The sequence below is a fragment of the Leptodactylus fuscus genome, chromosome 3 (genome assembly GCF_031893055.1).
Source record: "Leptodactylus fuscus isolate aLepFus1 chromosome 3, aLepFus1.hap2, whole genome shotgun sequence".
NCBI lineage: Eukaryota > Metazoa > Chordata > Amphibia > Anura > Leptodactylidae > Leptodactylus > Leptodactylus fuscus.
In genome coordinates, this window is record NC_134267.1 from 67,148,697 (window position 1) to 67,414,962 (window position 266,266).

The 266,266-nt window shown below is 42.3% G+C and overlaps 6 protein-coding genes across 11 annotated transcripts; 1 reads left to right on the plus strand and 5 right to left on the minus strand.

Moving 5' to 3' along the window:
- Positions 1 to 3,518: 3,518 nt before the first annotated feature.
- On the minus strand, positions 3,519 to 42,756 carry PHF10 (PHD finger protein 10). 3 transcript variants are annotated; one of them, XM_075267706.1, is made up of 13 exons: positions 42,562 to 42,754; positions 41,372 to 41,499; positions 40,494 to 40,624; positions 39,056 to 39,139; positions 34,105 to 34,238; positions 30,451 to 30,504; positions 30,214 to 30,363; positions 26,918 to 27,027; positions 24,376 to 24,529; positions 20,906 to 21,055; positions 10,504 to 10,612; positions 6,912 to 7,100; positions 3,519 to 4,772 (listed from the first exon to the last, which is right to left on the minus strand). In XM_075267706.1, the coding sequence occupies exons 1-13, from the start codon at positions 42,634 to 42,636 to the stop codon at positions 4,687 to 4,689; spliced, it is 1,554 nt and encodes a 517-aa protein (XP_075123807.1). In that variant the 5' UTR covers positions 42,637 to 42,754; the 3' UTR covers positions 3,519 to 4,686. The 3 variants fall into 3 exon arrangements, with proteins under 3 accessions (XP_075123807.1, XP_075123808.1, XP_075123809.1); XM_075267707.1 differs by lacking the exon at positions 30,451 to 30,504 and having other exon boundaries at positions 42,562 to 42,753; XM_075267708.1 differs by lacking the exons at positions 3,519 to 4,772; positions 6,912 to 7,100; positions 10,504 to 10,612 and adding an exon at positions 12,616 to 12,839 and having other exon boundaries at positions 42,562 to 42,756.
- Positions 42,757 to 51,732: 8,976 nt separating this feature from the next.
- Positions 51,733 to 58,038, minus strand: PDCD2 (programmed cell death 2). The gene is made up of 6 exons (XM_075266601.1): positions 57,748 to 58,038; positions 56,631 to 56,876; positions 55,115 to 55,276; positions 53,865 to 53,986; positions 53,318 to 53,431; positions 51,733 to 53,010 (listed from the first exon to the last, which is right to left on the minus strand). Exons 1-6 carry the CDS (start codon positions 58,031 to 58,033, stop codon positions 52,849 to 52,851), a joined length of 1,092 nt encoding a protein of 363 aa, XP_075122702.1. The 5' UTR covers positions 58,034 to 58,038; the 3' UTR covers positions 51,733 to 52,848.
- A 7,071-nt stretch (positions 58,039 to 65,109) lies between these two features.
- Positions 65,110 to 102,797, minus strand: ERMARD (ER membrane associated RNA degradation). 2 transcript variants are annotated; one of them, XM_075267698.1, is made up of 19 exons: positions 102,747 to 102,797; positions 97,320 to 97,487; positions 96,127 to 96,295; positions 89,585 to 89,724; positions 87,821 to 87,922; positions 87,055 to 87,144; positions 84,827 to 84,924; positions 81,733 to 81,869; positions 78,825 to 78,939; positions 77,778 to 77,880; positions 77,531 to 77,560; positions 76,530 to 76,598; positions 74,704 to 74,871; positions 74,314 to 74,400; positions 73,079 to 73,158; positions 72,027 to 72,155; positions 69,719 to 69,937; positions 66,815 to 66,928; positions 65,110 to 65,254 (listed from the first exon to the last, which is right to left on the minus strand). In XM_075267698.1, the coding sequence occupies exons 3-19, from the start codon at positions 96,293 to 96,295 to the stop codon at positions 65,110 to 65,112; spliced, it is 1,995 nt and encodes a 664-aa protein (XP_075123799.1). In that variant the 5' UTR covers positions 97,320 to 97,487; positions 102,747 to 102,797. The 2 variants fall into 2 exon arrangements, with proteins under 2 accessions (XP_075123799.1, XP_075123798.1); XM_075267697.1 differs by having other exon boundaries at positions 97,309 to 97,487.
- A 13,399-nt stretch (positions 102,798 to 116,196) lies between these two features.
- GNPAT (glyceronephosphate O-acyltransferase) lies at positions 116,197 to 141,264 on the minus strand. The gene is made up of 16 exons (XM_075267696.1): positions 141,110 to 141,264; positions 136,185 to 136,376; positions 134,314 to 134,490; positions 131,258 to 131,387; positions 130,604 to 130,731; positions 129,683 to 129,758; positions 128,006 to 128,157; positions 127,790 to 127,920; positions 126,596 to 126,819; positions 125,198 to 125,443; positions 124,577 to 124,656; positions 121,054 to 121,194; positions 120,620 to 120,719; positions 119,171 to 119,264; positions 117,636 to 117,697; positions 116,197 to 116,947 (listed from the first exon to the last, which is right to left on the minus strand). The coding sequence occupies exons 1-16, from the start codon at positions 141,125 to 141,127 to the stop codon at positions 116,904 to 116,906; spliced, it is 1,995 nt and encodes a 664-aa protein (XP_075123797.1). The 5' UTR covers positions 141,128 to 141,264; the 3' UTR covers positions 116,197 to 116,903.
- Positions 141,265 to 141,375: 111 nt separating this feature from the next.
- On the plus strand, positions 141,376 to 150,343 carry FSAF1 (40S small subunit processome assembly factor 1). Its single transcript, XM_075267722.1, has 7 exons — positions 141,376 to 141,610; positions 142,908 to 143,218; positions 144,413 to 144,466; positions 147,289 to 147,384; positions 147,985 to 148,062; positions 148,372 to 148,424; positions 149,996 to 150,343. The coding sequence occupies exons 1-7, from the start codon at positions 141,556 to 141,558 to the stop codon at positions 150,120 to 150,122; spliced, it is 774 nt and encodes a 257-aa protein (XP_075123823.1). The 5' UTR covers positions 141,376 to 141,555; the 3' UTR covers positions 150,123 to 150,343.
- A 15,410-nt stretch (positions 150,344 to 165,753) lies between these two features.
- Positions 165,754 to 237,955, minus strand: TRIM67 (tripartite motif containing 67). Of its 3 annotated transcripts, none has more exons than XM_075267693.1 (10): positions 236,396 to 237,955; positions 207,491 to 207,586; positions 202,143 to 202,265; positions 200,210 to 200,320; positions 192,708 to 192,867; positions 190,130 to 190,275; positions 187,546 to 187,684; positions 170,407 to 170,710; positions 168,254 to 168,416; positions 165,754 to 166,184 (listed from the first exon to the last, which is right to left on the minus strand). In XM_075267693.1, the coding sequence occupies exons 1-10, from the start codon at positions 237,296 to 237,298 to the stop codon at positions 166,116 to 166,118; spliced, it is 2,214 nt and encodes a 737-aa protein (XP_075123794.1). In that variant the 5' UTR covers positions 237,299 to 237,955; the 3' UTR covers positions 165,754 to 166,115. The 3 variants fall into 3 exon arrangements, with proteins under 3 accessions (XP_075123794.1, XP_075123795.1, XP_075123793.1); XM_075267694.1 differs by having other exon boundaries at positions 192,714 to 192,867; positions 236,396 to 237,954; XM_075267692.1 differs by having other exon boundaries at positions 190,130 to 190,287; positions 192,714 to 192,867; positions 236,396 to 237,954.
- Positions 237,956 to 266,266: the final 28,311 nt, after the last annotated feature.

Below are 266,266 nucleotides of genomic sequence, written 5' to 3' on the forward strand. Positions count from 1 at the left end.
ATAGAGCCAATCATTAGGCCCTAAATGTTTGTAAAGTAGGTTCGTCCAGATAGATTTCTTCTACCTGTAAGCAGGAATATGGACATTTACTTTATCAGCAGCATTTTATACCAATATCAATTTCTTTATCAAATGTCAGTCTATGGGATGTATGTTATTGTAAGCCCGAGGAGAGCCAGAAAGGTATCAGTACCTGGCCATTTTTGTTTTTTTGCATGGACATAGTGTGGAAATAAATGATCTAGCATTAGTTCTGTCTTTCATTACCAGGATTGTGGACAATGCTGACTATTTGTAGGATAGTTATCCAGTCAGGCTTGGACTATATGCCAGACTTTGGCATGGTCGTGTTACAGCAAGTAATGAAACTTTTTTGCCTAGTGCTGATGAGGATAAACTTAGAAATATACTTCATTTAAATTAAAAAAAAAAAAGTGACTTATTTGGTGCATCTTTCCACTAATCAAATCTATACCATAGAAGTCTATGGAGTAGGGAGCTCATCAAAGCAGTTTTCTTTCACATCACAGCTGGATTATCAGGGTGACTTATGTAGCCTTCAACAGAAATGTCTTTCAGGCAGGTTGCACACGATTGTGCTGCAACTGGCCTGCCTTGAATTAAAAGCATGGGCTACATACAGGGATGTCCCCGCATGTCCCCCGTGCTTCTGTGGCTCCTTTCATTAAATTAGTAGGATCCACAGAAGTACAGGCTGCAAAATAGGATAGGAATAGGACCTGTCCTATCTGATGCAGCCTGCATGGGCGTGTGTACGGGCCCATAGAAAAGAATGAGTCAGTGTGCTATCCATGAACTACACAGATAGCACACTGATGTACTCCACAGTAATCTGCAAGGGACCTTAGGCTAAGGCTCCATGTGGTTCCCTGCTGCGGGAAAAAACATGGCGCTTTAGATAGAAACTTTGTAGAGGTTTCCTGTTTGATAAGAATCCCTAACACTTTGCTCTAACTGTAAAACGCCATGTGGGGCCTCAGCCTTAAAGGGAATTTGTCAGGCTGATTTGAGACATTAAACCACCCATAAGCCCTTATGGACCAGAGGTTTAATGTCCCAAATCACCCTGTAATAAAGCCATCAGTGCCCGCAATAAAAAGAAAAAAAGCTTATTATACTCGCCCTTCCACTGTACTCCTTGCGCCAGCACAGTTCTTCACTGAAGCCAGAGAAGGACACCTCTGCTTCAGTGTGCATCCACCTCCGGCACTTGCACAGTCAAGCCATGATATACATCCTCAGCTTCATTGGAGAACTGTGCAGGCGCTGGGAGCATTAGAGAACAGTTTGATGTAAGTACTAAGGGTTTTTTGGCTTTTTTAAAATTGTGGGCACGTTTTTAAAGGGATTAAAGCGGCCATTTTCTTGTGGCCTGTGGGCATGCGCAGTCGGCTCTGCCAGGGCCTAGCAGATTGAAACCCAGGATGGAAAAAGACACAGGGAGAGGGCGTTCCAGAAGAAGATGGAGGCGTTGCTGGACATTTCTCTCACAGCATTGGTGACGCCCGCAGTGCTGTTTGAGCGCTGAGGACCGCCCCCAGTGCTGCGAAATACCTCATTTGCATACCAAATAAAACAGGGATTTCTACCGAACGGCGGCGCAGAGAAGACATCTAAAGGTAGGAGAAGAATATCCTTTCTTAAGGCTATTCCTACGTGTTAGGGACAAAAAAAAATGTCATTTTAATGATAGATGATTTAGGACACTGACAGATTCCCTTTAATGCTGTAGATGGCCTCCTCTGTTTCTCTTCCTGCTCCATAGGTACCTCAAGTACAAGACATAATCACGTAGTGATGCCAGGAGTAAGAGTTGAAACACAGGCACTTTTTATTAGTGAACTATATTGTAAATTCTGTTCACTTCACTTACACTATTTATGAATAATCAAAAGTGGACTTAACTTTTAACCCTTCCCTTACTGTGTAGTCCTACCAGTGTGATAAGAATTGCTCAACACTATTTGTTTTAGCCTATATAGGCCCGACAACTATATACGGGTTCTAATTTCTTTTTCGTATGTATAAAAGTAGACCTGATGCAGTAATAAAAAAAAAAAAAAAAAAAATCAATTGCATGATAGACACCATTGACTTGGGTTCTGTATGTATCTATACTGTTTAGTGAACATGAGCAGTACCTAATGGCCATTCACTATAACAAGATCAGCCGGGTATTCATCCTCTTAACCGTGTACAGTCTGACATGTGAGATAGAAACTGTAATAGGTACTCCAACTCAGATGTGAACACAGCCATGGGCAACTGAAATGTCCAGAGTGGGTAGTGACTACAAACACGAGCCTCCCATTGTGGCTCTATGCAGTTCAGAAAGACAATTCAACAATGAAAAACACAGAAATCTCTTAAGAATGTGACATTTGTATCTTTAGTTAAAATTTTAAATCATTTCCAAGCAGCAGAATCCATTCAGTTGAAAAAGTGGTCCCAAGCACCATTATAAAGCCTCATAAACCACAAAAAAACATTTATTGTCCACCTGCCATTTACGCTCTTGATTCTGGGCTTTAAGCAGCTTTTGAGGTTTTGCCTAATTTTACCCAAAAGAAAAAAAACCCAAAAGGAGTGTTAAGCACCGCACAATACGTGCAACTAATAAAACATTTCAAGATACTAGATAAAGGCTATATGTACACCTTTTAAAGAGATTTTTTTTATTATTATTATTCTTGAAATATTTGTATTTTGAGCTAAAAATCACTTTCTGTAATTGGATTTAAGTTAAAATAAATAATGAAAATTTGGCTTGTACAGCTGTAACCCCAATGACAGGTTGGTGAATGGGTTAATAAGTACATAGCCTTTCTTATTAAAAGAGGGGGTAGCGATGAGATGCAAATAGCGTATGACTATTCTGGATTAGTGAGAAATTTAAAACACTCGGTTACAGCTGCTGTGCAAAAACCACAACAAGGCAAAGTGTCAGATTTTTTTTTAATAACTTTTTTTTTTAAATATCAAGTTTTATGTTAAACATCTTTTTAAAGAATTTTTGGTGAGGTTTTTAACTCCTTTCTGCTGGAGGAATTTTTCGATTTCTGTTTTAGACTCTCCACCTTTCAAACCCCATACCTTTTAATTTTACACTCACAGAGCCATTTGAGGGCTTAATGTTTGCGCGACAAATTGTTCTTCAAATTGTACTGGGAAGCCGGAAAAAAAAAATTCTGAATTAGGTAGAATTGGAGAAAAGGTAAATTTGTGCGACTTTCTTATGGGATTCGTTTTTACAGTGTTCCCTCTTCATCCAAAATGACATGTCACCTGTATTCTATATTTCGGTACAAATTGGGGTACCCGATTTCTATAGTTTTATTTACATTTTAACCCCTTAACAAAAATCCAAATCTTTGCAAAAAAAATAATTTATTCTTAAAGTCGCCAGATTCTTACACCTGTAACTATTTTATATTTCTGTGTGTAGGGATGCTTAGGGCGTCTTTTTTGGCAGGGGCCACTATTGCGTGTATTGTCTATTTCTTTTATCACTTTTTTTTTTTTTTTTTTTTAAACCAGTTAAACAGGGGGGGGGGGGAAAAAGGGTGATGTGTGCAGTGGTCCGACCTCCTGTCTACTATAGCAATGCCTCGGAACCTGTAATATTAACAAGAATGGTGAGGTGGGGGGAAGTGGGATTTGAGGATCTTGCCCCAGGGCATCCAGGGGGTAGTCTGCCAGTGTATTTTCAGTCTCCGATGGGTGATCCCAGCCCTCGGCTATATAACACAGCAGGATGTAAATGCCGCTGGTACACTTATGTGCACGTGGGATTACAGCGCTATACTACTACTGAGCTGAGTGTTAACTATGTGCTCAGCTTAACTTAACAGTATGTCACAGAGGGAATGGGTTAAAAACACATTCCTAAAAATCCTGCCGTTTTGATACTGTCCACTAGGCCATATAACATCCTGGAGACAACTTGTTTCCTATAGATTTCTTTGCAACAGCCCTCTCACTTCTCAGCACATCGATGATTACAGCTATCACGTACATAGAAATAAGATACAGAATACTTCACAATAAATGATTTGACAATGACGGCCGACCAGATCACAAGGCATGCCCAAAAAACTCTCCTAGTACATACAAATGAATAGGTGTCGAATGACCATTGTCCTTCTATAGGAAACAGGAAGTCACAGAATGTTTTAGGCTTAGTGGCAAAAATTGGAATTACAAGATTAAGATTTTGTTTTAATGTCTAACTTTCAAATTAATATCTACAACATCATGAAAAATTCTTAAATATATGTTTAACATAAAAACATGATTTTAACAAAAGATAATGTCTGGTGACACTTTTCCTTTAAGACTCAAACTTAAAACTTGGAATTATCAGTACACACCAATGTCCTTTTAATTCTAAACCTATTAGTTTGAGGTATGTTTTTTGTGTTGATTTTACAAAAAAAGACAAAAAATAAAGCACACAGGCTATACCCATAGCAGTAGCTTAGATCTCAAATCCTAGCATGCCAGGAAAATTGAGTAAAATTCTAAAATATTTTATTTGGTGTAAAAAGGTGTAAATGGTACATAGGTGATCTCTCCAAAGACCACACACTTGTTGTATTTTGTTGTCTAGCACCGTTTTGAAAGGCTTGTGCAATTTTTCCACATGTAGGTATAATAAATAAAGGTTTATCCTTCTTTACTGTTTTTGCCTCTTTTCGCTCCTTTTTTTGGTGTTGCTGGTACATTTTGGCAGCAGTCACATATCCAGCGACCTAGAATTAAAGAATTGAGAAAAATTTACCAAGGAGGTATTTTCCATATGTAAAATTGTCACCATCACTTGAAATGGAGATATATATGACACGCACACATACAGCTCTGAAAAAAATCAAGAGACCACGGCATAATTTTCAGTTTCTCAGATGTTCCCCAACTCTGAGGACTGGTTTTTCCAGCAGGACAATGCGCCATGCCACACAGCTAGGTCAATCAATGTGTGGATGAAGGAGCACCACATCAAGACCCGGTCATGGCCAGCCCAATCTCCAGACCTGAACCCCATTGATAACCTCTGGAATGTAATCAAGAGGAAGATGGGTAGTCACAAGTCATCAAACAAAGAAGAACTGCTTACATTTTTGTGCCAGGAGTGGCATAAGGTCACCCAAAAGCAGTGTGACTGGTGGAAAGCCAAGACACATGAAAGCTGGGATTAAATATCATGGTTATTCCACTAAATATTGATTTCTGCTCTTCCTGAGTTACATTAGTATTGTTGTTTCTAAATGAATATGATCTTGTTTTCTTTGCATTATTTGAGATCTGACAGTGCGGCTTCATTTTTATTATTTTGATGATTTCTCATTTGCTGCAAATAAATACAAAATTTTTCGCTTTGAATTTCAGACACGTTGTCAGTAGATTATATAAGAAAAGAACAATGTACATTTTACTCAAAAATATACCAATGAAGAGAAAAAGAGAAACTGAAAATTATGCAGTGGTCTCTTAATTTTTTCCAGAGCTGTATATAGATTATATATAAACAATAGACGGAGTAATATTTTATATCATTGCTTACCATGCCCTATGTTTATAAGCTTTGATAATTATATTAATATTCTGTTAATAGTGGTAAGCAAGCAATGGTTACCGTGTCCTAAAATATTTGGTTTACACACTGGTGGAAAAGTATGAACTTTTAGTATGACTGAAGAGAGGATCCTGGAATACTAGGCCCGGTTCACATCTGCGTTTGGGAATTCCGTTCCCCTCTCTGCATGAAAAATGCGGAGAGAAACATCCTGCAAGCAGTGCTTTTCTTTCTGTATTTTAGTGCGTAAACTACGTGGACCCCATTGTCTCTGGGGTCCGCAGGTTTCCTAAGATAACTTTTTATGCAGATTAGGTTTCCCTTCGGGGGGTTCCCAAGCCGTCTTCCCGAACATAAACCCATGCACAGATGTCAACCAGGACTTGAACAGTTTGTTTGACTCACACATGGCATACAAAAGGTAGACATTGGTTTCAATATACAAGTCACAGCAGCATGTCCTAAACTTCATACAAGATTTTTTTTTTCCATCACACGATAGGGGTTTGAAGAAGTCATGCTCATACTGTGCTGTACATTGTAGAAATGTTCTGTGCACAAAACCTGCTGTAAATCCATGTCTGAACATAGCCTTACTACTAATGATTACATAAAATAAAGACAGTCATACTGTAGATGTGGACACTGCTTAGGCACCTTTGTGCTTAAAGGGAGTCTATCACCTTCCTTAACCACTTCATAGTGCTGTAGGCGCTGTGACATGCTTACAAATCATACCTTCATTATGTTTCACAGTCTCTTGGATGTCAAGAAAAAGACATTTTCTGCACCTTGAAGGGGTTAAGGAAAGTTATAGTCTCCCTTTTCAGAAGCCTTAGTATAAGTATATTATATATATTATTATATATATAAATATATAGTATATTCTCACAAATGGCATGGTTATGTTTTATCTGCTTTCCTATCTTGTACATTTACTTCATATTATTTGGAGGTGCTGGTTTAAAGAAAAGCATAGAGGGGCCACACGGTGGCTCAGTGGTTAGCACTGCAGCCTTGCAGCGCTGGAATCCTGGTGTTCAAATCCCGCCAAGGGCAAAAAAACCATCTGCAAGGAGTTTGTATGTTCTCCCCGTGTTTGCATGGATTTCCATCCCATATTCCAAAAAGACATACTGATAGGGGAAAAAAATGTACATTGTGAGTTCTATGTGTGTGTGGGGCTTACAATCTACATTTAGAAGAAAAAAAAAATAATAGGGTCTTCTGTGACATTATGCTACAAACCTGACAGATTGTTCTACATCTTATAGGCAGAGTCCATCATGGAACAGTTAGGGACATGAACAAAACATACCCGATGGAAGAGCACCAAGGCCAACACAGAAAGTATGGTAGCCACGATCACAGTGGTCACAGAACATCATTTCCTCTTCATGGTGAGGCTGTCCACAAATAATACAGGTCTTACACTCCATACATTGCCAGGGATATTTCTTTATTACTGCAACAAGCTCAGGTGACATATCTAAACATGACGGATGACCTATAGACAAATGAAAAAACAAATGGTAATCATCTATGTAACATAAAAATGCATTAGGAGACTGGACTCTCACAGGGCATTTTGTAAATCACATACATTTTAATAAAAAAAAAAAAAGAAAAAAAATAAAGTCACAAGTACACACAATGACCAATAGAGAATGCTAATTCTGTCACCTGCTGCTTTGTTTAGTTATGCATTAAAGGGGGTTATCTACCATCTAATATTGTTGGCCTGTCTATCATCAATATTAGATCTTCAAAGGTCCAAACACCCAGTTCAGATGTTTCAGGATAACTCCCAGTGTTTTTATGCCAGGAGTCATGCTGCTCACGTGCCATAAAAGGTGTAGCGTATGTTTCGGCAGCACTGTCCCAGTGAAATCTAATGGAAATTACTGCAGTACCAAAAGTTGTTGCTACACTTTGTATGCCGAGAGAGCAGCGTTCCCAGCATATAAACATTACTTTCCCAGGTATCAGACCCTCGCAGAAGGAATAATGATCTCTAGACTAGGCCATCAATATTAGAAAGTGGATAACACGCACATATATATATAAAATAAATTTTATTTTTTTACTGCATTTACAAAATGGCAAAAAAAAAAACAAAAAAAAAAACTTAAAATGCCTTGTGAAAATGCAGCTTAAGTTTTCTACAAACATTGAATTCTTAAATTTGGGAAAAAAAAAAGAACATGATTGAAGCCTCATATAATATACTGTCCTGAACTTCATGGCTGATAAGACAAGGAGTGCAATAGGGTAACACCCAAAAAACAGTAAGGCTCTGTTCAGTAAGGTGAAAACCAAAAATGTTTAATAAAAACAACTAGATTACAAAAGGTTATAATGCAAAGTTAAAATAAGTCAAAACATGAGGGAAAAGTTACACGGAATGTATGTGTCATATGTTCTGGTGGTAGAATGTTAAAAATCGAGAGAGGGAGCAGGTATGAGGGCGCAGATAGTGCTCTGATCCCATCCATTCAATGCCGGTTTTTAAAGGCTGTTCCGGGGGAGGGGGGGAGTTTAAAGGTGTTCCGGGGGAGGGGGGTCAGGTGTCCCCAGGTCGGTGTCCAGCTTCAGTTCCCCCCCCCTACATCGTCCCCCGTGTAGTAGTTCTCACCTTTGGCTCTCTCCTCTGCTCCTGTGTCTCCTCCGCTCCACACACTTCTCCTGCTGCCTGTCTGTGTCCTGTATGAAGCACAGCGAGGTTCGGCGTCTGGTTGCTATGACGCAGGGCCTGCTCTGCTACATAAACGCCACAGGGACCAGCAGGAGCAGTGTGTGCAGGCAGCCAGCAGAGGGAGCAGAGGAGAGAGACAAAGGTGAGAGATACTACACGGGGGACGATGTAGGGGGTGGGGGCAGGAATGGGGGAACATGAGACTGGGGGGCAGAGATGGGGGGGCAAGACACTGGGGGAACATGAAGTGAACTGGAGGCAGAGAAGGGGGGGACATGAAGCTGGGGGCAGAGATGGGGGGACAAGACCCTGAGGGCAGAGATGTGGGGGACAAGACCCTGAGGGCAGAGATGGGGGGGACAAGATACTGGGGGCAGAGATGTGGGGGACAAGACCCTGAGGGCAGAGATGTGGGGGACAAGACCCTGAGGGCAGAGATGGGGGGGACAAGATACTGGGGGCAGAGATGGGGGGGACAAGACCCTGAGGGCAGAGATGTGGGGGACAAGACCCTGAGGGCAGAGATGTGGGGGACATGAAGCTGGGGGCAGAGATGGGGGGACAAGACCCTGAGGGCAGAGATGTGGGGGACAAGATACTGGGGGCAGAGATGGGGGGGGACAAGACCCTGGGGGCAGAGATTGGGGGGACAAGACCCTGAGGGCAGAGATGTGGGGGACAAGACCCTGAGGGCAGAGATGTGGGGGACAAGACCCTGAGGGCAGAGATGTGGGGGACAAGACCCTGAGGGCAGAGATGGGGGGGACAAGATACTGGGGGCAGAGATTGGGGGGGACAAGATACTGGGGGCAGAGATTGAGTAAAAAAGCGTTTATTCGTGGCCATGTCCATTAAATGATCCCTATACTCAGTCACCACAGACTCCCAAGCCTGCCTAAGTCTCTCTGTGGGTGCATTAAGGTATACCTGCTCAGCTTGCTTTACCTGGGCCAATAACGTTTCTGTCAGCTGTCTGCTACTAGTCTTTTTGGAGCTAATCTCCCGTATATAAAGCCCCCTTATATAAGCTTTAAATGTATCCCAGACTACAGCTGACGAGGACGACCCCGCATTAAATGCAAAAAATTCACTCAGGGACACAGACAATGAGGCGCCCACCAATTGGACCCAAAAAGGGTGAACTTTCCATAGAGCTCTAGAGCCCGACATAGGCTCCCCCAGAGATAAGCAAACTCTGAGTGGAGAATGGTCAGACACACTCTGGGGTTCATAGGAAACACAATCAACCAGCGGCAAAAGCAGCTCGTTGGCCAGTGCCAGATCAATTCTGGACAGTGAACCATAGGAGGAGGAGTAACAGGAGTATTGTCTGGTGTCTGGGTATCGCAAGCGCCATATATCAACCAACCCGATCTCTGCAATTAACTTATATAGAGAAGTAGGAGTCGCAGTTTGGGGGATAGAGCCCGTGTGGAACTTATCTAAATGAGGAGAAAGGTATGAATTGAAATCCCCAATAAGAAGGACAGGTACCCCAGGAGCACCTGAGAGCAGTGGAAGTATGCGTTTAATGGCCAAGCCTGAATAAGGCGGTGGTATATATATAATGCTATAAGATGTAATGGCTGGGAATAGATTGTACAAATAATACTAACATATCCCTCCTCATCCTCCACCACTGGGGGCAGAGATGGGGGGGGACAACATACTGGGGGCAGAGATGGGGGGGGGGGGGACAAGATACTGGGGGCAGGCCCGCTCTGGCCACAAGTAGAGGGGCATTGGGGCCCATGGGCCGCACTGCAGGTGGTTTGCACAGGTATCAGGGGGCCGCCGACAAAGTTGCAGGTTATAGCTAGTGTGGAATAACCAAAACAGCTCTTGAAAAAAATTTTTTTTACAGACCTGTGCAATCCTACAGTGTAAAAAGAGGCTGAAGTTGCCCAAGACCAAGCTATGGATATATGTATATGACTGCTGGCTGAGCTTTCAGTCTGAGACCATAATGGAAACAGGGCAGGCAATACACCTCAGTATCAGGTTTTTGGTTTTTGTTTTTCCTTTATCTTTTACAAGATTACATACGAGAGCCAGAAAAAGGCAGTGGGGAAATGTATTAATAAGTTTACACAAAAGGCATTTAATTTAGTGAATATTGTGAAATGTACAATCTTTCAATTAAAATATTCTATTGTGTCTTTACAAATGATAGCTACAATGAATGTTATAAGATCATATATCATCTGTGACTTACCACTGTTATCACACTGGGAGCAGTGTATAAGCCTTTCGGATTTTCCTTTCTTGGCGACGTCCTTACCCTTCAGACAAATTCCACAAATAGCATTTGGGATGGACTTAGGCTGGAACGGTAGAAAAGGGGTAGTAATGTCACCTTATACAAACCCAGTTGGGGCTCTTCATATTTCCAATATTCAACATTACCAAAAATAATCCTTACATATATATTTTTCTACTTAACATAAAATGCAGAGTTGAAGTTTTGCAAAAACAATTATAATAGTAACCCAACAGAACAGATTTTACCTAATGTAGGAATCAAGAAATGATAATAGAAATGTAGTCTGACCCTTGCAATCAAAACTCCTAGCGTTTCCAAACATTCAAAGATTGTGCACTTGAGTTAAGTTTTAATATGTTATTTATCCATTTTCAATTTGAGACATATACTGAGACTCCAGACACATGCGGAGCATGAGCTATTGAGCAGAAGAACAAAGTCTTTTTTTTTTTTTTTTTCATAAATCAGGGTTTTATAATAAGAAATGCTACATTATAATTTCTTGATGCTTATAGACTATACGATATAACATTATTTACAAGTGAACCAGTCACCAGGCTTAGGGCCACTAAACTACCAGTATACCCTTAAACTAGGGTTTAGTCTCCCAAACCCGACAGTATTCATCACAGTTGTCTCTCAGTTTTTAAGTTTAATAGGGCTCCTCTCCGGTGACTGCAGGCAATGAAGCGAGGTCTACTCTCTGCACTACACACAAAAGCCCAGCTGCTCCACACAAAAATGCACAGATAATGGAGATACTGGCAGGTTTGGGACCATAACTCCCAGCTGCACAAGTACATGCTAATGATCCTAATCGTGGTGACAGATTCCTACAAGTCTCACCAATATCTTAAAGGGGTATTCACATCTCAAGGATCCTATCTATACTGGTAGCTTATGTAAACTGAAGACTTTTCCTAATTGTATTGCATTAGAAATGCTTTGTTTGCCTGCTATGTGAACTTATTCCTCCCATTGTTTACACAGCGTTTCCATAACACTGGAAATCTGCATGATCTGCATTTATATTAGACTTCTAGTAATTACAATAAGTATTGTGATACTTGATAGTGTCCTGATCAGCAAGCTGGGAGGGGAGATACAGGAAGTTAGAAGAGGAGACAGCAGACAAAGCTGCTCAAACAAGGGATGGAAAAACCCTTTAATTATGAAATATGTAAGCTAAAGTAATCGTTATTGAAATATTAAACATTCTTGGGACAAAGACTGCACACAGATGATTATTAGAAACAAAAACATATGCTAAATTAACCATTTGTTTACTGAAGCATATATGGTAAAAAATTACAATGTAGCGTAAATGCAGCAAAACCTCAAAAGTTTTTCAAAGCCCAGATGTGTTACATATCTCATCAATATCTATATAAATTTGACAGGTAACCTATTGTTCGAGGGAAGTATAGTATATTGAAATGTATGCACCTGTAGCAGATGTCTCAGATGTATAATATTAAAACACCACAGGCCAATTAAAATATATACTATAATCCCCTTATCAGCCTAAGGCTAAATGGACTAATGATAGAGATAAAGTACATTTAAGTTACGTAATTTTAATATCCACGCAACTTATAAATTGCCAAGAGCACAAACAAGGGTCAGACACTGCATAAGCCCTCGGCTGTTTTCATAGACCCCCAATGAAGTTGAAAGTCCACATGGGGACGTGAGGCATGTATGACGCTCGGGGGTGCACGGAGGAACTCATTAGCATATCCGTTTTACTGGTAAATCATAAAAATGGGGGGGCTTTTCTAAAACGATTGGCAGCACCTGAATAGCCAAAAATCTAATGATAGAGCCCCTTTAAAGAAGAAAACAATGGATGAAAAATTCCCATAGATGCCAGCAGAGCTTGTTTGTGCTACTAAGACATTAGTAACATAAGACAGACTTGCATACTAAGCATATACTCTCTACTAACCAAAAAAAAAAAGCTGCCATGTCGTGAATTGCAGCCCTGTGGAATCTTAAAAGATGACAGAAACCATCAGAATGACATTAATGCTATTTATTTAAAAATAAAGCATTTCAGCCTCTTTTTACACAATGAAAGCAAAAATACGTGAAACATTCATAAAGGTCTACAGCTAGAAAATAAATACTATATCATGGAAATAGCTCGAAACACTTAAAACATTTCACAGAACAAAATGCCTATATCACACTGTTCTCGCTTGCAATCGATTTTCGTGTACCCATAACTATTTCTTCTGTAACTTGAATAACCTTTGGCATTTTCTGTTAATCTGTACAATGCTGACCTAAGAAATAACAGGAATTCAATTATACAAAACTTCACAAAATGAAGTAAGGCACATAACCACATTGTCAAGGTTCTCATCAGTACAACAGAAACTGATACTGGAGGAGAAAACTAAACTTACTGGAGAAGCGGCGACCCTTGATGTAAACATATAGAAATACCCCATCTGTTGAGTATATGCAGACACCTTCAATCTTACTTTACTAAGATGGCACTACAGAAGCAAGCACTCTGCCTCCATTCCCGCATATAAAAGTCTAATAGAAGTAAGATTATGGATGCAATGCTAACCCATATAAAATGATTCACGTGCATAGGCGTCATTCAATGCCGGATATGACTCCAGATACGGGTTCATATTTTATTTCTAAGATCTAGCATGTGTATATCCTTCAGCACTCATAGTGCACACTACACATACCACCACAGCAAACTAACAACACACATACATACAGCTCTAAAGTGCACAGTTTCATCTAGGAACACCACAATGGCCTGCAAATTGTGGATTTCACCTATCAAATAAAGGCTCGGGGCTGCAAAAAAGAAGGGTCACAAATTTTTGTGCAAACATTTGCTACCATTTTATACCACCTTTGTGGCATAGTAGAATAATGTATTACGGTGTTGGATGTACACACAAAAATCCACAGCGTAACACAATACCAACAAATCTACAGATTTTCACTGTGTATTTCACTACTTTCAGTGTGGGGGGTAAAATCACAATAATACAAATTTACTGAGTTTGCTATAAAAGCCATTGTGGAATATGCACAGAATATTCAGCCCACGTCCAGGTATCCTAAAGTGCAACTAAACTTAAGAACAACGTTTGTTTTTCTGGCAGCATTTGTGATATTTATAAATATTGTGATATATGAACAGATTTCAGTTCTCTTTCAAGAAATCCTGCGCTGTAATTCACCATTTGCCCTGTATGTATTATTTGCCTTGTTTCTCACTGAATGGAATCCAATAAAAACAGGGAACTGGGAAGTGTGTGTGTGTGTGTGTGTAGGGGGGGGGGGGATCCATCTTACATATGATGCCAAACAAACAAATGCACAGTTCTACATTTTACAATAACTGAGATGTAATGGTTTATAGTGACAACCCCGCAGATTCAGTGAAAATCTCTAGATCAGTTTATAACAATTTGCTTAACACCACTTGTTATCAGTAATAAAAATAAAGAAATGTTCTGATTAACTTTCACACAAATATGGTTAAAAGTTTCCAGAAATTCTCAAATTGCTCCACACCTCTCTAAATTCAGACAAACACCAATGGGGGCGCAGTCTGCATCTGTCATTTAATCTCCTGTGACGGAGGAGAGCAACGGACATTAAATAAGAGTAGTGTGAATCCACCCTAACATGTAAAGTTATCGTAATAGAATTCAGTATTTTACAATAGTTTTAAATGAAGCAATAAAAAAGCAAGATATTAGTCTAGTCTCATACAGTCCCTGTAACACTGACAAACTCACCTCAGCAAATAGTGCAAGGTCAAAACGTGTATGCCCAGTAATGGATCCGGTAGTGTACCATATTTCAGAGGTACAAACAATTTCCTTAAAAATGTGCACACCTCTGCTGTTACTCAAGTAACACTACACACTCTTGTCACACTAGTACCATTCACACAAGCCCTGGACATCAACTGCAAACCCGGGGAATGAATCTTTTACCAAAGCCTCAGAGCAGAAGATGCTCACTATACTTAGTATGCTAATGTTGGACAAGCCTTCCCTCTAACTATCAGCAATGCTAATCATATAGATATCAGATCACTCCATCAGAAGAAGGCTGCATCTCTGCATCAGAGTAAAAGCAACCATTGTTAAATTGTGAGATATCAAAATGAACATTAATGTACTTGTCACATCTTTTATTATGTACTCACAGTGAATGCTCCTGACTAAACACCTCCATAGACTTTAACTGCCATCATCTGTTACAAAACACCATTTGTCCCTAAAACTCACATAAGACAAAAGCTGCTCTTGTCACTCCCTGGACTTCACCTGGACTCTCCCCTGGTCTATCCTGATCAGCCTATTTCAGCCCTAGTATCTAGGTCTTCATTTAGGCCATGCTGAGCCTGACGAAGGGCGTACCTGTCCAGAACAATGACCTATAGTGAGTATTGCCATGCATGCACCAACCAACCACTGAACTTGATGTCTATAGTTGAAACTATTACTGCATGTTATGTGCAAACTGGATGTTGACTATATTGCAGCTGTTTATCTTATATGGATCTCAATGTTATTTCAAATAAAAACTAGCCAGCAAAGCGAGTTGTCCTAGTCTTCCAGATAATAAGTTAGCCTGCCAGGACCAATATATTTGAAAAAAATTTATTTATTTATTTTTTTAACTTTAACAAAACTGTTTCTTACACGGCTCAATCTACTGCAGGGGATGTCCAGTTTCATGAAATAGAGATTAAGGGTTGTAAAATCAAAAAGCTCAACAATTTTCTAACATGTTTTCTATTCAAATCTTCACGGTTTTCTAGCTCTCTGCTTGCAGTCATTCATTCTGCTTACATCCAGTGGATTAAAATCATGCCATAGGTCATGTGATGTATAGTCCATGGTCATGTGATGGCACAGGGACACAGCACAGTAATTATACATCTGCCTGGTAACGACTTGTACACCTATGTATCCATCACATTTATTTGCTGAAACTAGACAACCCCTATAAGATTAATTCCTGCACAAGAGCCTTAATAAAAATTGCTCATTTGCAACTAGACTGACAGATTCCCATCTAGTGTGACTAAAAGCGCCCATACACATTAGATGAAGGTTAGCCAAACCATCAGCTTTAGTCAGGCTTTAACTATGCGCATTGGGTGCCCCAACTTACATCAACGGGCTCCTTTCTTGAGATGGGTGTGTATCCCACAAATGAGACCTATGTGCATCAGGCATTTTGACATATCTTTTGGATATAGCCATAAATGCCACGATAGGAATAACCCTTTATGAAGAGATTTCATAGTAGGATCTGAATATGAGTGCACACACACAGAGTTAGTAGATATCAGTAAATCAGGATTTACCAACATTCCCAGCTACCCCACTGTATCATGCATAAGACTAAAGTAGTTACCAACGAGAATCTCCAAATTGGTCCAAATCATCAGTTCTCCACAGTACAGCGGAGAAGTACCTGCTGGCCAACAGCAATTGAAGGTACTGCACGTGGCCATGTTTACGGTTTGTCAACCTCAGCATTCTGCCTTGTCAACTTTACCAGCAATATTATAAAAAATAAAAATCTATAATAATACTCTTCACATTATAGGCTGGCAAAAATACTAAAGTGTTATCACCTTTTTGATCAATATGCCTCCGCACATGTTCATGGCTGCGATGTGGCCTATGGCAGTAGTGTCGCCAGGATATCTGAGCAGACTTATGCAGACAGGTATCTCGTGAACATGGAAGCACGTCGTGAGTTAAGTGACTTTGAACATGGGATGACATAGAATAGCATTTTGGAGATTACTCGGGAATTTGGGTTTCCGAGGTTGACAGTGTCTCGGGTGGACCTGCAATATCGCAGAGACAACATTGGCAGCCGCATAAACCGGCACACCGGTCAACCACGAGTGTTTGATAAACGAATGTCATGTCACCTCCGCAGAGTCGTACAGGGATCTCAACGGTCTAGGCATCAACAGTTGACGCTTGACCCGTGTCCTTTTGCTTACACCGCAACACAGAACTCGAAGACTGGCATGGGCCCACGACCATCATCAGTGGACCATGGAACAGTGGCGGCATGTGGCATGGTCTGATGAATCAAAGTTCCAGGCGTACAGAGTCGATGGGCATGTGAGTGTGTGGCATATGCCCCATGAAGCCATGGATCCTGCATGCCAACAGTCACGTGTCTAGGCGGGAGGTGACTCTGTCATGATCTGGGTCGTGTTCACATGGTCTCAATTGGTCCCCATTGTCCGGGTGCATCGCTTTGAAGAGAAAGTTCACAGAGTTTTCCTCCGCGGACTTTCTCTTCCCATTATATCTATGGGAAAGCTGACGGCATTTCCGTAGATATAATTGACATGCTGCGATTTGCAAAGCCGCAACAGCTTTGCATGAATCCCATCCACTTTGCCTGCACTGTACAACGCCGCAATTTTTCTCGCAGCGTCTCCGCTGCGGGCAAATAGCGGCGTTTACGTCACATGGGGCCCCGGCCTAACTTAGGTTTGTGTTGAAAAGGTTGTCCACAATAAGGAACAGAATGTTCTCTTGTTTGTTCCTTAAAACAGTGTCATGTCTGTCCACAGACTTTGGTATTGCAGTTCAGAACCATTAAATACGCCTATTGAAATCCCCTTTTTGGTGACTGCATACAACAGAATTTGTTTTGTTTGTTTTTTATTTTAGCCAAAGCCAAGAGTAGCTTCAAAAGGAATGGTGAATATAAAGTAAGCACTTGTGCTCTTTCCTTCTGATAAATCTAGCTTTGCCAAACAAAAAAAAAAACAAAACACTGGTACTTTTCTTCAATTTATGGTTTCAGGCTTAAAGAGTTTTCCAGGACTTATATGTGGCTGTTTATGTGAAAAGGGCCCACACTGTCGATATGGAGTTCTTGGTATCATTGTAACGGTTATGGTGTAACATTGTCCGAAACAGCAAAAAAATTTTTATTGAAAGCACAATTGACATATTTTTAAATAAAATTTTTGCATAAAACAAAATTGTGATTTTTTTTACCCAAATATGTTTTGGACTATTTTCTCTATAATTAGTATCGACGATCTGGGCCCTTTTCACGTAAACAGCCACATATATTGATGACCTATTAATGGGGCAAGTGCTATAGCCTTTTTTTTTTTTTTTTACTGAATACTAAGCACAATGTCGTGCACTGCAGCTCAGTCATATATACCAGCATGGGAATAAGCTGCAATCAGAATATGTGATTAACTAATGTGATGTTGGGTGTCAGACCCCTAACAATAAGCCATTGACAACCTATCCTATAGGTTATCAATATCTAATTATTGGAAAACCTCTAAGGCCCCATGTAGCGGGCCACAGTAAAGAAGTGCTGCGGGAAAAACTGCGGCAACAACAGAAACCTGTTTTTTCCCACAGCGCTTTTCAAAGAAAGTTTGCAGAGCTTTCCTCTGTGGATTTTCGTCTTTTTACTAAACCTATAGGGACACCTGCCAGCATTTACGTAGGTGTAATTGACATGCTGCGATCTCTGCACATACTTTCCCGAAAGGTGTGGATGGGATTCGCTACAATCGGATCGACCTTGCAGTGACTGTAAAACACCTTACATCCAGCAACTATTAATCTGAAACTAAAATCTTTCTCACAATGGCATGAACATTACTGTATTATATTTATGGTTACAAATTATTGCACAAATCAATATAAATTTTCAGCACTTCATGAAAGCGCACTGACTGTTCATTGTGGATTTCCCTTTAAATCACTTCACTCCCATGTTATGCTTTACTACACTGTCAATTCTAAAAAAAAAATTGTATCACTTATGGCATACACACATGTATCGATGAGCAAAAGGTGCAAATGTGCCTATCTATGGAGCTGGCTGTGAAATAACCATTTCATTCTACTTTATCTTTACCTACTACAAAATCTTACCAACAGGTAAAATAGAAAAACTTAAGTGCTTTCTTCAAGAAAAGATTCAACAATCTACCACGGTCTGATATTGCAGCTTGCTCCTTTGACATAAATGTGGACAGACGTAAATCTATTCTAAAAGCCATCATTTTCTAGTCCAGTACAATCTCTCTAAAAAAAAATATAGTTCCCCTTTACGACTAGTATAAAAAATAAATTGAAAAAAAAAAAGTTCACAAGAACATTCCCTTATTAACAGATGCCAGAGAGGTAAGATTAGAATTTTACAAAAATTACAGGTATATTAGATTTTTACAAAATAAACAAAAAAAAGTCAGTGTCCCAGTCTTGAAGGAAAGCCACAGTGCCACTCAGTCTACCAAAGTGATATTAAGAAACAGCAATAAACTTAGGCCACATGTTACAGAAAAGCTGCTTTTTTTGTTGCAGATTTTGAGTGTTTTGTTGTGTTTTTTTTTGTTTGTTTTTTTAAATGTAGATTGTGAGCCCCATTTAGGGATCACAATGTACTTTTTTTTTTTTCCTATGAGTATGTCTTTGCAGAATGGGAGGAAATCCACGCAAACACGGGGAGAACATACAGACTCCTTGCAGATGTTGTTCCTGGCGGGATTCCAACCCAGGACTCCAGCACTGCAAGGCTGCAGTGCTAACCACTGAGCCACCGTGTAGCCCCCATGGTTTTTGACTTTGACGGCATGCATTTCTTGTCCAGCAGTGCTCTGGACTCAAGAGATTGACAACTGTCAACCTGTGAAGAAATAGAGATTCTTTTATAAATATGATATGCAGCAATATTAGAAAATTGCACTATATTATGCCACATTGTTATATTGCCCTCCCAGAGGTGAGAATGAAGCTTTCCTTTGGGAAGTTTTATCTTCTTACCATCTCTGAAATATGTTCCATAAGGGAAAGCACACCTATTAATTGTTAATAAGCACTTACAATTAAATAACCAAATTAAAATATGGCAGGATTTTCTGAGGAATGAAAAGTGACTTTGGAGTCAGTGAACGACCGCAATGCTCAGTGCAACTCGACCATGTATCTTACAGATCATTCATTTTTACATATCAACAATCATTTCAATGTCTCCAACAATCATTTCAACCACAATCATTTCAATTTCTCCAAGTCTTCTTTGGAAAAGAAACTGTGCAGAAAAAGTTACAAGTTTCAAGGTGCTTACATAGCTAGTTGTTTTGTTTTTTTTTTGTTTTTGTTTTTTTTGTACCAGCTCTGGAAAAACACAAATTTAAAGCTTTTAAAACTAAATGAAGACCTAAAGAGAGCCATTCAGTTCCCACTAAAATAGTCACAGTGCCTGGTAGTGGAACAAAATTGGTGCCTCTGTAAAGGTGGAAAGATCTCACTGCCAAGAAGCTTAACTTTGATCTCATATACATGGATGGTGACAAATGCCCAGGTAGGTGATCCAGAGCCCTGCAAGAGCACAGTGTTATACTAGACAGTAGTGGACCCATCAAACAAGATACAGAGGGAAGGGGCATACTGTGCTCAGGATCGCCAACTGGGTACTCATAGCCTCATTTGCATGTGTGATAAGATTTTTTTTTTTTTTTTTTCTTATTTTCGAGTGGACCTCTTTCAATCTGTTTCATTCTACTACCTGGTCCTGTAATTAGCTTAATGGGCAGTAATAAAGAGACAATACAAACAGATGGATGCATCATTACTATTGGGCAAAATGAAAGACCTCCTAGTCCTATAGACTAATGCCATGTGCAAACAAATGGCCTACATGAACCGTTCATCACCCCCAGCATTTTCTAAAAAATAGTTCAAATACCTGTGTATACGTATTTTTGGTTCACACTATAAAACAGGGCTTACAGTTGCACTTTATACCTAATGTTAAGAAAAGCAACAAAACTACTGAAAATATGCCTTGCTTAACTAAAAGTCAAGAACAACCAAAACTAAAGCAACATATATGTCCTATTTTACAGGGTTTCTCATTTTTTGGTAATATATGCAAAGGTACCACAGCTGCTTTGCAGGGCAGCTTTACCATCAGTCTGGAAAAAGTAAAGAGGACGTTAACTTTGTACTTGGAACAGTCTTGGAAAGCCCAATGAGTTCAATAGCCACTTCAAAGTAAAGGTTATTGAAAGGCCCCAAGGGAATAAGGTTACAGAAATGAATAAGAAAAAGGTGAAAAAGAAGAAAAAAAGAAAACAAATGAAGAAGGAAAGATATGCTTGGAAGCAAAAATAAATAAAAAAAAATAAAATATCAATACATGTATACTGAAAGCAATAAAAATTAAGTCAGTGCTTAAAAATGGAGAAAAAAAAAAAAAAAAAGTGTAAAAAGCAAGAGCATTTCAGGTAGAAAGGCTTGTCAGTAAAGAAGCCGAGTCAGGGACTTTTTTCTTCTACCTTGTACCCAGTTGATTTGGACATTACAGAACGTTTCGTGCCATCCTTTTTGGGAGTGGATTTTTCTTTTGCCTTCGGTTTTCCCTGGAACGATTCTTCCTGGGTATCCTGAGCATTCTCACCCTCAGACACATTACCAGATGAACTGTCCTGAAATGAAAAAATATTTTTGTAAGATTCTTAATGAAATTAACAGAGAAATAAAACCAACTCATCTAGTACAGGTACAGTTGAACTCTTTCCTTTCAAGAATAAAAAGGAGTTAAGTCAAGGTACAACCAAATACAATACTGACCCAAATCATCCTAACTGAATCAGGGAATCATATATAAAAAGACTTATATCAGTATACCGTAACATTAATATCACCTGCCAAATACTGTGTCTTTGCCAACTTAAAAAGGTGACTTTTTCCCCTTGGTAAAAAGATGTTGACCCACATCATCATCATCATCATCAATATCATGGTGTACAAATGTACATATACATGCCATTACTTAAAGGGAGTGTGCCACCAAAAATGACTTTTTTGATTATGTTATTTGTAATTTTCCATGTCTATAAAATAAAATACCATTTTTTTATGTCCTGTAATTTTCACTCTGGCCACAAATCAGAAAAAAACTGGGAAAACTGTATTGACACTAGAACCTACTCCATAAGTTGCAGCTCTTCAATTTGGCACAGACACACAGCCGCAAAAGTGATGGCATCTATGTGTAGGTGCCCATTGAAATGTAATAGTCCATAATTTTATCCACTATTGCAGATAAAAAAATCTGGTCATGTGTATTACAGTTTAGTAACTCTATGTGCCTCAGGTTAATAGCAGTTAACCCCATGATGTCCCTCATATTAACCCCCTGTGTGCCTCACATAAGGGTTACTGATATGTGAGGGACATGGAGGTAATAATTATTACATTAAACATTATTAAGGCACTTTATTATTACCTCCATATGACTCACATATTAGTAACCCTTATATGGGGCACACAGGGGTTAATGTAAGGGTCATGATGGGGTTAACTGCTATTATCGTGAGGCACATGGAGTTACTAAAACTAAATTAATAACCCCAAATGCCTGACATTAATAGGAACAGTAACCCCAGTATGTACCTGTGTGTTTTCCTTTCACTTTACTGTATGAGCTCTCCTCGATGCAGACACAGGAGCAGGGACCAGCTGCCTCCCAGGCTTTCATCTCTCTTGCTAGTGAAGAGGGGAGTGTCCTATATCATTACTGTAGCAACCACTGAAGGACACTCCCCCTTCACTTAATTTATGCAGGTCCTTGCAGTCCTGTGCTGCTTGCCTCATTTTGCCATGCAAACGCATTGGTTATGGGACCGATCGGGACGTGAGAGAGATGATCGGGGCCTCTGACCAATGCATTTATATTAACAAAATGGGGATTAATAGTTGGGGCCGAGTTTGACCCTTACTCGAGTATAAGCCGAGGGGGGCTTTTTCAGCATAAAAACTGTGCTGAAAAAGTCGGCTTAGACTCGAGCATATACGGTAAAACACAGGCACTTACCATTTTTATAGGGATTTCCATTGTAGCAGTCCTTGACCAGATAGGCCTCCCTGATGGACCGAATTCACCTGGAGATGGAAACCTTGGAAGCAGCTAGGCCAGGGAGAACGAACAAGACATCCGAATAATGGAAGGGGTCAGTGAAATGAACCCAGATTGCCCAGACCCAAACCAGGCAATGACGAAAACACTCACACAAGTTCTTGAAATTCAAGAAGAAAGACGATAAGACCACCTTATAGCAGGAAAGAAGGTGGCATACGAAAGACAACCTTGTCCTTGTGGAGAAACGGGACAAGGCAGACAGTTCGGAGAACCTGCGGATGAAAGTAATGACCACTAGGAAGATAACCTTCCAGGACAGAAACGAAAGGAAGAGCCAGTTGTTGAAAAACCAAGGCAGAAAAAGAAGAAGAGTCAACAGGTAAAGAAGACGGACGTTGAATCAGAGCACATGAACCGAGAGCATCAGCGTAGATGGTCCAAGGGTCCCAGCCACATAGTGGGTGGAAAACCTGTGGTTCAAGCGGAAGACCAAGAGGTTGACGTTCGGTGTGCCCCATGCCACTGTATACAGAACCAAAGACAGTACGAGGAGTTTCTCTGAAGACGGGACACACTGGATCAGAGGGTCAGAATCTTGGACTCGGGAGGAGAATCTTGTCCTAGTGCCTGATGAGGATCATGCCCAGAGATGGCACTAGGCATGACTTTTCCTTGTTAATGAGCCAATCAAATGAGCCAGCCAAACCGACGATCAAGGATCAATATTATTCGTAAGCTGGTCATATTGCCATCTTTGAGGGGGCATTCACCAGGAGATCATCCAAGCATGGAATCACGCAACTCCTCTGGTATGAAGGATAGCCATGAGGGAAGCTATCACCTTGGTAAACACCCAGGGGGCGGAAGTCAGCCCAAAGGGTAGAGCAACAAACTGAAAATGAGGCAAACCTATCATAAAACTAAGAAAACGATGATGGTACAGCATGATGGGAATGTGGAGGTAGGCGTCACGAATGTCGATGGACAAAAAGAATATGCCAGTCCCCAAGGATGGGGTTAAGGGAGCCGTCCATCTAAAAGATGGTGAACAGGTTGCAACAAAAGCCCTCAAAAAGCTCTGAAACGGGGGACGGTGATAATGACTCCCTTTTATTGAAGAGTGGAGATGGCCTGTAGATTAAGGTAAGAGAAAATGATGGAGTAGCTGGTCAACACCACCTCTCGTTGATGCTGGAAAGTCAGCTCACGGAAGGAGAGAAGCCGTCTCCCCACCCAAGGATCCCTGATTAGATTGGTCTTGAAAGAGGCTTTTTTGGAGCAGGAGTCCTGGGAAGACTGTCCTCCGGAGGGAAGTGGAGCCACAAATCGAGTGAACATGCTAAGAACGGCTGGAAGAGGGTAGCTGGTGCTTAGGATGTTTCTAAACAAGGAGAGAGATTTTTTTTTCCTCTATAGCTTCAGAAAGGCCTTTGATAAAAAGTGGCCCTGTTCATCTTAAAAGAAAGGAAAAGCCACAGTACAGTAGCGCTGTACTGTGTGAGTGGGGAGGAACACCGCCCCCCTCCCCTCCTGATAACACTCCTCTATGGACGAGTACTGTGAGCAGAGGGAGGGGGCTTTCCTCCCCGCTCACACAGCACAGCGCTATAGGCTCTGCTGTGGAGAAGGATGTTCCTGACAGATTGTCAGGAACGCCCTTCTGAATGTAAAGAGCTACGGTACCGACACCGCTAGCTCTTCACCGGGGGCACAGATCGGGAAAGCTGACAGTGCGCTGAATTCAGCGCACCATCAGCTTTCCAGCAGTATATAAAACTGCCTGTGTCCCCAACCATGAAAGGTCCTCTTTAAAACTGGTATAAAAGTCATAATAAAATTTGCCACAGTATGCATAGTTGAATAATAAAAAATAAAATTCCTTACTGAAGATTTAGTTTTCTTCTTTTCACGTCCTTCATCAATCTCATCAGAATCTCCATCACTGTCAAGTGCCAACAATTCAGGGTCTAGAGGATCTAGTGGTGGCTCATACAAAGCTGTGTTTAATGGCAAGTAGCGGAGTTCATTAGGGGAATACCTGGAAAGCAATTTAACAAAACTCTGTTGTAAATTATACATGAAAACTACATAACTATCCCAAAAGAAAACAGGGGAATAAATGGACAATAAACATCAAAAACTAAAAAAAATAAAAAGCAAAATCATTCACTTTATCTCTACGTATGTCTGAATTATTAACTGCTAAACACCTTCTCTGAGCCAGATCCTGCCGCCTTGTAACTCCATCTTCATCTACAGAACAGTTAGGCACCAGTATGAAGATCGTAAGGGAGAAGGACTCAGTTGCCAAATTGGCAGATTAGTACTAAACTACCTTAGATGCCCATAGTATCTGATCACAGCCCAGCTTTAATTTCGGATTCTGCCCGATAGATGATGACTGTGATTGGATGCTATGGACAACCAAGATAGTTTTGCTTTTAGACAGTTTTAATAAATATGCCCAATCGTGGAGGATTTATGAAGACTGGCTCCAGTGACGGATAAGCCTCATTTTTGAGGAGACACACATTTTCTGCCAAGTCATAGAACTGAAGCAAACTTTACACAGTCCATCATTGGCGTAGATTTCCTGCATCATTTACACCACTTTAATCATAAATTATAATAAATCTTGTGGATCTCATGGCCCCAGTAGTTCCTGAGATTCAGGTGACTGGTTTCAATGAGTGTACCCTAATACTGGCTCTGTTACTACTACTACTGGTCAGGGGCGTAACTATCGTAGAGGCAGCGGAGGCGGCTGCCACAGGGCCCGGGCCATTAGGGGGCCCGGTGACAGCCGCTACCGCTGCGTTTTTTTTTCAATAGGCTGTTACGGGCCCTATTCACTTGCCGATCCTGGCTGGGCCGGGATCGGCAAGTGACACCCGCATGCTTCCTGGGTCATGTGACGTCTGACGTCAGAAGGACGTGAGCGGCGGTCGACAGCGTAGGAGCCGGGAGACAGGTAAGCAACAGTGTTTTTTTTTTTTTTAAATGTTTTTATTGTTTATGGGTGTCCACAGAGGGACATAATACTGTTTGCAGGGGCCACTATTGGGGTTAATACTGTGTGCAGGGGCCACTATTGGGGTTACTACTGTGTGCAGGGGCCACTATTGGGGTTACTACTGTGTGCAGGGGCCACTATTGGGGTTACTACTGTGTGCAGGGGCCACTATGGGGGATAATACTGTGTGCAGGGGCCACTATGGGGGATAATACTGTGTGCAGGGGACACTATTGGGGATAATACGGTGTGCAGGAGCCAGTAAGGGACATGATACTGTATGCAGGGGCCACTATGGGGGATAATACTGTATGCAGGGGTCACTATGGGGGATAATACTGTGTGCAGGGGTCACTATGGGGGATAATACTGTGTGCTGGGCTTACTAAGGGACATAATAGAGTGCGGAGGAGGGGGTCGTTCGAGGTCTTCGGCGTCAGTTGGGATGGGGGGGGGGCCATGTCAAAAGTTCGCCACGGGGCCCCGCCATTCCTAGTTACGCCACTGCTACAACAGTCGGCCACATTAGTTTTACTACTAGTACAACTTTTGGCACCAGTGCTGCATCTGTATTATGCTGTATGTCACTTGGGGGATTCCTAACAACAAAATAACCACAACTCACTGTAACAAAATGTGGGCAGCCAAAATCCAGCCCTCTCCTCCTAAATTTCCTGGTACATGTACACTAGAGCAGGGAAAGAGAAGGGGGAGAAAAAATGGCTGCTGCCCTAGAAGAAAATATTGCTTTTCTAATTTCTTATTTGTTACAATTACAATATAAGACAAAAGGTGTCATTAGGGCTGGGCAATGACCTAAATCTAAATTGCAATTAATTGGGCATTTTACCTTGACTACGATTAATGGCAAGGCTTGCCCGGCAGTTTCGTTCTGATATAACATGTCTATACCAAAACGACAATTATTATACTTTATGCAGAGGCCCAGGGTAGTTGATAAAACATACAAAACTGTGTTACTAACCTCTCCTGGGCTCCCTACTGTCTTCGGTGTTTCTGACTGTTATTGGGCCTCATTGTCACAATGCATAGATGAAAGCATTGTACCGCCATGTGAGCACAGGCAGGAGTGCCGAAGACAGCAGGGACTTACGCCGAAGCCCAGAAGAGGTGGGTAACACAGATTTTTATGTTTGATCACCTCCCCCTTTATTATATTCTGAGTATAATATATGTTCCATCCAAATGAGACTGCAGGTATTGTAATAACAGAGCCGAAATTATGGACATGTACAAAGTCACGATGATTATCCTGGTTGAGGTTTGGTTTCTGCTATTTTTTCGATTAATCGGCCAGCCCTACGTTTTAGTAAATTTAAGGCCTGTTTTTAGATGCAGCCAAGCACAGTAAATTCTCCCAATTTAGAAGAAAGAAAATAAACACACATTTACCTCTTATAATACTCCTGAAACTGTCCAGGAATAAGGGAAACAGGGTAAGGGCTGACTTTAGTCATTTCTGCAGGTAGAATCTTGTATTTTCCTTGAGGCACCTGGATTACCTAAAGATATTAAAACATTAGAAAATATATATTAATATATAAATGTATAGAATTAAAATACAAAGATCACTAGAAGATTAAAGAAATTTTTTGAGAGAAGTCCTCAGTAGTTGAAGTAAGATATACAAGTACTAAGGAAATGCAACAATCTCTTAAAAAGAAAAAATCTGGAGCATGTTGTACTGTCCCTGATTGTTGCAGAAAACATATGATAGCAGTTAGGAGAGTGTTCCTTCACAAGGCAACATGGTCACAGTCAGCTGTTATCACTATCATTAGAGAAATAAATTAATAACACACATTTTCAATTCAGATGCATGTCTAATGCACATCATTAAAAGGAGTTATGCAGTTTCCAAAAATAATCTACACATACATCCATAGCAATGCTAAATACGCACTGTTCCCTTGTGAACCCTTTGCATTCTGGTCAGGAGGATGTATCACCTAAATGCTAGATCAATGGTGGTCCAATTGCTGAGACTGCTGTTCCCCAGCTATACATCTGAAAGGAGCACAAGTCAAGCAGCACTCAGCAGCAAAAATAGGTCTACAACACCGACAGAAAACAGGCAAGACTCTTTAGATTTAGTATATATTAAACTGCAGACCCCCAAACAGAAACAACCACATTGAGCTTTCCTAAGTATTCAAGAATTTTGAACGGGAAATTCCAATTTAGAAATATTATACTTAATAATATAAGTATATACAGAATGGGTGTATTGTTACAATTTTTGCTAAGCAATGTCAGAATACAAGTAGACAGAAAAAGCACTTCTGAAACTACTCTTCCTCCTCACTCACGCAGAAATCGACAGAGAGAAAAGTCTCTCCACCGGTTTCAATATAAAAATGGCGGACACCTGACAGACTCCATTATGTTCTATGGGGTCTGTCAGAGTCTGCTAGTATCCGCTGTTTTTGCGGTCTGACTCTCTAGAGACGTGCACAGAAGTCAACATTCCAATAAAAAAGTTCTGTAGTCCTTAAGGGGGTTGTCCATGGTTGTCCATTGCCTAATCCAGGGATCAGATGATTCTGGTCCCATACACTGCAGCCACTTATGTGAACAGAAGCAAAGTTCTGCCGCCTTCTTTCCTGATCTCACAGGTAAATTAACCACTTGTGCTATGGGGGAGTTAAGGACACTTCACAACCCCCGGATTACGTGAACAGAAGCAGCGCTCTTCCATCTTCTTTCTTTACTATAGTTAGCCAGCCCCATAATAGGTTATTAATTAGCTGTGAAATCAGAGAAGAAAGTGGAGGACGGAGAGCTGCTTCCAATCCCATGACCCAGAGGTTGTGACATGGAAGGAACTATCATCATCCAATGCCCGGATCAGATAAATCAATTCCAATTCCCAAGACAACCCCTTTAAGTATGAAATTTGCATCCTTAATGGGTGAATATGATTTTAGATCTTCCAAAATTCCATTTCCCCACACAGTCCTGGTATTCTGGCGTTGAGAATAACAGTGACATCAACTATAGGGAAACTGGCTGGAGCCAATGGCTGGAGAAGAGTAGAGCTGGGCGTTGTTATAGGCTAGAGTGGGGCAGCACTAGCTAGTGGCGCCAAATGGGACTAGGAAGCGAAGCTGGGCAGTACATGCGTATATTAAAAAAAAAAAAAAAAAAAACAGGCTGCATGTCTGGGGCTTCCAGAAATTATTCAAAGGCAGAAAAAGGAATGAAAAGGGCATCTGGATTATATTTAGTACAATCGCAGACAAGGCTTGTAGCATAGTTTTTTTAAAATATTTTTTTCTTCAAAAACTCATTTAAATGCAAATCAGACAAAAACTGGATTAGTCAGCAGACCTTTTTCAACCCTCTGATGGTCCAGTTATTCATCTTAGAAGAAAGAATATGCATTACCAGGAAAGATATCACACATCCCTCACATTAACATGATCTGTAAGGGTTAGTTCACACACGAATACCATGTGGCGTAATTTGGTCCGGAAAAATTAGGAAGCGGTTTTTGGACACTGAGGCGTTTTTTGGAGCAGTTTTTGGTAAAAAAACGGCCTCAAAAACCACCAGGCAGTTTTTGGTTGCGGTTTCTTCCTCCCAATCACTTGTATTGACTTCCTGAGGCGGAATCCGCCTCAAGAAAGGTCATGTCGCTTCTTTTTTCCGCTAGCGGCAAAAAACGCTAGCGGAAAAACGAACACTAGCGGTCTACATAGGCCACCATTGTGAGGAGGCGGATTATGACGTGGATTCCATGCCATAATCGTGTGAATGAGCCCCAAGGGCTTCTCAAGGCTAAATGATGACCTATCCTTAGGATTTGTGTGGGTTTCTTCCAACACTCCCAAGTTTGTCCGCCCTACTTGGGACAGTGTTAAGAAAACCTCTATAAAAGCATTGCAGAATATGACGGAGCTATATAAGTAAGCAAACTAAATAAAGAGAGTTAGAACGAGTTAGAATGTTTCTTAATGGCAAACACATTCCCATTCATGCCTTTTTACGTTTCCACAAAGTTAAAGGCCCCCATAGCGGCAATGACATGGTAGGCCCCACAATATGATGTGAACTCTACAGTTTCCCCACAGAATAAAGTTCCTTTCCTGGTGCACCTAAAGTATAAAATATATATTTATATTAAACTAACAGTCACTTAACCCGGTTCCCCTGTTGTTCTCTATTGTGTCTGTTCCCAGAGTCTTCAGGAAGCTGCAGGCACAATGCATTGGACATCACTACATTGCACCTACTGCTCTCCTAAGACTCAGGGAGCAGAGACAGGGGCCAAATAGTGAATCAGAAGAATTGACGTTGGGAAATACCTTCCACTAACTGGGACAGTACACAGAATCCACATCTGTCCAGTTCAGAGACAGTTGAGAGGTATGAGGACTTCAGTACTTCCCAAGTTAAAAGCTGTACATTTTTACAAGGGCTGCACTCAAACTTTCAGCTAAGCCCATTGACTTGTATGGAATTGAGCTATGAAGAGGCCACATGACCAGTGCACTTGACGTCATATGGCCTGTAAAGCTTCAGCTATGGATCCTAAGAATAGGCCATCAGTTAAAAAGTCCTGGAAAACTCATTTCAATAATATTGCAGGCATATAGTGTGAATCCAAAAAGCAGACATTTTTTTAAGACAGGATATCTCTAATCGGTCAAATTTCAGCTATTCCAAACTAAAAGCTCATGTCTTACATGTGTTTGTAAATCAAAATATGCTCTTCTCTCTTCCATCCTTTCCCGATTTAAATTACTGTTAAACTCCGCAGCTTTCTTGGCAGCTTTTTTGATATACTCTGGTACTTTACTTGCTTCCACTTTTTGTGTGTTCTGTTGCTGCTGTTGCTGAAAGACAGGAATATATTTTGCTATAGGTCAATTCATTCACATAATGTAAGGTAAAGAAGAAATTTACAGTAAAACTTTGTTTACTTTCCCTGTTTCATCCTGATCACATACTTCATTCTGAACCTCTTCAGTAGTTATCTGTTATGGAAAAATATTGGTGTAAAAACAGTTTGTGCTGTGGTTGGTAAATAAGCCCAATCCCTCCAAAATCAAGAGTATACATTGTTAAAGGTTATGTATACTGGACTTTAAATGAGCCATGCAATTTGTACAAGATCTCTAAAAGCAGAGGATGTATCTTTGAGACTTAACCTTCTATACTTGTGGACTTATAGTATTCTACAAATCATCATACTAGATGACAGATCAACAGGCAATGTTGTACCAATACAAAAAATCAATGGAAACGCATGAGGAATATTAATATACTGTCAAATTAAAACCGTAAATAGTAAAGAATATCATAGAATATCTTATTAGTTGAAGACGGACCTTTGTTTCCTGAAGGTTTTTCCATTAGAGAATCTCACAAAGAGGATTCTGGTTTCAGTTATGCTTTTTGTTTTTCCTATATAACCTCAATCTGGACATAGAATTTTCTTCATGTTCTATCCTGCAGAGTGTAAAACCAGCACCAAACTATAGAGCGTTAAAAGGACTTTAAATGGAGTCTGTCATCAGGGTGACGCATAGTATACAAGCAGTACATTTGGATAGATCAGGCTCACCTGAATGTAACACCATTATCCACATGAAAATGAATATCTCTGTTGCATTTTTTTTTATTTTTTTTTACATATTATGCAAATAAGCAGTTGGACGCACTGAGGGCAATGCCATTGCTCCACACTCCTATAATACACCCATCATCCCCTCCCATTGTGAGTGACAAGGCCAGATACATATGCAGAAATCTCGTCTGCCCCCCTATTCTTGCACTCATGTCAGTATATTAAACTACAGTAGTTTGGATCAACGGAACTGACCTTGGTTCTCCAGGTTGCTCATTTGCAAAATCGCTAAATCTGAGAATAAATATTCTAACGAGGGGTGTTACACTCAGGTGGGCCTGACCTATCTGCATTGTTAATGTTCTTCTGTTGAATGATACCTTTCTCCTCATGTAAAGTGGTGGAAGCATCACACAAGGAATCCAGCCACAGATTCTGCTGGTGCTGTTAAAGACGATTACTACTTTATGAAGACTACTATAAAGACTATTTTATGCTACACCCAAAATTAGGCAGTATCAACCTGGTAATAGATTCCCTGGTAGAAGTCCCCATAGCAGTACAGTGGGGACCTCAAGTGTAAAAAGTACCTCATGTGAACATAACTACTACTGTACATTGCTGGCACAATTTTCAGACCCCAGAAACAAAACAAACCTGCAAAACAACAAACAATGAACACCTGATAACCTCCTCTCACCATCTCAAGCTAATTTCATCCTAAAATAGGCTCCACAATTTTATTTTTTCCCACTATACCCAACCGATATGCTGACTAAACTCTGTAATGTCAAGTGGGTGGTGGCAGGCAGGAGCAGGCAAACACTTCTGATTGGAGCTTTAGGTCATGCTTCCTTGCCTGCTCCTGTCTGACAATACCCACTTGACATTACAGAGTCTAGTTAGCATATTGGGAACTAAAACTAACTGCAATGATTACTCAGAAACAGTGGGGGCTAGAGAAAAAATGTAAATTGTGCCAGGATCAGTGAAGGGATGCCTATTAAAGGATGAAAAGAACTCAAGTTGGTGGAGGTTAACTCTTAAAAAGGAGGAGGCAATTTAAAAGCATAAAGGATAAGTCATACTGTGTATACACGAAGAGTAGCATTTTAACTGGCCATCAGGTGACTCATATAGCAAGTTTACCAGTCTTTCCTGCTGTGTCTTCCACACAAAGCATATTGCTTCCATAGTACTCTTATAGGAGATAGCTAGACATCAGTAAAACACCTAGACCCCATGCATACGTGGGATTCTGGAGAGGAGGTTGGAACTCCTTCCATCATAGTGGCCCATGATGAGTTCTTGCCTGCCTGTGGCTTCACTATTCCGTACTATATACACTGTCTACCAATAAGTATTTGGTCACCCAGTAAAGTTCGGCGGAGGTGGAGTTATGGTCTGGGGTGTTTCTCCTGGTATGGACTGGGACCCTTGGTCCCAGTGCATGGTAAACGCAACGCCGACACCTATTGCACTATTTTAGATAACAGTGTGCTTCCTACATTATGGGAGTTCTATGGATTAGACCACTGTTACTTCCAGAATGACAACGCCAGCTGTCATGTAGCGAGGTCTACCATGGCTTCGTACAGTGACAATCAGGTTAACCGACTGGCCTGCCCAGAGCCCAGACTTGAACCTTATCGAGCACTTCTGGGACGAGTTGGATCACCAAACTAAAGGGTGCAGCAGCCATCCAAAATTGGTGAAAGAACTTACCTGTCATACCACTAACCGTCATGTAAGGACTTGTGGAAAGCATGCCCCGGAGGGTTGAGGCTGTAATTCCCGCTCGTACCATAGGTGTCCAAATGCTTATTGGTAGACAGTGTAGAGTATGGACACCTAGCTTCATACATTACTATAATGCATGGAGTCCCAGTCTCCTGACTACCTTGGCCCAAACTTCCCTGAGGGATAACAGACCTGGCTTTATCAGAACCTGAGATAAGCTGCTGCCAAGAGCAGTTTAATATAGTATGTGAAGATAAATTCATAACAGTTGTGAAGCCGTGTCATTTACCAGCCTGTGTAGCCTGTGTGTTAATCCAGGTTACAAACTATCTATGTGCCAAATTTCATTCAAATCCGTTAGTGTGTGTAAATTATTATTTCTGCCAGCTGTGAGCTATATTCATAACATGTTTAGAAGATTTCCACTCTGCATGCCCAATCAGTAATTTTCAGTTGTCTCAAAGTTAGTAGTGGCGACTACTTGCTATGATGTCTCCCATACACTGCATGGGAGACTATTTCTCTCCCTCCGGCTCAGGAGCATCAACACCATCCTCACACATTATAGAGACGTACTGACCATTATTGATGTGAATAAAGCACTTGGGAAGAGATAGAAACTTCCAATCCAGCTAGAATAAACTCTGTCTCTGCCAGTGCATCTTCTCTCTCAGTTAGCTTCTGCTTAGTACTCCCCTCCATCTCCAAAGACATATAAAGTTGTGATATGTTTCGAAATGCCAATTTTAGCTTGAAGGATTAAATCATAGTTGCAAAGTTAATGCCAGTTTAAAGGAAGTCTGTCAGCAGAACCCAACATATAAATCCAGCCCACAGATTCAGATGACCATAAACTAAAGCAGTTATCCCATTGTGAATCTATGCCTCCATTGCCAAGATTTTTTTAATACACAAAAAAATTCTTTGGAGCAAATAAGGCTTTTTAAGTGCTCTAAATAAAGTAAGCGGCCGCGTCCTCACTGTTCCAGAGAATATAAATGGGGCAATATTTTGGCAGCTGAGGCACCGATTCTCAAGAGGGAAGGGGGGAAACCCTATTTGATTTAGGTGACCCTAACCCATCTGCGGAGCGGATTTTATCTGCTGTGTTCTAAAGACTGATCCCGTGAGGGACAGCAGATAAATGGACAACAAAATATTTTTCTCTGATGTATTCATGTGACAAATATATCCCAACACTGAACTAAACAAATTATTGAAAACCCTTAAACAGTTCTTATGCTTTTGCTAGTGGAGAATAACTTACCGAGTATTCCTTGTAATGATCTGTAATACGCTGGCGCTCTTTTTCTTGAAGAATAACGGAGTACTCTGCGTGCTTGGTAGGATATTCTTTTATCATGAGGTCAATAACTTCATCACTTCTCAAAGCTGTCAGACCTTCAAATAAGGAGAGAGGAGTCTGATTGCCTGGTTGGACTACTACTGGACTAGGACATAGAAGATGTGCTTAGTTTAAACTTGGTCATAAGTTAGAGATTTCAGATCCTCATTTGCTAAATCGCTTGCCAAGCCTCTCCTCTGCGATTTTCACTGCATCAATGATTTTTTTTTTAATAGATGCATTGATGAAACCTGTTCTGCATCATCACTGGCCGCCTCACCGTGACACCAGATTACAGGATGCCATAATACTCATTCTGTACACACTACAAGTAGCTAAAATGGGATATGGCCTATCTGGAGACATGATGTATTTAAAAATGATACAATTTATAATGGAGGGAAAACATTTTCATGTATGAAATTAGCAGTAAGTACCTCAGAAGAGGCTGGGATGGGGGGAGGAAGGGGGACCGGAACTCTGAGAGGTCTAACATATACAATGTGAAACAGTGGACTCTACAATGCAAGATTAACTTTACACTTATAAGTTGGATTCTTTTACAACAGAAGTACAATGGTGATGAAATTTTGCCGCAGCTTCCATAATTTTGGCAAGTTTCTGGCACACAGTTTAGTCATGCCCCTATTCAACAATACCCTTCCGTATATCATATGAAGCACTGAAACTTAGTGTCTAAAACACAGACAGTGAGGAAAGGCACGTACACCAGGTTTTTTGGAGGCAATTATGTCAGAATACTGGTGCACATTAGTTTATCTACCCAGAAGTAGCAGACCATGTAGCGGAGACGTAGCTGAATGAAAAGATTGTCTAAATGGGAAAAAGGATGAACAAACAAAGGAACAAAAGTGCATTACTAACCACCCAATTCACCATATATCCAGTCGAGGCAGGAAGATCCAAAAAGAAGCCCATCAATGTATGTTGCAGAGGAAGCTCAGTGACTGGCAGATTGTAGAAACCAGACCATTTCACTCATGAAGACTTCTTACGAGCAGATAGCAGAGGCTTACACATAGTTTAACATTCTTAAGAGAATATGCCACCAGAACTGATGAGAAATTGACTGCAAAGTTTTGTGAACTCCAGGAAACCCAGTAAGTTTAGAGCTTTGACCCTTTTCCATCTTGCTTAAGAAACAAAAGGTTTTACCAGCAAAAAGGATTGATAAGTTGTGGACCTTCTACATGCTCAAAAATGACAAAGGCCCAAAAGACAACATCAGCCTTGGTATAAGAAGGAAATAAGAAAATCAAATAGTATTCACGCCTTTTTTTTAACTTAGGACAGTAATAGAGGTGAATAGATCAAAGAATCTGGAATAAACTGTAGAAATTAGAAAAGGTCAATGAACCTCTGTATGGCATGTAGGCAAAGCAGATGAGGCCAATTCAAGATTACCAAGTTTCTCTGGATCCGTTTTAAGACTACGATCAGGCAGCATATGGCACAAGAAGGGTGAAAGGACTTCTCATTTTCCTAGCATGGAGTATAGATTGTTTTCTCAGAGCTGGGATAAGATTTGGCGCATATGCTTCTAATGTGAAGATAAATATGATCACTGTGCACGATTTTCTGGAAGAAGCCCATTGTCTTGTTGGAGAATGTAAACTAGATTATAAGCACCTTGCAAATCCAACGTCTTGAAAATGTTTCCTCTACAATGTCCAGATAACCAATAAACATGATGCCACTTTCAAAGAAGAGAAAATAAAGCTCAGTACCATAGTCCTGGATAACCGCTTTAAGTCTACAATAGTCAATACCAGGGCTGTAGTGTTAGAAAATAGTATCCAGGACTAATTTTGAGTGGAGCTGGGGGAGGGGGGGGGGGGGAGAGTGAATACAAAAAAAAAATACTGACTCCAATCACAGGTATGAACCCTTCATGCTGGTCCCAAAGCAAAAAAACAGATGCCTACCATTGTAATCGTACTGACCCACAGAATACAGTTGACATGTAGTTTTGGCTGCACAATGAATGCCGTAAAAAAAAGACGCCTGTAAGAAAGTTGTGCGAGCACAGTTTTTGTTTAATGCCACCCCATTCTGATTTTTTTTCCAGCTTCCTAGTACATCATACGGAATATTAAATTACAGAGTACAATTTGTTCCATGAAAATGTAGCCCTCATAGGAGCTCTGTGAATGGAAATAAAAAATACAAAAAAAAAAATACAAAAAATTATGGCTTTTGAAAAACAGGGAGTCAAGAATGAAAATCAAAAATGGCCTTGGTGAGAAGGGATTAACACAGTCCAACATTGCCTGGGATTATAGAAAGGTGACACGGTACAATCAAACATAGGAAGTCGCTGGTAAGTGTGTGTAAAATACATATTGTGGCAGAAGGCCGGGCAGTTCATGGGAAAACATAGGCCAAGATGGTGGGCAGATTTCTGTAAGACATCTGGTCCCCTACCACCCTCCAAAACTCTACCAACTGCGGTTTCTCCAGAGAGATGGTGCCAGTTAAAAGTGGGAAATTTACTGAAGATGACAGGCATACAGGCAAAAACAGAGCTGTGGTTGTTAGAGCAGGCCAGGGTTATTGGAATCAAACGCTTGGGACAGCACTGCAGTTCCTTTTCTGTAAGTCTGACACACTCCACCTGCATAGGTTTTTCAGTGGAAGAAGCAGCAAGAGTCAGGAGACGCCTCTGGAAGGAAGGTGCTAGTCTCGGACCCCTTCTCTCAGGGGCTGTTTCTCTAGAACGCTGTATCTGAAGCATAAGTTGAGGGTTAGGGAAATAAAGTCATCCAGAGAAGTAGGTAGTTCTCTACCATCAAACTCATATTTAATACAACCAAAAACTCTTTCCAAAAATATTGCCAGGATAGCTCTGCTGCCAGTGTACGGAACTGGATAATGTGTTGTCCTATGGTTACTACAGACAATGGAGACAAACTGTGCAATAGGTCATCAGAAACAGCTGTAAGTTAGAAGTCTCTAACCTTCCACATTCCCACAGTGGACCAGCCTACAAGAGCACCTAACCAGACTGCAAAGAGAAGATGAAAGCCATTTTAGCCTGGTCAGTAGTGAATTGTTGAGCATGTAAGTCAAAATTACACAACGATTTAGGAAAACAAGGCATACCTAAGAATTTCCATCATAACATGGTGGTAAAAGCAGTTGCAATCTCAGTACAGGAGGAAGTGGAGGCTGTACTTGAAGTGCTGCAGCTTGTGTAGTAACTGGAACAAATATCGAGATTCTCCAGAGGAGTATCCATAGCATTCATGAACTGAAGCATTTACTCTTGATGATCACGGGAATTCTCAGTCACATGACTGCTGAGGTTAATCAGCGGCTTCAATGGAAGAGATCCGTTATGTTACAGAGCGCGCTGGAAGGACACCAGAGTACAACTTTTTTTTTTTCCCCACCTATATAAAAATTCACATTTTGCCTGGAGAAGCTCATTAACTGTGGACATCTGTAGTATAGTACATTCCATTACTACGAAGCAAAATCAATCTGGATTCTTCTGATCAGGCATTGTATTTCTACTGTTCAGTGATTCCATTTATGCGCTCTGTTACCCAAGGGCACCCAAACTGGCTGGTGTTATAGCTCATCAAAAATTAGATGGAGAACCTTTTTGTATACAGAAAATCCACACTATTTTATGTATACTCTCAACACCACTGAATGAAAAAAAACGCACAAGGTTAGCAGTTTTTGAAACGCAGGCAACAATGATTGGATGCCCCCAGGTGTCATGGTTGCATTTGACTAAGACATCTGAGGCGTTACACCCCTGCAATTAAAGATGGCTCTGATCGCAGGCAATACTGTCACATCTCCGCAGTGTAAAAAACAGAAGAGAAACCATCTATGGTGCCTATTCCGCTTCTGAGAAGACATTATCTTTAGATGCAGTGCCCTATTCCACAGTATATTTATGACACGATGTAAGAAATGTAACAAAATAATCTCATGGCTAGATATACGCATGACACTTTTTTCAAAGTGTAAAATTGCCTGCATTGGCAATACGACATGTGCAGCGGTCTTGTGTCCTCTTACTGCAATTAAACACTGCCTGCAATTCTTATGCAACATAAAAGTACTTTGTAATCCTAGACTCTGAAAGTAAATGGGTTAGAAAAATCAAGATAAGTACAGCTACATCTGTACATATGTGTATATATTTATCAGCTAGTTGTGGAGAGACATCTCAATCAAAAATCGAAGGGATAAGGAATAAATTAACAACTACATTTGGTTCAGAAGCATGCAGAGAATACCGCAGGTACAGACTGTGCAATCTTCAATGAAGTGCATTACTATTAAAGCAAACAGATTTTAAGCCCTTAACCCTGACAAAGCTGGCTGTATAACAATATGCATGGGGCTCTCATACCTACATGGAGCTGTAGTTACATGCTATGACTAATGGTATGAAAAGTGTAAGCAGTTTAAGTTCTTGTTCACATTGATTGACTTCATTGGTTTCATTTGGAGCCCTTGGTACACATACCGCATATATAAGGTTATACCGTTATATGGTTACTACTAAGAATTGTCATTAGCAAGATCAACCCTTTAGTTTGTTGTGCATGTGATAGCATATCTTTTGCACATCTCTCATTATGTGCACTGCTTTGTATGCATTGTTAGCTGGATCTACATCTTCCAAGCTGAAGACACACAAATTTACATTACTTTGGTTACATGCACATGACTATTTGATGTACCAGTGTGTGAAAAACAGAATAGACACAACATTGATATCATCCTTATGCCACTTATTCATTGAACAAAAAGAAAAATAAACACACTAATAAAAAATATGGTCATGGGACTTTGGGAAACAAAAGAACAAGACAGTGTGAATAATTACCTAATGTACACTGCGTTTCTGTAATGACGTTTAGCTCTCTCAGGTAAAGTTTCTCTTTGTGTGAAAGATCTCTTCGTTCTAAATCTTTAATGAAAAAGCATTACAACTTTAGTTTTTATAACTGAATAATAATAGAAAAATATTTAATGACAGAATCACATTTTATTTTAGACAGAGAATAGCATGTAAGATTTTTAAGAAAATATAAGAAAAAAAAACTCTCAATGGCAACCAGACACACCACAGCTTCCATTTTTCAAAGCAAAACGCATATTAAAAGTTGTGCTGTGATCGCTTGTTATAGTCAGCAAAGAGTTTCTTTTGGACATGACAAGAAATATGCCCCAAAGTGTATGAGACAAAACAGAAGTTCTCTACTTCATATAAGAAAAAGATAAGGAGGAACTGATACTTTTAGTTATGTCCTGAATGCTGTTTCTTACCATTAATACATACTGAAGCAGTAGATGGAAGGGTTAATCTCTGCCCACAACAGCTCTGGCTCACAGTGACATCACTCACTCTGCTCTACTGGGGTCTATTTAGTCAAGGAATGCTTTGTTGCTCCCTGTTTAACCCCTTTAATAGAAATTATCCAGATAACAGATTTTAAAGCTTCCTTTAACAAAAAATAAATAAATATAAACAGTGATGCCCTACAGTGAAATTAAAGAGGCGCTTCCATGTCCTCATGACAGTGCGGTTTTATATACAGCTAGAGTGAACTGAATTCAGCGCACCTTTGGTGTTCCCGGTATGGGCTCCAGTGTTGGAGATATCAGTGCTGTTAATTTCAGCACTGATATCTTCCCACTGTCAGAAGGGCGTTCCTCTTAGCTCAGCGTCGTCGATTGACTATAAGAAACGTCCCCCTCACAGTACTCTAAGGGCCCCTTCAAACGGGGTATACGCTCGCTGATTCTGAATGTGTAACACGTTCCGTATCAGCGGCGTTAAAACATATCCCATTGCTTTCTATGCGATCTGGCATACGTGCGCTCCCCATAGAAATGAATGGGCTGCTTTTTTCCCTATTGCTTTCAATTTGATACGCGCGTATCACATTGGGAAAAAAGCAATATTCATTTCTATGGGGAGCGTACGTATGCCGGCTCGCATAGAAAGCAATGGGATCTGTTTTAACGCCGCTGATTCGGAACGTGTTACACGTTCAGAATCAGCGAGCGTATACTCCACGTGAAGGGGCCCTAACATAGCCTTGTACTTAATGGCACTGATATCTCCACCACCAGGAAACCCAACAGTGCATTGAAGCACTCTGCCGGCTTTCTAGCGATATTTAAAACAGCCCCTTCATGAGGACATGGAAAGTCCTTTTTTAACTAAAATTAATGTGAGGGGCATAACCTGAAAATGAAGATATAAAAAAAAAAAAAAAAAAAAGAATATAGATGATGTTAAGCTACTAAAACATTACCTGGATATTTTCGCTTGAAGGATGTGACACCCAAATATTCACTGACTTGCTCTTGTAACATATAGTACTCTCCTGTTTCATCTGATGGCCATTTGTATTCAACTAGGTTTTCTGCTGGGAAATAGCTGGAGCTGATAAAAAAAAATAAAAAATAGTTATATAATAAATAACCATAATGATGATATATAGACATGAGTTTCAAAGAAACCTTCTCATTAAAGAGTTTTTGGTAGTTATTTTAATTGAAGACCGCTGATCTTCAACGTAAACGTTTATATGAATTCTGGTAGAGAGAACATTCAAGAAATTAAACGAAACTGCAAAAAATGTTATAAATAAAAAAAGACGACATTACTTACTCTAGGCTGACATTTGCGCTCAGGTTTCCATTCTTCGAGTCTGCTTGGGGACCCGAAAAACGGAAACCCAATCCGTTCACAAAGTGATTACCTGCAGGGTTCACCTGAATTCTGCCTGAAAATTTTTTCAAGCATAGTGGGGAACAGAATCCCCGAGAGGTTCATTCCACAGCTTCCCTTGCTGCCATTCAAACACTCAATTACATGACCAACTCGCCTTCCCTCTATGGGTCTGGGGAAGGGGAAGCTGAGAAATAAAACCTACACCCAATAAAATAAGCACATTTTTTCCATCTTAAAAATGATTCACTATGCAGAGTAGAGTTATACTATTTTTTTTATAACACAGACAGTTTGAGATTTAAAAAAATAAATAAATTGCAACCTTTGATGACATCGCTGAAATATAAAGGGTTTCCATATCTACGAACTAAAGTTACTTCTACGTCTGAGCCCCATAGTGCTGGCTGTACCATGATCCCTGTGCCACAGTACAAAAAGAAAATCCAATAAACTTACCCAAAATCCTGGTTAGAATTTTCACAACTTGGGGAGCTCTCGCCAGATGCTGTACGCCTTCTTTTTGGGGGTTGACTTCCATCGTTGGAATTTTCCTCCAGATCTCTTCCATCATTTGAATTATCTTCCTGAACCATGGAAAAAGATATGCAAAATATGAAAACACCACATACTGGACAATCTTCAATGAAATGAAACAGCCGAGTCTAGAAAACATATAAAACCCTAACGCCTTATTCACGTGACCATCAAAAAATGGAAGTGGTGGTCCGACTATGGTCTTATTCACATGACAGTGAAAACCTGTCATCTGAAATTACAATGAACAAGTATCCATAAATATTTACTGAAATATAAAGATAATATAAATACATAAAGAGACAATCACATCAGCACGTCAACAACTTTGACAATGGAAAAGGATATAAAATATACCAATTCATCCTCATTGCTGTAAACATGTCCATCACACAGCCATCATGTAAATGAGCCCTAAGTGTTCATTCACACACCATATTTTGCTGCAGAAATTTCGGAGACAGAAAAGGTTTCATTCATTTGAATGGGACTTGCAGCAATGTAAATGATGCTATAACAACAAACCCATCCGGGGAATGGAACAGATTTCCAATCAGAGATTTCTGTAATGAAATCTGTTACATGTGAACGCAACCTTGGACAACCTTCTATAAAATGTTGGCGATCAAGTGACCACTGAGAATCCAGCTGAGTCTACGTGAAAAAGGATTAGAGACAGTCTCCATAACTACTGATAGACTTTAGGGTTAGGTAACCTTCGGCAGTCCACCTGAACTACATCTCCTAGCATGCTCCATACACTTCTATGGGTAGCTGAAGGTTACCTACACCTGGACTATGGTAACTACATGCTCCCCTGCCTACCTACCCTCAGCAGTCTAAGCATCATCCTATAATAATAACCTACCATCCCTATAGTAAGTCTCCATCTCCTCAGCACTGCCAATGTTGTACCTCAGCAGGCACCTGTCTCACCTCGGGTCCATACCCCAACATCAAACACTGCTGCCCTGTCCTATAGAATCCCATACAAGCGCATCACCCCAAGCACACAATGCAATATATCCCAACACCAGCATGTCGTACAGGAATAGCCTGAGATCACACAGGGCCGCCATTCACACACTATATGAGGATGCGCAATATCTCACCTTTAGGGAAGGCGCTGCCGGAGTAGCCGGGTCACTGTCGCAGGGAGGCCTCGCCGGTGACATAACGGCGGCCATGATGAGCCATTCGGCACAAGCACCAACACCAGCGCCACTGCTACAAGAAACCAGCACCGCCCCCGGAGCTCTGGTCACTCCCACAAATCAACTGACTCCGCCCCTCCAGATACAGGAACCACCCAAAGAACGACTCTCCGACTCACAACAAAAGCTGCTCACGTGACCTAGGCGTATTCGTCATATTACGTGTGACGTCAATGCGTTTTGCCGCCCCTTGTGGGATGAGTAGGAGGAGCATGCGCGTTGATAACAACAACGGATGTGACTGGCTGTGTGTTTGGTTATAGACTGTAGACATAACTCCCGAGCTTTAGGGTCAGCCTTCACATGTCTGCAGCAGCTGTGGAAGCTTATCTTTAGTGACAGTTCACACTTGGCACTTTGTGTGCAAATGAAATGAGTCCCATATTGTACACAGAGTTGTGCTGCAGGACGGTGCACAGGTTTCTCTTACGTCAATTAACCACTTCAGGCTTATTTTCCCTTGTTCACAACCACACACATTTTCTTTTGTACATGTGGTTTTGAGGGCTATGATATTTTTTTTCCTTTGGGTTATTCAATGTTTTTGTGTCTTTCCTCATGATATTTAGTTTTTATATCTATTTATTCACGTTTTATTTATTTTAACCCCTTCCCGCTGGTGACATTTTTAGATTTTTGTTTTTGACTCCCCGCCTTCCAAACCACATAACTTTTTTATTTTTCCGTTCACATAGCCATATTAGGGCTTAAAGGGGTTGTCCCACGTCGCATACTTACCCGTCTTCGTTTCTGAGAAATCTTCTGTCTTCCGGCTTTGTCTCGTCATTGGTGGGCGGGGTCACATATGCAAAGCCAAGCGGCGAGATGCCGCCGGCCCTCATAGACCGTCTAGCCTTCACTATGCAAATACAGACCTGACAGGGTGCCGGGTCTGCATTGTGAAGGCTAGACTGATGTATGAGCGTGCACGCAGGGCCGGCGGCATCTCGCCGCTTGGCTTTGCATATGTGACCCCGGAGCGGAATAGCAGCATCGCTTCTGCTGCTGCTGGCTTCATGCAGGGCAGAAGCATAGCGATGTTGCTGGCTTCACCCGGCGTAGTCCCCAGCATCTGCCTCTCTATTACAGCGGATGCTGGGGAGTGTTAGACGCCGGCACAAGTGAAGCCAGCAACATCGCTATGCTTCTGCCCTGCGTGAAGCCAGCAGAAGCGATGCTGTTATTCCGCTCCTCCGGCGGAGCATAGAAGCAGAAGCATAGAGATGTTGCTGGCTTCACCTGTGCCGGCGTCTAACAGTGTATTGGCGGCCCCTTCCCCCAAGGGGTAAACTACCCCCCCCCCCTCCAGGCTCGCTCCCGTGCACTTAGCCCCTCCTCCCTCCCCCCTGAGAGCAGGCTGACACATCACTTGACTCAGGAGCAGCTAGGTCAGGGCTGTGGCCACAAAAAAATGAATAAAGTAATATAGTGAACAAACAAAGGAGTTCTGCTGAAGCAGTGTATTTAGGAAAAGTCTTACATTCACATTTACAAGTATTATAGATAGGATCCTTGTGACGGGACAACCCCTTTAATGTTTGTGGCACCCACCTGTCATAGTAATGGGACGTCGGCTCCGGAGCTCTCTCCAGGTGCCGCCAAACCCCCAGCAAAATCGTGCCTCATGTTAATGCCTGCAATCAGAGCCCCGGTGGCTATGGCGGCCTCCATATGTCTAATGATGCTCCTCGCCTGTTGTGCCCAAACAGAAGTGTTTATCCACATTTGGTATATTTCCATACTGAGAAAAAAATTGCCTTTAGGCCTTTAAAATCTTCTTCAGAACTGAAGAGGTTCCTAAAAAATTGGCTTGGAAAAATTTCTTGTAAATTTTGAAACTTGCTATTATACTTGTAAGCTTTTTAATCCCTTCCCGACATGTGTATCGATTCCCTCCCCATCTGCCACATTGTATAATGCAGTATTTATCATGATCCAACGTACAATTACGGGCTCAGAAGCTGACCATGCACCTTGCTAAGAAGTCATAAGTTGTTACATACACCTGCGGCAACTGCTGAGCTCCAATTGTGGGTGCTAATCCCTTAGATGCCACAGTCAAACATGACTGCAGCATCTAAGGAGTTTTTGTATATAATGTGCCTCCGATTGCCTGCCTTACCCTGAGGCATGTTTGGGGGGGTGCTGATGTTCTTAAACAGCAGGCTGTGGTATGATCAGTGACCACAGGTCTGCCAGTGCCATATACCCAGTTGATACTGCCCAAAATGTAGGCCAGGGGCGAGAAACCTCCAGAACCTTTGCTGAAGTTAGCACTTCAGGCATATTTTATCAGTAGTTGGCTCTAATGTTAAAAATTCTGCTGCGCCATATAAACACGGTTATGAGGAGGAAGCAATAAGGGGGAAAAAAGCATGAGACATGTCATTCTAGTGACCTGGCCGTGAGCTAGCCTATAGTCAAGGGGCAGCAATTGCGTGTTCAATTTGTTTTCGTACCTTGAGCAAGTGCAAAAGTAAAGTATGATATGAAAGCTAAACACGCTAAGGTATTTGGTTTTTTTTCTCACTTCAGCGAGGTTGGTCACATTTGTATAGGTGAGAAAGTGACAGTCATTGTGCTGAGTCCAAATATGTCACCCCCAGGTTTCTGACATATGTGTGGTCCAGGGCGGATCTGGAGTAGGCCTCAGCCAGGTGTAGATCCTTGGCTCATTACTGGGCCAGAAAAGGCTGCAGCTCTTCCATTGCATTGCAGTTCCATGAGGTGAAAGGAGGTGTATGGTTCTGTCCTGTAACCCTGAGTCCGGTGAGACTATATTGTGCCTGTTTTGTTCGGATGGCTGGAAGTAAGCCACATGTATAGTTAGGTTATCCGTTCTCTTTAGTTAGTTGCTCAGACGAGCAGGTATTTATTTTGTTTTTACCTAAAGTTAAGGCTGTAATTTGTTTTGTTCATTTTGTGCCTGAAGTCAAGGTTTATTTATTTTCCTCTTTTTTCCAAATAAACCAGTTTGCTGCATATTTTGTGTCCCTGTCCTGACTGTTTGGGTCCGCATCACTTCTGCTACTGAGCTAACTTCCCAACATATGGTGCTTCGGATGCGGGCATACAAGAAGAGACCGCCATCATGGAAGACTTTGTAAAACAGTTTGGGTAGGTTGTCCTACAACAGCAGCAGACTCAGGCATAGCAGAAAAAAGCCCTGATGGAAGATTGCAGCTTATGGAGATATATAAGGGTTGGTTCACACTAGCGCTTGTATTCCGTCCGGAAGGAGTGCCGGCAGTGCGCGGCAAGCACACGGAGTCCATTATAGTCTATGGGGTCCATGTGCTTTGACAGCACATCGCTTCCAATAGTGATTGTATTCCGTCCGGGGGGGTGCTATGCGGACTCCTTCCGGATAGAACACAAGCGCTAGTGTGAGCCAACCCTAACTGCATGTGCCTGAGGCCTTGAAAGGTCGTCTTTAAAGGGGGCCAGTCACCAGAACACAATATATCAACTCATCCCCGCAGATAGTTTAATTCACGTGACCCTAATGCACACTTGCACCATGACCTGTCCGCCACTATTCCGCCTAAATTTCTGGAAAAACTGCTTGGGTATGGCTTTCCAGCGATCAGTTTAAAAACCCATTCATTTCAATGAGGCTTTTAAAGCAAAAAAAATCAGTGTCCGTATGCAGTGAAAAAATTTTTGTTTTTTTGCATAGACACAAAGTTGGACATGCAGGACTTTGTGGACAGAAAGACCAACACGCAGACACGACACGAAATCTGGATAAAGGAACTTGTTCCCACCATAAGTATTCGGATAAACTGCCTTATTGGCAGAACACACACAACACGTTCAGGATTTCAAACGCCCTTTCTCAAGTATAAACAGCTCTATAACACACATATGAAAAGAAAACTAAAAAAAGACATATCTAAATGCATCTGAATAGACTGCAGCTGCAATTCCCTTTTCATAGCCACTGCTATCATCTTTTGAATGTCGATCCTAAATTAATTGGACCAGTTTTTAGATATGTTTATTCCCTTATTTATCATATAGGGTCTGTATGTTGGATTTCTTTTGACGAATGAAGTTACACCAGTATACACACTTGAATTTTTCTGTATTAATGCGAGTCCGTGATCTATGCACTCACTGAGCATGTGCGATCCGACTGGCTATGCAAAGGCGGCTTGCCAGTCGGATGGAAGGGGTATGTGCGCAGACACCAGACACCCAGTCTGGTGCATGCGCACTGGGTTTTCTAAGATGCTGCAAAACCACCGCAGTCTACACGCGTACGCGGCAGGGCATTTGTGCGCGTCCGAAATGTGCAGGAAGCAGTACCTGCAATCCCACGCCTACCAATGGGATAAATTTACTTACCTTCCACTGGACCAGTACGCATCTGGCCCAACGGTAAAGGTAAGCTTGACCACTCTTTTCATCCTGGTCTGCGTATTGCGATTTCTAATGTAAGAGAGGGTTATGTTATTTCCAACACATTTGAATTTACTGTAGTCACTTTGATTCACTGAATCCCAGACATAGTATTGTTTAGGATTTGGAATGGTGAACATAAGGATTCGTAGATATTATGTCTGATTGATTTATGCACATTCTATATGCACTTTGAGTTATCCATTTTTTTGTGTCTTTATATATGATTTACCTATTCCACCTGTACATACACATCATTGCATAATAATGGATGTCGGTTCTGAAATTTGGTCGTTAAGTCTTAGTCTAAGGGAATGTCACCTGTTTATTCATTCTTTTTGTTATCAATCACAATACCTTGCCTTTGAAAAAGAATTGCAACTGCAGTCTATTCAAATGCCTTTATATGTCTTTTCATTTTCTTTTTATACGTGTGTTATAGAGCTGTTTACACTTGAGAGGGCGTTTGAAAGCCCAAAACGAGTTGTGTGTGTTCTGCCAATAAAGCCGTTTATCTGAATACTTATGGTGGGGACAAGTTTCTTTTAGTTCCCCACCTTCCCTCTAATTATACTCCCCCCCCCCCTTCACGCTTAACCTTCCATGTCTCTTCTATATGTATGATAATATAATATTGTATTAACTTGATACAATGCCATGTGATTTTGAGGTGACTCAGATTTAACTAAAGATAACATAAAAAGGTATATCCTCCCCTATACTACGAGATAACTTTGGACTTTATCTCTGCATTTCAGCCCACGAATTCCATTTCCTTGGACTCCCAAGCCTTCTCAACCGAGAGATTTATGGACACTTATTCACTGGCATAACGCATGTATTGCTTTTCATTGTATCTTTATTTTATAAGATTGTTGTATACTGTTTAAAAAAATCAATAAAAAAAAGTTTCTTTATCCAGATTTTGTGTTGAGTCTGTGTATTGGTCCTTCTGTTCATTTCATCTATACCTTAGAGGTGTGAGGAACCTTGCTGCTACAGTCCACCCAGAAAAGCACCCTCTGAATAATTGGTCTTGACACTTCTTGAGGAGTTGTGACCATCTCACAACCCCACAAGGTGAGAACCCTTCCTATTTCTGTCCACTCAATATTTGATATTATACAGAATTACTGTATATACTAGAGTATAAGCCGAATTTTTCAGCACAGTTTTTGTGCTGAAAAAGCCCCCCTCGGCTTATACTCGAGTCAAGCAAAAAAAAAAAAAAAGCTTTAAAAAAAAAAAAAAAATAAAGTAAATGAAAGTTCTAAATCCCTCCTTTCCCTAGAATACATATAAAAGTTGAAAATGACTGTGAAACACATACACATTAGGTATCCCTGTGTCTGAAAGTGCCCGGTCTACTGAATATAGGGGATCTGCAGAGCTCCTGTTCCGTCGGGAGGGTTTAATAGGAGCACTGCAGATACCCTATATTCAGCCAGGCTTAAGTCCACGTGAGGGAAAAAAAAAACCCAGTCCTCAAGCTCAGGGAAGGGGCAGACAACCAAAATACTCCCTCCCTTTTCCCAGAAACTACTGCACCCAAAAACTCCGACCATTTTAATTTTTGAAATTTTCCAGTAGCTACTGCATTTCCCGCCTAGGCTTATACTCGAGTCAATAAGTTTTCCCAGTTTTTTGTGGTAAAATTAGGATCCTCGGCTTATATTCGGGTCGGCTTATACTCGAGTATATACGGTATGCTATGGGTCGCTCAGGTGTTTTTTTGTTTTTCCTGAGATGCAGGACCTTGTGTCTGTGGAAAAAATATATGTGATTTGCTGCTGCTTCTTGACATTAAGTACTGCTGCCTTGTTTTAATCTGTTATCCCCAGTATTGCGCCATGTGGAATAATACTATTACTAATATCTAGGTGCATTAATTTATAACGTTAAAATATATTTTCAAAATTCTTGCTCTTGCCACTTTCTTTAGGACTCTCAAAACAGGTCAACTCCGAAATGGCCAAAGATAGACTATAATCACACCAGAATAAAAAGTCTTTAATAAATGAAGACAGACAGTACTTAGCTGCGGTTACAAATGATACAAAAATGGATCACAGGCTGATTAGGAGTCCCCATTATCTATCATGCACTGATATACCCACATTGTTCAATGACACTCAAAGGGTGCTTGGCATTTTTTTTTTTTTTAGTTTTCAGGGTTTTTTGAGCGGCTTTCTGGATGTGTAGGAGTTAACTTCTAAATAGACCATTGATGGTACAGGAATTTGAGTACAGACATTAGCAACTGATCAGCTGCGAATCTGTTCCTTTTGGAATAGAAATACTAATTTGGCAATTAAATTCGCATCATGATAGTAGACTTATTAACTGAGTCATGCATGATGTTAACGAGGCTGCCCTCTAGAGGGCAGCATACAGAGTGCACTGTTCTCCTAATTACATCCTGGAGAATAGATTTGCATATTTTTTACCCAACTGATCAGTGCCAATAGTATACAGAAATAACTTAATTTGAGGTCTATATTTTTTTTTCTTTAATTGGTCACCAGTAGAGGTGCATACTAACTTTGCTGTTTGATCAACTTTAATATTACAATTGGAAAAAAAAAAAAACACCATACAGTGATCAGTAACAGAAATTATCCTATAGATGGACAGACATACAGACTGATCAGTAAAGACATTAACCCTGTCATATCAATAAGACACAGATTTTATGGGTGGGAAAAAAAAAAAAGTTGTATTATAAGTATGCTTGTGTAAGTTTACCTACCAGTCCACACAATAGCAATACCATCTTAGGGTGCATTCACACTGAGTAAACGCTAGCTTATTCTGAACGTAAAACACGTTCAGAATAAGCGGCGTCTAAAGCAGCTCCATTCATTTCTATGGGAGCGGGGATACGAGCGCTCCCCATAGAAATGAATGGGCTGCTTCTTTCACTCCGTGCAGTCCCATTGAAGTGAATGGGGAGTGCCGGCGTATACGGCAAGCTCTGCTCATGCCGGAGCGTACACGCCGGCACTCCCCATTCACTTCAATGGGACTGCACGGAGTGAAAGAAGCAGCCCATTCATTTCTATGGGGAGCGCTCGTATCCCCGCTCCCATTGAAATGAATGGAGCTGCTTTAGACGCCGCTTATTCTGAACGTGTTTTACGTTCAGAATAAGCTAGCGTTTACTCAGTGTGAATGTACCCTTAAAGGAAGTCAATCATTGAGGAAACATGTTTTAACAGAAGCCATGTTGGAATTGCCTTTATAAAGACTATTCTACTCCTTCCTTTACTTTTCTTCTCCTTGTCGCCGTTTATCCCAAAAATCACTACAAACTGAGGCAACTAACTTTTTTGGGTTTCTATATGAAAAAATATGGAATGGACTGCACATCTTTATAACCCTGTCTATTGCATTGTTGCCACCACTGTATTGGCTGCTATATAGTAACCTTTGCTAACATGGTATAAAGTATTATGGTGTGTAACGAAGTGTCAACGTGCCTGTGTAATTCCAATTCTTCACTGGAATCTCCTCAAACTTGGACCAAAAAAAACCCCACAAACACATACACGCTTTACTAATGCAAAATATTTATTACAGTTTTCCCAAAGTGACATAACTTGGTAACATAGTACACATATGTACTAACATGAGTAAACTGGCGAGTGTTTCTAACAAAACAGAAAACTTCCAAATATTTTTAAAGAAAAAAAAAAGTTATATTTTGTTTTGTTTATAAAACATGGACCATAAAATAGCATTTAATATAATTTTATAACTTAAAATGAGAAAAAAAACATTTTTTTACAACAAGATAGTTTTAGTTTAACACATATTTTATACAATAAAGTGCAGTCAAAAACACTTTGGGCTGCAGCCAGTATGGTTAGCGCCATCTTAGGCAAGACTTAGATACATGTTATTTTTATGGTGGAACAATTTCAGTTGAAATTTGATCGAAACAGCTTGATTCAAGTTCCTAGCCTTGCAAGCAATAGTAGCAACTGCTGTAAGCCTACACAAATGATGTGACCACAAGAGAATGTTATTCCAGCACACAAGGATCTATCCTATTCTGAATCACAGCTAATGATTACTTACTAGTCATTACAGTTTATACACAATAGGAAAATCACTAACACTGAAGTATGGGTCACCTAAAGTTGCATTAAAGAGGACCTTTCACCATTTTGCCCACAGGCAGTTCTATATACTGCCGGAAAGCTGACAGTGTGCTGAGTTCAGCGCACTGTCGGCTTTCCCGATCTGGGCCCAGTGTGAAGAGCTTACGGTCCCGGTACCGTAGCTCTTCTATGGTCAGAAGGGCGTTAGCCAGAGACATCTTTCTTCACAGCACAGCCAATCGCGCTGTGATGTGAGAGCCGGGAGGAACGCCCCCCTCCCTCCCTGATAATGCTCGTTTATGGACGAGTACTGCGAGCAGATAGAGGGGGCGTTCTTCCCAGCTCACACTGTACAGCGCGATTGGCTGTGCTGTGAAGAAGGACATCTCTGGCTAACTGTCAGAAACGCCCTTCTGACCATAGAAGAGCTACGGTACCGGGACCGTAAGCTCTTCACACCAGGCACAGATCGGGAAAGCCGACAGTGCGCTGAACTCAGTGCACTGTCAGCTTTCCGGCAGTATATAGAACTGCATGTACCCAAAAGTGGTGAAAGGTCCTATATGTAGCCCTAGCATTGCAAGAGTCTGTCTGTAATAAGGCACAATTTATTTAAGCGAGTTTTCAATCCATTGTGACAGCATATTGCTAGGATATGCCTGCACTTACTAATTTAGTAAGGGTAAGACTGCTGGGAGTGATGCAGACCAAAAATGAGTGCCATGAAAACACCTAGATGCAAAACTGCACTACCGTGATCATTCCTCCTCCATATTCATAGTTTGTTGGCAGCGACATACAATAAGGATTGTATGCATAGCAGAAAGGACAATCACCCAACAGACAAGCGCTTGGTTGTTTGGGCGATTACCAGTCAATTGTCAGAAATAAAATGTTCCTACAAACTTTTAATAACTGGTCCAAATATCTTAAAAGGACCTTAAAAAATCCTTACAATGAAGAAACCACAGAACAATCTAAGAGTTACTTCCAGGAACATCGATGTTCCAGGCCAACCTATGCAGAGAAGTGCAACACAGTTTACTCATTTCATTCACAGACTATGGACACCCCGTCCTTCTCCAGTGCTCTGTTGGTCTTAACTAACAAGACTAACCGAAAACTTCATTTTCCCTTCATTTCCTCCAACCCACTGTTATTCTGAACTAGCGTCTTTAGCCTATTCAGTTATATCTAATTTTTATCTTGAAACACATTAGCATTCCCCCTGTGGTCATTCCAAAAAAGATCTGTGCACTGTTTGCTAATACCCAACTAAGCTATAGATAGAAATGAGAGGACCTTTTGTGGGCTGAGCGCTGGGGAACGCAAATACGAAGATACAAGTTACACATTTGGAATCATAGATTTTCAGTATCAAGCTGAAAACTCACTGACAGATTCCGTATACAACAAGTATCTATTTTGAACATAGAAACCATCAGCAATCTCGGATTGTATTGTAATTTCTCTAATATATCATCCAATCACTCGGAGACAATTTTATTTTTTTGTAACCCAAACATAACATACATCTTCTGAGAGATGAGGACTTTTCCTATCCAGACATAACTTTGTGAGACAGTGTATGCACTTAACCAAGACCATTCCAAAGGTCTATCCAGAGAGCAGTGTCCTCTCAGATACCACATGACTGTAACAAGGGCGTTTTGTACTTTCACAACGTATCTGCTGGCACATCTTGTTTCCAGAGAAACTCCTCCACATAAGACGTTTCTGCTTTGCAATTGGCAGAGCAAGTGTAGACGGCCAGTACGCCCCAGTCAATGCTATCCTGAAGACTATCCACTTTCAGATGGCTCAGTAGCTGCGGCATAACCTAACAAGAAAAAGAACAAAAATGGAATCCACTTAAAAATAAAAAAGATTATACACAGAACCTGAACTACAAAGACAACTGCACATTCTTATTCTCTACAAATAAGTGCAAGTACTAACTTTATTGTCCCAATAGCTTAGATAAAAACCTTGCCAGATAATCTACCACCCAGAGTGTTACTAAACTACCAGCTGCTTTTCAGCAATTATCTGCATTTAAATAAATAAATATTAATTGCTCAGATTAAGTTTTGAGAAATGAGACCCCCAGACTTCAGAATTAAAATCTCAAATTTTATTATTCCTACCTGGAATTCAAAGACCCTTTTGGCTCCACATTCACACTTAGGGATATCATTTTCTGATGGGATATTTTGAAGGGAAATCCATAGAGGTTCGCCGTCTTTACAATATCTTAAGACCTACAGCAAAATGAAACACAGAGAACAAGTGTTTCTAATATGGAGAACAAACATAAGGCCAGAAAAAAAATTTAAAAAAGCTTTTAAAAAGGGTTCGACCAAGCTAAAATTTTAATTGTTTAAATAGTCCACAGGAGTTGGGGGTTTGAACAAAAAAAAAAAAAAAAACACGCATTCACAGGTCACTGCACCTCCATTGTCCAAGCTGGGAGGACACCAGTAGAGAGGTAAATTAGCATATCAGGCACCAAAAAATCTGCATTCATTGTTTGGGAACAGTGGGAGCTAGAGAAAAAAAATTCTAGCTGCAGTGTAGTCAGTGAACACTAATCAAAGGAAGAAAAGAGCTGGAACTGGCAGAGATGGTAAAAAGGTCTTTTTATATAATACATATATAATATGAATAGATATTTTTATGCTTCTCACAGAATACCTGCTCAGGTTCAATTGAAATCCGCTTCTTGAACCTTCTAAAAGCCTTGTCTTCTTCACTCTCATGCTTTGCCATTGCTGACAACTCATCTTCACTTAATTTTAACTCATCCATAGAAGACTCTGGGGAGGAAAAAAAAAGTGGCAAAATAAAACTATGTGCGCATGTCTGACTTTTTCATCCCAAGGTTTCAGTTTTAAACAACCTTCGTATTATAGTTAATGGGGTCAGTCAGGTTCCGTATGTGAACACAGTTGTAGCTGGTTATGGTTTGCATTACAGCTGATACCCCTTGCTTATGGCACCAGCTAATGATAGCCCCGACGTCACGTTTCCATGACAGGTCTGCATTCACTTTCTTTTGCAGGCTGGTCTATGCAGCCTGCAAAAGAAATGATGATTTTTTGCAATGCATTGCATTATTGATCAGACCCCCTGGGGTTCAAGACCCCTAGGGGGTCTAATAAATGCAAAGCAAAAAAAGGAAAAAAAAAAATATAGAATTTTTTAAAAAGTATTAAAAATTCAAATCACCCCCCTTTCCCTAGAACACATAAAAGTAGTTAAATACTGTGAAACACATACATGTTAGATATCCCCGTGTCCGAAATCGCCCGCTCTACAAATCTATAAAAATATTTTTCCTGTAAGGTAAACGCCGTAGCGGGAAAAATAGTCAAAAGTGCCAAACCGCCATTTTTTCACTGTTTTGATTCTGATAAAAATTTTAATAAAAAGTGATCAAATCAATAACATTTCCCGAAAACGGTAGAAGTAAGAAGCACACCCGGCCCTGCAGAAAAAGATGTCCTATGCATCCCCGTACACGGACGTATAAAAAAAAAAAAAGAATATGGCGACTTTTAGAAAAAAAAATTTAACACAGTTTTGGATTTTTTTAAGGGGTTAAAATGTAAATAAAACCATATAAATTTGGTATCCCCGGAATCGTAACGAAACACAGAATACAGAGGACATGTCATTTTGGCTGCACAGTGAACGCTGTAAAACCGAAGGCATCATGAAGAAAAATTTGTTCCGCAAAGATTAAGACCTCATATGGCTCTGGGAGCGGAGAAATAAAAAAAGTTATGGGGTTTAAAAGGAGGGGAGTCAAAAACGAAAATCAAAAATGCCATCAGTGGGAAGGGGTTAAAACTTAAACGGGTTTTCCATTTTTTCCTGGAAAACCCCTTTAAAAACTTCAAGTGTAAAAACATCAAACACTACAAGAAAAAAAAAATCTTTACCGAGATTTGATGACATATTTGAGGTCATTGATTCTACATCCATCTGACTCATTGTGGAATCATCATTCAGACTTGCATCAGAATCCATCTCTTCAGGTTCTGTCACCAGCTCATATTCTGGAAACAAAAATCCATGATCTGCAACCTCGGCTCTGTGTACATCTGGAAAGAGAGGCACGCTTTGATAAAAAGGTTGCAGTAACTATGTGCTCCTACCAACTACATTTATATTACAAATCACTCTGTAATAGGTTACATTTTCTTGACAGGTTAAAACATGAGGATGTTATTTCTTGCTCGCAACCCCACTCTATGTACCAGAATGGAGAAGTGTTAAGCAAGTGCCGCTCTTGCAGACTCATTCATTAGAATGGCTGGATGTAATACTTTCCCAGAACTTATAAAGGCCGTCTTTGTGAGGCAAACCCTCTCATTCCCCCTTATTGATTTATTGCAACTATTTACTGATAAGACTCCTGCCCATGACATATAGCACAGCCCAGAAGCCCCAGTTGTTGAGTAATAGCACCCACATGACTACATGTTTGCATCTAAGCATAGAAGAAGCAGAAATTTAAATAAACTCCAGGTTATACTGAAACTTTACCTACAAAACTATTTATCCACCTGCTCATGTCGTTTGTGTGTGTGTCCATACAAATCATGTGTATCTCAGTTTGGCTATCAGTGAAAAGCCTGCGATCGGATGTTATGGATACCTGGAGTAAAGCTGTGTGAATGTGAACTTGTGTAACAGTGTCATCTACAGCGCCCTGCACCTTTAAAGCTATCATTCAGCAGTGAAGAAAAATGGCTGGGTGGTTATGGAAACCTGGAGTAAAGCTCTGATGTGTGCTGAGCTGTGTATCTAATCCTGTGATGTGTGATACCGTGTGCGCTGAGCTGTGTATCTAATCCTGTGATGTGTGATACCGTGTGCGCTGAGCTGTGTATCTAATCCTGTGATGTGTGATACCGTGTGCGCTGAGCTGTGTATCTAATCCTGTGATGTGTGATACTGTATAGCTAATCCTCTGATGTGTGATACCGTGTGCTGAGCTGTGTATCTAATCCTCTGATGTGTGCTAACCTGTGTACCTAATCGTCTGATGCGGGATATTGTGTGCTGAGCTGTGTATCTAATCCTCTGATGTGTGCTAACCTGTGTACCTAATGGTCTGATGTGGGCTAGTGTGTGCTGAGCTATGTATCTATTCCTCTGATGAGTGTATCTCAGTTTGGAGATCAGTGTTAAATATCAGTGTTGTATACATCTGGAGTAATGCTGTGTGCATGTGGAGTGACCGTCTGTACAGTAATTAGAATATGAGTGAAAGACTTGCAGGTTTCTATTGGCTAATGCAGGTCATTGTTTTGGGAATACTGTATCTCATGAATGGTACATCCGAGAGAATTGAGACCCGGTTTAATACCTTCCTGGACACCTGATGTATCTGTGTGCCAAATTTGGTGAGGATCCGTGAAGTTGCGTCTGATAAAGTAATATACAGCTTACCAAACTCTTGACTACACAGCGCTTTATGCTGCGACTTCCAGTCCATCAGCTGGTGCAGTCTGTCACAGTAACTGACTTTATGACATCTCGAGCAAGACTTGGGACCCAGGCAGCCGCACACTCTACAAAGCCGAAGACCACATTTTAACTGGAAGGTTGTAAGGTGTTCTCCATGTGGTGGTGGGGAATCAGGAGGTGGACCATAAGAGTAAGTATCATTCTTTCTTGGTAGCTGGTTTCTAAAAACTATAAAAAGAACACTTGCTTAAATTATACAGACAGGAACATTCTAAAATATACGCTTATCACCCTGAAATTTATTCAGAAACACGTTTCAGCGTCCAAAAGTTAAAGGCTGATCATGAAGCCTTTAAAGGGGTTGTCGAGAAATCTCAGAACTTGGGGAGCAGGGTGGGGAAAGGGGAAAAAACACACAAAAAAACACAGCCTTCTGCCGCTTCCATCCAATCCAGCAAGCACTGTGCCTTTGCCAGCAGAAATCCATGAGATACAGGTATGTGGGGGGAAATTTAATATACTGTACAGTTTATTCACTGAATGTTCTGCTTTAAAAGCCATGGTGGTCCTATCACCCCAGTACGCAGTCATAGATGGGAGGCCGTCAGTCGATGACCGGGTCAGTGGATAAAGGACATGAATCTGTTCAGCTCTATAACCTGCCACTTGTACATCAGATTGGATGAACCAGGTCCCTCTATTGGTACCAAATCCCAGAGCAGATTAGGATTTATCCACGCCCGTGTGACATCCTTTACAAAGTAGTATAGGATCCATCCATCCTCCACCAATTCCCCCCATCACTGCAGTGGTCTCAGGGCAGACATATTGTTAGGACCGCTCACTTCCCAGTTCACCCTCTTGGCTGTTCTAAGGGAGTAGTCGGATTTATAGATTAAACTACAAGCTGTTTTGGTGCCGTTTTTTTATGTTACAGGTGAAAATGTGTAAAGTTAAAAAAAAATGGCATTAGTAGTGAATAACGTTTTTTTCAATGGCTGAGAGTCTGAATACAGCCCTAGTCGCTGGTGCAGCATGCAGCCTCCGGAGACCGTCAGCATGTGCCCGGAGAAGCCCTCGCATACACCGGCAGTCGTACCTCTATAGCAGCGGCTCTCCGATCCTCGGTGACACGTGGGATCCCGGCAGGTGAATAGGAAGATGGTCCTATGGAAGCTCCCGGTACACGGCGCGTACACCTGGAGGAGGAAAGCCAGAGGCTTCGTGCAGACCCCACACTGCAGCCGCTCGGGCCCCGGCACCCCGATTTCACCCAGCCAGGCTGGTCGCCCCCCGACTTTACTAGGGAACTGCGGGCTAAGCAGCCGCCAGGGTTCACATTCCTGCACGAAGCCCAGCTCTATGACTGAAATGGAGGCGGCCATGATGGAGCGCACAGCATGGAGCGGCTCCTGGTCTGATGACGTAGTGAGCACGTGGTCTGCTCTCCGCGCGAGAACTGCGGGTGAAGTGACTGAGGGGAGGGGGGGGCGGAGATGGCGAGGAGTAGGTCTATGTGATAAAACACACAACAATGGCGACTATAATAAAATACATGTGCACGTATAGGGTGAGTTATGGATCAGATTGGGTTTCCTGCAGCTACTTGCTGATTGGTGGAGGTTTAGAGGGCAGTCCCAATAGCAGGTGCTGCCTGATATGCCGAGTATCCAGTAGGTGGCGCTGTGACTGTTAGTATTAGGCGCCACCTGCTGTAGCCATATCACCAGGTGTGTTACAGTTGTATATAGGCTGAGCCATCTCTACTTGGACCATGTCCAGGCGTTGTGTGGCGGGCTGTAGGGATGGTATATTGCTGCGCTAGATGCAGGGCCTCTTTTAGACAAAGTGTGACCCTGGGCAAAAGAAAAAGGCTTCTTTATTTATTTTATGTGTTCCAATAACCATACTTAGCAATCCCCTGATGATTGCCCCTCCATCTTGTTGGGACATGAAACGCATTGGGATACAGGGAGAGCTCTGTGGACTGTCCTCGGTAGTAGTACAACAGTGTATTATAATACTCGCTTACCTTGGTCTCTTGTTCTTTTTTCTCAATGAAAATCACCTGGACGACATATTTAGAATGGTCATATGCCATGTTTTTGACTTCTCCAAGGATAACATTTGCCAAAGAAATGGATAGGGATTTACAAATGTCTGCATCAAAGCTCATATTTTCAATTTTGTCCTAGGTAGCCAATTACAAAGAATAAATACTTACTAAAAAAATTATTTTTAAATGGTCACAAACATGTTCATCTACCGCTATAGTTTAGTAAGACAAAAGAGTAGCATTAGAAAAGGAATAAAGAAACGTGCCCCACATAAATCATCAGTGGTCACCGCAAAGTGGAGTGGATATTAATACCTTCAGTGCACATTGGGGCCAGAGGCGTAAGTATTGCCATATGGGTGGGCCTATGCTGTTTATTATGCGGGTAGATAGACAGGAGCAGGGGAGAAGAGTCGTTTTCGAAATGAATGCCAGTGACTGTCTGAATAATACGACAGCCATCCGACCTAAACATCGGTCTGAAGTGGAGAGGTAAATCTCATAAAGGACAGAGGGAACTCTGTACTATCTAGATAGGATCTTATAGTTCATCTCTTGTGCTTTGCAAGATATAGGGAACTTATAACAACTATGGAAAGCCGAAGACCATGCATCTGGTGAGAAGGAGACCCCTAATTCCTTTTCCCAACTACCCGTGAATGCTGGTAGAATGTTGGCAGAATCCTCCAAGAACATGCCATAGATGAGCGAGATACTATGGGTTGGAGCATGAGGTGAGAGAATCCTCCAAGAACATGCCATAGATAAGCAAGATAGTATGGGTTGGAGCATGAGGTGAGAGGCAAAATTTAGAATTTTTGTAACGTTATTAAAATATGAAGAAAACTATATAAATTTGGCATCAACATACTGACCTGCAGAATAAAGTGAACATAACATTTTTACCACACTGTAAGCCCTAAAATCAAAACCTGCAAGAAAATGGCATACTTCACATCTGAAGAGGATTTTAAAAACCTGTATATTAGAAACCTCCATCTATCACCCCATTTTCAAAACTGCACCCCTTGGATAACTCAAAACAGGATTTGGGACGTTTATTAGCCCTTTAAGGGTTTTCACAGGAATCAAAACAATATGTAGGTGAAATTTAGATATCTTGTTTTTTTCAATAATACTTTCAGTTAGCCCTAAAATTTACACATTCACAAGGGTAAAAGGAGAAAATGCATCTCATTATTTGTCATGACATTTCTCCTGAGCATGGGAATACCTCACACGTGGATGTAAACATCTGTTTGGGTACACAGCAATGTGTCAAAGGGAAAGAGCAACACTAGGAATTTGAAGAGTAGATTTTGCTGGATTAGTTTTCAAGTGCCATGTCTCATTTACAGAAACCCCTAAAGTATCATTACAATGGAACCCCCCAAAAGTGACCCCATTTTGAAAACAGCACTGCTCAAAGAATTTATCAAGGGGCTTAGTGACACAAAGGCTCTTCTCATAGCTGCCAGAATTTTTTTTTTTTTTTAAATGGGGCTTAGTGAGCATTATTTTTGCAAATCTGAAAGGACAGCAAATGGTGAAAAGTGAATATTTGTATTATTATTGTACTATTATTTTTGTAGTTATTCCTGATGTCTTTTCTCATGTAATCTCTAAAGCTGGGGTGTACCCTGATGTACGCTTGCGTGAGGTTATTTTTTTTTAATTTTAATACCGCTATTAAATTGATTTTTTTCCCATCCCAATGGGGGACATGAACCAATAATCTTCTGCTCTTCCTAACTGTTTAGTGGCACATTTCTGACTTGTAGTTGCCAGGTCTGGACAGCCTAACCTCATAAATCAGCTTCCTACCACTTCTCCTAATGTGGGAGGAAGAAGAGACTAATTCCCTCACTCTCCTACAATATAAGATTGAAGGGAAGTACCATCTGTCTTCACTTCAGCTAACATTCTACAGTCCACACAATGGGGTTCCCTAGTGGCAAATAACACTAATACTAAAATTTAACTTTTATTAAACCCTTTAAAATGTCACAAATCAAATCACCTAATAAAAACAATTTACACTCTCACTATGCTCATTAGAGAGTAGTACAGTGACTAACGTGGTTACTTCCTTTAATTAGGCAGTGCGATGCCTAAAAACCTCAGTTTACAAGGCCCCAATGGTGGACCCTGTTACTTAGGGATTACTTAGTGTTACTTAGTCAATCGCTAAGTAACAGGGTCCACCATCGGGGCCTTGTGAACTGCGGTTTTTACCGCACATCGCTTGAAAAGACGTAGATTCTAATTGTCCCCCTTATGAACTTAAGATAGGGAAACCCATAGAGGAAAGATTTATGAGATTAGAGGAGGATTAGTCAGGCTATGGGGCATTGAACTATTGTTAACCTGCCGCTGGCTGGATTGACCATTGATGCCACAGAACGGAGTGGAGCAGGGTGTTAGTCTTATCTCCCCCCTCCCTCCCCGAGCACTGACTAACTAATCCTCATTGATTATTGACATCTAATTAGTCAAGCATTACATTGAATGACTAGGTGGTGAATTACTAGAAAAGAGGAAGGCAGGAATGTATATAGGTAAAACCTAAAGGTATACATTGAATACTGCCTAATTAAAGGAGGTAACCACGTTAGTCACTGTACTACTCTCTAATGAACACAGTGAGAGTGTAAATTGTTTTTATTAGGTGATTTGATTTGTGACGTTTTAAAGGGTTTAATAAAAGTTAAATTTTAGTATTAGTGTTATTTGCCACTAGGGAACCCCAGTGTGTGTACATTTAGTTTTCCCTAGACCCATGTGTTCAAAATAACATTCTACAGTCCAGTTAAAGTTGTGGAATATCACATAATGTGCATAACAACATCAACATATTATAAAGTGCAGAATTCACAGTATAACAACAGTTATGATGGTAAAATGATGGGAAACATTACATTTACCCATTAAAATATGCTTTATCATCTATGGCATGCTTATGGAGGATTCCGCCAACAGTCTAGCAGCATTTACAGGTAGTTGGGAAAGTGAGTTGGGGGTCTCATTCCTGCCAGATGAGTGGTCCTCAGCTTTCAAAGCATGTCCAAAATTCTCCATATCTTGCGAAATGCAGGAAACGAACTTCAATATCCTCTCTAGATGGTACACAGTCCCCTCTGTCCTTCATGAGATTTACCCCTCCACTTCAGACCAATACTGGAGATGTAATATTGCCTGGGGTACGATGGCGCACATATGGTGGAGTGTACATTCCAACGCCCTTGTTGGTTGGCTATCAGTCGTATTATTCAGACAGTCACTGGTATTGCTTTGGGCGATGACCCTGCCCCTTTGCTCCTCTCTATTCTCCCACTTAAGTTCCAGAAGCATACCCATAGGCTTCTGCTGTAGCGGTAAGATTCATTATCCCTAGACTGTGGAAATCCCGACTCCTCCTTCTCTGCAGTCTTGGCATCAGGAGATCCTCAACATACAGTACACCATATGGAGTGTGGTTCAACGTAGCAGTCAGTTACTTAAGGATGTGTGTATCTTTCATACAAGCTATCAATTCAGACCTCGAAGAGGGAAGTACATCTCTCCAGTGGTGGGCAATAAGAGTTTTTGCTGCAGTATATACAGTATATAAAGAAACAAGCGAGAAGTATTCTTGCTCAAATGTCTGGGAGGTAAATTAAACAAGTAGGTGATGGGATCCAGTGGGACCCCCTGCATGACGAGGGCTTCTGTAAAGAGTTGCACCTCCACCCAAAAAGGACGAATAAGAGGGCAATCCCAGAAGACATGGGACCGACAACGTCAACATGAAGAAGGAATTGCGGGATGGAGTGCATGGAGCAACGCTGGCATGTGATACCAGTAAATGAGTATTTTGTACTGAGTCTCTCGAAATGTAAAGCAATAAAATTCTTAATTTAAAAAAAAAAAAAAAAAATCTTTAAATCTGAAAGCTTCAGTTCATATTCAGTTTTATTCAAAAGTAAAAAAAAAAAAAAGTAGCGAAAGACCTTTCTTCCCTCTGTGAGTCTGCGTACAAGAATACATATATATTCCATTACTTGTTACGTATTCATTACCTTGAGAACTTGTTCCATTTTCATTCTAACTGTTTGGGCACAAAACTTCTTTCTAGGTTGCATCCTGTATGTGTTGGCATATTTTATTTCAGTTTTGGAATCCTCTTCTGGCATTGTGTATACTACTGTATAAGCAACATCTTTCATTTTCTCTTTTAATGTATGGGAATACTTGAATACATGAAAAAAAAAAAGTTATATTGAGAAATCATGAATACAAATGAAAAAGTAATGTGGTATTCTCATCTGATGTCACAGCAGTAGGAGTCATTGTTTGCAGAATAGACATGACTGTGTGGACACCTCTTTTCCCTCTTTCAAGTGTCATTGCAGTTTTACCTGCTCTGGCAACTTAGGCTTCTTGGTGATAAACATAATTCATGTGCAAATAGTTCCCAAGTCTCAAAAACTAAGAAAAGCAAAGTTAGAAATACAAAAAGGTGCAAATGTCTTTATAAATGTACACGTGTCATGTCTGATGACATGGAAATTGAGGGAAGCACTAGGCCAGGAGATGTCACGTCTGTTCTATGTCAAACAATATATGGCACATACCTCCCAACCATCCCAGATTCAGCAAGACAGTCGCAGATTTGTGGGTAAATTTACATTTTTGATTAATGATGTTATTTAGAAAGTAGGATGGGGGAGGGTGTTTAGATTAGTGTAGGGCTTTCCATTTATCCCGGACAACCCCTTTAATAAAGGTAACCGTTAATGCTAGAGATAAAGATGTTTTAGACAATTGTATGCTTCCAACTATAGGGAATATAATGAAATATTATAGGGAAGGCCATCTCTTGGTTTTGAATAGTTATGCATGATGTGCAAAGCAAGGTTCATAAAGACGTGACTCGATGAATGTGGTGAAACTGGAGTGGCTTTCTCAGACCACTGAACTCAGTCTGAACACCTTTGGGATGAATTAAAATTTCAATAGCAAGGCAGACCTTGAATAATTTATTTATAGTCTGTGCTGTCCAAAATGTCTCCCAGACCAATAATATAGTGCTATGTAGGGGCCTTTAGTAGGAGCAGAAACATAACTTTGTGGCCACAAACAAATGAAGTAATGCAGAGATCATCATTTTATGGATATGCAAATCATGGTGCAAGTGCCCTGGGGGCGGGGCTAATGTAACGATTTATCTGCAGTTATCTGTAATGCAGACAGTGGCTGACAAATCACACCTATAGGGGAGACATTGGGCCCCGATTCTGAGTCAGAGGATTTGCAGCTTTCTGTAAGAGAACATGGAAAACCAAGTCTAACCCTTGTGCACCTGCTGGACGTACCCATGAAAGATGATAATCTCTGCATCACTTCATTGGTTTGTGGCCACATAGACTTGTTTCTGCTTCTATTAAAAGCTTCTACACAGCAATAGTTTTAGTTTAGAAGATGTTCTAGACCTGACAGACTCCCTTTACCAGAATGATTTTACAATAGGTCTACTATGTTCTCATAAGTAAATAATTCGAGTGGTTCTCACTGAATCTTTGTCAAACATACTGAGCCCATGACTCATGTTTTGGTTCCAGTCACTTGGTCTAGGTTTGTCTTCTCTCTGCATTATGTCCACTGGTAACAGAGCCATCACACACCATAAGACCTGACAACAGATGTGAGGAGTTGCTTAGCAACAAGTGATGCATAGGTAAGGTATAGTAGCCATCTTGGAAATGGGCAATATATTTTTTTAACAAAATAGTCTAAATGATTATGGTAAAATTGTGTGTTTTTACTAACAATTCTGATGTATTTTTGTTAACACGAATCTAATGTTATATTTCTATGTGTAGGATGTGTTACAAAACCATTACAGGGGATATTCGTACACATCAGGGAGAGTGTGTGCCTACATAGGCAGTACGGAGACTTACCTGCTCCGCTAGGGATTCTGGGTAAAAAATATGCAAATCTATTCTCCAGGATGTAATTAGGAGAACAGAGTGCACTCTGTACACCAACCTATAGAGGGCAGCATCCTTAACATCATGCATGACTCAGTTAAAAAGTCTATTTAATCATGATGTGGATTTAATTGCCAAATTAGTATTTCTCTTCCAAAAGGAACAGATTCCCAGCTATAGACAGCGCTGTTTCGGCCTATTGGGCCTCCTCAGCATAGCACAGGGATACTGATTTGGCAGAGTGAGAGACTATAGACCAGGGTATGGGGGCACTCGTCCACATTAGGGAGAGTGTGTGCCTACATAGGCAGTACGGAGACTTACAGGGTGCAATGTTCTCCTAATTACATCCTGGAGAATAGAAAACCATTACATACACACACATAAAAAACGATATACATCCACAGACAGATGAATACTCAGGTTTTGTCTCTTACACAGCTTTATTGTTTTCATGAAATGTTTTTATCTTTAATAGGATTGTACTTGTCATCTGAATAGTTTCGTCCCATCTGTTCTTCTCTGGGCTAGTGCAGCTTGAGAGATTTTCTGTGAACTGTAGAATGGACTTTAAATACCTAGTAAAAACAACAAAGTATCAGGTGGTAGAAGTTGTAAGATACCATATTGTACAAGGAGAAACCGTCACAAGCTGGGATTTTATCTAAAACATTTGGAAATCGGCCACACCACATTATCTCCAAAGACTGAATGAACTCTGCATTAAATAATAAAGAATAGTGGAGTATACCACACTATTCACTTTACATTGCCCCCCCCCCCCCCCCAAAGAAAAAACATTGAAGGGAGAAATAAAAGCTTCTTTATATTTCACATTCATTTTTACAGTCACTCTTGGTTTTTGCACAACTTTTCTGCAAAATTTGGTCTCATCCTAAGGTTCCTTTTAGGATTTGGGATGATGTTGAGTGGTGAGGAACGCCCCTCCCTCCCAGTACTAGTCTATGGTATGGTACTGTTAGGAGGAGAGGGGCATTCCTCACCGCTCAGCATCATGGCTGGGCGATATGGAACGCCCCCTCTGACAGTACAGCGCTATGGACTCTACTGTCAAGAGAGACGTTCCTCACAGACTCAGAAACGCTCTTCTGACACTGAAGAGCTACGGTAATGGCACCGCTATCTCTTCACCAGGGGCACATAACGGGAAAGCTGAATTCACTGCAGAAAAACAGCAGAAAGTACAAAGGAACTCACAAAGAAAAAAGTGGCTACTGATACCGATGCTGGGTGTTTAACTGTGGCAACCGCCCGGGAGTCGGGCGGCCGCCATAGCCGCCTGGTGTCTGCTGTATGATACAGCAGACATCATGCGCTAATGCCAACGGTCGGCCAAAATCACCCACTCTGCAAATGTATAAAAATATTTTTGCATACGGTAAACACCGTAGCGGGGAAAAAAAATCAAAAGTGCCAAACTGCCATTTTTTCAATGTTTTTCCTCGGATAAAAATTTTAATAAAAAATGATCAAAGCAATACCAATTCAACAAAATGGTATAACTAAAAAGTACACCTGGCCCCTTAAAAAAGACGCTCTATACATCCCCATACACCGAAGTATAAAAAAGTTACGGGTGTCAGAACATGGCGACTTTTAGAAAAAAAAAAATTTTGGCACAGTTTTGGATTTTTGTTAAGGGGTTAAAATGTAAATAAAAGCATATAAATTTGGTATCCCGAGAATCGTACTGAAACATAGAATACCGGTGACATGTCATTTTGGCTGCACAGTGACCACCGTAAACATGAATACCGTAAGAAAATCGCACAAATGCACTTTTTCTTCAAATCCACCCCATTCTGAATTTTTTTCCAGCTTCCCAGTACATTATACAGAATAATTAATGGTAGCATCATGAAGAAAAATTTGTCCCGCAAACATTAAGACTTCATATGGCTCAGAGAGTGGAGAAATAAAAAAAGTTATGGGCTCTGGAAGGGGAAGCGGGGGGAGTCAAAAACGAAAATCAAAAAATGGTGTCGGCGGAAAGGGGTTAAAGAAATGATCACCCATATCAAAATCCAGGAGAAGCAAAAACCAAAGAGTAACCCAAAAAAAAATCCTCTGTGCAAACAATAGTAATATTTCCATATTTCTCATTTCTAGCACCTTACTTCAAGTATTTCTGGGATTCCAAATAAGTCTTTTCAGATGCGCTGTGTATATTGTGCAAATTCACCATCACTATTGTAACAATCAGACGCAGAATTGGAGACAGTGACCTAATGCTGAGACAGAAATAAAAATGTGAACTAAAAATGGATGTCTTACCAAGCAGATCAGTAAATGGCGATACATGAATACTAAATGAGAAGGAAGTTGTGGAATAATACAACAATGTATTTCAAAACAGATTTTTAAACATTTACATCAAAGTTAAAGAAAGTTTGCCAGCAGACATATGAAATTAGCTCCACATTTAGATAGGTTGGGCTCTCCTGAATCTAGCAGCACTGCTATGAGAACTGGCGCATGCACAGTACAGCTGAAAGTGAGGAGGGGGACCAGCTTCATGCGATTCAGTGCGAGAGCTCAGGGCCAGGCGAGATTTCAGCTAACCTGTCAATCAGGGAGGGATGGAAGCCAGTAAGGTGAACTTATACTGTACTGTACCCCTCAACACATATTGCATCAAACAACATTTGGCCCACAATGATGAAGAACAATCAGACAATGATAGATGTCCATTGTCCTGGTATTGGTATTACCAGTAGTAGGAAGGTCTCACACAGGCAATATTTAACACTTTACTCATTATTTCAGTAATATTAATTTTTGGAGAAGCCCAATTGAGGCTCTTATGAGAGCAAATACCCTTTGCTGTTCAGGGGAAGTTTTTTTTTTTTTTTTTTTTAACTGAGTGGACAGATAGTAGAGTCAAGCCTATTACATACCTCAGCTGACCCTACATATTCCCTTTGCCTACTCAGCAGGCACCATCTGGCTTAGGTGACAACTGAAATTAAATTGTTCAATTGCAAACTTGCTAGGGTTTCAGAATACATAGTGTATGGCACAGGTGGCAGCTACATTGCTAATGTACACCAGAAAGACCTAAGCACGTGTAAAAAGGTGATTTATTTTTTATTTTTTTTAGTTTATTTCATTTTTTACTATTGTACGTATTTTAGCATTTGGCTTTGCCTATTATTCAGTTAATATTGAAGCAGATAAAATGTAATTTTCTAGGTCTTATTTAGGGAAATATAGTCAGAAAAAAAAATACTTTCAGGGAGTCTTTTAGCAGATTCCAACCTTTTCAGCTAAACACAAAGTGTAGGTTGCTGCACTCATTCCAGATCTGCCTTTTTATGTCGAAACGATGCTCTGACACTGAGAAATTTTTTGCTTTATAAATATATGAGTCCCAAGTGCTACTTAAGTGCTGCTGTATCCATACACCCATAAAGACTTCTCCATCAATCTGCTATGTACTGAGTGCAGAAGGAACAAGAGATGTGTGTGTGTGCTGACAATCCCTGACTCTCTACAAGACTACTGTTATGGGCTCCTTAATAGTCTTCAAGGGACAAGACCCACAGATATGATTCTGACATATTACACACTGTGCATAGGATAGCATGACTGTATTTTGGCATGACAAAGGTGATAAGGAGTAGTAGGTGGGAAGGGAAGAATGTCCTTTATAATGAAAGGGTAGCGAGCAAATATGGAATTGCATGGGCTAGGATGAAAGCCTAGACACTGCGATCTCAGGGAACGCTCTAAGTAGTACTTGTGGTTCATTTGCGGTTACACGGCAAATTTCTCAGCACTGAAACACAGTTTGGACATAAAAACGGTAGGATTAGACTATATGTGCAATGTGTTTATTTTGTGGTGCCTGATGAGACATTTATTCTATCAATAATTTAGAACCCAAAAATTAACCTTCTTTAGACACAGTCTCTGTATATAAGAAAAAAAAAAAAATCATCATTCAGTTACCCCCTTGCAGAACATCACATTGTAGTGACTTGGCGTCATACGTGTCCAATGACAATCGATGCTACTCACTCTAAAAATATGTGCTCTGCCTCCTTAGTTCACATTGAGATTTTTGCAGGCTGAAAAAATCTGCTTCAAGAATTAGGAAACCTTTTTTTTTTATGTGGTTTTTGTCACATTTTTTGCTGTGTTTTTTTGCTCCAGCACCCTGTATGGGTCTGGAAACTTCCTTTTAAAAATCAACTAGAAGAAGAAAAACTGCTAATGCTATTGGAGGTGGATTCCGTCTAAAAATAAGCCTGCGGGGGCCACACGGTGGCTCAGTGGTTAGCACTGCAGTCTTACAGCGCTGGAGTCCTGGTGTTCAAATCCTGCCAAGGGCATAAAACCATCTGCAAGGAGTTTGTATGTTCTCCCCGTGTTTGCGTGGATTTCCATCCCATGTTCCAAAGACATACTGATAGGGAAAAATGTACATTGTGAGCTCTATGTGGGGCTCACAATCTACAAAAAAAAAAAAAAAAATTAGCCTGCAAAAAACTACGTATGAACATACCCTTAGCAGTCCAAGTGTTATGCTACAAACCTTCTCAGTTCAGTGTTCTCCTTGTGTAGTTCATTTTACTATATTTTTTTATTTATTGTTTTGTAATTGTATTTTTTTTTATTTGCCTTTACATTTGACTATATTTATTACAGCCTTGTTCTTGATGCCCTCATTTGACCGGGTTGGTTCAGATCACAATAAATACCACTCAGACCTGAGCAATCTTAGAATGGAGAAAGGACAATACAGCACTCAACATCTTCTGGTCCAGGTCACCAGTATCAGATTAGTTCATGTTTCAATGACAGCCCCCAGGCCAGAAAATATAACTTACTATTAGACCCGGACACTACTGTGCTGCTGCTATTAGCTGTTGTTTTGTCTCGCCAGCATAAAGTGTCCAGATCTGACTGTATTTAACAGCTTCTGAGCCAGGTGCCATCATTGAGACCAGAACCAATCTGGTTCTCAATGCAAAAATTTGGAAAGGGGTATAATATATACATTAAAAAAATGTACAAACCAACACAACAAGCGCTGATAGTTCTGCCTTTGACGAGATCGCAGTGTCTTGTTTTGCCATTGTTGATATCTTAGGTGTGAGGTAGAAACAATATTATCGGATACTTGATGGCACTGAGTACAGACTTTGCGCAGAACACCCACTGCTTCCAAGACCAATCGAGGAGAGTAAAGGTTTGAAATAGGTTTTCTGCAAAGCTCTGTCATAGCGACAAACCACCTAGTGTAATAGAGATCAATATTAGCCTCCTGCATAAAGTAACAGTTCAAGGTATTGTTTGACTATATTTCCAGAACTCTCTACAGTCATTCTTGAACGTATAATAAATGAAATGTTTAGAAGCTCAAAAAGATTTCAAATCGGCCCTACAAGGTGTGTGTACACCTACATCTACTAAATGTACATTCAGCCATCATCACAGTCCTGCTCCCAATAGTTCACTATACCTTATAGTGTGATGAACTTGTTACCAACACTCCTTCACTAACAAAATCAGAACTTCTATGAACTGAAATTAAGAATTACAACACAAGGGCGTTTCAAGACTACAAACGTAAACTCAGCTATTTCACCCCTTGAGTAAATGGCAATGTCAGGATTGTTTATGGGGTTTGATAAGCAGTAACAATGTTCTTACCCTTATATTGTGAGTCAGTAGGAGTACAGCGATACCACATTTCTGTACATTTTATGTTTTACTACTATAAAGTTATCGAAAAGTAAAAATTAAAAAAAAATGTTTTGCATTGCCATGGTCTGACACACAATTGTTTTTATATTTCCATTTGTAAGGGGTGTAATGTGTGGAGCAAGGTGATCGAGTTAGTTTTTCCAGATAAAGAAGGTCCCTTTAACAAAAACTTTTATATAATAGCCAAGAGTCTTATGTTCTTCCTCAAGGGAAAGCATACATGATATGGCCTGGACAATATCCATACCACATTCAAAATCATGGTTATTGGCTACACACTGTTATCAGCATCTGCCCACTGCAGGTAGGGTTTTGTTCACACCGTAGATGTGGCCTGTGCCCCATATATGTGTTTATCTGTAAACAAACAACTGAATTTCAGTTGTCTAGTGAACAATATACTGATGTGAAACTAGCCTACTAGCAAAGGCCCTTACACATCATACACACTTTGCAAATCAGTACATTGCAAGCAAAATCAGAACTGAATTCAAAGAGGAAAAGATATATACTTTTCATGTGATCAGGAACCAAACATTGAAAAATATTGGGCAAAAAATATACACCCTTTCAACTACTTCTACAAACTTTAACCTTCCCATAGCCAGTGTTTTTAATTTCAGTTTTCCTGAAAGCTGTAACTATTTGCCATTGAAAGCAATATGATCAGGGGCATAACTTGAGGGTGTACAAGTTGCCCCCATGCCAGGAACCTTAGAGGTGGGGGCCATCAGATGTGTCTTCCCAGTATGAGTACACATAAACATTACATTTGGGGAGCTCGGTACAGATTTTACACTGGGTTCCTGGTGCTTCTTGCTAAGCTGAGTTGAGCTGAATTTTTAAGGCTACTGTCACACATAGGTCTCCCATAGCGCCTTTTCTTGTGGGGGGAAAGAAAAAAGATTTCTTAAATAATTCTGGATGCAGTGTTTTATTGGTATTTCTTCACGTTACGAAAAAAAAAACAAGCAAAAAACAGAAAAAAAACCCATACTAAAACTTCCCAAAGAACAGCCTAATACTGATGACCCTGATACCCTAACGATAGGTCATTCATATTTCAGTTGTGGAAAACCCATTTAATGCACCAAGTATTGAAAATCTTCAAATTATTTGTGTTGAAATAGAAGAATAATGCTTTTACAACAGTATTATTATTCTTAAATAAAAAAAAAAAAACTTGCTATTTAAAAATAAATAAATAAAATTTCCATTTATCACCATAAACTGGACAGTATAACAACTATTCAGGGCTCGTTCACATCTGTGCCCATACTCCGTTCTGCAGGTTTCCGTTTCCTGTACAAATAGGGGCAGTAGACGGAAACCTGCCAGCATGTTTCAATCCCATTCATTTGAATGGGCTTGAAAAGTCTCTGGCCGTGTGCGCTGGTAAGCGTTCTATGCACTCCGCGGCGAAACTGGGTTTTTTTTAAAACTGGACACAGAGTCGGACATGCAGTAATCTGTGTCCGGTTTAAAAAGAACGGTTTCGCCGCGGAGCGCATAAAACGCTTACCGGCGCTCACCCCCGGACTCGGCATGACAGAAGACGGAAATCTGAAAACGGAGTCCAGACGCTGGTTTGAACCCAGCGTCATATGGAATATTTACTTGTCGCTCTGAAGCCAGTTGCTGCAGTCCTCAGTAGTAAAGATGGTCTTTCCTTTGAGATGTAACATTGAAAGAATTTTCTCTATTTCAGAAACAAATGATAGCGCAAGATTCACATGGTCTTGAAACCTAATGGAAAATCATTCATATAATATTACTACATGTGCACATCTGCATAAGCATCTTTCAATTATTCCATGTAAAATAGTGTTACACAGTCTGATTATATTCCCATTTACCATCATAAACATCTTGGAGATCCAATTTTCATTACAACTTTTGTTGTATCTTTGTGTTCAGACACAGAGGAAATTTTACTAAGAAAAACAAATGTTCTGATTCTAGATTCAAAATCACATCTGATCTGCTCATAAAGAGATCTTGGATAAAAAGTCTAAGGGTATGTTCACACGGCGAAAACCTTTTCCACGCAGCTAGCCGCAACGGGATGCCGAATGAATGGACCTAATCAGGAAGGTGTCTCAAGCCGTGGACGCCACGGCTGACTCAGTTGCGGAAATCACAGGAAGATAAGGCATGTCTCTTCTTTTTCCCGCTAGCTGAAAAAAAAATCAGTAGCGGGAAAAAAAAAGCGAGGGACTCCTATTGAAATGAATGGGAGACATTTTTGCAGGTGGATTAGGCATCAAAATCCGCCTGCAAAAAACTATGTGTGAAGATACCCTTAGGCTAGATTCACACGACCAAGTTTCACCCGTAAAACTCTGTCCATGTGTGTGCCAGATTTATGGTCCTGAACACTTATAAACTTTAATGTAAGTCTGAAATTTGGTTGAACACAAAATTATATAAAGATATAACAGACATGAAAGAAAGCGATCACATGTGGGATAACATATGGTGTCTGGTGCTGGATGATCACTGACTCATCGCTCACACTGAAACCATAGGGTCAATGTGACCGATGTACACAGAGCTACAAAAAACAAACAGTAGTTTTGTCTTATTTTTTTTGTTTGCTACAGGGAAAAAAACTGAACACACAAAGTAGCAAACAGTTTATATACTTAATGTGAAGAGAATCCACTTACTCTCTGTTTTCTCTGGGATGATCAAGAGATGGAATTGGAAGTAGGTCCCATTGCTGAAGGCTCTCACAGCATTCTAACACCTGCACATACAGACAAAGAGGATGGTTACTGCAGAAAAAGTTACTTCAAAATGAAAGGAAAATCAGAGAAAAAAAACCCCATAACATAAAGACTATTCTATTTCCCATAAAATCTGTTCTAAAATCTTTATTGCTAAGGAATAACAAGGTTAAAGAACTATGGAAAACCTTCAGTACTCCCTATTATGCATCAAGGCACGAATGGAGGTCATTCTTCAGGAGTGGAATAGGATAGTCGACATGAATGTGTCATAACACGACATACTATGTACTGAAATTGCTTAAAAAGAATCTGTTAGGTGTATTTAGGGGAACAAACCATTTGCAGGCCCTTATGGACCGATGGTTTAGTGTCCTATACAAACACTGTCCATGATTTACCAGGGGTCATCCTGGGTTCACTGTGCATGCACCATACCTCAAACATGTGCAGCGATACTGAGGTGCACTGTCCCAACGTCTATCAACAACTATACCTGCCCTGGGAGGACCAGACATAGTCCCATATTACTCTTTGGGTATCCCTAGGTAATATTTTTTTTCTTTTTTTATCCTGGCCATGACATAATAGTAAAGAGTTATTTGGGATGCTAAACAAACATACCATAAAGGCCCTGGTTGTGGTTTAATGTCCCAAATCCAAGTAGCAGGTTCTAGGTTGAAAATTGATCTACTCATGTGTGCAACCCTGGATTAAAACGAATTTGATAATTTATGCATTGCACATCTTTTCTGTGTTCTTATTAAAGGGCTTATTCAGTCTTTAGGGGCCAAATAATCGTATCATTCAATGCAAAGCACATATCTCCTTTTTAAACTTGGTAGTTTTTAACTACTTTATTTACAGGTCATTGACCTTCGCTGTGACCTTTTGCTTACAGGCTTACTACCCCTCCTTGTGAGCAGTTAAGCCAGCAAATAAAACATCACAACAATACATGACCTCCTTGGTGTCAGAAGCCACTCATAGTGACTTCAGATGTGGGAGTGATTTATTACCTGGTCAGATTTGCATAGGAGAGAAGTGCTGCATGGTCTGAAGAAGTACTGTGACACAACAAAGACCCCGGGGGGGGGGGGGGGGGGGGGGTTAGTTTGTACACTTGTGTGTGTGCACTGCACTAAACACAAAACTGATATTAAATGTTCACTCACCTGCTTTTGGAGTAGTGTAATTGGATGAAACCTGGACTGATATGATCCAACAACATCAATTATTGGGTGTAATACTGCAAAGTCCTCCTGTATAGAAGAAAGCTTTCAGATTAATTTGCTATTAAATAGCACACATTTTGCTTTATCCCTAGTTTTCACAGACGACACAACTTTGATATTGAGGTATTACAAGATCCGTATTTATTATTATTATTATTATTGTTATGTAAGAACATGATGAACAAATCTGTAAGTAGCTGTTGGTAAACCTCTAAATTCTGTCATACACATACATAATTTATATCCTTAGTGCATGTGGAAGCCAGAGGGGTAAGAAGCTGTTTTCATCCCACTAGGGATGAATATGCAACCTGAAGGAGTCTTTCTAACCTTGTCAAAGGAATCTTGTTCAAGATGCTTGTGAAGGAGAAGGATTGAAAAATCCAGTAACTCAATCGCAAATTGTTTAGGGAATTTACATAGCTCTATTTCTCCATGACTGAGATGGTCTCTCACTCTTGGACCCTCCTGATGGTTTAATATGTCCCAAAGAAACTCCTGTTAGACAAAAAAATTTATAATTTATAATTTTTTTTATAATTTAACAATTTATAAAAAGAGGTTTCTGTGATATACTTCAAATGTGTTTGTGTAGACAAAAACATACTGTGAAGAAATGAATTTTTGTACTCACGTAAAACCCTTTTCTCATTGTATTCATTGGGGGACGCAGCACTATGGGCATAGACCTGGCCACTAGGGGGCTGACACTGGGAATAATAAAAGATGTCAGCTCCCCTGGGCTGTACCCTCTCCACAGACACTATGTTAGCCAGTTTGTACCCCAGTGGTAGGAGACAGACACAAATAAAGAAAAAGAGAACGCAGAACACAGAATCAACAGCCACCAACATGTCCTGAATCCGAAAACAGACCTGGGCAGTAACAACAACATTGTCCCCCAATGAATACAACAAGAAAAGGATTTTATGGCGAGTACAAAAATCAATTTTTCTTGCTTATTTCACTGGGAGATAGAGCACAATGGGATGACAACCTTGTCCTTGTGGGATTCAAGACAGAAGACCTGAGTCAACACTAGGCTAAAACTGACTAGCATAGCGTCTATGGAGAAGGAGCCGAGATCTTTTGTTATCCCTAATGTCAGCCTCCTAGTGGCTGGTCTATACACCATGGTGCTGTGTCCGCCAATGAAGTAAGCGAGAAATTACTACATTATTTATTCAAACATATTAAAATGCTTATTTATATATTCAGCTTAGGGCTTGTTCATATCTGTGCCCAGGACTCCGTTCTGCAGGTTTCCGTTTCCTGCACAAACCAAAATTCCAGTCTTCATGACCCTGAGGATGGAGGATGGATGAATTCAGCACACTGTCAGCTTTCCCGTTATGTGCGCCGGGGCAAGAGATATCTTTGCCGTTATAACACAAACAATCTCAGCCCCTGTCAGAAGGGCGTTCCTGACAGTCTAGCTGGGCTGTGAGGAACGCCTCTCCTGATTGTTCTTGTCCATAGACTTGTACTGCGAGTTGGAGGGGCCTTCTTCAAAGCTCAACGTCATGGCTGGGCAGTAAGAAACGTCCCCTCTGACAGTGCACTGTTGGCTTTCTAGCGGTATATAAAACAGCATGTGCCCAAGAACATGAAAGGTCCTCTTTAATAAAGGAATAAGTAAACCAAAAATAGGGCCAAAACAAGTCAAAGTATAGAGAGGCAAAATGTGAATCAGGGCTCTCTTCCTCCTGGTTGGTTTGTATAGGGGTTTTACATGTTTTCCTTTTTTGCATTTGCTATCCTGCTTTACTTTGGATGTATTTATTTGCATTATTTCTATGTGCTTTTTTGCACACTGGGCCATTCACCATTACTACTAATTTGTGAGAATGAGGTACTAGCCTCATTCAACCTTCCAGGACTCTCTTTTTCCATGCCCCCTTGTATTTATGTGGTTATGTTACTTTTTTGTATCTAATTACTAAATATGAATTGTATTTTTCACTTTGCTGTTGTGGGTTTCTATTTTTGGTGTTTGCTTAATAAAGGAATAGCCAAACCTTTTTGGATAAATTTCAACATGACATGTTATACGAAGTAAGCATATTAATGGTAAATCTTTCCCATCACCATTGCATCTCTTATTTATTCTATTAAACACACGTATATACACACCTCTATATACAATAAACACGTACCATGGCCGACTCTCCAAGAGTGCCAGGGAAATTATTAGAAGATCCATCATTTAAATTCTGTGCCAGAATCTAAGAAAAAGCAAAACTTTGTCAACTTCCAGATACTTATTAAAAATGTTATAGTTATCTAGCCACACTACCGTGTCCAGTATGGCATATCATGCCCTTCACTGGCACAAAGAGAAGAACTGTTAACCCACTTGTCATCTCTCTACAAAGCCATGGTAGGAGAGGACAACAGAATTTCTGCTGAAGGAAACACATTTGGGGATTGTCAGTTTTCTGATAGCAGACTTCAAAACATTGTTGAAATAAAGTACAAAGAGGCACACTATCGCTAGGTTCACAACTGCGTTTGGGTTTCCATTCATGGGGTCCACTTGAAAACCTAAACTGCTTAACAAAGTTTTTTTTAAAACTTATTTGCAATGCATTACAATGCTAATGCATTGCAAAATAGTGGAGCTTCTATTGCAGGCTACATAGAGTAGCCTGAAATAGAACAAATAAAAAATGACAGGCCAGGGAGTCTTCACAAGTCTCCCGGCTGTAATAGCAATGTGACGCAGGCCCTGGAGCTGATTCGGGTGCCTGCGATCACTTGGAAAATGGCGCCTCAGTCAGCTTTGACCTTGGCGCCAAGGGGGTTAGTATGCCCACAATCGGTGTGGGCACCGATCGTAGACATTATCACTGGGTGTCTGCTGTATAAAACAGTAGACACCCCGCGGCTATGGAAGCCGCCCGGCTCCCAATCAGTGGCCATAGTTAAACACCCAGCATCCGCCGTAATAGTACGGCAGATGTCGGGAAGGGGTTAAACAATTACAATGACAGAACTGTGTATATAGTTCTAGACTCTCACATAGGCTTTAACCACAAGATGATACAAGTAATCTGATGCGATTATGGAAAAGAAGACACAAAAATAATGAATAAACAACAGTATAATAAATAAGTGACAGAAACTTTAGGTGTCAGGGATAAAGATACAACCTTACCTCATCAAAAGTTGTGTAGAGACTAGTAGACTACAGGGAAGAAAACAACACATATGAATTGCAAAGAATTGATACTTAATGGATAATACAAGTACCTACAAAAACCATTTCAGGACTGATGATCTTAAGGTAAATGCTTCAGGAATCAAGCAGTCATTCTAGCATATACTGACTGAAGTCTCGAAAACAAAGTCAAAATGTACCAAGTTACCATACAGGATTATATAATGTGCCAAAACCTATGTACCTCAGCTGTGAGCATCCTATCGGGACATTCATTAACTATGGTAAAGAATAGTCGCAAGCCAGTTTCAAGTTGTGGTAGTAGGACTATAGCGCAGTCTGCATACCTGTGTGTAGAAGGAAAGACTTAGCACTGGATAGTAACAGAGCATTACTCCAAAATGTCTTAGAATGTTAATGGGTTTCATTCCCGTAGCACTGAAGTACAATTGATAAGATTATACCCTGCAGTAGCCTGCAATATTCAATAAAGATATATTGCTGCCATTGTATGCTGCTTCAATAATTGTTCATCAAAAACTATCCTATTACCTAACTAATAATCTGGCCTAATTTTTTCACCTAACAAAATAACTAGGATTAGGATTCAGTACATTTAGAATTTTCCTAGTGGTCTCAATCTATATCACAGACTCACTACAAAAAAAAAAATAAAAAATTATATATATACTGTATGTGTATATATATATATATATATATATATATATATATATATATATATATAGTTTCTTTTCACACAAAACTCTTCCTCAATCTGCTTATAATAGTCCACTCTATAGCCTCCTATATGCAGATAAAGAAGCGAGTTCAACACCAAGACAGCCATACCATGGTGGAGTTATACTCCGAACATAGGCCGAACATTACACACTGCAGACCCAAACAACTCACTGTGTAAGTAGAGACCCCCAACAATCCTATTCACAGTGATCTAACACCAGTTACACACTCTATTTAATCATATACCAAAATGTTAGTGAAGAAGCTTTGTTAGTATTATTATTTTTATTTTTTTTTAATGTAGATTGTGAGCCCCACATAGAGCTCACAATGTACATTTTTCCCTATCAGTATGTCTTTTTTTGGAATATGGGATGGAAATCCATGCAAACACGGGGAGAACATACAAACTCCTTGCAGATGGTTTTTTGCCCTTGGCGGGATTTGAACACCAGGACTCCAGCGCTGCAAGGCTGCAGTGCTAACCACTGAGCCACCGTGTGGCCCCTAAGCTTTGTTAGTATTATGACATACAATGACATTTTTTTACCTGCCTTGTCTGAATGCAACAATTGCTTCGCTCCAGAACGGAACCATGTGAGGCAAAACAAACTTGGATTGTTTAATTAAACTTTCAGCAATGGAAAGAACTTTCTCATTTAGATCTGTTAAAAGAGAGTAAATATCTAGTCATATCCTTAAAGTAGTCATTGCATAGATGTGAGAAATATTTCTTTTTGCCTGTATGATTTGGACGACCTCTCTTTTTTATTTATTTTTTGCTTCTTCCATCAACTTTATCATTTGGAATGTGTTCTTTATATGTTTTCACTGGTCTGTCAGCGCTATACCTTAGAATGAAGCAGTGAGGCTGCTGGATGGGGTAGTGGTGGAGTTGTGTGTGTGCTCAGCACACCTCCACTCGGATTGGTCAGCCATCGCGCATGTGCAGCATTCACGGTCCTGAGACCTACACTGGCTGTCTTATTCTTTACCAGCTGTAGTGATACTAAGCAATTGGTCATTTAGAAATGGTAGGGGCGTGGCTTACATTATTTCAGACCGGTTCCTGCCGCAGCCCCCTTACGGCCATACATCAGTGCCGCTGGGGGAGTGGGAGGATGTGCAGGACACTGGCTGAACATGCTATAGCACTATACCTTTTGTAATTGAACATATGCCTCTGATGATTTATGCTGGCATACGAATAGCTAGCATTCTGAAAAGCATCAGGCAATCTACTTATGCTTGGTTCACACATCAGTATGCCATCCGTGCGTTTGACTTCAGTTTGAGACTAAAAACGGACTGATGCACATACTGATTGTATATTGACACCTTTTTATGCTGATAGCAAATGCTGTCCTCCCCTAGAGGACAGATAAGGGGATTAAAAGTAGAAAATTGTTAACAGAGTAGGGAGCGTTCACACTACCATCGGTGTCCGACAGCTAGTGTCCACTGCTAATGTCCGTTCAAAATCTTTTGCAGACATTAGCAGCAGACACTAGCTGTGTCCGTGACATTTTGCATTCATTTAAATGGACATCGGGTGCGTTCTTTTACAGTCCGTTTCTCTCCTTAACTGTCCATTCCCAAAGATGTCCGACTTTTCAATCGGACAGCAAAAACCTACATGTCGGGTTTTGCTGTCCGCTTGAAAAGTCAGACATCTTTGCAAACGGACAGTTAAGGACAGACACGGACTGTAAAAGAACGCACCCGATGTCCATTTAAGTGAATGCAAAATGTCACGGACACAGCTAGTGTCCGCTGCTAATGTCCGTACAAAATTTTGAACGGACATAAGCAGCGGACACTAGCTGTCGGACACCGATGGTAGTGTGAACGCCCCCCTAAGGCTCTTTTTTATACTTGGCTTATGATAGGGGAATAGAATCACTGCCATTAGGAACTTTATATACAGGCAGTTAGTATGCTTCTACCCCTTGTATGCCATTACTCATAGGCTACCGTCTTTTAGGGTGAGAGGAGTATCTATTACTAACCAAAAACAGCAATTAGAATACCCCCACCGTGTATACATGATCAGTTAGCTTCCGTAGTATACGGAGTATTCATCACTATATAGAGTTATCAGCTGTGACTAGTTTTCCTATGTATTATAGGGTCTCCTATCCCTGTGAATCGTTCAGCCTATTTCTGGGGAGGCCACACAGGGTTATGTGTAGACTGATACTTTGGGGGTTCATAATATATAGTAACCAGGAACACTACAATGTTCAGTCTTATGCAAAAATACCCTTTATATTGAGTGGCATCCACCAATATAGGTGCTATTTGTTTGTAGATGACTCTGTATTGCTAATATTTATCCTCAGGGAGTACAGGAACCTAGTACCCCCTGGTGCGTTTTTGTTGCGTCTTTTAAATGAACATACATTTTAAAATAATTATATCAATAAAGTTTTGGACTTTAAACGTCCCTTGATAGCTTACCTACCTGTTTTTTTTTTCTAAGGGCTCATTCACATCTGCGCCCCGGTCTCCGTTCTGCAGGTTTCCGTTTCCTGCACAAAACAGAGGCAGGAGACGGAAAACTGCAGGACTCTTTCATACCTATTCATTTGAATGGGTTTGAAAGATGTCTGGCCGTGAGCGGCGACGGTGAGCGTTTTATGCTCTCCGCCGCGAAACCGTTTTTTTAAAAACCAGACACAGAGTCGGACATGCAGTACTCTGTGTCCGATTTTTAAAAAAACGGTTTCGCGGCGGAGAGCATAAAACGCTCGCCACCGCTCACGGCCGGACCCGGTCTGACAGGTTTCTGTCTTCTGCATGCAGAAGACGGAAACCACAGAATGGAGACCCGAACGCTGGTGTGAACCTAGCGTCAGTTGGGTACGTTGTACATATTGTTTATCAAACATATTTTCAGTTCTTCTTTATATTGGGTGCCTTTGCCTTACAAAAGCATAGATGTACAATTTACCACATATGGTAGTTCTCTGATCAAAAATCTCTTAAAATGTTGTTACAAGGGATTGATTTCCCTTAAAAAAATCTGGATAAAAAGTTTTATAATAGTAGTATGGAGAGAACACAGGAGTGAAGCCTAAAAGTGCATTAGTAATATAGTACAATATATTATACCATGCTGTTTTAAATTCACTATTTGTTTTTTTTCTTTTTTCTATCCACAATGTTTGTGTCAATATCTATTGTGTTGTTTTTTAAATAAATATTCCATGATGTAATTAAGAAGACAGTGCCTCAGTCATGCAGCTGCGAATTTCTGTCAACCATTTATCTCCTTTCAAAGCGAAAAATTCAGGCGCTGTTGAAATCCAAAATTGGCAAGTCGAGTCAAAAATATGTATGACCACCATACACTGAAATATCTAAGAAACTATTCTAATTACAACAGGCTTTACTTCACAGATATATCAGAAATTAATGTTAAACTATAGTTATGGTTAGCTGCTCCAAAAACATACCTGGAAAACCTGTCATGTCATGTAGATTACTGAAAACAAAATATGGTCGATGCACCAGAGACATCCCAGTGTTACTAAGCCAGGACTGCAGTATCTGCCCCAGTCCAGCTGTTAACAGCAGAAGCATAGAGCAATATCTAAGAGAATGGAGACAAGTTTTACACTTGGATATAAAGAACATTAATATTATCTATTACTCCAGAAGCAAAATGTATTATTTTCTACTAAAAATAAAAATCTGAAGAAATGAGAGGATTCTTATATCAGAACTATACATGTGCATTTAATATGTGAAGCTTGGTTGGGAATTTCATCCTACTAATGAAAGTTTGTGTGTTTGGATGTTTGTTCCTCAATCACGGGAAAATGGCCAAACGGGTTTGCCTGCAATTGCACACATACATACATTGACAGTCAGATTGAAACACAGGCTACTTACTTTGCCGGTACACGGCCGGAGTTTGCCACCACAACCACCGAATTGCCGTTCGCTTAAACTGAAGGACCTGGGAGGACGTTATTCCAGGCCCTTCAACTCTTCCCTGATTAGCTGCTGCTGCGTCAGCAGAGCTATCAGCCCGACTGCAGCCTGGAGAAAATGGTTGTGCACGCACGCTTGGGAGAGGAGCCGACGTGCAGCCTTACTTGGGACAAGAACGGATAGGCAGCCTTACTGGACGGCCGTACAAACACTGTTTCGGCTGCACCTGGTAAGTACATTGCCGTGCGAGGGGAAAGCTGCAGCCCCGCACAGTATGCCCCACAGATGCAGGTACCGCCATACACCGGCGTAGGCTGCGATGTAGTAGTGCTGACAGGCCATGTAGCAGTGTGCTGGGGGGGGGCTAGTGGAAGGGAAGGGGCTGTGGGGGCACGCGGCGGCTCATAAACACCAGGGGTCCGCGGGGGCCATGGTGTGGAAGGGGCCCGCGGCGGACGCAAGGCAACGAGGCAAGGGGGGGGGGTTGGGCACCGCTGGAGGTGGGTCGCGCAGCGGGGGAGTGGGCCACGGACGAAGTCGCGGGTACTGCTAGTATTATAAATGTGAAAGTTTATAAGTTTGGATGTTTGTTACTCAATCACGCAAAAACGGCTGAACGGATTTAAATGAAATTTGGCACATAGATAGTTTGTAATGTCGATTAACACACAGACTACTTTTTATCCCAGTAAATTACATGGTTTCATGACTGTTATGAATTTATGTTCACATACTACATTACACTGCTCTTATCTCAGCTTCTGAGAAAGCCAGGGCTGTTATCTCTCTGATCAAACACACGCTAACTCTCAGTGGTGTGTGTTCATGCATTTGCATATTATCTGATCTGCTTCAGACACTGCTGCCGGACTGACATGGGCAAACACCTATAATCCAAATTGGCACTTTGCTAATTTCCAACATGCCTGGAAAAAGAAAATCTAATTTGTCGCAAACAACGAGAGCTATGAACGTAGCCAGAAGTCACAGAGTTGTCCTCCAGTGGCGCTGAGGGGTTCATCGATGGCAACAACACACTCATTATATGGTGTCCCAGCGAGCTGCTGAGATACTGGAACAATCACAGACACAGCTCGAGGAATGAGTTCAGCAGCAGGCCAGCTTGACAGCTGCTGAAACACCACTGCAGGCGTAACACCAACAACACGCTCATTATATGATGTTCCAGCGAGGTGCTGAAATGCCATAACAATCACAGGTACAACGCGAGGAACAAGTTCAGCGGCAGGCCAGCTTGAGAGCTGCCAAAACGCCGGAGCATGCGGATCATCAACGACAACAACACGCTCATTATATGGCGTCCCAGCGAGCTGCTGAGATACCGGAACAATCACAGGCACAGTGCGAGGAACATGTTCAGCGACAGGCCACCTTAACAGCTAGCGAAACGCCGGAGCAGATGGATCATCAACACCAACAACATGCTCATTATATGGCGTCCCAGCGAGCTGCTGAGATGCCGGAACAATCACAGGCATGGTGTAAAGAACAAGTTCCGCAGCAGGACAGCTTAAGAGCTGCTAAAACGCCGGAGCAAGAAAACCATCGACAGCAGCAATTTGCTGAATATAGGCGGAAAATTTGACACAAAAACCCCCAAGGGTGGATGCAAAGTAGGTGTATCAGTATTGGAACCACAACCATGAACAAAAAGATACACTAAAATATAACTTTTAATAATGTTAGTTAAAAGTGTGAAATACAAAATACTATTGGATAAAATGAAGAAAAATCTCCACTAGAATAACCTGCCGCAGCTGGTAAGGATAGAGCACTAGTGTAGTGTAGTGTTGAGACTGGCTTAATGTAGCCTAATATCAGTCTTAGAGGCTCAAGACTATTGGGATGGGTGATATAATAAGGTGGGAGTTGAAGGGGTAATGATGGTCCGCTTAACCATTAGCTCAATCCACTATTACTTGAACCATTATGGTAAAGTCCCCCTAACCTTAATTTCCACCACCCACATTGAAAATTTCCCAGTCTCTCCTCCCCTACTATTGACAGCATTCACACTGGAGATTGACTGGCTCAAAGCCAACGCTCACCACTAGGAGTCAAACAAACACTACTCCTCACGACGTGTCTAGCCTACTAATTTGCCTTTGCCTTCCTGACGTGTTTCTGCTGTAAAAACAGCTTCTTCAGAGGAATAAACTAGCATGTCTTTTTCCCCAAAACTAGATTATTACGGCATATTTGTCGAGCCCTATCGTTTCTGGCCCCATCAGCTGCAGACTATAGCTGATGGATCCATAAATGATGTGGGTGGTGGAAATTAAGGTTAGGGGGACTTTACTTTACACCCGTCCCAATAGTTTTGAGCCTCTAAGACTGATATTAGGCTACATTAAGTCTTTCTCAACACTACACTAGTGCTCTATCCTTACCAGCTGCGGCGGGTTATTCTAGTGGAGATTTTTCTTCATTTTATCCAATAGTATTTTGTATTTCACACTTTTCTAACATTATTAAAAGTTATATTTTAGTGTATCTTGTTCATGGTTGTGAATATAGGCGGATCATTAATGCCAACAACCCGCAGACTAAGTCACGGGCAGAAGCTAGTTTTCAAATAAATTTGCCACTTACTTGGATGGAATCTCATCGGGTGATACAAATCCATGCCACAGAATGTTACGGAGATTAAGACTTTGTGGAGAGCCAAGGAAAACTCTCAGCACATCCATCTAGTTAGTAAAAAGAAAATCGAAATGGAACAAAGAAATTAAAGTTCAATTCATAAAATTAGTCAGTAGAGAAAAAAAAAAAAAGATAAAATGATAAATACTATATTGCTCATAAACACAATGGGGTTCAGAACCGATCTTCAGTGTGGGGGCCTTAAAATCACTGTAGATTAAAACTAACTGGGATATATATTTATACATGCTGTAGTAATCCAAGAAAAGCATGGAGTATGAGTACTGTATGCGTCACCAAGGATTCTTGCTTTGGTGATGTAGTTCCAAGAAAATATGCACCAGCAACCATAGGCTACTAACAGTTTTCTTTAAGTGACTGGAATTTGGATACAGAATTTAGAACTGACTACATATCTTCGGTGCAGAGGTCACTCCATTACTGCATCCAGGATGTTTTACCTTCTGTATTGAAGTGTGAACAGGAAACAGAAAGGAAAAGCTTTCCTATGCGATCTCTAGGCTGGACAAGCACCCTGAAGCTAGATTCACACCTATGCCTTGATTTTGTTTGGGGGTTTCTGTCCCTTTTTTTCAGGCAAAAACCAGGCGGAGTTAAATATAGTCTATGGGGTACTTGGGTAACCGCTTTTTAAGCAGATCAGGTGTCTGTTCTTCGGGTTCCCAAGCTGACCCAAAGAACAGTTACCCAGGAACAGATGTGAACCTAGCACAAGAGTCTACTACTGGACCTTAGCCAGACTGATAAAATTAAAGGGGCTCTATCACTGGATTTTCGCTATTTTAGATAAACATATGCCTGAATAGTCTTTAAAAAGGCTACTCAAATCCTGCTAATCGTTTGTTAACACCCCCCCCCCCCCCCGTTTTAATAAATTACCTTTTAAACGTATATATAAATGATAAGTGATCTATACAGAGCAGGGGCTGCAGCTCCATGTGTCTATCATAGATCTCCATGTGTACAGTAGATCTACGCTATGATAGAAAAAGGGAGCTACAGGCTGTGAATTGAGAGCAGGAGGAGGGACTTACATAGAAGAACTAAGAGATGAGGGCGTGAACAGAGTATGACATGAGGGGTGCACGGCAATGCCCACGGTGCACGGAGGGCTCATTTACATATTTATATATAAAAGGTAATTCATTAAAATGGGGGGGATTTTAACAAACGATTAGCAGGACTTAAATTGCCTTTTTAAGGGCTATTCAGGCATATGTTTATCTAACATAGCGAAAATCCAGTGATAGAGCCCCTTTAAGCTAGTTTACTTTTGACACTTTGCCTGAATTAAAGGGGTATTTACATCTCAAAGATTCTATCTATACTGCTAGTTTCTGTTAATTCAAGAGTTTTCCTAAATATATCGCTTTAGCAAAGCTGTATTCTCTGCCTGCTACCTGAAATAATTTCTCACATTGTTTATAAAACGTTGTCAAGGAGCCTGTCCTGTTATATCTCCGTATCTAGTCTTACAGCACAGATGGCTCATTGCTGATAAAGGCATGGGCAGTCTGTGTTATCTCTCTATGATACAGAAGTATAATATTGAGTTTACCGCAAGTGTGTGTAATGTACATTTACTCTGCATAGTTGATCTGCATTATTATAGATTTCTAGTTAACATAATAATTAATCTCTCATGGTTATTTGTTTACATCTACTGATGGACTTTGATGTTGCCAAATTGTTGTTTACTGCTCAAGGAAGCGGCCTTAAGTTCGTCGATTTTCATATTTGGATGTAATAAATAGAACTACTGTGCAAAAAGCCCACAAGACACACAAACAAAAAAACTGAAACAAACAGCCAGAAATATCAGATTGTGGAAAAACTCAGCATGCAATCTCTTGCATACATCCCTGCACACGGTCTCAAATAATAAGTGCATAAGTTTCTTTGCCTGACCAGGATGTTTTCAGTTAAATCGCACTATATTTTGACAATTCTGATTGGACGCAATATCCTAAATGTACCGTTCTCATTGGATGAACACTAGTTTTACATTGTAATTGCAGTGGACACTGATCACACAGGCCAACAGGTTGATGGTCAGCATGAAAATGAGAGTAGACAAGGGGCAACCCTGACATTGTGCTTATTATAGATATACACAATTGTGAACAGAGCCTTATGTCACCTTGAGATATACTTACCACAGTTTGACTGAAGATTTTGGCCAATTCCTGGGAAGCCAAAAGATCTCTCAGTAGGAATGGACAATCTTTACCAATTATTAAATACACCTAAAGCCAAATACAAAGTGAACAGTAAGACAAATAAGATGCAGAAAAATTAAACAAAAATATCTGGGATTATGCATTTCATATCAAAATGACCATTACATTATTACGTTTGAGTTATAATACAGAGGTGATCCACCTATAAGATGCCTATATAGCATCAGAACATTGGGGCAAATTTACTGAAGTGTTTGCACCTGAAATGTTGAGTAAAATGCGCCAAGATGTGCATATTTAAAGCCAGTTTTTCCTGACTAGTATTAAAAGGGCAACTTAAATGGGAATAGGCACAGCAGATAAGGTACAATGTGCCTGTTACATAATGTGAGGTAGCCCATTAGTGCCCCCATACTTTTAGATCAAGCAGGCTGGTATAGATAGATACCAACACCCCATTTGCCCATAACCAACATAAAAGGGCCTGGCTGCATTGTACAACAAAGAAGTTACTTAAAAAAGAGTTATTAGCGGATATTTTGGCCAAAACATGCAAGCTCGCACTCCATGTGAAAGATCTCCATGTCTTACAAGCCAGAAAGTGCTGTGCCTTCCCAAAGATCTAGTTATTTCTAATAATGATTCTTGAGCCAAAGAACAACAAACATATGAAAAAGCTATAAGCTGGGTATTTGTTGTACAGAATAAGAAAATAAATAGCCATTAATCAGAGGATACTCACATCACCTAGAGAGCGCTCCAGACAAGATGTTACCTTCATCAAACATAGCGAGATCTTGGTCCCATCCAAGCTTTTCAGCGCACTCAGAGCATTCAGAAACAACTGAGGAATAGTTACACAAATAATATAGATTACAAATGTAGTCATTCATTGTCTTAATTTTACATACTTAATCTGCAATATATCAAGGTTACTACAAAAAAAAGTTAAAATGTCAGCAAAACGGCCCCTTTTAATTTGGGGTGTCTTAGGGTAAATCCACATTGCCATCCTTCAAGTCCGTTGTTCTGATCCATCATAATATCAGAACAACAGACTGAAAAGCCAACAGAATGTCTGGTGCAAACAAAGCAACCTCCGTATGGCACCCACCTCCATTCACTGTTAAAAACAAGATGGAAGCTTTCTTCAATTTCTTTTAGCAGTGTTTTGCCTTTGGAAACTACAGTCAGAAAACCGGATCTTCTTTCTTCCATAGTTTCTGCCACTGGTGTGTTGCTCATCAATCAATGGGGTTCCACATAGTAAGACTATGTGACATTGTTTTAGCTGAAATTCCGACGCTGAAGCGTCACTCATGAACATATCAGTCAATGGGGATGAAAAGCGTGTGACCATCCCACATGGCTTCAGCTGAGATTACAGTGCTGTAGCAGCAGTAAGATAGGACAGGACGCTTACATCTATAGTATACTGGAAAAAGAAGAGTCGGTCACTAGCTCCAGTTGAGAACGATGGGAACTAAATCGGGGATTTTGAGACAGTAAACATGTCAAAATCGGCTCCAAAAAAAAGGTAAACTTATCCTAAAAGATGCCCACAGAAGTAAAAAAGACAATACCTGCTGTGCATCCCCACATGCAAAAAAGAGGGACTGACTGGCCTATATGGCCATACATAGTCCCGCAAATACTGAATACAGTCTTTGTTTTTTGTATTATGTTACATGCCCTACATTTCCAAACTTTTTTGGAATCTTCTTTTTTTTTCAATTTAATAACCATTTGCTTATTGAAATGCAGAGTACAAAAAAAAAGCCTCAAACAATTTGTTTGGTGCTCCTTTGGTCTCCTGCTTGATGCAGCAAGTGTACATGGAGTTGTAAATATTACTGCAAAGAAGTGGTGCAGCCAACTTCACGATGGAGTGTCGCAGCAATCCAGGCAGGTTTCCACAGCATCCTGGTTGGGAGTCTAAGGAATTATTCTGTTCTTCACCCTTATAGTTATGAACCTTACAGGTATATTGCTGATAAAGCAGAGGAAGAAAAGAAGGTAATGGGACGCTATCAAGGGAGCAGTTAGGATGCAATAGGTCAGACGGGGTGTAGTCAGGAAGGTAAGGGGCAGAGCCAGAAGTAGAACACGGTACTGTGGTCAAAGTCATCTTTTTACGTTTTCCAGTTTTTTGGGTTTTTTTAATGTAGATTGTGATCCCCATATAGGACTCACAATGTACATTTTTCCCTACCAGAATGTCTTTGTCTGTGGAAGAAATCCACACAAACATGGGGAGAACATACAAACTCCTTGCAGATGTAATTCCTGTCAGGATTTGAACCCAGGACTCCAGCACTGCAAAGCTACAGCGCTAACCACTGAGCCACTGTGTTGCCCCACGTTTTCCAGATTCTGTGTCTATTTCTACATTTGTATTTTTTAGTGAAACCAGGACAAAGTCTTCAAATATGATTTAAGTGTTATAAGAATAACACTTACCGAATGTATTGCAAGATAATAGTGCTAGAAATCTCTCCAATCATACCTCAGAGTTGTTTGTCCACTGAAACCAGTCCAGAAATGCCTCTTCATACTTTTCATAAGGTAGTGACATGAAATATTTATGAACAGCATCACACAGGGGTCCCATCTTCCTCACACTCTCAGCATAGTTCAATCCCTCACCTGAAAACAAAAGCTTGCACATATTAGTCTTAAAGGGGCTTCCCCACATATATAACCATATTTACATTTATAGACAATTAATACCTATGCAGATTTACAAATATAAGTCATTGAAAATTTTGAGTTTTAAAGATTTGTTTTCTAGCCGGTTTATTGGCGTCTTTTGTTTAGACCATTTGCCAAAGGACTGGGACTTCTCAGAAACTCATTTATTGCGGTGGATTATCTTTTCATGCATCTGATCAGGCGGATGTGCAGGACTTCTCAGGAAGTGACATCATGTCCATTGGTCACATGGCCATGCTGCAGCTCAGTCTCATTCATTTCAAAGAGACAGATGTGGCATAGCCATATGACCAACAGATGCATTGTCTCTTCCTGAGACGAGCAAAGCAATTAATACTACAGTACAATGCCCATATCACAGGTTCTAGCCCCACCCCCGACAGCACAATATCAAATAAAAAATACTGGTCACAGCAGAAACACTGCAGAAAACAATGTGGCATTTTACAGTCACAGCAAGGTGGATGGAATTCTAGTGGTTCCCATCTCCACCTTGCGTAAAAATACATGAAGTGAATATGCTGCAATTTCTAAAACCGTTTGAAAATCCCAGCATGTCAATTATACCTACGGAAACATCGGCAGTTTCCCTATAGGTATAATAGGAGCAGAAAGTCTGCAGCAGTTTTTCTGCGGGACGCTACATGGAACTTTAAAAAGTATTTTAGTACCACTTTGTGCTATAAAAATACCAAAACATACAGCATGTGAAAAGCACAAAAAAATCAGGAATTTTGCCCCCCGCCATTTTAAAACTACCTTATTTTGCGACATACCAATTCTGTATTACATTTCCCTTTATTTAGCAGCATTACAAGGCTTAATCAGATTCTATTTGCAGGTATAATCTGATACGTGTGACAGCGCCTATAGAGAGCCAACACCATCTATAAGAGCCCTCCTAATAAATCCTCAGGGCTTGTTCACATTGCGTTTTTGGCCTCCCTTGCCGGGATACGTTGGTAACCAGTCAGAATCAGCTGTCAACTTATCCCTGCACGAAGAACTGGCCATTAAAAAAAAGGGGGGGCCTGCAGTTCTCCATACAGGGATAAGTGGGGAGCTGATTGTGACTGGTTACCAACGTATCCCGTCAAGGGAGGCCAAAAACACAATGTGAACACTCCTTTAAAGTGAAAGTCCCACCCCCAAACAGGCTGCTATGCTAGTAGCATAGCAGCCTACATCATTATTAATACAAAGCACGCATACCTTTGGAAGTATTGTGTGCTTTGTAGTTCTCCAGCTAAAAACTCATATATCATATATTATTGCCCCAGTTCCCTCTCCGCAGTGCCGCACACCTGATGCCCCAACAATCCCCCCCGTCCACCTTCTAACATCTTTCCATTGCCCCCTGTACCCATACCTCCCAACTGAAGAACCAAAAGAGGGACAAAATGTGCGGCGCACTTTGCGCGCTGCAGCAAATTTAGCCTCACCCACTGTTATGTTGACTCCGCCCATTCTCATTAATTTTTCATGTGCCCGCACACAGTATAATTCTCCTACAGTCACCCGTACATTACATGTCCCCCCTCTATCTCTCCCCCAGCTTCATATACACCCTTCATCTGCCCCCAGTTTCATGTCTCCCCCTCCATCTCTTCCCCCAGATTCATGTCCGCCCCTCCATTTCTGCCCCCAGTTTCATGTCCCGCCTTCCATCTCTGCCCCCAGTTTCATGTCCCCTCCATCTCTGTCCCCAGTTTCATGTCCCTCCATCTCTGCCCCCAGATTCATGTCCCTCCATCTCTGCCCCCAGATTCATGTCCCCTCCATCTCTACCCCCAGATTCATGTCTCCTCCATCTCTGCCCCCATATTCATGCCCCCTCCATCTCTGCCCCCATATTCATGTCCCCTCCATCTCTGCCCCCATATTCATGTCCCCTCCATCTCTGCCCCCAGTATCATGTCCCTCCATCTCTGCCCCCAGATTCATGTCCCCTCCATCTCTGCCCCCCGTGTCATGCCGTCCTCTCCTTCATCTGCCCCCAGTTTCACGTTCCACCTCAGCGTACACAACATTACACTTACCTTCTCCTTCGTTCCCTCGCAGCTCTCTGCGCGCCTCTCTCTCACTGGCGCACAGTTGTAGACGCGATGTGACGTCATCGCATCGCGTCTACAAGCCAGTAGCAGCGGCGGCGGCAGATCTGAGTTGAAATAGGACATACAATGACTGCTACGGGCGCCAGGGGGCCGGCACACGGTGGCGGGCCAAAACCGGGCCCCCCCATTTTTCAATTTGGCTGGGCCCCTGACGCCAGTAGCAGTAGTACTGGCCTATCGGCGGCCCTGATGACGGCTACACAAGGAGGTTGACCTCTGACCCTCTGTAGGGACAGGAACTGAGAGACTTGTTAAATACACCACTCCCACCACTATACACCAGTGTTTACCAAATTACAAAGGAAAGGTGAGAAATATAAACTACAGTATGCTGTCTTACATAATTACTTACATTATTAACTATGCAGGGTAATTAGACGCCGTCATGGTGGACTCACGGAAACAGAGTTACCGGTAAGTCTAACTCCGGCTTTCCATTACGTCCACCATGACGGCTACACAAGGAGATATACCAGATTACAATCTGGTGCCCAGCAGTGGAGAAAGCGATCAAAAAAGCTACCTCTTCAATGTTCATGGTTTTACCTAAACCATTCAATCATTCATCCCTGTATTCTGAACTGAAAAAATTTATTCTCCTCCTGTTATATAGACAGGGCATGAGGTTAGAACTGGAGGACTGGACTTCTTTTTTAATGAAAAAGCGTAAGTCCTCCAAAAGTCGTCTTTCCCTACTTAAAGGGGTTGGCCACTTTCAGATCAATATTGACAAACAAATGGACATTAAACATATACAATTTTCCAATATACTTTCTGTATCAATTCCTCACGGTTTTCTAGATTTCGGCTTGCTGTCATTCATTCTGTTACTTCTAGAGGATAAAACTCTGACCATGGTCATGTGATTTACGGTCCTGGTCATGTGATGAGCACACAGGTGCACAGCTGATTACCAGGCAGATGTCTGAGTACTGAGCTGTGACTCAGTACTCAGTGTTTTGGGTCATTGTCCTGCTGGAAGACCCATGACCTCTGAGGGAGACCCAGCTTTCTCACACTGGGCCCTACCTTATGCTGCAAAATTTGTTGGTAGTCTTTAGACTTCATAATGCCATGCACACGGTCAAGCAGTCCAGTGCCAGAGGCAGCAAAGCAACCCCAAAACATCAGGGAACCTCCGCCATGTTTGACTGTAGGGACCGTGTTCTTTTCTTTGAAGGCCTCTTTTTTTTCCTGTAAACTCTATGTTGATGCCTTTTCCCAAAAAACTCTACTTTTGTCTCATCTGACCAGAGAACATTCTTCCAAAACGTTTTTGGCTTTCTCAGGTAAGTTTTGGCAAACTCCAGCCTGGTTTTTTTATGTCTCTGGGTAAGAAGTGGGGTGTTCCTGGGTATCCTACCATACAGTCCCTTTTCATTCAGACGCTGACGGATAGTACGGGGTGACACTGTAGTACCCTTGGACTGCAGGGCAGCTTGAACTTGTTTGGATGTTAGTCGAGGTTCTTTATCCACCATCCGCACAATCTTTCATTGAAATCTCTCAATTTTTCTTTTCCGTCCATATCTAGGGAGGTTAGCCACAGTTCCATGGCCTTTAAACTTCTTGATGACTTCGTGCGGTAGACACAGGAATATTCAGGTCTTCGGAGATGGACTTGTAGCCTTGAGATTGCTCATGCTTCCTCACAATTTTGCTTCTCAAGTCCTCAGACAGTTCTTTGGTCTTTCTTCTCTCCATGCTCAATGTGGTACACACAAGGACACAGGACAGAGGGTGAGTCAACTTTAATCCATTTCACCTGGCTGCAAGTGTGATTTGGTTATTGCCACCATCTGTTAGGTGCCTCAGGTAAGTAACAGGTGCTGTTAATTACACAAATTAGAGAAGCATCACATGATTTTTCAAACAGTGCCAATACTTTTGTCCACCCCCTTTTTTATGTTTGCTGTGGAATTATATCCAATTTGGCTTTTTGACAATTCTTTTTGTGGTTTTCCATTGAAGACAAATTAAATGAAGATAATAATACCAAAAAATTTGTGCTTGCAATCATTTTCTGGAAGAAAATGAGTATTATCTGACAGAATTGCAGGGGTGCCAATACTTTTGGCCAACACGGTATGTTCACAGAGTGTTTGTATTCTTTCCAAATAAGAGTCTTCACATTTTCATGCAAAAGTTCTTCGCAGCAATGAGGGCGGGCCCAAGCGCTCAAACGAACACTGGTAGAGCCGACTGCGCATGCCGGCGGCAATAATTTCGAGGCCGCAAGGCAAGACTGCGCAGGCATCAGAGCTGACGAAGAAGGAAGATGACAGAGAAGGGTAGGATGCAGCTGAAGAAGAAGGCGTCGCTGGAGCGGGTTCTCGGGCGGCAGTGGGGATGCCCCCATTGCTGTTTGAGTGCTGGGGCCCGCCCTCATTGCTGCGGAGAACTCATTAGCATACCGGTAAAAAACGGTATTTCTAAGGAACGGCGCAGCTGAGACCATGTCTAAAAGTAAGAGACGAACAGCCTTTCTAAAGGCTATTCCGATGTCTAAAGCACACAAAACAGCGTTTTAGTGGTAGAATCCCTTTAAAATTACATAGCTCTCCAATGTGTTTCTTGTGCTTTGCTGCCATCAAGTGGCCAAATAGTGCACAAAGGTATGAGCCGAGTAATTACTGTTATCTAATTGTGAAACAGTTAAAACAGAGTAATGCTAGGTTCACACTAGCGCCAGGACTATGTTTTGAGCTTTCCGTCTTCTGCATGCAGAAGACGGAAAGCTGTCAGACCGGGTCCGGCCGTGAGCGCCGGTGAGTGTTTTATGCTCTCCGCCGCGAAACCATTTTTGTTTTTAAAACCAGACACAGAGTACTGCATGTCCGACTCTGTGTCCGGTTTAAAAAAAGCATAAAACGCTCACCGGCGCTCACGGCCGGACACCTTTCAAACCCATTCAAATGAATGGGTTACAAAGAGTCCTGCAGCTTTCCGTCTCCTGTTCTGTTTTGTGCAGGAAACGGAAACATGTATGAATGGAGACCGGACGCAGATGTGAATGAGCCCTAAGAAAAAGTTGTGTGCCTATGAAAGGCTTCTATTGTGATTTTATGATTAGGACAGGACTTCGTCACATTTAGGAGCTATAAAAGGGCTAATAGTAGCACACACTAGTCAGTCAGTTGGTGGTGGGTCCTGTGTGTGAGCTGTTGAGAAACTCAGACCAGATCCTGCTATAAGCAAGAAGGATGACGCATTAGTTTGTATTCTTGTATTTTCTTCGATTAAATCTCTTGAACGCCATGTGGTTTCCTGCATCCATACCACATGACTGCCTCAGTGACAGCAGTTTGAATCTATTAAAAAGGCCAAAAGCAAAACGATCTTACCTGGCCATAACAACCAATCACAACGCAGCTTTCAAAGCTAGGGATCTTCTTGGAAGAAGCTGCCTTAAGATTAACTGCAAACAGACTACAAGATTTACAGCTTCTAAAGGAGCCAGTGCACCTTACTGGCAAAAACTGAAGCACAGATCCCATGACCTGGCAGAGAGACAATGGCGCGGACACGGGTCTTGGCATGTAAAAGTGGGAGTGTCCTAAAATAATCATTCATTAATGGTAATCAAGGCAAAATGCTCCATCAATTGCGATTTTGATCATAATTGCCCAAGCTCTAGTCTGTGGGGTCCATACACTGACCAATGGTGGAATTAATTTCATCAGCTTTCAAGGTATACAAAAAAGAAAGGGATTTGCTTGTGGTCACTATTTGAATGCATTTTTTATATGACGATATTAGTGTTTTTTGTTTTTTTACAGATGCCATATTTCATGGCTGGAGGTTTAGGTTGCTTAAATATCCTCAAAGAAGACGGGGGATAAGGAGAAAGAGGGAGGTTGGACATACTGAACTGGGGCAACCAGAGGATCCTCAGTCTTGTGGGATTTCCCTCATGTTTTCCAATCTGCATACTCCCCAAGTCAAGACACAGTATTGGTTCACCAAATGACTGGAAAATGCTGGACACCTGGGAAAGGATGGGATTCCCTACTCACAAAGCTCCCCATCTGCCAAGACTCTAATGTGGCAGGATATATGTGGCAATGGTGGCCCCAGTGGAGAAATTATACCCAGAACAGGAAGGAAGCTAGTCGCATCTGCAACACACAAGACTGCTAACAGTGATATACGGGCAAATCTGGTGGCAATGCATTTGCAACCTGGTATCTTACACAGCAGATAAAGGCAATGTATAACACACCTGAGGACAGGTGGGACACAGTCTCACAAATGGTGCCCCAGCACACACGATGTTCCTTGTCCAAGAGACTTGTTATCTCAACGTCATCTTGAACCTCAAATCCAAGCAAACACACCATATTGTAAACGGCTGGTGACAGGCATGTGGTAAGAGGAATGGATCCAGACATCTGTAAAATAGAATGATGGTATCAATACTGAGAAGTAACAAGAATGCTTTTCCCTTTAGATGCTACCTAACCTTTATAGGTATTAGACAGAGCAGATTTTATTTATTTATATATTTAACAAAACAAAACAAAAAAACACCTTTGACCAAGCTCCGATCACTGCTAGGGCATGTTGACATTGTCAGAATTTGCAAGCGTCAATTTTGCACATTGCAGATTTGTCACTCCCAAGGTACAATGTATGGGGGGGGGAGGGAGATTTGTCACATGTATGTCCTACATCAAGTGATGCCATACGTGGAATTCCCAGCAAAAATCCATGCTCTATGGAGATGACAACTGAAACATGTCACTCAGGGTTCGTTCACACTTGCACTCGGTGTCTGGTGTGTGCATTCTGCTGGGTTTCCGTTCTCAGCCCTGGCGAAACTGGACAAGGGACGGAAAAGCAGCGGTCAGCTTTAAAACCCATTCACTTGAATGGGTATGTAAAGGTGACCACCAGTGTCCACCTGCGGCCTGTCTGCAGGAAAACCGGATTTTTTTAGCCGGACACAAAGTAGGACATGCAGGATTTTGTGCCTGACTAAAAAAACGGGTTGTAAAGCTGACCGCCGGGTTTCACACCTGTGTTCAGATTTCCTTTTGTGGGGTCCCCAAGCGGAAACCTAATCTGCTTAAAAAGCCTTTACCTGCGGATCTCATAGACTATAATGGGGTCTGCCAGTTTTCCACCAGAAAAATGCTGTTTGCAGAACGGTTTTCTCCGCATTAACGGAATAACGGTAACGGAATTCCAGAGCGGAGACTGAGCACCAGTGTGAACCAAGCCTTACTACAGATCTGCCATCCAGATTTGGAATCCACAGTGAAAACCTGTAGCACATCATTCACATACTGTGGAATAAGGTGGGTATCGACTCGCCAACAATTTACCCGCTGCAAAGTAAAAATATCATTCACTATGACATTAGTGACTGCAATGTGATAGCAGCCACCATACAGATACCTACCTCTCACTTACTGCTATGTACTACCTGTGTACTGATTGCTCTGCCACCCGCTTCTTGCACATGCACACTTGGCTCCCCTCCTTGTAGCAGTCAGTTGATCAGCGGTTTATGTGGTGCAGGAAAATCACTGGAAATAGCCATGTTGTAGCATCTTCTCACCAAAGCAATGTCTTGTGTTTCTATACGGTTTACAAAAATTTTTAAATATTTAGACGTTTTCAAACATTATCTTGATTTTAATAACAGGTATTTATCATGGATTTTCCTATTTGTATATATAACCTTACTTGTATACCTTACCTTATGTATAACCATACTTGTATACCTTACCTTGTATATATAACCTTACTTGTATATATAACCTTACTTGTATACCTTACCTTATGTATAACCATACTTATATACCTTACCTTATATATAACCATACTTGAATACCTTACCTTGTATACAGTGGGGCAAAAAAGTATTTAGTCAGTCACCAATAGTGCAAGTCCACCACTTAAAAAGATGAGAGGCATCTGTAATTTACATCATAGGTAGACCTCAACTATGAGAGACAAAATGAGAAAACAAATCCAGAAAATCACATTGTCTGATTTTGTAAGAATTTATTTGCAAATTATGGTGGAAAATAAATATTTGGTCACCTACAAACAATCAAGATTTCTGGCTCTCAGAGACCTGTAACTTCTTCTTTAAGAGTCTCCTCTTTCCTCCACTCATTACCTGTAGTAATGGCACCTGTTTAAACTTGTTATCAGTATAAAAAGACACCTGTGCACACCCTCAAACAGTCAGACTCCAAACTCCACTATGGTGAAGACCAAAGAGCTGTCAAAGGACACCAGAAACAAAATTGTAGCCCTGCACCAGGCTGGGAAGACTGAATCTGCAATAGGCAACCAGCTTGGATTGAAGAAATCAACTGTGGGAGCAATAATTAGAAAATGGAAGACATACAAGACCACTGATAATCTCCCTCGATCTGGGGCTCCACGCAAAATCTCACCCCGTGGGGTCAAAATGATTACAAGAACGGTGAGCAAAAATCCCAGAACCACGCGGGGGGACCTAGTGAATGAACTGCAGAGAGCTGGGACCAATGTAACAAAGCCTACCATCAGTAACACACTACGCCGCCAGGGACTCAGATCCTGCAGTGCCAGACGTGTCCCACTGCTTAAGCCAGTACATGTCCGGGCCCGTCTGAAGTTTACTAGAGAGCATTTGGATTATCCAGAAGAGTATTGGGAGAATGTCCTATGGTCTGATGAAACCAAACTGGAACTGTTTGGTAGAAACACAACTTTTCGTGTTTGGAGGAAAAAGAATACCGAGTTGCATCCATCAAACACCATACCTACTGTAAAGCATGGGGGTGGAAACATCATGCTTTGGGACTGTTTCTCTGCAAAGGGGCCAGGACGACTGATCGGGGTACATGAAAGAATGAATGGGGCCATGTATCGTGAGATTTTGAGTGCAAACCTCCTTCCATTAGCAAGGGCATTGAAGATGAAACGTGGCTGGGTCTTTCAACATGACAATGATCCAAAGCACACCGCCAGGGCAACGAAGGAGTGGCTTTGTAAGAAGCATTTCAAGGTCCTGGAGTGGCCTAGCCAGTCTCCAGATCTCAACCCTATAGAAAACCTTTGGAGGGAGTTGAAAGTCCGTGTTGCCAAGCGACAGCCCCAAAACATCACTGCTCTAGAGGAGATCTGCATGGAGGAATGGGCCAACATACCAACAACAGTGTGTGCCAACCTTGTGAAGACTTACAGAAAACGTTTGACCTCTGTCATTGCCAACAAAGGATATATAACAAAGTATTGAGATGAAATTTTGTTACTGACCAAATACTTATTTTCCACCATAATTTGCAAATAAATTCTTACAAAATCAGACAATGTGATTTTCTGGATTTGTTTTCTCATTTTGTCTCTCATAGTTGAGGTCTACCTATGATGTAAATTACTGACGCCTCTCATCTTTTTAAGTGGTGGAACTTGCACTATTGGTGACTGACTAAATACTTTTTTGCCCCACTGTATAACCATACTTTTATACCTTACCTGTAGAGATGAGCGAACACTGTTCAAATCAGCCGATCCGAACAGCACGCACCCATAGAAATGAATGGAAGCACCTGTGACGCCGGCCAAGTCAGCGTCACAGGTGCTTCCATTCATTTGTATGGGTACGTGCTGTTTGGATCGGCTGATCCGAACAGTGTTCGCTCATCTGTACTTAACTGTATACCTATAATAATAAATTTTATTTATATATCGCCAACATATTCCACAGCACTGTACAATTTGTAGGGTTCAAATACAGACAGAAAAATACATTACAAAGAACGTCATTTCACACAATGGGACTGAGGGCCCTGCTCGCAAGAGCTTACAATCTATGAGGTAGAGGGGGTGACACAAGAGGTAGTAGGGGCGGTATTGTTTATACAGTATTCAGACAATTTTGTAATAGAGGTGACTGTCATTACACAAACAAAACTTTTTGAGCCATCACTAGTGGTGTCCTGTAACATGTGGATGGAGCTTGGACCTATAAAGTTAGCATGAGATGACATCATATCATGTGGGGTAATGTGGGAGCAGGGACAGAAGAGGGTTAAATTTTGGGGATTCTAATTATATTATGGAAGGGTTTACATTAGGAATTGTGATAGGCCTGTCTGAAAAGATGCGTCTTTAGTTTGCGTTTGAAACTGTAGAAACTGGGAGTTAATCTGATTGTCCGGGTGTTAGAGTTAAGTCCTCCATCTTTGTATTTTGGCAGCCATCTTGTACTCTTTCACATAAGTATGTATTTTCTGTTTAAGTCAAGGAGGCCCTTTGTTAGACTTTAAGGAATGTGATAATGAACATTAATGCATAGGTTGCTAATCATTATCTCTCAAGGGCCTCATGAGAAGATGCAGCTGACTTTGTATATCTCTTATCTCCTTTACATGATGTATGGACACATAACCAACAAAAGTATTAATCTTATGGTATCTGGGCACTCTGTCATATTTTATGGTATATGAAGGTCACTTAGAGTGTACAGACACAGAATCTATGTAGCTCATTGTTAATCAAGTTGGAACATGTCATCTTATCTCTTTTTGCCATGATATATACATATAGACAGTCTGGGATGTTAGCTCACACATAAGTATTTTGAATCCTTCTTTGTTTCATGGGAAAGTGCATCCCAGTGTGGAAAGCTATAATGAGATGCAGATTATAATGAGCCTCAGCCAATAGCCATGTGCCAGGCATGTCTTATATCTCTATAACCAATCATGATTGTACTAATTAGAATAGCCAAGCCAGCTCTTTGTCTGTAATGTATTTAAACTACCTTTTTCTTATAATAAAATCAGAACTCACTTGATACACTATCAGCTGCGTGTGTGTGTGTGTGTGTGTGTGGATTCTCCAGGCCCAATGGGTGGTAGCCCATCTAGGCCTGTTAATTATTTAATTTGGAACTCTGCAACATACTCTTATGAGGACCCTTTAATGTCCCCAACACGGGGTAGAGCATTCATATATATATTATATATATATATATATATATATATATATATATATATATATATATATATAAAAACCATGCTTGTATACCTTACTCGTATATATATATATATATATATATACATATATATATACACACACACACTCACCGGCCACTTTATTAGGTACACCTGTCCAACTGCTCGTTAACACTTAATTTCTAATCAGCCAATCACATGGCGGCAACTCAGTGCATTTAGGCATGTAGACATGGTCAAGACAATCTCCTGCAGTTCAAACCGAGCATCAGTATGGGGAAGAAAGGTGATTTGAGTGCCTTTGAACGTGGCATGGTTGTTGGTGCCAGAAGGGCTGGTCTGAGTATTTCAGAAACTGCTGATCTACTGGGATTTTCACACACAACCATCTCTAGGGTTTACAGAGAATGGTCCGAAAAAGAAAAAACATCCAGTGAGCGGCAGTTCTGTGGGCGGAAATGCGTTGTTGATGCCAGAGGTCAGAGGAGAATGGCCAGACTGGTTCGAGCTGATAGAAAGGCAACAGTGACTCAAATAGCCACCCGTTACAACCAAGGTAGCCAGAAGAGCATCTCTGAACGCACAGTACATCGAACTTTGAGGCAGATGGGCTACAGCAGCAGAAGACCACACCGGGTGCCACTCCTTTCAGCTAAGAACAGGAAACTGAGGCTACAATTTGCACAAGCTCATCGAAATTGGACAATTGAAGATTGGAAAAACGTTGCCTGGTCTGATGAGTCTCGATTTCTGCTGCGACATTCGGATGGTAGGGTCAGAATTTGGCGTCAACAACATGAAAGCATGGATCCATCCTGCCTTGTATCAACGGTTCAGGCTGGTGGTGGTGGTGTCATGGTGTGGGGAATATTTTCTTGGCACTCTTTGGGCCCCTTGGTACCAATTGAGCATCGTTGCAACGCCAAAGCCTACCTGAGTATTGTTGCTGACCATGTCCATCCCTTTATGACCACAATGTACCCAACATCTGATGGCTACTTTCAGCAGGATAATGTGCCATGTCATAAAGCTGGAATCATCTCAGACTGGTTTCTTGAACATGACAATGAGTTCACTGTACTCCAATGGCCTCCACAGTCACCAGATCTCAATCCAATAGAGCATCTTTGGGATGTGGTGGAACGGGAGATTCGCATCATGGATGTGCAGCCGACAAATCTGCAGCAACTGTGTGATGCCATCATGTCAATATGGACCAAAATCTCTGAGGAATGCTTCCAGCACCTTGTTGAATCTATGCCACGAAGAATTGAGGAAGTTCTGAAAGCAAAAGGGGGTCCAACCCGTTACTAGCATGGTGTACCTAATAAAGTGGCCGGTGAGTGTGTATAAATATATTTTATATATAATATATATATATATATATATATATATATAACCATGCTTGTACACCTTACTTGTATTCCTTACCTTATATAACCATACTTGCATACCTTACCTTATATATATAACCTTACCTTACATATAACCATACTTGTATACCTTACTCGTATATATAACCATGCTTGTGCACCTTACTTGTATACCTTACCTTATATATAACCTTACTTGCATATATAACCTTACGCTATATAGTTGCAGTAAGAAGCTTTATTAGACTAGATCAGTGCAATGCTTCAGTTCCTGAACCTTTCTCAAGCACCCTGTATGTTATGTACTGTATGTGGCAGATACTTACATGGGACAGAACAATTACATTGCCATGTTAGAGTATATAAAGTATATACAGTGCATAGTTAAACAGTACCACATATAACATATAACCCAAAGTGCCAAGATTAATACAATCCAGCCCTATTAATAAAATGAGCAATTCCCAATCTGTGCACACACGTGTAGGGGATGACCGACCACTCACCAATCATCCACATACTGTGATATAGACATGGATCCAAACATTACAAGAACACACTGAGCATGTCCGTGAAGCTGAGCCAATCACCGGGCTGGAGACAACTCCCTCCGCCGTTGTCTAGTAACAAAACTCAACCAGACAATTGCCCATTGCACAGGCTCAGTTCATACAGGAAGTGCTATGATGGCCATGTTGGAAATGGGAAAGTACTAGTGTAACTAAATCCAGGAAGTAAGCTGGTGGCCATCTTTGTAAAGGATATAATTGCAACTATTGTGAACGGGCATAGGGATAACTATAGTATTAGCAGCCATCTCAGCTCAGGGAATAAATGAAAGGCATGAGAAATAAAATAACTATTATATATCCACTATGTAATGGCAGATCACTCCTCAGCAATGGTAGGACTGAAGCACTCACCACAAGACCTCCATGTGCACACCCCATTGTTGTTGGAACCCAAACAGAACCTGGATTTGTTGCAGTCTGGATTTCTTGTTCATGACATCGAAGGCACCGGTGGCTGTCTGTCTATGCCAGGACATGTAATGGGGGCTGTGATACTAAGTTTTCATTTTCCAAGCACTTGGACATGGTCCAGGGACACACTGGTGTGTAATAAAGGAGACACCTGTGGCTGGAGCGTGTGGGAGATGCTCATACTTGTCAGGGTGGGTTCACACCAGCACCCGATCTCTGTTATGCAGGTTTCTGTTTTCTGTCGGCAGAAGATGGAAACCGGCATTCAGTGTCCGCCGGTGAGCACCCGTGAGCGTCTTCTGCTCTCCACGGCGAAAGACGCAGAAGACGCTCACAGGCAGACACTTTTCAAACCCATTGAAATGAATGGGTTTGAAAACTGCCTGCCGATTTCCATCTCCTATCCAGTTTCTCGGGCAGGAAACAGAAACCTACAAAACGGAGATCGGGCGCAGGTGTGAACCCACCCTCAGCATGTTAGACAATCCTGTCTACTTGTGCTCAGTCTGGGTGGTCCAGAAACTGTTCGTAGTGTGTGCGTGTCCTCAGGTAAATACCACTCCCAACTGCTTACTGGTGCGCACCAGCACTTGTTCTACGTTTGGGGATTCCATTCCCCTCTCCACATGAAAAATGCAGAGAGAAAAGGGCAGCCCCAATATAATCTATAGGGTCCATGTTTTTTTTTTTAGGTAACCACTTTTTCACAGAGATTTAAGCGGACCCCCGAACAGAAGCCTGAACACAAATGTGAACCTAGCCTATGCCATGCTGATTTAAGTAATTTAGGGTACTCTGTGTGCCACACAATAATTAATGTGATTAAACCCTACATAAATCATAATGGGACTTGCAGCTGTAATACAGAGACCTTTGGAGGGAAGATCGCCACATTACTCCATCCAGGGTTTTTACTTAAAGGGGTTGTCCAGCATAAACTAAAACTTGAAAACTAAGTTAAACCCCCTCCCCTCGCCTAACTTCTAATTTACTCCCTTTAAAAAATAAAAAAAATTACCCATATGCCTGGAGAGGTCATTTTCTGATATCCAGGTGATGTTCTGTTTCACTGTTTCCGGAGACGGGGAGGTCACCAGTACTTCCCCTCCCTTCCCATTCCGATCATACTCAACAACGCTCACTTCATCTTCTCTTCTGCTGGTGTTCTATCGCGCAGGCTCTGACTCCAAGTGCAGAGAGAGGGCAGAAGAGGGGACAGCAGCACAAAAGTCATCTCCAGGACGAGAAGACAGGTAAGTATGATGGGGGTGGGGAGGGGGTTGGGGGATGGAGTTAATTAGGTAGGGCTAGTAGTCCGCAGGCATGCATCATACTATGAGTAAGGAAAGTTGTTTCCGAAACGCGTAAGCCAGGTTATGCTTCCCTTCAATACTTAACATTTCGTATTTGTGCATCACCATGGATTTAATAAAAGTTACGTTTTAATCAATTGAGACACTCCTGGGCTGCTGGATTTCCACTTTTTGTTGTAAGCAGTGGTAGATGTTCAATATGCTTGGGTATAGTGGTAGACTCCCTTTAAGGCTAGATGCACACGACTGTGTATATGTGCCGGGTCCGTGGTTGAATGGGCAGATGCAAGGAGGCCACAGGATATAATGTCAGTGTGCTAGCTGTGTTTTTCATGGCTACTAGAGATGAGCGAACACTAAAATGTTCGAGGTTCGAAATTCGATTCGAACAGCCGCTCAATGTTCGTGTGTTCGAATGGGTTTCGAACCCCATTATAGTCTATGGGGAACAGATACTCGTTAAGGGGGAAACCCAAATCCGTGTCTGGAGGGTCACCAAGTCCACTATGACACCCCAGGAAATGATGCCAACACCTCTGGAATGACACTGGGACAGCAGGGGAAGCATGTCTGGGGGCATCTAACACACCAAAGACCCTCTATTACCCCAACATCACAGCCTAACAACTACACACTTTACACACTCAATACCACCTCTCTGACAGTAGGAAAACACCTTGAAACATGTGTATTTGGCACTTGCAGTGAGGAGAGCTTGTCACCAGCAGTGAATTTGGCCCTTGTAGTAAGTTGAGGTTGGCACCAACATTTGTTTTGAAAATCAGGGTGTATTGAGCCTCTAACCAGCAGAGTTTGGGCAAATTCATGGTGGAGGGAGCCTCTAAACACCCCAGTTTGGGCAAATTCATGGTGGAGGGAGCCTCTAAAAACCCCAGTTTGGACCAATTCATGGTGGAGGGAGCCTCTAACCAGCCCAGTTTGGGCAAATTCATGGTGGAGGGAGCCTCTAAACAGCCCAGTTTGGGCAAATTCATGGTGGAGGGAGCCTCTAACCAGCCCAGTTTGGACCAATTAATGGTGGAGGGAGCCTCTAAACAGCCCAGTTTGGACCAATTAATGGTGGAGGGAGCCTCTAACCAGCCCAGTTTGGACCAATTCATGGTGGAGGGAGCCTCTAACCAGCCCAGTTTGGGCAAATTCATGGTGGAGGGAGCCTCTAAAAAACCCAGTTTGGACCAATTCATGGTGGAGGGAGCCTCTAAACAGCCCAGTTTGGGCAAATTCATGGTGGAGGGAGCCTCTAACCAGCCCAGTTTGGACCAATTAATGGTGGAGGGAGCCTCTAAACAGCCCAGTTTGGACCAATTAATGGTGGAGGGAGCCTATAACCAGCCCAGTTTGGACCAATTCATGGTGGAGGGAGCCTCTAACCAGCCCAGTTTGGGCAAATTCATGGTGGAGGGAGCCTCTAAAAAACCCAGCTTGGACCAATTCATGGTGGAGGGAGCCTCTAACCAGCCCAGTTTGGGCAAATTCATGGTGGAGGGAGCCTCTAAAAAACCCAGTTTGGACCAATTCATGGTGGAGGGAGCCTCTAAACAGCCCAGTTTGGACCAATTCATGGTGGAGGGTGCCTCTAAAAAACCCAGTTTGGACCAATTCATGGTGGAGGGAGCCTCTAAACAGCCCAGTTTGGGCAAATTCATGGTGGAGGGAGCCTCTAACCAGCCCAGTTTGGACCAATTAATGGTAGAGGGAGCCTCTAAACAGCCCAGTTTGGACCAATTAATGGTGGAGGGAGCCTCTAACCAGCCCAGTTTGGACCAATTCATGGTGGAGGGAGCCTCTAACCAGCCCAGTTTGGGCAAATTCATGGTGGAGGGAGCCTCTAAAAAACCCAACTTGGACCAATTCATGGTGGAGGGAGCCTCTAACCAGCCCAGTTTGGGCAAATTCATGGTGGAGGGAGCCTCTAAAAAACCCAGTTTGGACCAATTCATGGTGGAGGGAGCCTCTAAACAGCCCAGTTTGGGCAAATTCATGGTGGAGGGAGCCTCTAACCAGCCCAGTTTGGACCAATTAATGGTGGAGGGAGCCTCTAAACAGCCCAGTTTGGACCAATTAATGGTGGAGGGAGCCTCTAACCAGCCCAGTTTGGACCAATTCATGGTGGAGGGAGCCTCTAACCAGCCCAGTTTGGGCAAATTCATGGTGGAGGGAGCCTCTAAACAGCCCAGTTTGGACCAATTAATGGTGGAGGGAGCCTCTAACCAGCCCAGTTTGGACCAATTCATGGTGGAGGGAGCCTCTAACCAGCCCAGTTTGGGCAAATTCATGGTGGAGGGAGCCTCTAAACAGCCCAGTTTGGGCAAATTCATGGTGGAGGGAGCCTCTAAACAGCCCAGTTTGGACCAATTCATGGTGGAGGGAGCCTCTAAAAAACCCAGTTTGGACCAATTCATGGTGGAGGGAGCCTCTAAACAGCCCAGTTTGGGCAAATTCATGGTGGAGGGAGCCTCTAACCAGCCCAGTTTGGACCAATTAATGGTGGAGGGAGCCTCTAAACAGCCCAGTTTGGACCAATTAATGGTGGAGGGAGCCTCTAACCAGCCCAGTTTGGACCAATTCATGGTGGAGGGAGCCTCTAACCAGCCCAGTTTGGGCAAATTCATGGTGGAGGGAGCCTCTAAAAAACCTAGCTTGGACCAATTCATGGTGGAGGGAGCCTCTAACCAGCCCAGTTTGGGCAAATTCATGGTGGAGGGAGCCTCTAAACAGCCCAGTTTGGGCAAATTCATGGTGGAGGGAGCCTCTAAACAGCCCAGTTTGGACCAATTCATGGTGGAGGGAGCCTCTAAAAAACCCAGTTTGGACCAATTCATGGTGGAGGGAGCCTCTAAACAGCCCAGTTTGGGCAAATTCATGGTGGAGGGAGCCTCTAACCAGCCCAGTTTGGACCAATTAATGGTGGAGGGAGCCTCTAAACAGCCCAGTTTGGGCAAATTCATGGTGGAGGGAGCCTCTAAAAAACCCAGTTTGGACCAATTCATGGTGGAGGGAGCCTCTAACCAGCCCAGTTTGGACCAATTAATGGTGGAGGGAGCCTCTAAACAGCCAAGTTTGGACCAATTCATGGTGGAGGGAGCCTCTAAAAAACCCAGTTTGGACCAATTCATGGTGGAGGGAGCCTCTAAACAGCCCAGTTTGGGCAAATTCATGGTGGAGGGAGCCTCTAACCAGCCCAGTTTGGACCAATTAATGGTGGAGGGAGCCTCTAAACAGCCCAGTTTGGACCAATTAATGGTGGAGGGAGCCTCTAACCAGCCCAGTTTGGACCAATTCATGGTGGAGGGAGCCTCTAACCAGCCCAGTTTGGGCAAATTCATGGTGGAGGGAGCCTCTAAAAAACCCAGCTTGGACCAATTCATGGTGGAGGGAGCCTCTAACCAGCCCAGTTTGGGCAAATTCATGGTGGAGGGAGCCTCTAAACAGCCCAGTTTGGGCAAATTCATGGTGGAGGGAGCCTCTAAACAGCCCAGTTTGGACCAATTCATGGTGGAGGGAGCCTCTAAACAGCCCAGTTTGGGCAAATTCATGGTGGAGGGAGCCTCTAACCAGCCCAGTTTGGACCAATTAATGGTGGAGGGAGCCTCTAAACAGCCCAGTTTGGACCAATTAATGGTGGAGGGAGCCTCTAACCAGCCCAGTTTGGACCAATTCATGGTGGAGGGAGCCTCTAACCAGCCCAGTTTGGGCAAATTCATGGTGGAGGGAGCCTCTAAAAAACCCAGCTTGGACCAATTCATGGTGGAGGGAGCCTCTAACCAGCCCAGTTTGGGCAAATTCATGGTGGAGGGAGCCTCTAAACAGCCCAGTTTGGGCAAATTCATGGTGGAGGGAGCCTCTAAACAGCCCAGTTTGGACCAATTCATGGTGGAGGGAGCCTCTAAACAGCCCAGTTTGGGCAAATTCATGGTGGAGGGAGCCTCTAACCAGCCCAGTTTGGACCAATTAATGGTGGAGGGAGCCTCTAAACAGCCCAGTTTGGACCAATTAATGGTGGAGGGAGCCTCTAACCAGCCCAGTTTGGACCAATTCATGGTGGAGGGAGCCTCTAACCAGCCCAGTTTGGGCAAATTCATGGTGGAGGGAGCCTCTAAAAAACCCAGCTTGGACCAATTCATGGTGGAGGGAGCCTCTAACCAGCCCAGTTTGGGCAAATTCATGGTGGAGGGAGCCTCTAAACAGCCCAGTTTGGGCAAATTCATGGTGGAGGGAGCCTCTAAACAGCCCAGTTTGGACCAATTCATGGTGGAGGGAGCCTCTAAACAGCCCAGTTTGGGCAAATTCATGGTGGAGGGAGCCTCTAACCAGCCCAGTTTGGACCAATTAATGGTGGAGGGAGCCTCTAAACAGCCAAGTTTTGGGAAATTCATGGTGGAGGGAGCCCCTAAAAACCCCAGTTTGGACCAATTCATGGTGGAGGGAGCCTCTAAACAGCCCAGTTTGGGCAAATTCATGGTGGAGGGAGCCTCTAAAAAACCCAGTTTGGACCAATTCATGGTGGAGGGAGCCTCTAACCAGCCCAGTTTGGACCAATTAATGGTGGAGGGAGCCTCTAAACAGCCAAGTTTGGACCAATTCATGGTGGAGGGAGCCTCTAAAAAACCCAGTTTGGACCAATTCATGGTGGAGGGAGCCTCTAAACAGCCCAGTTTGGGCAAATTCATGGTGGAGGGAGCCTCTAACCAGCCCAGTTTGGACCAATTAATGGTGGAGGGAGCCTCTAAACAGCCCAGTTTGGACCAATTAATGGTGGAGGGAGCCTCTAACCAGCCCAGTTTGGACCAATTCATGGTGGAGGGAGCCTCTAACCAGCCCAGTTTGGGCAAATTCATGGTGGAGGGAGCCTCTAAAAAACCCAGCTTGGACCAATTCATGGTGGAGGGAGCCTCTAAAAAACCCAGTTTGCACCAATTCATGGTGGAGGGAGCCTCTAAACAGCCCAGTTTGGGCAAATTCATGGTGGAGGGAGCCTCTAACCAGCCCAGTTTGGACCAATTAATGGTGGAGGGAGCCTCTAAACAGCCCAGTTTGGACCAATTAATGGTGGAGGGAGCCTCTAACCAGCCCAGTTTGGACCAATTCATGGTGGAGGGAGCCTCTAACCAGCCCAGTTTGGGCAAATTCATGGTGGAGGGAGCCTCTAAAAAACCCAGCTTGGACCAATTCATGGTGGAGGGAGCCTCTAACCAGCCCAGTTTGGGCAAATTCATGGTGGAGGGAGCCTCTAAACAGCCCAGTTTGGGCAAATTCATGGTGGAGGGAGCCTCTAACCAGCCCAGTTTGGACCAATTAATGGTGGAGGGAGCCGCTAAACAGCCCAGTTTGGACCAATTTATGGTGGAGGGAGCCTCTAACCAGCAGAGTTGGGGGAAATCAGGGTGGAGGGAGCCTAGTATTAGCAGAATTGTGCAACGCTTATGGTGGATGAGTATGAGGATGCGGAGGAATTGGAGAGGTTGAGTACAGACATGGAGTTTCATGTTGGGGTGCTTTACACAGGTGGGCACAAAAATGACGGCTCTACCCAGTGGTGGTTCATTTTTATCAAAGTGAGCCGGTCGGCACTCTCAGCTGACAGACGGGTGCGCTTGTCAGTGATGATGCCACCGGCTGCACTGAACACCCTCTCAGATAGGACGCTGGCGGCAGGACAGGACAGCACCTCCAAGGCATATAGGGCAAGTTTAAGCCACAGGTCCAACTTCGACACCCAATACGTGTAGGGCGCAGAGGGGTCGGAGAGGACAGGGCTGTGGTCGGAAAGGTATTCCCGCAACATGCGCCTATACTTCTCACGCCTGGTGACACTAGGACCCTCCGTGGCGGCACTTTGGCGAGGGGGTGCCATCAAGGTGTCCCAGACCTTAGACAGTGTGCCCCTCGTTTGTGTGGACCGGTGAGAACTTGGTTGCCTACTGGAGGAACTGCCCTCCCTGCCGCCAACGTCACATGCTGGAAACATCTCCATCATATTCTGCACCAATTGCCTGTGGCAAGCATTGATGCGATTGGCCCTCCCCTCTACCGGAATAAAAGACGAGATGTTGTTTTTATACCGGGGGTCAAGGATAGCAAAGATCCAGTACTGGTTGTCCTCCATGATTTTGACAATACACTTGTCGGTTGTAAAGCACCCCAACATGAACTCAGCCATGTCTGCCACAGTGTTAGTTGGCATGACTCCTCTGGCCCCACCGGAAAGTTCAATCTCCATTTCCTCCTCATCCTCCATGTCTACCCATCCGCGCTGCAACAATGGGACGATTCGAAGTTGTCCGGAAGCCTCCTGTATCACCATCACATCATCGGACAACTCTTCTTCCTCCTCCTCCTCCTCCTCCTCCTCCTCCATTAAACGCAGTGAAGCGGACAGATGTGTGGACCTACTCTCCAGCTGTGACGGATCGGATGCTATCCCTAACTCCTCTGTGTGATCTGAGTTATCCCTGATGTCAATCAGGGATTCTCTCAGAACACACAAGAGCGGGATTGTAAGGCTCACCATCGCATCCTCAGAGCTCACCCTCCTTGTGGACTCCTCAAAGACCCGTAGGATGTCACAAAGGTCTCTCATCCATGGCCACTCATGGATGTGAAACTGAGGCAGCTGACTTTGTGGCACCCTAGGGTTTTGTAGCTGGTATTCCATCAAAGGTCTCTGCTGCTCAACCACTCTATTCAACATCTGAAACGTTGAGTTCCAGCGTGTGGGGACGTCGCACAAAAGCCGGTGTTGTGGCACATGCAGGCGTTGCTGGAGAGATTTTAAGCTAGCAGCGGCTACTGTCGACTTGCGAAAGTGGGCGCACATGCGCCGCACTTTCACCAGTAGCTCTGGAACATTGGGGTAGCTCTTTAGGAAACGTTGCACCACTAGGTTGAAGACGTGGGCCAGGCATGGAACATGTTGGAGTCCGGCAAGCTCCAGAGCTGCTACCAGGTTCCGGCCGTTATCACAAACGACCATGCCTGGGCCCAGGTGCAGCGGCTCAAACCATATTGCCGTCTCATCGAGGAGGGCATCCCTCACCTCGGAGGCAGTGTGCTGTCTGTCCCCCAAGCTGATCAGCTTCAGCACAGCCTGCTGACGTCTACCAACGCCAGTGCTGCAACGTTTCCAACTCGTAGCTGGGGTCAATCTAACAGCGGAGGAGGAGGCGGTGGCGGAGGAGGAGGCGGTGGCGGAGGAGGAGGAGGAGGGGGGTGTTCTTCTCGTGTCCCTGCCAGGAATGTTAGGCGGGGAGACGAGGTACACCGGGCCAGTTTGGGAAGCAGTCCCAGCCTCAACTACATTCACCCAGTGTGCCGTCAGTGAAATGTAGCGTCCCTGTCCGCATGCACTTGTCCACGCTTCGGTGGTCAAGTGGACCTTTGTGCAAAGCGCGGAACTAAGGGCCCGCCTGATGTTGAGTGACACGTGCTGGTGCAAGGCGGGGACGGCACACCGGGAGAAGTAGTGACGGCTAGGGATGGCATAGCGAGGTGCCGCAGTTGCCATCAGGTCCAGGAAGGCGGGAGTTTCAACAAGCCGGAACGCCAACATCTCCTGGGCCAGCAGTTTAGCGATGTTGGCGTTCAAGGCTTGCGCGTGTGGGTGGTTAGCAGTGTATTTCTGCCGCCGCTCCAATGTCTGAGAGATGGTGGGTTGTTGTAAAGAAGCGCCTGATGGTGCCTTTGATGGTGCAGGAGAAGGAGATAAGACAGGAACAGGGGAGGATGAGGGAGAAGTCAACAAAGTGGCGGAGGCAGATGAAGTGGTGTCCTGGCTCGTCCTCTGGAGTGCATCGCCAGCACAGTCAGCAGTGGCAGAGGCAGAGGCAGTGGCAGTGGCAGTGGCGTGAACGGCAGGCGGCCTTTGTCCTGCCGTTGCTGCCTGCCACTGATTCCAGTGCTTGGATTCCAAATGACGGCGCATTGAAGTGGTGGACAGGTTGCTCTTCTCAGAGCCCCTAATCAATTTCGAGAGGCAAATTGTGCAGACAACACTATATCTGTCCTCGGCGCATTCCTTGAAAAAAACTCCACACCTTCGAGAAACGTGCCCTCGAGGTGGGAGTTTTTCGGGGCTGGGTACGAACTGGAACATCTTGGGAGATTCCGGGTGTGGCCTGGCTTCGCCTAAGCTGCTGACCTCTGCCTCTGCCTCTAGCTACCCTTTTTGGTGCTGCACCTGCCTCAACATCCACACTACTTTCCCCGCTTGACATCCCCCCTGTCCAGGTCGGGTCAGTGTCCTCATCATCCACCACTTCCTCTTCCAACTCCTGTCTCATCTCCTCCTCCCGCACAATGCGCCGGTCAACTGGATGCCCTGACGGCAACTGCGTCACATCATCGTCGATGAGGGTGGGTTGCTGGTCATCCACCACCAAATCGAACGGAGATGGAGGAAACTCTAGTGTTTGAGCATCTGGACACAGATGCTCCTCTGTTAGGTTCGTGGAATCGTGACGTGGAGAGGCAGGTTGAGGGACAATGAAAGGAGCGGAGAACAGCTCTGGGGAGCAGGGACAGTTTGGGTTATTGTTCTGTAAAGCTTCGGAATTTTGGGAGGAAGGAAGACAAGACTGTTGGGTAATAGGAGGAGAGGAGGCAGAGTCTGACTGGCTGCTGGACAATGTGCTGTAAGCGTTCTCTGACAGCCATTGCAAGACCTGTTCCTGGTTCTCGGGCCTACTAAGGTTTGTACCCTGCAGTTTAGTTAATGTGGCAAGCAACCCTGGCACTGTGGAGTGGCGCAATGCTTGCTGCCCCACAGGAGTAGGCACGGGACGCCCTGTGGCTTCACTGCTACCTTGCTCCCCAGAACCATTCCCCCGACCTCGCCCACGGCCTCGTCCACGTCCCTTTCCGGGAGCCTTGCGCATTTTGAATTCCTAGTTAGAAATTGGCACTGTATACCAGTAGTAAAAATTGTGGGTGCACGTAACCCCAATATATTCTTTGAATTACCAGTCAGAAACTGGCACTATATGGCAGTAGCAAGAAATGAGGGTATTTGTATTCCCAATATATTCTTTGAATTCCCAGTCAGACAATGGCACTGTATACCAGTAGTAAAAATTGTGGGTGCACGTAACCCCAATATATTCTTTGAATTACCAGTCAGAAACTGGCACTATATGGCAGTAGCAAGAAATGAGGGTATTTGTATTCCCAATATATTCTTTGAATTCCCAGTCAGACAATGGCACTGTATACCAGTAGTAAAAATTGTGGGTGCACGTAACCCCAATATATTCTTTGAATTCCCAGTCAGACAATGGCACTGTATACCAGTAGTAAAAATTGTGGGTGCACGTAACCCCAATATATTCTTTGAATTCCCAGTCAGACAATGGCACTGTATACCAGTAGTAAAAATTGTGGGTGCACGTAACCCCAATATATTCTTTGAATTACCAGTCAGAAACTGGCACTATATGGCAGTAGCAAGAAATGAGGGTATTTGTATTCCCAATATATTCTTTGAATTCCCAGTCAGACAATGGCACTGTATACCAGTAGTAAAAATTGTGGGTGCACGTAACCCCAATATATTCTTTGAATTACCAGTCAGAAACTGGCACTATATGGCAGTAGCAAGAAATGAGGGTATTTGTATTCCCAATATATTCTTTGAATTCCCAGTCAGACAATGGCACTGTATACCAGTAGTAAAAATTGTGGGTGCACGTAACCCCAATATATTCTTTGAATTCCCAGTCAGACACTGGCACTATATGGCAGTAGCAAGAAATGAGGGTATTTGTATTCCCAATATATTCTTTGAATTCCCAGTCAGACAATGGCACTGTATACCAGTAGTAAAAATTGTGGGTGCACGTAACCCCAATATATTCTTTGAATTACCAGTCAGAAACTGGCACTATATGGCAGTAGCAAGAAATGAGGGTATTTGTATTCCCAATATATTCTTTGAATTCCCAGTCAGACAATGGCACTGTATACCAGTAGTAAAAATTGTGGGTGCACGTAACCCCAATATATTCTTTGAATTACCAGTCAGAAACTGGCACTATATGGCAGTAGCAAGAAATGAGGGTATTTGTATTCCCAATATATTCTTTGAATTCCCAGTCAGACAATGGCACTGTATACCAGTAGTAAAAATTGTGGGTGCACGTAACCCCAATATATTCTTTGAATTACCAGTCAGAAACTGGCACTATATGGCAGTAGCAAGAAATGAGGGTATTTGTATTCCCAATATATTCTTTGAATTCCCAGTCAGACAATGGCACTGTATACCAGTAGTAAAAATTGTGGGTGCACGTAACCCCAATATATTCTTTGAATTACCAGTCAGAAACTGGCACTATATGGCAGTAGCAAGAAATGAGGGTATTTGTATTCCCAATATATTCTTTGAATTCCCAGTCAGACAATGGCACTGTATACCAGTAGTAAAAATTGTGGGTGCACGTAACCCCAATATATTCTTTGAATTCCCAGTCAGACACTGGCACTATATGGCAGTAGCAAGAAATGAGGGTATTTGTATTCCCAATATATTCTTTGAATTCCCAGTCAGACAATGGCACTGTATACCAGTAGTAAAAATTGTGGGTGTATATAGCCCCAATTCTATTGCTAGGGGACTTGCAGGGTATTTCTGGGGTGAAGGTGGGGGGGGCACACCGTTGGAACGGGTATCGGGGGTATATATCGGGTATACGGGAATACACTGACAGTGTATTCCATTCAGGATCCTGGGAAAGCTGGGTTGCGGCGATTGAGCCCGTCAGTGCCACGTTACACTGACAAGCTTCTCCCTGGAATTTAGCTCTTACAAGAGCTGTTGTGGTTGTCTTCTCCTTCCTATCCTAGCCTGTCCCTGCCTACCCAGAATCTAAGCCCTAGCTAGCTGGACGGAAACCTCCGTCCTCGGTGAATTGCAAGCTCAGAATGACGCGAACCTGGGCGGCGCTGTTCTTTTAAATTAGAGGTCACATGTTTTCGGCAGCCAATGGGTTTTGCCTACTTTTTTCAACGTCACCGGTGTCGTAGTTCCTGTCCCACCTACCCTGCGCTGTTATTGGAGCAAAAAAGGCGCCAGGGAAGGTGGGAGGGGAATCGAGTAATGGCGCACTTTACCACGCGGTGTTCGATTCGATTCGAACATGCCGAACAGCCTAATATCCGATCGAACATGAGTTCGATAGAACACTGTTCGCTCATCTCTAATGGCTACCATACTAACGATGCACACAATTGTGTGGATGAAGCCCAAGTAAAAGTGTAGACAGAACATGGGCTCCAATGCAGGAAACTTAAAGGAAAAACCCTAAGAGTCTTCTACTCAGAGGCATAACTTGAAGCCCATGGGCCCTGATGGAAAATTGGTAATAGGGCCCCTACCAACCTCATACCATTTATAATAGTGGTATATATATATTTTTTTTTTATTGGCAGAGCCATTTTTATATGGCGGTAGCTACTATTACCTCTGCGACCCCTATAGCTAGGCCTCTGCTTCTGCTCTACCTCAACCAAGCTGATGACATGAAGCTGTGTTATTGTGAATACTTTGCCTGAAGTAAGGGCCATTTATTGCTTGTTGACAAGTTGTTGAAGAAAGTAAGCCACATTTTACTGAATAAGTAAAAAAATAAAAACTGTAATTCCCATATTTGTAACTTTATTTTGGTTTTGCAGTTTATGTTACATACAAACACAACCATAAATGTACAGTAGCTACTCCCCAGTTTTCTGAAACCTTAGACATGCAAAAAGTGCAAGTCACATAAATATTCCCCTTAAAGAGCTTTTAGTAACACGAAATGGCAAATTTCCAATAGAAAAATAACCAAACACCAATAAGTTTCAGTAACATATCAGTAAGGACCTGAGTTAAAGATTGGAGTGTGAAATCTGGATGTAACATGGTAAATCCGGCAGTGTTAGAATTTTTTTTTTTTTTTTTTTTTTTAAAACCATCAGGCTGAAATTGCTGTTCTCTACAACACAGTCTGTGTTAAAAGTGCCATATTGTAGTTTGTTCACGCCATACAATGTCATTGAACTTCCCTATAATAGAGTGTTACCATTTTAAGTGCAATTTGCTCCTCAGCACCTCATTTTGCTCTATGAGCCATGAAAAGCTCAAGGATTTAGTCATAGTGCATCAGCAGCAGGTAACATGGGAACGTTTGTTCTTGGTGCTTGTAGCATTTGGCATAGAGATTAATCCATAAAATTGACCCATTACAAATAACAATAAGTAGCTGCCCTTTGTTTCCATCTCCTGTTCATATCACTCAATAGTTAGGGTTCCCAATAAATGGAGCAATATTTAGAACAGTTGTCATAACCATAGTGGCCTTCACTGTCATGTATCTTAAAGTTGTGCCATTGGGATCTTCATTTCAGGCATCTGCAGTCCTGTTCAGAATAGACACCAGTATTAATATTTGCAGTTGTTTACAATAAGATATACACTGATTAACAAAAAAGGTAACAATATATGAGATAGCCAAGGTGATAGTCTACAAACTGATGGTAGTCTCACATTCAATGCTGTAGTGGATGGTGAGATATAAAGTCTGAAAGTCAAAAGTTCAAAACCTTGTTACCCTTTTCCTCATCAGTGTATACATTAATGGGAATGTATCATTAGAAAGTAAAATGAGATATTTCAATTCACACTAACCAAAAAAGAACACAGAATAAATCATATTCCCTCTTATATGAAGTTCACTTGTTAATTTTACTGTGTAGAATAAGACAGAGCTAGTGTCATCTCACCAGGTGTTACAGAGCAGCTAACAGCTTTATTGTACTGCTAGAGGCCTAGATAAAGCAGGATAGCAATACTGATCATTTCATTTCTCTAAGGGTAAAGGTCTGAATTCTATTTCATCATGGAGACTGCATTTACAATCTACAGAAAAACATTCTTGCTCATTTATGGCTGCCACTAGCGCTGCAGGAGGCCACTACTATACTATCTCTCTCCATATGTATACATCTTTCTTATCATATATTTTTTCTAATGTATTCAGTGCATGAACATATAAAAATCATATTTGTTCTCTTTAGAACCACATTAATATAATTTCATGTTTCTCACCAAGTTTTGCTTCCATGTCTGCCATAAGTTGCTTATCTACAGTGAAGGTGGCTGAATCACCCCTAAGAAATAACAGATGAAAATGTGGTTAAAAGAGTGCTTTTATACTCCAGAGTGACTCTCTTGGAAAGTATTCTATATTAAAAGGTGCGTTGGGGAAGGGGGAAACCCCAAAAACCCCAGAAACAAGCACCCTGAGCAGAACCTATCAAACGTTTAAACAAGGATAATGGATGGGCCAAAACAGAAGCCCCTATATTTGGGTGCCCACCTGGGTGCGTTCTGTAGAGACAACCACTAGGACAGCATTAGAGATAAGAGGGTGCAGCATTCACTGAATGACTGTTCTTGGGATCGCAAAAATCCAAACCAATCTGAATTGCTTCAGAAGAAAATCCTTAGGCTATGCGCTTCCCTCAGATTTTCTTATAGGTAATAATACTCAACAGAAAGATATTTGGCGATCTTTTAATTACATACCAAAAGACAACACGTTTCGGGGTGTACAGAGCAGATACCCCCTTCCTCAGGTCAAACAGGCATAGGAAATTCTTATGCCTAGATGACTAGCCTGATACAAGGAGGAAAGAGGACCCTGCCCGCACGCTTACACTCCAAGTACTCTCATAGCTATTTTACGGACCCTAAATTAAACAGAGCTTACAAGGAAGAAAAAAAAGTGAAAAATATACTGATTGTAGAAGATTCTGAGCATCCAGGAAAACCAGAAGCTATGGTCGTATAGTCTAGAAGGAAGGTAAAAATGGAAATTGGCAGTGGGGCAGCATTTGTGAGGATGCTAAGCTGTAAGGCAGCTGGGGAGATATCGCCAGCAACATGGCGAATACTGGGAAAGCACAGTTGGCTTTCTAGTGGTATATAATACCGCAGATCTATGGAGGGTGTGAAAGGTCCTCTATAAGAGCAGCCTCAGAGTCTAATGGGAGGGGCAAAAACATTTGGCATGCCAGCAGCTGTGACTATAGGTCCCAGGATGTTCCTTTCACTTCTATGGGAGTTCATTGCACGGTAAGTATGCATGCCTGCTGCGAGTTGTAATTTATCAACGGTTGGAGTGTGAATATTGCTGACCCCTGGTCTTACGTGTCTTGGGAGTAATATTTTAACCCCTTCCCGAAATCTGCCGTAATGGTACAACGTAATCACACTCCAGAAGGGAGCAGATAAATCACCAATACGGCCACCATTAAGAAGATTACCTTCACTACAATTTACATCATCTACCTTTCTAACAGACCAGGGAATAAAAATTCACATACTTTCAATTGTCTAAGAGAATAAAAAATGTGGTAGTGATGTTTTTAGTGAGTAAAATGAGAGACCTTGCCTGTGCCACTTAATTGTAAGAAGAGGTACCAATACCCTGAGATAACGTTCATTAAATTGAAATTAAAGGTAAATTGAACTATCATAATACAACGACTTGTGAATACTTCTATGTGAGATGGCAAAGAAATACAACCAATGTTTAATAAAAAAAAAAAACAAATAGGAGCACGGATCTATATACTTACAATTTTTCAACTTTCATAATCCTCAATTGTAAGAAAGATGCTAGTGTATTTTTTTGCATATCAGAAGATAAGGCCTCATAACACTGGGTGCTTCCTGTAGAAATAACGGGTATCAGTGTGAGTATATGTGAGACAGCACCCAAAAATTGCCTTTATTGCATACAGTAGCCCTCTAAGAAGCCGACTCCAATATGTAACCATTACAGACAGATATACAAACTGCTCTCTCATTTTATGCCTTACAATACAGAGTTATTGTACACTTTAGCATTACTTGCTGTGAAATCAGGGAATAGTTTAAGTTTTTGCAACTTTTTGCCAATAACGTCAGTTATTATTGCAGTACAGATATAAATTATCTTATGATTGATGTGCATTTGATAAGGCAGCCCAGAAGAGTGTGTCTACCACTTCCCCCCAAGCATATTGACTGTCACTACAGTGTTACAGAGCACATTACAGTGATATCTTATGTATGTCAATTTTGTCTTCAGTCCTGGGAGCACAGATCTTGCTGCTCAGACCCCTGTCATCTCTTGCCTATGCCACCCTATGCAGTGACAGTTAATCCTCCCACTGGTATGACATCAACCATCTTACTTGAACAGCAAGAACAAGGCTCGCAGGGCTAACAGCCTGCCTCCAGTGCACCAACTGCCTCATTTACATTGTTCTTCTCCAAATCTACAAAAGTGACAAAGGTATGTTATTACTGCAATGTGCTCTGTAATGCAGTGGTAGATGTTGAATATGCTTGAGGAAGGTGGCAGACTACCTTTAAAGAGGACCGGTCACCAGGTCTAATAAGCCAAATGACTAGATGGGCTACAGATCTAATGTGATAAGAGTAATCTCATTGAATATTTAGGTTTTTTTTTTGGTTTATCCAAATCCATTCAGCCATCCCTGAGACATAAGCACCATTAGGTTTATTAAGATTAGGGTCATATTAGTCAAATGTGCAGTAACACTGCGGGTTCTTTGGGGCAGGGTCTCCATGTGCTCTATGTAATGCAGTGTTAGGGTGTGTTCACACTAGCGTTGGTGTCCAACAGCTAGTGTCCGAGCAAAATCTTGCGCGGACATTAGCATCGGACACTACCTGTGTCCGTTACAATTTGCATTATTTTAAATGGGACATCATGTAGTGTCCTACTGTCCTTAACTGTCCGTTTACAAAGATGTCCGATTTTTTTAAGCGGACAGCTAAATCCTACATGTAGAAGTTCTCTCTGTGTTTGCATGGATTTCCTCCCATACTCCAAAGACATACTGATAGGGGAAAAAAAATGTACATTGCATGCCTTATTTGAGGCTCACAATCTACATTTAAAGAAAAAAAAAAAAAAAAAAAAAAGAGAGAGATAGTGATCGGGAAGAATATAGATATTAGAAATGTGCTCTCCTGTATCCACCACAGCACAGATATACATAGAAGACTTCACTTACCTGCAAGGATCCTTTGTGTAACAAAACTTCTCAAGCCAGATAAGTACTGCTTTTCAGTAAAGCTTTCAGTAACCTCCTTGGCTAAGTACATACAGGCTAGCTGTAAAATATGGAAGAACAACATTTACGTATCTGTGTTTTATTTTGTTTAAACAAAAGGGGTGAGAAGATGAGGAATTGCTCCTCTGTTCATGCTTTGTGTCTGGATTGCAGAGATTTGTGGTCCCTTCAGTTTTGTCTATTTGGGCATAAAAAAGTGTAAGCACTTTGTACATGTTAAGCTTTGATTTTTAGATTTCATTTTGTATGTCAAGTTCTCCTTGGGTCAGATTTTTAGCCACAATTTTTCACACAAAGAAACCTCTTAGATGAAACCATCATTATTTTCCCAAAATATCTATTGTGATGTACATTTTATCACCAAAACAACATACCTGATAACCTTCTAAGAAAGGTTGAAACATTTTTAATAGGAACATGGCTGTACTCTCCCCATTCTTAGTAATGACTATTTCATTTGGCGTTAGGTGAACTATGTTGCACTTTGACAGGAGGAAACTGCCTTCTTCAAAGTCCTGAAAAAAAAAGATGTTTTAGATAAATACAAATTCTCAACTAGAAGTAAAAGCACACAAAATTCTGTGAAACATATCAGAAGAAAGATAGCCCAGTTTACTCTCTTCCAGTTCAGGCTCATGTCCCCGGTATTTTTGAACTACTTGCACATGCCTGGAAGAAATACAGGGAATCATGTAGGATTAAGCTGTCTGCTTGAAAAAAATCAGACATCTTTGTAAAGGGACACTAAAATACACTACATAATATCCCATATAAAATAATGGAAATTGTAAACGGACACAGCTAGTGTCCGATGCTAAAATCTTCCGCAGACATTAGCTACGGACACTAGCTGTCAGACACCGATGCTAGTGTGAACCCAGCCTAACAAGGAACTTACCAACATCCCGATGAACACTCCTGACAAGTTACTGGATTACTTAGGTTCAACTACAGTTTGCATAGCAAACTCTAACCATCCCCTTCTTTTGTTCCAGTCTAGATAGGTGGACGGCAAAATAGCATCTACATCTGTTGACAACAAAGGGGTCGATCAGGTGGCTGTCTTTTTAAAAACAGGCCAGTGGAGGAAAAATTCCAGTGTAGATGTGAACTTAGCCTTACTATTACAGTTCTTAAAATGTAGTTTTATTGTTAATTTGGGTAGCTACTGACTATCTTACACAAAGCTTCCAATTATACTTTACTGTACTGTCTTATGCTTCAATCCTACACTAGTTTTCCCAAACCCAATAGAAGATTATTTATTTTAGTACTTGTCTTGTATTAAAAGTTCAATGAGTTTCCATTTTTGTTCTTCAAAAACGTCTAAATTTCATACACAAGGCAGCAATATATGTTTGAGAATGCACGGTGAAATAATGGTTACATTTTTAGTATTATGTGTATTCAAGACATGAGTACTAACTGTATTCAGTACTAACTGGGACCAAATTACGAGATGGAACATTTGGATGAATGGTAATGTCCTTCTTAACCCCTTCCTAATTACTTCATAATGGTTGCATTTAATAATTTCTTAAAGGGGTTGTCCAGGATAAAATGACGTTTTTACATTAAACAAAAACAGCCCCCCTACTTTTTATACTTTTGTTTCTAAACAAAAAAACAAGAAAAACAAACATCAACAAAAAACTGTGGCATACACAATGCCATACATGTACAACGGAACAAGGGGTTTTAAAGGGAATCATCAACTGAGTACCGTATTTTCCGGACTATAAGCCGCACATAAAAACCTACGATTTCCTCAGAAATCGTAAGTGCGGCTTATAGTCCGGTGCGGCTTATATATGGATGGAAGCGGCGGCAAAGACTGCGTGCCGCTTCCATACATACATAAAAGGCACCATAAGGGTGCATTCACACTACCGAACGCCGGCGTGTATCACAGCCGTACACGCCGGCGTTACAGCAGGGCTGCCGGACACTTCCTATTCATTTCTATGGGAGCAGGCATGCGAGCGCTCCCCATAGAAATGAATGGACAGACACTTCCCATTCATTTCTATGGGAGCCGGCATGCGAGCGCTCCCTATAGAAATAAATGGAAAAAAGCAGTCCATTCATTTCTATGGGGAGCGCTCGCATGCCGGCTCCCATAGAAATGAATGGGAAGTGTCCGGCAGCCCTGCTGTCACGCCGGCCTGAAACAGAACGTGAAACTTACCCAGCGGTGCAGGGCGGGCGGGCGGGCATTCAGGCCTCCTCTGCCTCCGATGTTCCGTCCTTCTCCTCCGGCGCTCGCTGATAATGGCCGGGGCGCATGCGCAATATCATAATGCTTCTACTGCGCATGTGCCCTGGCCATTATCAGCTTGCGAGCGCCGGAGGAGGACGGAACATCGGAGGAAGAGGAGGCCTGAATGCCCGCCCACCCTACACCGCTCGGTAAGTTTCACATTCTGTTTCAGGCTTTTATTTTAAAACGGGGGGGTAGTTTAACCTAACGTTTACGGTTGGGCTCTATCAGCATGATTTTGCTGATAGAGCCCCTCCTCGCCTGCCGAGCGCTTCCAATAGAAGCGGCTGGCACGCGGGGGGTTAAGCGGCCGCTGGCAAAGTCTGCCTGCCGCCGCTTTCAATAAGATATAATGCGCACCGGACTGCGGCTTATAGTCCGGTGCGCCTTATATATGAACCGAGACGGACTATAAGGCGCTCATGGGCAATGCGGCTTATAGTCCAGTGCGCCTTATAGTCCGTAAAATACGGTAGACTACACAGAATAGATTTATGCTATATGCGGGTTCTTCTGCTGAACTGCTATGTTTATACATATGAAATTCACACCATACAAAAGGAAAGGGTCTTTCAGCATGATCATATTCAATCTCTTAAATTCTGTCAGCAAGAAAAGCTACTTGTGCATACTCCTAAAGTATGGATTTTTTTTTTTTTTAACCACTTCAGTACTGGGCCAATTTCTGGTCCAGGACCAGACACTTTTTAGGTTATTTTTGTACGTGCAGTTTTGAGGGCTGCATTTTTCTCTTATGTCTCATTCAACTAGTTTCTGCATCTCTTTTTGGTGACACATAGGGCTTTATTTCTATGTTGTTTTTATTTTTGCATGCGTTTTAATTTTTTTTTTTATATCCGGGAATATATAAACAAAATAGGAGGGAAATCATGTCTGTTTTTCATTTTTTTTTATACTAATAACACAAAGTACTACTAAAAAAAACTTTACAAAACATTTTTTTTTTTAAACTTTTCTGTTAATTTTTTTTTTTTTTTTTTCCAGATTTTGTCCCCATAAGGTCATAAGAGACCTTTGGGAACATCTGATCACTTTTTTTGTTGTATTGGAGACTGATTTCCCCTTCAACTGGTGCTGATACATTTACCCCAGTTGCAGGAGGAATACAGCCTCCTCCACGCTGTTCTTAGACTTATAACGCTGATCTGGGTCCTGTAGGACCCAGCATCTCTTGTTAGATGCTGATCCCAATAATCACATGACCGCCGGGTCAGAGGGCAGCCCCATCATGGCGGCACGCATAGCTGTGTATACCGCACTCATTGAGCGTGGTACAACAATGGCTCAATGATGTTATCTATACAGATGTTATCTTCTATTGTAATCCTGTCTGTCTTGTCTGTGATAGAAATAATATATCTATTTCTAAGAAGATCCATAGTGTCAGCCTATTAGGCTCAGTGGCCAGAGTAAAAAAAAAAAATACAGGATTTAGTTTTTTGTTTTTTTTTATACAGATAGTGACATTGAAAATTAAAAAAATAAAATAAATAAATAAAGTGTTAACCCCCCCCCCCCCAAAAAAAAAAACCTGGATTAAAAATGGCTAGTTTTCTAGTGACACCTTCCCATTAAGACAAACAAAATAAAACTGCAACTAAATTTTTATTTCTTACCTTGTCGTCAAATCCAGGAAAGAAAATGAATTCTTTGGAAAAAAGGTTTCTCAAGAAGCAAAATGTCTTAGCAACATCACCTTGAAAAGATAAAATAAAAAAGAAAGTCAGCTGCATATGAGTAGTCAGAAAAGAAATCGCTTGAGTTCCAGAGTTCTCCTAGTTATTCTTTTTTTTTTTTTTTTTTTGTTTTGTTTTTTTAAATATTCAATGGCACTCTTCTAATTACCTATGACATAACATATCACGAACATTAATTTCTATGGAAGTACTCGGTTATTGAAGTATTTTGATATTTAACAGAAGAGGAGAGAGTTGCATATGAGAAAAGAAAAAGTCAAATAAAAAAACAAAAACAATAGTTCTAAAAATAATAAAAAGCAGAAATCCACTCCTTTAAATGGATATGGACAAATGCAAGATTGATTTATTTATTATTTTTTTTTAAATAAATCAAAGCAGAATGTCAGAAAAAGTAAATCAATTACATTGTCATTAATATACTAATCCAAGTCTATCTAAAGCATTGTGTGATGAATGGAGAGACCTGATCATGCAGTAGCTTCAATTCCCTTAAAGGGAGAAGGATTTTTACTAAGCTAACAATGTACTAGCCCCTACCTCTTGAAGAGTTTGATGCCATCTTACAAGCCAGCACTACCAGGGCAGGTCGTACATACATATTGACCATCTGGTTCCTGTAGGAGGCGCACATGAGCACAGTAACAGCCCGGATAAAGACATGTTCTTCTGTAAGATTAATATTTGATTTGTTCTCAAATAAGATCACTTCTCCGTCCACAAGTTTCAGAATATTTGAGTGGAGGTCTATGCTTGCTCGAACTACTTTACTGGCAGACATATTATCTAGAAGATAAAAAAAAGAAAAGAAATAAAACATATCTGATATCACTAAAATTGCAAAGGTTTTTTATTGTACTTTAGGTGTATATAATTGTCAATAGAGCCCTTTAAGGTTAAGACCCCACGTTGCATAAATGCAGCTTTTTGTCTTGGAGATTTTGTTGAGGTTTTTTGAGCCAAAGCCAGGAATGGCTACAAAAGAAATGGGGAATACATAGGAAGCTCTTATACTTCTACCTTTTGCTCAATCCACTACTGGCTTTGGCTAAAAAAAAAAAAAAAAAACAACAAAAAAAGCTGCGTTTCCGCAATGTGGGGCTTTAGCCTAAATCACAATAGTCTCATGGCTCTCTCTGTCTGCAGTCCAGAAAATCCTCTTATACCATTGTTGTAGAAACTGTTTTAAGAAATACCGCTGCCATACCCGTGACCATAAATGCGATCCTATAATATAGCAGTGATAAATCAGGAATTAGAAGAAAATGAGACTCCATAAGCGTAGACTGTATAGAATAGGCTACCCTGGAGGATGCAGTATGTGGGAACACAAGGAACGGCCAATTCCACAGCATCTTATGTTTATTGCAGAGCCATCTTTACCGGAGTAGAATAAAACCATTTCTATCACATCTTGGCAGCTTTATATTATGTAAAGCTTTGTTTGTTTCCAGTTCCTAATTTATCACAACTACATTGTAGACACACATTTACGACCACAGTTCCTAAATAGAGAATAACTGGATGAACAGATTGTACTGAAATTTGGTCAAAACATACTCTACTGTGTGAGAATCCGGAACCCTTCAGGACGTGCGTTTGTGGTTAAGCATGCATGAACCTGAGGTTCCATATTGCTGAACGTTCTGGCATCACTGCAATAAATTATTTTGTCTCCCTTCCAGAACACATTAAGAGGAGTTCCTGAGTCTTAGTAATTACTAGCATTATAATTATTTTGATGATAGTAATTATTATAATTATACTAATGTACATTCATGGTGTTCATTGATCTTTGAGTTATAGCCAATGTTCCCTTGCCTCCAGCAACTGGTACACCTTCATACAGATTTCTCCATTTTATTCTCCATTGCTGTACTGGTGAAGTTCTGCTTTTGACTATCTTGACTTACTGTCCCATATTAATCGCCTACTCACCAGGCCACTCTAAACATCCCCCAAAAGCTTCTGTCAGCTCTTTCAGCCAAATGGTTTTGTCTACTAACACACTGAAGTTCAGGGATGGAAAGTTCTGTAACAGAATGGCTGCTATCAAGACTCCAGGGCTGAGCACCATATTAGCTATCTGCTGAAGTTCTACTTCATAAGCCACATCAGAAATAAACTTTTGGATTTCCTCCGAGGGCCGTTGAGAAAGATGTCTGGAAAGTTCAAGAACAATAAATATATTGAAGTTATTTTTCAAGTGCAATAAATAATACAATACATGCTTCTGCCTTCTGTTATCTATTCCTCTCCTGTCTGCTAAGATGCTCAATTCAATAGGAGATCTGTCTACACTGAAGACTCACAAACATGTCAGGTTACAGAGGTCTATGGAGAGGGAAGGGGGCAGAGGAGTCTAGTCAGGTGGAGTAAGCGTTGAGCATATTTCTAGCAGGTTTAAGCAGAATTGAGCAGTATAGATGTGAAAAAAGCTATGATGAAATCCTACTGTATATGCTACAGGAGGTCTTTGTCTGTGTCTCTTTGCTTCTCCCTCACTTCCATCTCCATAGACTTCTATGCACTACAGTCTGTCTTCATTGAAGACAGATTCAGCAGTGAATTGAGCGGTTTTGCAAACAGGAGAGGAGCTCAATATAGTAAGGGCTTGTTCACACTGAGTTTTTTGGCAGTGGATTTTGACGCGGAATCCGCCTCAAAATCCGCTGCCAAAATCGGCTTCAATGGGAGCCGTTCACTTCTTTTTTCTGCTAGCTAGTAGCGTAAAAAAAAAAAAAAAAAAAAAAGCAAGATGACCCTTCTTGTCACAAATTCCGGGGCTGAATCAGCTGCGGCGTCCACTGCATGAGGCTTGCTCCCTATTAGGCCCATTCATTTGGGCCTAATCTGGATTGGAATGCCGCAACGGGATGCCGGTGCACTGCACCATCATCCTGTGGCGGCTAGCCGCACATAATGTTCACACGCGGAATGCAAATTCCACCAGGTGAACATACCCTAAAGTCATTTTCCTCTAATATGATATATTACAAAGGTTCTTACAGTTACCTGAACTATTCATTTACAAAACAGATATGAAATGACAATTCCTCTAATGCTTATTTTAACAAACATGCTAAAATAGAAGACAGAATTGTTATCTTCTTATAAGAGCGGCACAAATACCTGGGAATAAGGTTATATTGAGATCGGTTTAGTCTTCCAGAAGCCAATGACCGCAATGACATAGGTTTCCCAAAAAACACATGAATACTTCCAAAGTCATCACTTAGAATTTTCCTGGCTTTGATCAAACCCTGCAGGAAGACATGAAAGCTATCCATCAGCAAAGTCTGTATTGAAGTAGTACCAGGGCATTTAGAACACTGGAGAAAATCTTACGGATGTGGATTCCTTCGGTTTTGGCACGCCAAGAAGCTCATATGCATAGAGTGCCTCTTCCAGTATTCTTTCATAGCTGATACTGACTGGGATCAGGTAGGTATCAAACACTTCTCCTTTGAAAAATGGCTCCATGACTACACTTAAAAGTCCTGCAAAAAATAAATAAATAAAAAAAATATAGTAAAATATGTTTGGGCAAAAAAATGATATCATTTTGCTTAGCTGCTTCAGAGAAAATTGTGTCATGAGTTTTTCTATCCCATTAAAAGCATTCAGATTTTAATGAATGCTTAAACTTCTCAGGTGTTGTCTGTTTTGTATTATTTCTGCTGTAGATTCATTTTTTAAATGGACTGAAAAAAATAAGATATATTTGCAGGACCTCCTTTTTTCGTTAAAAAAACATTTTTTTTTTTTTTTTTTTTAAATGAAATCAATGGCAGACAGATACCAATAGTAACTAATCAGTCTGTATCAGTCTGTTTCTTATAGGATCCATTTTCTTAAAGGGATTCTATCATTAGAATCCTGTTTTAAGCTAAATCCACATCAGAATAGTCTTAAGATTAGCCTTAATGGCAGCGTGGAGAAGACTTCTAAAGGTGGGTGAAGAACAGATATTCTTAAGGCTATTCCAATGTGGGTTTAGCTAAACGGGATTCTAATGATAGAATCCCTTTAACAGATCTGTTTAGATTACCAGTGATGACGTGGACGTAGTGTAAACTAAAGAATGTACTATAAAATCTGCCTAACAAAGTACATTGTACAAAAATAAATAAATTCTAGACAAACACTAACCACCCACCAATTCCTGGACTGGTGACTCCATTCCTCTGCTGTGCTTCCGATTTATTGAAGCCAAAATGTGCAAAAATGGCCTAAAGTGTTCGAACATTGCTAAAAGTTCAAAGGAGTAAAAATGTGCATGACAATTACTCAACCAACTATTCCCACAGATTTGCCTGCAGGCTTTACACCAGGGGTACTCACACTTTTTCAGCGTGTGAGCTACTTTGTTAGCTGACCAAGGCAAAAGATCTACTTGGAGTGGGGCCGGGGCGGGCCTGTGGGTGGGGCTGAGGCAGGCCTATGGGCGGGATGGGGCATTTCTGTGGGCGGGACTGGGCATGTGGGCAGGGCCGAACGGATGGTGAGAGCAGGAGACGGCGTTCTGTGGCCGCCCAGGGATCTCCGGTGTCTGTTCACAGCGCAGGCTGAGAGTTATCTCTGGACACTGGCAGGCTCAGCCTGCACTGTGAGCAGGCAGACACCGGGGATCCCTACATCCCGCGATCGACCCATACGTCCTTTGCGATCTACCAGTAGATCGCGATCGACGTATTGGGCACCCCTGCTCTACACTCATTGCACTGCAACATGCATCATATTTATCAAATTTCGCACAAAGTTTGATAAAATTGGATCATCTATAAGTTGAACACTTATGTGCTGAGATGTTACACCACTTTCTATGCCACCCACTCACTAGATTGTAATTGCGATAAAATGAATTTAATTTTAATTTAAATTTTATAGTTACATTTTACCTACAAGCAGAGAATGTGCAGTAATTTAATGTGTGGACAGACACCCACTGACCTTTGCTTGCTATGGGTATTTTACATGAAGAAGTCAGACTGACATTTTAACAGACAATAAGAGCATACATACCAAATTTCGGTGTTAATGTCTTGCAAGTTCTGCTTCTCTGACCTTCAACAAAGAACTCTACTGGGGCATGTCCATTCTGTGGGAGAGAACTTTCACTTATGAAATCAAAACCATCAAGAGCCATTGTGTTACTTATTCATTACACATATACTTCTTACATTTAAAAGGCAGAATCCTTAAAAAAAATTGTCTTTTCATACATTGCCTAAGATTATATACATATATATATATATATATATATATTTATTTATTTTGTTTATTGAAGGAAAGGTATTATAAAGCAAAACTAAAGTATTTACAGAAGTCTGAGCGTAAACTTAGAGTGGTTATTTTAGTTTGGATAGCTTAAAAATATAGTACATGAGAAGGTATATACAAATACAACCAAAGCCGGGGACACACAGAGAGTCTTAAATGGGTTAATCAGCTGCAATGTAATAGTGTAATGGATGGGATTTAAACAAATCCCATCCAAATACTACAGAAAAAAACCTGCAAAGTGCCTTGTGCTGCAGGTTTGGAACTCACAGCATGTTAATTACTGCAGTGGGTATTACAAATGCATGGCACTCAATCAGATGCAATGACCATTTTATTTTCAGTAGCACATAAGCCAGGTAAGCAACTGAAGAGAAGAGTGAATCTGCCTACAGAAAATACAAGTGGTCTGTCAATTTGAAGAGCCTTCAAGTCTCCTATCTATCTATCTATCTATCTATCTATCTATCTATCTATCTATCTATCTATCTATCTATCTAGGCAGACTACCAATTCCCAGCCAAATGTTGTATCATCTATTTGGACTTCCTATCACAAGGCACTGTGGCCCACAAAAGGACACCATGGCATTTTGAAACATAATGCAATTCTGGTAGATTCTGTTAGGATAACCAATACAGAAAGAGTATTCATTTTACTAACCCGTAACATTGTCTTCACGTACTCAGCAAACACTGCCCAGTAAAGCTTGTTTCCACGAAATGTGCGTCTCATGAAGAAGGCACCAGACATTCGTAGTAACTCTCCTACAATTTTCATTCCCATGAAGTCTAAGGCACATAATACAAGTTATTGACCATGTTACCATTTACCAGACCTACTGTACTTTATCTTCCTCACATCCCCAGTCACTGTTTTCTAAACTGATCTGATAATCCAAAAAAAAAAACAATAATTCAGCAAAAAAGCAGAAGACTAGTCATAAAGAACCTCTGATAAAAGAAGAAAGGATGCTAGCTTTTTCTTTTGTACTCTTACAAGCAAACGTTATATAGTTTTCTAGAATCATAAAATAATCCAGTAGTATAATAAGGCGATAAAGGATGTACATGTGCCAATCTCTGGTTCTAAAAATGAAAACACAAGACAAGCCTTAAAGTGGAACTAAACTTTCAGTCAACTTTTGATTTTCTGGAAGTATTTGATTCATTAATACATTTTTCAATATACTTTATTAACAAATTTTAGCTCCTTTCTATGAAATCCTGCATTTTTTCTTCCTCTTGCTTCCGTATTTAGAGCTGTCTCTGTCCCTCACTGAATGTTACGGTGTACTCCAGAATGGTGTGTACTTACCCATTCCCGCTGCAATAACAGGAAGTGCCAGGTCATATGTGTATAGAATATATGACATCATCAAAAAGTCAATGTAGCTCCGATGACTGGGCAACAGCACGACGGGATGCTCCTGAATAGCTTGAGCCAACTGCAGTCACATAAGAATAAACAGATTGCTGATTCCAAAGGATATCCAGAAAAGGATTTATTATTTCTTATTCTTCAAATGCATTTATTGTTCACTCACTGCTGAGGGCAGTCATTCATATGTATTTTGTGAAGAGGTCTCTGCTGAGGACAGTCAGTCATATGCCTCTTGTGAAGAGGTCACTCATTCATATGACTCTGCTTCATCTCCGGTGTAGCAGTGCTGAGCGCACGGCATAGGAATGCATTGACCAGCGTTGATTGGCCGAATGCCATACAGAGTACAGCATCCGGCCCATCAACGCTGGTTCTGCCAGAGGAGGCGGAGTCTAAGATCGGTCCACAGCAGTCTCCATTCTGGTCCGATCTTATACTCCGCCTCCTCACAGGCGAGCCTCTGGCAGAACCAGCGTTGATTGGCCGAATGCTGTACTCTGTATGGCATTCGGCCAATCAACGCTGGTCAATGCATTCCTATGGGAAAAAGTCAGCTTGCGCATATCGCAGGCTGACAGGGATCCCGACCAGATAGAGCCCCAAAGAGCTGGGTGAGTGATATTGCCACCTAAATAAAGGTAATCCCTAGCTAACTTTTCACAGTACACAATAGTTTTCACTAATGTCCTATTGTTTGAATATATTCACTGAAGAGATTGATCAGACCTCAAAAATAGGATTAAAAAGATAAAATGTAACTTTTATTAAACTATGCTATTAAAACTTTAGCACAAACAACACACACCCTATCGTGAGAAATTTTTCACTTAGTGCCAGGGAGAAAGTCTGAAACAATGTGTCCAGTCTAAATCACACTGACTCCCTACCAGTATCTTACCAATTGAAGAAGAAAGAATGACCTGGTTGTCAGCAAAAAAAACCATGGGAACTTACCCGTGTGGAAAATGTACAGCATGCTCATTTATTCTAAAAAAGCCATCTTTTCGGAGTGTGGCCACCGGAGCGATTTATGAATGTAGAAGTTTCGCGAATTGCGAAACCAGTGGGGTGGTGTACTTGTTAAGCTGCCCATGCCCCTTTAATTATGTGGGCAAGACTCGTAGGCAATTAAGGAGAAGAATAAGAGAGCATGTCTGCGATATACAAAACCAAAGGGACACTCCGGTGGCAAGACATTTTGTGAACCAACACTCAGGGGAAACAAGAGATTTGACTGTTCAGGTCATAGAAGTCATAAAACCTCCACGGAGAGGAGGGGACAGGTTCCTATTAAGGAATGGATTTATAGAATGGGAAGCATGGTACCAACAGGGCTTAATGAGCAATTGGATTTCTCATGCTTTCTAGAATGAGTATGGAAGCAAAGAGTCGTCGCCGCAGGTTATGCTTACCAAGTTCCTTCTAATAGGTTTAGGACACTGTACATGTTACCAATAATATGTTATATGCTGGGTAATACAGTATGAGTATATGCTTGATAGGGTTTCCACACTAATGCAGCTCCCATTGACATCTGTATGTTTGTGAGGCCGTGTAACACAGCACTTCCCAGTGGCGTATGCCACTGTATTTTCCTTCTTTTATTTAGTAGTTGGGGAAGAAATATTCCCCTTAATCCCATTCCATATGGCATATCAGAAATAATGGCCCACTCTAATGCGATTGACAATACTAACATCAAGACTCACCGATAGAGTTTAAATGTAGGTGAACAGGTGAAGCGCTGGATATGAAGATGCCGAAAACGATTCTAAGTTCACGCGCATGCGCGAATTACCTGCTTTGCAGGAGCCATCGATGTGTACGGGCTTTGGTCATCAGCACGCATGCGCGTGGAGTGTGAAGGGTGCGCCGTACTCCATCAGTAAGCATGAATGGGCATGGCAACTAGGTGTACTAAATACGCATGCGCGAAGAAGCTATACAGCGCATGCGCAAGAAGAAGTGGGCTCGTCACTCTCCGCCAATAGGGAACAGGGGCGGTACAGTTTAGTGACGAACTACTGCCAGTACAGTGAACAGTGGCCATTGGCGGGCTCTAAGGAATGGGAGGGACCTTGGGCACGATAAAAGCGTGCCTCCCAGCCGGGCAATTCATCGCTGATAAGAATAGCGGCGGTCCTGCTGGCGGTCAGAATATCAACCGCCCTTGTTTCTCAACAATGACAGCAGTCTTTACTGCTATTAGACGGAGAAAGAATTATTTTGATTGACCCCTGATGAGTCTAACGAAACGCGTTGGGTCAAAAGAAATACGCATTTCTTATGATAGTCGGCTTAAGTTAGTCTGTATTGGGACCTAGCCAGCATTTGACTCTTCCCCCCCTGGTTGGCGCGGCATGAGGCCGGCACTCCAGAAGGCTGGGGAACGCTATGCTGAGCATATTTGAGTCCTATTCAGTATCTATACTGAGAGCAATATCGGCTTTAAGTGGTAGGGAGTCAGTGTGATTTAGACTGGACACATTGTTTCAGACTTTCTCCCTGGCACTAAGTGAAAAATTTCTCACGATAGGGTGTGTGTTGTTTGTGCTAAAGTTTTAATAGCATAGTTTAATAAAAGTTAAATTTTATCTTTTTAATCCTATTTTTGAGGTCTGATCAATCTCTTCAGTGAATATAATCCCTAGCTAACCCTGCCTGTACATCTGTCCCTGTCTCACAGTCACATAGTTCACAGTCTCATATGAACCGGATATTAAATCCACTGTTCGTATAAATTGGAGGTCACCTGAATTAGCCAGCCAATTACTTTTTATGATTTGTTTTCAATGCCTACGTTATCGTAGTTCCTCGAATTGAACATCTCGAACAGCCTGATATCCAATCGAACATGTACTCGATCGAACGCTGTTCGCTCAGCTCTAGAAGTAACTTTTTCTAATTTTTTACTGCCCGTATTTGCGGCACAATGCACCCTTTCCCATATATCAAAAACTTTTTCCTGTTTGAGACCTAACAGTACTTACTCTCTGTATGCCCTCCTCATTGACACAAACTTTTCGGAAGAGCCTTTTGAAGATCTTGCTCAGAGTAAGAGCAAACATTCGGATAGAAGCCAGATTTAAATTGTGACCCATTTCATCAAGAATCTCAATTGCCTGATCCTGAATAACATCGAAAGGCTCTCCAGATTCCAGACTTGTCTGCAGATAAGGGATGCAAGAAATTATAATTAAAATCACAAAGTGAATCCAAAGGAAATAATCAAAATTTTAAATGAGCGTGGGCCCGATTAGAATTTTGCTATGGAACCCCGTGATTTCTACGTGTGACCCTGATTCAATTGCGTATTGTAATTATTCTTTATTACAGAAAATGTTACACAAAATTATTCCAATAATGAATCATAATAAAATCACAATTATTTCACATGTCCTATGCACTTATAACCCTGTATTAAAGATGTATGTTGATGTACACTCAGTAGCCAAAAGTCATGGGAAGGTACCGGATGCGCCATTAATAGCAGGTCGCCCCTCCATGAGCCCTGATTCCTGCAGCAAGACGACAAGGCATGGAAAGTGTTGGAAGAGTTCTGGAGGGAGATTGATCCACGCAGTCTGCACTGCAGCCCAAAATTGGTCCTGTGTAGTTGGTGCTGGGTCCATGGAGCGGACACTTGTATCCACAGCATCCCATAAATGCTCTATGGAGTTGAGGTCGGGCAAGTGGGCAGGCCAATCGGGGGTCGTGAGGTCACTGGTGTGTTCATTAAGCCAGTCCCGTGCCACCAACGAGCAATGATGCTGCTGATGATGTTGCATTGTCCTGTTGGTACACAGCATCCCCATCAGGGAACTCCAACACCAGAAAGGGGAGCAGATGGTCTGCCATAAGTTGCACGTATCAAGCACCGTCATTGATCCCTGCACCTGGAAAATGGGGCCATGTGAAAACGGCCCAGACCATGACAGAGCCACCTACCGCCTGGACATGTCCCTGTTAACATGCAGGATTCATGGCTTCATGGGGCATACGCCACACTCTCACACACCCATCGGCTCTGTACACCTGGAACTTTTATTCATCAGACCATGCTGCATGCCGCCATGGTCCAATGACGATGGTCGTGAGCCCATGTCAGTCTTTGAGCTCTGTGTTGCGGCGCCAGCAAAGGGACACTGGTCAGGCGTTGACTGTTGAAACCTATGCGGTGCAGTTCTCGGCATACAGTCCTAAAAGAAATGGGGTCCTGTCGCCCCACTTTCAAATCGGCGGCGATTTGACCCACAGTAGACCGTCAAGAGCCCGTACGACTCTGCGGAGGTGACGTTACATCTGTTCATCGAACACTCGTGGTCGACCGGTGAGCTGGTTTACGCGGCTGCCATATTGAAGGTCCACCCGAGACACTGTTGACCTCAGAAAACCAAATTCCCGGGTAATCTCTAAAATGCTATACCCCATGCATCTTGCACCGATTATCATCCCACGTTCAAAGTCACTTAACTCGCAACGTGCTGCCATGTTCACGAGACACCTGTCTACATCAGACTGCTCAGATATCCTGGCGACACTAGTGCCATAGGCCGCTTCGCATCACCCTGTTTGAGCATCATATCCAACACAACCAGCACTGGGACATGCCTTCCCGTGACTTTTGGCCAATGAGTGTCATTTGCTTATCCCCTGGATCAACACTGTAGGGATTGTAGGGTTATAGGTTGGACTTGATGGACTAATGTCTTTATCCAACCTCATCTACTATGTAACTATGTAACTGAAAAGTGAAGTATGTTGAAAGAATTAAGAAAAAAAAATAATAAAAAGTAGTAATAAAAGTAATTGGGATACCGCTTCCTGTAATATAAGCAGTATATCTAAAGTCAACTCTCACCTGTTTGATAACATATTGTAGCTGGTCAGACTGTAACACCATAGTTTTCAGGGCACTTGGCTTGCATGGTACAAGGCTCTTATAGATGACTGGTGAAAAACATTTTATGGCATATCGCAGGTCGCTGGACCGACGCCGTTCTTCCAATATATCTTCAAACACATCCCTTTTTTTGCTTCTGAACTCCCTCTGCTGTGAATATAAGAGTACAAACTATAAGGGCATACCATAAGCACATACAGATAAAAGGTCTTTACTACTCAGGGGAAACAATCAGGTCTTCATGGAGTATGTACAATGCAGTCACATCCATATTTTTATTAAGAAAGGAAGTGAAAACCAAATGCTGAAATATTCCTACAGGCAGACCTACATGTATACAACAAAGAATGACATAAGTGCTAGTAGGAAAGAAGTGTCACTCTGTAGAATTTAATAATTCAATATATAATAAACTTCCATTAGTTGAAACCTGAACAGATCACAGCTAGTCTATGTAAATAGGTATAAAGAATCTTAACTAAGGTATATTTAACTTAAAGGGAGTCTCTAAGGTCTAAAATGCCTCCAATAATAGTGCCATGTCCCATGAATTGGAGCAGCAAACATACCTTTGTGGCCAAAACTAATGAAGCAATACAGAAATAATCCTCTTTTTAAGGCTATGCATAACCTCCTGTGAGTGCACTGGAGGCGGGGCCTGACTTACCGCACTTACTGTGATGCACAGACTGAAACTGTCAATCACAGCGTATGGGGAACACTGGGCACAGAGGAGAGCCTGAGAAATATCAGGCCCAACCTGCTGCACTGGCAGATTGATTAATATATCTAGAAATAGATTATTTATCTAGCTTACTTGTAGAACGCCAACATATTCTGCGGCGCTTTGTGACAGACATTGTCCGTCGTTGTCCCATATAGGGCTCACAATCTAAATATCTTTCCATTGCTTTCTTGTTTAAAGAGGACCTTTCACCACTTTTGGGCACATGCAGTGTTATATACTGCCAGAAAGCCGACAGTGCGCTGATTTCAGCGCACTGTCGGCTTTCCCGATCCGTGCCCGGTGTAAAGAGCTTACGGTGCCAGTACCATAGTGCTCTATGGTCAGAAGGGCGTTTCTGACCATTAGCCAGAGACGTCCTTCTGCCTCGCGGCGCCAATCGCGCTGTACTGTGGAGCGGGGAGGAACTCCCCCCTCCCGCTCCTGATAATGCTCGTCTATGGACGAGCTGTGTGAGCAGAGGGAGGGGGCGTTCCTCCCCGCTCCACAGTACAGCGCGATAGGCGCCGCGAGGCAGAAGGACATTCCTGGCTAATGGTCAGAAACGCCCTTCTGACCATAGAGCACTACGGTACCTGCACCGTAAGCTCTTTACACCGGGCACGGATCGGGAAAGCCGACAGTGCGATGAAATCAGCGCACTGTCGGCTTTCTGGCAGTATATAACACTGCATGTGCCCAAAAGTGGTGAAAGGTCCTCTTTAATGGCCACAAAGGTATGTGTCTGATTCTATTAAAGGGGTATTCCCAGCTCACATACTCACCAGTCTTTACTGCTGTAAAATCTTCTTTCTTCCTGGTTTCTTGCATCATTTGGTGGGCGGAGTTTCACATGCAACCTGCCATTTAGCTCCGCCCCCAAATTCGCATGTAGCTCCGCCCACCCATATTGGACTATGAAGTACAGGCAGCAGTAACTCCATTCTGTGTTACATACAGACACTGCCTGTCTCTGCCATAATGAACACAACTGAATTAGCTAACCTGATAACTGGGAGAACAGAAGAAATGAAAGCACCTCCTCTCCTCTATCTGCTAACAGGAAGCTAGGTCATGTGGTGTAGACACAGGAATAGCTAGATACACAGGCTCGCTCCCGTGCACTTAGCCCCCCCCCCCCCCCTCCTGAGAGCAGCAGATACATCACTTGACTCAGGAGCAGCTAGGTCAGGGCTGTGGCCACAAAGAATTGAATAAAGTAAGATAGTGGACAAACAAAGCAGTTCTGCTGAAGCAATGTATTTAGGAGAAGTCTTACATCCACATTAACAAACAGTATAGATAGGATCCTTGTGATGGGACAACCCCTTTAATGGCCTTTCCATGGCACAATTATTGGTGTGGGAAGCAGTTTTTGGCCCTAACAGACTACATTTAATGGAGCTTGCAGAAATCCTTGGTCTGGTCCCCACAATACTGCAGATTCAGATAAATGGAACTGCTTTCAAACTGCAAAACCTTCTGCAATAAAACCTGCGACATGTGAAGGCATCCTCACTCTGTCATGCAGAGTTTATAGTCTAACAAGTAATGCAGATTCCATAATTCTCTGGAATAAAATGGAGCTACTACAGATCCTCAAAGCTGACAAATGGTTGAATTCCTGTTAGAAGTATGGCTTTACCAGAAAGTCATCATGACGTTGACCATCTTTTAGCAACAAAGTAAGGGTATGTTCAGATGGCAGAAAATGAAGAGGACATCCTCCTCCTTCGCCTTCACCCCCCCCCAACCCCCCACTCCTTGCAACAAAAAAGTGATGGCAGAGCTTGGGCCACTGATTAGGTTCTGATGAATCAGCCTAACCATTGGGGCTGACTCTACAGCAAGTTAGAGTAGGTCGCTTATTTTTTCAGCATCCTGCTTCAATCTCTGCCTTCCATTGCAAATAACGGTAGACATAGTCAACCTGGACTCTACTACTGAATCAGCACCAGATTCTGCCATATGAACGAATCTTAACAGTTGATCAAAAGTACTTGCAGAGTTGTTAGTGTTGTGAGCTCTGTGCACGTTACACGTTGTCCAGGACTTTGTTTGGATGGGCCATAAATAAGTGATTGTGGGGAGTTGGACCCTACGTCCATCAGCTGTACAGGGCTGCTTGTGATGCCCGTACTATACATTACACAGGATCCAGCCACTATACAGGCTCCATGCTCTGTATAGCGGCTGGATACTGGTACTGAATCCAGTTTCAATTAAAGTGATGTGTCTACCAAAACAGGCAAGGTGACATCTCCAATGTTGCTGGAGTTCTTGTCTATGAAACCTAGCACAGACATTAGATTGTACAGTATACTGAGACAACCATATGGCAAATTTCATGTAAAGCTCCAATGCAGGAAAGGCTTCAGATAAAGTTCTCTAGACATTAACATTTGATCTGCTGGCTGCGTCTCCAGTTGCCAAAGTCAAAACTTCTAACAAGAAACAAATATAGCAGTAGCACAGGGTGTGCACCATAAAGACATTGCACACTGCCGTACTATTATGTACAAAGCGGTACACCATAAAGACATTGCACACTGCTGGACTATTATGTACGTACTGATACACCATAAAGACATTACACACTGCTGTACTATTATGTACAAAGCGGTACACCATAAAGACCTTGCGCACTGCTGTACTATTATGTACATATACCATAAAGGCATTGCACACTGCTGGACTATTATGTATATACCGGTACGTACATGTACATATACCATAAAGGCATTGCACACTGCTGGACTATTATGTATATACAGGTACACTATAAAGACATTGCACACTGCTGTACTATTATGTACATACAGCCACACCATAAAGACATTGCACACTGCGGTACTATCATGTACATACCGGTACACTATATAGACATTGCACACTGCTGTACTATTATGTACATACGGTACTCCATAAAGACATTGCACACTGCTGTACTATTATGTACATACCGGTACACCATAAAGACATTGCACACTGCTGTACTATTATGTACATACGGTACTCCATAAAGACATTACACACTGCTGTACTATTATATACATACAGGTACACCATAAAGACATTGCACACTGCTGTACTATTATGTACATACGGTACACCATATAGACATTGCACACTGCTGTACTATTATGTACATACTGGACCGGTACATATGGCATGTACATATATCATAAAGACATTGCACACTGCTGGACTATTATGTACATACCGGTACATATGGCATGTACATGTACCATAAAGGCATTGCACACTGCTGTATTATTATATACATACAGGTACACCATAAAGGCATTGCACACTGCTGTACTATTATGTACATACCGATACACCATAAAGACATTGCACACTGCTGTACTATTATGTACATACCGATACACCATAAAGACATTGCACACTGCTGTACTATTATGTACATACCGGTACATATGGCATGTACATGTACATATACCATAAAGGCATTGCACACTGCTGTACTATTATATACATACCGATACACCATAAAGGCATTGCACACTGCTGTACTATTATATACATACAGGTACACCATAAAGACATTGCACACTGCTGTACTATTATGTACATACTGGCACATATGGCATGTACATATACCATAAAGACATTGCACACTGCTGGACTATTATGTATATACTGGCACATATGGCATGTACATATACCATAAAGACATTGCACACTGCTGTACTATTATGTATATACCAGTACACCATAATGGCATTGCACACTGCTGGACTATTATGTACATACCAATACATATGGCATGTACATATACCATAAAGACATTGCACACTGCTGGACTATTGTGTACATGAGAGAGATAACACACTGTGAAGATTAGGAAAGCTCTGTAAGTAGAATTGTATATTAAACATGAAGGAGGGAGGACAGATCAGCTGTGTACACCAAGCTACAGGCACATAGTAATGTACAGGGTGGGTCACATACACTCAGGCAGCTGACATCTGACCAAACACATTATCTGTGCAGACCTAATAATAATGTCACATAGATACCGACTGTCTCTGTAACAATAAGGCAGACGCTGAGCTGACAGTGATAGCCACAAGCTGCCATAGCTGCTTCATTCATAGACTGTAACAAGCCTTTAGCTGGCCATGATAGCACTTACTAAGTACGGGGTGCCCATAGCGCCTGCTATATGTGCCCTCTATCTCACTGTCATCACCGGAATCCCACCACACGGTAAGAACCTGTTACACAGACCCACAGGAAGGGGTGGAGATCGAAATAACTGGCACGGGCAGGTCCATTTTGACAGCTACGGAAGCTTTGCAGGACAAACAAGCAGCGAGCGTTGTGGGGCCGGGTTCTACGGCGGCTGCGTGAGGCCAAATTTCTCCATTGCGTATTTCCGCTCAGCTGTTGAATCACAGAACCACGTGTATAGTAAGAGGGTGAGAAGGACCTGCATGCAGCTAGATACATAGTAACAGGGTGAGAAGGACCTGCATGCAGCTAGATACATAGTAACAGGGTGAGAAGGACCTGCATGCAGCTAGATACATAGTAACAGGGTGAGAAGGACCTGCATGCAGCTATAAACATCCCTCCACAATGGCGGAAGTGCGAGACCAGCTGGATTCTGTGCTGGGCAGCCTGTATGACTTCGGTGAGTACTGCCTAGTCATTCCGATGTGCCAGCCTCCCACTGTGGCATGAATGCAGCCCCAACAATGCCTCTCTACGGCTGAGCCCCCATGATCAATACAGTAGTTCTTGCCAAAGTAGCTGGCTATGTGTATACAGAAGTGTACAGGGCCAATATGGAGGTGATTATATAGCTGTTATAAATATCCCCTGGTACTTATCCCATTCATTGTCCAGCCTAGTGTTATGGGGGATGGAATATTACATGGGATTACATGAATGAATGACTGTCTATATATTATATGTGGTCTTTTCACATCTGCCAGCAGAGACCCTCCTACAAGGTACCTCTGGATTGGTGACTCCCCTCTATGTGTGTCAATATACCCTAATGGGGAATACAAACTGAAAATAAAACAAAAACATTTTAAGGCTATGTTCACATCTACGTCAGAAGCTCCATTAGGAACTTTGTTGTAGATTTAACCAAAATTGACGGAAACTTGACAGACCCCATTAACACTGCCATAATTAACAAGGTCTTTCTAAACGTCATATGACTGATCTGGCAGTGCCACTTCTTATGTTTTCTGTTACAACACAGTTGAGCATAAGCCATATTAGTACAGATGTACACTTAGCCTTAGGACGCTTGCAGTTTTGCTGCAGAACAAATAAACGTAGTAGTTGCTTGCTTTTAAAGGATATTTTCGAAGATGTAACGGCTGTCCTTCTGTTGGTTTAAAGGGGTTATCCACCTTTAAGAATAAAAAATAGATACCCTTAAGGTACGCCATCAATTTTAGCTCAACGAAGGGTCCAACTTTCGATACCTTGATTGTGGAGAATTGTGTATGTGTGAGGTGCTGCACTGCTTAGTCACCATATTCTTCATAGTGGTGGATACTGCAATGGTATTCCATAGACTTGAATGGGACAGTGCTGCAATACCCATGACTGGCACCTCTAAAAGAATGACAGTTGAGCTGCGTACCACCCTACATGCTGGAAGTTGTGTACTCCAGGAGAAAGCTGATCCCGACAGTCAGGCCATCAATTTTAGATCAGCCAGTGTCTATCATAAGGATGGGACGTCAATTTTTAGAAGGTGGATAACCCACTTTAACAGTTTATTTGAGATATGGGTAAGTGGAGACTGAGTTTCAATACCTAGAATTTTTGTCATCCATACAGTTTTAGCTCCAAACATAAAAGGAGTTGACATATCAGCTGATTGGTGTGCTGACTACCTGTATGTGCAGGGTTTGGCTACATTAGCAATGCATATTATACTATTTATATGAAATAATATTTTACAGGTGAAGATTTCGGGACTCATGAAGAAGACAAACCCCTTCATGAACAAATGAACGGACTTGTAGAAAAAAAGGATGCTAATACAGCGAATGGCAGTGCAGAAGTTCAGAAGACAGTGATATACTCTAAGAGGTCAAAGAAGACTGTTTCCATGTTTTTTGATTCTATTAAGGATGAACTATGCAGTCAGGCCAAGAACCCCATTGTGTCTAGTTCTGCAGCAAAACCTTCTTCTGTTGAGGTTGTGACCTTTGTCAGTCGCAAAGACAAGAAGCAAAGTAAAGACAAAGATATACAGAATGCAAATGAAGAGGTAACTTCTTAAATATTGTAATATATGTAAGACAGCAGTCTTTGATACACTATCCATAAATTCTTGAGTATTTGAACATAAATAATTTTACAATCTATATAAAGAGTTTCCATAATACACACTGGGAGGAATTTATTAGGACTGGCAATTCCTATGCTATTCTTAATTGATTCCCTGACAGGCGGAAGACTTGCAAGAATTACCAAGAGGCTTTGGCCTCTTAATATTTCTTGCACATGTAAGTGCACCTGATCTCAAATCTATGCAAATTGGAAACGGGTGTAGATTTATAGAATACCTGACACCAATTTTACAGTTTTATGGTGTGAATTATGGTAAATCTGGAGGACGAGGACACTCCTTACTTCACCCACTGCCTTAAGAAGTGGAAGGTGGGGCACAGAAGCTAAGATGTGCCATGGTGTACCAAAAATGTGCCCAGCTGATTGTTCTTTACAATGCTGTTGGCTGGCAGTTTTTAGACGTCTTTATTTGTAAGTTTTTAGTAGTTAGCGAATGTTGTCTAGCTGTAAAGGCCCATGGGGTATGTGGTATAGTTACCAGCCAATTGTGTGGACTGTCTCTTCTAGGAGCGGTAGTATAATCAGGATGAAAACTATATGAGGATGAACGATTCATTCATCCTCATACTGTAGACGGTCAGAAGTAAGCACTCCTAGTAATGGAACAGCTCTTGAAAAAGGAGACCAGCGTTGTCACACTTCAGTCGGAACTGATGACAGTCGGACTTATTGAGAACGTGTGTTTATCTAGTACTGGATTTAAGAATACAACTAAAGTTCTATTTGAATGGACTAGAAAAACATGGCTGCTTTCTTCCACAAAAGTGCCATATCCTGTCCACAGATCTTATATAGTCTGCTACGTTGACTTCAGTGGAGCAAACTTACAATACCGAACAATGTATGGCAGTTATACATTTCGGATAGTGGACAAAACCATTTTAAGGCGTCCCATTAGAAGTTTAAAATTTAGTTTGTGACCAATCTTATGGAGCACAGCATGTTATCAAAGTTTTATTTGCCTGTACAATGCAATTCTGGAATTGTCCTCCAATACTATCCTAAAGCAACAACTGAAGCGTTAGCTGGCCATGGTCATACAAACAAGTGGTTTTACTGATAGATTTTTTTGAGTGCCGTGTTCATGTTGACATTTGTCTTTTTATTACAGAAAAACACAGACAATGCTGAGAAAGACAACAGTCTACAGTTTGACTTTGAAAAGGTAAGTGCCATTATCTCTCAACCTTTTTGCCTTGATAAACAACTCGAAAATCAGTGTGGCTGGGAATAGAATTTAGATTGTGGCTAGCTGTACCACAGGTATATGTTGTTTTTTTTTTTGTTTTTTTTTTTCTTTTTTATATGTAGATTGTGAACCCCATATAGAGATCACAATGTACATTTTCTTCCCTATCAGTATGTTTTTGGAATATGGGATGGAAATCCATGCAAACACGGGGAGAACATACAAACTCCTTGCAGATGTTTTTCTGCCCTTGGCGGGATTTGAACACTAGGACTCCAGGGCTGCAGTGCTAACCACTCAGCCACCGTGTGGCCCCCTTATTTCTTTGTTCTTTTGATGTAGCTGCTTACAGTTCGGCTTTTCCGTAGGATGAGATGTTTTCGATGGCATCATTCTGGGGTACACAGGATTTAGTTATTAAAGGGAGTTGTTCCACAAAGACACTTCTCCCTTATCAACAAGATCATTGGGAGTCAGAACTTCAACCCCTACCGATCAGGAGGACTGAAAGTTTTCCTCTATGCTCCGTCTAAATGAAGCATTGTTAGACTTGCATGACCAGCGCATTGATTACTTTTGTAGGGCTGGCAGAACTATGATTTATGTTAGCCTTATTGAAGTGAATAGACCATTGGTCATGCAAGCAACCGAGTGCTTCAGTCACATGGGGAACCTAAAAAGGAACTTCTGGACCCCTTTTCTTCTATTTGCTGGTGAACCTGGTGGATAGTAGATTTGTGTCTATGGTGGCCAGACCTCTTTAAAATATATATTTTGTGGAAGATGGGGAGAAAACTATTCCACCATTGTTGGTTTTTATTGCTTAAATAATATGTTAACATTACTGTTTATGGCAATACTAGAATTTCTGATACATCCTGTATCTAAGGAATAAATTAACAAGGTGGGAATACCAATTTAAGGAGAACTTATTACACCTCCTGGGTATGAGTGACATATCCTGAATGTTGTCTGGGAGGGAAAAGACTGTGTTGGAGATGTCATTCACGCCCTGGAAGTGTGATCAGTAAGCAAGCAGCGCGACTAGACAGAAGTGACTTTTTGGGTTAATTTACATATGATGTTCTTTACTTTCAAATATTTATAACTTCATTTTGGTACAGGAGATTACAGAGGGGCACCAATGGATGAGGCCAGTTAATGGTGGAAGGTATCACTTACAGTCCTATGAAAAAGTTTGGGCACCCCTATTAATCTTAATCATTTTTAGTTCTAAATATTTTGGTATTTGCAACAGCCATTTCAGTTTGATATATCTAATAACTGATGGACACAGTAATATTTCAGGATTGAAATGAGGTTTATTGTACTAACAGAAAATGTGCAATATGCATTAAACCAAAATTTGACCGGTGCAAAAGTATGGGCACCTCAACAGAAAAGTGACATTAATATTTAGTAGATCCTCCTTTTGCAAAGATAACAGCCTCTAGTCGCTTCCTGTAGCTTTTAATCAGTTCCTGGATCCTGGATGAAGGTATTTTGGACAAACAATTCAAGTTCAGTTAAGTTAGATGGTCGCCGAGCATGGACAGCCCGCTTCAAATCATCCCACAGATGTTCAATGATATTCAGGTCTGGGGACTGGGATGGCCATTCCAGAACATTGTAATTGTTCCTCTGCATGAATGCCTGAGGATTTGGAGCGGTGTTTTGGATCATTGTCTTGCTGAAATATCCATCCCCGGCGTAACTTCAACTTCGTCACTGATTCTTGAACATTATTCTCAAGAATCTGCTGATACTGAGTGGAATCCATGCGACTCTCAACTTTAACAAGATTCCCGGTGCCGGCATTGGCCACACAGCCCCAAAGCATGATGGAACCTACACCAAATTTTACAGTGGGTAGCATGTGTTTTTCTTGGAATGCTGTTTCTTTTTGGACGCCATGCATAACGCCTTTTTTTATAACCAAACAACTCAATTTTTGTTTCCAAAATGAAGCTGCCTTGTCCAAATGTGCTTTTTCATACCTCAGGCAACTCTATTTGTGGCGTACGTGCAGAAACGGCTTCTTTCTCATCACTCTCCCATACAGCTTCTATTTGTGCAAAGTGCGCTGTATAGTTGACCGATGCACAGTGACACCATCTGCAGCAAGATGATGCTGCAGCTCTTTGGAGGTGGTCTGTGGATTGTCCTTGACTGTTCTCACCATTCTTCTTCTCTGCCTTTCTGATATTTTTCTTGGCCTGCCACTTCTGGGCTTAACAAGAACTGTCCCTGTGCTCTTCCATTTCCTTACTATGTTCCTCACAGTGGAAACTGACAGGTTAAATCTCTGAGACAACGTTTTGTATCCTTCCCCTGAACAACTATGTTGAACAATCTTTGTTTTCAGATCATTTGAGAGCGGGCTGTCCATGTTCGGCGACCATCAAACTTAACTGAACTTGAATTGTTTTGTAGAAAGAAATGGTCCAAAATACCTTCATCCAGGATCCAGGAACTGATTAAAAGCTACAGGAAGCGACTAGAGGCAAAAGGAGGATGTACTAAATATTAATGTCACTTTTCTGTTGAGGTGCCCATATTTTTGCACCGGTCAAATTTTGGTTTAATGCATATTGCGCATTTTCTGTTAGTACAATAAACCTCATTTCAATCCTGAAATATTACTGTGTCCATCAGTTATTAGATATATCAAACTGAAATGGCTGTTGCAAACACCAAAATATTTAGAACTAAAAATGATTAAGATTAATAGGGGTGCCCAAACTTTTTCATAGGACTGTATGTTATTTGCTATACACTAAAACTGATACATTTTACAGGCTCGGTTGGAGGTGCACAAGTTTGGGATCACAGGATATAAAAAAGAGACACAAAGAAAGTTTGAACAGGAGCGCGCTATAATGCTAGGAGCAAAGGTAACTCATTCCTATTTTACTAAACTTATGGCATGATGTGGGTTTTCATGTCTTTACATACAGCAGTTGAAAAGGTTATACGGGCATGGTAGCACACCCTATGCTGTTCATTTATATTTTTAAGAGATTTGGGCAGATTTAGGACATCTGGCGTTATTAAGCCGGGCTGAATTAGCGGTGGCAAGCTGATGCTTTGCTTTAGCATTCTGCCATGAAGAGTGGGAAATGTAGTGGAATCTGAGATGTATGCTGCCTCGAATTCCTCTTCACTTTCCATGGTATGAATGTCCAAATTAGGCTGCAAGAGTTCAATATGCAGAAATGCACACAAACTATATTTACATAAGTGTATATATTTTATATATCCCACCTGCCAATATTTTGCCAAAGGATTTCTTTTCTGGCGTGATAAAAAGCATGCTAAAGCTGCAAAGTAGAGGGGCCCTCAAAATCCCCATCAGCCAACAATTCCTGGATACTGCTATCTTTTTTTTGGTATATTTTTTCATTATAGTTTCTAAATACTTGACCTGTATCTTCTGGTATTTTATCACAATTCACTTACCTGTAAGAGTAACAGTACTTTTTTTTGTTTTCTAGGCTCCCAAAAGGGAACATGTGAATTATAAGGTCTATCAAGAAAAATTAAAGGAAAAGGCCCAAGCACAGAAAGAAATGGTTTGTCAAATACTAGTGTTGTGTGTTTTTTTTTTTTTTTGTGGTTTTTTTTTTTTAATGTAGCGTAATCACTGATTTAATATCTACCAGTATGACAGCTGTCTTAAAGATGTATGCAGTTGTTTTTTTGGGGTTTTTTTGTACATAATATGTTTGACTTAATTACTTAAGGGGGGGGTATAGCCACAATTGTAAGGTGCACACCTCTAATTTGCATACACAGTTGTCATGTGCCTCATAACTAAGGTTAACCGAGTGGCAGCAAAATAAAATAATAAAAAAAAATTTTTTATTATTTTTTTTTTAAAGGAGAATGGCATGGAACCGGCAAGAAAAAAACAAAAGCGAGGAAAGAATGACAAGTGAGTATTTTGGGAGACTTTTGGGAGAAAAAATGCCCAACCTCGAAATAAGTCTGGTTGTGGTATATGGTTGCTGAATAACTTTAATAGCTTTGTGAAGTTATGTGCTCCACTCCAGAGCACTGACCATCTTTGACCTTCTCTTGCAAACAGTGTTTCCTTTATGAACAGGAGGTCAGACTGTCAATGCAGTTGTATCAGAGCTCTGATCTGACTCCCATAGAACTGCATTGATAGTCTGACTTGTTCATCCACAAAACACTATTCAATAATGTTACACTACACACAAGTTCTCATGCTAGAGCCCCTGACTGCTTTCCTATTTGATTGGCTAAACCACAGCTAAAGAGCTAATGTTTAGCTCTCTCCCTACCCAACACTGAACTGTGTGATCAATGCGGGCAGGAGGAAAATACAGTATGTTCCTGTAATGGAGAGACTGTGTAAGAAGTATATCCCTCTCACGCTGCAGGTCCTGACACACTGCTGATGACCCTTTCATGATATCAGGTGACCAGTCACATGCACTGGAGGAAGGGTTGGGGCTTTAGTCGCCATGAGAAGCTATGAAAAGAAACTGACTGCAAGGCTATGTTCACATACCTGAACTTGAGGAGGATTCCACTCCAAAATACGCTCCAAATTCCACCTCATGCATTTCAATGGGAGGCAGACACTGTTTTTGTTTCCCTCTCCCCTCTAGCTGATTTTTTTTTTCAGGTAGCAGAGAAATAAATGCCATGCTCAACCGTCAGGTGGATTCCACATAACTCCCAGTGAACTGATTGGGAGGCGGAAAAATGCCACTGGGCTGGTTCAGAATTTTCAAATTCAGCGGCAGATTTTGTGGCAGAACTTGGTCAGTCTAAGGGAGCATTCACACGATGTTACCCTCTGCTCATTCTGAACGTAAAATTTGTTCAGAATGAGCGCGTAAGAAGCAGCTCCCATTGATTTGAATGGGTGCCAGCATACGTGCGCTACCCATTCAAATCAATGGGAGGCTTTTTTCCCTATGGCTTTCAATGTAATACGCGCATATTACATTGAAAGCAATAGGGAAAAAAGCCTCCCATTGATTTGAATGGGTAGCGCGCGTATGCTAACACGCCGGCACCCATTCAAATCAGTAGGAGCTGCTTTTTACACGCTCATGCTGAACTAATTTATACGTTCAGAATGAGCGGCGTGTAACATCGTGTGAAGGCTCCCTAAAAAATTAATCTTCAAATTACTGAAGCTGAGTATTTCAGCTAGTAAAAACTCAGCCTGGGATGCTATATCCCCTCTCCTCTCTATAGTCAGCCATTCCCTATAGTGGAAGAGGGTGGGGTTGGAGTAACGCAGGTTCTGGTGATCATGTGACTCAAGGATCGGAACCAGGCCAGAACGCCCAGTCTATCATCTAGAAACTGTCAATTTAATTAAGGTAATTTTAACTCCCCAGACAACCCCTTTAATAAGTGATTCACATATTTCCTTACTGAAAGGTAGTTGAGTTGTTTGTGGTGTATTAGATGAGGTTTAGTCCACATTACTAAAATTCTGTTATTCAAATTTTCTTTTCAAAGGAGGTCCAGGAAACCGAGAGGTTCAGTGTCGGCACCTTCAGGCCAGGTTGGAAGGTTTAAAAATGGAGCACTTCTCCTAAGTGGCAAAGATATTGAAAAGATCAAAAAATCAAGAGTTATTAAATGAGGAGTGTAAATTTGCTCAGGACTCTGCACTTAAGTTCAGATTTGCATTTTGCTGGTAAAACTCTGGCTATTTCTTCGAGAACTGATCCACAAATTTTCAGCGCTAATGAATGGCATTCGGACTGCGTACATTTTCCTTCCCATTTACCTGGCGTGACAGACAAATTATAGTCTCCAAAATGTAATTGTTCTAATAAAATAGACTGTATTTTTTTTTGTCTAGAGTAGCTGCATCTTACCATACTTTGAATATCTAGAATATCATATTATTTGTAAATATTAATAATACATTCAAATTTTAAATACATTTTTTGTATTATATGGTTAACTATGATGATTATTTTCATTGAAGATATATTGTTGTATTTTTGTACAAGTTATCTAAAGCTTGTTTGTTACATAACCGTACAACTGCATTTGATACTTTCTGTACATTATATGGACTTCTGGACCATACCATTATACATATTAGTCCATCTAGGAGACTTGTAATATACTTAATATCCTAATGTAAAATATCATCTTTTTACTGCACAAATATGAAACAGCCAGGTATTGCAAATAACTAGGTTTAGGGCAACCAAGACAAGGTGTAAATGTTGCTTGACTGGTGCTCAAAAGCCATTTTCAGTATATTGTTCACATATCTAACCATGATGGGTGAACATCAGAACTGGAAATCAGTTCCCATGTATCAACAGCATCTCCCAGTACATATATACCGCCAGAACTTAGATTAGTGGCAAATTGTATAACAGGCAGAGATTGACAACTGCAATAATATGACGCACACATCAACACAGATTGTAAGCCCTCGCGGGCAGGGCCCTCTATCCCACTGTGCCAGTCGGTCACTGTTAGTTTTATATCTACCTGTATATTTTGTGTATTGTATGTAACCCTCAAATGTATATATAAACAATAATAATAACACAGCAAAACAAGAACAAAATGCAAAAAATCCTCTCCACCTGCTAACTGGAGCTATATGCCAAAGATAAACATCAACTGGCCTAAACTGACAAATGGGTATGTGATGATGAAACAGCATAAGAACTTTTGCTGTTGGTAACAATATTAGCCATAAATTGAGATGCGTCCACTCTTACTTTAGCTCGATTTTGCGTAGGGATTACAATTTTTTGCAAAACAAGTTTAATATAGTATACCAACATGCTTGCAATACACAACATATATACTGAGCTGCGATAGATATCACATGACTGAATATTGAAAAAAAAAAAAAAAATCCTGTTGAGATAAGCTGTTCATCTTATGACACATGTACCTGGACACGTTTGGCCATTAGGAAATCTAAGGGAAGACACATCTGTATGTTAATAATGTTAACTATACGTATACAGTTGTTCACTAACCATACAAACATTATATGTTGAGTAGAAAACCTTTTTAGGTTGAGGCCTCTCATTGCAGAAACGCAGGTTTTGTTGCAGTTTTTTGAGCCAAAACCAAGAATGGCTGAAAAAGGAATGGGGAATATATAGGAAGCTCTTACACTTCTCCCTTATGCTCAATACACTCCTGGCTTTGGCTTGAAAAAACCGTTAGGGCCCCTTCACACGGCTTTACGAGTGCTCCCATTGAAGTGAATGGGAAGTGTTTAGAAGCGCTCGCGTGTATGGCTCAGAATGAGCCGAGCGCTTACGCCATGTGAAGGGTCCCTTACAAAATCTGCATCAAAAAAAGCTGCATTTCTGTAATGTGGGGCCTCAACCTTACACTTGTTAATCTGTTTAATTTTTTTTTTTTTTTTTATGTAGATTGTGAGGCCCACATAGAGCTCACAATGTACTTTTTTCCCTATCAGTATGTCTTTTTTTGGAATATGGGATGGAAATCCATGCAAACACGGGGAGAACATACAAACTCCTTGCAGATGGTTTTTTGCCCATGGCGGGATTTGAACACCAGGACTCCAGCGCTGCAAGGCTGCAGTGCTGCACTGAGCCACCGTGTGGCCCCCTAATCTGTTTAATATTATGGGATTCTGTTTGATATCATGGGGTCTCTCACTCAAAGTGTACAGTAATGCACACAATGTCTGGCCAAAGAGTATCTCTCAGAAATTTGCTAGATTTTGGAACAAAATCAAATTTTTTTGAAAATTACACTTACTGGATGTGGAAAAACGCCTACTAGCCCAACGGATATATGATCACCGGGGTCCAGGAACCGTATGTGCTAAATCAGCTCTCTAGCCTAAGGCTTGGTTCACACATCAGTATGCCATCCGTCCATTTGAGACTAAAAACGGACTGATGCACATACTGATTGTATACTGACAGCTTTTTATGTTGATAGCAAATGTATCGTACCAGGTTATTCACTACAAACATATGTAGGGGCGCTGGTCCCGAGATCTCATTATATGTGGTCCTAATCTTGATAATGCTGCCTTCTACACAGAGTTAACCACTGAAATTTTATCTAAGGCTTGGTTCACACATCAGTATGCCATCCATCCGTTTGAATTCAGTTTGAGACTTTAAAACGGACTGATGCACATACTGATTGTATACTGACACCTTTTTATGCTGATAGCAAACACCGTCCATCCCCTAGAAGACAGATAAGGGGATTAAAAGTAGCAATTGTAAACAGAGTAGAGATAAGGACATTTATTATATGTCTTCCTTATCGCTACTCTGTTTACAATTTTCTACTTGTAATCCCCTTATCTATCCTCTAGGGGACAGACAGTGTTTGCTATCAGTATAAAAAGGTGTCAGTATACAATCAGTATGTGCATCAGTCCGTTTTAAAGTCTCAAACTGAATTCAAATGGGCAGATGGCATACTGATGTGTGAACCAAGCATAACCCGTGCTCTAATAAAATCGTTGCTGTGGATTTGAATGCGGTGGTATCAGTAGTTGAGGACAATCACCTGTCAGCCGGTAGAACCAACCACATGAGGGCTAGAGACACCGATTTGTCTCACCTATTGAGGAATTCCCAGCTAATAGCTTCATGGCGTGTGCTTAATGCTACATGGGTATGTATTAACACTATCCTGTGCTCTGACTCTCTCATGTCCACAAGTAACTCTCACCCTATTGAAGATCTGGTGATTTCAGCCAATTTCATGGTTGTTCTGGAATTGAAAGACTCTTTTTCTAGAGGTACAGTCTATTTGTGGCACGTTGCGAACCTGCTTTGCTTATACAGTTTGTGCTTCCTAACTGTCCTGTCCGAACTCATTCAACAACATTGCAACCTTGTAAGCAGACATGAACAGATAGGGCAAATAGAAGTGAAGTGACTCAGTGCTCTAGAATCAAGGTTCAGTTATTTCACTTTGGCAATAAGGTGGGACTCCTCCTGGCCTGTTTTGAGAAAGGTTTATGCACCATTGAGAAAATCCAGGCCCTACAGGATTCAAATAGGAAATTAACTCTATTTTAGGAGAATTTTAAGCCTCCTTATCTTGCAGGGATCCCAAGTCACTGTCATTATCATTTGCATGGCTATAACAGGTGCACTTACCTCCTTAGCTGATGAAAATCAAGAGGGTTAGAATCTCCCTGATTTTAGAGTCTATAATTTGGTTAGTCTATTACATCATTGTCTGGATTCTCTGAATACCTCTTCCCACTATTCTAATATGGAGTTGGGAGTCTAAACTGGTTCACATACAGTCCTATGAAAAAGTTTGGGCACCCCTATTAATCTTAATCATTTTTAGTTCTAAATATTTTGGTATTTGCAACAGCCATTTCAGTTTGATATATCTAATAACTGATGGACACAGTAATATTTCAGGATTGAAATGAGGTTTATTGTACTAACAGAAAATGTGCAATATGCATTGAACCAAAATTTGACCGGTGCAAAAGTATGGGCACCTCAACAGAAAAGTGACATTAATATTTAGTAGATCCTCCTTTTGCAAAGATAACAGCCTCTAGTCGCTTCCTGGAGCTTTTAATCAGTTCCTGGATCCTGGATAAAGGTATTTTGGACAAACAATTCAAGTTCAGTTAAGTTTGATGGTCGCCGAGCATGGACAGCCCGCTTCAAATCATCCCACAGATGTTCAATGATATTCAGGTCTGGGGACTGGGATGGCCATTCCAGAACATTGTAATTGTTCCTCTGCATGAATGCCTGAGGATTTGGAGCGGTGTTTTGGATCATTGTCTTGCTGAAATATCCATCCCCGGCGTAACTTCAACTTCGTCACTGATTCTTGAACATTATTCTCAAGAATCTGCTGGTACTGAGTGGAATCCATGCGACTCTCAACTTTAACAAGATTCCCGATGCCGGCATTGGCCACACAGCCCCAAAGCATGATGGAACCTCCACCAAATTTTACAGTGGGTAGCATGTGTTTTTCTTGGAATGCTGTTTCTTTTTGGACGCCATGCATAACGCCTTTTTTTATAACCAAACAACTCAATTTTTGTTTTCAAAATGAAGCTGCCTTGTCCAAATGTGCTTTTTCATACCTCAGGCAACTCTCAAGATCTCTTTAGCGTCCCCTGTGCTCCCTGAGTTTCATTAGCATAACAGTAAAATGCTATTTTATGCAGAAACGCCTGCCTGAATAAGAAAGACAAGGGTACGACTAGAATAGCATTTATAGAAGCTTATCCAACATGGGGTTACTGAAAAACGTGATTTTTGAATAATAGAATCCCTTTAAAAGATATTGTAAGATTATGGCCTGGAGGAAAGAGCGGCTTCCCAGCATCTGTGCAAGGGGTACAAAAAGAGGAAAATTAGATCTAAGGTGTAAATGTACCAGACAAGGGGAGGGTGATCCAGAAAATAGCACCTATACAGTATATTGTGGGAGAAAGCTGCCATAGGTAAATATACAGCACACAGGTGTACAGAGCAAATGCAGATGAAAACTCTGAAACTGCAAAGGTAGACCATCAATATGGTGAACCCAGAAATCCTCTATAATGGAAACATGTTGGGGTCTCTAATAGACAGACTCAGATTCAGATAGGCCATCACCATTGTCAACACTGAAAACCTCAAGAACGGGAACATGCTAGTGGTCCAATGAGAGCCATAGTCGTGCATCTGTTGAAGTGTAAGCTTCTCACATTGTAAACTGAGCAATTTAAGCAGCTTTAGTATTGAGATAGATTTAATAGAAATGAAGAGAGAATTGGCTCATCCTGCAGTGCCAGGAATCATAAACCATAACTCCACGGGTGTCCTTAGGTAAATGCTTTTTTATGCAGACAGGTTTCTGTTCGGGGGGTCCCTAGGCAGATGTGAATTGGTCCTTAAATACAAGTTGTTCTGAATATTTTCACACAATTCTATACACATTATTTCAAATCTTATATATCTATATCAGCTATTCCAGCTCTACAATATACTGTTTGCAGATTGCTCTGCATTTTCCATGTGACAGGTTTGCTATAAAACTCGACTGCAGTAATACATATTATAAACCACAATAACATCACGTGTGAGACAATAAAGCTTGCTGACGTATGTCAGAGAGTGTTAATAATCTTGCCATATACCAGAATACAGATGATTACGCTGAGCGAGGTTCAGGCTGATAGGTCTACTATTGGGACACATTTATGAAGCTACTTGTGCCTTTTTTGCAATAAATTGCACCTTTTTGAGGTGTTTTTTGCCCTATGATTCATGTATGAAGCATTTGTGCCTTTTTTTTTCTCACGCTGTTATGCACCACTTTTCCTTTTTGGTGAGAAAAGGGGACATAGACTAAATGAAGATCCTTTTCACACTATATTTATGTCTTGTGACTTTTTTGAAGAGACGGAAAATAGACACGTATGCACTCCAGTCCATGGGCAGCATAAAAGGGCCTGACAGGTTAGAAAGTATTATAAAGGGGCAATTATGCCTTTCTTGCTCCTTTTTTTTTAATTTTTTTTATAAATGTAGATTGTGAGCCCCATATAGGGATCACAATGTACATTTTTTTTTTCCAATCAGTATGTCTTTGTATAATGGGAGGAAATCCATACAAACACGTGGAGAACATATAAACTCCTTGCAGATGTTGTTCCTGGTGGGATTTCAGCCCAGGACTCCAGCACTGCAAGGCTGCAGTGCTAATCACTGAGCCAGCGCGTTGCCCCCTTTCTTGCACCTTTTTGAACAAGAAAGGGGCAAAGTGTACATGGCCTAAAAAGGTGCATCCAACCTAACGTGCGCCGACATCATAAGCTCCACAGTAAAGCTAGTCTAAAAAAAAAAAAAAGGCACACCTACAAAAAGTATGGCCAAAAAAAGGATAAATGACTGCAAAGTAGCAGCGGGAAGCCAAGGTTCTCCTTCTTCTCAAGTAGAACCACCTTAAATGGGTATTCCCATGACACTTGTTCACTAACCTGCAGGCTGTTGTGCTCTCTTCACTTCCTGCATTTCTCAGCACATAGGTGGGCGAGGTTTCACTTGCACGGGATTGGTTGTAAATGAATTACCACAGTGTGAAGCTGATGTAGCAGAGCTGGATTTGAGTCAGTTTGCATTACATACAGAGGTAACGAACTCCCTATCTCAGCCCTTAGCGGCCAAATTCAATTAAACTGACTGATAAGAGCTCAGAAATCCTGGAGCTCTCACCTCCCCTATCTGAGAAGCTCCGCTACTTATCAGACACACTCAGCTCAGAGATGCTCCCAGCCCCTCCCTCCCCCTCTGAGAGCAGGCAGCTACATCACTTGACAAATGAGCAGATAATCCCAAGGGCCATAGAAACGGAGTGTAAACAATGAAGTGAATAAATTAAGATAGCGGCCAAACAAAGCAGTTTTGATAAAGCAATGTATTTAGGAAAAGTCTTAAATCCACATAAACTAGCAGTATAGATAGGATCCTTGTGATGGGACAACCCCTTTAAATTCTTCCTCACTTTCTGCCGTAAGAATCTAGACTTATAGTTAGAATTTCTAACCTTATATTCTTTATTGGTGGTTAATTCATGTGCCTTAAATTTTGATGGGCACAATTGTAGCAGCCAGGATTTCTTGGTGTTATTCTCACTAATACCAGTAAATAGACTTGGAGATAAAACTAACTACTGTGTATTTTTTTTCCAAAAATCCCAAACATAAGACAATAAATTGAAACTTTTGATTGTTGGCAGTATTTTAAGAATTTTATTCAAAATCTGTAAAACCACATTGATGCAACATAGATCACATTCCCACAGAGTGAGAAAGGGGGTGGGAAGACAACTGAGCACTCCCCAAATAATGACATACAAACGTAGATGAAGCAGTACAAAATTAGAAAAGACGTTGTCAGATTTTCTTTCTATGACATTACATATAAAAGTAAACTGTAAGCTTTTAATGATGTCATGAATAGAGAAAACAAAGTAGAAACAACACAAAAATGATGCTAAATCTAAGAGCACCGCAAATAAATGGGCGGAGCAAAATATGCTGCTTGTCAAGACATCTGGACTCTGCAATATACCATCTCAACATCACTCTGGCAGCAGCCAAATGTCGTGTCGTTCCTGTACCATATTATATCCCATATTCACAATCCAGTGAATGACTATATCATGATATGTACCATTTGGTTTGGAGACACAGTCTAGAGCTGTTCATATATAAGTAGAAATGATAAATCACAATGTTTATCCTCCCTGTTACCACCACAGTAAACTAGTCGCCCTGAAACACTATGATTTAAGGTAATAAAACAGCCACAGGGAAGAGATCCTCTTTAAGACATCAAGGTGCAGGGCTGGATATATGTTCTATGTTTCAACTCCAGACACATGGGAAATAAGAACAAGCACCCTTAAAGAGAAAAACATTGTCTTTGAGGGATGACTACAAGATTGAATAACTTATCCTTTTTTATATCTTGCCAACAATTATGACCATCTTCCATGCTTTATAATCACTTATAAAATAAAAACAGCACTAGAACATGCATATGAATCTATTATGTGATCCCTACTTTCTCTGACAATCCTAACAGGTATCAAGTTATATCATAGTTAAAGAGGACCTGCCATCTCTCCCAACATGTCTATTTTAGAATATATTAGAATTCCGCATAAAATAAAAATTCTGGAGAATCTTAGATTCTCTTAGATTCTAGATTCCTAGAACAATAAGAGTAGTTTTTGTTATCCTTTCTGGAAATGTACAGTGGGTACGGAAAGCATTCAGATTCCTTCAAATTTTTCACTCTTTGTTTCATTGCAGCCATTTGCTAAAATTAAAAAAAGTTAATTTTAATTTCTCATTAACCCATTAACTGCCATGATCCCCAATTAGGGATCGGGTACTTTAACCTGCCTACGAACGCCATCTGTCATGGAGTAATAGAAACAGGACATTCACGTGCTCCAGCAGGATGTCGCCTGTGATAGGAAACCTAAACTGATCATGTGCATGCATTGCCTTGCGCACATGAGGTCATTTTCATGGTGTAGTTCCTGTATTATTGACTAATTTGGCAGTTAATGGGTTAATGTACACTCAGCCCCCCCCCCCCGAAATGTGGATATTTTTGCAAATTATTAAAAAAAACGGTACTATTCCGTTATCGGGCCAGCAGCAGCGCATTTCAGCACCAGCTTTCGGGACAGCAGTTCAGTTCAGCAGCGGGAATTACAATGACATCCGAGGACTGCTGGCCCGATGCTTGTGCCCAGTAGCCAGTACATCAATGACCCCCCCTCCATCTCCTCCTCCTTCCAGTGCTGCCCCCCAGCTCTCCTTACATCTACCCCGTACCCTCTCCCCGCCACATGACTAAGCCGATGCTGGCCCGATGATAGAGGCCGTGCTTGTGTGTAGTAGGCAGTACATCGATCGATGCCCTCATCCTCCTCTTCCTTCCAGTGCTGCCCCCCAGCTCTTCTTACATCTGCCCCGTACCCTCTCCCTGTAATAGGCCTCACCGTAAATCTTGAGCAATGAATGCTACTAGATAGCCGCCGGACGCTGCAGAAAGTTTGTCCCTCCGGCTCGCTGTAGCTCACCGTTCCTATAGTCGGCGTGTTTCTTGTCAGGGCCTGGATTGAGCCCCGGTGTCTTTCCTTTCGGTCTCGGTACTAGCGCTGAGGTGAGGCCTAGTCGTGTGGCGGGGAGAGGGTACGGGGAAGATGTAAGGAGAGCTGGGGGGCAGCACTGGCAGGAGGAGAAGGATGGGGGAGGGGGGTCATCGATGTACTGGTTACTGGGCACAAGCATCGGGCCAGCAGTCCTCGGATGTCATTGTAATTCCCGCTGCTGAACTGCTGTCCCGAAAGCTGCTGCTGAACTGCGCTGCTGCTGGCCCGATAACGGAATAGTACCAAAAAAACAAAAACAAAAAAACACTGAAATATCATATGGTCATAAATATTCAGACCCTTTGCTGTGACAATGATATTTCACTCGTATGCTGTCCATTTCCTTCTGATCCTGCTTGAGATGGTTCTACTTCTTCAATGGAGTCCAGCTGTGTTTAATTAAACTGATTGGACTTAATTAGGAAAGGCGCACACCTGTCTGTATAAGACCTCACAGCTCACAGTGCATGTCAGAGCAAATGAGAATCATGAGGTCAAAGGAGCTGCCCAATGAGCTCAGAGACAGAATTGTAGCAAGGCACATATCTAGCCAAGGTTACAAAAGAATTTCTGCAGCACTTAAGCTTCCTAAGAGCACAGTGGCCTCCATAATCCTTAAATGGAAGAAGTTTGGGACGACCAGAACTCATGCAAGACCTGGCCGTCCAGCCAAACTGAGCAATCGTGAGAGAAGAGCCTTGGTGAGAGAGGTAAAGAAGAACCCAAAGATCACTGTGGCTGAGCTCCAGAGATGCAGTAGGGAGATGGTAGAAAGTTCTACAAAGTGGACTATCACTGCAGGCCTCCACTAGTCGGGGCTTTATGGCAGAGTGGTCTGAAGGAAGCCTCTCCTCAGTGTAAGACATATGAAAGCCTGCATAGAGTTTGCCAAAAAAACATATGAAGGACTCCCAGACTATGAGAAATAAAATTCTCTGGTCTGATGAGACAAAGTTTGAACTTTTTGGCGTTAATTCTAAGTGTTATGTGTGGAGAATACCAGGCACTGCTCATCACCTTCCCAATACAATCCCAACAGTGAAACATAGTGGTGGCAGCATCATGCTATGGGGGGGTTTTTCAGCTGCAGGGACAGAACGACTGGTTGCAATTGAAGGAAAGATGAATGCGGCCAAATACAGAGATATCCTGGAAGAAAACCTCTTCCAGAGTGCTCTGGACCTCAGACTGGGCCGAAGGTTCACCTTCCAACAAGACAATGACCCTAAGCACACAGCTTAAATAACAAAGGAGTGGCTTCGGAACAACTCTGTGATCATTCTTGACTGGCCCAGCCAGAGCCCTGACCTATACCCATTTGAACATTTCTGGAGAGACTTGAAAATGGCTGTCCACCAACATTCACCATCCAACCTGACAAAACCGGAGAGGATCTGTAAGGAAGAATGGCAGGGAACTGCAAATCCAGATGTGAAAAACTTGTTGCATCATTCCTAAGAAGATTCATGGCTGCACTAGCTCAAAACGGTCCAAATACTCAATACTGAGCAAAGGGTCTGAATACTTATGACCATGTGATAGTTCAGTTTTGGTTTTTTTAAAATAAATTTGCAAAAATATCTAAATTTCTGGTTTTCTTCTGTCAAGATGAGGTGCTCAGTGTACGTTAATGAGAAATAAAAATGAACTTTTTTGATTTTAGCAAATGGCTGCAATGAAACAAAGTGCGGAAAGTTTAAAGGGGTCTGAATACTTTCCGTGCCCACTGTATGTGCCCTTTACACACAAGAACAATGATGGCAGGGTGTGTAAGCGCACACCATATTGACAAGTACAAATGTCAAAGTAAATGTAAAATTGTCAATTTAGTTGTGAATCTGTTGTCAATTTGTTGGTAATTGTTATTTTATGGGGAATAGAAGTGTGACGTGGCATTTTTATCTGTCACCTGGGATCATGCCTCGGTCATATTGGGACCAGGAAACATGACTGGTAAATATGTACAATGTAAAGTAGTTAAAAAACAGTGACACAAGATATCTCACATATACTACTGGCTCTACATTTACAAACACTAAAGGAAAGTTTCACTCCAACAGATTTCATGGTAAGGCATTGACGGAGATGGGTCCCACTTAAATGGGAGAGGGTTCTCATGCATGTACAAAAAATATCAGTCCTCTTTTTTTTTTTTGGTGCCTCACCAATTGTAAAAAAATCAATTTTATTAAAATAAAAGAAATTCATTATGGTCGTTTGGATCTTTGCAAAAGAAGCCACTTCCCATGCAGTAGTAAAATAATCACAGAGAGGCCTCTTTGAGTTCTATGTTAGACATAATGTGGCGAGATTTTGTAGAATGCTAGACAATGCCCCTGGAACGATATCTCACAGTGGTAAAAGTGATACGTGTTCCCTTAGTGAGGACACCTCAGAAGTGCTGAATATATACAAAGCCAAATAAAAATGAGGATGATCCATTATATCGATGAAATCATTGTGTGCCATCACAAAAGTACATTATCTTTATTTCTCTGCATTAACCTACCCAGATTGGATAAGTTTTTGTCCGTATTCGATTTGTCATTTCATGACTTCATTTTATTGAGTAGGGCTACTAAAACTGAAATTGACTTCAAATATGTATTTACATTATTGGGTAAAAGATAAAGACATAATAACTTCTAATAATATTTACATGGCTCTGCAACCTCATATTTTGATACTCTGATCCATATTTAAGTACATTATAAAATAATAAAGATGAGCGAGTGCTATTCGATCGAATACCTCTCGGCCATAGGTATTCGTGTAAGTGGCCGAACACCTAGGGGTTAAGCGCATTGAATATTCGATGGATTTAACCCCTTGGTGTTCGGCCGCTTACACGAATACCTATGGCCGGGAGGTATTTGATTGAATAGTACTCGCTCATCTCTATAAAATAATAAAAAAAAATATTGAAAGAGGAAATAACTTGAGCCATTTTCCCAAGACAATAGACTAATCCATACATTCATAGTTCTCTGCCTCTGTTTTGATGTATATGGACATAATAAGCGGAAGGGGGGGGAGGGGGTCACATGCTGATTATCCCCCCTATGAACCAGAGCAGGGAGCTGAAAGGCCCGTGTGTAATGGATGCACTTCAGTCAGCTCATCTTCAGGATTGTTTTATGATGAACCCCTTTTCATTTAAACTACTCTTTAGTTAAGGGTATATTCACACTAGCGAGTCAAATTTTCTGCAAGTGACGATTTTTTCGATATATCCGAGTAGTGTTATTTTGCAGCATGTGCATGGTTTTCTACAGGCTCCATTTACATGAAAAGAACAGTTGCCGAGATATCTAAAATACATGTGCCGCGTGTAAAATTACCCTAAGGCTATGTTCATACAACAGATTAAAATAACATGAGAAAGTCTAACCCTTTTACTCATGCAACTCGGTCGGTGTCTGTGCCAGAGTTACCAACTTGAACAGTATATGGGAAGCGGGAGTCCTAGGATCACAGTTATCTATGAAGCTAAGAGACCCTGCCCCCCATACTCTCCGGTACAGTTATCAGTACAGGTCAGTATGTTGCTGGGAGGGACTCTTAGCATCATAGATAACTATACAGCTAGGCGTCCAACTCCCATCATACTCTTCATGCTGGTAAATCTGGCACACGCATGGACTGAGTATCACCGGTCGTGTGAATCTGGCTATAGACTGGTGCCAGTTTTTCTGTTGCAGATTTGCAGTTTGCTCTGCTGTTGATCCATACGAGGATTAGCCCAATTGCCATTCAATGTGGCTAATCATTATGTTTTGTCCCCAAATTAATGCAACTTGTTCCGCATTTGATATTTTCTATGAATTTGTGATATTTTATCTCAATTGTAATTTCTATACATTACAGTGAGGAGCTGGGCTTTCAACTTTGCTATTGTAAAATCCTCTGACCTGCTGCTGTTGACATATAACATGTCTGTGAATGGTCTTTACCAATGCCTAATGAAAGCATTACATATACGTTATATAAATATTGATATCCTTGTATTCATTCTTATGTTAATCAGATGCTATTCATGCATTCATTGATATGTTAATTAGCCACATGGAGGTTCATTAATTATTAGGTAACCATATTTAAATCTTCCACCTCCAATGAGCATATTCAACTGCCCCCACCATGTTACTGAGCACATTACAGTGATAAAAAGACAATTAAGTTTGTAGATAAATAACTTTGACTTCTAATCCAAAGGAGGCAGTTGGTGCAGGAGTGGGGGGGAGGGATTGAGATGCCTTGAGCTCCCTGGAGCATTGCTCTTGCTGCTCAAAACCCTACCATATTCTGCCAGTGTCACCCCATTGATCCTGCTACAGCTATGACATCACCCAACGTACTTCGGCAGCAAGATCAGCGCTCCTATAGCTGAAAGTCAGTGCACCAAATGCCTCAAGAGCATAACATTACTTTTCTCCAAATCTAGAAAAGTGACATGTCTAGCCTTATAATCTGCTCTTTAACAAGGTAGTGACAGTCGAACATGCTTGGGTAAGGTGGTAGACTCCCTTTAATGTGTTACCTGGCCTTGATACTTATACAAGCCCAATTTAGTATAAAAAGAGAACACAAGATCCATCAACAGCAGACAGACTGCCTGTAGCAAAAACGAATTAGTAAAAATTTTTGTAAATTACTGTAAATATACTTTAAGCTATAAAAGTAACAATGGCCGTACGATTGATAACAATACACATTTTAATGAAGCTTTCCAATTTAGAACAATGGCCCTAATTAATGTTTCCTACCATGAAGTCTATTTTATATCAGTGTTCATCTGGTCTCCATTGGATGAGGTTGGAGGTAGCACTATTCTTCAAATAGTATTTAATATCCCCTTGAACTATCTGTTTAATAATATGATTTGTGATCTTCAAAGGCAAGAGAACGTCATGTTATTTGGGAAAGCTCACTGTCTTTATTTAGACCAATGCATGAGTACGTATTAGGCCTCTTGTACACACATAGACAGGTCCACAGTACTCATATTGCAGGCCATGTGGCTGCTTGTGGTGCCTCTATGCACCTCATGTTCTACAACAGTCTGTCAAGCAGTATGGTGGAGTATGCCATATTTATGTATATATATTAATATACAAGAGAAAATTGGAGACACATAGCATTTCAAAATTGCCCATACGATAATATGGGTGACATATTCAGGATACATACAGTGCGTATCACTTACACTCTTGTGTGCATGAGGCCTAAGTCAGGTAATAAATACGTTTCTAGCATTCCTCGAGATTAGTGATAACATTATCACTGGACACATCTGAATGAAGGGGTCACAGTTACCCAGGGAATGGGTAAAGCTGTCGTATTGGACACAACTGCACATAGACAGCTGTTATACCTGGACAAATATGAAGAGCTTTAATCTGATAATTTATGGGTTTCTGGGGACACTTATCTATTTATTATCAATGACCTATCGTACAGATAGGTTATCAATGTGTGATTTGATTTGTTTTCAGTACAAGATGCACAGTAAATATACCTAAACATTTTGGTAAAAGGCAAGCCAGGAAAATCTGAAGCTTTTATCCCGAACCTATTAACATATTCTGATGTGTAGGAAATAAACATGATATTAATCTTGCGGGCACACAGTAATTGGTTAACGTTTCTAACAAACATGAGACTGTCCGCAGATTTAATCAAAAAGCATAATAAAATACTGTATATATTTACAGACCCTATGTTATAGCACTTAAACAGCTTTTACATCAATGACCCCGACCCTCTGAATTAAAAGTGTTCACAAAAAGGTTTCGGAAACCCTGTAAAGACTTAAACTGGCCACAGACATTAGATGAATCTTGGATGAAGCAAATTGTTAAAGTTTCAGAAAAAAAATAGCTCTAAATATTTTACAACACTGAACAGATTTTGCTTAAAAAATAAAGAAGACCATTTGACTATTTCGGGTATTTATGGTGTAGCATCGGCTGTTCTTCGGAGTGCTGGCTGATGATGACCAGTCACTACAATATGCAAGTGCACTTTCGACAGCGGGGTATGGCCATGACCACTACTTTGTTAGAGGCACTCATATACGTATTGAGCCAATGACTAAATGAATGAAATGGATGACAAAACTCTAAAGTCTACGGCCAGTTTTACACTAGTAAATCACCCTGTATCCAATGATGCCTGCAAGACAATTCAGCTCCTCCATGTCCTGGAATCATTCTTCTTCTTTCAGGCAACAGACAGACCATAGTACATGGACTCTCAGTACAGTATAGCACCAAAAGCTGCATTTAGATACACATATACAATACATAATATATCACAAACTACACAAACCATTTGTTTTACCCAACAAATTCTCTTCTTATACTTATTGTGATTACAGTTAACCATTAAAAACATGACCATTCAGGGAGTGGACAAAATGAAATCAGGATCAAAAACCATTACTATACATCCAAGTGTAGAAAAATTGTATTAAAAAATGGCAAAACAATCATACTGAATGTAAAAAAAACCCTTAATGATAAAAGAAAACTTAAACCTAAACAAAGAGCAAATAAAAAGAAACAGAATAGAAAGAATATAAATGTAACTACACAGTGTGATCCTGAGGCAGAAATAAGCGCCCTCTTATCCAGAACACATATTCTAAAAATCCTTTTATTTCAAACCCTGTCTGAACGCGATTCAGTAAATACTCCGATCTGTATTTTGTCTGATTTGATGTAGAATAGAACATTTAAACAGCAATATTATTATGGAAATAATTGCTACATAGCTCAGAACTATTTATTTGCAAATGTGATAGTTGTATACCCCGCTCTTTGCTTCCCTGCTGAGTTTCTCTATGAGTTTCATTTTGTCATTTTTAGCAAATGTTGACTGTTTATGTTATATCATGGAAACATCCACTTAGAAAAGATTAGCCTATGAAATGGTGCACCCAGATTTAAAGGTTAGTTACTGCCTTGGTCTGCCTGAAGATCGTTGGCACCTCCAGACCTGTGTGAAGAGTAACCTGTGGAGACAGAAACCATAGCAGAATGAAATAAGTCAAAATGCAACAAATACACTGCATATCGAGCATGTATCAACTGAATATTTGTGTGCAATTGTACATGCGTAATAAACAATTATACTACAACAACAACGTTTGTGTTTGAGTCTTTACAATATTTTAGTAATTGGTTTGCATGGTTTTAGTAAAAAATAAATTCTTTAAAGGAAGTCTATCATTGGCTCTAGTGATTTTTAATTAAGCATATATTTGCATGGCCTTTAGAAAGGCTATTCCAGACATACCTTTTATTCATTATTCCTCTCAGCTGTTTTTGAATTAGCCCACTTTTACTGATATGCGAATTAGCGACCACGGAGCATAAGAAGTCTCTGTGATGTTCCCTGAGCACTGTTTTTGTGATATGTGTAAACAAGGGAGAGGTGAGAGCAGAGAAGGCTGATGAATCATCATCATCATCATCAGCAGCAGCAGCAGCCTTCCCTGCCCTTCCCCCCCCCCCTGTGTACACATATCACACAAGCAGTGCTCAAGGAACATCACAGAGACTTCCGGTGCTCCGAGGTGGATAATTAGCATATTAATAAAAGCGGGCTAATTCAAAAACGTTTGGGAGGATTAATGAATAGAAGGTATGTCTGGAATAGTCTTTCTAAAGCCCATGCAAATATATGCTTAGTTAAAAATCACTAGAGCCAATGATAGAATCCCTTTAATACCTGATTAATGAATTCTGGGCTAAGGCTACTCTCACACTACTGTTTTCAATACATTAGTATATTGTTTGCACCAAGAAAGATCCCACCACATACAGTAAACTGGACCAAATAGTTTTGTCTATCCCCCATGGATGGCCATGTTGAAAAGTGGATGCTGCACAGTTTTTTTTTTTTTAATAATTGCAACTTTATGGAATAAAGCAGCATTGTACGGGCAAGACATGCAAGCACCAGATACCACAAGAAAGGAAATTGTTTTGGCATCTATTGGGTGAATGTTGGTATATGGATCCATTTACTGTATGTGCCAGGGGCTACCCCCGAAACATATGGTGAATTGATTTATAAACTGTGATTTGTAAGTAGCCTAACAGAGGAGGAATAGACAGTTGCTAGAAATTCCATTTCTCACTCTAGAAAGTATGCAGAAATATATTACAAAGAGTACTCACTCATTTAATAGGAACTGTGTCATGCTCCATTTCCCCTGCAGGGGTGCTGCAGGAATATTAGACACTTGGTGTCAGGTTCTTGTGCAGGTAACAGCTGATTGCTGGTGGGCCCAGCAGTGGAAGAACCAGTGATCTCTGTATGGTTGGGACATCCTTCTAACTAAAAGTGATTTTCCAAGGCAAATTGCCCCTTTTAGAGTGGACAATCTAGGGTCCATTAGGTCCATAAAAGAATACATACATATAAGCCTTTTTTATTATTTTAAACAACACTTTTATAGTGCAAACACTGAAGAGAGCAACACTCATAGGCCCTGAAATTGTGAATAAACCCCCACAACACTAATGCACCAGGCTAAATGAAACCTCCAACTTTATTACGTTGTCTGTGCTAAGCTAACTGTGCTGTGTTGTTTAGTCTGAGGAAAGATGGAGGTTTACAACAATTATCCTATCATAGTACCTTTGTGTTTTCAATTTGCATTGTATAAGGCTTAACCTCTTAGCAACCAAGCACATGTACATGAATGGCACCAGCTTGAAGCACTTGCTCCTGCAATCTGGTAGTTAGAGACAGCTGGGGCCCCGGACAAGAAACTAGAAGAGAATTAAAACCAATATTGTCTTGTCCTTTTCACACTGCTCAGTTAGAGCTATGCCAGTGCATATGGGAAGCGGCAGAGCCACCACCCCCTACTGTACCCAAAATTCACCCTTTCTTTCCAGTATGTTTTTACATGCAAAATAAAAACACAAAGCATATCAGCCACTGTTATTGTGTAGTCACATCAATATTATAAAGGGAATGTTATGGTTTCTCTTATAGATGTTCAACAGAGAGATGAAAATGTGGTTAAAATGAGAGCAGTGAAGTATAAGTTACTGAAGGTTTACTTACTTGTACATTTCGATTGAGACTTATTGCTGGCATAAACACACCATCAATGTTCTCGAATGCTACAGGTCCCTGCTGCTTTCCATTAATATGGAATATTAGTATGCGCTTGTTAAGGTCCAAGAGTATGCCAACTACAGTCCCTTTACTCACACCTCCTTCTGTTCTGTAAATGTAGTAATGAGAAAAGATAGAGGACATAAATAAAATAGAGGGGTTATCCAGGGTTTAAAAATCCTAAGGCTAGGCCATCAATATTGGGAGGGTGGAAGTCCAACTCTCGGCATGTTTAGTTATAGTAGTGTTAGGCCCCATTCACACATGCCAAGAAGGGGCGGATTTGGGCGCAGAATCCATGTTATAATCCGCCCCCTCACAATGGTGGTCTATGTAGACCACTAGCTTCGTTTTTTTCCGTGAGCTGCCCTCTCTTCAGGTGGATTCCACGGCTCATTGAGCCGCGGCATCCACCTCGCGGCAGCACCCTCCGCACTAGGCCCATTCATTTGGGCCTACTCCGGAACGGAGTGCTGCAACTGTCGGAAGCCGTGGCAGTCGGATTTTGGCCCTATACTGACGTGGCTTGACGCGTCAGAATCAGGACCAAAATCTGCCATCTATGCCCCGTGCGAATGGGGCCTTATAGGCGGCTCATTCATAATGGCTGATCAGGAACAGGGTTCCAAAATTTGGACATCCACCAATAAAATATTGATGGTCTAGCCTAAGAATAGGATATACATTTTAGTATCAAAAAGGTTTTATTGTAGAAAATAAATAAAATACACACAAATACAGGTATTGTGGAAAATATACTAAATTATATAATAAAAGCAGAAATGGAGAGGAAAAATAAAATAGGAGGGAAGGAAAGGAAGAAGGGGTACAAAGGGAAAAAGGAAATCACAAACCATATTATATGAGAGAGACAAAATACACACATATAATAACTGACAGTAGAGAGGGGTGGAAATTAGGCTAACATGGACAATAATATCATGGGGACAAAGTAAGCCCTGAGGGGCTGCATAGTTAAGCCAGGGATACCACACACTTTCAAATAGTTTACATATATCTGTTGGGGTAGCCTCTATTCTTTCATTATTTCTATTCATTCCTTTGGAAGCCCCTACTGACTTTGGCTCGAAAAATGCAGCAAAATCTACAATGAAAAAAGTACCATATATACTCGAGTATAAGCCAAATTTTTAAGCACAGTTTTTGTGCTGAAAAAGCCCCCCTTGGCTTATACTCGAGTCAAGGAAAAAAAAATTATTTTTTTTTGGTCTATGACCAGCTGCAATAGTAATGTATAGAATTTCCCATAAAATAGTGAAAGAAAAAAACAGAAGCTTTAAAAAAATAAAATAAATAAAAGTTCTAAATCCCTCCTTTCCCTAGAATACATATAAAAGTAGAAAATTACTGTGAAACACATATACATTAGGTATCCCTGTGCCTGAGAGTGCCCGGTCTACTGAATATAGGGTATCTGCAGTGCTCCTGTTCCATCAGGAAGGGGTTAATAGGAACACTGCAGATCCCCTATATTCAGCCAGACTGAATTCCAAGTGGGGGAAAAAAAACCTCAGTCCTCAAGCTCAGGAAAGGGGCAGACAGACAACCAAAACACCCCCTCCCCTTCCCCAGCACCTACTGCACCCAAAAACTCCGACCATTTTAATTTTTGAAATTTTCCAGTAGCTTCTGCATTTCCCCCCTAGGCTTATACTCGAGTCAATAGGTTTTCCCAGTTTTTTGTGGTAAAATTAGGGGCCTCGGCTTATATTCGGGTTGGCTTATACTCGAGTATATACGGTAGCTTTTCCACAACGTGGTGCCTCTGCCTCATCCTCTTTCTACACAACTGTAGAGACTGAGCAACAAGCAAAACCTGCATTTTGAGGTCTTAAAAGAATGGTTCTTTATCTAAAATAGCCGCCATGTAATCCTACATTTTACATACAGTGACTGCCCCAACAAAATCAGCTGTTTCCTGGGGTGTCAGGAGCAATGTTCCATCAAAGCTGGGCCACATGGAAAGGAAAAAGTTAAACCAAAATAATAGTGAGGTCAATGAGCCAAATGACACATATTCCTGTCTGCATGGCATGTTATTTTTTTGCCACGTTATATTACTTTTTATTTTCACTTACCTGTTGGTATGAGAGTTGCAGTGCATAAACCAGCTACGGTTATTGTCCACATACATGGCCCATGCCTTATCATCTTTTCCCAGCATCATGTCCTTGACAACATTAATTCTGGCAACACCAAAAGCTGGATCAGGATGGTTGTCATATCGGTCAACTTGTACCTCCCAATAATGAACTCCTTTCGAGAATGCGGCTGTGCCCAATACCACTCTGTCATCATAACTGCTGCAAGACGCCGTCATGTTGTCATTAGACAAAACAATATCCCGGTGAGCAGTGTTTGAGTCAAATGTGAAAAAGGCCACTGGAAAGAAACAGATAAATTGGGTGTAAAGCCTAGACATACCATAAGGCTTAAAATATACTTGCATATCTGCTTTTGATTTTTCACTTTCGGACTGACCTACAGGGTCAATACTCCAGTGTGCCCCTGACCCAGGACAGCTATGAGTCCTTATCTCCGCAGCTCCTTCTAGAGTGGCACTCACTGTACTATATACAGCATCTGATCCAGACTATGCATACAAATAATAAACTGGGTAGAATATTTAAAAAGCTACCCGTTTATGTTATATGGACGCATTGGGTGGCTCTAGGCAGAGCAGCAGGTCAGCTACCAACCTTTTTCTCGGTCCCCGTCTCCTTACTGTCACTGCTGGGTCTCCATCACCTCCCATTTTAAAGGCTTATTCCAAATATCCATTGCCCTTTGCATTTACCAAGTTAGAATACAGTAAACTGGACATAGTCTAAAAGTGAATGCCAATTTGAGTTTTCCAAGATTATGATATTGGTAAAACCAATTTCATATGGATGGTCTTTCTTAAGGATATTAAGTCCTGGAAATACACTTTCATGGAAACAGATACCAAATTGTGTGCCTATTCATTTCTAGATCTATCTTTATATATAGGGGGATTTAGAATGCTATATTAGGAAAACAAAGCATCTATCAATGTAAGTATATGTTAAAAAATACAGAGTGCAGAGGGCTTAACCTAAAGTGACATGATATAAAAAGGTAGACATTAAAGGGGTTTCCAAGAATTTCAGAAGTCAATGAGGAGACCTGTCCCCGACACTCATGTGTCTACTGCCACTGTCCTGTACCACATGTGACCACTGAGGCCAATGATCGGACACAGGTACTGTCACTAACATACATCACTTATTCTATTCCTGTTGCTGCCATCAGCCTCCTCCCTGACTTCTGAAATTCCCGGACAAGCCCTTTAAGTTTAAATTCATTGCAATATATTCTGATAAACAAGGTATAGAAAATTAGGTTAATTCTCAAATATAGATACTGATGTATTTTGTCAAAATTAAGACATATATTAAATAGAGATGAGCGAACACTAAAATGTTCGAGGTTCGAAATTCGATTCGAACAGCCGCTCAATGTTCGTGTGTTCGAACGGGTTTCGAACCCCATTATAGTCTATGGGGAACAGATACTCGTTAAGGGGGAAACCCAAATCCGTGTCTGGAGGGTCACCAAGTCCACTATGACACCCCAGGAAATGATGCCAACACCTCTGGAATGACACTGGGACAGCAGGGGAAGCATGTCTGGGGGCATCTAACACACCAAAGACCCTCTATTACCCCAACATCACAGCCTAACAACTACACACTTTCCACATTCAAAAAAACCTCTATCAAAGTGGGAAAATACCTGGAAACCTTCTTTACTCCCCAAATGGATGGACACAAACCCCAATTTAAGCTCAACAAACAGTAACAACCACCCCTTTAAATCACGTTCCCCATGACAACCACAAATGGAATAGGCAATGGGAATTCCAAAAGCCCTCACCCTTAACTGTCATTTTGAGTGTGTGTGTGTGTGTGTGTGTGTGTGTGTGTGTGTGTGTGTGATGTGGTAAGACCTTCCAAAATTCACTTTTCTAGCCCTTAACATGAGCCCTTCCAAACAAAGTTACATGACCTTAAGCTGAGCTACCAGCAGAGATTGAGGCCCTTGGCATGAGTAGAGCCTTGCACCAGCAGTGTTTTTGGCACTTAGGGTGAGTTGAGCCTTGTACCAGCGTGTGTCCCTTAACATCAGGCGGGCCCTAAGTTCTGCGCTTTGCACAAAAGTTCCACATTAACTAGGCTGAATGGTACAAAGATTAGTAGGCCCGAGAACCAGGAACAGGTCTTGCAATGGCTGTCGGATAACGCTTAAAGCACATTGTCCACCAGCCAGTCAGCCTCTACCTCCTCTTACCCAACAGTCTTGTCCTCCTTCCACCCAAAATTCCCAATCTTCTCAGAACAATAACCCCAACTGTCCCTGCTCCCCAGAGCTGTTCTCCCTTCCTTTGACTGTACCGCAACCTGCCCCTCCATTTCGCGATTCCACGGACCTAACAGACGAGTATCTGTGTCCAGATGCTCAAACACTAGAGTCTCCTCCATTCCATCTCCGGTCGATTTGGTGGCGGATGACCAGCAACCCACCCTCATCGACGACGATGAGACGCAGTTGCTGTCAGGGCAGCCAGTTGACATGCGCATTGTGCAGGAGGAGGAGGCGAGACAGGAGTTGGAAGAGGAGGTGGTGGACGACGAGGACACCGACCCCACCTGGACAAGGCAGATGTCAAGCTGGGAAAGTAGTGTGGATGTTGAGGCAGGTGCAGCACCAAAAAGGGTAGCTAGAGGCAGAGACATGTCCAGAGGCAGAGGTCAGCTGCTTTGCCGAAGCCAGGCCAGACCCGGAATGTCCGAAGATGTTCCCTTTTGTACCCAGCCCAGAAAAACTCCCCCATTGAGGGCACGTTTCTTGAAGGTGTAGAGTTTTTTCAAGGAATGCGCCGAGGACAGATATAGTGTCGTCTACACAATTTGCCTCTCGAAATCGAGTAGGGGCCCTGAGAAGAGCAACCTGTCCACCACTTCAATGCACCGTCATTTGGAATCCAAGCAATGGAATCAGTGGCAGGCAGCAACGGCAGGACAAACGTCGCCCGCCGTTCATGCCACTGCCTCTGCTCACAGTGCTGGCGATGCACTCCAGAGGACGAGCCAGGACATCACTTCATCTGCCTCCGCCACTTTGTTGACTTCTCCCTCATCCTCCCCTGTTTCTGTCTTATCTCCTTCTCCTGCACCATCAAAGGCACCATCAGGCGCTTCTTTACAACAACCCACCATCTCTCAGACATTGGAGCGCCGGCAGAAATACACCGCTAACCACCCACCCACGCAAGCCTAGAACGCCAACATCGCTAAACTGCTGGCCCAGGAGAGGTTGGCGTTCCGGCTTGTTGAAACTCCCGCCTTCCCGGACCTGATGGCAACTGTGGCACCTCACTATGCCGTCCCTAGCCGTCTCAACTTCTCCCGGTGTGGCGTCCCCGCCTTGCACCAGCACGTGTCACTCAACATCAGGTGGGCCCTTAGTTCCGCGCTTTGCTGCAAGGTCCACTTGACCACCGACACTTGGACAAGCGCCTGTGGTCAGGGATGCTGCAGTGCTTATCTTTAATGACAGGCAGGGTGAATGTGGTGGAGTCTGTTCCCCGGGTGCAAACTGGGGTGGCCTATCTCCTCTCCCAGGCCAAAATTCATGGCAGGAGTAGACTGAAACCCTACGACGCTGCAACCTCCACCACAGCTACTAGCGGCAAACGCTAAAACACTGGTGTGGGGAGACGTCAGCAGGCGGTGCTGAAGCTCATCAGCTTGGGGGACAGACAGCACAGTGCCTCCGAGGTCAGGGATGCCATCCTGGCTGAGATGGCTTTTTTTTTTCCCTGCTACACCTGGGGCCTGGCATTTTTACGCCTGTGATAATGGCTGGAACCTGGTAGCGGCTCTGGAGCTTGCCAGCCTCCAACACGTTCCATGTTTGGCCCACGTCTAACCTAGTGGTGCAAAGTTTTTTAAAAACATACCCAAATGTACCGAAGCTACTGTTGAAAATGCGGCGCTTGTGCGCCCACTTTTGCAAGTGCACAGGAGTCGCTGCTAGCCTAAAAACACTCTAGCAAGGCCTACATCTGTCCAAACACAGGCTGTTGTCCGTCATTCACACACGCTGAAACCCTACAATACCATATCTTGAGCAGGGTGTGTGAGCTGCACAGACCTTTGATGGAGTTCCATCTACAAAACCCAAGGGTTCCTCAAAGTCAGCAACCAAAGTTTCTGCACCATGAGTTTCCAGGGGTGGCAGAGTTATGGCTAGGGGAAGAGGCATGGATAGGGATGATGTCTAGGGGCAAAAGCAGTGTGGATGTGGAGGCAAGCTAAGCAGGAAAAACTGGGGGTACAAGCTAAGGCATGGACTGGGGTGATGTCTAGGGGCAAAAGCAGTGTGGATGTGGAGGCAAGCTAAGCAGGAAAAACTGGGGATACAAGCTAAGGCATGGACTGGGGTGATGTCTAGGGGCAAAAGCAGTGTGGATGTGGAGGCAAGCTAAGCAGGAAAAACTGGGGGTACAAGCTAAGGCATGGACTGGGGTGATGTCTAGGGGCAAAAGCAGTGTGGATGTGGAGGCAAGCTAAGCAGGAAAAACTGGGGGTACAAGCTAAGGCATGGACTGGGGTGATGTCTAGGGGCAAAAGCAGTGTGGATGTGGAGGCAAGCTAAGCAGGAAAAACTGGGGGTACAAGCTAAGGCATGGACTGGGGTGATGTCTAGGGGCAAAAGCAGTGTGGATGTGGAGGCAAGCAAAGCAGGGAAAATGGTGGCTAGAGGCAAAGGGATGTCCATAGGCAGCAAGGGCAAAGATGCAAAACTCTCCCGTTTCAAGAATTTTCCTGACTTGTTTCCCCACAAAACATTCCTGGGAGGAGGGCTGAAACACCACCCTCCTCCTCCTCCGCTGTTAGATTTACCCCAGCTACGAGCTGAAAACGCTGCAACACTGGTGTGGGGAGACGTCAGCAGGCTGGGCTGAAGCTCATCAGCTTGGGAGACGGACAGCACACTGCCTCTGAGGTCAGGGATGCCATCCTGGATGAGATGGCAATTTGTTTATCCCCGCTGCCCCTGGGGCCAGGTTTTTTAGCTTGTTGGAGGGCTCTGGAGCTTGCCAGCCTCCAACACGTTCCATGCCTGGCCCACATGTTCAATGTAGTGGTGCAATGATTTTTAAAAACATACCCCAAATTAGCTGAGCTAAGGGTGAAAGTGCGGCACTTGGACACCCACTTTCCCAAGTCTACAGTACCTGGAGCTAGCCGCAATACACTCCAGCAAGGCCTACATCTGCCTGAAGCACCTACTGTTGTGCGAGGTCACCACACGCTCTAACCCTAGATACCGTATGTTCAGCAGGGTGTGTGAGCAGCAGAGACCTTTGATGGAGTACCAGCTACAAAACCCAAGGGTTCCTCAGAGTCAGCTCCCTCACTTTCTGCACCATGAGTTTCCATGGGTGGCAGACTTATGGCTAGAGGCACAGGCATGGATAGGGGTGATGTGTAGGGGCAAAAGCAGTGTGGATGTGGAGGCAAGCTAAGCAGCAAAAACTGGGGGTACAAGCAGCCGGTGACATCATCACTGACAAGCACAGCTGTCTGTCAGCTGACAGGCTGACTTTCACCAAAATGAACAGACAATGGATAGACTCATCATATACATGTCAGTTACATGACAAATTTAGTGCAATTTGCAAGTCCAAGATGGTTTGGAGATCTGCGGAGAGGAATCTCACCACCTCTTGCGGGTGCCATCATTTGGAAGGCAAGCCCTGGGCTCAGTGGGTGAGAGCAAGCGCAGGATAATCGTCGTTTGGCCTGGCGGCCACTGCCTCTTCCACTGTTGACAGGGCTGGCGCTGCAGTCCAGACCAGGAGCCAGGACACCTCCACATCTGCCTCTGACACTTTGGGGAGTTCACCCTTATCCTCACCTTTTCCTGCCATTTCTCCTTTTGCCCGCGCCATCATGCGCCTCTTCCCAGCAACTCCCCATCTCCCAAGCCTTTCATTTCATGCTAAAGTACAGCGCAACCCACCCACATGCCCAAGGCTTCAACGGCCTCATCTCAAGAAATCTGGCCCAGGAGATGTTGGAATCCCGGCTGAGGGACACTCTGCCCTTTTTGGGCAGAGTGTCTACTGCGCCACCGCACTGTGCCGTCCACACCAGCACTTTCCCCCAAACATGAGGCGGTCCCTAAATTCAGCGCTTAGCCCTAAAGTTCCATGTGACCAGTTACGAATGGACAAGTGCATGCGGACAGGGACGCTACCTTTCAATTTGGGCACAGTGGTTGAATGTAGTTGAGGCGTGGACCGGGTCGCAAAATGTGGTGGCCTGACTTGTCTCCCCACACAACATTCCTGGGAGGAGGGCTGAAACACCACCCTCCTCCGCTGTTAAATTGACCCCAGCTACGAGCTGGAAACGCTGCAACACTGGTGTGGGGAGACGTCAGCGGGCCGTGCTGAAGCTCATCAGCTTGGGGGCCAGACAGCACACTGCCTACAAAGTGAGTCATGCCATCCTCGATGAGACGGCAATGTGGTTTTTGCCACTGCACCTGGGCCCAGGCATGTTGTCATGTGTGATAATGGCCGTAACCTGGGATTGGCTCTGTAGCTTGGCAGCCTGCAACATATTCCATGCCTGGGCCACGTTTTTAACTCATTGCTGCTAATCTTTTGAAAAAGGTACCCCAATGTTCCTGAGCTACTGGTGAAAGTGTGGCGCTTGTGCGGATAGTTTTTAAAGTGTATAGTTGCCGCTGCTAGCCTCTATGCACTCCTACAACGCCTGTACCTGCTGGAACAACGGCTGTTGTGCGACGTCTCCACACTGCTGGCACTAAACATATCATGTGTTGAGCAGAGTGTGTGAGCAGCACAGACCTTTGATGTAGTTCCAACTCCAAAACCCTCGGGTTCGTCAAAGTCAACTCCCTCAGTTGCTCAACCATGAGTGGCCATGGGTGGCAGACTTATGTGAAATCCCATCCCATCCATTGCACTGGACACGAAACATTAGCATGCGCTCAGCACAACTTCGGATATGGCAGATGCGTTAAGCAGGGTGCAGGGTACAACACAGACCAGGCCCGAGCACCAGGAACAGGTGTTAGAAATACTGCAGCATCTGCCATTTCCTTCCAATTTTGGGGTTTTGGACCCGCCACCGACTTGTCTGGACCTAAGTGGGGATCATGAGACACAGTTGCCATCAAGGCAAGCTGTGGTCATGTGCGGTTTGCAGTAAGGGGGCAGTGCGCAATTGGAAGAGGAGTTGGTGGATGACGAGGCCACCGACCCCACATGGACAGGGGTGATGTCTAGGGGCTAAAGCAGTGTAGATGTAGAGGGAAGCTAAATCAACAAAAAACCTGGGTAGAAGCAAAGGCATAAACTGGGGTGATGTTTAGGGGTGAAAGCAGAGTAGATGTGGAGGGAAGCTAAGCAGCAAAAACAGTGGGTAGAAGCAAAGGCATGCAAAACTCTACCCTGTTGGAAGACTTATTCCTAGGTCTGGAACACGTTAATGGCCCCCCTGGACAAATTACTGCCACTCAGGGGCCTAGTGTCACCAAGAGGGACAAGTATAGGCGCATGTTGTGGGAATACCTGGCCGACACCAGCTCTGTCCTCTCCGATCCCTCTGTGCTCTACAGCCTAAACTTATTTTCTCATCTTTTTTTCTGAACTGCACATCTCTTGCCTGCTTCCTTTGGGATCTTAGAAATGGTGGTCCACTTCCACAGATGGTAACTTCAATAGACAGTGTAACGGGAGTAGCTGAGGGATCGCTGTCTTAACCACTTTTTGGCACAAAATTAACTTCCAAAGCCAAATATGGTGCAAGTATATGATGCAAGGACACCTACACACCTATCTCTGACACATTGGGGAGTTCACCCTCATGCGCCCTTTTGGCCTGCACCATCATGCGCCTCTTCCCAGCCACTCCACATTTCCCAAGCTTTTCATTGCAGGCAGAAGTACAATACAACCCACCCCCATGCCCAAGCCTGTAACAGCCTCATCGATAAACTGCTGGCCCTGGAGATGTTGGTGTTTGTTTATGCTTCTGGAGACCCAGGCCTTCCGTCAGCAGATGGCAGCTGGGGCACCTCCCTATGCTGGGCCTAGCCGTTACTACTTCTCTTGGTGTGCTGTCTCTGCCTTGCACCTGCATGTGTCCCATAACATCAGTCGGGCCCAGAGCTCTGCGCTTTGCTGCAAGGTCCACTTGACCACCGACACATGGACAAGCGCCTGTGGTCAGGGATTCTGCAGTGCTTATCTTTAATGACAGGCAGGGTGAATGTGGTGGAGTCTGTTCCCCGGGTGCAAACTGGGGTGGCCTATCTCCTCTCCCAGGCCAAAATTCATGGCAGGAGTAGACTGAAACCCTACGAAGCTGCAACCTCCACCCCAGCTACTAGCGGAAAACACTGTAACACTGGCATGGGGAGATGTCAGTAGGCCGTGCTGAAACTGATCAGCTTGGGGGACAGACAGCACAGTGCCTCCGAGGTCAGGGATGCCATCCTGGCTGAGATGGCATTTTTTTTTCCCTGCTACACCTGGGGCCTGGCATTTTTGCGCCTGTGATAATGGCTGGAACCTGGTAGCAGATCTGGAGCTTGCCAGACTCAAACACGGTCCACGCATGGCCCACGTTTTCCAACTTGTTGGTGCCATGTTTCTTTGAAACCTACACCATTGTGCCTGATATACAGGTCAAAGTGGGGCCATTTTCGTAAGTGAGAACTAGCCTCTGCTAGGCAGAAAACATTCAGAGCACACTCCTCTCATCTTCGCACCGTTGGCTGGCGGAGGAAGACGAGGGGGTTGGAGTGGCATCTGATGTCCCTATCCCACACGAGGCTAGAGGGTGCACTTCAGTGCATCCCATTGCTTCACCACAAATGGTGTGAAGGGGAGTGGAAAATGGAGGAAATGGAGAGTGACCCTTACAGTTGGGGCCAGCAAAGGCATGCCAAGTAACACACTGGCACACATGGCTGACTTCATCTTGGGTTGCTTTTCAACACATATTTCACATCATGAAGAACAAATAATACTGGATTTTTTCAAGCCTCGAACCCCGGTCTAGGTCTAATGTCTGTTCCTTTCTTATATTAGGGGAGAGGGAAAAAAAATTACTTCAGTGATACGTTTAGCGTACATAGACTGACTATTAATGTGTATCCCACTTAGTGTTGTTAGGGTTACACACAGTCACAACCTGGCTAAAGCTTCTATAGCTGTTAATAAAGTCAACATAACTTTACGGTATCCAAAAAGACAGCTGGTACCGACAGAGAGCAAGACAAATGTCACCCAAAGCTGTGAGCTCTGAACACCCACAGTGACTTTGGCGTCATCATCATTATAAGGGAGCGGGTGGTAATAAATAACTTGGCAGTGCCTAAAACCCAAAAAGCTTATACAACTATATTTACATTAAGATACACAAATGAAACTTTTCAGTAGCATGTCATGAGACAAGCTGATAAGCTCTTCCTTTGTGCAGTGCTATTTGAAAGTTAAACGCTGCCTTTATTTTAATTCTGGAGAAGGTGCAGACATTAGATTTAGAACATGTTGTCTTCATTGTCCAAATCCTCTATATAGGTAACGTGTTTTTCGGGCCGAGCTGTCTGGGAACGAGCTGGTGCAGCACTGACAACCTGGGTGAATATGGCAAGAGCCTGAGATGTAGGGTGAATGAATCCCCAAATTATTTGTGGAATTCCCAGTGAGACAATGGCACTGTATACCAGTATTAAAAATTGTGGGTGCACATAACCCCCATATATTCTTTGAATTCCCAGTCAGACAATGGCACTGTATAGCAGTATTAAAAATTGTGGGTGCACGTAACCCCCATATATTCTTTGAATTCCCAGTCAGACAATGGCACTGTATAGCAGTATTAAAAATTGTGGGTGCACGTAACCCCCATATATTCTTTGAATTCCCAGTCAGACAATGGCACTGTATACCAGTAGTAAAAATTGTGGGTGCACATAACCCCAATATATTCTTTGAATTCCCAGTCAGACAATGGCACTGTATACCAGTATTAAAAATTGTGGGTGCACATAACCCCCATATATTCTTTGAATTCCCAGTGAGACAATGGAACTGTATAGCAGTAGCAAAAATTGTGGGTGCACGTAACCCCCATATATTCTTTGAATTCCCAGTCAGACAATGGCACTATATACCAGTAGTAAAAATTGTGGGTGCACATAACCCCAATATATTCTTTGAATTCCCAGTCAGACAATGGCACTGTATACCAGTATTAAAAATTGTGGGTGCACATAACCCCCATATATTCTTTGAATTCCCAGTCAGACAATGGCACTGTATACCAGTATTAAAAATTGTGGGTGCACATAACCCCCATATATTCTTTGAATTCCCAGTCAGACAATGGCACTATATACCAGTAGTAAAAATTGTGGGTGCACATAACCCCAATATATTCTTTGAATTCCCAGTCAGACAATGGCACTGTATACCAGTATTAAAAATTGTGGGTGCACATAACCCCCATATATTCTTTGAATTCCCAGTCAGACAATGGCACTATATACCAGTAGTAAAAATTGTGGGTGCACATAACCCCAATATATTCTTTGAATTCCCAGTCAGACAATGGCACTGTATACCAGTATTAAAAATTGTGGGTGCACATAACCCCCATATATTCTTTGAATTCCCAGTCAGACAATGGCACTATATACCAGTAGTAAAAATTGTGGGTGCACATAACCCCAATATATTCTTTGAATTCCCAGTCAGACAATGGCACTGTATATCAGTATTAAAAATTGTGGGTGCACATAACCCCCATATATTCTTTGAATTCCCAGTCAGACAATGGCACTGTATACCAGTATTAAAAATTGTGGGTGCACATAACCCCCATATATTCTTTGAATTCCCAGTGAGACAAAGGAACTGTATAGCAGTATTAAAAATTGTGGGTGCACGTAACCCCCATATATTCTTTGAATTCCCAGTCAGACAATGGCACTGTATACCAGTATTAAAAATTGTGGGTGCACATAACCCCCATATATTCTTTGAATTCCCAGTGAGACAATGGAACTGTATAGCAGTAGCAAAAATTGTGGGTGCACGTAACCCCCATATATTCTTTGAATTCCCAGTCAGACAATGGCACTATATACCAGTATTAAAAATTGTGGGTGCACATAACCCCCATATATTCTTTGAATTCCCAGTCAGACAATGGCACTGTATACCAGTATTAAAAATTGTGGGTGCACATAACCCCCATATATTCTTTGAATTCCCAGTGAGACAATGGAACTGTATAGCAGTATTAAAAATTGTGGGTGCACGTAACCCCCATATATTCTTTGAATTCCCAGTCAGACAATGGCACTGTATACCAGAATTAAAAATTGTGGGTGCACATAACCCCCATATATTCTTTGAATTCCCAGTCAGACAATGGCACTATATACCAGTAGTAAAAATTGTGGGTGCACATAACCCCAATATATTCTTTGAATTCCCAGTCAGACAATGGAACTGTATAGCAGTATTAAAAATTGTGGGTGCACGTAACCCCCATATATTCTTTGAATTCCCAGTCAGACAATGGCACTGTATACCAGTAGTAAAAATTGTGGGTGCACATAACCCCCATATATTCTTTGAATTCCCAGTGAGACAAAGGAACTGTATAGCAGTATTAAAAATTGTGGGTGCACGTAACCCCCATATATTCTTTGAATTCCCAGTCAGACAATGGCACTGTATAGCAGTATTAAAAATTGTGGGTGCACGTAACCCCCATATATTCTTTGAATTCCCAGTCAGACAATGGCACTGTATACCAGTATAAAAATTGTGGGTGCACATAACCCCAATATATTCTTTGAATTCCCAGTCAGACAATGGCACTGTATACCAGTATTAAAAATTGTGGGTGCACATAACCCCCATATATTCTTTGAATTCCCAGTCAGACAATGGCACTGTATACCAGTAGTAAAAATTGTGGGTGCACATAACCCCCATATATTCTTTGAATTCCCAGTCAGACAATGGCACTGTATACCAGTATTGAAAATTGTGGGTGCACGTAACCCCAATATATTCTTTGAATTCCCAGTGAGACAATGGCACTGTATAGCAGTAGCAAAAATTGTGGGTGCACGTCACCCCAATATATTCTTTGAATTCCCAGTCAGACAATGGCACTGTATACCAGTAGTAAAAATTGTGGGTGCACATAACCCCCATATATTCTTTGAATTCCCAGTCAGACAATGGCACTGTATACCAGTATTAAAAATTGTGGGTGCACATAACCCCCATATATTCTTTGAATTCCCAGTCAGACAATGGCACTGTATACCAGTATTAAAAATTGTGGGTGCACATAACCCCCATATATTCTTTGAATTCCCAGTCAGACAATGGCACTATATACCAGTAGTAAAAATTGTGGGTGCACATAACCCCAATATATTCTTTGAATTCCCAGTCAGACAATGGCACTGTATACCAGTATTAAAAATTGTGGGTGCACATAACCCCCATATATTCTTTGAATTCCCAGTCAGACAATGGCACTATATACCAGTAGTAAAAATTGTGGGTGCACATAACCCCAATATATTCTTTGAATTCCCAGTCAGACAATGGCACTGTATACCAGTATTAAAAATTGTGGGTGCACATAACCCCCATATATTCTTTGAATTCCCAGTCAGACAATGGCACTGTATACCAGTATTAAAAATTGTGGGTGCACATAACCCCCATATATTCTTTGAATTCCCAGTGAGACAATGGAACTGTATAGCAGTATTAAAAATTGTGGGTGCACGTAACCCCCATATATTCTTTGAATTCCCAGTCAGACAATGGCACTATATACCAGTATTAAAAATTGTGGGTGCACATAACCCCCATATATTCTTTGAATTCCCAGTGAGACAATGGAACTGTATAGCAGTATTAAAAATTGTGGGTGCACGTAACCCCCATATATTCTTTGAATTCCCAGTCAGACAATGGCACTGTATACCAGTATTAAAAATTGTGGGTGCACATAACCCCCATATATTCTTTGAATTCCCAGTGAGACAATGGAACTGTATAGCAGTATTAAAAATTGTGGGTGCACGTAACCCCCATATATTCTTTGAATTCCCAGTCAGACAATGGCACTGTATACCAGTAGTAAAAATTGTGGGTGCACGTAACCCCCATATATTCTTTGAATTCCCAGTCAGACAATGGCACTATATACCAGTATTAAAAATTGTGGGTGCACATAACCCCCATATATTCTTTGAATTCCCAGTCAGACAATGGCACTGTATACCAGTAGTAAAAATTGTGGGTGCACATAACCCCCATATATTCTTTGAATTCCCAGTGAGACAATGGCACTGTATACCAGTAGTAAAAATTGTGGGTGCACGTAACCCCCATATATTCTTTGAATTCCCAGTCAGACAATGGCACTATATACCAGTATTAAAAATTGTGGGTGCACATAACCCCCATATATTCTTTGAATTCCCAGTCAGACAATGGCACTGTATACCAGTAGTAAAAATTGTGGGTGCACATAACCCCCATATATTCTTTGAATTCCCAGTCAGACAATGGCACTGTATACCAGTATTAAAAATTGTGGGTGCACATAACCCCCATATATTCTTTGAATTCCCAGTGAGACAAAGGAACTGTATAGCAGTATTAAAAATTGTGGGTGCACGTAACCCCCATATATTCTTTGAATTCCCAGTCAGACAATGGCACTGTATAGCAGTATTAAAAATTGTGGGTGCACGTAACCCCCATATATTCTTTGAATTCCCAGTCAGACAATGGCACTGTATACCAGTATTAAAAATTGTGGGTGCACATAACCCCCATATATTCTTTGAATTCCCAGTGAGACAATGGCACTGTATAGCAGTAGCAAAAATTGTGGGTGCACGTCACCCCAATATATTCTTTGAATTCCCAGTCAGACAATGGCACTATATACCAGTAGCAAAAATTGTGGGTGTATATAGCCCCAATTCTATTGCTAGGGGACTTGCAGGGTATTTCTGAGGTGAAGGTGGGGGGGCACACCGTTGGAACGGGGATTTGGGGTGTATATATGGGGTATACGGGAATACACTGTCAGTGTGTTCCATTCAGGATCCTGGGAAAGCTGGGTTGCGGCGATTGAGCCCGTCAGTGCCACGTTACACTGACAAGCTTCTCCCTGGAATTGAAGTTATATGTAAGCCCAATATATTCTTTGAATTCCCAGTGAGACAATGGCACTATATGGCAGTAGCAAAAATTGTGGGTGTATATAGCCCCAATCCTATTGCTAGGGGACTTGCAGGGTATTTCTGGGGTGAAGGTGGGGGGGCACACCGTTGGAACGGGTATCGGGGGTATATATCGGGTATACGGGAATACACTGACAGTGTATTCCATTCAGGATCCTGGGAAAGCTGGGTTGCGGCGATTGAGCCCGTCAGTGCCACGTTACACTGACAAGCTTCTCCCTGGAATTTAGCTCTTATAAGAGCTGTTGGTTGTCTTCTCCTTCCTATCCTAGCCTGTCCCTGCCTACCCAGAATCTAACCCCTAGCTAACTGGACGGAAACCTCCGTCCTCGGTGAATTGCAAGCTCAGAATGACGCGAAGCTGGGCGGCGCTGTTCTTTTAAATTAGAGGTCACATGTTTTCGGCAGCCAATGGGTTTTGCCTACTTTTTTCAACGTCACCGGTGTCGTAGTTCCTGTCCCACCTACCCTGCGCTGTTATTGGAGCAAAAAAGGCGCCAGGGAAGGTGGGAGGGGAATCGAGTAATGGCGCACTTTACCACGCGGTGTTCGATTCGATTCGAACATGCCGAACAGCCTAATATCCGATCGAACATGAGTTCGATAGAACACTGTTCGCTCATCTCTAGGTATTAAAATAATAATTCTATTTAGTACAGATAAATAAACACATTAAGAAAGAAAACCTGCCACCTCCCCCACTGATGTAACTATAGAGGTCATACTGGTCACTATGGCAAGAGGGGCAATAAGACAGGGGAGGCCACAGCTCAACCTCACCGCACTAAGACGGATTATACTTGGTTGATCTCTTTTCTGATTTCCTTTGATAGCTGGCAGTCAATGTATCGCCAGTTTATAACCCCACCCTCTGGGGCACTGGCGTGAGACAGAGGAAGAAAATTTATGATACAAAACCATTCTCTGCCAACAGGGGCAGTTGGTAAACATAAAGACAAGGAGGGATGTTGTAGAGGGAGTCTGCAGCACAAAAGGGGGCACAGGTAGTGTGTATGGGGCACTTATATGGGATAGGAATTAGGGCTGGATTAAGACTACCATGGGCCTGTTCTATATGAAGATTATGGGCCCCCACTAGGCTACAGTTTTCGGGGTCAGTTAAGTACACTGATTATCAACTAAATGAAAAGGAATAAAATATGTCTGGACTCTAGATTTAAAGGACACGTTGATCCAGGGTTTTTATACTGACTGTCAGATTGGCCGGGAAGGAATATTTTCCCCTGAAATGGGGCAATTGGCATGAGCCTCATGGGGTTTTTTGCCTTCCCCTGGATCAACACTATAGCGATTGTAGGGTTATAGGTTGGACTTGATGGACTGATGTCTTCATCCAACCTCATCTACTATGTAACTATACACTCACAGGCCACTTTATTAGGTACACCATGCTAGTAATGGGTTGGATCCCCTTTTGCCTTCAGAACTGCCTCAATTCTTCGTGGCATAGATACAACAAGGTGCTGGAAGCATTCCTCAGAGATTTTGGTCCATATTGACATGATGGCATCACACAGTTGCCGCAGATTTGTCGGCTGCACATCCATGATGCGAATCTCCCGTTCCACCACATCCCAAAGATGCTCTATTGGATTGAGATCTGGTGACTGTGGAGGCCATTGGAGTACAGTGAACTCATTGTCATGTTCAAGAAACCAGTCTGAGATGATTCCAGCTTTATGACATGGCATTGCATTATCCTGCTGAAAGTAGCCATCAGATGTTGGGTACATTGTGGTCATAAAGGGATGGACATGGTCAGCAACAATACTCAGGTAGGCTTTGGCGTTGCAACGATGCTCAATTGGTACCAAGGGGCCCAAAGAGTGGCAAGAAAATATTCCCCACACCATGACACCACCACCACCAGCCTGAACCGTTGATACAAGGCAGGATGGATCCATGCTTTCATGTTGTTGACGCCAAATTCTGACCCTACCATCCGAATGTCGCAGCAGAAATCGAGACTCATCAGACCAGGCAACGTTTTTCCAATCTTCAATTGTCCAATTTCGATGAGCTTGTGCAAATTGTAGCCTCAGTTTCCTGTTCTTAGCTGAAAGGAGTGGCACCCGGTGTGGTCTTCTGCTGCTGTAGCCCATCTGCCTCAAAGTTCGACGTACTGTGCGTTCAGAGATGCTCTTCTGGCTACCTTGGTTGTAACGGGTGGCTATTTGAGTCACTGTTGCCTTTCTATTAGCTCGAACCAGTCTGGCCATTCTCCTCTGACCTCTGGCATCAACAACGCATTTCCGCCCACAGAACTGCCGCTCACTGGATGTTTTTTCTTTTTCGGACCATTCTCTGTAAACCCTAGAGATGGTTGTGCGTGAAAATCCCAGTAGATCAGCAGTTTCTGAAATACTCAGACCAGCCCTTCTGGCACCAACAACCATGCCACGTTCAAAGGCACTCAAATCACCTTTCTTCCCCATACTGATGCTCGGTTTGAACTGCAGGAGATTGTCTTGACCATGTCTACATGCCTAAATGCACTGAGTTGCCGCCATGTGATTGGCTGATTAGAAATTAAGTGTTAACGAGCAGTTGGACAGGTGTACCTAATAAAGTGGCCGGTGAGTGTATAACTATGCCCAATAGCTGCAGCCCGCGTCAGACTGTGTATAGACACACCCCCTTCACAAAAGTAATGTCCATTTGTCAATTTCTTTATAAATATTGAGGAGGAACAACTAAGGACTACAGAACAATGCAGAATTATGAACATACTAAACAATCCAGACATGTCAGAAGACCTCATGTCTCCTCGCAAACTACTTGGGCTGAGGAGTAAAAATACATATTTGACAGTCAAAATTGGTACACACCATCAGATGTCTGAAGAACTACAGTTTTGCTGTAAGGTCCAAGGCCCGTTGAGTTAAATGCTTTGACTCTTGCATTGTATGTGCTGTTGAAGTGAAGACCATCAATTGTACATAAAGTCTCCTTTCCCACGTAGACTTCCTTAAAATGACAAGCAAACATATTGTTATGACATATACATTCAGCAGTGTAGCTAGAGGAGGTGCAGAGCTACCAGGCCCTGGAGCCACAGGGGCCCCAGAGGGTTCTCTACAACATGAGAAGACACCAGTATTATAGATAGAACATAGCAAGCGAGGGCTGTTTTGCGATATGGGCCCAGGAGCTTTAAGTTGTTGCACATTGGTTATGTATGTGTAACTACATTAGAATTACATAAGACGATGAAAGTGTGATATATGAATGACTAATTATATAGAAGCATTTACTTTAGTGCAATGGGTGATTATATAATGGAAGTAGATCAGATTACTTTATGTTTATACACTTCTAAGTAAAATAGTAAAATCTAATATTGTATGGTTTCTATAATCTGCTATTATTCATACCACTTGGACTTTTTCACATTTTGTCACCTTACAACCACAAACTTAAATGTATTTTATTGAGATTTTAAGTGATGGACCAATACAAAGTAGCAGATAATTGTGAAGTGGAATGAAAATGATACATGGTTTTCTAAATTTTAATCAAATAAAAATCTGAAAAGTGTGATGTGCAAAAGTATTCAGCCCCCTATATCAATACTTTGTAGAGCCACATTTCTCTGCAATTACAGCTGCAAGTCTTTTGGGGTCTGTCTCTACCAGCTTTGCACATCTACAGACTGAGATTTTTGCCCATTCTTCTATGCAAAATAGCTCAAGCTCAGCCAGATTGGATGGAGAGCGTCTGTGAACAGGAATTTTCATGTCTTGCCACTGATGTTCAAAGGGATTTAGGTCTGGACTTTGACTGGGCCATTCTATCACATGGATACTCTCAGATCTAAACCCTTCCACTGTAGCTCTGTCTGTACGTTTAGGGTCATTGCCTTGCTGGAAAGTGAATCTTCTTCCTGATCATTTTGGCATTTCTTTTGTAAAATCCATCCACCCATATAAAAGATATGGCCCCTAAAGGTTATATGTAAATTAGCTCTTATTCTCCAGAGAAGATAAAGGACACCCCCTACTTAGAGAATAAGCAAAAGTTCACACTACTGTTATTACTGTCTATTGTTCTCATCCATTATAAGATAAGAGCAATCGACTTCAAAGGCAACAGAGTAACTAATGCAGACAGATCACCATCCGCTTGCATTCACTGTAATGTAAAAAACATCATGGAGATTTTGCAGAACATTTTCTTATGTTTCAAAAGTAAACAAATGTAGGAAAGCTTCCATCATGTTTTTACCCAATTGTGAATGGGAATAGATCCAGATAGATAGGGCTCTGTCTGCATCCATCATTCCATCGCCATTTAAGTCAGTAGTTGTCATTCAATGACGGATGAGAGCAACGGACATTTACAACAGTAGTGTGAACATCCCCTAAGATCTAATTCACATATAACTTTCCAGGAGCAATATCTCTTGAACATCTCTTGGCATATAAGACAACCAAGTAAGAAAGTCATTACAAGTTCATTAGTAATAGTCGGGGTCCACATATGGCGCATTCATTTGACAAGGCTCGTATTGAGGATACAGTGAGCCACTGTAGTAAAAATAGATGATAACAGTCAGTATCCATGGCACTCACCGCACTGAAGGGACTGACCTAATTAGTTGAACTACATTCCATATTACTAATCCTATCATTATTTAAAGGCTTTGTGATAGGAAAAGCTTAGCTGAAAACAATTCCAAAAACAGCCCTTTCAGAATGTAGAGTTGAAAAACAAATCCCTGTCACTTGTCGTGATCTGGATTAGCGATTGTTACTTGGCTGCTGCTTCAAAGGGAAACCTTCTTTGTGACTTACAAACACTTATTCTCAGGGAAAACGTTATTATAATCCTAAATGGATTTTAAATGCTCTTGGAATAAACTGATATAGATATTATTAGAGTAACTACTTCAGGAAGCAAATTTACTTCCTTAAAGGGAAACTCCAGAAATGGAGTTTTCTAGTGTGATAGAAATTAGTAAAGCCCAACTGCACCAGCCCATAAATATTTGGGTCATTGGGATGAATGTGGATGTATCAAGCCATTACTGATGTGTTTGCTGAAGTTACTGGTTAGGTGTCTCTCTTAGGCTAAGACCCCATGTAGTGGGCTGTAGCAAAAAAATGCTGGTGCCAACGCATCGTGGTTTTCCCACAACACTTTATACAGAAAGTCCATAGAGGTTTACTCTGTGGACTGCTTCACTTATACATATAGGGAAACCACCGGGGTTTCCATAGGTACAATTGACATGCTGTGATTTTGCAGAGTGTTCACAATGCATATTTTTTGCAAGGTGTGGGCTGTAACTGTAAAACACTGTAAAACAATTAAATAAAAAGGGGATCTTTATCTGTATATTATAAAATGATATAATCAAAATATACACATTATATGTACAGTAGACACTAAATATCTAATTTCTTTCCTTACCCTAAATGGACCGCCATCTCCATCGTCTAGTTCCAGTATATATCCCTCCACAGGATTGTGAGCAAATGGTGGCATTCTCCAAGCCAGAGTAACGCTATTATTTCGCGTGCAGCACTTCTCCAGCTGCAGTAGTGGCACGGGTGGCACTGTAACAGGAACTGGGTATAGATTAGTGTAACTCTGCCCTTTCTCCTGCAGCAGGTGTATGTGGATATATTAGCATGGTTAGCATGAAGAAGACAATGACACAGATGGATTTGTTTGCTGTTATGGAACAGCTCTGTGTATATTTTGATCATCATATATTTTCAGTGAATAAAAGTTTCATCTTACACACATGCACAGAAACTGCTCAGAAAACCTGATACTTCTATCACATCATCGGTATTACCTGAGACCGGGAAACAGTATTCTTTCTACACAAGCAGCCCCGAGGCACACAAGTTACAATACTGAGGAAGACGATTATCTGAACAATAATACACTAGGACTGCCATATAGCACTGAAGTCCTGAGCATTAACCTGGTCAGGGGCAACATCTTTCCACAGTATAGGGGATAAGATACAGATTAGTGGGGTTCTGATCACTAGGGATGGAGGTGTTTTGCACCTCTTTCCAAACAGATGAGTACTTGGACAAGAGCACCTGCATTCATTTCAAAGAGACCACCAAAAATAGCCAAGTATTTAGGTTATCTCTGGTGGTCCCATTGGAATAGAAGGAGGGCATGCTTTTCTTCCCACCGCTTCATTCAGAATGGGGCTAAAAACACTATATTATCATGATCAGCGGAGTCCCCATTGGTCAGTAACCAATCATCTGTAACCCATCCCTATCCTATTTATACTTTTCCTTAGTTTCTCCATCAGTTTGTAGACATTGTAATTTATAAGAACTGATGGACTTTTGGTAAACTTTTTCTTTTCAAAATGTGGCGAATGGTTTTTTTTGCCAAAAATGTCAATAAAGAGGTTGTCCAGTCATTTTTTTTTTAATTATTTATTCATGTTTCCAGTGCCATCAGCTTCATTCAGTATATAGGTCCCCAATGAAATCCCATTTGTGTGAGGAAACTGCTGTAGACAATCACAGACCTCAGTGGTGACTTCTTCACAAATGGCACATGACTGCTGTGACATGCTGTTTGTGAAGAGGTCACCACAGAAGCCTGCGATTGGCTGCAGCAGTTACCTGGTGCAAACAGAACAGAGACCTAAATATGGAGCTGCCACCAATGAAAGCAGAGGCCCAAGGAGAGGCGAGTTTTTTTTATGTTGATGGACCAACTAGCAGCAATATTACATCATTTTATAAAATGAAATGGACAACTTTGACCAAGCAAGAAATCAGCAGCACACATTACAATAAATGTACTCTGGGATAGAAAGTTATTATTGCCTTTCACAAAACCAATAAGAGAAAAAGTGATGCCACCATACATTTAGCATAGGTGAGGTTGGCATACCAATGGCAGAAGGCGCTGAATAACCAGAGAGCATCAGACCTCCGAACCACTAGGAGGCATTCCACTCACTATTCCTCTGAATTACAGATTACAATGAAACTCCACTTTTATTTAACTCTGGGTATATAGTCAGCTAATATTTCCAGAAAATCCAACTGTCAGCTATTGGTGAAACTGTTATGTTTCTTAATTGTCTCTATTTAATACTATTAGGGGGTAACCATGAAGCTTCAGGATCGCCCTTCTCAGTAAAACAGGAATACCAAAATGTAGGAAAAGTACTAAGTGCTCATGTGTTTATTTAGGAACTGAAAACAGATACTGAGCCAAAATAAAATCTCAGTACTCCTCCATTAATCTGTCTCTATGATCCTATTTCTGTGTAATTAGAACTGAGAACTAGAAAAAGAAACCTAGTCTCTATGTCTCAAGAGCTTACCTTCTCTTCTGTAAGATAACTGGCTGTAGCAGGAGACCCTCCTTCTGTATACTCATTGCAAATAGCTTATTAATCCATGCCCCATTTCTAAGCCCCACACTTCAGTCTCCAGTTGAAGATGGAGCATATTATTATGTTACCCCCTTTGCAAGATTTCTACAAGATTGTTTTGTAGAACATGCTGCAGACCAGACTGACAACCTGACAACTCTATTTCTTGTTCACACTTATGATTCTTTCTTAGGTTCAGCATTGTGTATTGCATGTAAACAGAATAAAATATGGTTACAATAAATTCCGTCAGCAGGTTTTGGAATTGCTGACAATATAAACTATAGGTGAAGCTTCATCTTCACATCTGAAACTATGGTACTTATCAGTTGCTGCTAGTTACAAGTTAATATTTTAGTCTTTTGGAAGTGAAATCCTTCCAGTCATCTGAAGATGGTAATATTTGAAGTTAGGAGTTAACAATGAAAAAATATCCGTTCACACGGAATCTATATATAGTACAATGTCAGTAAAGTTCTCTGAGCCTCTATTTAACATGTCAATCATTCGATATCTTCAGTCCCCCCAAACTTCTCTTCAGTCTCCCGCCATAGGTTTCCATATTTTTATCTCACTTGTATACAGTGAAAATCACACAGCAAATAAGAACTGGGAGCTCACCCTTACATTTCATCTGAATAAAGTCCAGCTGGTGAATCGCCTGCAGCAGAGGGTCACTGTCCAACGTGAGCTCAAATTCAGGAGAGACTTTTGGTTCCAGTGCTCCTTTAACCCATTGTTCCTGGGAGCCTTGCACGCGCTTTATCAAAGCATCTGAAATCTTTAGAACAGCAAATGCAGCAGAATGAAACATATAAAATAATCATCTTAACTACAGTTATTCAGATATTTGGATATATCTTGTAAGAATTATGGCTCTGTAGTAAGAAATTTGCCCATTGGCTAAATAAATGTGAAATAAACTGTTTTCCCAACTGTACAACATTTCAATTTATTTAGATTCATTATCATTATTAATATTACTATTATACAAGTAAGCTAAATAAATCAAAATAGCTGTGTGTAATTTAGTCTCAGTATAAATACACCTGCTCTGTGAAGGCCTCAGTGGTTTGTTAGAGAACACTAGTGAACAAACAGCATCATGAAGACCAAGGAACTCACCAGACAGGTCAGATATAAAGTTGTGGAGAAGTTTAAAGAAGAGTTAGGTTATAAAACATATCCCAAGCTTTGAACATTCCAAGGAGCATTGTTCAATCAATCATCCAAAAATGGAAAAAGTATTCTACATCTGCAAACCTACCAAGACATGGCCATCCAACTAAACTAACAGATCAAGCAAGGAGAGCACTGGTCAGAGAAGCAACCAAGAGGCCCATGGTCACTCTGGAGGAGCTGCAGAAACCCACAGCTCAGTGGGAGAATCTGTCCACAAGACAACAATAAGTCGTGTACTCCACAAATCTGGCCTTTATGGAAGAGTGGCAAGAAGAAAACCATTGTTGAATGGTTTGCAGTTTGCCACAAGCAATATAGGGGACACAGCAAACATGGAAGAAGGTGCTCTGGTCAGATGAGACCAAAGTTGAACTTTTTTGGGTTCCCTTTAATCTCTGCACGTTTGTCTGTCCCACATCTTCTTAAGTCACTTCCGTCCTACATTCACTGCTGGATATTCAGTTCTCTGGTGCTTAAGCACTTGATCCTGTACCTGCTTGTGTTTTTGTGTTTGACCTTCTGGCTCCATTACCAGACCACTTCTCTGCCTGCTGATTCTGACACTACACTCCTCTCCGTTACGACCCCTGCTTGCCTCCTAGGCTCCTCTCCATTGATACCGACTTTGATATCACTCTGATCTCACGTTCCCAAAAGGATCTGTCGACAATTCTCCTGCCTTATCCTTCTGTACTGCACTGACCTCTCGTTACTGACTGGACTGACAACCACGTGATTAACTCTGCCATCTTGCCTGGGGTTGTTCCTGCTCTCCTGCTTAAATGGACATTTACAGGCCTTCATTCAGCTCCAACTCAGCTCTGGTGAGTGTTTTTATCTTCTGGACCTGCTGTTACTGGTGGTGTGCCAAGCGTGCTGTGCCCTCACAGTTGCTGCTAACTTTAGCTGAAGGAATATGCCAAATCCATCCCCAACACTAGGAGCTCTGGTGAAGACGTCCGGAGGCCAGACTTGGCTCTGTGGTTGGCGCAGTATGCTCAGAGCGGTTTTGACCATTGTTCTAAGCGGTACCTGGTACCTGGTAACAGTCTATCTGAAGTTAAGAACTGTGTTAGCTCAGAATACTCAGGTTTTCTTTTCTAACTTCAGGCAGTGTTGTCTCTACATAGAAGTAATTGTTTCATATTTCTAGTGTACTTCAAGGGGTTTTCTGGGGGGGCTGTCCTAGTTGTGCAGATCCCCACTGATCCAGTAGCAATGATGTCACAATGACTACTCCAGCCGAGTACCAGGCTCAGCAATGACATGTGAGTGTATGACACGTGACTGCTGAGGACAGTCATTGTCTGCAGCAGTGGCAGATTAACTGATCAGCACTGGATCACCAGGACACATAACAGGCGAGTTATGGCTATTTATTCATTTTTGTTTCAAAGGTGTTCATTGAATGAGAACAGGATAAAAGCCAAAGGATAATCATAGCATTACATTACCAGGATCACGGGTTATCAATCTCTGCCATCTCATGTCAAACATAGACAATGAGCAATTTAGAAGAAAAAAGGAGGGGAATGTTAAATCTTAGATGCCGCATTCAGGGGTTACAATTGTAGACATTATGACAAGCCTTTTATCAAAGTGTGCTTAGATATTAGATATGGTAGTGTTAATCTTCATAAACAACATAACAGAGTCATAATGACTTCTGAGACTGAAAGATTAGGCGTTCTGCATTTGGACACTATATGGATTCTGGCGAAAATTAGGATATATTGAAGCAATTTGTAAGGGGAATATTGGAGGCCTGACAGTTTAAAACCTAGCAGAAAATGGGTTCCATAACTGACTGGCTCACAAGTCTCTGGATCATCCTGTGAACAGACAACCATAAGTGCCTAACAAAAGTTCACCAAATATGGAGGTGTCCCCATTAGTTTGACACCTGCCGAAACACAACAGGGTAGTCATGGGATATATCAGATGTAACTTAGCTAGGACAAAAAAGGAAGCAATTACTAATGAGCAGAATACAATGTTTGGTAAAAATTTAAAAAATGTTTGTATATGGTGTTCTCACTACCCAACTTCCGTATCTGATATACCATGTTTAGATGCTGATGGGTCTTCAATTTGGACTTCAGCATTTTGTCAGCTTTGTTGGTGTATTTATAGAACTTGGCCTGGGTCCATTGAACTATTTTTTTCCTTTCTATGAGTAAGAACAGCATCAAGTTATAATTGAGTGTCCTTAATTCTTTTCATCAAGTATCTGGAGGGATGTTGCTGGTTAGCTGATTCTGAAGAAGTCTAAATTCCAAATGTGGAGCTTTAGCAAGCACAAGGAAGGGCTACAAAATAGCCTACGTCCTCAGGATTGGGTCAGAGTAGAGGGGAAAAGGAACGGTGAATCGTGAATTTTGCACCAACACCGAGAGGTCCCGGCTGGGATCTTGACAGCAGACCTCCAGACCCTGGTATAGCGAAGAGACGACCACTGCAGCAAAGGGGAGCATGCAGTGTTCAGCAATTCCACCTTATCTCTGCTGTGACCAACCGTTCAAAAGAAGTGGGTAGGGATCTAGAGGAGCGCAGTCTGCGAGGCAACAACAGTGACCAGACCAGGAGCATTGCATTTTACACTGTTCCATGCCAATGGACAAGTTTTGAAATATCTCAGACAACCCCTTAAAAGTACCTGTATATAGATTGCTTGCTATTTCTCGGCATTGTAGGCGCCATAAAACAAGCTACCGGATGGACTAAAATTATTCCTCGTGGATTTAAAAAGAACAATAATATGTGTAGCCATTGCATTACAAAGGGATAAACGTTCCATCACATGCAGAGGGTTTCAAATTTGTAATAGAATTTCCCCACAATATGTCTCATTACCATTGTACTGTAATTTGTTAAAGATTTTCAATGAATATTCTGCAACAAAACTGCCACATTTAAAAGCGTCCTAAGACAACACAATGTTCTAAAGACAAGTAGACAACCATTAATTTCCGCTTTTGCATTTTTTACAAGTCTTCAGTTTTATCCTTCCAACTACTCTTAAGATGCTTCAGAACGTTAATAGGATTGAATAGGGAATCAATCCACTTTGTTTCATTGTCTTAGAAATCCATGTCTTCATTTCCAACACTATGACCTCACTTGCCCTTTTTGGATATCTCAGGTTTATGAAATAGAGATGATGTAATTGATGTGGTGATAGGTAACTTGTATTTTATGTCTAAGTGCTTATTGACTTTCTTGGTATATGTGGCCATTTCTCTACAGCCCAAAGGGTTAATCTTTAATTCAGAGCTTAAAGGGGTATTCCCATCACGCTTGTTCACCAACCTACAGGCTGTCTGCTCTGTTCACTTCCTGGTTTTATCGGCACATTGGTGGGCGGGGTTTCACTTGCTCTGCTATCTGCTATGTTTGCAGTCAGTAATGAGGGATTGGTTGTAAATGAATGACCACAGTATGAAGCTGGTGTAGAAGCTGATGTAGCAGAGCTGGATTTGAGTCAGCTTGCATTACATACAGAGGTAACAGACTCCCTATCTCAGCCCTTATCAGCCAAATTCAATTAAACCGACTGATAAGAGCTAAGAAATCCCTGAGCTCTCAGCTCCCACCTCCCCTATCTGAGGAGCTCCGTTGGTTGTCTGTGGTAGAGACATACACAGCTCAGAGCTGCTGCCGAGCACTCAGCCCCTCCCTCCCCCCCTGAGAGAAGACAGCTACATCACTTGGGGGCTGAGTAGATAAACCCGTGGTCTGGGGCCCGTGGTCATAGAAACACATGTGAACAATGAAGTGAATAAATTAAGATAGCGGGCATTTTCAGACACAGGGATACCTAACATGCATGTGTTTCACAGTATTTAACTACTTTTATGGGTGTTCTAGGGAAAGGGGGGTGATTTGAATTTTTAATACTTTAAAAAAAAATTATATATATTTTTTTACTCATTTATTTATTTTTTTATTTTTTTATTTTTTTGCATCTATTAGACCCCCTACGGGTCTTGAACCCCAGGGAGTCTGATCACTAATGCAATGCATTACAATGCTAATGCATTGCAATATATTGCATAAGATCGCCATTTCTTTTGCAGCCTGCAAAAGCAAATCACAACAAACAGATCTGGGAACCTTTACAAGGCTCCCAGCTGTCCTGCCAATGTGACGTCGGCTCTGGAGCTTGCTCCAGGTGCCAGTGATCACCGGCAAAATGGTGGCGCCCATGCGGAGGGCATTAGCGCTGGTTGTCTACTGTGTAAAACAGTAGACGCATGGTGGCTATGGCAGCTGCCCGACTCCCAGGTGGCAGCCATAGTTAAACACCCAGCATGCGCCGTAGTATTACGGCAGATGTCGGGAAGGGGTTAAAATTTGACAAAGTGTTGAATTTTTTCAACTGAAACCATGTACACAAAGTAAACTTTTTACTACTTTAGGCTGGCCCTAACATGACGTAAACGCTGCAGTTCGTCCATGGTGGAAACGCCGCGCAAAAAAACATGGCGTTTTACAGTCACAGCAAAGTGGATGGGATTCTAGTAAATCCCATCCCCACTTTGCATTAAGATACGCGCTGCAGACACGTGGCGGTTTTCAAAAGCGTCACAATTTTGGAAATCGCAGCTTGTCAATTATACCTATGGAAATGTCAAAATTTTTCCTATAGGTATAATTCAAGCAGAAAGTCTGCAGAGGAAAACTAGGGGAATTTTCTGTCTGTGGTTCTTTCCACAGACCTTTTTCATTGCAGGACGCCATGTCGGGCCTTAGCTTTAGACCAGGGGTCTCAAACTCGCGGCCCGCGGGACAATAGTTTGCGGCCCCGGCGGACCCCTTCCCGACATCCGCCGTAATAGTACGGCGCATGCCGGGTGTGCTTTAAGCAGTAGACAACCGGTGTTAATGTCTCCGATCGGTCTCTGGACCAATCGGAGGCATTAACCCCTCCGGCGCCACACCATTTTCCCGGCGGCGCATGGGCGCCGCAATTTTGCTGGTGATCGACGGCGCCTGGAGCAAGCTCCAGTGCCGACGTCACATTGCCATGACAGCTGAGAGCCTTGTTAAAGGCTCCCGGCCGGTCTGCAATCTCTTTCTTTTGCAGGCTGGTCTATGCAGCCTGCAAAAGAAATGATGATTTATTGCAATGCATTAGCATTGTAATGTATTGCATTAGTGATCAGACCCCTTGGGGTTCAGCACCCCTAGGGGGTCTAATAAATGCAAAAAAAGAAAATTAAAAAAAGTAAAAAAAAAAATTAAAAAATTTAAAAAGTATTGAAAATTCAAATCACCCCCCTTTCCCTAGAACACATATAAAAGTAGTTAAATAGTGTGAAACACATACATGTTAGGTATCCCCATGTCCGAAATCGCCTGCTCTACAAATCTATAAAAATATTTTTCCTGTTCGGTAAACGCCGTAGCGGGAAAAATAGTCAAAAGTGCCAAACCGCCATTTTTTCACTGTTTTGATTCTGATAAAAATTTGAATAAAAAGTGATCAAAGCAATAGCATTTCCCGAAAATGGTAGAACTAAAAAGTACACCCGGCCCCGCAAAAAAAGACGCCCTATGCATCCCCGTACATGGACGTATAAAAAAGTTATGGGTGTCAGAATATGACTTTTAGGGAAAAAAAATTTGGGAAAAACCTGATGCGGCCCAGCCTCACCCAGACTTTACCTCTAGCTGCCCCCGGGGTAAATTGAGTTTGAGACCCCTGCTTTAGACTATCAAATTTCAGGTTTAGTATAACAATTGTGTCCTTACATGGTTTAAGGGACTGTTTTTGTTTGAATCAAGTCATTCCCATAAAGCACTGATGCACTGCAACCAGTTCACACTGTCTGTAAAACAGTTATTGATCTATAACAGTACTCATATATATTGGTCTGTGTATCTAGAACAGTATTCATGTATATTGGTCTATGTATCTACAACAGAACTCATGTATATTGGTCTATGTATCTACAACAGAACTCATGTATATTGGTCTATGTATCTACAACAGAACTCATATATATTGGTCTATGTATCTATAACAGTACTCATATATATTGGTCTATGTATCTATAACAGTACTCATATATATTGGTCTATGTATCTATAACAGTACTCATATATATTGGTCTATGTATCTATAACAGTACTCATATACAGTATATTGGTCTGTGTATCTAGAACAGTATTCATGTATATTGGTCTATGTATCTACAACAGAACTCATGTATATTGGTCTATGTATGTACAACAGTGCACATATATATTGGTCTATGTATCTACAACAGTATATATATATATATATATATATATATATATATATATATATATATATTACATTTTTAAGGGAAGATATTGAGGTAGGTGTAGCCAAATTTGCAGGGGAGGGCCAATAGGCCAATCTCTTTATGCTCCACAAATGCTGCAGTTGCTTTTTTCCCATGGCTCCTAAAGAGTTAAACAGGCATGATCTGTGGTTTTTACTGTTAATTGCATGGGCACAGAAAATGTGCCTCCGTGATCATCATGATGTAACCAGGGGTGTAGCTATAAGGAGTACAGAGTTAGCAATTGCTTCAAGGCCCTGGAGCGTCAGGAGGCCCAAAGGACTCTGCAGACCATATGAGGACACTTAGTATAGATAGCACATGGTAAATGGAAGACCTGATAGATATCTGTATTACTTGTGGATTAAACTATATTTGTCATGTTGCTATAATGTATGGCAAACCATCAAGTATAGTTAAGGTATAGTGTTAAGGGCTTAAACATATATTTTTTGTGATTATTTTCATGTTATAGCAGTACTACCATTTAGGAAACTGCAAAACTAACACACATAAGAAGATACAGTCCAATTCATCAACATCTGAAATATCAAACATCTGCATAGAATCAGCCTATATACCAAATGACAGCCACATATGCTTCCTTATATTACTTTATTACTATATTACCTGTAAAAAGCCGGAGGGATCATTTTCTTTGATTACTTCAAGGCAATATTCCATTAGCCCTGTTGACTGGCGCAGTTTCAATGTACAGTGATTTATCTGGTCCCAGACAACCTAGAAAAAAAAACCTGCACATTTTAGCTAATCCCCTTTGGTAAGGATTAGGATATCTTCCTGGTGTAGCTATAGAGTTGCAGCCTGCTGTCGTAGGAAAAACATGTTTCAATGTCACGTGCCTGTCGGTGACTGTGCAATTCATTTCTGACTTCACATGTACACCGCACTCTTTTTAATTGTTGCAGCGTGACATATTGACAGTTTTACCGTTCTGAGTTGTCACTTGACAATTTTAGCATTAGTGTACAACAATGGCTTATGATAATTCCTCCTCTAACATAATTACTTCTATGTTTTGCTGAGCATTACAACAGCTCAACCAGGTAACTCGCTCTATAAAATATGAACATTAATAGAAATCTGTACACTACTGTCAGTGTAACAGAGGATGTAGTTGTCTATTCAGGAGACTTTTTACCCTGTAAGGACCCTTTCACACGGGACAAAATGGTGCTGTTTATGGCGCCGAATTTACCGCACTTAGAAAAAAGCGAGCGGCACCAATTGTAATCAATGAAAAGTGCTTTTTTACACACAGTAAATTTGGCACCATAAACAGCGCCATTTTGCTCCGTGTGAAAGGGCCCTTAAAGTGGTTATTTCAGGTTTTAAAATTGATGGTCTATCTATGGTGGTTTCCTACAAAAATATCACTACAAAGATTTAGCAATAAATCCTACTAGATTGAACGGATATCAAAGATTGTAACTCATTAAAATGGATGACCAGGATCATAAAATGAAATTCACACAGCAGAGGAGGGCTAGAAAATAAAAACATATTCACACTTATCTGTATCCTCCATTACATGCCAACAGAGCGACAGCAGTGACAGCCACTACAGCAAAGAAACAGAGGCAAGAATGCATGTAAGTATGAATGCAATTTTATTTTTTAGCCCTCTTTTGTTGCCCGAACTGAAGGGAGTCTATCAATAGATTTAGCCAAATTTTCCTAACGATATGTTTGAATAGCTTTTAGAAATCTTTCTTTATCTGTTCTTCAGCACCATTTTTGAAATAAAGACTTTATTCTTGTATGCAAATTCTGTGCTTGGAGCACAGCACCGTCATTTCCAGTATTCTGCTTCCTCCTGCTGTTATACGCCCCTTCATGTGAAGGCATCCTCCTCTTCTTACTCTTCTCTTCATGCGCTGTACAGCAGGGCTGCTGCTGATGCATCGAAGTATAAGAAGAGGAGGATGCCTTCACTTGAAGGGTGTGTAACAGCAGGAGGAAGCAGAATACTAGGGATGACGGTGCCGTGCTCTGTGCACAGAATTTGCATATAAAAACGGTACTGAAGAAAAGAAAGGTAGGGCTAGAATGGCCTTTGTAAAGACGATTCTAACATGTCGTTAGGGAAATTTGGCTAAATGGAATGACAGACTTCCTTTAATTTTATGATCCTGGACAACCCCTTTAAGTCTAAAGTCCCACACTGTGGAAACACAGCTTTTTTTGTTGCATATTGAGAGCCATAGCAAAGAATGGTTACAAAAGGAATGGAAATATATGGCTACTACTGGCTTTGGCTCTACAAACTGCAGTAAAATCTGCAACAAAAAAAGCTGTGTTTCTGCAACATAGGGCCTCAGCCTAAACGTCAGGTTAAAATCTGCTATATCTGTACAACTCTGATTAATTCAATGCTGATCCTATATACACCACATACCCAGCAAACAATTATCATGTGTTGGGCCAACTCTATTACTAAAATCAAAGTAATTAAAGTTATATTGTTATTGGAATCACGTATACCATTATCCTAAAATGTTTCTTTATTGCCCTTGTGCAAAGCTAGAATATTGCTCCTCACCTTGAATTTATGTTCTCGCTCTTTTGTGACTTTGGTGAGCAACTTTGCCTTTTGTCGATTTAATGCATCTACTAAAGCATCACATTGAGCAACCAAGCATGCTTCATATTCCAGTCCATTTTCCTAAAAATAAATAAATAAATAAATCATGTGTAAAATGTTAACTACATTGAAAATCAAAATTTATAACATTTTCTATAAATATGTTTAGATTTGTATGTATACATGAAAATTGCTAAAAACAGTTTAAGGCCAGGGCCCCAAGTTACTAAAACGCTGCATTTTACATTACCTGCAAAGTGAATGAGATTCTGACTAATCCCATCCACACATTACAGAAAAAAATCTGCTGTGGGAAAGCTGCGTTTTCAAAAATGAATCTGTTTCAAAAACACCCAACAATTCTAGGCGCCCACCCATCATAAATTGTGGGTATACGATTGCATGTTTATCAGTAATTTCTACCTGTACAGCCTTCATCATATATCACTCGGGCTTATCTGTATCCTGCAGTAAACCACTATGTACTGTGAACCATGTTGGAGTGATCCAACAGGATATGGCCAATGTAACGACTGAAAAAGCCATAAGGAGATCCACTGATCACTGGGGCCCCATGTAATTGCCTGGATTGTTTTATGGCCAAATCCACTCCTGGTCACAATTATAGACAAACACAATGTAACTAAACTAATAGTACATATACTATTCATGTCTTTTATTGAGCACATTACAGGGTGTCAACCACCACTAGTAATAGTTTCAAAACACTTTTAGGCTAAGGCTCCACGCAGCTAATTGCAGCAAAGAAACCGCTGTGGGAAGAAGTCCACTGAGTTTTTCCTCTGCAGACTTTCTGCCCCTATTATACCTATATGGAAAACATATAGTTTCCTGCAATGTGTGCAGGTATTGTAAAATGCAGTGTTTTCGCAACGTGGGACCCTGGACCTCATGTTGTTATAGAGGCTGTACTGTAGGTAGTGAACATGTCTTTTCACATCAATGTACAGTCTTGCATCACCTACTATCTGGTAAGTATGGACTTTGTTCTGTGATATAATTTTATCAATGTCTCTTTTAATGTGAACTGGTAGAACCACCAAATGGACCAATCCACATGTTAAAAATATCCAAGTGTGCTGCAATTGGCTAAAAAATCAGTTCGCTATCATTTTTAGGGAGTTGAGCTACTTGGCGTACCTGGGACAAGGCAATGTCTGCCCAGCACCGCACCTCTAATGAGGCGAGGTCAGGAGCCCACCTCGGGCAGCGGACCGGGCAAATTTTTTTCTTTTTACTTTTTTAAATTTGAATCAGCGAAGGAGAGCTGCCGCTCTCCTTGTGCTGATTCAGACGTCTACGTATCAGCGTAGGCGGCGTCATCACGCCGTCTATGCTGATACACAGACGTCTGCCAGGATAAGAAGATGCGGCGGCAGCGGGAGCAGCATCAGCATTGAGGTCGGTAAGTATGAGAACTTTATGCTTGTTTGTTTTATAATAGGCCGCTACCTGCAGGAAGTGGCCTATTTACCAACCTTCCCGGTCCTGCTCACTGCCGCCCCCACTTCCCCTTCTATTATAGGTCGCAGCGGGCGGTAGTGAATAGGACCGGGCCCAGCCCGCGATCCCACTATCGCTATTATTGTTACTGCTATCACAGGATTTGGGCCTATATGGTAATATCTCAGACAACGTGACGTCTGGGCATTACCACGTAGGCCCGAAGCCAGCTAGGATTAACATCGGATCCCATAGAGCTAAGTAACATTGTTTATTATGTTCCCTCACCTCTAGAGATGAGCGAACAGTGTTCTATCGAACACATGTTCGATCGGATATCAGGGTGTTCGCCATGTTCGAATCGAATCGAACACCACGTGGTAAAGTGCGCCAAAATTCGATTCCCCTCCCACCTTCCCTGGCGCCTTTTTTGCACCAATAACAGCGCAGGGGAGGTGGGACAGGAACTACGACACTGGGGGCATTGAAAAAAATTGGAAAAAGTCATTGGCTGCCGAAATCAGGTGACCTCCATTTTAGACGAATAGTGGATTTCAAATCCGGGTCATATGAGAATGTGAACTTTGTGACTATGAGACAGGGATAGCTGTACAGGCAGGGATAGCTAGGGATAACCTTTATTTAGGGGGGAATGTTATTAAAAATAACTTTTTGGGGCTCTATCGGGTGTGTAATTGTGATTTTTGTGAGATAAACTTTTTCCCATAGGGATGCATTGGCCAGCGCTGATTGGCCGAATTCCGTACTCTGGCCAATCAGTGCTGGCCAATGCATTCTATTAGCTTGATGAAGCAGAGTGTGCACAAGGGTTCAAGCGCACCCTCGGCTCTGATGTAGCAGAGCCGAGGCTGCACAAGGGTTCAAGCGCACCCTCGGCTCTGATGTAGGAGAGCCGAGGGTGCACTTGAACCCTTGTGCACCCTCAGCTCTGCTACATCAGAGCCGAGGGTGCGCTTGAACCCTTGTGCACACTCTGCTTCATCAAGCTAATACAATGCATTGGCCAGCGCTGATTGGCCAATGTATTCTATTAGCCTGATGAAGTAGAGCTGAATGTGTGTGCTAAGCACACACATTCAGCTCTACTTCATCGGGCTAATAGAATGCATTGGCCAGCGCTGATTTGCCAGAGTACGGAACTCGACCAATCAGCGCTGGCTCTGCTGGAGGAGGCGGAGTCTAAGATCGCTCCACACCAGTCTCCATTCAGGTCCGACCTTAGACTCCGCCTCCTCCGGCAGAGCCAGCGCTGATTGGCCGAATTCCGTACTCTGGCCAATCAGCACTGGCTAATGCATTGTATTGGCTTGATGAAGCAGTGCTGAATGTGTGTGCTTAGCACACACATTCAGCTCTACTTCATCGGGCTAATAGAATGCATTGGCCAGCGCTGATTGGCCGAATTCCGTACTCTGGCCAATCAGCACTGGCTAATGCATTGTATTGGCTTGATGAAGCAGTGCTGAATGTGTGTGCTTAGCACACACATTCAGCTCTACTTCATCGGGCTAATAGAATGCATTGGCCAATCAGCGCTGGCCAATGCATTCTATTAGCGTGAACTGAGTTTGCACAGGGGTTCTAGTGCACCCTCGGCTCTGCTACATCAGATTGCTACATCTGATGTAGCAGTGCCGAGTGTGCATCAGATGTGTAGTTGAGCAAAACTGACTCAGCACTGCTAAGTCTGCATTCGCATAGGAATGCATTGGCCAGCCTTCGGCCAATCAGCGCTGGCTCTGCCGGAGGAGGCGGAGTCTAAGGTCGGACCTGAATGGAGACTGGTGTGGAGCTATCTTAGACTCCGCCTCCTCCAGCAGAGCCAGCGCTGATTGGTCGAGTTCCGTACTCTGGCCAATCAGCACTGGCCAATGCATTTCTATGGGGAAAAGTTAGCTTGCGAAAATCGCAAACTGACAGGGATTTCCATGAAATAAAGTGACTTTTATGCCCCCAGACATGCTTCCGCTGCTGTCCCAGTGTCATTCCAGGGTGTTGGTATCATTTCCTGGGGTGTCATAGTGGACTTGGTGACCCTCCAGACACGAATTTGGGTTTCCCCCTTAACGAGTTTATGTTCCCCATAGACTATAATGGGGTTCGAAACCCATTCGAACACTCGAACAGTGAGCGGCTGTTCGAATCGAATTTCGAACCTCGAACATTTTAGTGTTCGCTCATCTCTACTCACCTCCCCTGGGGTCTGTCTGAAAAGACCCCTGAGTATAATAATAGTTCATGGTGTTTAACTGTGGGCATAATAGAGCTTGAAGGCTCCACTGTGGCCCCTGTAACCTCTATTGCGCCCCACAGTCTACTGTGCCACTGTGGAGCATAATATAGGCTGCAGGGGCCGCTGTAGGATGTATAGGGGTTAGGTGCATGGAGAAGTGAAGAGTCAAAGATGTCTGTATTTCAAACTTTACAGAGTCAAGTCACAGCTGGGAGAAGTGGTCATGGCGGTCCAAAGGGAAGAGATGGGAAATGTGGGAAGACGTCCCCTGTATTACTGCATCGTATTTATTGTAATGTTACCGCTAGCATCCCCAAACCCCCCCCTTCCCCGCTGTCTGAGGTGGCGATCACAAAATGAACAACAATCCCCCCCCCCAACTTAATGGGGGAGGGGGGACGTCTTTTGATCGTCCGCCTCAGGCAGCAGAGAGGCTAGGTTCACCACTGTGTCTGCCAGTGCATCCATTTTCACTTGTGGTCACCCCACCTATCAATCTTTATATTAGAAGACAACACTGCGTGATGACCACAGCCAAAAATGGGTACACTGAAAGACTCGGCCATGTTCTGGGTGTACTGAATAGCATATAGATAAAGGCTAAGGCCTCATGTAGCGAAGCACAGCAAAAACATAAAAAATCTGCGGGAAAAAACATGGGGGAAATGCATTGCATATATTTTCCACAGTGTTTTTCATTGCAATTCCACAGTGTTTTCCACTGCTGTCTTTCTGCCCCCTTATACCTATACAGAAAATACCAGCGTTTCCGCAGGTATGAGTGACATGTAGAATTTTGGAAAACACAACTTTTTCGCTGCTGATTTTTTCTGCAATGTATGTATAGGATTAGCCAGAATTCCATCCACTTTGCAGATGCTGTAAAACGCAGCTTTTCGCGCAATGTGGGGCTTCAGCCGAAAAATAGATTTTTTTCAGTTGTAAGGCTATACTTAGTTACATAAGGAACTTTTTTGTATCAAACAAATCCTAGAACAACATGTAAGTGGTTTAGAAGGATTTTTTTTTCTATGGCAGGCTCACTTTAATGGCAATCATAAACTTTAGAAAACAGAATCAGTATTACGGCGTGCAATAATTCTGCACAAAAAACACGGGAGAAAATATAGCAAAGACGGTACATGTGAATCCCAGCTAAGGCCACATGTTATGAAATTAAGTGGAAAAATTCTTTCGGAAAAAGGCAGAAAAACTGCAGCAGAAAACATACTCTATAAATGTACCTTGCCCTTGTATTTTTCATTGCAGCTTGCATTTTTTGCTACAGAAATTCTGCTGTATTTATTAGTGTTTTTTTTCCATCACTCCATAAAATAACAAAGAGTAAAAAGCACAGTGATTTCACAGCTACAATGTACGGTTTTCACATACAGTATGTACAGCAGTGTGTTCTGTGGATGAGATTAAATGAAATCTGGGACAGTAAACTGCAGTTTTGACACTTGCGTTTCTGCACATATGGCTTCTCCCCAACACACAAATTCAACAAGGTAAGATCAGTCTTCTTTCTTCCTATATTGTATGTCATAGTCTGGATGCAGTTGTGTAAAGAACAGAAGGATAATACCTGGATTTGTTGCAGTATATTCTTTAGCTGAACCAAAAATTCTTTGGCTTCTTTTGCTTTATCTGAAACTCCACTCAAAGCCTGAGAAAGCTGCGCCTGTATGAAGAGATAAAATAAGAGATAGCAGATGTGAGCATCCATCTATTAGTATTCAAGGAACTGTTAAGGCGCAATTGCTATGCCTTGCATGTAATTCTCTATTCTCAGCACTAAGCATACAAAATGTTACCGTCTCAATAGAAGGAGATACATCCGCTCACCCTAAGCGGAATCAAACACTACCAGGTTGTCTTTACAGTTCACAACTAGAAGACCTCCAATGGGAAATGGAGAGAGAACTCTGACAAAGCCTGCCAAGGGGTTGAATAAATGTCTTCTACAGCTATGGCTACTTCTTGGTGAAGAAATATCCTATTACTAGTTATTTCTAACATTTCTTTAGGTTCTGCAGGAAGTTGTTAGCATTACATTTGTATAAAACAACCTTAGACCCCTGAACACCCTTCTAACATATGTAAGTGTATTGCCTAAAAATTCACCTCAATGAACATATCTCAAAAAAGTTTAATATAGTAAGATTTTTGCAATTTCTCCAAATTGTAAAAGAATGTTGTATAGTATTTTTTTTCTTTACCTATAGCTTATTCTCATCTCAGAAAGGTATGGCATATCAACAGGATTTCTGACCCCTGTTTATTGGGGCCCAGCTCCATTGACATCAAAAGGAGATGTGAAAGAGTGTTTTATGTGGCAACAGAATCGGTGCACAATAGTGTAACAGTAGGTCAAGGACATTATTTGCTACTATGGGGAAAATAAGTATTGAATTTTTTAAGTTTTCTGGCAATTTTGCAAATTTTCCCACCTACAAAGAATATAATTTTTATCGTAATTTTTATGCTGAAAATACCATTGTCTGATATTTATCATGCATTTTATTGCATTAAATAAATATTTTGTCACCTACCAACCAACAAGAATTCTGGCACAGACTTGTTAGGGCTCGTTCCCACAGAGCAACGCGGCACTCAATCTGACACGTGTTGATTGAGCCCTTCAAAACAGAATCCCATGGACTTCAATGGGTTCCATTTAACGCACGTAACACGTTGAAATCAATGTGCCTCCCAAAAAGCCTCCCATTGATTTCAATGTGTAGCACGCGTAAGACGGAACCCATTGAAGTCAATGGGATTCTGTTTTGAAGCGCTCACTCTGACACATATTTACGTGTCAGATTGAGTTCCACGTTACTCCATGGGAACGAGCCTTTACTTTTTCTTTAAGAAGCTCTCCTACTCTTCACTCATTACCTGTATAAAAGACACTTGTCCATACACACAGTCACAGTCCAACCTCTCCACCATGGCCAAGACCAAAGAGCTGACTAAGAACTCCAGGGACAAAATAGTAGACCTGCACAAGGTTGGGATGGACTACAGGACAATAGACAAGCAGCTTGGTGAGAAGGCAACAACTGGTGGCACAATTATTAGAAAATGGAAGGAACCCAAGATGACTGTCAATCTTCCCCAGTCTGGGGCACCATGCAAGACCTTGCATCATGGGGTAAGGATGACTATGAGAAAGTTTCAGGAATCAGCCCAAAACTACACAGGATGACCTGGTCAATGACCTGAAGAGAGCTAGGACCAAGATTACCGTTAATAACACTGCGCCGTCATGGATTAAAATCGTTCAGGGCACACAAGGTCCCCCTCCTCACGCTAGCACATGTCCAGACCCATTTTAAGTTTGCCAGCAACCATCTGGATGAACCAAAGGAGGCATGGGAGATTGTCATATGGTGAGATGAGACCAAAATAGAATTTTTTGGTATCAACTCCACTCACCGTGTCTGGATGAATACAACCCCAAGAACACTGTTCCAACTATGAAACATGGGGATGGAAACATCATACTTTGGGGGTGCTTCTGTAAAGGGGACAGAACAACTGCAATATGTTGAAGGGAGGAAGGATGGGGCCTTGTATTGCGAGATCAACACCCTCCTTCCCTCAGTAAGAACAGTGAAGATGGGTCAATCAATCGAAAATCGTTGAAGGGAGCTGAAACTCAATGTAGTCCAGCAACAGCCCCAAAACCTGAAAGATCTGGATAAGATCTATATGGAGGAATGGGCCAAAATCCCTACTGTCGTGTGTGCAAACTTGGTCAAAAACTACAGAAAACGTCTGACCTCCGTAATTGCAAACAAAGGTTTCTATATCAAATATTTAGTTCTGTTTTTTACAGTATCAAATACTTTTTTTTTTTTTTTGGAGATTCTATCACTCACAGTTGAAGTGTACCTGTGATCAAAATGACAGACCTCTCCATTCTTTGTAGGTGGGAAAACTTGCAAAATCACCACTGTATCAAATACTTATTTTCCCCCAGTATATTATCCAGTTACTATATGCATAACATACTATATACATATCATCCATAACTTTAAAACCACCTGCCTAATAATATGTCCCACAATGTCCCACCCTTTGATATCACTTTGGACAAAGTGAGCTAGACATCACTCCCTTCAGACATAATCAGTCCAGGGTGCCCATAACTCTGCTATCATATTACTAGTTGTCCTTTTTCGGATTACTTTTGTTATTAGCCGCTCTCAGAAGACCTGCCAATATCAAGATGCTCTGACCCAGTCATCCACCATTTCTATTAGGTCCATGTCAAAGTGACTCAGATTATTACGAGCGCCCGAAAGACTAAAAAAATTGAAGGATCGCTCGCTGCATTATATAGTCCACCCCTTGACCAGAGCAATTGTAACAAGATAATCAATGTTATTCATGTCACCAGTCAGTGGTTGTGGTGGTTTATCTGACTGGTGTATATTCTGACTGGTGTATATTCTGAGACACCACAGCTGCAAACAAGCTAACAATGACTCCTTGTTCACATATGCGTTGGTATTCCGTCCGGGGGAGTCTGCATGGGGACCCCCCGAACTGAATACCAAATGCAATTGCAAGCGCTGTGCAGTAAAAGCACACGGACCAACACAGATGTGAACCAGGCCTGAGACCAAATCCTATACTGTTCATCTATTTTAGCCATTTAAGATGTAAAACTTTTTGGGACACAGATGTGAAATCTAATTTGTAGAACAAAAAACAATTTGAGTTTTGAGGAGGAGGTTGAAAGAGAAGAAGAACATTTTCTAGAAGGAATTGTCACTAATTGTTACATATGTTCCCTTAAACACTGTTATTTAGCTGAGCCTGTGACCTTCAGAGTGAAAAAATAATCTACCAAAATAGCATGTCTAGTATTATGTAGTCACAGGTGTACCATGCACTTTATACAATTGTGACATTGTGTTGGTAACACAACACCACAACAATTATGTCTCTACTTTTTGAACAAAAAACTTATTCTCAAAACAGTATGAATTATTCTGAGAAAATATACCGCTTGATTTAGGTATCAATTACAGCTAGTCTCCCTTCTCCCGATATACACTATATGGACAAAAGTACTGAGACACAATTCATTGCATTCGGGGGTTTCATTCATTGCCACTGGTATATAAAGTCAAGCACCTAGCCATATGGTTGTCTGTACAAACATTTGTGAAAGGATGGGTCATTCAATTATAGTAAGATGCTGCCATTGTAATAAGTCCATTTGTGATTTTTTTTCCCTCTTAGATATTTTACAATTTTTTTACATTCATAACTTCCTGTGGTTTGTTTCCTACAAGTTCCATGATGCCTTGCTTCTCCTCTCTCTCTGACCACCTCCCTTTCTCACACACTCCCACCTCCCTGTTTCCCTAGCTAGCCCGTCCATAATTAATAAAAAAAAGTTAAAAAATACTCTTGCACTAATCCAAAAATAATTTTATTTAAACAATACATTGAACAGTGTAAAAAATGTAATTCAGCAATGCAAATGAAACCTTTCAGGACCAATTGTCATTGATGTCCCAATGCTCAGGCTAAATTTAACACTTCAGTATACATTGCTTTACACCGCAATATCTTTTCAATGGCTTAGCATATCTCAACTATTTTTACCATGTTTTTTTCAGGACACATAAGGTTTAAAATAAATAGTACCAAGTTTATTTTTTTTTTTTCACTAGGAGTGGAAGAATGTTATAAAATGTGAAAAAAATAAAAATTTTGCGTATTTTACCTTAAAACAAAATAGTTTGTGTATATACTATTGAACATAAGCATATTAAAATTAGTGTTCTAGTTCTTCTGATCACAGGGGCTACACATTTATGTAGTTTTTCAACACAAAAATTAGGTTTTATATCCAGCATGGCTTATTTTCTGGACTCCTTGTCCATGTGTAAATTACCCAGTAGTTTAGTATAGTAGAGGGCTGTAAACTGCTTGTATTATCTCTAGCTAGGCTCTCTGCTGAGATAGGACAAACATCCAGGAAGTAGGTAATGCTGGGGGCTGGCAAAGGAGCAAATTCTGCTTGCATCAATGTGAATGCAAAGACAGTTCCACTTTACTATGATCAGTATAAAGGGTTAAATTTTGTAGATAGAAGTGATAAAAGTCCTGAAGTATTCTCTTATCACAGTATAACTCTAGTATAAAACAAAGAGCTCTCACATAGCTCCAGCTGCAAAAAAAAAAAAAGTTATGGATGTCAGAATACAGTGACCCAGATATACAAAACTCAAAAACTAATTACAAAATTGTAATGTTCGACAGATAAAAAAAAAACAAGAGGTTATAAATTTTGGAAGGCAGAGACGGAAAGTATATATAGAAACTCGCCAAGCTTTAGAGATTAAAGTACCCTGCATCCTTAAAGGGTTAAAAATAGCTGCAGATCTTATGCAAAAATTGAAGCCACCTCAATATTTTCATCAGTGTCAGGCTGATTTATCCTTCCAAATATAGCAGCAGTGCAAGGCATTGCAGGTCGGCTATTCAAGGTACCGGAGCTCAGGGTAACCGCACATCCTTTTATCTTATGGGGTTCACAGCAGCTTAGATCTATATAGAAATCATGATATTAGCTCCTGATGAACCTGAAAATTAAAGAAGGGAAAACGCGGAGATCAAAAATATAGACGATAGTGACTGATTGTGACTGCTGGCTCTTAATAGTCCGTGCATTTCAGACTGACTGTGACCATCGGGATTGAACAGTCTGAGACTCATTGCTCTGAGTTTATGGAAAGAATATGCAAATCTGTCTCCAAGATGTAAATAGGAAGACAGTGCCTCAGTTTCGATCTGATCGGATCTCTTGATCCCGGTGCAGAGAAGACTAGACCAAGTTAAAGGGATATTGTCACTCCTTAGGGAGAGACAACCATGTAGGTGTGTGGAGTCTTATTAAGCCATCTACGCTACACTGTGAGGGATCATGGGAAGAATATGCAAATCTGTCTCCAAGATGTAAATAGGGATACAGTGCCTCAGTCATGCTGCCCACTAGGGGGATCTCCCTTTAACATCATGCCTGACCTTCCCAGAGGCCTTTGCTGCAATGATGTGGGATTTTATCAAGTTAGTCTCTCAGCCGAGGACAGCTGAGAGAAAAAAAAAAGGGGGGGGGGGAGAAAGGGTCGGAATGAGTGTGAGCGGATAGGAGACTGATGGGAGAGCCCCTATCACCAAGTAATACAACTTACAGCCAGAGGGAAGGGCTCAAGGGCATCAAGTATCCAAGTACCTGTGGTGAACAGCAAGGGTATTAGGCAGAGGGAGGCTCAGAACCCAGAAGCATCCGATACTCTGCAGACTGTTGAAACATGAACCAATAAAACCAGGTTCTGGTGTACATCTCAGTTGTTCTATGCAGGAAAGACGTAAGACTTTCCATGCGCATTATCTCGTTGACCTTCGAAATCCAGAGGGAGAGAGGAGGAGGTTCCACTCACTTCCAAAAAAGTGGGATGCATGTCTGGGCAGCGAGGACCAGAAATCTGAGCAGGGTGCATTTAAAGACTTTTACAGAAGACTCACAATGATTGAGGAGGAACAGGGCAGGGCCCAAGTGGTGAGAGGTATCAGTAAGTTGAAGGGTTATCCGCTTGACCCCTTCCCAGAAGGACAACAGGGCAGGACAGGACCAAAAAACATGGAGCATGTTGCCCTCCTCCTCGCCACAAAGCCAACATAGTGGGGAGACCTGAGGAAACATAGCATGTACTCTCGTGGGAACTCTATACCATCGGGATTTTGTAGCTGGCCTGCTGGTAGTGAGAATTGATGGAAGCAATGTGAGAAACTCAAAAAATACGCGTACACTGGTCCAGAGAGAGGGAGAGGGATAGATCAAATTACCACTTGAGCAAGAATGGGGGGACAAAGTCCTCTGGAGGTTCGACCAAGACTTGGTAAGTAAGTGAAAGGGAATGGCGAAGGGGGCCAGCACCAACACAAATCCTCTCCAGAGGAGTAGGTTCATCGCGGAACTCCGCAGGAGCAGGGAGAGAGCGTAGAAAATGACGGAGTTGCATCTCCCACCAAGCATCCAAAGGAGGTAACTCAGGAGGAGCCTGGGAGTTCAGAGGCGTAGCCCATCCCTATTCGTCTCAAAGGTGACAGACACGGAAGATCCCATGGTGGCGCCAATTACGGAAGACACGGTCAAACATTCCAGGCGGAAAAGCAGGATTACCTAGCACCAGAAAGAGCCTTTAATAAAGATAAAGGTTAAGTTTTAATCGTTATGTTAGACCAGAGTCTTTGACGTGTGATTTTACAGGAATGGTAGACAACCCCAGGGTCGGATAGCCCACCGGGGAATCGGTGAATCCCAAATGAATGGACCTAGCCCGGAGGGTGCTGCTGCAAGGCGGATGCCGGGGCTGAATCAGCCATGGAATCCGCCTGAAGAAAGAGCAGCTTGCTTCTTTTTTCCGTGAGTGGTATGTTGCCACTCACGGAAAAAAAAAGAAGCGAGTTGCCCTTTCTTCAGGCGGATTCCACGGAAAAAAGGAAGCTAGCGGTCTGCATAGAACTCTATTGTGAGAGGGCGGATTCTGAGGTGGATTCGGCGTCAAAATCCACCCCCTCTTGTCCCGTGTGAACAAGTCCTAATGGAAACAGAAAGTCCACAGAGGAAACCTCTGTGCAGTTTCTGCAAAAAGCACTGCAGGAAAAACTGATATGTCGCCACCGGGGGTTTTCCTGCAGCGCTTTTTATTGCTGCGGGACGCTGTGTTAGGCCTTGTCCTTATAGTGTGATGTACAGTATATTGATATGTTAAAGAGGATCTTAAAGAGGATCTTTCACCTCCTGGGTCACATGCGGTTTAATACACCGCTAGAATTTAGCGCACTGTTGGCTTTCACGATCCGTGCACCGGGTGAAGAGCTATCGGTGCCAGTACCGTAGCTCTTCACTGTCAGAAGGGCATTCCTGACTTCCTCACAGCAGCGCCTATAGCCCCCCTCCCATTCTGATAGTACTCGTCCATAGACTAGTACTAGGGGGGCATTCCTCACTGCTCAGCCTCATAGCTAGACGGTAAGCAACACCCCCTTTCACAGTAGAGCGCTATAGGCACTGCTGTAAGGAAGGACGCTCCTGATTGACTGTCAGAAACACCCTTCTGACGGTGAAGATCAACGGTACCAGCACCGATAGCTCTTCACCAGGGGCACAGAATTATTGGAAAGCCAATAATGCACTGTGGGCTTTCTAGTTGTGTATTTAAACTGCATGCGCTCCAAATGGTGAAAGGTCCTCTTTAAGGATTAGGCGAAACAGCAAGATGCAGTTAAAAAACACTGTGGAAAAAAAATAGCAGTGAATCACAATGTATCACAATGTATTTTTTCCACAGTGTTTTTCATTGAGTTTTTGTCCCCAGCACCCCCGTTGTCCCTGCTGGTCTCTGTTCAGTCTCATGGCCTCATTTCTGGAAATCCTGTACCTAATTAGTCTCAGCGATCACATGAGGTGCAGGACTCCCAGCAAGGAGGCGCCATCACGAGACTAAATGGACACTGGCAGCGGACAGCGGAGCAACAGGTAAAGGTGAATGCGCTTTTATTTATTTAATTTTTATTTTACACCTCCCACCAGGCACATGAGTTGCTCCAATTCCTGGACAATTCTTTAAAGGATTTATCCAACTTTGTAATATTTATGGTCTGTCCTTAGGATAGGCCGTCAATATTACATCTGTGATGATACAACAGCCAGGACCTCTGCAGATCAGCTTTTCCAAGACAGCGTGGCTACAGGTAATGGTAACATTTCTAGGAGCCATGCTGCTCACTCTAGGTACAGTGTAGCAGTGGGTTTAGGTAGTGCAGTGGTGCACATTGTATGGCAGGTGAGCAGTATAGCTCCCGACATGTTATTACCTTTAGCTGCCCTGTCTCAGTATCGCTGATCTGCGGGGTCCAGATGGTGGACCCCTAGAAACAATTCCACTGGTGGGCCCTAGACACCCCAGTCCAACACTGGACAACCCTCTGTGACAATGGCATTGCTGTGCTGTCCAAATGTAACAATATTGCAATAACTTTCACTACCATTATGTAACGTACAGCGTCGGCAAGTGTAGAGTAAATCAGTCTGAAATCAATGTAAAAAATGATGAGACAGCAGCGCTTGCAAGAGTATCACAGTCTCTTAAAATAGCTGATCTGCAGAACACCAGCAGACAGACTCCCACCAGTCTAATAGTGGTACCTTATCCTGAGGATGTAACATCAGTTAACTGATATACACGTTATATAAAACATGTATACTTAGAGTAAGTACACATCCCCTTTACATGAGGCATAATCTTTATAAAATGTAATTTAATGTCACATTTATGCTTCATCATCCCACAGCAGAACAAATCTCAAAATTCAACAAATCGATATACCCAGTATATGCTACTGTCGGGCAGGTCAGGCATCGATTTGTTACTCTCCATTTGCTTTCACACAGACAGAATATTTGGTTGCTTCATGAAAAGAACCTGTAATATTGCATCCATTTCCTATCTTACCCTTATAAATCCTATTGTTTAAGCTAGCAGCATTGATAAATCAGGGGACTTCTGGGTAATGCATCATGAAGTGCTCACTAAGTAGCTTTTATTATCAGTCCTATAGGCCACACAAGTTTTTTTTTTAATTAAACACATTTATTGCATATTGATCCACCACTATACTCTGTATACGTCTGCAGGTTTCTCCAAAGTAAAAGGATGTGCAATGAATGAGGTCATGGAATCAGAAATGCAGAGAGTCACATGACTTCCTTATAAATTGGCCATTGATTCAACTGTTATGACTTAAATCATAACCATTGACATTAAGAACCTGAAGATTACACACGTGTTCACAACATCTAAGAGTAAGATGCAGGGAGTACAATTAGTATCGATTATGAATATTTCTTATAGTAAGTGGTATAGACATACAGCAGAATTATAGCTATTAAAAGAACTTTTGTTAATATCCCCCATAAAAAAAACTAAACACAAAGTGAACGAACAGTAGACTCTTTGCTAGAATGAAACAGCTCAATTATGCTAAAACCAAAAACCGTGAGATATTACTATACCATAGTACAGTAGTAATTCGAGATTTGGATTTACATAGTATTATGAGATACATTCATACATACTATAAGAATATGTCATACATCAGAAGAAAGGATTCAGTCCACTTTATAATCACCGCAATGCACAAGTGACAACATAGTACAGAGTACTGCCTTATTGATAGTCACTTTTAAAATTAACATTGCAATCACCTACTTAATATTATGTAGGTTCTCATTGTGCCAATGAGGAGCAGTATAATGGCAGTCAGTGCAGAAAGGTGTAGTAGGATTGTTCCTATTGTATTTGGTCCACAACAATGTTTAGGTAGGTGGTCCATTTAAGAATGTTTTATCTTTAATAATATGTTATTTTTTTTAGTACTACTATAATATTCAATGTCACTATCTATATCCTGTAATTTCTTTCTCTGCCCACTGACGCTGGGTTCACACCTGCGTTTGGGGTCTCCGTTCTATGGTTTCTGTCTTCTGCATGGCAGAAGACGGAAACCATAGACCGGGTCCGGCCGTGCGCGGCGGTGAGCGTTTTAGGCTCTCCGCCGCGAAACCGGATTTTTTTATCCGGACACAGAGTACTGCATGTCTGACTCTGTGTCCGGATTATAAAACCCGGTTTCGCGGCGGAGAGCGCAAAACGCTCACTGCCGCGCACGGCCGGACAGCTTTCTCACCCATTCAAATGAATGGGTGAGAAAGTCTCCTGCAGGTTTCCGTCTCCTGCCTGTGTTTTAGGCAGGAAACGGAAACCTAAGTACGGAGACCAGGCCGCAGATGTGAACAAGCCCTGAGTCTAATAATAGACTGATCTTTGCCAATTCTGGCAACACAAACAAGACAGGGAGGATCACAATAGAAGGTCACACTTCAATACAAAACCCTGATCGTGACCAATCATTGGATTGACTACTGGCAATAGATGATGTCACAGCTAATCTAGCCCCTCCACAGAGCATGCCTAAAAAACTCTCCATAGACCTCAATGAATTGGCTACAGACTATTGCAGCATATGGCCATGAGATCGCTGTACAGTATATCACTGAATGCTGAAAGCTCAGGCAAGATGGCAACTCCCATAATAATGCACAGAAAATAGCAAAAAAATAATAAATCTATAATTCTTCAGATTATAATCAGAAAAAAAATGATATTTCACTACCTGTTTTTATAAATAAATTTAAAAAAATTGTGACACTAACTTTTTTTTACAATGCTATTAATTTTTTCTCAATGTGCAAAGAAGGAATATGGCTTACAACTAGAGATGAGCGAGTACTGTTGGGATCAGCCGATCTGAACAGCACGCTCCATAGAAATGAATGGATGCACCTGGTACTTCCGCTTTGACGGCAGCCGGCCGCTTAACCCCCCGCGTGCCGGCTACGTCCATTCATTTCTATGCGAGCGTGCTGTTCGGATCGGCTGATCCGAACAGTACTCGCTCATCTCTACTTACAACCTATACACCAACAGTATAAAAAAAAGTTAAAAAATATATAGTATGTACAATAAAGGAGTTTGTGGTATCCCTGGACGCAGGTTATTGGGATCTCCCCAGTGACAATTCCTTTTAAATAAATTAAATTTGTTTACTATTTAAACATAACAATGACTTCCCCAACCCTTATCAGTTTTGTAGCTCTCCTTTGTACTTTGTCTAACTCCAGGGCATCCTTTTTATGACCTGGTGGCCAAAAGTGAACTACATATACTAGAGGAGGCCATAGCAATGCTTTGTAAAGAGGTATTATTAACTCCATGCCCAATGAGTCCATACATGACAATATCTTTCTGTCCTTAGAAGCCGCTGACTGACACTGCACACTGTTATTTAATCTGTAATCTACAAGTACACGCACCCTCCCTACCAGTGATTCCCCCAGGTTTAGAACATGTCATGTGCAGATTTACCTCGATACATAACTTTACATTTCTTATTATTAAACCTCATTTGCTCAGTGGATTCCCAAACACTCAGTCTGTCCAAATCTGTTTGTAAACTGAAATATGCAAAATTAGTGCCATTAATTTAATCTTCTATACCATTAATAAATAAGTTAAATAACAGGGGACCCAACACTGGACCCTAAGGTACACCACATATAACAGAGGGCCAGTCTGAGTAGCGGTCATTGACCTCAGCCTTCTGGGCACAAACCTTCAACCAGTTATCAATCCAATTCCAAAATATGTTTTTGAACCCAACAGACCTTATTTTACCAAACAGACTTCAATGAAAGACAAACGCTTTTAAAAACTCCAAAAGCACTAAATCCTGTCCATTCCTATATCCCGTCCATTCCTATATCCCGTCCATTCCTATATCCCGTCCATTCCTTTATCCCGTCCATTCCTTTATGCTGCCCATTCCTATATCCCGTCCATTCCTTTATCCCGTCCATTCCTATATCCCGTCCATTCCTATATCCCGTCCATTCCTGTATCCCGTCCATTCCTGTATCCCGTCCATTCCTATATCCCATCCATTCCTATATCCCGTCCATTCCTTTATCCAGGCTTCTACTCACCAACTGCGTTAGTAAATCATTTCTTTTGCTCAGCTTCATTGAATAACATGTTACTCATCATGATGCAACGTCCAAAAAAGATTGCATTTGCAACTTGCATAATGTTATTCAGAAAAAGTATTTATATATAACGCTGTAACAGTAGATCTTTACCCAGCCATGACTAAATGAACATGTAATACAGAACAAGAAGAAAATAAAGTGTTTTTACATGTACATTTATAGGCAGTGATAGCCCTCATGGCTCAATGTAAATTGCCAGACTGCACCTGGACTTACAACTTATCAATGGCGGGTCCATGTGCAGCCCACTATTAGCAATAAATCACAAGCACATGAACCACATTCACATGATTGAGGATTTACCAGTCTGAGTAGTATGCCAGGAAGGAGACTCCTAGCAGTATAGGAGCAACATACTGTCTTATGCTGATTATTGTATGGACAGTATGTCACTGGGAGACAGGCACTCTTAGCATCATATCCTCCTCTGACCCAGAAGTCTTATAATAGAGTTATTTTATGTTCAATGTAAAAATATAATAGGACAAGGCCAAGTAACATGATCTACAGTCTTTAAATAAAATAAAAAAATGTTCACATGACCTTCACTGTGCCCCATAGTGGATAGTGGGTCCTACTCTGTTAAAATCCACAACAAAATGGTATAGTTTAAAGCTGTTGTCCACTACAGTGTGCGCAAGGTCTGAGGAGGATACGGATCTATACTGCTAGGAGTCCCTCTCCCAGCATATGGTACAGGATGGTAAATCTGGCCAACACGCAGACCGAGTTTCACAACTGAGATGTCGGTCATGTGATAACGACCTTACTCTATACAATCACATTAAGGCATCCACAGTTTTGGTGGATACTATATGTACCCATTCATTTCACTTCGTTTATTCAGACATTAGTAATTTTCTGCAGACAATGGGACCGCACAAAAAAGCACTTTTTTTTTTTCAGTGCACCGACATCTCAGTCGCACACTCAGCTCTGGATTAGGCCCAATGAATGGGCTTTGTCAGGAGGAGGGAGTGTCATCAGGCGGATTCGCGAGGTTAATCATCCTGAAGAATGAGCATGTCCGTTTCAATGGGAGCCGTCTTTTTGGTCAGGATTTTGAGGCGAATTCGGCCTCAAAATCCTGACCATAAAACTAGGTGTGAACTCAGTCTTATCTTCATAATAGAAACACTAATGGGTTAACTGATTCATCTTTCACATATGTATGAAAGTAGTCCTCCTCTAGATGTGCCACAAGGGCTAGGTCATATACAGAGAAGATGTGCCCAAACACATTAAGTGTCTAGTGAGATCCCATTGCTATGTGGCAATAAACTGCCTAAAAACTAGTCTCATCTGTTCATGGCCCACAAGATCGTTTGGCCTGTTAAGGGTATATGTTAAACTACTGTGCCAACATGGTTTCGGGTAACAATGAGGTTCCCTTGATAATCCAATTAGAAGTTTCCTGGCAGAACTCTGACTACTGAGCTGTACAAACAGGTTTTTTCATCTTTGGACATCATTCTAGGTTACAGCATGTATTATTGTCAAAAGCTATACTAGAATTATTCTGGTAGTTATTGGAAATCGTCTACAAACACGAAAATGGACATATGGGTAAGAATATAGCTGGAGTCCTATAATTCAGTGGGACAGCCTGCTGTTCCTACATCAGTTTAGCATATAGTTACTGATGTATAGACTATAAGTTCTAGAATGCAAATCATTTGAGTAAGTGCTGTGTAGCTATAGGGGCATAACAACCGGGGTAGAAGCGATAGCGGTTGACACAGGGCCCGGGACATTAGGGGGCCTGGCGAGCCCCTGATTTTTTTTTTTTTGTAAATAGGCTGTTACCTGCTCGAGCAACTCAAATGTGAAATGTTCGCTTTGGGGCCCATCCATTTCTAGTTACGTAGTTACACCACTGGAGCCACCAATAAATAATGCAAGATTTCAGCTCTGAAGCATGAATGTAGCTCTGGTACTATAATGCAGAACATTACTTAGGATACATAACGCGTATTTGAAAGGATTATAACCATTTCTTTTAGATTAGTCCTGTAAACTGTAAAACTGTGTTCAAAGGCGACCCTGCACTTAACCAAATGTCGCAAGAGGCACCTGAATTATTAAGAGGATTGTGCCTCTTGTACTAGAATTGAAATCTATGTCAGTCAGGAACTGGCATGAGCTATAACAAATTTGTCAGGGTGATACATTCCCACGTTGTCCACTTTTGTGGTGCAGCTTTGGCACAAGAGAGGGCCGTGTGCCAGAGAGGTACCATATTTACACCAGAAAACTGAGGTAGATGTGTTAGTAAATCCCCTCTTATGTGTGGTGTTAAATAAATGGGCAAGTTAAGAATTTAGATTTTTCTTATTTTTATGTGCTTACATTAGTTCGATGGTACATATTGGGACATGTACTGTCTATATATACTGTATATATTTATATATGGGAGAAAAATAAAATAATCGTGAACACACGCATGAAAACATGTCGTATTTCTGAAGAAATGCGAGTTCATTAACTCCCGAAAAGTATATAATATGTATGTGGCTGTCAAAATCAGCAACCTACTATAACAACACTCGGACAGATTTACTATTTAAAGAGCTCTAGAATTGTGGCTCAATTTGTCCCCCAAAAACTGGAATATGTGCCCTGCATTACATTTGTTATTTATTATAGACACTATTTTCTCCTCAACTGACAAGAAGGCGTGGCTTAGCTGAAAATGCAGGGTGGCTTAACAGCGAAAGTGCTGTGGCCTAGATTGTGACTTTATTAGAGATGAGCGAACACTAAAATGTTCGAGGTTCGAAATTCGATTCGAACAGCCGCTCAATGTTCGTGTGTTCGAACGGGTTTCGAACCCCATTATAGTCTATGGGGAACAGATACTCGTTAAGGGGGAAACCCAAATCCGTGTCTGGAGGGTCACCAAGTCCACTATGACACCCCAGGAAATGATGCCAACACCTCTGGAATGACACTGGGACAGCAGGGGAAGCATGCCTGGGGGCATCTAACACACCAAAGACCCTCTATTACCCCAACATCACAGCCTAACAACTACACACTTTACACACTCAATACCACCTCTCTGACAGTAGGAAAACACCTTGAAACATGTGTATTTGGCACTTGCAGTGAGGAGAGCTTGTCACCAGCAGTGAATTTGGCCCTTGTAGTAAGTTGAGGTTGGCACCAACATTTGTTTTGAAAATCAGGGTGGATTGAGCCTCTAACCAGCAGAGTTTGGGCAAATTCATGGTGGAGGGAGCCTCTAAAAACCCCAGTTTGGACCAATTCATGGTGGAGGGAGCCTCTAACCAGCCCAGTTTGGGCAAATTCATGGTGGAGGGAGCCTCTAAAAAACCCAGTTTGGACCAATTCATGGTGGAGGGAGCCTCTAACCAGCCCAGTTTGGGCAAATTCATGGTGGAGGGAGCCTCTAACCAGCCCAGTTTGGACCAATTAATGGTGGAGGGAGCCTCTAACCAGCCCAGTTTGGACCAATTAATGGTGGAGGGAGCCTCTAACCACCCCAGTTTGGACCAATTCATGGTGGAGGGAGCCTCTAAACAGCCCAGTTTGGGCAAATTCATGGTGGAGGGAGCCTCTAAAAAACCCAGTTTGGACCAATTCATGGTGGAGGGAGCCTCTAACCAGCCCAGTTTGGACCAATTAATGGTGGAGGGAGCCTCTAAACAGCCAAGTTTGGACCAATTCATGGTGGAGGGAGCCTCTAAAAACCCCAGTTTGGACCAATTCATGGTGGAGGGAGCCTCTAACCAGCCCAGTTTGGGCAAATTCATGGTGGAGGGAGCCTCTAAACAGCCCAGTTTGGGCAAATTCATGGTGGAGGGAGCCTCTAACCAGCCCAGTTTGGACCAATTAATGGTGGAGGGAGCCTCTAACCAGCCCAGTTTGGACCAATTAATGGTGGAGGGAGCCTCTAACCAGCCCAGTTTGGACCAATTAATGGTGGAGGGAGCCTCTAACCACCCCAGTTTGGACCAATTCATGGTGGAGGGAGCCTCTAACCAGCCCAGTTTGGACCAATTCATGGTGGAGGGAGCCTCTAAAAAACCCAGTTTGGACCAATTCATGGTGGAGGGAGCCTCTAAACAGCCCAGTTTGGGCAAATACATGGTGGAGGGAGCCTCTAAACAGCCCAGTTTGGGCAAATTCATGGTGGAGGGAGCCTCTAACCAGCCCAGTTTGGACCAATTAATGGTGGAGGGAGCCTCTAACCAGCCCAGTTTGGACCAATTAATGGTGGAGGGAGCCTCTAACCACCCCAGTTTGGACCAATTCATGGTGGAGGGAGCCTCTAAACAGCCAAGTTTGGACCAATTCATGGTGGAGGGAGCCTCTAAAAACCCCAGTTTGGACCAATTCATGGTGGAGGGAGCCTCTAACCAGCCCAGTTTGGGCAAATTCATGGTGGAGGGAGCCTCTAAACAGCCCAGTTTGGGCAAATTCATGGTGGAGGGAGCCTCTAAAAAACCCAGTTTGGACCAATTCATGGTGGAGGGAGCCTCTAAACAGCCAAGTTTGGACCAATTCATGGTGGAGGGAGCCTCTAAACAGCCAAGTTTGGACCAATTCATGGTGAAGGGAGCCTCTAAAAACCCATTTGGACCAATTCATGGTGGAGGGAGCCTCTAACCAGCCCAGTTTGGGCAAATTCATGGTGGAGGGAGCCTCTAAACAGCCCAGTTTGGGCAAATTCATGGTGGAGGGAGCCTCTAACCAGCCCAGTTTGGACCAATTAATGGTGGAGGGAGCCTCTAACCAGCCCAGTTTGGACCAATTAATGGTGGAGGGAGCCTCTAACCAGCCCAGTTTGGACCAATTAATGGTGGAGGGAGCCTCTAACCACCCCAGTTTGGACCAATTCATGGTGGAGGGAGCCTCTAACCAGCCCAGTTTGGGCAAATTCATGGTGGAGGGAGCCTCTAACCAGCCCAGTTTGGACCAATTAATGGTGGAGGGAGCCTCTAACCAGCCCAGTTTGGACCAATTAATGGTGGAGGGAGCCTCTAACCACCCCAGTTTGGACCAATTCATGGTGGAGGGAGCCTCTAAACAGCCAAGTTTGGACCAATTCATGGTGGAGGGAGCCTCTAAAAACCCCAGTTTGGACCAATTCATGGTGGAGGGAGCCTCTAACCAGCCCAGTTTGGGCAAATTCATGGTGGAGGGAGCCTCTAAACAGCCCAGTTTGGGCAAATTCATGGTGGAGGGAGCCTCTAACCAGCCCAGTTTGGACCAATTAATGGTGGAGGGAGCCTCTAACCAGCCCAGTTTGGACCAATTAATGGTGGAGGGAGCCTCTAACCACCCCAGTTTGGACCAATTCATGGTGGAGGGAGCCTCTAACCAGCCCAGTTTGGACCAATTCATGGTGGAGGGAGCCTCTAAAAAACCCAGTTTGGACCAATTCATGGTGGAGGGAGCCTCTAAACAGCCCAGTTTGGGCAAATTCATGGTGGAGGGAGCCTCTAAACAGCCCAGTTTGGGCAAATTCATGGTGGAGGGAGCCTCTAACCAGCCCAGTTTGGACCAATTAATGGTGGAGGGAGCCTCTAACCACCCCAGTTTGGACCAATTCATGGTGGAGGGAGCCTCTAAACAGCCAAGTTTGGACCAATTCATGGTGGAGGGAGCCTCTAAAAACCCCAGTTTGGACCAATTCATGGTGGAGGGAGCCTCTAACCAGCCCAGTTTGGGCAAATTCATGGTGGAGGGAGCCTCTAACCAGCCCAGTTTGGGCAAATTCATGGTGGAGGGAGCCTCTAAACAGCCCAGTTTGGGCAAATTCATGGTGGAGGGAGCCTCTAACCAACCCAGTTTGGACCAATTAATGGTGGAGGGAGCCTCTAACCAGCCCAGTTTGGACCAATTAATGGTGGAGGGAGCCTCTAACCAGCCCAGTTTGGACCAATTAATGGTGGAGGGAGCCTCTAACCACCCCAGTTTGGACCAATTCATGGTGGAGGGAGCCTCTAACCAGCCCAGTTTGGGCAAATTCATGGTGGAGGGAGCCTCTAACCAGCCCAGTTTGGACCAATTAATGGTGGAGGGAGCCTCTAACCAGCCCAGTTTGGACCAATTAATGGTGGAGGGAGCCTCTAACCACCCCAGTTTGGACCAATTCATGGTGGAGGGAGCCTCTAAACAGCCAAGTTTGGACCAATTCATGGTGGAGGGAGCCTCTAAAAACCCCAGTTTGGACCAATTCATGGTGGAGGGAGCCTCTAACCAGCCCAGTTTGGGCAAATTCATGGTGGAGGGAGCCTCTAAACAGCCCAGTTTGGGCAAATTCATGGTGGAGGGAGCCTCTAACCAGCCCAGTTTGGACCAATTAATGGTGGAGGGAGCCTCTAACCAGCCCAGTTTGGACCAATTAATGGTGGAGGGAGCCTCTAACCACCCCAGTTTGGACCAATTCATGGTGGAGGGAGCCTCTAACCAGCCCAGTTTGGACCAATTCATGGTGGAGGGAGCCTCTAAAAAACCCAGTTTGGACCAATTCATGGTGGAGGGAGCCTCTAAACAGCCCAGTTTGGGCAAATTCATGGTGGAGGGAGCCTCTAAACAGCCCAGTTTGGGCAAATTCATGGTGGAGGGAGCCTCTAACCAGCCCAGTTTGGACCAATTAATGGTGGAGGGAGCCTCTAACCAGCCCAGTTTGGACCAATTAATGGTGGAGGGAGCCTCTAACCACCCCAGTTTGGACCAATTCATGGTGGAGGGAGCCTCTAAACAGCCAAGTTTGGACCAATTCATGGTGGAGGGAGCCTCTAAAAACCCCAGTTTGGACCAATTCATGGTGGAGGGAGCCTCTAACCAGCCCAGTTTGGGCAAATTCATGGTGGAGGGAGCCTCTAAACAGCCCAGTTTGGGCAAATTCATGGTGGAGGGAGCCTCTAAAAAACCCAGTTTGGACCAATTCATGGTGGAGGGAGCCTCTAAACAGCCAAGTTTGGACCAATTCATGGTGGAGGGAGCCTCTAAACAGCCAAGTTTGGACCAATTCATGGTGAAGGGAGCCTCTAAAAACCCATTTGGACCAATTCATGGTGGAGGGAGCCTCTAACCAGCCCAGTTTGGGCAAATTCATGGTGGAGGGAGCCTCTAAACAGCCCAGTTTGGGCAAATTCATGGTGGAGGGAGCCTCTAACCAGCCCAGTTTGGACCAATTAATGGTGGAGGGAGCCTCTAACCAGCCCAGTTTGGACCAATTAATGGTGGAGGGAGCCTCTAACCAGCCCAGTTTGGACCAATTAATGGTGGAGGGAGCCTCTAACCACCCCAGTTTGGACCAATTCATGGTGGAGGGAGCCTCTAACCAGCCCAGTTTGGGCAAATTCATGGTGGAGGGAGCCTCTAACCAGCCCAGTTTGGACCAATTAATGGTGGAGGGAGCCTCTAACCAGCCCAGTTTGGACCAATTAATGGTGGAGGGAGCCTCTAACCACCCCAGTTTGGACCAATTCATGGTGGAGGGAGCCTCTAAACAGCCAAGTTTGGACCAATTCATGGTGGAGGGAGCCTCTAAAAACCCCAGTTTGGACCAATTCATGGTGGAGGGAGCCTCTAACCAGCCCAGTTTGGGCAAATTCATGGTGGAGGGAGCCTCTAAACAGCCCAGTTTGGGCAAATTCATGGTGGAGGGAGCCTCTAAAAAACCCAGTTTGGACCAATTCATGGTGGAGGGAGCCTCTAAACAGCCAAGTTTGGACCAATTCATGGTGGAGGGAGCCTCTAAACAGCCAAGTTTGGACCAATTCATGGTGAAGGGAGCCTCTAAAAACCCGTTTGGACCAATTCATGGTGGAGGGAGCCTCTAACCAGCCCAGTTTGGACCAATTAATGGTGGAGGGAGCCTCTAAACAGCCCAGTTTGGGCAAATTCATGGTGGAGGGAGCCTCTAACCAGCCCAGTTTGGACCAATTAATGGTGGAGGGAGCCTCTAAAAAACCCAGTTTGGACCAATTCATGGTGGAGGGAGCCTCTAAACAGCCCAGTTTGGGCAAATTCATGGTGGAGGGAGCCTCTAAACAGCCCAGTTTGGACCAATTCATGGTGGAGGGAGCCTCTAAACAGCCCAGTTTGGGCAAATTCATGGTGGAAGGAGCCTCTAACCAGCAGAGTTGTGGGAAAGCAGGGTGGAGGGAGCCTCTAACCAGCAGAGTTGGTGGAAATCAGGGTGGAGGGAGCCTCTAACCAGCAGAGTTGGGGGAAATCATGTTGGAGGGAGCCTAGTATTAGCAGAATTGTGCAACGCTTATGGTGGATGAGTATGAGGATGCGGAGGAATTGGAGAGGTTGAGTACAGACATGGAGTTTCATGTTGGGGTGCTTTACACAGGTGGGCACAAAAATGACGGCTCTACCCAGTGGTGGTTCATTTTTATCAAAGTGAGCCGGTCGGCACTCTCAGCTGACAGACGGGTGCGCTTGTCAGTGATGATGCCACCGGCTGCACTGAACACCCTCTCAGATAGGACGCTGGCGGCAGGACAGGACAGCACCTCCAAGGCATATAGGGCAAGTTCAAGCCACAGGTCCAACTTCGACACCCAATACGTGTAGGGCGCAGAGGGGTCGGAGAGGACAGGGCTGTGGTCGGAAAGGTATTCCCGCAACATGCGCCTATACTTCTCACGCCTGGTGACACTAGGACCCTCCGTGGCGGCACTTTGGCGAGGGGGTGCCATCAAGGTGTCCCAGACCTTAGACAGTGTGCCCCTCGTTTGTGTGGACCGGTGAGAACTTGGTTGCCTACTGGAGGAACTGCCCTCCCTGCCGCCAACGTCACATGCTGGAAACATCTCCATCATATTCTGCACCAATTGCCTGTGGCAAGCATTGATGCGATTGGCCCTCCCCTCTACCGGAATAAAAGACGAGATGTTGTTTTTATACCGGGGGTCAAGGATAGCAAAGATCCAGTACTGGTTGTCCTCCATGATTTTGACAATACGCTTGTCGGTTGTAAAGCACCCCAACATGAACTCAGCCATGTCTGCCACAGTGTTAGTTGGCATGACTCCTCTGGCCCCACCGGAAAGTTCAATCTCCATTTCCTCCTCATCCTCCATGTCTACCCATCCGCGCTGCAACAATGGGACGATTCGAAGTTGCCCGGAAGCCTCCTGTATCACCATCACATCATCGGACAACTCTTCTTCCTCCTCCTCCTCCTCCTCCTCCTCCATTAAACGCAGTGAAGCGGACAGATGTGTGGACCTACTCTCCAGCTGTGACGGATCGGATGCTATCCCTAACTCCTCTGTGTGATCTGAGTTATCCCTGATGTCAATCAGGGATTCTCTCAGAACACACAAGAGCGGGATTGTAAGGCTCACCATCGCATCCTCAGAGCTCACCCTCCTTGTGGACTCCTCAAAGACCCGTAGGATGTCACAAAGGTCTCTCATCCATGGCCACTCATGGATGGGAAACTGAGGCAGCTGACTTTGTGGCACCCTAGGGTTTTGTAGCTGGTATTCCATCAAAGGTCTCTGCTGCTCAACCACTCTATTCAACATCTGAAACGTTGAGTTCCAGCGTGTGGGGACGTCGCACAAAAGCCGGTGTTGTGGCACATGCAGGCGTTGCTGGAGAGATTTTAAGCTAGCAGCGGCTACTGTCGACTTGCGAAAGTGGGCGCACATGCGCCGCACTTTCACCAGTAGCTCTGGAACATTGGGGTAGCTCTTTAGGAAACGTTGCACCACTAGGTTGAAGACGTGGGCCAGGCATGGAACATGTTGGAGTCCGGCAAGCTCCAGAGCTGCTACCAGGTTCCGGCCGTTATCACAAACGACCATGCCTGGGCCCAGGTGCAGCGGCTCAAACCATATTGCCGTCTCATCGAGGAGGGCATCCCTCACCTCGGAGGCAGTGTGCTGTCTGTCCCCCAAGCTGATCAGCTTCAGCACAGCCTGCTGACGTCTACCAACGCCAGTGCTGCAACGTTTCCAACTCGTAGCTGGGGTCAATCTAACAGCGGAGGAGGAGGCGGTGGCGGAGGAGGAGGCGGTGGCGGAGGAGGAGGCGGTAGAGGAGGAGGAGGAGGGGGGTGTTCTTCTCGTGTCCCTGCCAGGAATGTTAGGCGGGGAGACGAGGTACACCGGGCCAGTTTGGGAAGCAGTCCCAGCCTCAACTACATTCACCCAGTGTGCCGTCAGTGAAATGTAGCGTCCCTGTCCGCATGCACTTGTCCACGCGTCGGTGGTCAAGTGGACCTTTGTGCAAAGCGCGGAACTAAGGGCCCACCTGATGTTGAGTGACACGTGCTGGTGCAAGGCGGGGACGGCACACCGGGAGAAGTAGTGACGGCTAGGGACGGCATAGCGAGGTGCCGCAGTTGCCATCAGGTCCAGGAAGGCGGGAGTTTCAACAAGCCGGAACGCCAACATCTCCTGGGCCAGCAGTTTAGCGATGTTGGCGTTCAAGGCTTGCGCGTGTGGGTGGTTAGCAGTGTATTTCTGCCGCCGCTCCAATGTCTGAGAGATGGTGGGTTGTTGTAAAGAAACGCCTGATGGTGCCTTTGATGGTGCAGGAGAAGGAGATAAGACAGGACCAGGGGAGGATGAGGTAGAAGTCAACAAAGTGGCGGAGGCAGATGAAGTGGTGTCCTGGCTCGTCCTCTGGAGTGCATCGCCAGCACAGTCAGCAGTGGCAGTGGCAGAGGCAGAGGCAGTGGCAGAGGCAGTGGCAGTGGCGTGAACGGCAGGCGGCCTTTGTCCTGCCGTTGCTGCCTGCCACTGATTCCAGTGCTTGGATTCCAAATGACGGCGCATTGAAGTGGTGGACAGGTTGCTCTTCTCAGAGCCCCTAATCAATTTCGAGAGGCAAATTGTGCAGACAACACTATATCTGTCCTCGGCGCATTCCTTGAAAAAACTCCACACCTTCGAGAAACGTGCCCTCGAGGTGGGAGTTTTTCGGGGCTGGGTACGAACTGGAACATCTTGGGAGATTCCGGGTGTGGCCTGGCTTCGCCTAAGCTGCTGACCTCTGCCTCTGCCTCTAGCTACCCTTTTTGGTGCTGCACCTGCCTCAACATCCACACTACTTTCCCCGCTTGACATCCCCCCTGTCCAGGTCGGGTCAGTGTCCTCATCATCCACCACTTCCTCTTCCAACTCCTGTCTCATCTCCTCCTCCCGCACAATGCGCCGGTCAACTGGATGCCCTGACGGCAACTGCGTCACATCATCGTCGATGAGGGTGGGTTGCTGGTCATCCACCACCAAATCGAACGGAGATGGAGGAGACTCTAGTGTTTGAGCATCTGGACACAGATGCTCCTCTGTTAGGTTCGTGGAATCGTGACGTGGAGAGGCAGGTTGAGGGACAATGAAAGGAGCGGAGAACAGCTCTGGGGAGCAGGGACAGTTTGGGTTATTGTTCTGTAAAGCTTCGGAATTTTGGGAGGAAGGAAGACAAGACTGTTGGGTAATAGGAGGAGAGGAGGCAGAGTCTGACTGGCTGCTGGACAATGTGCTGTAAGCGTTCTCTGACAGCCATTGCAAGACCTGTTCCTGGTTCTCGGGCCTACTAAGGTTTGTACCCTGCAGTTTAGTTAATGTGGCAAGCAACCCTGGCACTGTGGAGTGGCGCAATGCTTGCTGCCCCACAGGAGTAGGCACGGGACGCCCTGTGGCTTCACTGCTACCTTGCTCCCCAGAACCATTCCCCCGACCTCGCCCACGGCCTCGTCCACGTCCCTTTCCGGGAGCCTTGCGCATTTTGAATTCCTAGTTAGAAATTGGCACTGTATACCAGTAGTAAAAATTGTGGGTGCACGTAACCCCAATATATTCTTTGAATTCCCAGTCAGACACTGGCACTATATGGCAGTAGCAAGAAATGAGGGTATTTGTATTCCCAATATACTCTTTGAATTCCCAGTCAGACAATGGCACTGTATACCAGTAGTAAAAATTGTGGGTGCACGTAACCCCAATATATTCTTTGAATTACCAGTCAGAAACTGGCACTATATGGCAGTAGCAAGAAATGAGGGTATTTATAACCCCAATATATTCTTTGAATTCCCAGTCAGACAATGGCACTGTATACCAGTAGTAAAAATTGTGGGTGCACGTAACCCCAATATATTCTTTGAATTACCAGTCAGAAACTGGCACTATATGGCAGTAGCAAGAAATGAGGGTATTTGTATTCCCAATATACTCTTTGAATTCCCAGTCAGACAATGGCACTGTATACCAGTAGTAAAAATTGTGGGTGCACGTAACCCCAATATATTCTTTGAATTACCAGTCAGAAACTGGCACTATATGGCAGTAGCAAGAAATGAGGGTATTTATAACCCCAATATATTCTTTGAATTCCCAGTCAGACAATGGCACTGTATACCAGTAGTAAAAATTGTGGGTGCACGTAACCCCAATATATTCTTTGAATTACCAGTCAGAAACTGGCACTATATGGCAGTAGCAAGAAATGAGGGTATTTATAACCCCAATATATTCTTTGAATTCCCAGTCAGACAATGGCACTGTATACCAGTAGTAAAAATTGTGGGTGCACGTAACCCCAATATATTCTTTGAATTCCCAGTCAGAAACTGGCACTATATGGCAGTAGCAAGAAATGAGGGTATTTGTATTCCCAATATACTCTTTGAATTCCCAGTCAGACAATGGCACTGTATACCAGTAGTAAAAATTGTGGGTGCACGTAACCCCAATATATTCTTTGAATTACCAGTCAGAAACTGGCACTATATGGCAGTAGCAAGAAATGAGGGTATTTGTATTCCCAATATACTCTTTGAATTCCCAGTCAGACAATGGCACTGTATACCAGTAGTAAAAATTGTGGGTGCACGTAACCCCAATATATTCTTTGAATTACCAGTCAGAAACTGGCACTATATGGCAGTAGCAAGAAATGAGGGCATTTATAACCCCAATATATTCTTTGAATTCCCAGTCAGACAATGGCACTGTATACCAGTAGTAAAAATTGTGGGTGCACGTAACCCCAATATATTCTTTGAATTCCCAGTCAGACACTGGCACTATATGGCAGTAGCAAGAAATGAGGGTATTTGTATTCCCAATATATTCTTTGAATTCCCAGTCAGACAATGGCACTGTATACCAGTAGTAAAAATTGTGGGTGCACGTAACCCCAATATATTCTTTGAATTACCAGTCAGACACTGGCACTATATGGCAGTAGCAAGAAATGAGGGTATTTGTATTCCCAATATATTCTTTGAATTCCCAGTCAGACAATGGCACTGTATACCAGTAGTAAAAATTGTGGGTGCACGTAACCCCAATATATTCTTTGAATTCCCAGTCAGACACTGGCACTATATGGCAGTAGCAAGAAATGAGGGTATTTGTATTCCCAATATATTCTTTGAATTCCCAGTCAGACAATGGCACTGTATACCAGTAGTAAAAATTGTGGGTGCACGTAACCCCAATATATTCTTTGAATTACCAGTCAGAAACTGGCACTATATGGCAGTAGCAAGAAATGAGGGTATTTGTATTCCCAATATATTCTTTGAATTCCCAGTCAGACAATGGCACTGTATACCAGTAGTAAAAATTGTGGGTGTATATAGCCCCAATTCTATTGCTAGGGGACTTGCAGGGTATTTCTGGGGTGAAGGTGGGGGGGCACACCGTTGGAACGGGTATCGGGGTATATATCGGGTATACGGGAATACACTGACAGTGTATTCCATTCAGGATCCTGGGAAAGCTGGGTTGCGGCGATTGAGCCCGTCAGTGCCACGTTACACTGACAAGCTTCTCCCTGGAATTTAGCTCTTACAAGAGCTGTTGTGGTTGTCTTCTCCTTCCTATCCTAGCCTGTCCCTGCCTACCCAGAATCTAAGCCCTAGCTAGCTGGACGGAAACCTCCGTCCTCGGTGAATTGCAAGCTCAGAATGACGCGAACCTGGGCGGCGCTGTTCTTTTAAATTAGAGGTCACATGTTTTCGGCAGCCAATGGGTTTTGCCTACTTTTTTCAACGTCACCGGTGTCGTAGTTCCTGTCCCACCTACCCTGCGCTGTTATTGGAGCAAAAAAGGCGCCAGGGAAGGTGGGAGGGGAATCGAGTAATGGCGCACTTTACCACGCGGTGTTCGATTCGATTCGAACATGCCGAACAGCCTAATATCCGATCGAACATGAGTTCGATAGAACACTGTTCGCTCATCTCTAGACTTTATGTAGTTGTGCTGCATTTCTGTCAAAAGCTAAGCCAACAAATAGTTGTTAAAATCTGATACGGGGTGTCCAAAGTTTTTGCCAAGAGGGACAGATTTGTGAAAATGTGTGGGGGCCGACTATTCAACCTGACATTCTTTTCAGCATTAAAGTGGCGGCTTTCTTACCAATATATAATACCGCAGATCTATGAGGACATGAAAGGTTCTCTTTAACATGAAATGCAAATGAACTATTTTATGAAAATTTATTGCAAACTTACAATTTATTCATTGTGAGCATACAGTATGTGGGACCAGTGAGGAGGCCACTGCATGTGGGGGAATAGTGAGGGAGCCACTGTATGGCCATAGAGTGGCTCCTTCACTGGTTCACCCGTACAGAAGTGTTGGGTCATTACTTACTTGTCTGCTCCCCAATCCCACTCTTTCACCCTGTTGAGACATCATGTGTGCCCAGAGCAGGAAGAAGTGGTAGGTCCCGGAGAGCAGATTATTGGCACTTAGCTTGTAGGCCACAGGCTCAAGGTGTCCTGTGGCCTACAAGCTCTACCAGTAGGAGAGCTGGGTCAGCAGCGCCACTTCTCCCTGATTTTACAAGTTTATCAACCGGATAGGCAAAACTAGGCTGCATTCACTTATTACTCTCTGCTCCTACTTGTGGCCTTATCTCTTCCCTCTTCAGCATCCAATGGGTTCTGTGTGCCGCACATCAGGTCGTGATGACATAATGTGCAGTGCATGGGGCCCCTTGGAGGCTGATTTGGGAAGGAGGCGATCGTGAGCTGGAGTGGGGATAGTTATGTTAATAGGAGCTGTTGCCGGACCCCAACTGTCCATTAAAAAAGCAATGGGGATCCGGTAGGACCCCCTAAAGACAACTGTGCTGGTATGCCAGTGTAAATTTGAACACAGCCCATTTGGCCCACGGGCTGGACTTTGGACATGCCTGGTCTAACATGTGCCAGAATTATCAACCATGTTTCTCAAGACTGTCTAGTCTAAAGTTTGTACTGTCTATTCATCCATTAGACACAACTAGTAAATCTGCACCACTTTAACCATTGTTAAGAGGGCTTTGTAGCAGTTTTTTGTTGTTGTTTTTTTTTATTTTTCATATTAAAAGGGTGGTTTGCCTTTGAGAAAAACTTTATTCTGTGGCCATTTGGATAAATGCACTACATTGTAGCACATGTTCAGAGGTTCTAAGGTGCATTTGACCTCAAAGTGTACTTGTCATTTTCAGAATAAGGTGGTGTGTGTATCTGAGGAGTAAACACAATTTCTGGCCATTAAATGCAGTTGTTTCCTCTCCAGGCTTTGTATTCGTAGTTAGCACTTTTCCTTGAGATAGTGGGTGGAGACAATGCACGCTAGCGTTCTCTCTATTACTCACAAAAAGACCCAGAATCATGTAGGACATAGAGAAGTACTGATATGTATTGATGTAAATAAAGTACTTGGGCTGTGATAGAAACTTCCTATTTAGCTTCAGCATAAGCCTAAACATTTGTCTCTCCTATTTTCTCCCTTTTCACCACCCTACTTCCCTCCTCCTAGACTACTATAGACATGTGAAATCTAAAATAACCTACAGTTCATCTGCAGAGATAGCAGAAATTTTGGAATGAAACTGAATTTAGCAAGTAAAAGGGAGAAGGAAAGCTGCTTGGTAAGACAAGAAAACACACTTTTTTTCTGATAAGGGAAATGGCAAAGTTTCTTATATTTGCCCTGTACTATTGATATATGAAATGTTTGTTAAAACAAAAATGACCATTTAAAAAAAAAAATGTTTTAACCTGGTGATATATTGTTAAGGATTTTTTTTTACGCATAAATGTTAATTCTAGGGTTCTTTGTTTTTGTTTCTCAGTTCACAGCATGCTGCATAAATCTTAGGCAAACCATGAAAAACACAATTTTACTTTCAGCCTGATACAAAAATTCCCATCAGAACAGTTTCAACACTATTGACAATAACAGAAGGTGTCACAATGCTAGCGGAAGCTCCTTACTGAAACTATAGGAGGGGGTCCTCTTATAATACAGGAACCCAACTATATAAATGTACTGCATCTTCAATACTTCCTGTTATGTATTTTAAATCTTATTTTGTGTGTCATTTGCAGTCAATAACTTATATGGGTCAAGTTTCTGTGCTCGCCCGCCGGTACGGCTAATAACTTTATCAAAATAAACACATAGTTAGGCTGCATTATGTTTTAAGAAAAGAAACAAGCACATGTAATATTTTTGCAAACAAAGCCAAGGGTACAAATGTATGTTCAGATTTTTCACTTTTTGGCATGATATAGCCAAATATTCTAATTTAGCAAATTATTAGGAAATGCAAAGGCTCTATCATCACTGCATTCTAAGCTCATCCATGTCATCTATTTGGTAATGTGCCATGATACTAACCAGGCTGGGTGTGCAGTAAAGTAGGGATACTTTTCTATGAATATGTTACTCTTATGTAACCCTGAGATCCAAGGAACTTTTACACTAAAACATACCATAAACCTTTACATTAGGACAATAATCTTAAAGTAATAAAGCTATCAGTGAAGTTTTTCAGACATCTAACCTTATGCTGCTTCCACATAATCCCCAGGGCCTTCATCTCATGCTTGGCATGCTTGCCCTCCTGCAGACATTGGTAGCACACAGGGGTCCTGCAGTTCAGGCAGTACATGCTGTAGTTCTCCAGTTCATGGTCAGCACAGGTGGGGAACTTGCGGGTTGAGTTGGGGGGCCCTGGTGCAGCAGCTGCTGGTTTTTGGCTGGTATTGGTGGAAGGAGCTAGCTGGGACGGTGGTACTAGCCTGTGCTTAGCAAAGGGTCCTCTGGTAGGGTGGCATTTCTTCTGACAAGAAGAGCAATAGAGGACATCACACTGCTCACACATGACTGCGGCCTCGGATGGGTTAGTATCACACAGCTGGCACCTGGCATTGGCAGCATACCCTCCTGAAGCCTCGGCTGCACCACTGTCTTGAGGGTCTTGTCCTGCGCCCCTCTCCTGCTGGTATCTCTGCACTATAGTCTCTAGTAGTCGGTTACGTTGGAAGCCCCGCAGCCCCCTCTCATCCAAGGATGCGCTGCGATGGCACTGAGGACAGGTGATGGAGGAAGAGCTACAGATACTGCCATGCAGTCCTCGGGATGAGGCCCCAGAAGAGGCACCTAAGGATGGGGCTGGGGCTGGAGGTAAGACCCTCACCCCGTTTGGGGACTTGAGGCTTGGCGTGTAGGAGCCATAGCCGCTGTCTGTCTCACTGTGCAGGCTCATCTTATCCAGGTGGTCGGGGTAGTCATACTCTGCCCCCATCACTAGCATGGGGCGGGCGGCATGAGGTAGATGCTCGCTTTCTGGGGTCTGCACTACGATGGTGCGGGCACAGGGCAGGCAGATGTTGTGTGAGCAGGGCAGGATCAGGGGCTCCCGAAAGAACGACCCACACACCGGGCATTTCAGCTCTTCCTCCATTGCTCTTGTCTTCTCTTTGCTCTCTCACTGATATGTCATAGGAGGTTGTTGTGCAGCCCTGTCAGGATTAGGTGAATGGCTAAGGAATAGCACTGGATGGCAAATCACTGTATGGAGGAAAGATGGAGAAGAAGCATGGGCAGCCCTGGCTTCAGTGGTGAGATGGAGAAGACATGGCAGGGTGACAAGCCTCCACAATGCTGGGGAGAAAGCTGTGTAGTCAGTGCAGTGCAGCGACTCCCTTGTTCTTCTCTACACGCCTCCTCGGCTGCTGTGTACACAAGGCAGACAGAATGGACGCGGCTTCAGCACCACACTCCAGCGGACAGCGCCTTACATTGACCTTGGCTGCCAGGATACCCACACTCAGCTCCTGCCCCCTGGATCTGCCAGGATCACCTCAGAAAAGCATCCAGCCGGGCAATGAGGACTACAGCTGTTGTGATTTGGCTGGCAGGACAGATGAGAAAAGGAAAGGAGGAGAGAAAGGAGGAGGGATCTTGCCGGGGGACGAAAAATAAAGAGGAGGGGGAGCAAGAATGAATCGCTGCTAGCAAATAAGTGCAAGGCTTGCTACAAATATCAAGCAGGAAAGAGGGATTTGTAGCCAGTTCACTACAAATAGCAGGATTTATCTGTTACCATGTGTAAGGCTGTGCCATATGGTGATGCCCACCAATGTAGAGGGGGTTATGGTATTCATGTGTAGCAGAAATCAGAAAATATGAGCCATATGGTAATACCCACCAATGTAGAGGGGGTTATGGTATTCATGTGTAGCAGAAATCAGAAAATATGAGCCATATAGTAATACCCCACAATGTAGAGGGGTTTATGGTATTCATATCGTGGCAGAAATCAGAAAATATGAGCAATATAGTAATATCCCACAATGTAGAGGGGTTTATGGTATTCATATTGTGGCAGAAATCAGAAAATATGAGCAGGATCAATATTACTGCAATACATCTATATATAACAGAGCTGTATACAGCATGGATCATTGCCAATCTTATTCTCACCCGCACACAGGCTGTGTCTCAGAACCTGGTTTGCCAGATTTCTCCTATCAGAATGTCATATTATTCTAATGTCCTAGTCTTGGAAAGGCTGACCCATTTTCCTCGGGTGTGCTGGGTGAGGTGTCCACAGTATATGGCACTGTCTGTCTTGTAACTATATATAAAACATGATGACTTTCTATCTCGGCAGATTGCATTCAGACCTCCTTCCATCTCCTGCCCGTCTGCTTTAAGCAGATTGATGTTCCGTCAGACTGACAAGGGATTTCAAGAAGCTCATAAAATGAAAGTCCTAGTTTCGTCATCTAAAATGGTTTCTTTATTAACCTATCCAATGAAAATCTTGTTCAACAGCGTAGTATTGTGGCTGTTACTCCACTCATCCATTTACAAGCCAGTCCAACCTCCACTAGTGTATGCATTTTGATTGGTCTTTCTGGAAAAAGCCCATCAAGTGCTTTGCTCACTTGCAGGGTGACATCACTTTACTCACAAACACACAGAAACAGCCCCCTCCTCTCCAGGAGCTTAGAGACTGCATGTAAACCATGAGCAGGATTATGTATCATGTTTAATTCTACAATTCAGGCTCGCAGTGATTCCATGGCTCTGGATTTTCATGTATTTCTACTGTAAAGCTAAAAAGTATACTTACATCTAATAATTCTTTGTATTTCCTTTTATTTTCTACTCTAACATTATTAGATTACCGTATTTATTTGTTGTCACTAAATAATACTGTACTATAGCCTGCTGTGAGGACAGAAACATCAAAACCACCCAACTGTGGAAGTGAAACTCCTTTCATCAACATTTGTTATAAAGCCACGTGTTTCATTTTACTCATTATACTGAATACAGAGGCCTAATAAGACATGAATTCCAAATGCAGGTATCAGGTATTTAGCAGGTAACAAGGCTTCTAAATAGCTCAAATGTAGGGGATCACACACATCTAGCCAATACTTTCTGGACGTCCAATGACAGAAACTTGCCTATTGCAATTGCACAACCTCGACAGTAACTTCACAAAAATAATTCTATATCAAGTATGGAAGCTGCGAAAATGTGGAATAGCCCACTTCAGAAACCTGCCTTAGGCTGGGATCCCACGTCGCCAAACACAGCTTTTTTTTTGCACAACAAGATCTGCAACAAAAAAAGCTATGTTTCCGCAACGTGGGGCTTTGGCCTAAGAAAGGCTTAAAATGTTTTATTACACAGAACAAAGTCATTGTTTATGGAAATTTAGAGAATCTTTGTTTTAATCTTTATGAGCATACACAGCAGCAGATTAAGTAGGCCATAAATTCTTGGCTGTTTCTAAAACTTTTCCTCCACCTCCCCCACTGCCACCCTGACACACTGTGTTGATAGACATCATAACCTTTTCTATGCTTGCATTGACAAATGGGCATTACCATTGCCCTTGTATAGGCGATCGTCCTCTATGCACTAACAAAGTTAAATATTGCTGATAGTATCAGATTAATTTTATCGCTGATTTCTTCCTACTGTCAGAAGCGTGTTCCTGACTGTCTAGCATCTTCGCTGGGCTGTGTGGAATACCTTTCCTTACTCCTTCCCCCCATCCCTTCCAGACAGTAATCGTCCATAGACTTGTACTGGGGGGCCGTTCCTCAGAGCTCAACATCATCGCTGACGTACAGGGCTAGTACAGGGCTATTTTAGCGTATTGACGGGAAGGGGGGGGAAGGGGTAAGGAAGAGTTTTCCACACAGCCCAGCGATGATGTTAGACAGTCAGGAACACGCTTCTGACAATAGGGAGAAATCAGCGCTAAAATTAACGGCACCAATATCGCCAGCCCTAGAGCACATAATGGGAAAGCCAATAGTGTGCTGAATTCAGTCAGCTTTCTAGCGGTATATAAAACTGCATGTGCCCAAGGACATGAAAGGTCCCCTTTAAGTAGAGACTGAGATCAGACGTCCAATCTAGACCCTGTAAATACAGCTTTGCAGCACTTTCAGCAAAAAACCCACAATAAAAGCACAATGTGAACATAACATTTAATTTGTAGATCATTGAAGTTAACCAGCGAGTTATTTGTAACCATCTTGTGGTGACAGTCTTGGAATGGAGGAACTTTCTATGGTCTAGGACTTGTCAGAAACCTATCTGTGATTCCTCTACTGTGGACAAGTTATCAGGCAGGCACACTACATGTACGATTATTGGCAAATGATTAAGACAAAAGACTGTTACTGCTGAGATCATTAGAAAAAAATTGTTAAGAATACATTTTTAATTACTTATTTTTGCAAAAATGTTTAGCTTTTAATTCTCTACAAATATAAATATGGTTATGTTCATAGAAAAACCCCTTTAACTGCTTGGCCCAGGGTTTAATTCATGAAAGTGGATTTATTGTGGCTTTTGCTGCGATTGGCGGCAGAAACAGTCTTAGAACTGAAATACGGATTAGTCTTTGGGTGGTCTTGGGTATCCCGGGAGCCTTGGTTAGTCTCTCAACATAGCCCATATTATAATTCACTGTTCCACATATAGTATATCTTTCTGGAAAATAAGGAATGTAGCTATGCTTAATAACAACATATGGATAACAAAACTGATTGTACCCATAAGGCATTCATTGTATATGGGGGCAGTAGCACCAAAAAAAATGTCTAAATATTTTATGATATGGCTCATTCATAACCATATGCAAATTACTGCTAATTGCTGGGTTGCACGTATACTAGCTGTAATTCACATGTGATCATCCTGAGCAGTCAGATGTGTGGGCACCTTTATATTGGCCAATTTAATAATTATCTTATAGAGATGAGCGAACACTGTTCGGATCAGCCGATCCGAACAGCACGCTCCCATAGAAATGAATGGAAGCACCTGTGATGCCGGCCGCCGGCAAAGTCAGCGTCACAGGTGCTTCCATTCATTTCTATGGGAGCGTGCTGTTCGGATCGGCTGATCCAAACAGTGTTCGCTCATCTCTATCTATATCTTAGATTGTGTCTTCTGTTCTTTTGTGTTGCATAGCATGTATGTTTCACCTATTTTGCCATTATCTATCCCACATGTGCTCCGTTGCCAAGCAGACCAGAGTTTAGCCCAAGCTGTGTTACTAAGGCCCTTAATCCATAAAGCTCCGTCCTTTAGGCTCTATAATCCTAAAGCCTCATGTTCTAAAGGCACCATGTTCCTGAAATTGTGTCCTCAAAAGTTACCATGTTCCTAGAAGCCATTTACTAGTATTATTGTAATCTTAAGTTCCTTATCCTGTGTATCAGTATGCATATGTCCAGCCTAAGATCTTTTTGTTAAGTCCTGTTCTTGGAAATGTGTTCCCATTATACTGGATCCTTTTTGTAATTTTGCTACGTTAGCAATAGATAGGCATCTGTAGCTTCAGAGATTTGCATAAAGCTCTTTTTCTACTTGAACTTGACTAAAGAATAGTAAACTATTCCATCTTTGTCTTAAAATAAGAATATGAGGAGCCACTCAAGGGTCATAATATCCAGTATCAACGCAATGCAATTTCAGTAGTTGTCAATGAAAAAGACCCTATAATGCTAGTGATTTCTCTGGAAAGCAGTAGTCATTAGAGATGAGCGAGTAGTATTCGATCGAATACTACAGTATTCAAAATATTCGTACTCAATCAAATACTACTAGCTATTCGCAGTAAATATTAGATTCAGAACCAGCGTTGATTGGCTGAATGCTATACATTGTATAGCATTCAGCAAATCAACGCTGGTTCTGCAGCAGGCTCGTCCTTGCTAGTCGGGAGAGCTGGCAGCTTGCTGTTATGAGGGAGCTGACTTTTTCTCATAGGAATGAATTGACCAGCATTGATTGGCCAGTGTACAGCATTCAGCCAATCAACGCTGGTTCTGCCAGAGGCTCATCTGTGAGGAGGTGGAATCTAAGATCGGACCAAAACAGTCTCCATTGTGGCCCGATCTTAGACTCCGCCTCTTCACAGACGAGCCTCTGGCAGAACCAGAGTTGATTGGCCAAATGCTGTACACTGGCCAATCAACGCTGGTCAATTCATTCCTATGAGAAAAAGTCAGCTCCCTTGTCACAGCAAGCTGCCAGCTCTCCCGACTAGCAAGGATGAGCCTGCTGCAGAACCAGCGTTGATTTGCCGCAGGCTCGTCTTTGCTAGTCGGGAGAGCTGGCAGCTTGCGGTTACGAGGGAGCTTACTTTTTATCAGCGCAACTGCAAGCGCTGTGCAGTTAAAGCACACGGACCCCATAGACTATAATGGGGTCCGTGTGCTTTAACTGAACAGTGCTCCTCCTAAACACTCTCCTCCTGCTACTCGTGGACTTGGTGACTCTCCTTTAGTCGAATAGATCTCCCCTGAAATGAGCATTTTTTCCCCATAGACTATAATAGAATTCGATATTCAATCGAGTAGTTGAATATTGAGGCTCTACTCGAAACGAATATTGAATCTCGAATATTTCACTATTCGCTCATCCCTAGTAGTCATTATTATCCATATATAAAGACATAAGCTCAGTAGCCATCACACATCATATATCAAACGGTTTGCATAAGGTTAGAAAAAAAAAAATAGTGCTTTGTCTCGTAGTCCTGCTCTGTTTCATTCACACTGGACTGTACTGGGTTGATGACACCAAGTCCCTCGCTTGGGAACCCGAAAAAAATGAAATCTAATTGGCTTAAAAACCATTTACCCTTGGAAATCTGCGTACCTATAGATCATAATGGGGTCTGCACGGTTTCCATCTGGGAAATACAGAATGAAAAGTCCTGCTTGCAAGACTTTTCTCTCCACATTTTTCAAGCAGAATGGAGGATGGAAACCCCCAACAGTGAACTTATTCAAAGCCTCCACATAATCTTAGATAAAATGTAACCTTATAAAATGAATTCCATTAGAGTGATAATGAATACGTTCACATCTGCATCATAGGCTCTGTTTGGAACCTCCGTGTAGCGTTCTTCTAAAATTGAGGACAAATAAGTCCCACGTGCAGGACATTTTTATCCATCGAAATGAGAGAATATAGTGGATACCCAACAGACCCCATTAGTCAGTGGAATCCTTTGGGATCTGTTGGTGCCCATCATTAAATGAATCTGTTCTTACAATTCCGTCCATTATTCTGCCTCTATGATGAACTTAATAACTTAAAATAATTTGACCACTATTGGTATTGCCCATTTTTGTAAGACCCCAGTATGCCAATGGTTAACTGGTCTCCCTCCTTGTACAGTATAGCGCCTCACAGCCTAAAATCCTCCTTTGTTTGCTTATAATAATGTGAAGTCATTTTCTCATTTACGCTCCCCAAGGTGTCATTTCTCAATACAAATAAGCCAAATGTTAGCTTGAGGGTATTAGTAATAAATAGGGGTAGGAGAACGTTGCCTGGTTACTGGTAGAACAAGCGGTTTTCACAGAAACTCAACTCGGCTCAATTAATGTATAGTTTCCAGTGGTGTCAAGTCTTTTAAATAGGTCCAGAGGGAGCGATTCTTCCAGGAGGATCCCTCTAAGAGAGTCAGAGCAGCCATTATTTTTAGCGCATTTGTAGCGATTAATTAAAATATGTTCAGATTTCCTTGTAGTCGGTGAATGCTAAGAAGAATTCACTATCAGAACCATATTTCAGAAAACTTAGGAGACTTTAAGAAACATTTCTTTTAAAAGGCATGTTCTAGTCTCCTGTTTGTGACATGACCTTCTTCACGCTAACATATAAAGTCAATTTACCCAACCAAGCATATATACTAAGCACCACTGAGTAGTTAAGTATCTCAGTACTATGCAAATGAATGGATTTCAATGGACCTTTAAATTTCGTCAGCCAGAATGGAAAGAGATTGCAAAACACATAATTGTCCTCGTGCCTGGCGTGTTATATGTAAATATACAAAGCCTTTGGCTATGGAAGACAAGTTATTCTATCGGATCTACAGTAGATGGAAATAATAGCAAAAAAGGATAAAGCGTGTACCAGGAAAGATCCACGTTGATTCAAAATTAGATATAAAATATAGCTTTTGTTTGCTTCATAGTAAAAAGTTACAATGTAACTAGTGGAATAGACTGTTACATGTCAGAGCTATGTGTTTCAGGGCTTGCTTGCCCCTTCTTCATGACATGTTGTTTAGTAGACTTTGTACTAGCAGCTGCAACTTCCTCATGAGGCCAGCCTGCAAGGGGTTAAAGCCAGCCACAGCCGGAGCTGCATCATTCAAAATCCTACAGCTCTGCAGAGGTTAACTGCCAGACCGCCAAACCAACGCTCAGGTGGGAAAGGCCTGCGTCAGCATCACATCTGCCAAGCTCCTCCCATCTATTCAAGTGCGGCCAATCAGCAGCTGCGACGTCAGCAGGACAGCCCCTTCTATTGGGCAGCGTCAGTGAAGCATCCTGGGTGCCGCCATCTTGGGTGAAATCACTCCAACAGACTGTCTATTATAACGCTAGATTAAAATAGAGACTTGTTTGCTGTCATCATTTCTCCAGCGGCTGCTATATCACCGGTGGCTTCAATTTCAACTTCCGCCGCAACCATCATGCCCCTCACCATGCTGTACTAGTTGGTTGCGCCTTGGCTACTCCAATATAAAAGGGAAGCGCACACCCTAAGGGACTTTAAGGACAGCATTCAAGCCATGTTCAAGCTGCACCCCCTAGCAGAGGAACAGAAATTGGAGATTCTGGCGGGACAGTTGGAGGGCGCTGCAAAAAGGGAGCTCCAGTCCTGTCCCCCTGAACTCAAGTCATCAGTGGAGCAAGTGCTGCAGTGGTTTTGTGACATCTTTGAAATCCGAACTGCATCTGAGCTGAGGATGCTGTTTTATGGCAAAAAATAACAAGCCGATAAATCCCTCAGAGAGTTTGCCCTGTCCTTGTAAGAGGCCTTCCAAGCTGTCACTTAAGCAGATCCTCAGGCTGTAGAGAATCCTGATGCTGCCTTGAGAGAACAGTTCATTGAGGGTGCTGAGGATGAGATCTTAAAGAGACAGTTGAGAATTCTCTCAGCCCAACATCAGTTATCACAGTTTGCTAGGTGCAGTATAGATTTTTAACATATTAGTGAATAACAGCAAAATCTTGCTTGTCTTCTGGATCAATGTCCAAGCTCTTGTTGTAGTTGATGTTTAGTAATATAGTTTAATATATTTAGTACATTTTTTCAAAAAATTATTTGTATTTGTCACATGAAGGTGGATGTGGCTATTGGTGACCCATTGAGACAAATATAATCTTCAGGTTGTCTACTTTCAAAAAAATATATAAGGTTTAGGGGTTCACTTGCTTTTCACGGTGTGTAATCCCTACATTTTTTAGGATGATATTTTTTTTTAACATTTCCAGCTTCAAAGCAGATTTTTGTTCCTTCCAGTTCTAGTGATTTTCTGAAGACACATGCATGCAGTCATAGGCCTTAGTGATAACAATGAACTGTACACATGTTGAACTCTTATTTTTAGGAGATTTGGTGCATAGAAATTTTTGTTTGGTTTCCACTTTTAGCAACTAACATGCATTTACTGTATTTTTCGGACTATAAGACGCACCTAGGTTTTAGAGGAGGAAAATAGGGGAAAAAAATTTTGAAGCAAAAAATGGTAAAATATTTAATATATGGGAGTTGTAGTTTTGCAACAGCTGCAAGGCCACATTGACAGGTGACCCTGCAGCTGTACGGGGACGCATAGAGTGGTTTTTTTTGCGGGGCCAGAAGTACTTTTTAGTTATACCATTTTGGGGAATATCTATTGCTTAGATCACCTTGTATTGAAAAAAAAACACGGTGGTTTATGACATGTGATTTTCTACTTTTATATATATATTCTAGGGACAGGAGGTGATTTAGAACTTTTATTTATTTCATATTTTTATTATATATTTTTAAAGCTTTTTTTTTTTTTTTTTTTACTATTTTATACCCCCCCGGGGGCCTGAACCTGCGGTCACTTGATTGCAAGTCCCATAGACGGCAATACAACTGTATTGCCGTCTATGGGACATTCTGTCTATTAGTATTACGGCTGGTCATAGAGACCAGCCGCAATACTAATACAGCAGTGACAGGCCTGGGAGCCTCATTAGGCTCCCGGCTGTCACCCAAACAGGTCGGCTCTTGCGATGTCGCCGCGCAGGAGCCGTCCTGCAACTTCACAGGTACAGGGCCGGTGGGGACCGGCCCCGGGGGAGAAGGGGCCATCGATACTGACCCGGCATCCGCTGTACTAGAGAGGCGGATGCCGGCGAGGGATAGATGCTGGCACAGGTACCGGGGCCTGAGACATCGCTGCGCTCCTCTGCCCTGCATGAAGCCAGCAGCGGGGGGACGGAGGAGCGGAATAGCATCACTCCTCCCGCTGCTGGCTTCATGCAGGGCAGAGGAGCGCAGCGATGTCTCAGGCCCCGGCGTCTATCCCTTGCCGGCATTCGCCTCTCTATTACGGCGGGTGCCAGGCGCCACATTTGGACTATAAGACGCACCCTTCTTTTCCCCCAAAATTTTGGGGAAAAAAGTGCGTCTTATAGTCCGAAAAATACGGTATTTGCATTTTTAATTTTTTTAAATTTTTTTATAAAACATTCACTTTAAATCAATCTTGCATGAAGGTGCCTGCTTGCATACAGTACCAAGTGGCATTATGACAATGCTGCATGTGTGTACTTTAAGAAAATATGTAGGAATGGGGGGGATAATTTTTTAATGTTGTAATTTAGGCTTGATTTCTGAAGACCCCTGGCAATGAAAGGGTTAAATGTGGAGCCACTATATTGCATGTGGGGAAACTGTGGAATCCATTATATTACGTGTGTGGCACTGAAGGTGTCATTCTACTGAGTGTGAGGGCCATTACAATATATGTTGGGGCCAGGGCCGGCTCCAGGCTTTTATGGGCCCTTGGGCGACAGAGCCTCAGTGGGCCCCCTTGTGGAGCAAATCACAAGGAGCAAATCACGGAGCAAACGACTTGTCTTTTCAGAACCTGTCAGACAAATATCTTAGACTTCTCACATTTCCACCACCATCCTCAACTTTTTACAAAAAAATACAGATAGTTCCCCATAGGACATGATTATGCAGCTATAGCCCCCCATTAGGTAGTATCCCCCATGGTATAGGCATCCCCCTGTAGGTAATCCCAGTAGATTCCCCCAATAGGTAGTTTCCCAATGTTATAGGCATCCACATAAACCTAGTGCCACCTAATAGTAGGGGGGGGGGGGGATGTGGCATTTAGTCTACTGTCATTATTAGGGGTCTCAGCACAGACTGGGGAGGGCAAGAGCCTCTTCTAAGATCCCCTAATAGTGACAGTAGACACCTGCTTATTACTCAGTGAGAGTGTCTTTATTTATTTATTTTACTTTACAGGTTGAAATAAAGAAGACCGGACTACTTCGGATAGAAGATTATTGCTTTTTTATATAATAAAAGGATTAACGAGGGTTCTCTGGGGAGTTTTATTTCAATAAAGATTTTTTTAAAGTTGTGTTTTTTTCTTACTTATTGTTGGCTTAGTAGTGGAAGCTGTCTAATAGACGGCATCCATTACTAAGCTGGGGCTTAGTGTAAGGGAGCGTTCACACTACCGTCGATGTCCGACAACTAGTGTCTGCTGCTAATGTCCGTTCAAAATCTTGTGTGGACATTAGCAGCGGACACTAGCTGTGTCTGTGACATTTTGCATTGATGTAAATGGAAATCGGGTGCGTTCTTTTACTGTTCGTTCTCAAAGATGTCTGACTTTTCTAGCGGACAGCAAAACCCAACATGTAGGTTTTTGCTGTCCGCTTGAAAAGTCAGACATCTTTGGGAATGGACAGTTAAGGACAGACACAAACTGTAAAAGAACGCACCCAATGTCCATTTAAATCAATGCAAAATGTCACGGACACATCTAGTGTCCACTGCTAATGTCTGCACAAGATTTTGAACAGACATTAACAGCGGACACAACCTGTCGGACACCGACGGTAGTGTGAATGCCCTCTTAGCCAGTAGAATGGCTAACACTAACCCCCCACTTATTACCCCGGTGCCCACCCCCACCAGGGGTACTGGGAAGAGCCAGATACCGTCAGAAACTGACGATGCAGGACTGGGCGGCAGCAGGCTGGTATCATTAGGCTGGCCACGGCCAAAATAAATGGCCCTTGCCACCCTGATAGTGTCAGGCTGCTGCTGCTTGGTTTTGTATCTGGCTGGTTATGGAAAATGGGGGGGACCCTATGCTTTAGTTTAATAAATAAATAATTTTTTTTTTAAAGTGTGGGGTCCCCCCTATTTTCCATAACCAGCCAGATACAAAACCAAGCAGCAGCAGCCTGACACTATCAGGGTGGCAAAGGCCATTTATTTTGGCCGTTGACAGCCTAATAACACCAGCCTGCTGCCGCCCAGTCCTGCATCATCAGTTTCTGACGGTCCAGGCCTGACGGTATCTGGCTCTTCCCGGTATCCCTGGTGGCGGTGGGTACCGGGGTAATAAGTGGGGGGTTAGTGTTAGCCATTCTACTGGCTAACACTTAGACCCAGCTTAGTAATGGACGGCATCTATTAGACAGCTTCCACTACTAAGCCAACAATAAGTAAGAAAAAAACACAACTTTAAAAAAATGTTTATTGAAATAAACCTCCCCAGAGAACCCTTGTTAATCCTTTCATTATATAAAAAAGCAATAATCTTCTATCCGAAGTAGTCTGGTCTTCTTTATTTCAACCTGTAAAGTAAAATAAATAAAATAAATAAAGACACTTTCACTTGCTGACACTATTAAGGGGTCTCAGGCTCTTGCTCTCCCCAGCCTGTACTGAGACCCCCTAATAAAAACAGCTGAAAATTCCATACCCCCCTCTCTTCCCCCTGCCTCTCTTCCCCTCTCCCTCTCTGCCCCAGGTCCCCCCTCCCTCTCCCCCCTAAAGAATACTCACCAGCGGCCCGGAGCCCGGTCCTGTACTTCTTGCTTGCTTGCAGGCAGGACTGGAGTCAGGACACTGCGCGCCGCTGCAGTTGGACGACGCACGTGACGTCACACAGGAGCGCGACGTCACCTACGCAGCGGCGTCACCTACTCCGAGTGAGTCCGCGGGTGGAGTGAGTACGTGAGTGGGGTGGGTGGATGAGCACGGCAGCCAGGCATCAGCACAGAACGCTGCACCTGCGTTCTGTCCTGGGGCGGGCAAGTGCCGGGGGGCCCCCAGAGGCTCTGTGGGCCCCGGCACTTGCCCGACTATGCCATGCGCTGACGCCGGCCCTGGTTGGGGCACTGATGAGGCCCGTTACATAATCTTTAACAAAGGCTCTAAATGAAGTTTTATTTTATTAACATTTAGAAGTGATCACTACTTTGGGGGTACTCGGTTGGGACATTTTTTCTCCAGTTGGGTACTTTGACTAACAAGGTATTTTATCACAAAACCGGTGAGTTGCATGAGCCATACATAGACTCTCTCTCACTCACGCATGGACTGTGTTTAGTTAGTACAATCATTGATTATGTAGATAATCTGTTCTCCCTTAGTCAGCACAATACGGGGTATTTTCTTCCTCTGTGTGGTGGTAGGACAGGCGGAATTTTTCATTAGCAAAATTTACATACATATGGCTATGAGCCTATAAGAGGGCACCGAGACCTTCCCCCGCGTGTAAGAGTGATCTAATGGAATACGGAGGGAAGCCTTGTGCTGCTGTTGAGACTAAGGGAAAACAGATTATCTACATAATCAATGATTCCCTGTCGTCCCACAGCAGCACAATATGGGGAGATAGCAAGTAAACGCCTAGGGAGGGTTTTCTCGCTCTACTGAGCCTAACAATGTTCATCCAAAAGCAGTGGCTTCTGTAGCATGCATACATAATCTGTAGTGCTTTATAAATGTTGACTCCGAGGACCAGGAGGCAGCAGCACAGATCTGGTCTAGGGGCAAAGCCCTCTTCTCTGCTCAGGAGGTCAAGACTGACCTCATAGAGTGTGCTTTTAGAAAGATGGGGAAGACAACCCCTTATTTGAAAGCAATTTTGATAGCTTCCTTTATCCATCTGGATATGGTGGGCTTTGATGCTTTATGGCCCTTTTGTTTCCCAATGAAATTGATGAGATTTTCTGATCTCTGGAAGGAGCGAGTACGCTCTAGATAGATCTTCAGGCATCTAGCAAGGTCCAAAGTGTGGAACCTGACTTCTTCAGGTGAAGAAGGAGAAGGGTAAATCACAGACAAAGATACCAACTGGCCAATGTTGGAGAGGGAAGGCACTTTGGGCCTGAACCCGGGAAGAAACCTGAGTTGGACTCTATCGTCAAAAAAAGTGATATATGGTTCTTCAGAGGAGAATGCCTGTAGTTCTCTTATCTGCTTGGCAGATGTAATAGCCAGGAGGAATACCATCTTATAGGTTAGGAATTTTAATTCTGTGTCTTCCAGAGGCTCAAACGGTGGAATGCAGAGTGCCGACAGAACCGTACTGAAGTCTTATTGGTTGACAGGAGCAGCAACTGCTGGTCTCAACCTCATGGCGCCTTTTATAAAAGCAGTTACCAAAGAGTGTTGAGATAATCGCCTCCCCAGTTAGGCGGTCAAAGCAGCTACGTGTACCTTCAGGGTAGCTTTGTCTAGCCCGTCATGAAGAAAATCCAGGATCGCCTCTACTGGGGGATCAGAGGAGTCCACATCATGTTCCCAGCACCAGGAATTGAATATATTACCAATCCTGTGGTAATTTTTATTGGTTGATTCCGCACGAGCACATGCAAGGGTCTTCAGGACGGCTCTTTACAGTCCTCTATTCAGTAATAGGGACTGGTCAACCTCCAGGCTGAAAGGTTGAATCTCCTCAGCTCCTGGCAGCTCAGCTCTCCTTGGGTTACCAGGTTCTAGGAGTGGGGAAACCTCTAATATACGCCTTGACTCATCCGTATGAGCTGGTCAAACCAAGTCCATTTTGGCCAGAACGGGATTATGGCAATACCCGAGACTTGGTCCTGTCTTATTTACATCAATACCCTTGGTATGATGGGAATTGGAGGGAATCCACTGCCAAGGGATTATCCTCCTGGTACAGTGAGCAGAACTTTTCCACCCTAGTGTTGAGTCGGGTTACCAGATCGACCTCTGGGAGACCCCCATCTTTGGAAAATCTGTTGAAATACGTCTGGATTGAGTGACCGTTCTCTTGAAACGGAAATACCCTGATCCGCTACTATGTTCAGGAAGCCCTTGATGTGACCAGCGGATAAGTGGGATAGGTTCTTCTCTGCCCACATAAAAATTAGATTTGCCTCTCTCAGCAGGGCTGGAGACCTGGTACCTCCTTGTTTGTTGACATATATCACTGTGGTCATGTTGTCCGTTCAAACTTTGACTGCTCTGAGGAGTGGGGAGAAGTGACAATGCAAGGCAACCGTCCTGAGCTCTTTCAGGTTGGATGTTCCCTTTTCCAGTCTTTTCCAACGTCCTTGAATCGTCTTGTCGTCAAGATGGGCGCCCCATCCCCAATGGGATGCATCTGTTCTCAACAGGGTCCAATGAGGTTGGACCGAGGACCTTCCGTCTTTTATGTGTATCCACCATCTGAGGAAAAGACGGGTACTGGGAGAAAGGCAGATCATCTTGTGTGGTCCCTGTGGAGACCTGTTCCAGGCACTCAACACTTCCATCTGGAAGGGACGCAAATGCCATAAAGCCCAAGGGACCGCTCTGGCCAAGGGTGACATCAGGTTGAGGATTCTCATGGTGGTTAAGATGGTAACTCACCAGGTCCTGAAGAAGAAACGGGTGGTCACTGCTATCTTTAATTTCCTTGGGCTGGTAAGAGAGATCTGCAGCTTTTTTGAATCCAAGATGAAACCCAGGAATTTCTTCTGGGTAGTTGGCACTGATTTCTTCCAATTGATTAACAATCCTAATTTTAGTAGGAAGGAAATGGCAACCTGAATATAACGTTGGAGTACCAGATTAGACTGAGCTTTTATGAGCCAGTCATCGAGATAGGGAACAATAACAGTCCTTGTAGTCTGAATGTGGCGGCCACTGGGGCGACCACTTTGGTGAAGGCTTATGGGACGGAAGAGATGCCGACTGGCAGTGCGGCAAACTGGAAGTGCTCTCTGTGGCTGGAGATCTCGATGGCAATCCTGAGATACTTTCTGTGGATGATAGATAGGGACGTGTAAATATGCATCCATTAGGTCCAAGGTAATCATAACTTCGTCCTGCAGGAAGAAAGATGTCATGGAGTCTACAGATTCCATCCGGAATGGTTTTCTTTTATAAACTGGTTGATGAATCTCAGGTCTATTATCATCCCCCAGTTTCCCATGGTTTTGGAACCAAGAAGACTGGAGAATAGACCCCCACTGACAGACTTTCGAGGATGGTCTGTTGAACAGCAGGCAAGCACGAGTTGTAACAAATCAGTCGCGGGGAGGCTGGTCATGTTCGATGGCATAACCATGCTCTACCACACATAGAACCCAGGGATCTTTTATCAGTTTTCTCCACACAGTGGCAAGTGGGAGAGGCAACCTCCCACAGGGCCCTCGGCCATAGAAAGAGGCTCACCTTCAAAAAATTAGGTCTCTTCATTGGCTCTTCTCTCGAGAGCCCACGCCCAGGTCCTTTGGAGCGATATCTGAAATGCCTTTGAGGCTGAAGTCTAGCCTGAGAGGAGGAATCTGGTCCCCTAGAAGGGGGAGCTCTTTTACCTCTGGAATCCTGTGGCAGGGATCTTCCTTTATCCTCGGCCAACCCTTCCATCAGAACATCCAGCCCACGGCCAAAAAACCTTCCCAGATTGGAAGGGAAGGGAACATAAGGCGAATTTGGAGGCGATGTGAGCTCTCCATAGTCTGAGCCATAGGGGTCTTCTAGCGGCGGTCGACTGGGTCATGGTTTTGGAGGCGAGTTTAAGTTGTTGCCTCGAAGCCTTCCCCAGGATATCAGCTGCCATATAAATAGAATCCATGGATGCTAGGATGTCATCTCTGGGGATACCAGCGTCAATGTCACACTCTAATTGATCCAGACGAGCCCGAAAAGAATCAGAGACTTCAGCTGATGAAATAGCGACAGTCACCTGAGCCGATGCAGAAGAATATGTCTTCTTCAGGAGGCATTTACTCTCTGGTCTAGGAGGTCTTGCAGGTTGGATCCATCCTCCATAGGGACGACTGTCCAGTGGACAGTTTTGCCACTGCGAGGTCCACCTTTGGAGGAGGTCCCCATCGGTTTAGTTGGAATGCATAGATGGGAAACATACTTTGAAGACCCTTAAAGCGATGTAAGCGCTCTCCGGTTGCTTCCATTCCTGCTCCAAAATTTTGACCAGAGCAGCGTCTACATGGAAGGCCCTTCGCCCCCCAGTGGTGGACGCGGAGGCTTCCTCTTCAACATCCTGGTCCCTTGACTGGATGGACTTCAGCAGCCTAGGTTCTTTATCGCAGTGGAAATAGGTCTGCTGGAAATAGTGGACTGTTCATCGTCTGATGGACAGGACTTTTCCTCAACATGTAATCTTTGCATGGACGGTAAAGATAAGGAGTGCCTCTCAGTATGCTGTTTTTCTTTGAGCTGATCAATGGGGTTACGGATATCCTTGAAAGAATCCTCCTAGACAAGAGAGAGAGGATGCTTACCAGAAGTGAGGAAGATACTTCCACTTTTATTCTTGATCCGTACTCACCATAAACTCCTTTACCCAAACCACTACTTCTCTTGTGGAGGGTACATAATCTGCACCTGCAAAATGCTTCTGCTCATGATGCTCCCCTCAGGAGCAGAGGTAGCAGGTACTCTAGGCAGGTGGCCACCCCAGGAGGCCAGTAGCCGATAGCAGAGTCAGGCAGATGCACAGATGGCTGCCCAAGTAGCCGATAGTCAGATGGGCACAGGTAGTCAGGCAGACACAATAGGAGTCAGCAGGCAAGTGGCAGGCAGTCTACAGGTAGATGCTGCAAGTGGCAAAAGAAGACTTGCTCACTCTCAAGAGTAGTCTTGGTGCACCTTCAGCTTACCTCACCTGGAGCTGTGGGAGTTGCTGGGAATCAAGAAATCCTCAAACTCACTACCATATAACAGGCTGTTGTTCACATTAGCTGCGATTTAAGGCAGCGGGCAAAGCCTGGCCTGTCAGCGACCACAGAGCTGAATACGACTGTAGCACAGGCCATAGCAATAGATATTAGTGCTTTTAGATGCTGCACTGAACATAAAGGGAAAGCTGAAAGTTTCCACACAACTTCCATAGCCGCACACAGGCACTGACAAAAAACAACAGAAAGGAATTTGATCGAGCGCCCATACAATAGATATTAGTGCTTTTAGTTTCTGCACTGAACACAGAGGAAAAGCTGGAAAGGACTCAGCTTACCTTACTGCTGGGCAGCAAAAGAGCTGTAACACAGCTGAAAAAAATCAGAAACATCCTAAAACGCAGGTAAGACAAAAGAATACAATATAAACCTAAATCTTTCTATCAGAAAGAAAGAAAAGGAAAAGAAGAAGGTTTACAGACACCTTTTTCCAAAACCAACAGGAGGCCTCAGGGCCTCCACCACCTGTCCAGTCACACAGGACAAAAAAAACACACGGGGGGAGGTCTCAGTGCCCACTTATAGGGTCATAGCCATGTGTATGTAAATTTGGCTGATTAAAAATTCCGCCTGTTCTACCAGCACACAGGGGCATAAAATACCCCGTGTTGTGCTGCTGTGGAACGACAGGGAATTTCAGGTTTTTTTTTAGAGGTTTAGGTTTTTTGTGTTAAGCTGTGTTGCATTTCTCTCTGCTTTTCCAGCATTATGAACTAAAAATCAAGTAATAGCAAATGGATTCGCTGCGTTGTTTCATGAACTCCTTCTACTTGCTTTAGTTTTGTATAAACTAATCTTTGCCAGGAATGTTAACTAAATGAGTTAGCTCTGTCTGAAAATCATTCACGAACTCCCCATACTATGTACTACTATACAGCAAAAGAGTATCACTGTAAGAGAGTGCATATTTACTTGATGTTATGGGATGTAATTGGTATATATGACGGAGGCTGCACAATTACTGGTGAATATCCACTATACTGAATCCGCCTGATGAATAAAAAGGCTCAAAAATCAGCTAGGAAAAAAAAAAAATCTGCCATTGCCTCCTATTGAAGTGAATGGGAGGCAGATTTCATGTGGAATTTGAGGCGGATTCTGCATCAAATTCCTATGTGTAAACACACCCTTACTCGGTGTCCCAGAACAAATTTGCCGCTTTTTGGGTGAATGTTGAGCATTGTTGTCCCCTTTCTATTGTAACCTAAACAGACATTTAAGGTCAGGTGAAGGATGGTTGATATGCCTACAGTAAGACAACCCTTGGGGGGGAGGGGGAGTAAATATCATGGGATCTGAGTGCTGAATCCAGTAGTCCTGAGCACAGTACAAAACGTAAGAAAGGGGAAAAAAAAAACCTGTTGTACTCTTCAGGGTTCGAGGCTTTGAGATGGAACACTTCTGTGTAAGTAAATCAGAGTTATAGTACCTCATTGATCTCCATAATGCATTCCTCTGATGGGAGATGCCCGAGGGGAAAAGCGGGTTTAAGAGGAGGAGGGTGGCTGAGGAGAGTGAATATTGGAAGTAATATTGTCCTGGTGTCAGACCTCCATTGATCTCATACTAGTGACCTATCCTGAGGATCATAATTTTAACACCGTATAAATATCTCTAAAATTAAGAGTCACATTTAGGACACCTTCCCCTTGCTCACAAAATTTTGGAAACAGAGATCCCTCTGGCCCCACGCATATAATATAATTTACTTGGCCATTGAAAACCCTAAGTAGTCTATATCAATTAAACTTCCCAGCAATATTTGCAATAATATAGGTTGATCTCAAAAAATGTCACCAGCTGCCAATTTCTTTTTTTGTTAGCTTTTCCCAGGTTGACTTGCAAATGATCCCAATCCTCCTGATACAGAAAAATGAACACATGTCCCTCAACTCTTCATACAGTAGGTTTAGTTAGGCAGGAAAAAAGCCCTATTTATTGTTACCTAACTTGATGATGAGCAAGTAATGGGATAAGGGGATAAAATGTAGGTGGTCTGTCTGCACGTTACCAACCATATCAACAACTCAGAATGTTAATACACTGATCAGTTGTTTGCTACCCTGTGAGACTGGTCGCACTTAATCCACACAAGATACTCTGCTCCTGAGTTCACTAAAATAGATTGTTATATTGAAAGACACAGTATGGAAAGAAATACACAGACTATTTCATCTCTTTTTGCCCTCTCATTTGAGAACACCCCCAATTCTTAGCTGGATTAGACAATTCGGCAATAGCGCAAGGGAGAGCAAGGGGGATCAATACACCCTTTCAGTTATTACACGCTGGAGAGAAACCTTTGTGCGCCTTCCAAGAGAATCGGCCTGTTTATCAGAACAGAGAATCCTCCAATTTGCACAACCCATTCGCATGTTCATTATGTTTTACAACACAAATCATTTAACAACTAACATTTTTTTTTTTAACTCTTTCTGGGAGAGAATTGGAAACAAAAGCAATTTTGTCATTGACATTGACACATTGTCATTTATTATGCAGGTCAGTACGATTATGGTAATGCCAAATACCTATAGATTTTAGGGGCTACTCTTTCAAGTATGACACTAAAATCTTTTGGTTTCGAGTTCCTATATTCTGAATCCCATGATACAGAATAGAAAAATTGCAGCACTAAACAAAAACATTTATAAAAAAAATATATATTTTTTTAATAATAAACATAATAATAATAAACATAAAATAATAATTTAAAAAACAACATACAAGAGGTCCAAGGCGAACTGTTGCTTACGTGTTTCAAGCATCGTGCCTCTTACTCATAGCATACAACTCAGTTGCCACTACAATCAATTTATATCAAAGACCACACCCAACGTAAACAAGACCATATATGTGATCGGATTTGCATATCAATTGTAGCAAAATAACAAAATATAACATATTCCCACACATAGGATATCATAAAATACATCAAAACACATGAATAAGACATACACATTAGAAAAACACATATGACATCCAAGGAAAACCTTACGAAACATATGTCTACAATCTTATGTTATTAGAACAGTGGATTTCATGTGCGGTATATAATATACTGAGGAATCCTTTATGTCTTAATAATTTTAAACGGTCTAAAGTAACAAAAAAATCATAAAAACTCTGAATTACCAAAGAAAATTACACTTACCCCATCTTCATATACAATATGACATACAATGGATTCTGGTAGTGCATGATAGAAGGTCTAATCCTTCCTGTCATGAACAGAAAGTAGGATGCGATCACATGTATAGTCATGTGATATGACGCGGCAAATATGGAACAATAGTTAAATGTAGTCCCTATACGGAATCTCATCGCACCAATGAAGCAATTATTTGTTGTTATTCCGATCATAAATAATATCATGTCAACATGGGACCAAAATGTTTTTTGGTGGATGCTCATGATTGTGGATGCAATAAATTCATCACAAATTTTGAAGTCAATCTTGAGTGCCGGAAATTTCTTACACTAAGCTATTAGGTGAGAACAGGTTGTAATTCGTAATATACAAGAAGAAAAAGATTTTTTTCACCACCAGGAGCAAAAGAGTAACGATGGAATTATATGACAAGAATCTGCATAATTAAACATATGCTAAATAGTTGCAAGTCAAATTTATGTATGAGATAGCCAAAATGATTGTCTATAAAATGATGGTAGCCCCACATTTGATGCTGTAGTGGTTAGTGAAATATGGAGTCTGAAAGTTCAACACATTGTTCCCCTTTTGCTCCTTGGTGTACATATGTGTACATTATAACTATAAGGGCTAGTTCACACAGGGCTATGGAGGCTGATTTTGATGGCGGATTTCACCTCAAAATCTGCCTCCATACAATGGTGGTCTATGTAGACTACTAGCTTTTTTTTTTCTGCTAGCCGCTAGCAGACAAAAAAAAAGCGACATGACCTTTCTTCAGGAGTTTTCCACCTGAGCAAAGGCAATAGAAGTGAATGGGAGGAGGAAAACGCCTAGCTTTTTTTTGCAAAAAAAAAAAAAGCGACTGAAACCGCGAGGCTTTTTTTTGCGGCCATTCACTTTAGGGGAGGGAAAAACTGCCTGGTGTTTTTTGAAGCGGTTTTTACCAAAAACCGCGGCAAAGTCCAAAAACCGCTTCCTAATTAGGAAGCGGGATTTTTCCAGACCAAAATAGGCCACGCGTATTTTACGTGTGAACTAGCCCTAACAAAACATACCCCCAAAATAAAGCATGTGTTAAATAGAAATAGAAATAAGTGAAATCAGATCTGATATTTAGTCCCTCCTGGGTTTTAATTTCAAAATCCAAAATGCTCTTCTTCTAATTAACAACCTTTATCAGTCCCCACCATGTAGCAGTTTTGAGAAATGTTCAATCACAAAAAAACAGAAAGAAGATGCATCTCCGTTATGACATAAAATGAAAGATTTTGATACATTGGACATATTGTCACAAAGCTTTTTGCGTCAGTCAGATCATTGTTCGGAAATGCGTACTTTTACAGCTCTTGTTGTACAACCCACATAGAGTAGAGCAGTCTTTACGCAAAACACCATAAACAACATGGTGACTAATACAGTGTAAGGGGGCGTTCACACTACCGTCAGTGTCCGACAGGTAGTGTCCGCTCCTAGTGTCCGTTCAAAATCTCGCACGGACATTAGCTGTGTCCGTGACACTTTTCATTCGTTTAAATGGCATCGGGTGCGTTCTTTTGCACTCCGTGCCTGTGCTTAGCTGTCCGTTTGTAAAGATGTCCGACTTTTTAAGCGGACAGAAAAAAACCGACATGTCGGGTTTTGCTGTCCGCTTGAAAAGTCGGACATCTTTACAAACGGACAGCTAAGGACAGGCACTGAGTGCAAAAGAACGCACCCGATGCCATTTAAATGAATGAAAAGTGTCACGGACACAGCTAATGTCCGTGCGAGATTTTGAACGGACACTAGGAGCGGACACTACCTGTCGGACACTGACGGTAGTGTGAACGCTCCCTAAAAAACCATGTTGGAAAGGTCTGTGGATCAGAAATAAATAGAACAAGGGACAAAATGTCTCTAAAAGATTTTACACATTTGGCTACGTATTGAACTGCATCTTGAAGGATCACATTCAATAAAGGGAATACTCAAATAACACCTCCTAGATCTGAATGAATGAAATATTCTCATTGAATACTTTGTTCTGTACAAAGTTGGATGTGATGACAACAAAATCACACAAAAATCATCAATGGAAATCAAATTTATTAACCCATGGAGGCCTGGATTTGGAGTCCCCCCAAAATCAAAGTGGAAAAACACACTACAGGCTGATCCAAAGTTGATGTAACGTCCTTAAAACATGTCAAAATGATGCTCAGTAGTGTGTGGCCTCCACGTGCCTGTATGACCTCCCTACAATGCCTGGGCATGCTCCTGATGAGATTGCGGATGGTCTCCTAAGGGATCTCCTCCCAGACCTCGACTAAATCATCTGCCAACTCCTGGACAGTCTGTGGTGCAACGTGACGTTGGTGGATGGAGCGATACATGATGTCCCAGATGTGCTCCATCGGATTCAGGTCTGGGGAACAAACAGTCTAGTCTATAGCTTCATTTCCTTCATCTTGCAGGAACTGCATGACATTCAACTTGGTACAGAACATAGTATTCAATGAGAATATTTCATTCATTCAGATCTAAGGTGTGTTATTTGAGTGTTGCCTTTATTTTTTTGAGCAGAGTATACATACTGTATATGCACCATACTATATATACTCTGGGGTCTGAGGAGACGTCAGAGTATAATAATATCACTGGCTTTGGGGGAGGGGGCATATAATGCTGTATGGGGGCCACTTCGGGGCATATAAAACTGTCTCAGTATTGTTTACATATGGGGCACTGCGCTGTTCACTTACCATATTCTTGATAACTTCAGTTGGGGGTACTAAAGCTATATCAGGGGGCACAATAAAAAATAAACAATAAACTGCCACTATCACACCCACGTCACAGGTTCTAGCCTTGCCCCCAATGATACAAGAAGAATTGTCACCTACATAAAAATTACTATAACTGAGAGGTAAATCTATTTAAAAAAAAAATAAAACTAGTAGCAATTTTTGAAAATGTGAACTACAGACATTTTTGGTTTACATTTTCTTGGATATTAAAATAATGATAAAGCATGAAAAAATTAAAAACAACCAAAAAATAAAGCCATATTTATTATTGAAAAAGGAAAAAAAAAATTTGAATAATCTAAAGGAAAAAATGTTATAGCCCACAAAATAGCATTTCCAAAAAATCCTAAAAATGTGTCCAGTCCTGAACCAGAGAACATAGCCTGGCCCTCACGTGGTTAATGCTTGGATGCTTATTACAGTGTTGGCCAAAAGTATTGGCACCCCTGCAATTCTGTCAGATAATACTCATGTTCTTCCAGAAAATGATTGCAATCACAAATTCTTTGGTAATATCTTCATTTAATTTGCCTTCCATGAAAAACCACAAAAACAATTGTCAAAAAGCCAAATTGGATATAATTCCACACCAAACATAAAAAAGGGGGTGGGCAAAAGTATTGGCACTGTTTGAAAAATTATGTGAGGCTTCTCTAATTTGTGTAATTAACAGCACCTGTTACTTACCTGAGGCACCTAACAGGTGGTGGCAATAACTAAATCACACTTGCAGCCAGTTGAAATGGATTAAAGTTGACTCAACCTCTGTCCTGTGTCCTTGTGTGTACCACATTGTGCACGGAGAAAAGAAAGAAGACAAAAGAACTGTCTGAGGCCTTGAGAAGCAAAATTGTGAGGAAGCATGAGCAATCTCAAGGCTACAAGTCCATCTCCAAAGACCTGAATGTTCCTGTGTCTACCGTGCGCAGTGTCATCAAGAAGTTTAAAGCCCATGGCACTGTGGCTAACCTCCCTAGATGTGAACAGAAAAGAAAAATTGACGAGAGATTTCAACACAAGATTGTGCAGATGGTGGATAAAGAACCTCGACTAACATCCAAACAAGTTCAAGCTGCCCTGCAGTCCAAGGGTACAAAATAAATCAAGATAATAATACCAAAGAGTTTGTACTTGCAATCATTTTCTGGAAGAATCATTTTCTGACAGAATTGCAGGGGTGCCAATACTTTTGGCCAACACTGTACATAAAAAGATTTGAGCTTGTTTACAGAAACCGTAACTTAGTATTTGGCATCTTAATAGTCATCTACAAATGTACAGCCAGGACTCTTAGTCATCTGACTTCTGTAGGCTCGCTGTGTTGGCGCTTACACTGTATGACTCAGTTTAAGTTTTCTTTCAATGTGACACAGAATAAACAAGTCTGGTTTACGAACCACGTATCATGGCTGAAAAGAAAAACTTTCACAGCTTACCCATACAATCCAATATCATTATGTCCATGCCATGTTGATGCTCGTACAGGGACCCTTGGACTCAGAGGTGCAGTCTCCAAATACAGACTAGTAAAATTCTAGCACCAAACAAAAAATATTATACAAAATAGCTTTTAAGCTTCATATTAAAAACCAACATACAAGGGGACCACAGTTAACTGTTACTTATATAGCATAATATAGCGAAACATTTATTCCGAATGAGCAAGTATAAAGAGGAACTGTGTTAATATTTTATAGAATTCACACAATTTTGGTTGAAGCGTAATAATTTTATGTTTGATTCTGTTGTTTATTTGGAAAGACATGAAGCCCCTATGGAGGCTGACTTTTCTCACTCACTGGCAAATTTGGTTATGGCATGGTTGAAGGAAATATACATTTTTTTTCTACCAGTAATCCATTTTCGGGCTGCCTGGTTTGGTATGGGAGCTACATTGACGACATACTCATTGTTTGGTTGGGTGATGTGACATCCATACCAGGCTTTGTTCAATGTATTAATCAAAATGATATTAATTTAAATATATAAATTTACACATTCAACAGAAAAAGAGAGCATATGTTTTTTGGATATCATATTGAAATGGCAATATGATAAATGATTTAGGGAATAGGGAATAACATTTTACATGCAACGAGCAATTGTCCCGGCCTTGCCATATTCTGGTAGGAGAATTAGTTATGAAACAAGCATGTTCAGTGGAGGCAGACTATCATAATCAAAGTTACCAAAAATAGACTTCGACAAAAGGGGTATCCTAGATGAACATTGACAAGGGCTAAGAAAATAGTTGATGATTAACCACATTCATCTTTGTTATACAAAGAGAACAAAAAGACACACAGAAAAGCTAAAAGTAATAACATCAACTTTTCCACTCCATTTAGCCCTTAGTATAAAGATATAATTAAAATAATTAAAAACAATTTACCTACCTTATACCAGGACTCTACACTGCTCAAAAAAAAAGGGAACACTCAAATAACACCTCCTAGATCTGAATGAATGAAATATTCTCATTGAATACTTTGTTCTGTACAAAGTTGGGAATGTGCTGAGAACAAAATCACACTAAAAATCATCAATGGAAATCAAATTTATTAACCAATGGAGGCCTGGATTTGGACTCACCCCCAAAATTAAAGTGAAAAAACACACTACAGGCTGATCCAAATTTGATGTAATAGTCAGAAACACGGGCCTTTGTGGTCAACTGTTCAGCAACTAACTGAGAGTGACAATGACTGGCCAAATTCAAAGACTAAGTGCTAGCAATGAAATTCCACAGCACACAAGAAGAGTTTGGTATAAGAACTTCTCTCTTAGCCTCAGCAGTGCACACAAAAGAGAGCGCTTTATTACATGAGCAGGATTTTATATCCACATACAGGAAGTGAACAAACAGCAAGTTCCATCATGAGTCTGATTGGTTGGTCGAGGTATCCGCCTCCTGTGATGTGGCTTCCTGTGATGTCACTTTCTGTGGGTGTGCCAGATCTGCCCATGCTCTCATGGGAAACCCTGTATAATCTCTTTGTGTCCACATGTTCAGGCCTACACCTGAGCACACTATAGAGGCCATCTTGTCATGATGCCTGGTACATCGTCAAAAGCCCATAACACACAGGAATGTCTTTGCAGCCTCAATCTTCACAATCCCATTACAGTATATACATATAACCCAGTATACAGCTTTGGCTTAGCTCTGAACTCCATCCACCCCCTAGCCACTAAGTGTGTGAGGGAGTGGGAGTTGCTTGAATTTTATCTGTTTATGCTTTGACAGCCTAACTGGTTTTTCCACCATTGTTTAGAGCTGTTCCCTTGAATTGTCTATCCATTGAATTGATCAATATTGGCTCTTTGAAATACATGCCAATTGTCTCCAGCCAAAAGGAGATGGCCAGTGGATTAGAAGATGCCAGCATGGATATATGATTTTAGTTTCAACCCGGGACAAAAAGGCATATTATAGCTATATCCAGATATTGCTGACGTCATCTTGTCACATAATATCATATTCAGTTTGACCCATAAATAGTTATACTGCATTTAGTTTTAAGGATAACAATGTTTTTGTGATTCATTTATTTACAACCTTCTCATAATGTCCTTAAAACATGTCAAAATGAGGCTCTGTAGTTTGTGTGGCCTCAACGTGCCTGCATGACCTCCCTACAATGCCTGGGCATGCTCCTGATGAGGTTGTGGATGGTCTCCTGAGAGATCTCCTCACAGACCTGGACTAAAGCTGCCAACTCTTGGACAGTCTGTGGTTCAACATGACACCCTGGAGGCACTACCAGGAGACAGGCCAGGACACCAGGAGACATGGAGGGGGCCATAGGAGGGCAACAACCCAGCAGCAGGACCGCTACCTCCGCCTTTGTGCAAGGAGGAACAGGAGGAGCACTGCCAGAGCCCTGCAAAATGACCTCCAGAAGGCCTCAAATCTGCATGTGTCTACACAAACGGTTAGAAACAGACACCATGAGGATGGTATGAGGCCTTGACGTCCACAGATGGGGGTTGTGCTCACAGCCCAACACCATGCAGGACACTTGGCATTTGCCACAGAACATTGGGATTGGCAACTTCGCCAATGGCACCCTCTGCTCTTCACAGATGAAAGCAGGTTCACACAGAGCACATGCGAGAGTCTGGAGACGCCATGGAGAGCGATCTGCTGCCTGCAACATCCTTCAGCATGACCGGTTTGGCAGTGGGTCAGTAATGGTGTGGGGTGGCATTTCTTTGGAGGGCCACATAGCCCTCCATGTGCTCGCCTGACTGCCATTAGGTACTGAGATGAGATCCTCAGACCCTTTGTGAGACCATATGCTGGTACGGTTGGCCCTAGGTTCCTCTTAATGCAGGACAATGCCAGATCTCGTGACTGGAGTGTGTCTACAGTTCCTGCAAGATGAAGGCATTGAAGCTATGGACTGGCCCACCCGTTACCCAGACCTGAATATCGATTGAGCACATCTGAGATATCATGTGTCGCTCCACCCACCAATGTAACATTGCACCACACACTGTCCAGGAGATGGCAGATGCTTTAGTCCAGGTCTGGGAGGAGATCTCTCAGAAGACCATTCGCAACCTCATCAGGAGCATGCCCAGGTCATGCAGATATGTGGAGGCCACACACACTACTGAGCTGCATTTTGACATGTTTTAAGGACATTACATCAAAGTTGGATCAACTTGTAGTGTTTTTTCACTTTATTTTTTTTTTTTTGGGGGGGACTCCAAATCCAGGCCTCCATCCTATCCTACTAATATTATTTGTTTTTTCTTCAATCACGCCAAAACGACAGAACCAATTTGCATGAAATTTCACACATACCTGAAATAGCACCTGGATAAGAACATAGGCTGGTTAAAATCCCCGTGAAGGTCCAGGCATCCCGACCACGAGCACCGGAATTATGTTTGGTGTAGCCTTAAGGACCCGAGATGACGTCATCTCAGGTCCTTCAGCCGTTGCCCGATAGCGTCACGGGATGGTGTGGGTGGCGCTATAGAGGAAGGATTAAGGATGTTAAGGATGCTGCCCTCTATAGGGTGGTGTACAGAGTGCACTGTTCTCCTAATTCCATCCAGGAGAATAGATTTGCATATTTTTTACCCATAATCCCTAGCGGAGCAGGAATGACTTGTAAGTCTCCGTACTGCCTATGTAGGCACACGCTCTCCCTAATGTGGACGAGTGTCCCCTGACCCTGGTCTATAGTCTCTCACTCTGCCAAATCAGTATCCCTGCGCTATGCTGAGGATGGCCCAATAGGCCGAAACAGGGCTGTCCATAGTTGGGAATCTGTTCCTTTTGGGACAGAAATACTGATTTGGCAATTAAATCCACATCATGATTAAAAGACTTTATAACTGAGTCGTTCATGATGTTAAGGATGCTGCCCTCTATAGGGTGGTGTACAGAGTGCACTCTGCTCTCCTAATTCCATCCAGGAGAATAGATTTGCATATTTTTATACAACAGGACGTGGAGAGTTCAACGTTTTACAATACAAGGTTTCAGTCTCTCAGTGCAGGAACACAGCATGGTGGTTACACAAGTTCTCATGCAGTTCATACTTGTAGTCATTTTAGCCAAATCACCCCCTACATACCTCCTTATGCTGGTCCGGTCTTCTGCTAAACCTATAACTTGGGGCCACTGTTGGATTTTTACAGGGTTGTGCATTAAGTGGGACAAGTCGTACTTGATGTATATTTTTAACAAACACAACACTAACTGTGTCTGATATGGTGGATACAAATGTTACTCCATTCCTGACTTTCTTCAAAGAGAAGTTTAAGATCTTGTCAGCTTTACCATTCTCTTTCTTGGCCACATCAATCTAATAAAGATAATGCTCCAACCCGAGTGTTCACACAAGGCTCAAATAACGTCATTTCTTTTCCGGCATCCTGGAAACTTAAAG

What these genes read in the sequence shown, in the direction of transcription:
- PHF10 (XM_075267706.1), bottom strand. Translation starts at nt 42,636, where the DNA reads ATGGCCGCCGTTATGTCACCGGCGAGGCCTCCCTGCGACAGTGACCCG. An exon ending in TTTCAGGAGTATTATAAGAG is followed by an intron (nt 24,530 to 26,917) that starts GTAAATGTGTGT and finishes ATTGCTTTCCAG; the next exon opens with GTATTCCCCTAATGAACTCC. An exon ending in CCAAATCAACTGGGTACAAG is followed by an intron (nt 10,613 to 20,905) that starts GTAGAAGAAAAA and finishes CTACCGTTCCAG; the next exon opens with CCTAAGTCCATCCCAAATGC.
- PDCD2 (XM_075266601.1), bottom strand. Translation starts at nt 58,033, where the DNA reads ATGGCCGCCTCCATTTCAGTCATAGAGCTGGGCTTCGTGCAGGAATGT. An exon ending in GGAGAGCCGCTGCTATAGAG is followed by an intron (nt 56,877 to 57,747) that starts GTACGACTGCCG and finishes TTCTTTTTATAG; the next exon opens with TTTTTAGAAACCAGCTACCA. An exon ending in AAAGGGTCTTTGAATTCCAG is followed by an intron (nt 53,011 to 53,317) that starts GTAGGAATAATA and finishes TTTTCTTGTTAG; the next exon opens with GTTATGCCGCAGCTACTGAG.
- ERMARD (XM_075267698.1), bottom strand. Translation starts at nt 96,295, where the DNA reads ATGTCTGGATCCATTCCTCTTACCACATGCCTGTCACCAGCCGTTTAC. An exon ending in ATAGGATGCTCACAGCTGAG is followed by an intron (nt 77,561 to 77,777) that starts GTACATAGGTTT and finishes TCTTCCCTGTAG; the next exon opens with TCTACTAGTCTCTACACAAC. An exon ending in GAATCCCAGAAATACTTGAA is followed by an intron (nt 65,255 to 66,814) that starts GTAAGGTGCTAG and finishes TGTTTTTACTAG; the next exon opens with GTATTTAAAGTCCATTCTAC.
- GNPAT (XM_075267696.1), bottom strand. An exon ending in AACCGAAGGAATCCACATCC is followed by an intron (nt 127,921 to 128,005) that starts GTAAGATTTTCT and finishes GTCTTCCTGCAG; the next exon opens with GGTTTGATCAAAGCCAGGAA. An exon ending in ATTATGAAAGTTGAAAAATT is followed by an intron (nt 117,698 to 119,170) that starts GTAAGTATATAG and finishes GTTATTTCTTAG; the next exon opens with GGGTGATTCAGCCACCTTCA.
- FSAF1 (XM_075267722.1), top strand. Translation starts at nt 141,556, where the DNA reads ATGGCGGAAGTGCGAGACCAGCTGGATTCTGTGCTGGGCAGCCTGTAT. An exon ending in GGGCAGCCTGTATGACTTCG is followed by an intron (nt 141,611 to 142,907) that starts GTGAGTACTGCC and finishes AATATTTTACAG; the next exon opens with GTGAAGATTTCGGGACTCAT. An exon ending in TACAGTTTGACTTTGAAAAG is followed by an intron (nt 144,467 to 147,288) that starts GTAAGTGCCATT and finishes TACATTTTACAG; the next exon opens with GCTCGGTTGGAGGTGCACAA.
- TRIM67 (XM_075267692.1), bottom strand. Translation starts at nt 237,298, where the DNA reads ATGGAGGAAGAGCTGAAATGCCCGGTGTGTGGGTCGTTCTTTCGGGAG. An exon ending in ATATACTGCAACAAATCCAG is followed by an intron (nt 202,266 to 207,490) that starts GTATTATCCTTC and finishes ATTTATTTTTAG; the next exon opens with GAAAATGGACTGGAATATGA. An exon ending in ATCCCTCCGGCTTTTTACAG is followed by an intron (nt 192,868 to 200,209) that starts GTAATATAGTAA and finishes GCTGTTCTAAAG; the next exon opens with ATTTCAGATGCTTTGATAAA.